Raw genomic sequence first — 288,358 nt, forward strand, 5'->3', positions numbered from 1 at the left:
TGGGAATGGGGCGTTCCTAAATTTTCAGGCTGGGGTCACGCTGGATTAATTGGAGTGGGATGTCTCTGAAAGCGGCATCAGTTTTATTCGGGGTCAGGGCAGATGAGCAATGATAGTAATGGGTTTACAGAGCTAGGCAAGCCATTTCATCAAAATATTTAGCTTGTAGTAGCAACTCGTGAGGTGAAAAATTGATGGCGCATACGTCCCGTGGAAATGATTGGCGAAACTATTGCGGTAGACAATCTTTCTTATGATGGACGTGTAATTGGTGATATGCGTTTTATATGGTACGGTGACTATTAGAGCGAAGCTTTCTTTGCCTCCTCCTCCACCGAATTTCAAGCTGCTGCTTCTCGCTGCGGTGTTGCCAATAAAAGAGTAATTTCGGCCAATGAGTATGTCCCGAAGTAGACGTGGACCGCTTGTTATGTGCAACTGGACGTATAAGTATTTCTGTTAATGCCCCGGAAAGGGGGTAAGTGCCACAATGAATGTGGTTATATACACATTCATATATATACACATGTGTTTATATACACACTATATACGAATGAAAGTATACAGACAGAACAAGAGGCAAGGGGTGAAAAAGTCGGCCCTAGACGCAGCTTAATGGGGAGGAGGAAGTAAAATGGACAAGATTGGAGCAGAAAGTGTATTGAGTGAGGAATACGGATCCATACGCAGCAGCCAGATGAATATGGTGCGGAAGTGGGAGGAAAAAGCTTCGCTTATTACCGAATCCCACATGTGCGTGGGATTCGCAAATTTTCTTTACCTTCATTTCGGCCTTTTCGCATGCGCGATTTTGCGGGTATGTCGCCCGCAGCTGCTCAAAGCGAGCGCTGTACCTGCCATGGGTCCGAACGGTTCCCAGGTCTTTGTCTCGCTGACTCACACATTGTTGTAGTCGACCCGGTCCCTATACTTATGATGACACCTGGCAGCGACACTGAAAACTCGCTCGATGTGCACACTGGCTGTATTGTAACGTACGAACACCTTGCTGCCACGATTATGGTTGCTCAATGCCGCGACGCTCGCGTCTGGGTGCTATATGAGGCGCAAAGCTTCATTGTTGCTGAAGCTAGGGAGGGGGGGGGGGGTCGCTTCCCATAAAACCAGGGAATTGAAAGGGGGGCCACAGGTGATTTCCTGATGCCACCTCTGAAGTGGACGTCGCTATCGAGCTGTGAAAGCACCGTTTCATTTTGTCAGCCAACATATGATGGACCTCCTCCCAGCGCACTTCGTTCGTTTCCGATTTAGACTTCAGAAGAAGCTTTAGCTCAGGTTCCACTCCGACGCGGCCTAATAAAATATATGTGAACCGCCAGAACGCTTTTCTGAAATAACCCCTGGACCGATTTCAATGAAATTAGTTGCATTTGAGAGACAATGTTAAATTGTAGTGACTGTGGGAAGCGAAGTTTCTATTTAGGGCCTGAATTTGGTGAAAAGGATTTTGAAAAAATTCAAAGGTACATAAAACACAGACGCACGAAATTTATAAAAAAATTGCTTTGTATCAAGAACAGATATCGTGTTTCTGTAAACGGCACCCATAGATCATTCAAAGCGGACAAATTCCATATGTCAATTTATATCTTACGTGAGTTTGTTACATTGTGTACAAGGGTTCTGCAAAAGCTGAAGTTCCATATTACTTAACTATTTGGATTCATATGTAACATATCAATTTTGTCCGCTTTAGGTGTACTATCAGGTGGAATTCATAGAACTGTGATATAATTTTTCCTTTGTGAGTTACATTCGTTTTCTGAACATTCACAATTTTGGCCAAAATTTAATAAAAAAGTGACATTATAAATTAAAATTTTAAACCAGCGGTCACTAGAAGAAACCTTCTAAAATTTGGTGCAGCAGTTGCCGAGAAAAACAAATTCTCCCTTTACATGCATTTAGACAGGAGCACCCGAGCTAAAGCTTACAAACTGTAGTGAGGTGCACAAGTGGGCTAGTTGACAGTTCATCTTGCTGAACAGTGCAAAATGAGACAAGATATGTTGAAGAAGGGAGAAGAGGAGAAACGCTTTTATTCGTCTCCCCTTTGAGCTGTTCTTTCTTTTCGCGCCCTTTAAAAAAACAGACTTAAGCTACTAATTATAGCGGACGCCGGCAAACATTCACGTTACATGAAAAGGTGGCCAAATGTTAAATAAAATGTAATATAAAGCTGCGTATTATTCATCCCTGAAAGTACCGTTCGAGTGTTACTATCGCAAAAGTAGGTGTATATGAGCCAAGTATGTCAAATAGTAGGAAACATTTGTATTTAATGGCCAAATTATATTTCAGAGAAGTCATTAGCCCTAACTGACGAAAAACTGAGCAGCAGCTCTTGCCGCCTGTGAAGGCCGTTTCAAAGCACTTCCAGGGAGTGAGAGACAGACAGACGGATAGATAGATAGATAGATAGATAGATAGATAGATAGATAGATAGATAGATAGATAGATAGATAGATAGAGAGAGAGAGAGAGAGAAAGAGAGAGGGAGGGAGGGGGGGGGGGAGGGAGGGAGAGATACGTTTATTAGGCCCGCAAATTTGCAAGGCTGCCATGTTCATTTGAGGTACGCGTAGCTGCTGGACTCAGATTGTGGCATGGAGATAACCCACGTAGGCGTGTACATGTTTTGATCACTTTGTACACTAGTTTCAGGGACGTTTAAGTGCTAAAAGCTCCGTTGCCAGTCGGAGCTTGCTTTCCCTGAAATGAAACTGATTACGTGCCATTGTTTTCTCAAAAAAACGATTGAATTACACTGAGCGTTGCCGAGTAAAGATAGTATTTGTTAACTTACAATGTTGCCTAGAAATGTAACTGATTACAATTAATTACGTGTTATTTTTCACGTATTGCTCTGGGCGTGGGGCTGATCACACGCGCGAATCTGTAAGTTTCGCAGCATTTCGTCATTACTTCATACCAGCTCTGCATACTTGTCACTGAATTTTAAGCAGTCAATTATCGGGGGCCGTATACCTCCAGATGTAAAGAAATTGTATTTTCGCAAATCAGTACGCAAACGCGGAAAGTAGTGGCTCTGTCAATAACACAAGAAGGCATTGGTAATGCATGGCCTATGAGTACTGGCAGCTTGCTCTGCTTGTTGCACGCGCCGGAATATCTTACAGGCAATCAGCAGCGAAAGAACAATAATTCGAAGTAAAAAAGCCCTATGGCGGAGAACAGCTTAATTGGCCAGGAACATGAGAAGGATTTCGGAAACAGCGTCCACTTATCACTAATACGTTCCTGTTCAAGAATCACGACTCAAATCGAGAGCAAATACAAGCATATTTTGAGAACGATAGCAAGAAACAGGCCAGGACGATGGCTTGATACGTTTGAAGAGAGTCGGCTGTCGCTTCGAAGACACCGCCATGTTTTTCACCCTAAACCATCGCGTCGTTGCAGTGTGACAACAAAGTCAACCGATTGTCCCCCGCCGGCTCTGTTCGGCCGACTCGCCACTGACACGGCCATCGGCGGGCCATCTGCAAAATGTTAGTGTGGGTGCAGTGTGGGAGGGGGCGCCGAGAACACAGAGACAGCTGTCGCGCGAAGTCAGCAGACAAAAATCGGCGTCGTGTCGCACTGTGCGACCGTGACTTTCATTTGTAAATGATATTATTTAGTAACTTACCTATCGACTGTTAGTTTTTCAGACAGAAAATTAAAGATTTGTTTGTTTGTATTGCAAATGATAATGCCGAGTTTCGAAAGTTGGGCCACGTGATGTTAGCAGGAATTATAAATTCGCAGGTGGATGATTCTGATTCTGTGCGGGCAACGCAATATTGCAGTACTTAATAGCGGGACATAAAAATTGTAACAGCGCAAACACATGCAACCACAAAGTATCAAGGACAAGACACAGCGCTTGTGTCCCGTCCTCGATACTTTGTGGTTGCATGTGTTTGCGCTGTTACAATTTTTATGTCGAGTATGTACCAACTCGCCCAGAAAGAAGTGTTAATTAATAGGGAGAATAGGTGTCATGAAAAGGTGATGTGGCAATACGGCAACTGGCGGTCATATCTCAACTAAACCTGTGTCTGCAAAACAATTTACGAGCGTCTAGAAAAAATGACAATAGATGAACAGAAACAAATAGCCTGGATAGCAACCATAAACGTTAATGTTAAGATATTGGAGAAATACCGATGCAATACAGGAAGCAACAGGAGTAGAAGTAGAATTCAAGGAAGAACAAGTAGTAGACATCACAAAGAGCATGAAAAAAAAGAGGGTCTTTGTTACAACGTGTCTGTGATTACAAAAAAGTGGTGAAGGTCATGCAGCTGGAGATTAAATTTAAAAATGAAATTATGGGGTTTTACGTGCCAATATTACTTTGTGATTATGAGGCACGCCGTAGTGGAGGACTCCGGAAATTTCGACCACCTGGGGTTCTTTAACGTGCACCTAAATCTAAGTTCACGGGTGTTTTCGCATTTCGCCCCCATCGAAATAAGGCCGCCGTGGCCGGGATTCGCTCCCGCGACATCGTGTTCAGCAGCCCAACACCATAGCCACTGAGCAACCACGGCGGGTCAGCTGGAGATAAAACGGCTATGAGACTCCTAGAGTGGAAAGAGAAAACCAGGTACGGGTAGGAAAAAAGAAATGAAGCACGCTGTAGAAGTGCATGAAAATGTATAAAAGGATTAGAGAGTTGCCAAAAAGTGGGCAGTACGTGAAGAAGAAGGCGTGAGCAAAAGTAAACGGACCACAGGGTCACCGAAAAGCTGAATTTCTTTGCGATTAGCATGCGTAAACTGAAATTTACGAGCGTATAGACTGAAAACTTACCAATGCTAAGTTTGGACTGCAGTCCTCAGTTTCAATTTCCATTCAGAGGCTGTGTAAAAAAAAATCGATTTTATCGCGCAAGACCTGATCCGCATACTTTTGTTCAAGGGCTACATCGTGACCCAAGTTGGTCGGACGGTCGCTTTCGAAATCTGGTTACCCCTGAACAGCAGCACGGCGCCCTACGTATTCGGCTATGAACCACCTAACGACGCCAGTTGGTAAGAAAGAGGTTAGGCGCGGACATCGATACATAGAGAGATGGAGACGTGCCGCAAACTGGTGTAAGGTCCCAACAACTGCCAATAGCATTAACAGAAAGGGGAGAAAGCGCGCTTGAAAAGCGCGCCGAAAACAGGATGTCAGCGGTATAGAAAAACCAATTGCTGAGCGTGGCGCGTCGCAGGGACATATTAGACAGTTTTAGTTACACGTACGTAGAGGCTTTGCGTACGTAGAGCTTCGACGTGTGAGCAATGCTCATGCGTAGAACGTAGCGGGCGCGCGCGCGTCTCACGGATGTACGTGAGATTCAATTCTTTGCGTGCGTTTCCTGCGCACGTAGACAGCTTCACGCGGGAGCTGCGTAAGATCACGAACAAGCGATAGCGGGCCGCGCGCGCGCATACGGCTCGCATCGAAACACGGCGACAGGATTGAATTAGCTACCGCCGTGTTCATATTTCCCGATAGATGGAGCTACGGGGTCCCTCTTGGCGTGCGTCGCTTATACGTGTAGCTAAAAGCGTTTCGGATGGCGTGCACGTAAGGTACGTAGGCTTTTCACGTTTGCGTACGTGAAGCCTCTACATACGTGTAACTTAAACTGTCTACTGTTGTGCCGCCACCAGATGCTATGGTACTAGATGCCTGCCGCGTTGTCCGGTAGCTCGGTTCCGGCCCCTCTCCCTCTTCTCTCCTCCGCAAAATAAAGGCAACGAGCGCCTCTCATGGCGAATGCCTGCAACTTGCAATCACGTGCTGCGGCCTCTGAGATTAGCGTGGCATCTGTCACCGTCTCGGAGGCCCGCGATAACGCTCGCTAACAGACGCCCCCGCATATAACGCGACGGCGGCTGCATCCAGCCGCCGCTGCCACATCCACTGGAAGTTGAAAAGGCAACGAGCGCCGCCTCACGGAATTTATGCTGAACTAACTTCAACTAAGGGAACCGCCGCTAAAATGGGAGAGCGAGCAACGCGGCGGGCATCTAGTAAAGGAGGCATTGCCCCACCTAACTTGCTCTTTGTTAAAGGGGGAGAAAAGAGGCTGATAACGAAGACAATATGCGGGTTCGGCGCGTGGGAAGTGCATCTCGCCGCTCGCCCGCTCAGACGCGGAACCCTGGCTGCAAAATCGCAAAAAATGCGACTATGCCGCGATATCGAGCATGTGCGCACGGCACGTAGAAAGCAACGTCGGCTTATCAGAGCGGCTTTCCGGTGCAGTCGCCTGCTCGTTCGACACGGCTGCAAGATGTCTGGGGCTCCCCGAAGGTTCGTGGCTTTGTTGATCTTATTCTACGAGCATGGGGTTGTCGTTAGCCACTGCGTAGTTTTATCTGAGGTGACATTTAGCTGACAAGTATTTTTGTAGCATAAATGTACACTCACCACATAAACTGCACCTTCAGAATATTAATAATAAAAATAGTAATAAAAACTAGTGCGGATGCAAGGTCCGTTAGAACTTTCAATTTTTGGGCGAGTTCTGTTAAGTTTGCCGAATTCGGGTTATACGCGTTTCTATTGTTTGCAATGCAAAGAGCCACTGTTATATGCATCCAAGCACAAAAGTAACTGGAACACCAATGCATTTCGATGGACACTTTGACAGTTAATATGTCGGAACTGGTGCTTTCCTGAGGATTCGCTCCAAGTGGATACTCCGTGGGAACTCAGCGGCTACAGTTCGTAGGTTGAAATATGTGGCGTAACTTAATTAAAAAGGTATTTAGCATAGGTACGTTAATTATTCAGTTGAACATTTCGATTGCGCATAGAACTGATGGCTGCCTCGTCGAGTAATTTAGATAAAGAGTGCAAATTGTGTTATCTGCAATAGGGAATCATTTGAAAATGTTGGTGCAGTTAAAGAAAGACACCCTGTGTAATGAAACCTGAAAACCCGGTGATAAAATTACACGGCTATATGCACACATCAGTACCTCTGTGCCTGTGGATCACATTTGTCTAGATTGCACACGAAACACCTTGCTGATTAAACACGCGGATAAAGGCAACTGAGTCGACGTTGTCCTTGTAGAATTTATGCCATGATGTCAGACTGCCGTTAAGACGATTAATTTGCTGATATTTATCAACGCGCATAGAGTTGAAATGGTTTCTTTGTCGCTTGTAGTTCAACTTCGAAAAAGATAGAAGCCAATGTCCAGGGGACATTGCTCTTGTGCGTCTCTAAGGCATAGCTGCCCCTCAAATTTCGGACACACACACACACACACACACACACACACACACACACACACACACACACACACACACACACACACACACACACACACACACACACACACACACACACACACACACACACACACACACACACACACACACACACACACACACACACACACACACACAAACACACACACACACACACACACACACACACACACACACACACACACACACACACACACACACACACACACACACACAAACACACACAAACACACACACACACACACACACACACACACACACACACACACACACACACACACACACACACACACACACACACACACACACACACACACACACACACACACACACACACACACACACACACACACACACACACACACACACACACACACACACACACACACACACACACACACACACACACACACACACACACACACACACACACACACACACACACACACACACACACACACACACACACACACACACACACACACACACACACACACACACACACAAGCACGCACGCACATATATATATGTAATTTTGGCATAGGGTACGTGAGACACCCTGCGTATTGAAACGTGTGGTAACACGCATGAGTCGCAGACAATGGCAAAGATGTATAACTATGTCCTGTTTATCTCCCCGTTGTCATCAGGATATATTAACTGTCGGGGAGCAAATACACTGTCATAAAGATTGCCATTTAATTTGCCAATTGCGTACGTGTATATATAGGATACATATACTGCATGATGCTTCTATTTCACCACTTTATTATCTTTCTCTCCGGTATACCCTCTTGGTTGTCTTTAGTGCGGCGATTCTACCTGTCTTCTCCTGAACACTTCACATAGTCTACTGCAGAAGAGTTGTATTTCACGTATCTTGTTACCTGAGCCTGCTGTGGTAGAAAACTGATTACGCAAGTTGTCTACACTCTTCGCTAACACTGACTCGCCCAGCATTTCAAAGCTGCAGCATTGTAAACCTCATCATAAGAAATAAGACAGGTACAAATCTTTGTCTCTGTAAGTATAGGTGGCTCTGAAACTGGACTTAGAAGTTTAATGTGGTTGTTTTAAATTAGAGGCAAAAAGTCAGTTCGCAAATTGTATAAAGGTTTTATAAGCGTTATTTATGGATTTTTTATGGCACCCTTTGGTCTACAAATTGCAGTTTTTGCCTACAAACCTATGATTCAGTTCCAATATCTATAGTACTGATTTGTCTTCGCGATGAATAATCGTTTCCAAAATCTCCTGCTTCTTCTCATTGAGGAAAGAGAGGTTATTGTGATGGGCTTTTGTATAATTAATTTAAAACAGTTTCGTGACTAATTTATTGCGCGGTGCTCACGTCTATTTCAATCCCCCAAAAAGTTAACGTGCACGAAATTTTATGGAATTTTAGCGGAACTGATCCTTCGATCAATGCGATTAGGAAAACTTGTCTCCACGCAAGCTCTCATCTGACGCGAGAGCTTGTTGAGCGGTCGTTGTATTGAGGAGTAGGAATTTACACTTCGTCAGAGGTGCTGCCTTCCAGTTCAAAACAGTTGCTTATATAGGGTACTTACTTCCAGAAGCTGTCAGCATTTCTTGTTTTGAAAATAAATAAAACCTCAGTACCCAGATATCCTGAGGTGCTGTGAATTTAAATAGCCTCGACATGCATATAATAAGTGTTTAAGTGTTTATATATTAAGCATATTTACATCTTCCTATACTAGAACGACAGAGTAATCGCGCGATGCATTGGGGTGCGAGACTGCAGTCGAGCCTTACGCTCAAGATTAAGTTAGAAACTAAAGAAACGTAAGCGTGAACTCGACGTGAAGGAATTAAACATGAGCGCTTATTTATTAAGAAAGGATGCTTAGAAACCACGCAAATCTTTATCTATTTCAACACGAAGAATATATATGTCTCGTTTCTCTGTAGCTTAAAGTGTGCTTTTTGTTCTTTTTCAGCTATCCCGGCCCAGAAGCAACAAGCCCACAGGACTCCTTGAACGGGTAGTTACTTCCAATTGTAGCGATAGTGAATAAGACGGTGGCTTTAGCTGTGCTTATATATGGGACGGGCAGTATACGGCGCTGTTATCCAGGGGCGTCCCAGATAACCTTAGCTATGAGATTAGGAAAAAGAAAAGTGCAGGTACAACATGCGTTCTTGTGGCCAACTGTGTTCGGTCATGCGTTCTTTTTAAAATCTGGAAAGCCTTCGTGCCCTAGCTAATTATAAAATATCATTAAATAAAATTCTCAATTTCGAATTATGGTGTGACTTCTCGTAGCGAAACTGTTATATTTTCTCTAAACATCCCATCCAATAGGTTGCCCCACGCTTGCTCTTGCGCAACTATATTTTGAGTAACTCAGCTCATTGCGTGGCTAAGAAGCCGTCTGTGGAAGTGGCGAGCTGTCGGTGTTGGTGTTGGCTTGCAGTGAACTCGGGTTGCCTCGCGAACATCGCAGTCTGTACGCTACTGAAGTGAAAGCTTGGCCGAGTTGGTACAGCATGCTCTCGAACTCGAGATTTCTTGAACAGCGCAAACGGCGGGAGGCCAGGAAACACTCATCCATAGATTACGGATGGGTGTGGCGTACACTAGCCGATACCTTCACAAGATTGGAAGGCATGGACCCAATTGACTGTACCATCTGTCACACTCCCGAGAAAAAAGCTCACGTACTTTGCGTGTGCCCTCAATATGTGGCCAAACGAAGAACCCTTCAGTCTAGTGTTGACTGCTTGGACTCCCGTCCCTTTTGGGAAGAAAAAAATTTAGGCGCGTGCAGAAGAGTTGATAATGGCCAGCGGGCCATAAAATCACTCTTTTATTTTCTACGTGAGACTGGTTTAGACGATTGCCACTAGAACCTGTGAGACGTGCAGAGAGTGTGAAATGTTTTTACGCAATTACTTTCCGTGTGGACAAAATTACTCTAGCGTGTATTGCGTATACAGTGCGCATCCACGTATTGGACAACGTAGCTCATTGCTACGTTGCTACGGCATGTAGTAGCTCATTGTACCATAACATAATCAGCCGCCACCTACCTTTCCCTGTACTTCCCGCCTCCCCTTTCCCCACTTGAGTAGCAGGCTAGAGACGCGCTCTCCAGGCCAACCTCTCCTCCTCTTTCGTCATAAAAATCTCCTCCTCCTCCCTTGTCTCCCGTCGTTTGCGCTGTTTTGAAATCGCAAGCAGCCTACGCACTGACCAGCCGGAGTTAGTTCAAGTCACTTTTAGGCTGAGTGGTGTCGTGGAGCGTGGACACGTGATCACGCATCCCATTTCTTACTTGACTCGCTACGAGTAAAGTGAGAGAAACGTAATTAGGCGGGACATAGCACGTGTAAGACTGCTGAATGGGATGTTTTACGGTGCACTAACAATAAGCATTATATATTTGATGGCGATAATTAAAAGAATAAGATAATTCTCGAAATAATATGCTTTCTATATTTTACTATACATTTAGTATACAGAACAATACCGGCGTCAAAAGCAGACTAATGACTACGCATCATAAAGTTCATAAGCGGATATTGAATCAAGACTTTTCAACAGCTTGAAAAACGTTAGCTGGCACATCGAGTAAAAAGAAATTTGATTCAAGAGTAGTACAAGTATACGGCGACAAGTATACAGCTTATCATAACGGGTGCTGCTGGTATGGTAGCTTTTCCACTCACATACGTGATAAAGCTTATGTTCGTGATTGTTTGAAGCTGCTGAGCTTAATACTATTTTTTTCTTTTCTCTCTGACTGCAGCCTTCACGTCAAAGTGGAACTGAGAAATGGACATCAAGTTTCGTGCAAGTTGTCCGCAGGAAGCGTCGCGTACGTCGCCCACTGCGTAAACTGTGGCTATTACGCGCTGAAATGGGCCACACTAAGATGCGGTCATAGACTGTGTGAAGGATGCTTCATGGAATGCGAAGAGTACTTTTGTCGCGTCCACCAAGTAACGACCATGAAATTTCAGGTGATGTATGTCTCCTCTTTGGTTTGATAGTTTTAGTCGCTGTATGCTAAAGAAAAAGGGGGGGGGGGCACGAACATTCACATTTGCAGTTTCGGTTTCGGAGACATTGAACCTACGCGTATAAATAGCAGCCTACGCTTGAAGAGGTCTGCACCTCGTAATATACATACAAATCACAATATTTCTATAGAAGGTAACCTGACGCGGCAGTAAGCATTTCAGCAAAACGGATGTTCAGGAATTGCTAATATTGAACTTTCTTTTATGTTTTTGCACACAAAATGAACAACTCCTGCCCTTGACCGCACGGTAGCTTATCATAATTTGCTTTTGGAGGCGAACATGTATGATAGCTAGGATGTTATGAACACGTGTCTTCTTCAGTTTCGATATGCGTAATGTTGCAGAGTGGGAAAAGGGTGAAGCAACAAGTCGCTGTTGAAGAGTGAAACAAATCAACTGATTTCTCACAGGAGCGATGTTTACCTGGTGAATGGTCTAGCATTCTATTCTTCAAAAACGACGCAAACGCACAAAAAACATGAACTTGCGAAACGAAACATGAGCACTGCCGATCAAAGTTGGTTTAGGCCGCCTTCGCAGCGCACTACTAAGCGATGGCGTTGCTGCAAAGTGTAACTACGGTTTCTAGCTCACGGTGTGGTCGACGGCGTATTGGGTACAAAATCATGGGTGGCATCCAAAGGAAATCACGCAAATTCAGCGGTAGCCAAAGGGAGCCAACAAAACATTTCAAGAAAGTGGAATTGACAATATGGCGGAATTCAATGGAGTCGAGAATGCCGATAAGTCTGCCAGGCAACTACATCCAGTTTTCAATAAAGACACCACCTCTCTCTTAACTTAGTATGACAGCGAGGAATAAGTCAGTACATATTAAACTAAAAAAGTTAACTTGCAGCTGCTGAGAATTACACATTAGAAAAGAATAGACAAAAATGTGGTCGGCCAGGACACAAGACATCGAGTTGGGTGGCGATTAGACATGAAACGCCCTATAAAAGTGCGCGCATAGCTGCAGACGCTGTAGAAATTGTTTGTGAGTGTCAAGTGCATAGAGCTTCCGGTGGCCATTCCAGCTGGTGACGCTTGCGTTCTGCAAATTAACGCGATAGCATTAAGGGCCCTGTGTCGCACAAACTCCGGCGCCGAAGGCGAAAATCCGACGACAAAAAGAATGTCGATCGAAATTCCGAACCATGCATACCCAACCACACTTCTACCACCAATGTTCCTCATACCTTGCCTTTCATTCGTTACAAAGTTATTCATCGGACATTTCAGAGTGAGAGCCCAGGGACAAATGTAATAAAAAAACACTGACAGCACGTATTCTTTATGTTAGTCCTTCTCAGACTGAAATATTAAAAGTGCGAAACAATAAAAGGAGTTTGACCCGCGCAAGAGGCCATGTTTCTACCAGAAAACTTCCCTTCGTACATAGCATACACCGCCAGCGTTTCCCGGAAAATCTTACGGTTACATAAGCTACAGTTTCAGTCACCAAAGTAATTATGGCTGAAAGATTGCAGCCCCCGTCTAGAAATTACTGTGTAAAGCTCTATACTGCATGGAACACCAACGCAGGGAGAAAAGAGCTAGTATTCTTGTCTAGTTTCGATATTCCCATGCGAAGAACGCCCTCCGACAGCACAGTCACTCGAACGGTCGAAACTCGAGCTTACTGCTTCATATCACACGTGACAGTACGGTATTTTCTGGAGCGCCACTGAAATGAGAGCAAAAGATAAAACCTAAGCTACCCACCCATTGAATCTTTCATGCGAAGCATACTAGCCGCACAACCACGCTCTTCCTTGCTGCGCCACGCGCGGCCGCGTAGCTACCATATGACGTCATAGCAGCTGCAAAAGTGGAGGCTCAACTCGTGCGCTCGCTTGCGGCCGCGTAGCTGCATAGCCGGGTCTCAGCTCGCGCGCTCGCCTGCGGTCGCACAGATGGTACTGCGGCCTAACTCCCGCTCCTCCCGCTATACCAGGTTACCAATACCGCTATACCAGCGGTATAGCGGTATTGGTAGCGGTAGAGCGTATTTATTGGTTTGAAAATAAAGGAATAAGCTGAGTAACGCATGAGTTGTTTCTTCGTCTAGCCGAACCAAATATAGCCAAGCAACAGCAGTTCACTAGGCTAAACAGTGGTTCAACAACTAAAATGAAGGCTGGTATGCTTCGCATCCTGGGCTTAACCTTAGCTAAGCCACGGCCATTTTTTTTCATCAGATATAAATAATTATGACTAAGATTAACCTTCGCTTAAACATTACGAACGTAGTTCTCATGTATACAAATTAGGTAGAAAATGCTGAAAACTTAAGCGGGAGAATGAAACTGACCCTAAAACGCAAACATAAGCATTTCTGTGTTAATGACAACCATGTAATGTTGTGTCGAAAAGAAGACAACACTTATTGAGTGTCTGCATGGGCCACGCATCTCAACATTGTCGGTTTGAACGTCAAGGTCGCAATAATCTCTTACAGGGCGCTGACAGGTGGTTGAGCCTTCCCACTGCGTGCGTTAGCGGTTCCCCTCTAAATGGCGCTTACAAAATCTTTATTTAGAACGAATAGCGCTTAGGTCTGTCGTTTGGATGATATAAGGTAACGGTGTGTGTCGCAGAAAATACGGAGAGCCTGTTATCAGGAGCGGTGTCTATAACTTTTCCAGTAGCACCGACTCCCTGGCGATAGACAGAAGAAAGTCACACGCAGCGCGACGATCCTTCAGACCACTAACTGGTCGAAAACACGCCTAGTCGCTGGTGATCTCTTACTGCAGCCGAAAGTGTCCTCCAGCCTAAGACCCAAGCGCGGCAGGTTTCACGGCCTCTCCTTAGTCAGGCCGGATGTACTAGTGCCACTCGTTGCTCGATTATGTCTGGCTACCCTTTAAATAAAAAAAGACTACGAAAGAATATCGGCAGGTTACACTCATAGTTTTGGAATTATGAGGACAATTAAGAAAACAAAAAGATTCTGAGTTCTTATTTAAATTGTGCTCGCTCCCTTAACCTTATTGCATTATCACTAGAAGTTTGTTTGAAGCAGCGCAATTTCTTGCTAATTACAGCGGAACCTGCGTCAAATTTCTACTTTTGTGCAGGCGAACTCAGGAAGGTGCCAGTACACGGTGTACAAAGACGTCCTCATCAAATGTCCATGTTGCTCAAGCTCAAGGGACTTGTATGCCATTGCGGTGCGAAAACATTTTCTTTTGTGAGCTTATTAGGAGTCTGGTTATAACGGATAGCCGAACCTGCCAACATGTAGTGTGTCGTATCTATAGAATAACTCGTGAAATTTTATTACGATCAAAAAGAAAGAACATCATACACATTCACTAGAAGTTGTGTTGTGTCTAGCGTTAAAACCCATAGCGACCTCAAAAATGTAAAAAAACCTAGTGCGTGTGTTTCTCTTCACGATGATGCATAGCGGTGGCTCGTCACACAATACGTAAAATGTTGGAAAATAAACAAAGTGTTACGAGAACTTTTGCACTAGAAACCGGCACTCAATATAACCGGAGTAATTGTTCGCTGTTCATCAGCTTACAGTAGCATTTTTAACGAAGGAGACATTGTGGTTGTTCTGGGAGGTAGCCAATAAATGCTCTAATATGTTCACCACAGAAAGTACCACCAGCACAAGTACAGTTAAAATCAGCACAGCCTGGGACCTGTCGTGTTTCTAGAGCTAATAACAACAGCACCAAAAAATACTCATAAAGGAAGAGAAAAAACACATTCTTCTGGCTTGCGGCAAGCTCCCGAAACAAATGCGTAGCAAATGCCCATATAAATGCAATTATTTTTTAAGGTTGCGGCCAAGATATTGGGGCTCCCAATTAGTCAGATAAGGATGATGTCATTAAATTTTAAACGTATACTTGTACGCGGTGGAAATGCGAGAAATGCGCTTCATCTTTTGGGCAAGCTTTCAAGGCTCCAATGACTCCAATATCGTTTTTTGCAGGCTTTCTACAATTCCAAAGCCATTCTGCATGGTCACAAAATATGTCGCTAACGGCATAGTGTATCATATACGACACGCGAAAACAGTTCAAAACGCAACTCTGCATTTCAACAGAAAATGTACGCATCTTTCGGTATGTGCGACCTAACCAAAGGTTTGTTTATCTGTAAAAGAAAACTGTCCTTGCAAACCTGCCCTGAATATCACGACCGTGTCTGCTGGGCGATACTGGGTGGACTTTCCATCTTGCCGAAGAGTTCATGCACACAAAAAAAATTGAATTACGTGCCCAGAGGTGGAATCAGACGACTGTTTCTCAGAACAGCACCCCATACTCAAATCATCAGGCCGTAATTGCCTGAATACTCCTATGTGATCACTGCCAACTATAGCCAGTGACAGCCTAACCTTTACGAACAAGGCCCAGCTGCAGAAACACAGTACGCCAGCCCTTCACCTATTAAACAGAGCCGAGCCCTCGGAGAGTCCGGTTTAGGCTAATGACTTTGCTTTGCTGAACTAAATGCTAAGTCAATTGTGAAATGAAATGTAGTTGTTCGAAGCTAAGGAAGGAAGGAAGGAAAAAGTGGAGACGGAAAGGAAAGGAGGTTAACCAGTTTAGCTCAACCGGTTCGCTACACTACACATGGGAGCGGGATGAGGGGGTAAAAGATGAGGAAGAGAGAGAGAGAGCACATAGCACAGCACGCGCATCGTCAGTTACAGTCCGTCCCTCTTGCGTGGTACGTGACAGCACTGTCACAGCCGCTTGTCAAGGCCCGTCTCTTTAAAAAAACCGAAGTAGTCTCTTCATCGCCTTCAGGTTCGATGTCTTCTGTCGGCGACATGTGAAAATCGTTTCAACGGAGAATGGTCTATTGTCAAACGTGCGCTAGAATGGACGCCAGAGACTGTCTCTGAACATTATATTCAGGACAGTCACACAGAATGTGTTCTATCGTCTCCTCGCAAAGACAAGCGCTGCAGAGAGCGTTGTCGGACATTCCAATGCGAAATGAGTAAGATTTCGCGAATGCAACCCCTAGCCATAAGCGATAAAGCAGACTGGAATCGCTTCGGCGGAAATATACCTTGGGCAATGTAGCGATATCACGGCCACCCATTATATTTGTCCTAAACGTTCAGGTTTCGTCCTGAAACCAGTTATATGGGAGCGGGAAATTCAGGCGTATTAAACAGGGAAAACGACACAACGTCAAGGAAATAAGGGAACCTAACTGGGCAGTGCATCTATGCAACTTTCTTTAGTTCGATGGCGTACATATAATTTTGTATTCTTCAGTTGTCAGCGCATGTCACTTAGGTTGCTTTTGTAGATGAACGCCGCGTGTGTCGCATTCTGCAACTTGGGTGACAGGGAGGAAATGCGGGAGCACCAATTTCATTAACGCCAAAATTTCAGCAACGAAACGGGTAAATTTTGGACGTTTCATTAACCGCTTCCCGAATGCTTCACTTCCCATAGATTCCAAGATGATCGTTGCATCAGCACATCTTTCTTTTGACAACAAAATACATATTCATGCAGTAAGGATTAACCTCTCACTGCATGAGCAATTATGTTCTTGTGGCAAAATATCTATACAACAATGTAATTAGATGATCACTAGCGGTAGCTATGTCTGAGCGGACTATAACTACATGATACTAAGAGGCGGCAGTAGTGTGTAGGCAGGAGTGGTGAGAGGCAGTTCAAACGCCTGAGCACACCATTCTAAAGAAAGTTTACCCCCTTTGGGGCTTAGATGTTTTGTCGAGTATCTGCTTGAACTTGTAAAGCGAATAAATTAGGTATATATGAGTTCATAACATGCTTAAATCTCTTGTCATGCTTACGAGGGCTTTGTAAAAGTTCTACTCACAAATTAGTGCTGAATTTAGGACGGTGTATATAACATTACAGAATTTATATCCTTAGGGAATATGTAGCTTAAGTTTGAAGAATCTATTGCCTACAGCTGCTGAATTTTATATTGCTCTAAACCCAATAACCTTGCAAAAGGATAGACAGTTGGGCGAGTTGGTACGGTAACATGATATTGGCTTCTAGCGCGAAGTGAAACACGGACACAGAAAGGAGCAGACAGGACGAGCGCTAATAACCTTCATCAATAACCTTCATCAAATTCGCACAGTGATCGTTGTGAAAAAATTTCTTTGCTACTATAAACTTAGCAATGGCTCAGCTAAATGTTTTGAAGTTTGAATCTGAAGCCTATTTAATTTATTTCCAGATACACATTGAAATATCGCATCCAAAATTTGTTTTTGAAGAATCCAGTGCGACAGCTAAGTCGGCGCCTCAGGTAAGTAATATATAAGACATACTGTGCGCTACGCAATACGAAGTTGGGGACTGAGAGCACTTGATTTTGAGTGTCTGAAAGCAGGAGACGAAGAAAAGAAAATGAATGAAACGAAAGGCTTGCCTACGTTCAAGAATACCTAATATCTATTAGACAAATAAAGCTTACATAAGATCTAGCCTCTCTAGCTTTGCACACATCGTCTTTACACAGGAACTAAACAAGCGATATAACTGCGATAAATGTTTTAATTATGAAAGGCACGTGATCTCCGCTGCTTAAGGGAATTTGCAAATAAAACCGGGCGAATAGAAATAAACGTCTCTCTTTGTGAACCTGGTCGTTTGCGAGCACTGCCTATACTGAAATTCTAGTGAGGAGAATAAGCATACATTCCATGGTAGCTGACCTGCGCATTTCTCTCCAGCCATTCAAGCTTTCATTGAGTGGATGGGAGCGAATGAAGTACTTTCAATGGCGAAGATGGGGTGTCAGCGCAGAAACGACGAACATAAATACAAATTATTCGAACCTGCCTGCGTGATGGGCTCGAGATTTCGCTTCCGCTTGCGTGCGTAAGCAAGACTCTATAGTTACACACGCTGTACAAGTGGTCAAAGCGTACGACAAAAGCGTACCTTTTAAGTCATGTTCGTATCTGATCATTCATAAACAGAGAATAAAAAATTCGAGTGGTGCTAGCATGTCTAGTCATTATCAAAATAGAAGGTCCCTTTGCTAAAGAGATTATCTGTATATCGGCCTGTATTCTTTCAACAATAGGATGAACCACTACGTGTTAAAAACGTTACTATTTGCCTTATGGATTACGAACTCGTGTAAATCTGTGGGTTACAAATTATGTGTTCAGGTCTGAATATTGGCGAGACAAGCTAGTAATATCCTTTTTTTGTCAATGTACATCTACAATGCGTCTTATTAAGCTTTAGTACCTTTACTGCGAAGTTTACTAATCTATTCTTTTGCCTATTTTTTCTTGTTTCATTGAACGAAGAACGAAACAGAATGCTGCGGCAGCAAGGATCAGCATGATAAGGACCTCCACAGTTTGGATGGTGGAGATCAGCAATCGCAGAGGCCGGAAGCACCGGCACCTCCTCAACCTTCCGGGTGCACTAAAACGGTACGGACACTGACCAATTACTCGAAACGCAGCAATGATATATACGTTGGAGCCCAAAAAGCTATATAATCGGTGTCACGGCTCTTTGTTTAGCTCAGCAAATATGAGCTTCATTTTTGCTAACAAAGATGACAGATTCGTTGTTGCTCTAGTAGGCATGCATCTGCATGTTCAGGCATGCACATTTTACAAATGTGTCCAGACTGAGCAAGCGAACCAAATAAAGCTGGAAAACGACTTCGCTGTTGGTTTCAAACAATAGCCTATTATAGGAGCTCTCTTTGTCCTATAAATTCATATGATCGCTGGGGCTGCTAGAAAAAAAAAATAACACGTGCATGTTCAACGTTAGGCAGAAGGTAACGTATTGGGGAGTACATTTGTATGATATATTTTTTATACTTAACAGATACACAGAGGCCGCAGAAGCACGCCGAAACCTTGTTTCCAGACGACACAACCGGATAATAAATATTTATTCACTCCTAAAATGTTAAATGTCTGCGATACAAAAACAGCACTTTTTCTAACTTCGTATTTCGGCCCGCCAAAATATTCATGATACATAATTTTACAATTCTAGCTGAAAGGCTAAACAAAGAGACGGAAACTAACTCAGGACACAATCATAAAATGTTTATCTTTACAACGACAGGTGGAGCTCAAGATAAGTGCACACTATTATTATTGCGTGCTAAGAATTTCACTTTAACCTTGAGAGCTTTACCGTAAACGTAAAGCCATACATCTATTAACCTGAAGCACGAATAATTTTTTTATAGACAACATATAGTGAAACCATACAATAGGCACAACTGCGTTTTTGTGAAATTATCAGGCACGAAGTCTTGAAAACTCAAAATCGACTTATTTTGTGCAATCTCCAGAAAAACATTATTTTATGCATGCCTTTCAACTTAGCCTAAGCGCTTTAGTGTTTCGTACACATAAATGTAAGTAAAAGTACGCGAACAATTACTCGGCGTGTGCACGCGCCCTGTTTTTTCATTGGCTTGTGTTACTACTTGTAGAGATTTGTTGCAGTACTTCATTCCTTTTATGTACATAATGCAGAGTCAAAATCAAAAGTACTCTTTTTCATTCATTTTGGGTTAATAAACGTAGGAACAAATTGCACGGCAGGAGGCTCCAAAGCGCTCGATTCTAGTGGCTTCCATAACAAAGCTTGAAAGCCGAACAGCTTAACGCAAAAGTAGCAGTAAGATAAGGGACAGTACTGCAAGGATTTCTTTTCATAAGTGCTCTTTGCGATTTACTAGCTACCTTCAATAGTGCTACGTCCAGCACAAAGATGAAAGTGTGATACGTTGACGAGTATTGGCACCTGGAAAAAAAGTTCCATAAAACAACCCTGCTCTAAGCAAGACTATAAATTAGAAATAGAGTTCTGAACAGAATTGAATTCTGGAGCTTTTGTTTGCCATAACCACGACTTAATCATGAGGTATACCGTAGTGGGAGGACTCCGGTATAATTGTGACCACCAGGGGGATGTACCGTGCACGCACTGCATGCGACATGGGAATTTGTTTTTTACATTTCACCCCAATCGAAATGCGGCCGCCGTGTCCGGGGTTTTATCCCACGACCTCGTGCCCAGCAGCGCAACACCCTAGCCGCTAAGCCACTGCTTCAGGTTGAAAATTCATGTTTAGATATTTATTGTATACGGTACTCGTATAGCATTTTTGTTTACAATCATATGCTGATTGTAATTTTCACCTATTTGCCGAAGGTCTGATGGTCAAAATGAAGTTGCAGTAAACGCTCGCTGTGTTGCTGCCTATATTTTCTTCGTTACTGTACTTATTTCTTCCCCATGAATAATAACATGGTTGCTAGTAACGTTGTGTTAAGAAGTAATGTGTGTCAGTTTATAAGGTGTTATTTGCACTTTAATGGTAAGATAATGTGTCCTAAGGCGCTCGCCCTCCTTGCAGCTTACCGAAGACGACTCCCTTGACTCACCCCAGGAAGATCCTGGCAACACACTGGGCAGCAAGCCTTTGAGGTCTCTTTGTAGCGAGCAGCATTTGAAGCAAAGCGACAGAAAGGTATGGTATTAGACGCTCCCTCAATGTAATTTGTGCGTTTATTTGTTTATAGGCCATTCTAATATACTGTCACGTGGTAGTGACGGCGAAGAAAAGAAGCAGTACGTTGGAATACAAAACTAGCTTTTATTGGGCGAACCTGTGCCCACAAAACAGGCTACACTTATAGCACAACGAAAGCGGCGAACACAGTCGGCGATCGTCGAAAATCTGATCAGCGGGTCAAGCGCGTCGGCTTTTATACAGCAATCATCGAATGTTCCAGATTAAACGTTGGGACCCGCATGCCTTCTAAAATGTTCTACACCATTCGTGTCAAGCGATGAAATCAGATCACACAACGTTCGGCGACAACAGACAGCGGGTAGAAGCATCGATAACTTTCCAGAAACTTCGGATACATGCAGGCGCGTCCCGCGCTGTGCGATAACATTTGTTCGGCGGCAAAACTTGTCGCCCGATAAAGACAAGTACACGTGTCAATACGACCTTAGGCAGATAGAGCTGTCTTTATCCCTGACGTGGGTTTCCCCGAGAGGTCTACTGCGCTTGCCGAAAAAACGTGAAACGCGTAATTTATAAATACAACATTTGTTTAATTAAAATTTAAACTAATTACATTGCCGCAAATAATGCAACTGATGAATTATGAGTAGTGAGCTCGTAATGTTTTTCCGCTTTGAACGAATTCTCTGGAAGACACCAGTTTCAATGTGCCCATAGGCAAGGTGCGTGACAAAACACATTATAGTTCTTTTTGTTTTCGCGCTTCGCTGAATAAATCAGCCTATGGTTAAAAAGGTCAATGAGTAAGACGAAGTGCCACTACTGTGAATTTGATGCTTGATATCTAAATATCGGTGCCATCCCGAGCAAGAGAGAGAACAAGCCGAGGCTCTCATCAGGAAAGCATACAAGATGGCGTTGCATCTGCTCAGAAACAGGTCGAACGATAAGCTACTCAAGCTAGGTATTCACAACACATTTGAGGAGAGCAAGGAAGCACAACTGGGTGCCCAGCTGCACAAGCTCCAGCAGTCAACCACCGGCCGGGCACTCCTTAAAAGATTAGTCTATAAAAACATAGAAGCAACGAAGGATAGGATGGCTGACATACCAGACTCTTTTCGTCAGGCACTGAAAGCTAGCCGGCAACCGAGGAATATGGACCCGAATCTGCATGCGGCCCGAAGACAGGCACGAGCAGAATACCTAGAAAAACACCTAGCCACTAAAACAATGTGGTATACAGGGATGCAGCCCTATACCCGTGGGACCACAACACCAAAGAACACAGACTTGCGGCAGGGACTACGGATAACATAGTAGAGCTGATAAGCAGCGCAACCCTAAGGAGCTGCACGGTAACAGAGGGACAAGAAGCAGCTGTGGCTCTAGCAGCGGCGGAGGGTTACCGTAGAAACAGATCCTTGATAATATTGACAGACTCCAAAGAAGCATGCAGAAACTACACGGCAGGTAGAATCAACAAAGGGGCGCTGCGAATCCGCGTCGAGGCAGGGCTTCCGAACGAAAAGATACTGCATATGATTTTCTGGGTGCCGGATCACACCGGAATAGAGGGTAACTAGAGGGCTAACAGTCTAGCTCGCGAGCTTACATACCGAGTGGGACAGTCAATGGACTCGGATACCACTATGAGGATGGAACCAACGTAGGCGGAAATACTAAACCATCACAGAGGCAAACGGATAATATATCCACCACCCCACCCATCTTTAACACAACACGAAGCAGTCGGCTGGCGAAGGCTGCAGACAGGAACATTCTCTAATCTACACATCCTACATAAAATGTTTCCCAGTCAATTTAGGGACACATGCCGATGGTGTTGGGCCATCCCAACACTATGCCACATCACATGGGAGTGCAGAAATAACTTCTCGTTCCACAAAGAAAAAGAAACCCAGTGCGGAGCAGTGGGAGGGCCAGCTCACCAGCGGCGTGCTCACAGTCCAAAAAGGATTGGTGCAACACGCTCTCAAAGCGGCCAGGCTCAGCGGTGCTCTCGAATAGGGGCGCCGACTACTCAAGACGACGGAGACTTCAGCAAAACATGAAGACCTCAGTTAGTCGCTGAAAGCTGCAAATAGAGCAATAAAGCTTTTCCTTGCTTCCTTCCCGAGACTTTGCTTCAACTTGACAGGCCTTGCAAACTGACTCACTAAAACTTTAAAATTAATGTACTGTAAAACAATTAGTTAAAGATTTACCTGAAGAAATTTCTGTAGGACGGCAACCGGATGAAGTAGCTGGAATGACGACGATGGCCAGCCCTCGGTGGCATAACGACGAAGGCTTTAAACGCAGTCATGATAGCGTCTGTCTGACAACGACACAATGACGGCGATTGCACGACAGTGGTGGCATAATCGCGATTGAAGGACGTTAGCATGATTACGATAGAATTACTAGTAAGGAGTGACGTCCGACCTATCGACGAAGGGGGTAAGATGACGACGGAATGAGACGATGCGATGGCGTTAGTGAAGTGATGACGATAAAGAAGTGACGTGGCAGCGTGTCGATGACGACACGATATCAGTGGTATGACGAAAACTGTGCGACGACTATGGCTGACGTCGACAGGATGACGAGAATCGGATGTCAAAGTTACAGTAAGGGCGATTTACGACGGCGACTGCATGAAAACGGTGGTGTGCCCAAGTACATGACGACGACTTTGTATGACGACGAGGCAATGACAACGATGGTGTTACCACGGTATGAGGACAATGGTATGAAGATGAGGGTGTAATGAAAATGTGGTCACGATGACTGTATCGTAAAAGCTGTAGGACAACGATGCCCTGGCGATGACGACGTGACGATGGACGGATGACAAAGTTGGTTAGACGACAATGGCATGAGGAGGACGGTCTGACATAGGATGCATGATAGCGACAGTCTCGGGAAGACAACACGGGGGTGGTATAATCACGATTGAATTACGACAGTATGATTACAATAGAAAGACGAAAAAAATAACTTTGATGGAATGGCGAAGGCGGTACGAAGACGACGACAAGACGTCAATGAGATGACGTCATCTAAAGTGGTGATAATGATGAAATCACAGCGCGACAATGACGGCATGGCCAACTGTGTGGCGACGATGCATGATGACGATGGTGTGACGGGAATTGGATGAAAAAGCTGGAATTGCGACGATGCAATGGCCAGGATGGCATCGCGACCACGAGCTCATGCCTAGTGGCCCAAGCATCTTGTCTAATTGTGCTACTCAGTCCAGGTCAATGTTGCCGGCGACGGCATACCGAGAGCAAGATCCTGAAGCTCGCATGACGGTGATGCAACAACCCCCACACCATCACGCCCACGTGCACATACCTCGTGGCACAAGCAAGTATACGACTTGTGCAACGGAGACAGCGCTAGAGGACGGACGGACGGACGGACGGACGGACGGACGGACGGACGGACGGACGGACGGACGGACGGACGGACGGACGGACGGACGGACAGACAGACGGACAGACAGACAGACGGACAGACAGACGGACAGACAGACAGACGGACAGACGGACAGACAGACAGACGGACAGACAGACGGACAGACAGACGGACAGACAGACGGACAGACAGACGGACAGACAGACGGACAGACAGACGGACAGACAGACAGACGGACAGACAGACGGACAGACAGACGGACAGACAGACGGACAGACAGACGGACAGACAGACGGACAGACAGACGGACAGACAGACGGACAGACGGACAGACGGACGGACAGACGGACGGACGGACGGACACGCATGCAGGCTCGAAATGGATGAGGTACGCTAATAATGCTATTTGTAGTAAAATGTATCTTCAAGACGCACTAAGCTGTGGGAGCGAGTTAACTAATGGAGTACAAATATTACAGAGAGAAGCAAAGACGTGGTGAATGCGTTTACTAGTGGGGACGGCACCCGGTAGTGGAAGGTGTCCACACAGAACAGTCACCTTCTAGATAGGATAGGATAGGATACTCTTTATTGCTGTAACTTACAGAGTCATCCAGCGGTCAAACCGAGTGCTTCCGTCCTCTTCTTGTCGATGGTGGCTCCCGTCTTGCAGGGTTGGCGCCCCTTTTCCAGGGCACCACTGAGCGTGGCTGCTCACCAGGCGTGGTGTACCAGCCAAAGGGGCCTTTACTGGGTTGTAGCATGACGAGCCGTAGGGAAAGTATTTGAGCAACGCCCGCATGGGGAACGGCTGAAAGCTCAGTCATCGTAGTGCGTAGGAGAGTGATTGGTTTAGTGATTCAAATAAAGAGGGGCACGAGAAAATGCTTACATACTCTTCGCAGCAGGAGACATCGCAAGCTGCCCTGTAGGTCATTGCAGTTAGTTTAGTGCAAGCCTTCGTGAAGATAACTCCTAGCCACAGCGAATACCGGAAAAATGCCCCGCGTCGAAAAAGTTCCCACGAAAATCGGACATGCACCCAAGGGCCTAGACTATTCCTGTAGTCTGGTCCTCCTTTGCAGTCCTCCTTCACCTGAGTTCATGACACTCTTTCAAGTGAAACACGGTGGCTACGCTGCGGTCAGTGCAGGCACAGATGTGCGTGAGGCTTTGTGTGTGAAAACTGTGCTGTCCCTTGTCGTACCGCTTTCTGGCCGAGGAGCGTGAGGAACCAGGAAATTTCTTAGAATTGCTTAGAAGAAAAAGTGGTGTTGCTATGCTGTTGCATGGATATGAATGCCAAAAAAATCTGTGAGCTCTATATTTCCACGCTCTCGCGCTCTCGCCGGACATTCTAGGTGCCTGTTGGGACGTTATTTTTGGTGCTTGTTCTCCCATTATTCTTTCGCTCACAGACGTCCTGTGCACATTTCTTGAGTGCGGGAATCAGCACCTGCATAGCTACTGAACGACAATCATGCGCAGTTTAGCCAAGATCGCTTGGGGATTCCTGAGCGATGGATACCAAAGCGGGCAGCACTGATTGTACGGTCAGATAGCTTCAAGATGAAGCCAATGTATACTCAGTTGTGTCCATGCTTTCCTGGTGCCTGTTTCTGTCCGAGCCAAACGCAGGCCATTGATGACGGTGACAGGGATTTGCTTAGTTTTCTGACGGTAACACAGAAAATGCCTCGACATAAAGAGAGCTCTGCTGCTTTAAAAATGCCGTTGCTGTCTGTTTTGAGTATTTTGTGTTTCTATTTATCAGAATGAAATAATCTTTCTCGGCTGCTTGTAAGCTTGGCATAACATCGCGTAACGCTTAGTTGATTTAGCCACAAAATAATTTTTGATCCCCTTCCACGTTCAATTGACTCTGTAAGAATAAAAAGATGTGAACGATGACCAAAACAGCAGCTACAGCAATGTCCATGACAACGAGATTATAGCGCAGATAATGTCGACCATAGATTGTTGATTTACATGTTCATTTGCGTATGCAGGAGCACCTCCTGGGAAAGCAAAATAATCGTCTGATGAATTCGGTGAGTACTCCATAGGCTGCTGCCTTCAAGTATTATTCTCAGACTCAGACAATAGACTTTAAACAGTCGTTCTGAAATGTAATGAATGCAAACACTTGATAGCCCAGAATAGTTGCATAAACGAAGGCTATGTTTACCAGCCGTATTGTTTTTATTGTTCACTTCTAATTTTCCGAAGCAGCACTGAGAGTATGCGGTCGATGGTAGTCGTGGTTTGCCTTCTATTCGCTCGGATTTAGAGACCACCTATTAATAGTATCGAGTCACACATCACGTCAAGGATATGGAGAACTAGCGTGTGCGAGACAGAGAAGCCAAATCAGAGAGGATAGCCAAGTTTAAATGCATCTGACTGCCCTACACATGGGGACGGATACGCGACGCACACTTTTGTGGCAATGTTTGCGATTTATCATACTTCTTCATCAAGGAAGCAAAGCATCCAACCCAGCATTGGAAATATTTAGGTCACGAAAAGGGTGAAGTTTGTGATAAAATTGTTCAAAGTGTTGTCGCTGACCTTGCGATGACGGAGCACTGTGCACTTTTTTGCGACACAAAAGACAGTTTATCTCATATAGAAATGCATGCGGTGTAAAGGAAGAGGGGGGAGTGGGTCGGCAAACGAGCAGTATGCTGTTCTACCAACAGACTATATATTTTTAAAGAAGTCATAGCGAAATAACGCTAACATGAAACTGAAAACATATTTGCTGATGAAAGAATTCGTGTGAAGAAATCGCATGTCGCAAATATAAAGGCAAGCGAATGGGACGAGGACAAGTCATCTTAGTAAAAGATCAAATCGTTGATAGCGGTCTGAGGCTTAATTCTCTAACCTACTCGCCCAGCCTTAAGCTAACGGTACTTTCTGTAGGAAGCACTCGTTCTTGGAATTCATGTCTTTATTTGGGTTTCTTTGAACGGCAAAGGTTTTCGCAACTGTATTGTTCCTTCGTGGTTTATTCGAGGGGTTTAAATATTCAAAACGAGTCTGTCAAAACCACCTAGACCCAACCAAACAAGCTTAATTGCAACATATCCCTCACTGTCTGGCTGCCTATCTTTCTTCGAGCTATTGTACTGCCGCTTTCCACATCTTTTGCTTTCTCTATCCCAACCTAGCTCACGCTTGCTACTGTTGAAGTACAGTGCTCAAAAACTGAAACGTGACCAATTTCGGATCTACCTCAATGCGTTGTTTTATTTTCTGCACTTATAACAGTGACGTAATTGAGACTCCAACATGCATACTTGGTAATGCTGCATACATACTGGTAAAAAATTCTTTATCTAGCGATATTACACGTCGCACTTCCACGTAATTGTGTGTAGTAGGAGTTCGCTGCTCTTAGCTTAGAACCCTGTACATGTGAGTCACAGCATGCGTTTGAACTTTCAGTACGAAAAACGGCAGGTAGCTTAACAAAACACAATTGATACATATGACATAGATACATTTTTATATCTTCGGTAATCATCTAAAAATTCATTTCACTTCTAGGATTGTGGCGACAGCACGCCCTTGGCTTCGACGGGTGAAGCTGACGGTGATCGGCAAAACGACACTGTTTCCGGATTAGAGACCTGTCCTTACTGCTATAAACAATGGGAAAGACAAGAGATTGAAGTAAGGACAAACTTGTTTTCTAATTTAAGACTTTGGTGTATTGCCAAGGGAGGGTTTACGTCTAATACAGCTCTAAAAGATAAAGTTATTCATGGACGCACCATCTGGGAGGAATAATTACTTGATGAGCAACTCGCATAACGGTTGCTTATTTCTTATGGGCGAAAGCAGGGCAAAACGTTGTATAGGCGAATTATCGGTAAGTTAAAGAGGAATGCCTTAGAATTACATCGCACCTTCGAGGCTCCGGATCCACGATTTAAACAGCGATCACCGCATCGCAGAGTGTTTTTCAGGAGCTCACTTGACACACCTGGTGCCACTTCGAGGAGCGAAGTATAACTGACGATGCTTCGGAACAGATGAACGTCCGTCGTAACACACACACACACACACACACACACACACACACACACACACACACACACACACACACACACACACACACACACACACACACACACACACACACACACACACACACACACACACACACACAAACACACACACACACACATACACGCACACACACATACACGCACACACACACACACGCACACACACGCACACACACGCACGCACGCACGCACACACACACACACACATGCACACGCACACACGCACGCACGCACGCACGCACACACACACACACACACACACACACACACACACACACACACACACACACACACACACACACACACACACACACACACACACACACACACACATATATATATATTGACTAGCTGAAAGGAAACCAAGGAACGATGACACGAAGGGCAACTTAGGGGCAGTTACTTGTTCGTAATCGAATTACAGCGATGCTAAATGAGTGGAAATGAAAGTGGATGAAAAAACAACTCGGTGTAGGTGTGATGCGAGCTTACATCTTCGCATTACGCGTGAGACGCTCTTACTAGCTAAGTGAGCTACTGCGACGATGTTTTCCCACGAACTTTCTTGGAGACTTATGCCCATCTACTAGAACTAACCCCGGGAGTGTTAGACAGCCACTTACTGGCAAGGCAGCGGATGTAGAACATCTTATCTGGCGCAGGCGTTAATTATTGTGGGGACTTTTTGGTTCAATGTAACTTGTCAATAAACCCACTGGTGTTACCGGAATTCATCAAAGCTGTAAGATTTGAGACAATATGACTGCTAAGTGTTCTTTTCACTCGTTCATTACGAAGCGATGGTTGTCCACGTATGCACAGCGGTAATTATAAATGCCTTCAGAATAACCAGCACAATAAGCAGCTGCGTTTACGATTCGCTTTTCGATAGCATATTACGAAGCCTTTTGTTGCTATTTACGCACTCACGTGATCATCGAAACGCTATAGCACAGCCTACTGTGCACATTTCTCTGACTGCTAGGTGGCCACAAAATTTCCGTGGCGCAACTTATGTCGAATGATAATCATGATATATTTTGTAGCATGACGACAAACCTTCCTAGTGCTCGAACACGCATCATTTCACGATTTCACAAGAAGGGTGAAATCTGAATGAAAAACGGTGTTTATGCATGGTGGTAGCAGATAATTTCGGTTTAAAAAGTAGAACATTCATACTGCTTTAATCCCTGCCACATATTTTTACCGCAGAAGCGGTTTTTTTTCGAGGTCTCCAACAGAATACTATTGCACAGAAACTATATAATCACCCGACCACACATATATACCGCGTCGTATAGTCGTGTGTATAGCCATCTGCACTACCACTACAACTACATCGCCAATAGCCCTGTTCTCTTGGTATTTAAGCGACAAAATAACATAGGGTACATAAAAACTGTCACCGTATAATGTACTCGCCGTCAAGCGGGTTATTCCTTTAACCAACCGTATTGGTTTGCTCGGTCCTTTCCCCGTTTTCTGACTCTGACTTTCATCGCTTAGGACATTTGCTGCCGCCTGACCGACTTGCGAGGCGCATTCGCCGTTGAACGAGAACTGTTTTTATAGCCCACTGAAACAGACGCGATTTAGCTCAAGGAAGGCGTATGAACGTTCAGATGCTGTTGTCCGTCGGTGGCACTTTTCGCGTTTCTGCGCCAACTGGCACGGTGGTTCCAGGCAGTGTTCGTCGATTAAAATCCGCTACGCGTCTGTTGTGAAGATACCGCGAACTGCGCCGTTTTCCCCATGTATATTAGTAGAAAGTCAGGTGAGCTTATGTCGGCGTCCGGAGTCCTCACGCTTGGAATGCTACCGCACGGAAAAACGTCGAATTTGTTTGTCATACGAAACCTATCGGTTAGCCCTGTCGGGTTCGCGCGCCCACCACGAACCGCACCCATTTATTTATTCCCTTCCGCATCCTGTGGTGTGCTATTTCTGCGCACCTCGCTGACATGTCGGAAGAGGACGCCGCAATACCTATTTCGATGCGGCATAATTGGTAACCTGTCTGTAAACCTATTGTGACCACTTTCGTAGTTCCTATGGCACTCAGCGGCCTCCGCTAATGCGGGAAGCTAGTTTGGCTGTAAGACCAAATAGACGTATCTTTTTTTGTCCGTAGAGAGCACCAGAACTGTGAAAATCCTGCCCGTGATAGCGTACGTAATCAGTATCACAGTCGTGGTTGCAACGACGCCGGCTTATCGATGTTTTACCGATAATGCGGTATAGTCACAGAATATACCTGAGCCTATGGCATGTATATAGGTCCGTTACACTCATTTTTTCTTGCACGTGCGCGTATATTTGTGTTTGGTACTAAGTAAAAATGGTTTGTGATCACGAAACAAAGTGGTTAAAAATTTTGTGCTTGTGCCCCCTTTTATCAACAAGGACAACGGAAAGTTGCCGAAGTTGCAAGAAAGCTGTATTGGCGGACCTTCTAAGAACTCTAGCTTACAGTTCAGAGCTACGCAGCTGCCGTTAGGTGAAAGTGCAGCGGAGAACCACAGCAGAGGAGCAGTGCTGAGAGTCCCTATGTCAAGCATTTGTATTGGTGTCGCAGGAACACGTGTTTGACTGCTCGGAACAGATCACAGAGTGTCCGGAGTGCCTCGAACATATTAAAAAAGTCGACTACGAAGAACACGTAATACAGTGCTGTATAAAGGAGGAAGAAAAGAAGGCAGGAGGGTGTGCAAGGTGAGTAAAACATTTTTTCCGGTAGTCGGGGAAAGAAATAAGCTGACTGTTTAGACAAGGGTGTACGTGAGCTTGACACGTGATGCTTGACGTCTTATTTTCGTATGCGGGTGGCCGCTGGTAACGATCGCTTAAGAACGAAAAGCATTGTGAATATGCGCGCACATCTCTGTCTGATCATGGAGAAACATGTTGGTAAAGAGCGGCCACTCCCGTAGGGCCCTGCGGCCGAGTTACTGCCTCCCGGGCTGCTTTTCATTCGGGCTGCTTCCTGGGCTGCTTGTCAGACCGTTAATTTTGTCTTCCGAGATTTTAGACGCGTGTTTCAGCTCTGTTTTGGTTTCGGTTTCGATAGCAATACTTTCGATTGCGGCTTACCTTCGGCTGCAAAATCGTCAATACTTCGCCTGTGGCGGAGCAGAACAGCTTTAATATTTCACTTTTAAGCATGTCGTACAAATGGACGTAATAGACTCGCTGATCGCAAACATTTTACTGGAAAAGCGGCCAAGCATCTCGAAGAACCAGCAAGGCTGATTCAGCTCATACAGATGGGATAAATAATGCCATCAGCGTTCTCTTCATTACAATTCTATTGCAGTTTCTGATCCGTTTTTCTTAGTTGCATACAACAGGAACAAAATTAAATTTTTTCTTGTTTACATAGGGAATTGGAGAGAAACAATACTGGATCACACACTTTATAAAGCCAAAAACTACCAGAAAAATGTTTCAGTCGTGACAAGCAAGGCGTCAAGTTAAAGTGGCACTTACGAACCGGGCCACTTGGGGAGAAGGTGGACAGCTCGAGTAAAAACAAAAAGAAAAGGAAAAAGAAATAAATCTGCCGAGAAACTTCCCGTCTTTGTTTACCTCTGTGGGATACTGACGGTCCTTGAGTGCAGACCGCATGTGTTTCAGGTAGCGGTGCGCTTCGCGAACGTCGGGGTCCATTTTGGAGCCGAAATCCACGCGCTCTGCAGCGGTCAGCCTTCTTGTGCCGTATGTGTGGCGCCCTAACTTACCTGATGGTCTACCTTGGGACGTATTCTGAAACGTTCGCCGCGGCGAACTTTTCGCACTGGCCACGCCTCCGCCGTAGCGGCGCGCGCTGAATGGCTGCTTTGACAAAACCGGAAATGCACTTGCGCCACCTGAATTTCCGGTTTTGTCAAAGCAGCCATTCAGAGCGCACCGCTACGGCGGAGGCGTGGCCAGTGCGAAAAGTTCGCCGCGGCGAACGTTTCAGAATACGTCCCCTTAACGAGCACTTCCTTTTTGAGGCGATTAGGTTAAGGAAAAGTTCAACTGGGCTCCGCCCTGGTGGCTTCCTTATTGCAAAGCCAAGTGCATATTACCCAGTGCTGCGCCGGATTATGGGTCCAGTGCCGCACGCTGGATGCTGGGGTGCTGGGCAGCATGGCGTATTGGGAGGCGCTGTCTACTGGTGCGAAGAACAGCTCTAGTGCTATAAATGCGCGGTGCCTGGACACTGTATATATAGTTCTTTGAACACAGAAAGCAACAGAGAGCGTTTTGGTGAAATTAAGAAAAAGAAAAGTGAAATTAAAAATGTCCGATTAAAACTCGAACGTCGGACTTCGAAATCACAAGCACGGTACTTTACCACTAACCATTTACCATTTTGCCAAGTTCACCCAACCAGTAAGCTTTGCTATTTCTATACTGTGAGAGAGGCACACCTAAATCACGCAGATCATGTTTCCATTGAATGCCTGCGCAGTGTGATGGCATTCTGGCCCATATTCCAAACCAAATACCTGAAGTTTTTTTCAGATTGAACGCTTGCACCAGGAGCCGCACAAAATTCTTCCGTAATTGCAAGAGAAGTCTTTACACGCTTTCTATCGGTACAAAAAAGGCCATGTCTTCTGCATACGCAAGAACCCGAACCTCATTCGTCGGTAATTTAAACACCTGGAAATTTTGTTCTTTAACAATGCCCATACAAAGTGGCTCTAAATACAAGCAGAACAGAAGCGGTAACAAAGTTCATCCTTGTCGTACTGATGATACAAGCCTAATCGGATCGGAGACAGAGCCATTCACTATGAGCCTCATTGAGCCATTATCATATCATATCTGGACACATCTAAGGAGCAGGGATCCGATATTTATATGCTCTAGAACAGTGAACAGGAATGAGTGATGCACGCTGTCAAGCGCCTTAGTCAGATCTAGCTGTACAATTGCGACCTGACCAATCCCCTCAGCTACACACTATATCACCGATCTCGCAAAATGAATGTTCGTCTGAATGGACCGGCCCCTAATGCCACATGTTTGATTATCGCCTACCACAGATCATAGTACAACTTGCAAATCATTAGGTAATACCTTTGCAAAAATGTTATAATCCACATTGCATAAGGAGATAAACCGATATCCATCCACTTTTTGCAATTAAGTCTCATCGTCGCTTTTGGCTATAAGGACGGTGTGCCCTTCATACATTGTGGTGGTTAGGTACCACACTTCCAAGGCCTCACGGTACACCTGAAGTAATAATGGCGATAAGAGGGAACAAAAACACTGATAAAATTCGGCAATAAGGCTATCCGGGTCGGGCGTCTTGCCCTTCGCTAACAAATCGATGCATGCAGTTACTTAATTAGTATGAATGTTTTCATTTGTATAATCATAATCATCCTAGTTTAACTGGGGCATACAATTATTTTGGCAGCATCTGTATCCAATGAATTATGGCGTCGAAATAGTTTTTCGTAATGTTGAAAAAACGCTTGAATTATTAAAGTAGGCTCATTAACAATGATTCCACCATACTCTATATCTACAATTTTTTAGACAGCGCGTGTGGGTGCTTATCACCTAGGGCCCTTCTGCAAGGCTGTTTTTCCAGGAAATGCTGCCCTCGCCCATGCATTAGGGCACCTCTGTATTTTTGTGCGTTCAAAGTTTGTAACTGTACATTGACCTTATGAATATCATCAAGATATTGACACGGATGTAGACATTCAAGCTCATGCAATTCACTCAGAAGTCTATACAATGCTTTGTAAATATTCTTTTTTTCAAAGGTCACGCCAGCAGATGAACATCAACGGATAATTTGACCATTTGACATGTCACAGTCCAGAAGCAGTTTTAGTTTCACAGAGATATACGTTTCACGCAGACATGGTAGATGCGCTAGCGCCAAGCAAATAAAACTCACGCCTGTACCACAAAGACAAATTTGCTGTCAATACTCAGTAGCAGGCTCGGAAGTGCCACAACATTGATTTTCGCTTGCGATTGGTATTTTAACTTCGAAAAAAGTACTAAATGGACCGCCGACCTGGGACGCTGCATAGCCTGTTACTGCCGATCTTGACAGATGTTTCTTGTTCTTCACGCCAGGGATATGCAACGTTTTCTTAGTTCAATGATGTCTTTCACTCGACACGTCTGTATAGTCATATATCTTCGTCAGAGAAGTACAGGCTAGTGCTGGGAGCCTTGGGCGACAGCACATATACCTGTGTTTATGACGCGTCACATCGGTAATCATCGCTTCTAGTGCTGGTACTGTAGATATTCATTGATTCATTCATTCATTCATTCATTCATTCATTCATTCATTCATTCATTCATTCATTCATTCATTCATTCATTCATTCATTCATTCATTCATTGAAATAAAGTTATTCAGTGCCCTGCGACTTGGTGGGGTGGGCCTGGACCCCGCTTAGGTTTCGGCCAAGGGTTGTTGGCCGAAATGTCACAATATCGGAAACGATTATCAGTCTCTCCAAGTTTAGCAAATTCAATCAGTATTCGCCCTTGACGAACTAAAAAAATTAGCACTTCCCGGCAGAAATGACGGCTTTGTTTTCTTTGGGGGTGGTGATTTCGAATATTTCGCTGTTAGCTTTGCCGCCGTGTTTCAGGCTCGTAGTAGTGGTACTGTGATTCGTCCCTGATCGCAATTGCAGACTAGAAATCATCATGCTCATTGTGATACCGAATTAGATGAGCCAAAGGCAGTGCCGCACCTCTCCGTCTTGTGGTGGTGGTTGCTATTATATTGGCACCCATTGCACACACAAGGACTAACAAACAAGATGTTCATGAATTATATAGTCCGAACCGAACCGTGACTGCTGTTCACACGCTTTGCCAGTTTATCGATGCTTATCCTCCGTTCTTGTCTAATCAGCTCATCAACCTTTGCACTTGTGTTGGGGATAATCGCACAGTGGCTTTGGCCCGGTCTTGAGCCGTGTTTGCGACTTCACGCCCTTCTCAAAACCATTTCCCCAACGCTTCACAGTGACCAATGCAATGCAATGTTCAAAGTAGATGGCAGCCATTGGGCAACTAATCTCTTTTTGGGAAATCCCTCCAGCGGTCAAATTCCTCATGACGCCCCGGTGTTGAACTTTTAGAGTGTAAATTGTGTCACGCAACCATGTTCTACCCAGTGTTGAGAGCAGTAAAGCACATTTATCCTCACACCTGCATGCCACTTTTGTAAACGAGAGATGCCTGTGTGCTACGCCCATGCCTTGCAGATAAGGAACCGAACCATTGTGGCGCAGGGTGGGTTGACTAACTTCAATATGACTCGCCTTCGCACATCGAAAATTTGATGATGCAATGGAATAAACAAATGCAAAGGTACAGCTTGATAAAGGGCAAAAATCCTCACTGGAAACAAAGCTCACTGCACATATACACAAAACCTAGCAACAAGATATTACAATATACACATAAGTATCCGATAAATCAACGTGTCTATGAAAAAGTGACTGAATTTAATGCGTCAAACAAGGGAAATAATTATGTTGCGTAATCACAGATTCACTGAACACAGAATCCATTTACTCCGCCCGATGTATCACGCGCGACGGATGGCGGCACGCTTCCTTGCACTTTACCCCCTTGCGCACGCAAGACTGAGCCACCATCATCGTTTCACCCATGTCACCCCCTCCCCTACGCTTTCACTCGCACATACAGCATATGGAGCGGGGTCACGATTCGATCGCCCTCGGAGTTTACACGGAACGTGAGGGCGAGGGCGACGGCAGGAATGCGCCTGTAGTGTCCATAGCCTTGCTATAGTAGTAAGAGAAGTCAGCCACTGAAGCGTCCCGTGGCCCATGACTTTCCGCAAAAGAAGAAGCAACAAAATCGAACATTCACTATGCGATAATTTGCTGTGACGCAACAATGTCCTTTTTTTTCTTTTTTTGGGTGGGGGCAACAAAATAAAAAAAAAAACCTCAAAGGAAAGCATGTTGGCCAGAATCGAGTGCCTACTTTGGGCACTTTAGAGGAAGCGTAGCTCGAGCCAAACTCTAACGTGGCCTATTCAAATACAAGTAAAACGCAAAAACGCTTTTCCGAGGTAACCATTGGACCCATTTTAATTAAATTTGCTGCATTCGTGAAAGCAAGTAAAATTTTAGTGACTTGGAAGTGGAATACTGAGTTAGGACCTGAATTTTGTTGAAAGACTTTTATAAAATTCGAAAGTTCGTAAAGAATAGAAGCAGGAAATTTGCAATGTAATAGCTGTCCGTCCCGACAAGATATCGCGGTTCTTTACACGGTATCCATTAGATTATTCAAAGTGGACAAATTCGGTGTGTGAATTTATATGTTCGATGAATTTGTTACGCTGGGCACAATGGATCGGCAAAAGGTATATTTAAACATTATTTTTTTCAGATTCATGTGTAATATATTAGTTTGTTCTCTTTAGATGTGCTATGACATGGGATTCACAGAATTATATCATTTTTAATTGCTGAGTTACTGCGTTGTAAAGTTGATACTTTCGTTTTCAGAAAATTTGCAATTTTGCCAATTTTACGTGAAAAATTAACGACTTAAATCAAAAATTCGAAACCAGCACTCACTAGATTTTAAGGTATTTTCGATGCAACAAACCTCAAGTTTGGTGCAGTGGTTGCCAAGAAGAACGAATTCTCCTCTTGGACGTATTTCGATAGCAGCACCGGAGCTAAAGATCCCTCCTAATATGGATACTGAAGAAACATCGAAGAAAACCTGAGACGCTTGGTCTACTGACAACCTTATGCATACTGCTCAGTATCCTACACCGGCAAGACAAGACTTTCCGGACAGGATGCGCTCAAGCGAACGCGATGCAATCCGTCGAGTACCCACAGTGATTGCGGCGAGTAACCATTGTTTCTTTTTCTCGTCTCCTGGCCAGAGTCCAAAACTGCGCCAGAGGAAAATCCTCCCGACCAAAGAAAAACGAACGCGCACCCAAGTGCGCAGCGCAGTGGCCGACGCAACATGAGAAAAAACGCATGCGAGAAAAACACAAGCTAGCTCTGGTAGCCCGCTGGTAGTGAAACAAGATAGTTAAAGAGGCTCAATGTGTCCTCGGGAGTAAAATCAGAGTAGGAAATTAAATAAGAACGTAGTTGCCTTTGCTGGCTTTAGAGTCTTGACATGGATGCTTTGGCGCAAGTGAAAAAAAAATGTTGATATTCTTTTCTGTGACATAGCGGCTCAAATGAACCACCGCAACGCTTCGTCTTATCGGACCTCGCTGCGTGCTTTATCAACTTGTCTGATAGTGTGTTGATTTGGCTTGTCTCGTTGTATGGTGCGATGTATGACTTTAGAAAAGTCAATGCACCTTTGGCATGAAATGTTTAGAAGAACAATAAAAGCACAAACTTCTGTAATTGAAAATCCAACGCACGTTATTGAAAATGTCAATGCACCTTTCCCATCAAAAGTTTGAGTAATTGATAGCCATAAAGTTTTGGGATTGAAATCCATATGCTCCGTAGCTTCCGTGGACTCCGTGAGATGCTGCGAAGAGCTCGATCACCATGAAAACACCCTTGAAACACTTGAAACTGTGCGCTCGGATGGGGCTCCTTGCATTGTGTGACTCCCGATGCATGGACGTTGTCGTGAAATACAGCCAGAGTTCGCAATGTCCCTGCCGAAATTTCTTTTCGAGCGCGAAAAAAATACAATCTAGACAAAAGCCAGAACGATTTCTGGCGCCTGGGGTTGTTTGGGTCGGTTGGGTGGGGTTGTTTGGGCCTGACAGCACGAAAAAATTTCCGGGAATTTGCAGGAAACGAGAAAAGCGCATGCCTTTCATTGTGAAACATAATTACACAGACATTGAAGCGTAAACTAGAACATGGGTTTGAAAAACAAAATAACAATTGCAAATTTTTGTATTATTTTAGTACCAATGTAAATCGCTATCCCGCTCACCTGTTACCGTTTCCAATATACCCCATACGCACGATGGCTTTAAAAATTGAAAAAATTGTAATAACAAATGATCCACGCAGTCTTACGGGTCACCACTGCGGCATTCGACACTCTGGCTTGTAAGCGTTTGATGCCATTAAATAATGCGTGCGATATTATTTGGTTTTTGGTCCACGTAACAGTCATCCCGGCATGCTTCAAAAGTTCGGTGTGTTGTCTATAATACACGCGTAGTACAAGCCACATAGGCGTGTTCAATGGTCCCTATAGCGTGAATAATATTTAATGACCCCTAAAGCGTCGTAAGAGTAGACTCCTCGCCAATTGCTGTTGTTTTCCAATATACACGTTCAATTATTTCGCGAAGATTCATAGAAGCAGAACAAAAAAAATAAAATATTGGGTTTTACGTGCCAAAAACACTTTCTTATTATGAGGCACGCCGTAGTGGAGGACTCCGGAAATTTCGACCCCCTGGGGTTCTTTAACGTGCACCTAAATCTAAGTACAAGGGTGTTTTCGCGTTTTGGCCCCATGGAAATGCGGCAGCCCGGGCCGGTATTCGATCCCGCGAACTCGCGTTCAGCAGCCCAACACCATAGCCACTGAACAACCACGGCGGGTGAAGCAGAACAAAGCAACAAAGTAACCCCATACGAGTTTCTCAGGAAGAGAAACCATTCGTAGCTTCGTGCTACCTTAGGGTGGATGACAATTTTTCTCTTTCATGATACTTCCACCTTGCCGGATTCCGCAGAACTGAAAAGAATGATCGTATTTCTTGGTCGCTGTCACCAATAAATATTATGGGTCTTTCAAATTTTGCGCATGTATATAAAATACAGATATATTGCCGTATCGATATCTGTAATATAACTTATCATAAGTACGACATGAAATACAGTTATAAAGTTAAATCATATCCAGCACAAACTGCATAGGCCTACTTTATACTGAACATATTCGTAGGTTTGTAATTAGGCAATGTCGCGTAACACTATGTGAATGTAGACTACTCACCAAATGCAGTGATTCCTTAGTATATAATATCAATGATTTTGTGAAGAAGCCTCGTATTTTGTAGTGGCTGCTGCAATAGAATCCTATGCATCTTTGAATTTCCGCTCACAGATATAAAGTGCGCAGTGCAAAGATTACGTGTTTTCGGATTCAATGACATTTTTCAACGTTTCTGTTGACATATTAATGTGAGTTGTGGGACACCCCTCGAAGATTTGTTTTGGGATGTTGCTACTGCAACTAAAGGAGCAGACGTGAACGCTGTCCTCTCTTTTTCTATGGTTTAGAGTTAAGAAAGAAGAGGATGGCAAGAGTGAAGACAAGAAACGAGACGATGATATCCAAGAAATTAAGACTAAAATACAAGTGAGTTGAAAAGCACCTTATTCACCAACATGAGGTTGTTATCCCAAGGCCACTGTTTGCTTGTCTCTTATTAAGATTTTGCATAGCATGTTGCAGAGTTAGGACATTTTTCGAGGTATTTCCCAAAAGAAGGATACAAAACTAGCGTTCCATATTCATGGACTACGTGCCACTACTATCAAACTGTTCGAAGGGATGCATGGCGAAAGAAGACTTTATGCGCAAAATTATATATATGAACATTTTCGTACACGTTGATATCAATATACCAGATGTTACACATTTTCCTTAACAAAATTTTAAAAAATCCCCCATGACGTGTAGCACAATTCTAATTCTTAAGTAGGATTAGTGTTAGAGGCAGACACAAATTTCACACGAGCGAAAACAAATAATTGGGTTTTTTAAAGCATTATGTTAATACACTTTTAAAGTTGTCACGGTGCCCCCCACCACATGTTGCAATATAATGGTAAGTTGATGAGGCTTACCAGCCCTAATTTCAGAAGTAATTGTAAAATGAAACTGAACTTCACGCTGCAGGTTCTGTAAGGTGCCAGGAACATAATCAAGTGAAACATCGTTAGGTTAATACACGCATGGAAATTTAATATGCGATTTAGCACAAAGGAAAGATAGAAAACCAAAGAGCACGAGAAAGCTTGCCCACCATGGGAACATTGTGTGTGCGTAAAACAAAACATGGAAATTAACAATGACAGAAAATCTAATACATCAAAATAACTAGCATATTACGCAGGATTCTTGTGTGCGAATTTATTGCTTGGCGTCACTAAATTAAAACTAGGCCTCGCATTCCTGCCTCATATTTACTACATAAAAGTAGGGTACGGATATCATATTTTAAATATGTTCTCTTTCAATGTTTTTATCTGCCACACTAAGCTTCGCACTTTTAACTAATGCACGAGTATGGCAATCCTGGAAGGTGATCACACCTCCTTATATATTGTACGTCTTCGTTAAACCTATATTACCTGCCAAGAGTAAAATACCTGACAGGAAATTGGTGTTGTAAATATTGAATATTCGCGTTTTTTTGCAAACCAATATGGCATTTGACATATGTGCTTATTTCAGTAAACATATTATGCACATTTCACTAAATAAGATATCTCAGTGGATGCTATCCTACTCATATTTTTTGCTCAGCAAGCATACGTTCTTCGGCAAGAGTTTACCCAAGCGCGTAAACTAGTGCTTCACGCACCAGTTTTGAAAATACAAGCGAATTCCCAATAACTTCCACACATATAACACGAGACCGCATGCACAGTCCATCACGAAAGTGTTTTAGCCTCAGGATTTGCACAAAAAGTTTAAAAAGAGAAAGAAAAAGAGAAAAGTAAATTTCCGCGATGCCTCCGCAGAAAGCCTAGAATAACGTTTAAACATTCAGCAACCTGTGGACAAAAAATGAAGCAGTGACCGCACTCTGTATAAAGCGTTGATGTGGATCAAAGTGTAAAAGATATCTTTCTGAATAAAAATAGCTAAACCTAGAACTTCTGGGAGGGTTGCACATATAGATTTTGGAATTTATGAAATTCGTGTTTCGGAAACTTCTGTGGCCAAGTGGGAGTAGATGACAATGTAGAAAATTATTATAACTAATTGGTTCATTACTAAATAAATGCAACAAATAAAGAAAGAAACGGAGTTAAGTAACGGGCGCTTTTCGCACAGGAGCCGTCTATAGCTTTGGGTACTGACACCGGTACGACAGTAGCTTGTCTAGAAAATATTGGTGGAGGTCATCAACACGGGTCCATACGTAAGCCACATCAAAGAGGGTAGATAACGATAGTATCTCGGGGCAACTAATTTATAGGACCAATAAACAAAACATGGATCACAGAGTTCTTCAAAGGAGTATGTATGCAATGAGGGCTAAGGCCCTGAAGTTATCTAGGCAGGTGCCATGGTAACAGCTCCGCCCATCTACAGCAGCACAATGGAAGCTGTGAATAGGCCACAAAACGGCGTGTGTGATGACACGTGAATACGCCACTTACTGTTACTATACTGTTGCACTAAAAAGAGCAACGCGAACCAGGCCCCTATTGGCGTATAGCTTGTCTTTTGCAGTAGTTCATCTGATTGTAAGAGGTAATGGTAAAATGCACACAGTTATAGTATAGTCTAATTGGATATGTCGATTTTGTGGTATAGGTCACTTTTTGACTGTAGCATCCCTGAAGTGCTCACTATTAAAACACACTATGTTATAGCGCGTCTGACGTGACTGTTAATGAACCATTACTTCAAATTATTGTTTTTATTTCCTGAAGGGTCAGAACATCCACTATAAATTTAGAACTGTGATGTGCCCGCTGTGCGAGCAAGAGGTAAGCAGGAAGGCGCTGGCTGAACACTTAAACGACACCTGCGAGCAGAGATTCTTGAAGTGTCGATACTGCAGCTTGGATGTAGAAGCCTGTCATCTACAAGTAAGTCCCTGTAGCATGGTTATTTTCTGCTAAGCGAATCTTGTGAAGGAAAGTTTTCTCTCCTTGCTTTCCCAGTGTTTGGTGCGTGTCTGTCGCTGGGCAAGTCTCTCGCCTTATTGGCTCAGCGTTCACAATACAGAGACATAGGCAAGGTCAAAAACATTTCTGTGACAATGTGCGGGATGTCGAAAACACACGCGGACGTCAGAGATTGCTCACGCAATCTATTGTTGAATAAAAAAAAACTCAATTCGTGCGCAGCAATCCCATGCTTTACCTATTAGGCCATATGCACGCGCATTTCTTTTTCATGATGTTTATTGCGGTGGACGAAGTGACACGTGTTGGCAACATAAGCTGACACTATAACTATTGACACTCATATCTGGAAATCCTGTGATGCAAATGATAAAGTAACCAGTTACGCATGGTATTAATATGTGCACTTCCAGACACTATTTTAGGCACTCAAATCACAGCACAACAGAAACTGTTCGTACAATAATGGAGTTCTTTAAAAGTATGCGTTTACTATGTGGTTGGCAAGGAGAAACAATTCACGGAAATTTATGGCGGCGCACTCCGGTCAAACGTAACATTTGGCAAAATACATCATCATCGTCATCATCATCATCATCATCAGCCTGGTTACGCCCACTGCAGGGCAAAGGCCTCTCCCATACTTCTCCAACTACCCCGGCCATGTGCTAATTGTGGCCATGTTGTCCCTACACACTTCTTAATCTCATCCGCCCACCTACCTTTCTGCCGCCCTCTGCTACACTTCCCTTCCGTTGGAATCCATTCCGTAACTCCTAATGACCATCGGTTATCTTCCCTACTCATTACGTGTCCTGCGCATGCCAATTTCTTTTTCTTGATTTCAACTAAGATATCATTAACTCGCGCTTGTTCCCTCACCCAATCTGCTCTTTTCTTATCCCATCATGTAGCATATCACATCAGCTACATTTTAAAGAAAAGGACCACGCAAACAGGCACAATCTCTCCAGTGCTATTCACTGCAATCTTAGAGAAGCATTATTGAAGTTACATGAGTAGGAAGGATTACGAGAGGATCAACGCCAAACATATCAGCAACCCTCGGTTTGCCGATGACATTTCCTGTTCAGCAACACTAAGGATGAATTGTACGAAATGTCTGAGGATGTTAGCTGATAATGTACAAGGCTAGGGTTGAAGATTAAAATGCTGAAGGCTAAAGTAACGTGGAGAATCCTGGCAAAAAAGAAACATTCGGGATCGGCAATCAGCCTTCAGAATCTGTGAAAGATTACTTATATCTGGGTGAATTATTCACAAGATGCTGTGATCATGAGTGAGAAATTTCCAGAATAAAAGTGTGGTGGAGCGCCTGCGGCAGGCAGCCCATTTTTAACAAGCACCTTACTGCTATCGTCTAAAAATAAATGTAGAATCATTACATTTACCGGCAGTACAATACGACCGAAACTTCGGGATTAGCAACGCAGCTTCCGATTAGGTTAAGAACCAGTAAAAAACGACGTAACAAAAAATGTGAGGCATAACGTTAAGAGATTGGAATACCGATGAAGTGGATTTTAGAGGAAAAGGGCGAGACTGATATTCAAGCCATTCTAGCGCTGGGAGAAATGCAGCAGGGTAGGTCTCGTAATGCCCACGGTAGATAACCGATGGTCAATTACAGTTGCAAAATAGACGTTGAGAGAAGGTCAGCAAAGTCGAGGATGGCAGAAAATTGAGTGGTGTGGGGAAATGAGGAAATTTACGGGCATAATTTTGTATCACCTAGCGGAAGATAGGGGTAAGTGGAGATACCTTGAACTATCCTTCACCCCGCAGTGAATATAAAAACTAGAGTAACGATGGTGATTATGACGATTTATAAGGAGGAATCATTCCAGCAAAATGCGTTCTCGAAGAAATGTTGCGGGTCGACGTTAGTGTCCTGCATACGAGTTTTAAACAAGTTGCTCACAAAAACGACAGAAGTATGTATGCACTCTTAATATGGTTACTCGTAAATTACGCTAATTGGAACATTTTTGCGAATACCTTCTATTCGATTCGTCGATCCTACGTGGAACGATATTAGGGTGTTCCTCATTGTGAAGCATAGGAAACAATATCAGAAGTGTTATGCAGGGTGTCACACTTAATTTGAGCCAAGAATTTAAAAATGAGAGGCACTTCGGAAGCGAATTGTACCGAACGCATACTAATCGCAGTAGCCTGCAGTAAACCAGAAAAAAAAATTTCTGATAACTCGCCATTTATTTAAGTTTTTTTACCCAACTTTTTCATTATTGGCCGAGGACCCGAAGTATGATAAGCAGATTTGTAGAGCTACTTTAGAAAACACCGATCGAGTTGTTTTCTTTACGATACGTCAACCGTCGTTCCACGAACAAGGTCGGCTGACGTCGGATGATGGTGAAAATGCATGCTGCTGGCCGAGCGCTGCCAATGAGATAAAGAGCACCCGGCCGCTTCCTCGTCGCCAGTCACGATGCAGCCGACCTTATCCGCCGATCGAAAGCTAGAGAGCAGCAAAATACCACTGCGCAAACGCTCCATCACGGGGATTTTTGCATATTTCGCGGGTTTTCTTTGCAACTCTTAAATAAGGGCTGCGTGGGAGGTACCCTAAAGAAACGAACTCGATCGGTGGTTTCAGAAGGTGCTCTAAAAATGTGCATATCATACTTGGGGACCTCAGCCAACAATAAAAAAATTGGGTGAAGCGGTCCACGCTGGAGGCATGAAAGACGAAGTGGGCTAGGAGAGAAGTCAGGAGGAAGAAATTATAATAAAATGGCGGACGACACCCGTCTCACGGAGATTATGCAGTTTCTACTGCTATTCCAGTTATGAACGCTGCATTTTGCCGCAGCCAACAGGATTTTAAGACCAGACATGCAGGTGAACTATTTCTTTGACCAGGCGTCATCGGAGTCTGTTCTTTTCTCCCAATACCAAGTGCACGGTGGGCCAGTGACCAACCTTCCTCTCGAAGTTAGTTCTATCGCGATGATCAACGTGTTGCTGCAACAAGCTGCAATCAGCCACCAAGTCCTGGTGCAAACTGAATCAGTGACCTTGAATCTACAGCTCTAGAAACTGAGAGAACTCGTTCTGGAACCCATTTGGCGTGGCACACTCAGAGTAAACCCCTCTTGGGAAGGTGAGCCTGGACTCAACTGTTATAAAACAACTGCAAAAGCACATTATGCAACAGGATGAAATATTTAAAACTTTGGTCGAAGCGCTTAATCGAGAGAAATCAGCGCGGGGTATTGTTGAACCGGATCTGTTTGGAGGAAATTCGCAAAGTGAGCCCTATTGACTGTGGTTTTTCGAATGTGCCTGTGACAAGATTATGTGGCACTCTGACGACACAAAGGGTTAGAATTTGCGCCGCTATTTGGGCGCTATAGCCGGAAAATGGTATGATGTGCAACTTATGGATCATGCACCAACACGTTGGAAACTGTGGAAATGCAACTTTTTAGCAGGTTTCCAAGGCAATGCATTAAAAAGATGGGATGCTGCACTACGGTCCGGATATACATGTGGCTTTCTGCTTGAGTACTGTCGTGACAAGCGTCGCCTATGGTATTTTGCAGAATCGAAGCAGTCGTCTCCTGCTGTTGGAGCATTGATAACGCAAGGGTTGTGTATCGAGATCCATAGTCATGTCAAGCGCAAACGTCCAAGAACATTTTATGACCATCTGAACTTTCTACATACCTCAGTGCCAAAACTTACATTGAGAAGACAGCCAGCTGGTAGAACATAGGAACTTGACTCTCGTAAGCCAAGGGAACATCTTGAGTCATTGCCATTATCTTAATGTGAAAATAGCTTTACAAACAAACATATTGGAAGTGTAAATTATTACTGCGAGGATGGTGAAGAACCACTTGCCGCAGTTCACGATAAACTACTTCCACGTTATCTGACTACCATGGACCTCAAGCCCGAAAAGAGAGCTTCAGTGAGACAGTGTATTTGGTGTGCTCAAGCTTACTGTATGCCCGTTTAACATAGATGGCATTGAAGTGAAAGCTCTGTCATAGTGGGACTTCGGTATCAATTATCAACAAGACTCGAGTGGATGCCGGTCGTCTGCACGCTGGTAGAGCATAGCGTGTGCAAGCATACGAAGGGTCAGTGACCATGCAGAGCGAATGGGTAACGCCGCCTATTGAAATTCCCAATGTCACCGATGATTTTCTTTCATCCCGCAGACATAGAAAAACTTCAGTTAAATCTCTGTTGGGATGACAAATAATTGCGAAAGACACAATAAGAATAGAAGATCCTAGTGAAGAACCCAGTGTATCATGGTTGATTTTTCCCCAGGAAGACATTAAGACAAAGTGCCCGGAGCGCACATGCATGGGTAGCTATCCTGCAGTGATGAAACCACGTCGTTCTTTTCCATGTCGCAGATAAAACAGTGGTTCGTAGAGCCCCCTATTATATGTCCAGAGACAAAAAGGTGTGGTTGAAGAAAAGCATTAAAGAAATGTTGGAAGGAGGTATCATCCAACCTTCTGTATCCCCATTTGCTTCTCTTATCGCTATTGCGCAAAGAGAAGACGGGACATTCCGTCTCAGCACAGACTACCGGGCTCTCAATCATCAAAGTGAATTGATGCCTTATTCAATGTTCATAATCGACGACATCATTGAGGAAACTGGTGGTTGCCATTGTTTTTCGCGAATAGATCCCTGCAAGGGCTTTTTAGAGATTCCAGTAAGGGAAGAAATAAAAAAGTACACCGCGTTCTTAACCCCTTGTTTGAATACAACCGACTACAGTTTGGTTGGAAAAACTCCCCTGCATGGTTTCAGAAGATTATGACCGACATTCTGAAACCTTACTTGGACACTTTTTCGAATGTGTATATATAGAACATTATCATCTACTCAAAGACAAAAGAACTCCACAGGCTTTCTTCAAATGTTCTTCATGCTCTCAGTCTTGCCCAACTGAAAGTCAACTTCAGGAAAAGTGCGTTCTTTCAAGATACAGTAGTATTTCTTGGCATGATGTTTAATGGACACACTAAAAGCACTAAACAATGATCGGTAGACAGAATCTCCAATCTGGTAAAGACTTATGATGTGCACTTCCTGCGCATTTTTCTTCACCTAGCAGGACACTTCAGGGCGTTTTTCAAAGACTATGCACTGAAAACAATGGGCCTCACACGTTTAACTCTGAAAGACGTGCCTTTTTATCGGGAGGAGGAATGCACAGGTGTCTATTGTGAACTTTTAAAACTAATTTCGTCGGAAGCCATCTTGCGTATAACGCATTTTTCTCCGCCGTTTGTGTTGAATACGGACGCATCACATTACACTATCGGTGTAGTTCTATACCACAAACCCTCAGAGCAAGCTGATCAAACCAAACACTACGTTGCGGAGAAATATGGCTATACCCTGAAACCCGCTCAAATCATTCTACCACAGAAAAGGAAGCTCGCGCCGTCTTAAAAGCTGCGGTGTACTTTCGTACTTGCTTGGAAGGTGCCAAATTCATACTTTTCACTAACCATCAAGTACTGACTCAATTTCTGAGCATGGCTCAACCAAGAGGCCGCATTGATAGATAAGTGAACTATCTGCAAGAATTTGATTTCGTAATTTAGCACCATCCTGGCCCTGCCCTCACTGATGCTGACGAACTATCAAGATTACTTGCACACGAATCAAGCAAGAATTCAGAGGTAATCAATCATATTAAGCTGTGGCAAGGTACAGAAGAGCTTCAATTCATCAATGGAAAGTATCACGTACCACAAGCTATGGTTCCAAGATTCTTCATCTCTACCACGACACTCCTGGATTGTGCGGGCATGACGCCTTCTGGCGCACTTATAAGAAATTGCTCATGTGATTCACATGGTCGGACTTTAAAACATCAGCCATTACATCAGCGCATGCCACATCTGCCAGGTGAACAAAGTTAAATTCAAGCAATCGACAAACGTTATGACAAACCCTCAATATTTAAGCGTCACCCGTGCATTAAAAAGCGAGAGTACAGGATAGGGTCGTACTCATTGTCATCTGCCTTCGTCCGTTGTTGTGTGAGTGTTTTCTGTGAAGCGATCGGACCTACGTCATACGTGATCCGTTCGAAGTAATTCATTTGGACTTCGCGGAGCTCAAAAAGAAGGGCGAAGGAATCAAGCGAATGCAAGGTTTCTTGTTCTCCTTAGATGAGTGTACAAGAACGATTGTGGCTCAAGCTGGCAAAGACGCAAACAGCGGAATAGATATCCTCAAGGATGAATATTTTAAACAGAGAAAGACACTTGTTTGCGAAAACGGGCTGGCCATCCGGAGTGCCAAATCATCAAAGTGGGCACAGAACCATGACATAATGATCGATTATTTTTCTCCATACCACCCAGCAACAAATGGCCTAGCGGAATGTGCCAGACGAGATCTCAAACATTATCTGAAGACGTATCCAGACTATGCCGGTGCCTGGAGGTGTTGTCTCGAGGTGGCTGTCGAACGTCACAACAGATAGTACACCATGTTGTGATAGGCCACTCGCCCCGCGACACCCTTCGGTCACGGATCGCACGATTATGGGGAATGGGCCGACGGCCTTGTCGAAATTGTTTGCCACACCTATGAATTATGACCAGCCCGCGAATACCTGGTGCGGGAGAGGCTTGATCAATTCGTAGTGATACGGCAGTCACCGGTCAGCTGCACAAATTGGCGTGTCCCAGCCGGAGACGCGGTCAGTGAAATGATGCTGCTGTCACCTGTCAGCAGCATAAACTGGCGGGTCCAAGCCGGAGACGGGCAGTGCGATGATCCGGCCATCACCTATCAGAATACGATTGGAGTCAGCGTGCGTTCCCCTCTTTTCCCTGTTTGTGCCCAGGATGTGTTTGCGTTTCCGACCAAGTTCCCCTTTTAGGGATAGGGACACGTACCACTGGCTTGGTGGGACCTGATGTCATCGGTCTCCTGACACCGGATATGTGGGACCTGATGTCATCGGCCTCCTGACACCGGATTGGGGGAAGTGACTAAACAATGATCACGCAAGGCGTAAAAGGCGCTACGGACGGTGGGAGTGATCGGCGACTACTTCTTCATCAGCTTTTCTGTATTACTTTGTTTTTCAACTACATATGTAAATATATACGTGCTTGTCAAGCGTCCTGGATATCGGACCCAGCCTCACGTTCACATCACTCCTCCACGATAAAGGGCACCCGACGTCTCCGAACCCCCAGTCGCAACAACCACTGGTTTAGGCTGTAGCCCTCATTTTGCCACTTCGGGTACAGCGCTCTTCGTGAGCTAGGCCTCCTAGACAACCTCGAACTCACTGAAGTGAGGAAAACTGTCAAGGAACAGGAGGTCTACAAGCACCGCATGAAGAGAAACATTGATAAAGGGCACAGTAGTGACATACCAGACATGCAACCAGGAGACTATGTCCTTATGAGGAAAGGAGCAGTACCTTCAAATTGTAAATTTTATGGACCATTTCAAGTCATTAAGGGCGCATTCCCGCATAGAATAATGAAGAACGTCTGGTACACCGGAGCCTCTGGTCAAACAGAGTGCGCCTGTATTGAAAACGTATTCAAGTATTACCCCAGGAGGTGTAATCAAAAGCAGTCCGGAAGAGTGAAGCGGTCTGCACTGGATGCATGAAAGAAGACGAATTGGGCTAGGGAGAAGTGAAAATGAAGAAGTTAAAATGGAATGGCGGAAGACATCCGTATCACTGAGATTATGTTTCTTCTACTGCCATTCGTGTTAGGAACGCTACAGTGGATAATTAAAATAATAGTAAGGAATTCTGGGGAAAACAAACATGTCTGAGTTACTATAGGCTCTTACAAATAGTGTGCGTTCGGTTCAATTCGCTGCCGACGCGCCTTTCATATTTAAATTCTTGGCTCAAGTTTTGTGGGACACCCTGTATAGTGACAGTGGGAAGTAGATTGACCAAATAAAAAGGGCAGCGCTAGGTGCCTCATTCAACATGGGAAATGTGTTCCATGTGATAATGGAATCTATGTAGGACTAGTATGTAAGCATAGTACGATAAACAACATTCTTCGCGTTGCATGGCAATAATTTATAAAATGCCACAGTTCCAGCCGAAAGACAAAGCATCGATAGCAACAGCTAAATATTAGACAACTACCCGAAATACGGATTGTAGTTTTATCGGCCACATAAATTGCATTAATGACACGTTTACTAATTATATTTGTAAAGATGGTGTCACGCGCGCAAAGAAAAAAATCTAATTTCATGGCCGCTCACACCCGCTGTCACAACGCCTGGCATAATGAAGAGGGCGAACTGCAGCCGCTCGATTCGAAAGTTGTAACTACGGGACCTGCAGTAGTAAGCGCCCCGTAAGAGAGGGCACATGAAGCCTTCAGAAATCTCAGCGAGCCCAGATTTTCCCCCCACCAGAAATTACCTGAAGGAGAATGTGCGGGTGGTGCAAGCATTCAGCCACTCTGATAGCCACGCAACAGCCACGGCTGGGCTAGTGGACAGGACGCCCACTCAACTGCATGCCCTAAAGTTCGCATTATCATGTGACCTTGAATACTCGGCGCGCATCAAGCCGCCATCTTTCTACAATCACCTTCGCACATTTTGCCAGCGCAACCACAGCACTCCGCGCGCATGGCGCTATAGGAATTCATCACGCTTGAAATTTATACAGAACCTCATGGCGACGCCAACGCCGATGGTAAGAATTCCCCAGGAATGCCGATATAATTGCTATTGGAAGAAGTGTGAGAGCTCGCCAGCTTCCCCCATTCTTCTCTCGGGGCAGCATATCCTCTTCGAGAAACTAAGTAATATCCGGAATCATCCCAGGTCATCGGCAGTAAGGAAGCACCCGGTGTTGGATGTTGCGTAACTCTACTGCACGAGAAAATCGTGACATACGTTGGCGACGAAGTTCACGCAAAGCCTCTCGCTTTGCTGCCTTGCCTGTTCTGGATAGCAGGAGGAGGTTGGTGCTAGCCACATGTAGCATCGCAATGTCTTTCCCGCGATCACCTCACCTGAACGTCTCGTTTTATCGTGTTGGGAGTAAATATTACAAGAGAATGTTGATCTTGTTGGTAAGGATTCATGTTAGAAATTGTGTATGCATGCAACCATGACAGAAGAAGAGGGGAAAGTTTGTGTCCTCGATTTCTCTGTCAATTTGTCCATGTCTGCGCACCTAACTGTTTATAGCATAGCACGGAGTGTCCCAGTAGAATTATGTGTATGCGTGCAAACTTCGGGAAGCCGGTCTCGTGATCAAGGTGTATATAAATATATGTATATGTATATATATGTATATGTATATATGTGTATGTATATATATATATATATGTATATATATATATATATATATATATATATATATATATATATATATATATATATATATATATATATGTATATATGTGTATGTATATATCTATATATGTATATATGTGTATGTATATATATATATATGTATATATGTGTATGTATATATATATATATGTATATATGTATATGTGTATGTATATATATATATGTATATATGTATATGTGTATATATATATATGTATATATAAGCACTTGTTCTTGCTATGCGGCGCTTAATAAATTGAAAGAATCGAAGGGCAAATTCACGCATTCATTTTGGACAGTTTTTGGACAGAACCCGGCCGAAATAACGAAATCGAAGTGTTTCTGCGAGAATGAATGTTTCTCCGTATTGTGCAAGATTAACGCATGGCCTTGAACAAGTCGTTCCTGCTGATGACAATTACCACTGTCGCTCGCCCACCGCCTTTTCTTGTTTCAGGATCACATGGACGTATGTGAGGAAATGCCAGCAACCTGTCACCATTGTAAGAAAGAGTTCAATACATTTGCCGAGGTAAGTTGAAAGTAACGTCACTATATAACGTAACGTCGCTATATGTACAACTGCCCCTAAAACCAACGCAAACTCCGATCCATGAATTCGGTGACGTAGACTTATTAAATGGTGAAAATGTTGAATGGATGCTGATTTATGTAGACTATAGGATGTATTCACACGACGGAAGAAATCACGAGCCAAATTTGATCCAATCATATCGATGCAAATCACGATCCAATCATGACACATGCCAGCTGTGCACACTTTCGTGGCCGAACGGCAAATCGTCGTTGGGATAGTCAGCAAGAAACAGTCGCAAATACTGTAAGTACCTGGCAACAGCAACCTCTAGTAAAGCAGTTCCACATTCATATTGAATTGAAATGTGTGTAACAAACACGTGCCCCAAACCACTAGTTCAGTGGCTGTAAGTGAACGTGCACCACCTTCTAAAGGGTGATTGCACCGTTCCCCATGCATTGAAAAGTGACAGTACAAGGTTTGGTCGTGCACATTGTCACCTGCTTTCCTCCGTTGTTGTGTGATTGCTGTCTGTAAAGCGATCGGATCTACGTCATATGTCATGTGACGGTTTCATCTGGGTTCTCGTCCCTATAGTGTGAACCCAGCTTTAGCAGTTAGGGCAAATCTGCTGAATGCTAATAGTAGCGTAGCTTTTGTTTTTAAGAAAGCTTTATGTAAGGTTGCCTTGCTATTAGGAAAGCTGTCTAAATTGAATGAGATAATTATAGGGCATAATGTTTACTGTTATTGTCCGAAATGGTGTTCTGAAAGAAATGAATATTTGACAAGTTCAAGTACAGAATTTATAAAATGAATACAAACCAAATATTAAAGACCATTCAATTTGCATTGAAAATTTACAGTGTTCTCACACTCCTAATTTACAAATCGATGCGGTGGAAAAACATCCACAACGGTGCTTCTGAAAGCCCCATTGTTGTTATTTCGCGGCAAGGTTTCCGAATCAATCAATGGTTTGCCATGTGACTACAATGTGTGGTGAGCATTACCACTAGCAGAATCTTTTCCGGTTCAAGCTGCGGGATGAGCACTTGGCTGTTTGCCCCTTGAAACCCGTGAAGTGTCCTTACTATCGACTGGGATGCAATTTTCAGGTACTGCTCTGCATTTATATTCAGTACAGTATGATATGACTGAAACAATAATATAAGAAAGGATCGTACTTCTGCTTGTTTCTCAGGCTACCAACAAGGAGACGGAAAAACATACTGCCTCGTGCAAACAAGTGACGTCATTCATCGACCGATTTCTGGATCTTGAAGAAAAGTTCTTGGTATGGGAAGAATGGATTCTTTGAGCTTACATAATCTTAAAAAGTTACAAACCTTGGGGCGCTCTTTTGTTCAATAGCTAACATTATTGTCCTTCAGGCTAGGAAAATTTGATTGTACACGACAGCGAGCTCGAACTACACCTGGGATAACAGATGCCGTCATTAAGGACTATGTTATCATTCTGATCACTAAGTGCCGACTGAAATACCTGTTAAGAGAGTGACAGTGCGAGCTAATAATGTGTACTTTAGGCTACTGTTAGTCTCTACTGCTTTGGCATGAGTACGTAAAAATACATGCGTAGATACAGACCGAAAAGATACGTCATAGAGATACCAAAAACAACATAAATGGCAAGAAATTGCAGGGCATGGGGAAGAAAAATAAAGCATGTTGAATAACATATTTTCGTGCTGCTGTCCCTGCATGCTTCGTAAGGCCACTGTAGAATGTGCTTGTGGTCTTGTGGTCCGCTATTTCAAAGCGCTCGTCAAGCACCCCGTTGAAAAGCAAAAATCAGGCATTTGATAACTCCCAACGGAATTGTCACAACAACCAGTATTTCGATTTTCTTCAGCATTTCCGTATGTGTACACAAGCAAGCAAACTCTTGGACTCTTTTTATGCCAGGAGAAAAGACAGATTGCGTCCGCGATACTTCTGTGTGTTATATTGTGAGCTAGTGATTTTTCGTTGTTTTTCTTTTGTTGTGATAACATCTACGCATGCATATTTTCTTGTATTCTTTCTGCTGGGTTTCTACGGGGCTCTAATAGATCATTCTTGTTGTGTCGCGCCAGCGGTCTCTCAGTTTATTTTCTTTGTGTCCTACGTCTTCATGAGCTACAATGGCTTCACCAAGCATCATCGAAACAGCTCAAAAACAAGTTACCTTAGGTTATTGTGTATATGCAATCACCTGTCACAAAAGACTTTGTTTATAAACATTGCTTCTCACAGGAAGATTGTTTTCCCGACATACGACACAATTTTGCCATTTAAGAATGGGGGTGTTCAAGATGAGGGAAACCAAGCCCCTATTACCACCGACAAAAACATACGTGTGCCCCCTGAAATACATATTCGCAGAAGGGCTCGGAATTCGTTTTCACTAGAAACGACATTATCTAGAAACCTATTGCGCCATTATGCCATTTAGTAGTACAATAAAACAAAGTGTAATAGTTGCTTTTGCAACGTAGCCAAATTGACGGCTGCTTGTCTGCTTTAAAGGCAATTCCGTTTCGTTCAGACAGCCCGAAAGCTGGTCATCAATTTGAAAATGAGAAATTTCTTTGCCTATCTACATGGAGAAAAATCTAAGTAACCTGACAAATTCTGTAGCACTTTGCAACATGTATTGAGAATAGAAAGCCAGCAACATACAAGTACAATACCTATATTAGAAAAAGCAATAAGATATTTACTGTGTATACTTTGGCTTCAAGATATGTATAGGTGCGTGGGCATTTTAGTTTCGTATAAAGGCATATATTCTGGCAATACAGATGATTATATACTTTTTTATGTGGCTTAACGTGCCAAAACAACTTTCTGATTATGAGGCATTACGTAGTGGAGGACTCCGGAAATTTCGACCACCTTGGGTTCTCTAACGCGCATCTAAATCTAAGTAGACTGGTGTTTTCGCATTTCGCCGCCATCTAAATGCGGCCGCCGCGGCCGGGATTCGATCCCGCGACCTTGTGCTCAGCAACTGAAAGCCATAGCCATTGAGCAACCACGGCGGGTAATATTATATACTAAAGTTGCAAACTGGAATGAATAGTTTTGTCGCTATTGACTGGTCTTGTGTAGGCAACTGCCATATTTATTACTAAGACACCTGCTTTTGTTGTCTTCTTGTGACTTGTATATTCCAGAGAGTATCGAATTGCTTATTGCAAAGTGTTTCATGTGTTCAGTGAGAACTTTCACTTTACTTGAGTGACCTCTTTCCATTGTAAAACAAAGTAAATTATTAAGGCAGGAAAATCGAGAATTGTATGTAGGTAATGTAATACCTGGTGAAAAAGAATACAATTTTCTTAAAACATATTTGTTGCAATAATATGGGCGCCGTAATTAGAGATGCATGAATTTTATGCCTATGTATGGGGGCGCAAGGAATACTTATACTCAATTACATTGACGCAGGATGCAAGAGCAGGGTATGATGAGCTACGGAGGAGGACTTCTGAGACAGAGAAAGCCTTTAGGGTAATATATCCTTGTCCAATATTTGCGCATTGATTGTGCCAATGCACTTATGCTGATATGGCTTTGCCACACTTGGATATTTGTTTCTGCAATGTACAAAAACCTTAGGGTTGTTTGTTCAGCAGATTTTCCATATTATAGAGCTATGAAATACAATAGAATGCCCTTTGTTAAATGGCAAAGAATAAATGAAAAAAAAACATATTTTTTTGTTTGCAGGTAAAAGTTCAATATACTAAATAAAAAAAAACCTTCGTTCAGCAATAGCAATATTCACCGTAAAAATCATCTGCAATTGTGAAAAAGCGTTGTTTCAGTTCTGCGAGAAAAAAAGTAAAGCAGCTTCGAGAAAGTTTGTTTTGTGAGGTGAAGGAGTATGCAATACTAGAGTGATAGGAATAAAGCGGATTAAAGCAGAAATGCTTCCACGAGGAAAATTCGAAGCGATGGCAATCTGCCGTCAGTGTATGTGCGCTGCCTGCGTCACGTGTTCAAGACAACTTAAGCGAGCTGCTCGAGCACCTTTGTTTATCTTACCTGTGAACAAGGCTCCCGTGTGGGAGCCGAAACGTCTTCTTTTCTTTTAAATCTTTATTTGGTAGGCGAAGTGCCCCGGGTTTTTGTTTACCTTTTAATCGCCTTAGGTATAAATCCACTAGCTCAGATAAAAACTACTTTAATGGTTAAAACACGAATGAAAGCGGTGAGTTGTAGGTAATCAGTATATATGGGGAGTGGGGTATCGAGTGAGGGGTTGACGCGTTGTACATAGGATATATGATCATTAAAGAAAAGAAAAATCAATTTCCTAATATTTTTACTATGAAGTGATTACACGTATTATCATTGTAGCAAAGTAGCTATCAATATTTGTTTTCCTATTAGGTGGAGAAGTGAACATTTATACATCATTACTATGGCGCAGGAACTCAGATTGGAAAATGAGGGGCTCAGAAAGATGATTTCAAAGAACGAGGAAGTAAACCAGGTAAGTTATATTAAATAATAATATCCACATTTCCATTGCTAATTTAATAATTTTGACGGTGCTGGAATCTAAGCAAAGTGAACAATTACACGCTTTCGTCATGGCTCAGAGATTATAAAGTTTAATGAAGCAATTTAAGAGGAAGCTTTTGCTCGAGTGCTCCTATCTAAATACATGTAAAGGAGAATTCGTTTTTTTCGGCAACCACTGCACCAAATTTGAGGAGGTTTGTTGCATTAAAAAGAACAACTTAAAATCTAGCGACTGTTGGTTTCGAATTTTTGAGTTAGGTTGTCAATTTTTTATTAAACATTGGCGAAAATCGAAAATTTTCAAAAAACGAAACTATGATGTTTACAACTCTATAACTCAACCAATAAAAATGATAATACAATTCTGTGAATTGCATCTAGTAGTACATCCAAAGCGGACAAAATTGATATGTTACACATGAATATAAAAAAAATTTAATTATAGGGAAATACAACTTTTGCAAAACCGTTGTAACCAACGTAACAAATTCATGTAAGATGTAAAATGACATATTGAATTTGTCCGCTTTGAATGATCTAATGGATGCCGTATACAGACCCGCGATATCAATTCTTTATGCAGACCTATGAATTTGTAAACTTCGTGCTTCTATTTTTTTCAAACGGTCAAATATTTGAAAATTGTTTTAAGAAAATTCAAGCCCTAAATCGAAATTCCGCTTCCAACAGTCACTAGAATTTAACTTTCTTTTTCAAATGCAACGAATTTCATCAAAATCGATCCAGGGGTTATTTCATAAAAACGTTTTTGCGTTTTACATGTATTTGAATAGGCCGCGTCGGAGTTGGGCCCGAGCTAAAGCTTCCTCTTAACTTCAAGGAATGTTCTGCTAGTTTGCTGAACACACACAAATAAACAAACGCGCCCGCACAACCACCCGCACACACGCGCATACGCACACGCATGCACACGCTTCTTTCACAACAGGAGACAGTTGAGTACTACCGCACAGATATTACTGACGACGTAATATACTCTCTGTTAGGATGTAAAGGCATGTACTCTTTACCATAATACTTTCGCACATATCCTTGCTATTATATTTATTGCTCTATAAATTCTTACTAGTGTTGCGGAAAGCAATTCTGTCATTGTGATGGAATACATGAATCAATGGCTTTCCGTAAGAGCGCACATGCGAGAGCCAATCGTTTAAATATATCCTGTATGGCCTAAAAATACACCTTCAGGCACTCAGACAACCCTGCAAGAACAAGCGAATATACTTGGGGAACATTTCTATAACGTCTCTAGCTCGGCTAATTATACAAACAGGTTCTGAAGAAAATGAAAGTTTGTACATAAGACGTTGATGTGCAACATGGTGGAATGCTTTGGAGAAATCAAGATAGATGACATCAGTTTGGAACAAAGAATCAAGGTTTAGGTGATCGCGCGACGGCTCTCCAGTGTTGCCGGTATTAGGCGATCGAGTTAGCGCCAAACCTGGCGTGGCACCCCCCCCGCCCCGCAAGTACTTAATACAGTTCGGGAACACGTGCAGAAGTTCACCGTTCTCGCCAATTGCGAGGACCCTGTTTGATCCATATATATAACCTCCTTGGTTTAAGCACAGGTCTGTTCCCTCGGCGTATGGAGAAGGCCAAGGTCGCGGTACTTTACAAAAGTGACGACAAAAACGACATGAGTAATTACAGACCCAGCTTGAGGTGATGACGTTCTGTGCATTCTAATTTCTTGATGTCACACTGTTATGCTTTTTCATCTAGCGGTCCCAACTGCCCATTCTTCGTTCTTTGCCTATTTTCACATCGCTCGTAAAACTCTCTCCTAAAGCTTCGGAGCTCTGAAATACGTGATTTGGTCCAAAGTGCCCAATTAACCCCTAAAGTATTGAGTTTGCCTAAGCATTACCCATAACATGTCCTTTAATTTACAGAAAGATAGACACGGTATAATATTTAACTCACTCAGCATGGTGGTCCAACCGACTACTATACTCGAGGAAAATTGAAGATAAAAAAAAATGAGATTCGCCTCTTTATTTGGCCTGCCAGTAATATTTCTCTAATTTTCTTGAAATGTAAACTTTGTGTATGATGTAGTATATTTTCTTTAAAACTGCGAAAACAGTTGTATAACGTTGTATAGTGATTATACCCACTTAACCAGCTTCATTGTGAACCTATTTCTCCAAAATTATGGACAGAATGCGACGCGTCCAACTTCCAGTCAGACATGGTATTGCCTTTGGTTAAGTGGTCATATGTAAGAGCATTGCACAAACTGTAAAGAAATGGAGTCAGAAGTCACATACACACAAAAAGTCACGTACGACGAGCAGCGACTTATCTCCGTCGCTTTTCTTTGGCATTCCTACATCCTGAATAGAATGAAGTGTCAATTTACCTGATATTTTCCTTCATTCCTTTCTCTGTTGGTTTCACATCAATCGAGTAGAATCAACTCATGAAATAGTATGCTATAAAGACAAGTTGCATTGTTCGGGGTGTACTTTGATCGCAAAAAAATAGTGAAGATTTGTCTGGCTTGCCTTTCCTCTCTTGGGAACTACGCTCTTGCCTCGTTCCTGTCAAGAATGCTACGTCACGCTGACAACGCACATGCCATGCGTGACGTCTAACTCCTGGGCGCGCAGCGTTAGAGAAACAAAAGCGCCCGCAAGTAGATGACGGTTAGTTTTTGGGGACAAAATGAACTCCAGAGGATGCGAACTTTCCGGTCAGAGCGCTGTCTTGCGAAATGAGTCTTGAGCCCAACTTCTGTACTGCTGAGCAGTTTACGATGACTTGCACTTTTCGATGCATATTTTTTTGCGGATTGGGCAGAACAGAAAGATGCAGAACAGAACGATGCAGAACGATCCGATGACTGAAAAGAGGCTTCGGGAGCTTGAAGAGAAGCACGCCCTCCTTGAAACGCCGCTGCAGAAGCTCTTGGTGGAAATAGCAAAGAAAAAATAAGAGGCCGGTGTTGCACTTTAGACACGGTAATCACCCAGTGTGGTGACTATGAAGTTACACTCGTTTGTTTATACAACGAATGCCCATTAGGCCGATCTGTTTTATTATTTCTGTATTGCATGACCGCATAAGCATTGAAGAACATGTCCATGAGCTGTCTCTTCTCTGAATAAATTGTGCTGTGAAAAGTGCTGAATACTTCATCAGTGTGATATGTGATGTGCTTCGTTCTTGTGTCACGCACGCGTGGTGCCTGCGACAAAAAAGAAAAAAAAAGAAAAAAAAAACCGGATGTTCCTCATCCGACGTGAAGGTCAAGACATTGGGCGCTGGCCAGCACTCCACGGTTTAGTTCTAGTAAATACCCCAGGAAGTCTGAGAAAACGGCACCGCAGTAGCTCAACTGGTGACAGCATCGCAAGCTTAATACGAAGACGTGGGTTCGCGCTCCACCAGAGGTCAGTTGTTTTTACCCACTTTGATTAATTTATAATTTATTTCAATTAGTAAGCACATGCCATTTCCCCTATGCTGTCCTTGGTGTCATCGTTTATTACCTTTTCTGATATCGCTAAAAATATGTCCCTCGGTTTTATTTTAGTTCTTTCCGTAACGTGGTAACGTTTAAAAGCCAGTTCCACACCAAGAAAAATTAAAGCAATCTGTAACATTTATTCATGGCCATGGGGAGTAGCCTCGTACAAGAAGATGGAAATATTGCTTGGTTGATAAATTCGTGCAGTAACTATTTATACCTGCCGTGGGGGCGTAGCCGCTTTAGCATCCAGATGCTAAGCCCATGAGCGCGGGATCTAGTCCCAGCGACGGCGGTCGCGTTTTGATGGAGACGAAATGTAAAAACGCCCATGTATCACGCGTTGGCTGCGTGCTAAAAAAATGGCTGTGGCTTAGGTAAGGTTAAGCCCAGGATGCGAAGCATACTAGCCTTTATTTTAGTTGTTGAACCACTGTTTAGCTTGGTGAACTGCTGTTGCTTGGCTATATTTGGTTCGGCTATACGAAGAAACAACTCATGCGTTACTCTGCTTCGCCTCGGACGCCCCGCATTGGACGCGGTGAGCGTCGAGCAACGCAGCGTTCGGCGCGGCAACGAAATGGGCGCCTGAGCAAGCGACGCACGCCTGAGCCTAATTTAGAAACAGCTCGTTTCTAAGGCAACACCGCATTCACTAGAGGCGCTTTTGTACCGCTTTGAAGCATCGTACCCGTGGCTCAGTGGTAGCGTCTCCGTCTCACACTCCGGAGACCCTGGTTCGATTCCCACCCAGCCCATCTTGCAAGAGTTGAGCCAAAGCCACTTCTCCTCTGTCGTGACGTCACGGTGTCACGTGGTATTCAAGGCGACACCGCCGCGCCTGAGGAGCTGGGTTGAGCTCTCGTAATATGCTTCGCATAAAAACTCAGGTTGTAAGAATGGGCTCCTAGTCCACCACTACGACGTGCCCCTTAAGCGTATATCATGGTTTTGGTGCAGAATAATCCAGAACTTAATTTAAAATGTTTGTTATGTTTAAAGTGGGGCAGAAACTTGGTGAGTTACAAAGAAGCTTGAGAACAAGTTAAGGACCGCTCAAGGAGTGATGGAACGAAGATTGCCAGGCATAACGTTAAAAGATGGAAGGATAGCGGTTTGGATCAGTGAGCAAACGGCTACAGACGATACCCTAAGGAACTGACATCAAGAGCAAAAAATGCATGCAAGGCGCCCGTTAGATAACCGTTGGACCATTAGGGTTACGGAATAGGTACCATGAGAAGGAGAACGCAATAGAGGACGGCAAAAGACTAGGTGGAGCAATGAAATTAGAAAATTTGGCGTAAGCAACATTTAAAAAATTTTGAAAGTTTTTTGAAACACCCTGTATATGCCTAGCCCAATGACATAGTGGGTTTTCAGGGAAGGGAAACGAAGTTTGGCGCAGCAGATGATTGTGAATGGGAATGGGGCGTTCCTAAATTTTCAGACTGGGGTCACGCTGGATTAATTGGAGTGGGATGTCTCTGAAAGCGGCATCAGTTTTATTCGGGGTCAGGGCAGATGCGCAATGATAGTAATGGGTTTACAGAGCTAGGCAAGCCATTTCATCAAAATATTTAGCTTGTAGTAGCAACTCGTGAGGTGAAAAATTGATGGCGCATACGTCCCGTGGAAATGATTGGCGAAATTATTGCGGTAGACAATCTTTCTTATGATGGACGTGTAATTGGTGATATGCGTTTTATATGGTACGGTGACTATTAGAGCGAAGCTTTCTTTGCCTCCTCCTCCACCGAATTTCAAGCTGCTGCTTCTCGCTGCGGTGTTGCCAATAAAAGAGTAATTTCGGCCAATGAGTATGTCCCGAAGTAGACGTGGACCGCTTGTTATGTGCAACTGGACGTATAATCATTTCTGTTAATGCCCCGGAAAGGGGGTAAGTGCCACTATGAATGTGGTTATATACACATTCATATATATACACATGTGTTTATATACACACTATATACGAATGAAAGTATACAGACAGAACAAGAGGCAAGGGGTGAAAAAGTCGGCCCTAGACGCAGCTTAATGGGGAGGAGGAAGTAAAGTGGACAAGATTGGAGCAGAAAGTGTATTGAGTGAGGAATACGGATCCATACGCAGCAGCCAGATGAATATGGTGCGGAAGTGGGAGGAAAAAGCTTCGCTTATTACCGAATCCCACATGTGCGTGGGATTCGCAAATTTTCTTTACCTTCATTTCGGCCTTTTCGCATGCGCGATTTTGCGGGTATGTCGCCCGCAGCTGCTCAAAGCGAGCGCTGTACCTGCCATGGGTCCGAACGGTTCCCAGGTCTTTGTCTCGCTGACTCACACATTGTTGTAGTCGACCCGGTCCCTATACTTATGATGACACCTGGCAGCGACACTGAAAACTCGCTCGATGTGCACACTGGCTGTATTGTAACGTACGAACACCTTGCTGCCACGATTATGGTTGCTCAATGCCGCGACGCTCGCGTCTGGGTGCTATATGAGGCGCAAAGCTTCATTGTTGCTGAAGCTAGGGAGGGGGGGGGGTCGCTTCCCATAAAACCAGGGAATTGAAAGGGGGGCCACAGGTGATTTCCTGATGCCACCTCCGAAGTGGACGTCGCTATCGAGCTGTGAAAGCACCGTTTCATTTTGTCAGCCAACATATGATGGACCTCCTCCCAGCGCACTTCGTTCGTTTCCGATTTAGACTTCAGAAGAAGCTTTAGCTCAGGTTCCACTCCGACGCGGCCTAATAAAATATATGTGAACCGCCAGAACGCTTTTCTGAAATAACCCCTGGACCGATTTTAATGAAATTACTTGCATTTGAGAGACAATGTTAAATTGTAGTGACTGTGGGAAGCGAAGTTTCTATTTAGGGCCCGAATTTGGTGAAAAGGATTTTGAAAAAATTCAAAGGTACATAAAACACAGACGCACGAAATTTATAAAAAAATTGCTTTGTATCAAGAACAGATATCGTGTTTCTGTAAACGGCACCCATAGATCATTCAAAGCGGACAAATTCCATATGTCAATTGATATCTTACGTGAGTTTGTTACATTGTATACAAGGGTTCTGCAAAAGCTGAAGTTCCATATTACTTAACTATTTGGATTCATATGTAACATATCAATTTTGTCCGCTTTAGGTGTACTATCAGGTGGAATTCATAGAACTGTGATATAATTTTTCCTTTGTGAGTTACATTCGTTTTCTGAACATTCACAATTTTGGCCAAAATTTAATAAAAAACTGACATTATAAATTAAAATTTTAAACCAGCGGTCACTAGAAGAAACCTTCTAAAATTTGGTGCAGCAGTTGCCGAGAAAAACAAATTCTCCCTTTACATGCATTTAGACAGGAGCACCCGAGCTAAAGCTTACAAACTGTATGGAGGTACACAAGCGGGCTAGTTGACAGTTCATCTTGCTGAACAGTGCAAAATGAGACAAGATATGTTGAAGAAGGGAGAAGAGGAGAAACGCTTTTATTCGTCTCCCCTTTGAGCTGTTCTTTCTTTTCGCGCCCTTTAAAAAAACAGACTTAAGCTACTAATTATAGCGGACGCCGGCAAGCATTCACGTTCCATGAAAAGGTGGCCAAATGTTAAATAAAATGTAATATAAAGCTGCGTATTATTCATCCCTGAAAGTACCGTTCGAGTGTTACTATCGCAAAAGTAGGTGTATATGAGCCAAGTATGTCAAATAGTAGGAAACATTTGTATTTAACGGCCAAATTATATTTCAGAGAAGTCATTAGCCCTAACTGACGAAAAACTGAGCAGCAGCTCTTGCCGCCTGTGAAGGCCGTTTCAAAGCACTTCCAGGGAGTGAGAGACAGACAGACGGATAGATAGATAGATAGATAGATAGATAGATAGATAGATAGATAGATAGATAGATAGATAGAGAGAGAGAGAGAGAGAGAAAGAGAGAGGGAGGGAGGGAGGGAGGGGGGGAGGGAGGGAGGGAGAGATACGTTCATTAGGCCCGCAAATTTGCAAGGCTGCCATGTTCATTTGAGGTACGCGTAGCTGCTGGACTCAGATTGTGGCATGGAGATAACCCACGTAGGCGTGTACATGTTTTGATCACTTTGGACACTAGTTTCAGGGACGTTTAAGTGCTAAAAGCTCCGTTGCCAGTCGGAGCTTGCTTTCCCTGAAATGAAACTGATTACGTGCAATTGTTTTCTCAAAAAAACGATTGAATTACACTGAGCGTTGCCGAGTAAAGATAGTATTTGTTAACTTACAATGTTACCTAGAAATGTAACTGATTACAATTAATTACGTGTAATTTTTTACGTATTGCTCTGGGCGTGAGGCTGATCACACACGCGAATCTGTACGTTTCGAAGCATTTCGTCATTACTTCATACCAGCTTTGCATAGTCGTCACTGAATTTTAAGCAGTCGATGATCGGGGGCCGTACACCTCCAAATGTAAGCAAATTGTATTTGCGCCAATCAGTACACAAACGCGGAAAGTTGTGCCTCGGTCAATTACACAAGAAGGCATTGGTAATGCATGGCCTATGAGTACTGGCAGCTTGCTTTGCTTGTTGCGCGCACCGTAATATCTCACAGGCCATCTCCAGCGAAAGAACAATAATTCGAAGTAAAAAGGCCCTATGGCTGAGAAAAGCCTAATGGGCCAGGAACATGAGAACGGATTTCGGAAACAGCGTCCAATTATCAATAATACGTTCCTTTTCAAGAATCACGACTCAAATCTAGAGCAGATAAAAGTATCTTTTGGGAACGATAGCAAGAAATAGGCCAGGACGATGACTGGATACGTATGAAGAGGGTCGGCTGTCGCTTCGAAGGCACCGCCATGTTTTTCACCCTAAACCGTCGCGTCGTTGCAGTGTGACAACAAAGTCAGCCGATTGTCCTCCGCCGGCTCTGTTCTGCCGACGCGCCGCTGACACGGCCATCAGCGGGCCCTCTGCAAAATGTTAGTGTGGGTGCAGTGTGAGAGGGGGCGCCGAAAATACAGAGACAGCTGTCGCGCTAAGTCGGCAGACAAAAATCGGCGTTGTGTCGCACTGTGTGACCGGGACGTTAGAATACCGTACGAGGAGCACCAGCGCAACGGTAAGTTTTGCTATCACTTCCAACGCTTCTCCTGTGGGTGAATGCACAAATGTTTCTTTCAAGCCCCTGATAATGAACTGACGCATTTTAGCGAGTCGTTTGTCACACGATGACTGCTGTTGTTCGCAAAAGCAGCGCAGACTGAGTTGTTGACGACCACCTTACGTTCGGCCATTTCCAACGCGAAAATCGTTCTAACGTCCAGCCTTTTTAAAACGTTAGCTTCTCTTAGCTTGTACTTGTTGGCATTGGCAGCGTCACGAACGAGAAAGGGCTTCCATTGGTGGAAGCGCACGCGACGGCACGTGCGGTTCCACCAATCAGAGAAGATAGTTCGGTTACGGTCTCCTTCACCACCACCAGATGGTGTTGTGCTCCGCGCAACAAGTGGATGGCAACACCTTGAAAAGGGTGAATGATACGTCTTAAGAACATTTATGCATTAGCAACACGTGGGAAAGAAATAAGACAGGACTGGAAGCTGCTTTTCTATGGACAGTTGGTTATAGCAAATATAAAACTTAAAAATTCGATTGCTTCAATTGTAAATGATATTATTTGGTAACTTACCTATAGACTGTTAGTTTTGCCAGACATGAAACTAAAGATTTGTTTGGTTGTACTGCAAATGATAATATCGAGTTTCGAAAGCAGGAATTATTAAAATCGCAGGTGGATGATTCTGATTCTGTGCGAGCAAGACAATATTGCAGTACCTAATAGCGGGACATAAAAATTGTACCAGCGCAAACACATGCAACTACAAAGTATCAAGGACGAGACACAAGCTCTGTGTCTCGTCCTTGATACTTTGTGGTTGCATGTCTTGTCGCTGTTACAATTTTTATGTCAAGTATGCACCAACTCGCCCAGAAAGAAGTTTTAGTTAATAGCGGGAATAGGTGTCATGAAAAGCTGACTTGGCAATGCGGAAACTGGCGGTCATATCTCAACTAAGCCTGTGTCTGCAAAACAAATTACGAGCGTCTAGACAAAATGACAATAGATGAACAGAAAGAAATAGCCTGGATAGCGACCATAAACGTTAATCTTAAAATATGGGAGAAATACCGATGCAGTACAGGAAGCAACAGCAGTAGAACGTTTATAATTCAAGGAAAAACAATAGCAGAAATCACAAAGGGCATGGAAAAAAAAGAGGGTCTTTGTTACAAAATGTCTGTGAAAACAAAGAACTGGAGGAGGTCATGCAGCTGGAGATTCAATTAAAAAATACAATTATGGGGTTTTTGGTGCCAAAACCACTTTCTGATTATGAGGCACGCCGTAGTGGAGGACTCCGGAAATTTCGGCCCCCTGGGGTTCTTTAACGTGCACCCAAATCTAAGTACACGGGTGTTTTCACACTTCGCCCCCATCTAAATGAAGCCGCCGTGGCCGGGATTCGATCACGCGACCTCGTGCTCAGCAGCCTAACACCATAGCCACTGAGCAACCACGGCGGTTGAAAAAAATAAAATAAAATAAAACGGCTATGAAACTCCTAGAGTGGAAAGAGAAAACCAGGTACGGGTAAGAAAAAGGAAATGGAGCACGTTATAGAAGCGCGTGAGAATGTGTCTAAGCATTAGAGTGTATCAAAAAAGTGGGCATTGCGCGAAGAAGAACTCGTGAGCAAAAGTATACGGACCATATGGTTGCCGAAAAACTAAATTTTTTTGCCATTAGCATGCGTAAACTGAAATTGACGAGTGTCTAGACTAGAAAGTTCCCAATGCTAAGTTTGGGCTGCAGTCCTATGTTTAAATTTCCATTCAGAGGCTGTGTAAAAAAAAAATCGGTTTTATCGCACAATCCTTGGTCCGTATACTTTTGTTCACGGGGGTACCTCATGACCCAAGTTGGTGGGACGGTCACTTTCGAATTTGGTTCCCCCTGAAACGCAGCCCGGTGCCCTACGTATTTGACTATGAACCACCTAACGACGCGAGTTGGTGAGAAAGGGGTTAGGCGCGGACATCGATACATAGAGAGATGGAGACGTGGCGCAAACTGGTGTAAGGTCCCAACAACTGCCAATAGCATTAACAGAAAGGGGAGAAAGCGCGCTTGAAAAGCGCGCCGAAAACAGGATGTCAGCGGTATAGAAAAACCAATTGCTGAGCGTGGCGCGTCGCAGGGACATACTGTTCGGCCGCCGCCAGATGCATTGAGAGGTGGGCAAGTCACCGCCCCCACCCAATGCCTCCTTTACTAGATGCCTGCCGCGTTGTCTGGTAGCTCGGTTCCGGGCCCTCTCCCTCTTCTCTCCTCCGCGAAATAAAGGCACCGAGCGCCTCTCATGGCGAACACCTGCAACTTGCAATCACGTGGTGTGGCCTCTGAGATTAACGTGGCATCTGTCACCGTCTCGGAGGCCCGCGATAACGCTCGCTAACAGACGCCCCCGCATATAACGCGCCGGCGGATGCATCCAGCCGCCGCTGCCACATCCGCCGGAAGTTGAAAAGGCAACGAGCGCCGCCTCACGGAATTTATGCTGAACTAACTTCAACTAAGGGAACCGCCGCTACAATGGGAGAGCGAGCAACGCGGCAGGCATCTAGTAAAGGACGCATTGCCCCACCTAACTTGTTCTGTGCTAAAGGGGGAGAAAACCGGCTGATAACGAAGACAATATGCGGGTTCGCCACGCGGGAAGTGTATCTCGCCGCTCGCCCGCTCACACGCGCAACCGCGGCTGCAAAATGGCAAAAATGCGGCTCTGCCGCGATATCGCCCATGTGCGCACGGCACGCAGAAAGCAACGTCGGCTTATCAGAGCGGTTTTCCGGTGCAGTTGCCTGCTCGTTTGACACGGCTGCAAGATGTCTGGGGCTCCCCGAAGGTTCCTGGCTTTGTCGATCTTATTCTACGAGCATGAGGTTGTCGTTAGCCACTGCGTAGTTCTATCTGAAGTGACATTTAGCTGCCAAGTATTTTTGTAGCCAAAATTTACGCTCACCACATTAACCGCGCCTTCAGAATAATAATAATAATAATAATAATAATAATAATAATAATAATAATAATAATAATAATAATAATAATAATAATAAACTAGTGCAGATGCAAGATTAGTTAGGACTTTCAATTTTTGGGCGAGTTCTGTTAAGTTTGCAGAATTCGGGTTATATGCGTTTCTTTTGTTTGCAATGCAAAGAGCCACTGTTATATGCATCCAAGCACAAAAGTAACTGGAACACCAATGTATTTCTATGGACACTTTGACAGTTAATATGTCGGAACTGGTGCTGTCCTGAGAATTCGCTCCAAGTGGATACTCCGTGGGAACTCAGCGGCTACAGTTCGTAGGTTGAAATATGTGGCGTAACTTAATTAAAAAGGTATTGAGCATAGGTACGTTAATTATTCAGTTGAACATTTTAATTGCGCATAGAACTGATGGCTGCCTCGTCGAGTAATTTAGAAAAAGAGTGCAAATTGTGTTATCTGCAATAGGGAATCATTTGAAAATGTTGGTGCAGTTAAAGAAAGACACCCTCTGTAATGAAACCGGAAAACCCGGTGATAAAATTACACGACTATATGCACACATCAGTACCTCTGTCCCTGTGGATCACATTCGTCTAGATTGCACACAAAACACCTTGCTGATTAAACACGCGGATAGAGGTAACTGAGTCGACGTTGTCCTTGTAGAACTTATGCCATGATGTCACACTGCCCTTAAGACGATTAATTTGTTGATATTTAACAACGCGCATAGAGTTGAAATGGTTTCTTTGTCGCTTGTAGTTCAACATCAAAAACGATAGAAGCCAATGTCCAGGGGACATTGCTGTTGTGCGTCTCTAAGGCATAGCTGCCCCTAAAATTTCGGACACACACACACAAACACACACACACACACACACACACACACACACACACACACACACACACACACACACACACACACACACGCACACACGCACGCACACACACACAAACACACACACACACACGCACGCACGCACATATATGTCTGTAATTTTGGCATAGGGTACGTGAGACACCCTGCGCATTGAAATGTGTGGTAACAAGCATGAGTCGCAGACAATGGCAAAGAGGTATCACTATTTATCACTGTTTATCTCCGTGTTGTCATCAGGATACATTAACTGTCGGGGAGCAAACACACTGTCATGATAAAGATTGCCATTTAATTTGCCAATTACGTACGTGTATATGTAGGATACATATACTGCATGATGCTACTATTTCACCACTTTATTATCCTTCTGTCTGGTATACCCTCTTGGTTGTCTTTAGTGCCGCGATTCTACCTGTCTTCTCCTGAACACTTCACATACTGTACTGCAGAAGAGTTGTATTTCACGTGTCTTGTTACCTGAGCCTGCTGTGGGTAGAAAACAGATTACGCAAGTGGTCTACACTCTTCGCTAACACTGACTCACTCAGCATTTCAAAGCTGCAGCATTGTAAACGTCATCATAAGAAATAAGACAGTTACAAATCTTTGTCTCTGTAAGTATAGGTGGCTCTGAAACTGGACTTAGAAGTTTAATGTGGTTGTTTTAAATTAAAGCCACAAATTCAGTTCGCAAATTGTATAAAGTTTTTAGAAGCATTATTTATGGATTATTTTACGGCACCCTGGGGTCTGCAAATTCCAGTTTTTGCCTGCAAACCTATGATTCAGTTCCAATATCTGTAGTACTGCTTTGCCTTCGCGATGAATAATCGTTTTCAAAATCTCCTGCTTCTTCTCATTCAGGAAAGAGAGGTTATTGTGATGCGCTTTTGTATAATCTAATTTAAAACAGTTTCGTGACTAATTTATTGCGGGGTGCTCACGTCCATTTCAATCCCCCAAAAAGTTAACGTGCACGAACTTTTATGGAATTTTAGCGGAACTGCACCTTCGATCAATGCGATCAACTTGTCTCCACGCAAGCTCTCATCTGACGCGAGAGCTTGTTGAGCGGTCGTTGTATAGAGCAGTAGGAATTTACACTTCGTCAGAGGTGCTGCCTTCCAGTTCAAAACAGTTGCTTATATAGGGTACTTTCTTCCAGAAGCTGTCAGCATTTCTTGTTTTGAAGATAAATTAAAACCTCAGTACCCAGACATCCTGAGGTGCTGTGAATTTAAATAGCCTCGACATGCATATAATAAGTGTTTAAGTGTTTATATATTAAGCATATTTACATCTTCCTATACTAGAACGACAAAGTAATCGCGCGATGCATTGGGGTGCGAGACTTCAGTCGAGCCTTACGCTCAAGATTAAGTTAGAAATTAAAGAAACATAAGCGTGAGCTCGACGTGTAGGAATTAAACATGAGCGCTTATTTATTAAGAAAGGATGCTTAGAAACCACGCAAATCTTTATCTATATCAACACGAAGAATATATATGTCTCGTTTCTCTGTAGCTTAAAGTGTGCTTTTTGTTCTTTTTCAGCTATCCCGGCCCAGAAGCAACAAGCCCACAGGACTCCCTGAACGGGTAGTTACTTCCAATTGTAGAGATAGTGAATAAGACGGTGGCTTTAGCTGTGCTTATATATGGGACGGGCAGTATACGGCGCTGTTATCCAGGGACGTCCCAGATAACCTTAGCTATGAGATTAGGAAAAAGAAAAGTGCAGGTACAACATGCGTTCTTGTGACCGACTGTGTTCGGTCATGCGTTCTTTTTAAAATCTGGAAAGCCTTCGTGCCCTAATGGCTAATTATACAATATCATTAAATAAAATTCTCAATTTCGAATTAGGGTGTGACTTCTCGTAGCGAAACTGTTATATTTTCTCTAAACATCCCATCCAATAGGTTGCCCCACGCTTGCTCTTGCGCAACTATATTTTGAGTAACTCAGCTGATTGCCTGGCTAAGAAGCTGTCTGTGGAAGTGGCGAGCTGTCGGTGTTGGTGTTGGCTTGCAGTGAACTCGGGTTGCCTCGCGAACATCGCAGTCTGTACGCTACTGAAGTGAAAGCTTGGCCGAGTTGGTACAGCATGGTACAGATGGTACAGCAGTGAGATGGTACAGCTCTCGAACTCGAGATTTTTTGAACAGCGCAAACGGCGGGAGGCCAGGAAACACTCATCCATCGATTACGGATGGGTGTGGCGTACACTAGCCGATACCTTCACAAGATTGGACAGGCATGGGACCCAATTGACTGTACCATCTGTCACACTCCCGAGAAAAAAGCTCACGTACTTTGCGTGTGCCCTCAATATGTGGCCGAACGAAGAACACTTCAGTCTAGTGTTGACTGCTTGGACTCCCGTCCCTTTTGGGAAGAAAAAAATTTAGGCGCGTGGAGAAGAGTTGATAATGGCCAGCGGGCGATAAAATTACTCTTTTATTTTCAACGTGAGACTGGTTTAGACGATTGCCTCTAGAACCTGTGAGACGTGCAGACAGTGTGAAAAGTTTTTACGCAATAACTTTCCGTGTGGACAAAATTACTCTAGCGTGTATTGCGTATACAGTGCGCATCCACGTATTGGACAACGTAGCTCATTGCTACGTTGCTACGGCATATAGTAGTTCATTGTACCATAACATAATCAGACGCCACCTACCTTGCCCTGTACTTCCCGCCTCCCCTTTCCCCACTGGAGTAGCAGGCTAGAGACACGCTCTCCAGGCTGACCTCTCCTCCTTTCTCTTCAGTAAAATATCCTGCTCCTTCCTGGTCTCCCGTCATTTGCGCTGTTTTGAGATCGCAAGCAGCCTACGCAGTGATCAGTCGGAGTTACTTCAAGTCACTTCTAGGCTGAGTGGTGTAGTGCAGCATGGACACGTGATCACGCATCACATTTCCTACTTCACTCGCTACGAGTAAAGTGAGTGAATTAATTACACGGGACATAGCACGTGTAAGGCTGCTGAATGAGATGTTTTATGGTACACTAACAATAAGCATTATATATTTGACGGCGATAATTAAAAGAATAAGATAATTCTCGAAATAATATGCTTTCTATGTATTGCTATACATTTAGTATACAGAATGATACCGGTGTCGAAAGCAAACTAATGACTACGCATCATAATGTTCATAAGCGGATATTGAACCAAGACTTTTCAACAGCTTGAAAAATGTTAGCTGGCACATCGAGTAAAAAGAAATTTGATTCAAGAGTAGTACAAGTGTACAGCGACAAGTATACAGCTTATCATAACGGGTGCTGCTGATATGGTAGCTTTTTCACTCACATACGTGATAAAGCTTATGTTCGTGATTGTTTGAAGTTGCTGAGCCTAATACTATTTTTTTTTCTTTTTTCTCTGACTGCAGCCTTTACGTCAAAGTGGAACTGAGAAATGGACATCAAGTTCCGTGCAAGTTGTCCGCAGGAAGCGTCCCGTACGTCGCCCACTGCGTAAACTGCGGCTATTACGCGCTGAAATGGGCCGCACTAAGATGCGGTCATAGACTGTGCGAAGGATGCTTCATGGAATGCGAAGAGTACTTTTGTCCCTTCCACCAAGTAACGAACACGATATTTCAGGTGATGTATGTCTCGTCTTCGGTTTGAGAATTTTAGTCGGTGTATGCTAAAAAAAAAGGGGGGGGGCACGAACATTGACACTTGAAGTTTCGGTTTCGGAGACATTGAACGTACATGTATAAATAGCAGCAGACGCTTGACGAGGTCAGCACCTCGTGTTATACATACTAAGCTCAATATTTTTATAGAAGGCAACCTGATGCGGCAGAAAACATTTCAGCAAAAGGGATGTTCAAGAAATGCTAATATTGAACTTTCTTTTATGTTCTTGCACACAAAATAAACAACTCCTGCCGTTTACGGCACGGTAGCTTATCATAATTTGCATTTGGAGGCGAACATGTATGATAACTAGGATGTTATGAACGCGTGTCTTCTTCAGTTTCGATGAGCGTAATGTTGCAGAGTGGGAAAAGAGTGAAGCAAGATGTCGCTATTGAAGAGTGAACCAAATGAACTGATTTCTCACAGCAGCGATCTTTACCTGGTGAATGGTCTAGCATTGTATCTTCAAAAACGATGCAAACGCACAAAGAAACATGAGCACTGACGGTCAAAGTCGGTTTAGGCCGCCTTCGCAGCGCACAACTAAGCCGCGGCGTTGCTGCAAAGTGTAACTACGGTTTGTAGTTCACTGTGTGGTCGACGGCATATTGGGTACAAAATCATGGGTGGCATCCAAAGGAAATCACGCAAATTCAGCGGTAGCCAAAGGGAGCCAACAAAAGATTTCAAGAAACTGGAATTGACAATATGGCGGAATTCAATGGAGTCGGGAATGCCGATAAGTCTGCCAGGCAAATACATCCAGTTTTCAATAAAGACACCACCTCTCTCTTAACTTAATATGACAGCGAGGAATAAGTCAGTACGTATTAAACTAAAAAAGTTACCTTGCAGCTGCTGAGAATTACACCTTAGAAAAGAATAGACAAAAATGTGGTCGGACAGGACACAAGACATCGAGTTGCGTGGCGATTAGACATGAAACGCCCTATAAAAGTGCGCGCATAGCTGCAGACGCTGTAGAAATTGTTCGTGAGTGTCAAGTGCAGAGAGCTTCTTGTGGCCATTCCAGCTGGTGACGCATGCGTTCTGCATATTAACACTATAGCATTAAGGGCCCTGTGTCGCACAAACTCCGGCATCGAAGACGAAAATCCGACGACAATAAGAAGTTCGAGCCAAATTCCGAACCACGCATACCAAACCACCCTTCTACCACCAACGTTGCACATACCTTGCCTTTCATTCGTTATAAAGTTGTTCATCGGAATTTTCAGAATGGCAGCCCAGGGACAAATGTAATGAAAAATAAAACACTGACAGCACATATTCTTTATGTTAGTCCTTCTCAGATTGAAATATTAAAAGTGCGAAACAATAACAGGAGTTTGACCCACGCAAGAGGCCGCGTTTCTACCAGAAAGCTTCCCTTCGTACATAGCGTTCGCCGCCAGCGTTTCCCGGAAAACCTTACGGTTACATAAGCTGCAGTTTCAGCCACCAAAGGAATTGTGGCTGAAAGATTGCAGCCCCAGAGTTTCGTCTAGAAATTACTGTGTAAAACTGTATGCTGCACGGAACACCAACGCAGGGAGAAAAGAGCTAGTAGTCTTGTCTAGTTTCGATATTCCCGTGCGAAGAACGCCCTCCGACAGCACAGTCACTCGAACGGTCGAAACTCGAGCTTTCTGCTTCATATCACACGTGACAGTACGATGTTTTCAGGAGCGTCACTGCAATGCGAGGAAGAGGTAAAACTGTAAGCTACCATCAAATCGAATCTTTTTCATGAGATATCAAATATTACTACCAAGATTAACCTTCGTCTAAACATTACGAATGTGGTTCTATGTGTCCAAATTAGGTGTAAAATTTTGAAAACTTAAGCGGAAGAATGAAACTCAACCTGGACACCAAACAAACTTTTCTGTGTAAACAACAGCCTCGTAGTGTTGTGTCGAAACGAAGACAACACTTATTGAGTGCCGGCATGGACCAGGCGTCTCAACATTGTCGGTAGGAACGTCAAGGTCACGATCATCTCTTACAGGCAGCTGCTAGGTGGTTGAGTATTCCCATTGCAGCTGTTAGCGGTTTTCCACTCTAAATGGCGCTCACAAAACCTTTATTCAGAACGAATAGCGCTTAGGTCTGTTGTTTGGATGATATAAGGGAACGGTGTGTATCGCAGAATATACGGAGAGCCTGTAATCAGCAGCGGTGTTTATAGCTTTTGCAGTAGCACCGACTCCCTGGCGATAGACAAAAAAAGTCACACGCAGCGCAACGATCCTTCAGACCGTTAACTGCTCGAATAGACGCCTAGTCGCTGGTGATCTCTTACTGCAGCTAAATGTGCCCTGCAGCCCCAATCCCAAGCGCGGCAGGTTTCACGGCCTCTCATTAATCAGGCTGGATGTAGTAGTGCCACTCGTTGCTCGATGATGTCTGGCTATCCTTTAAATAAAAAGACTACGAAAGATTATCGGCAGGTTATACTCATAGTTTTGGAATTATGAGGACAAATAAGAAAACAAAAAGATTCTGAGTTCTCATTTAAATTGTGCTTGCTCCCTTAACCTTATTGCATGGGCCACACTATGATGCGGTCACCATCTGTGCGAAGCTTGCTTCATTGAATGCGAAGGGTACTTTTGTACCTTCCACCAAAAAACGACCACTAAATCTCAGGTGATGATGTCTTATGTTTAGTTTCAGAACTTTAGTCGGCCTATGATAAAGAAGGAGGGGGGAGGAAGGGGGGGCACAAACATTCGAGTTTGAAGTTTCGGTTTCGGAGACGTTGAAGGCACCGTGTTCAAACAGCAGGAAACGCTTGATGAAGTCTGCACCCGCTGTTATACATACTAAGCACAGTATGAATTTATGCGGCAGACAATATTTCAGCAAAAGGGATGTTCAGGAAATGAAAATATTGCAGCTTCTTTTACGTTTCTGAACACAAAATGAACAATTCCTGCCGTTGCGTGCGTGGTAGTCTATCCGAATTCGCATTTGGAGGCGAAATTGTTTGATAGCTAGAATGTCGTGAACGGGTGTCTTCTTCAGTTTCGAAGTGCGTAATGCTGCAGAGCGGCAAAAGAGAAGTAAGAAGTCGACTATTCAAGAGTAAAACGAATCAACTGATTTCTCACAGCATCGAAGTTTGCCTGGTGAATAGTCTAGCATTCTATTCCTGAAAAATGGTGCAAACGCACTAAAAGCCGCGAACTTGCGAAAGGAAGCAGGCGGACTGCCTATCAAAGTTAGTTAAGGCCGTCTTCACAGCGCATAACAAAGCCGCGGTGTTGCTGCAAAGTCTAACTGCGCTGTGTAGCTCAAGGTGTGGTCGACGGCGTATTACGTACAAAATCATGGGTGGCACCGAAAGGAAATTATGCAAATTCACTGATAGACAAAGGGAGCCAACAAAACATTGTAAGAAAGTGGAATCAATAGCTCAATGTAGTGCGGAATGCCTGGAAATCAGCAAAGCAAACACATTCAGTTTTCAACAAAGACACCACCTCCCTCTTAACATGCCAGCGAAGAATAAGGCAGTACATATTCATATACAAAACACAGCCTGTGAATGAACGCCAGGCAACAGCAAGCGTGTGCAGTAATCCAAAATGCGCAGCACATTTATCTACATTGCCTTTTCACATGTTGGTTTTCAACCTGAAGCAAAAAATTGGAGATTTTCATCGGTCTCAGCATGATCACGCGTGGGGTTTCCTTACTTGATTGTTCGCACAGCATTTCCCTAGTAAATGTCACAGCCAAAGTCTTTCCTTTCTCTATGGCCACGGAATCGATGTAGCTAAGTGATCTGGTGGACGGGTCTCGATGTCTGGCTAGGCTTTCATAAAAAAAAGAGAACGAAAGATTATCGGCATGTTACACTTATAGTTTTTGAATTGTGAGGACGAATAAAAACAAAATGATCCTGATTTCCTAATTAAATTGTGCTTGCTCCCTAAAGCCTTATTGCATTATCACTAGATGTTTGTTAAAAGCAACCTGATTTCTTAGTAATTACAGCGAAACCTGTGTAAAATTTCGTTTTTTTTCTGCAGGCAAAACCAGGAAGCTGCCATCCAAGCGTGTACAAACACGTCCTCTTCGAATGTCCAGGTTGCTCAGAGTTAAGGGAATACACTATCATTGCGGTGCGAAAGCGTTTTCTTTTCTGACTTTTTAGCAGTCTTGTTCTTGCTGATGGCTAAATCTTCCAACATGTGGTGTGTCATATCAATACAATAACTCATGCAATTTTATTACAATAAAATAGAAAGAACAATATACATATAAATCGGAATTTGTGTTGTGTCTATCATTGAAACCCGTAGCGACCGTAATTGTGAAACACTTCGTGCGTGTGTTTCTCTTCTCGATGTTGCATAGCGGTGGCTCGTCACTAAATATGTAAAAAGTTCGTATATAAAGAAATTATTATGAGGTATATTGCCCTAGAAACCGGCACTCAACAGCAACGGAGTAATTGTTCGCTGTTCATCAGCTCACTGTAGCATATTTAACGAAGGGGACAATGCCGTTGTTCTGTGAGGTAATCAATAATTGCTGTAATATTTACACTAGAAAATGTAATATGAATACTAGTACAGTTACAATGAACACAGCCTGGGGCCGGTCGTGCCCAAAGAGCTAATGACAAAAGCGGCAAAAAAATATACTTCTTAACGAAGACAAAAAAAAGACACATTCCTCTGGCTTGCATCGAGCTCCCGAGCACAATGCGTAGCAAAGGCCCATATAAAAGCAATTCTTATAAAAGGTTACGGCCATGATATTGGGGCACCCAATTAGTCAGTTAAGGATGACATTATTAAATTTTAAACGTTCTTGCACTAGATGGAAATGCCGGGCACTAGATAGAAATACAGGGCATATTTTAGAGCAAGGGTTCAAGGCTTTTCAGTGACTCCGACATATCGTTGCAGGTTTCTTTTTTACAATTCCAATGCCTTTGTCTGTGGTCACAAAATATGTCGCTAACGGCATTGTGTATCATATAATACATGCGAAAACTGTTTAAAACCCAACCATGCATTTCTACAGAAAATGTACGTTTTTTGGAGAATATGTGGCCTAAAGAAAAGTTCGTTCATCTTTAAAAGAAAACTTTGCTTGCAAACCTGCCGTGGCACTCATGACCGGGGCAGCTGGGTGATATTGGGTGCGCTTTCCATCTTGCCGAAGAGTTCATGCACACAAGAAATTTGAATTACGTACCCAATGGTGGGATCAGACCACTGTCTCTCAGTACAGCACCGCCATGCTCGAACCACTAGATCGTAATTGCCTGAATACTTCTATCTTGCCAATGCCAACTATAGTCAGTGACAGCCTAGCCGTAACAAACAAGGTCCCCCTGCAGAAACACAGGGCGCCCGCCCTTCGCCTCTGAAACAGAGCCGAGCCCTCGGAGAGTCCGCTCTTAGCCTAATGACTTTGCTCTGCTGAAGTAAATGCTAAGCCAATTGTAAAATGAAATGTAGTTGTTTGAAGCTAAGGAAGGAAGGAAGGAAAAAGTGGAGAAGGAAAGGAGGTTAACCAGTTTAGCTAAACCGGTTCGCTGCACTACACATGGGAGCGGGATGAGGGGGTAAAAGATGAGGGAGAGAGAGAGAGAGCACATAGCACAGCACGCGCATCGTCAGTTACAGTCCTTCCCTCTTGCGTGGTACGTGACAACACTGTCACAGCCGCTTGTCCAGGCCCGTCTCTTTAAAAGAACCGAAGTAGTCTCTTCATCGCCTTCAGGTTCGATGTCTTCTGTCGGCGACATGTGAAAATCGTTTCAACGGAGAATGGTCTATTGTAAAAGGTGCGCTAGAACGGACGCCAGAGACTGTCTCTGAACATTATATTCAGGACAGTCGCACAGAATGTGTTCTATCGTCTCCTCGCAAAGACAAGCGTTGCAGAGAGCGTTGTCGGACATTCCAATGCGAAATAAGTAAGATTTCGCGAATGCAACCCCTAGCCATAAGCGATAAAGCAGACTGGAATCTCTTCGGCGGAAATATACCTTGGGCTATGTAGCGATATCACGGCCACCCATTATATTTGTCCTAAACGTTCAGGTTTCGTCCTGAAACCAGTTATATGGGAGCGGGAAAGGCAGCCGTATTAAACAGGGAAAACGACACAACATCAAGGAAACAAGGGAACCTAACTGGCCAGTGCATCTATGCAACTTTCTTTAGTTCGATGGCGTACATAAATTTTGTATTCTTAAGTTGTCAGCGCTTGTCACTTAGGTTGCTTTGGTAGATGAACGCTGCGTGTGTCGCATTCTGCAACTTAGGTGACAGGGAGGAAATGCGGGCACACCAATTTCATTAACGCCAAAATTTCACCAACGAAACGGGTAAATTTTGGACGTTTCATTTACAGCTTCCCGAATGCTTCGCTTCCCATAGATTCCAAGATGATTGTTGCATCAGCACATCTTTCTTTTGAAAACAAAATACATATTCATGCAGTAAGGATTAACCCCTCACTGCATGAGCAATTATGTTCTTGTGTCAAAATATCTATACAACAATGTAATTGGATGATCACTAGCGGTAGCTATGTCTGAGCGGGCTATAACTACATGATACTAAGAGGCGGCAGTAGTGTGTAGGCAGGAGTGGTGAGAGGCAGTAGAAACGCCTGGGCACACCATTCTAAAGAAAGTTTACCCCCTTTGGGGCTTAGATGTTTTGTCGAGTATCTGTTTGAACTTGTAAAGCGAATAAATTAGCTATATATGAGTTCATAACATGCTTAAATCTCTTGTTATGCTCACGAGGCCTTTGTAAAAGTTCTACTTACAAATTAGTGCTGAATTTTGTACGGTGTATATAACATTAGAGAATTTATTTCCTTAGGGAATATGTAGCCTAAGTTTGAAGAATCTCTTGCCTACAGCTGCTGAATTTAAATTGCTCTAAACCCAATAACCTTCATCAAATTCACACAGTGATCGTTCAGAAAAAATGTCTTTGCTACTATAAACTTAGCACAGGCTAAGCTAAATGTTTGTAAGCTTGAATCTGAAGCCTATATAATTTTATTTCCAGACACACATTGAAATGAGGCACTCAGAATTTATTGTTGGAAAATCCAGTGCGACAGCTAAGTCGGCGACTCAGGTAAGTTATATATAAGACACACTGTGCGCTACGCAAGAAGAAATTGGGGACTGACAGCGCTTGATTTTGAGTGTGTGAAAGTAGGAGACGCAGAAGAGAAAATGAATGAAACGAAAGGCTTGCTTACGTTCAAGAATACCTAATATCTATTACACAAATAAAGCTTCCATAAGATCTAGCCTCTCTAGCTTTGCGCACATTGTCTTTACAAAGGGACTAAACAAGCGATATAACTGCGATAAATGTTTTAATTATGAAGGGCACGTGATCTGCGCTGCTTACGGGAATTTGCGAATGAAACCGGGTGAATAGAAATAAACGTTTCTCTTTGTGAACTTGGTCGTTTGCGAACACTGCCTATACTGAAATTCTAGTGAAAAGAATAAGCATACATTCCATGGTAGCTGACCTGCGCATTTCTCTCCAGCCATACAAGCTTTCATTGAATGGATGGGAGCGAATGAAGTACTTTCAATTGGCGAAGATGGGGTCATCATCATCATCATCATCATCATCCTGGTTACGCCCACCGCAGGGCAAAGGCGTCTCCCATACTTCTCCAACTACCCCGGTCATGTGCTAATTGTGGCCATGCCGCCCCTGCAAACTTCTTAATCTCATCCGCCCACCTACACTCTAAGAACACTTTACACCCTTTGGCTTGCCCCTTCTGCCACACAAAAATAATCGTCATCTGCCTTGATGCGTTTCCTATTTTCAGAGCGATCCAGGCAGCTGCAAGCAACAGCTCGAAACTAAGCCTTTTCTGCTGCTTTCTGCAGGATCCGGCGCCCTACCTGACTACAGCACCGCGCTTGCCATCGATAGCCGCACAGACGACTGGTCCCTTCAACAACCTGCGCACTTCGCCACACGTGTACAACTTGATACGGAAGCTCCAGTGACTTGGTGTGGCAGTGGCATCTCATGCGCATATCAAGAGTTCAGCCCTTCCTGCGCAACTGACTACAGCTTAAAAAGACGTGCCCGACCTTCATCGGCCACAATTCAGAGCGATCCAGGCAGCTGCAAGCAACAGCTCGAAACTAAGCCTTTTCTGCTGCTTTCTGCAGGATCCGGCGCCCTACCTGACTACAGCACCGCGCTTGCCATCGATAGCCGCACAGACGACTGGTCCCTTCAACAACCTGCGCACTTCGCCACACGTGTACAACTTGATACGGAAGCTCCAGTGACTTGGTGTGGCAGTGGCATCTCATGCGCATATCAAGAGTTCAGCCCTTCCTGCGCAACTGACTACAGCTTAAAAAGACGTGCCCGACCTTCATCGGCCACAATTCAGAGCGATCCAGGCAGCTGCAAGCAACAGCTCGAAACTAAGCCTTTTCTGCTGCTTTCTGCAGGATCCGGCGCCCTACCTGACTACAGCACCGCGCTTGCCATCGATAGCCGCACAGACGACTGGTCCCTTCAACAACCTGCGCACTTCGCCACACGTGTACAACTTGATACGGAAGCTCCAGTGACTTGGTGTGGCAGTGGCATCTCATGCGCATATCAAGAGTTCAGCCCTTCCTGCGCAACTGACTACAGCTTAAAAAGACGTGCCCGACCTTCATCGGCCACAATTCAGAGCGATCCAGGCAGCTGCAAGCAACAGCTCGAAACTAAGCCTTTTCTGCTGCTTTCTGCAGGTACGTTCTACAGCTGTTTTTTCTGCTTGATATTATTCTTAGGCTCCTGGATCGCTCTGTTTCTACTGTTTATTGTTAAATATGGGTGATAATCCTTTAAAAAACCTTGGACAGACACTTGCTGACAAACCACCGTCGACTGTTAAAGAACTGGCAAAGGCTCTAGTTGATGTTACTTTGCGCCTTGAACAGATCACTACAATAATCAGAGCAGACATCAAAGGTATAGCTGATGATAACAAGAAATCATCTACCGATATGGAAGGACTCAAAGATTCTATGACCCACATGAACTCCATATTTGAGCAACTCAGAGCAGATGTGAAAGGCGTGTGCAGCGAACTCACTGAGGTAAAGGAGAAGCAGTCCGACCACAGTCGAGATATAAAGGAATTAAACACTCAAGTAAAGACCATGAGGAAGGAAATGATAGAGCTAAAGCAGTATAGCCGTCGGAACAACTTAGAAATCAAAAACGTCCCTGCATCTTCTGAAGAATCTTTACCCGATATGATGCTGAAGATAGCCACATGCCTGAAGGAGGAGCTTCGACTGGAAGACATTGATGTGGTTCATCGGGTTCCGTCAAAAGACAAAGGACGACCAAACATTGTCGTTAAGTTTGTTTCCAGGAACGTTCGTGACCGTCTGCTGCAGAGTGCTAAACGTAACAGGTTAACGACATCGTCACTTGGTCTTGAAAAGAACGAACCTGTGTACATCAATGAGCATCTTTGTCCAGAGTACAAGATCTTGCTCGGCAAAGCCATACAAACGAAGCGGGATAAAAACTGGAAGTTCGCTTGGGTGTCACAATCTAAGATCCTAATGAGGAAGCTTGAAAATTCCACTGTACTGCACATAAGAACTGAAGAAGACCTAGCCAACGTTATCTAATGTTCATATCTCTAACTAGCTACTCCTTTTCGTCCTTATGGCATATTCAATCACTGAAGTTAACACCGAATTTCATGCAAAACCATGTATGTCTATACTTCACTGCAACATCAGAAGCCTCAATAGAAACAAAGATTTATTGTGCGCATTTTTAGCGCAGCATCAGTTTTCCTACGACATCATTGCGCTCTCGGAAACATGGCTAAGAAACAGCGAACACATTCCGATTTCCGGTTATCATTTTCTATCTAACCCAAGACAGACTTCATCACGTGGCGGAGGTGTTGTCTTATATGTTAGACAAGAACTAACCCACATCGAAATGCCTCAATTGCTTAGAAGCAATGATAACATCGAATCACTTTTTATCGCAATACCTACAGGCATGGTCATAGGCGTAGTCTATCGACCACCCAGTTCAACTTTACAACAGTTTTACAGTGCTCTGGAAACCATTCTTTCCGGTTTGACCGATAGAAACTTTAACTCTGTAGTTGTAACCGGGGACTTCAACATAGACACTTACGGAGGCCTAAATGCCGATTATTTTTTGTTATTACAATCATACAATTACAAGAACACAATCTCTCAACCCACAAGAATTACAGCAACCTCAGCCACAATCATCGACCATATTCTATGCAATCACAATAATATTCTCGCAGGTGTATACAATACGAGTATAACAGATCACTCTCCTGTCTTTGCATTAATACCTAGTGATAGAAGCATTACTAGAAATAAACTAAATCCACGCACAGGTCGAATAAATTACTCGCTGCTTCGTGAAAAAATTAAGAAGATAAATTTCTCTGACGTACTCACTGCAGACAACAATACCGAATGTGACAAGCTACTGAAAACCCTCGCCCGTGTCATCTCTGAATGCACAACAACCAATCATCACAGGTACGAGCAGCCGTTGTGTCCATGGATGACTAAGACTATATTAAGCGCCATTAAGGAAAGAGACACTTGGTATCAGAAGTGGAAACAGCAAAGACATAATATGTACTATTTACAGCAGTTTCGTAGATCCCGCAATATTGTCGTTGCAATCATTCGTATAAGGAAAAAAGAGTTTAACGCGCAACTAATCCGTAAGGCTCAGGGTAATTCTAGAAAGATGTGGGACATTATTAACAACGTAATTAGTGCACCTGTGAAAAGGCACATTGCTCCTGACCGGATTGACACCGAAAAAGTTGATGAGTTCAACACATACTTCACCAACGTTGGGCCAGTTCTAGCTGACAGTATAACTCATCAGACATGTGATGTTAATTACCCGTTATTGTGCTGTACATTTTGCCTTAAACCAATAGAAGATACTCTAGTACAAAAAATATTAACCGATATGAATGCTAACAAGGCGGCTGGTCACGATGGCATTACGGTCAAAGTTTTAAAAGATAACGTTGACCTCCTCTGCCCTGTTCTTACAATCATATTCAATCTTAATATCGCACGCGGTACATACCCTGAAGCTCTAAAGATTGCTAAAGTATCTCCTATATATAAATGTGGTGATAATAATGACCCTGGAAGTTATCGACCAATCTCGGTTTTGAGTATTATTAATACCGTGTTTGAAAAGGTTATTTCTATTCAATTGAAAGAGTACCTGAGCACAAACAACATTTTAAATGAATCTCAGCATGGCTTCAGAACCGGTCGCTCTACGTCCTCAGCAGTGCTAGAGTTGTCGCAGCATATAAACGAAGCACTCCATAGTAATGAATTAGCCCTAGTAATATTTCTAGACCTCAAGAAAGCTTTCGATACAGTTATTCATTCCATACTACTAAAGAAACTTGAATACTACGGTTTCAGTGCCAGTACTTTAAATTTATTTGCTAGTTACTTAACCAACCGACAGCAGTTTGTTAAAATTACTAATTTTACGTCTTCGTGTTCTTTTGTTAAAACTGGTGTGCCACAGGGTTCTGTCCTAGGACCAATTTTATTTTCCTTGTATGTCAACGATTTTCCTTCAGTTCTCACATCTGCCAAAGCTGTCATGTACGCGGACGATACTGCACTAGTGTTTACAGGCAAAACACTTCACGAAGTCATACAGATTGCAAATAAAGAACTAATCTGTGTTTCATCGTGGTTTGGAGCAAACAAACTTACACTTAACAAAGCTAAAACTCACTACATGATTTTTCATTCTAGACATAGTCATGTTAACAGTGCACCCCTGCAAATATATCTTGATAATAGCATTCTGGAACAGGTGAACACAATTAAATATCTGGGCGTGACACTAGACAGTAGTTTAAACTGGAAACCACACATTGATAATGTATGTTCGAAGCTAGCGTCAGCGTGTTATGGGCATGCTTCGATATTTCGGTACTGAAAATAATCTACTTTTCTCTCTTTCATTGTCATATGACATACTGTTGCGAATCATGGTCGTCCACATTTATAACATATTTGGATCCAATTTTGCGCTTACAAAAGAGAGCGGTGCGGATAATGACGTTTTCTTGTCCATTCGAATCCAGCAGTCATTTATTTTGCAGGTTGAAAATACTTCCCTTTACCCTATCCTCCGAAATGAAAGTTGCTATTTTAGTGAATAACATAATATGTCGCAATCACTCATTGTCGTTTAGTATATTTGCGATTCCTACACGAAATACTAGACACGCCACTAACATAAATTTCAATTTACCAGTTACCCGAAACACATACGGTCAAAGACTAATTCAGTATCATGGTACAAAGATATGGAACGCCTTACCAATAGAAGTGAAGAGTGCCAGTAACTTTTTATTTTCTATAAAAAGATTATATTTCTCAAAAATTAGTTAAGAATGTTGCTTTGTGGTGATATTTTTTCTGTAACACTATTCTATTGTTGCACTGATGTATGTTTTCTTTTTTCCCTTTCTCATCCTGTACAATTATGTATAATCAATATACATTTGTTCATCACTGTCCTGATCGCCGCAGCACAAACGCATGTATACCACATGGGCCGAACACTAGCCTTGGCTATGGGCCCAACAGTTGTTTGCCTATGTTGATGTACAAATTCATGATGAATAAATAATGTCTAATGTCCTTTCTTTATCGCTGCAAGCCCGGAAATTTCCAGTGACGAACGGCACGCGCGTTATCAGAAGAGGCACTCCAAAGGGTGTAAACTGTTCTATGCTGATAACGCGCGTGCCGTTCCTTACTGGAAAGTTCCGGGCTCGCAGCGATAAAGAAAGGAAACGCATCAAGGCAGATGACGATTATTTTTGTGTGGCAGAAGGGGCAAGCCAAAAGGTGTAAACTGTTCTTAGAGTGTAACTTTCTGCCGCCCCCTGCTACGCTTCCCTTCCCTTGGGATCCACTCCGTGACCCTTAATGACCATCGGTTATCTTCCCTCCTCATTACATGTCCTGCCCATGCCCATTTATTTTTCTTGATTTCAACTAAGATGTCATTAACTCGCGTTTGTTCCCTCGCCCAATCTGCTCTTTTCTTATCCCTTAAGGTTACACCTATCATTCTTCTTTCCATAGCTCGTTGCGTCGTCCTCAATTTGAGTAGAACCCTTTTCGTAAGCCTCCAGGTTTCTGCCCCGTAGGTGAGTACTGGTAAGACACAGCTATTATATACTTTTCTCTTGAGGGATAATGGCAACCTGCTGTTCATGATCTGGGAATGCCTGCCAAACGCACCCCAGCCCATTCTTATTCTTCTGATTATTTCCGTCTCATGATCCGCATCCGCCGTCACTACCTGCCCTAAGTAGATGTATTCCCTTACGACTTCCAGTGCCTCGCTGCCTATTGTAAATTGCTGCTCTCTTCCGAGACTGTTAAACATTACTTTTGTTTTCTGCAGATTAATTTTTAGACCCACTCTTCTGCTTTGCCTCTCCAGGTCAGTGAGCATGCATTGCAATTGGTCCCCTGAGTTACTAAGCAAGGCGATATCATCAGCGAATCGCAAGTTGCTGAGGTATTCTCCATCAACTTTTATCCCCAATTCTCGCTACTCCAGGTCTCTGAATACCTCGTGTAAACATGCTGTGAATAGCATTGGAGAGATCGTATCTCCCTGCCTGACGCCTTTCTTTATTGGGATTTTATTGCTTTCTTTGTGGAGGACTACGGTGGCTGTGGAGCCGCTATAGATATATTCCAGTATTTTTACATATGGCTCATCTACAGCCCGATTCCGTAATGCCTCCATGACTGCTGAGGTTTCGACAGAAGCAAACGCTTTCTTGTAATGGGGTGTCAGTGCAGAAACGACGAACATAAATATAAATTATTCAAACCTGTCTGCGTGATGGGCTCGAGATTTCGCTTCCGCTTGCGTACGTAAGCAAGACTCTATAGTTACACACGCTGTACAAGTGGTCAAAGCGTACAACAAAAGCGTAACTTTTAGGTCGTGGTCGTATCTGATCACTCATAAACAGAGAATAAAAAATTCGAGTGGTGCTAGTATGTCTAGTCATTATGGAAATAGAAGGCGAGAGAGAGAAAGCAAGGACAGGAAAGGTAGGGAGGTCAACCAGAAGAGTATCCGGTTTGCTACCCTACACTGAAATAGAAGGTCTCTTTGGTAAAGTGATTATCTGTACATCGGCCTGTATTCTTTCAAAAATAGGATGAACTATTACATGGTAAAAACGTGACTTTTTGCCTTACGAATTACGACCTCGTATAAATTTTTGGATTACAATTTATGCGTTCAGGTCTGAATATTGGCGAGACAACCTGGTAATATCCTTTTTTGTCAATGTACGGCTACATTGTGTCTTATAATTGTTTAGTACCTTTAATGCAAAGTTTACTAATCTCTTCTTTTGCCTATTTTTTTCTTGTTTCGATGAACGAAGAACGAAACAGAATTCTGCGCCAGCAAGAATCACCATTTTAGGAACCTCCACATTTTGGATGGTGGAGATCAGCAATCGCAGAGGCCGGAAGCACCGGCACCTCCTCAACCTAGCGGCTGCACTAAAACGGTACGGACACTGACCAATTACTCGAAACGCAGCAATGATATTTACATTGGAGCCCAAAAAGCTATATAATCGGTGTCACGGCTCTTTGTTTAGCTCAGCAAATATGAGCTTCATTTTTGCTAACAAAGATGACAGATTCGTTGTTGCTCTAGTAGGCATGCATCTGCATGTTCAGGCATGCACATTTTACAAATGTGTCCAGCCTGAGCAAGCGAGCCAGATAAAGTTGGAAAACGACTTCGCTGTAGGTTTCAAACAATAACCTGTTATAGGAGCTCTCTTTGTCCTATAAATTCATATGATCGCTGGGGCTGCTAGAAAAAAAATAACACGTGCATGTTCAACGTTAGGCAGAAGGTAACGTATTGGGGAGTACATTTGTGTGATATATTTTTTTATACTTAACAGATAAACAGAGGCCGCAGAAGCACGCCGAAACCTTGTTTCAAGACGACACAACCGGATAATAAATATTTATTCACTCCTAAAATGTTAAATGTCTGCGATACAAAAATAGCACTGTTTCTAACTTCGTATTTCGGCCCGCCAAAATATTCATGATACATAATTTTACAATTCTAGCTGAAAGGCTAAACAAAGAGATGGAAACTAACTCAGGACACAATCATAAAATGTTTATCTTTACAACGACAGGTGGAGCTCAAGATAAGTGCACACTATTATTATTGCGTGCTAAGAATTTCACTTTAACCTTGAGAGCTTTACCGTAAACGTAAAACCATACATCTATAACCTGAAGCACGAATAATTTTGTTATAGACAACAGATAGAGAAACCATACAATAGGCACAACTGCGTTTTTGTGAAATTATCAGGCACGAAGTCTTGAAAACTCAAAGTCGACTTATTTTGTGCAATCTCCAGAAAAACATTAATTTATGCATGCCTTTCAACTTAGCCTAAGCGCTTTAATGTTTCGTACACATAAATGTAAGTAAAAGTACGCGAACAATTACTCGGCGTGTGCACGCGCCCTGTTTTTTCATTGGCTTGTGTTACTACTTGTAGAGATTTGTTACAGTACTTCATTCCTTTTATGTACATAATGCAGAGTCAAAATCAAAAGTACTCTTTTTCATTCATTTTGGGTTAATAAAAAGAGTACTTTTGAAAGAGTACAGGATTCGGCTCGGCGTTGCTTTCACCCATCGCTACGCACACCTCATCGGCCAATCGAACAACCCCGATTGTGTACACTGCCAGATGCCCGAAACACTGCAACACGTACTGTGCGACTGCCCAGCATATATGCTGGAGCGAAGGACGTTAGACAGTTTTCTAGCCAGCGTTGGCAGACAACTACGGTCGGAGGAAGCTATCCTCGGCCCATGGCCCGACACTGCAATTTCAGTGCGTGCAACAAAAGTATTGTTGAAGTTCCTGCAGGACACCAAGCTCGACGAGCGGCTCTAGCGAGGCAACTGTCTCATGTATACATAAGCACTCACCACTTCTCTTATCATCATCATCCATCCAAATACTTTCACTCCCCTTCCCTCTTCCCCAGTGCAGAGTAGCAGACTAGAGCGCACTAGCTCAGGTCGATCTCTCTGTCTTTCCAATCAATAAATTCTATTCTAATTCTAATTGGGTTAATAAACGTAGGAACAAATTGCACGGCAGGAGGCTCCAAAGCGCTCGATTCTAGTGGCCTCCATAACAAAGCTTGAAAGCCGAACAGCTTAACGCAAAAGTAGCAGTAAGATAAGGGACAGTACTGCAAGGATTTCTTTTCATAAGTGCTCTTTGCGATTTACTAGCTACCTTCAATAGTGCTACGTCCAGCACAAAGATGAAAGTGTGTTACGTTGACGAGTATTGGCACCTGGAAAAAAAGTTCCATAAAACAACCCTGCTCTAAGCAAGACTATAAATTACAAATAGAGTTCTGAACAGAATTGAATTCTGGAGCCTTTGTTTGCCATAACCACGACTTAATCATGAGGTATACCGTAGTGGAGGACTCCCGTATAATTGTGACCACCAGGGGGATGTTTAACGTGCCCGCACTGCATGCAACATGGGAATTGTTTTTTTACATTTCACCCCAATCGATATGCAGCCGCCATGTTCGGGCTTTGATCCCATGACCTCGTGCCTAGCAGAGCAACACCCTAGCCGCTAAGCCACTGCCTCAGGTTGCAAATTCATGTTTACATATTTATTGTATATGGTACTCGTATAGCATTTTTGTGTACAATCATATGCTGATTGAAATTTTCACGTATTTCTCAAAGGTCTATTGGTCAAAATGAAATTACAGAAAACGCTCGCTGTGTTGCTGCGCATATTCGTTACTGTACTTATTTGTTCCCCTCGAATAATAAAATGGTTACTAGTAACGCTGTGTTAAGAAGTAATGTGTGTCAGCTTATAATATTTTTTTGCAGATCAATGATAAGAATAAGTGTCATGGGGTGCTCGCCCTCCTTGCAGTTTACCGAAGATGACCACCTTGACTCACCGCAGGAAGATCCTAGAAACACACTGGGCCGCAAGACTTTGCGGTCTCCTTGTAGCGAGCAGCACTTGAAGCAAAGCGACAGAAAGGTATGGTATTAAACGCTCTCTCAATGTAATTTGTGCGTTTACTTGTTTATAGACCATTCTAATACACGACGTTGGGCAGATAGACCTGTTTTTATCCCTGACCTGGCTTTCTCCAAGAGGTCTACTGTGCTTGCCCAAAAAAACGTGAAAAGCGTAATTTAATAACTACAAAATTTATTTCAACAATATTCAGACTAATTACATTGCCGCAAATATTGCAACTGATGAAATATGAGTGGTGAGCTAGTATCGCCTATGCGCTTCGAACGAATTCTCAGGAATACACCAGTTTCAATGTGTCTATTGGCAAGGTGCGTGACGAAACACTTTATAGTTCTCTTTGTTTTCGCACTTTGCTGCATAAATCAGCCTATTGTTAAAAAAGTCAATCAGTAAGACGAAGTGCCACTACTGCAAATTTGATGGTTGATATCTCAATATCGGTGCCATCCCGAGACTTTGCTTCAACTTGACAGGCCTTGCAAACTGAGTCACTAAAACTTTAAAATTAATGTGCCGTAAAACAATTAGTTAAACATTTACCTGAAGAAATTTCGGTAGGATGGCTACCAGATGAAGTAGCTTGAATGACGACGATGGCTAGCCCTTGGTGGCGTAAGTTGAAACGCCGTCATGATAGCGTGTGTCTGATAACGACACAATGACGGCGATTGCATGACAGTGGTGGCATAATAACGATTGAAGGACAATAGCATGATTACGATAGAGTGACGAACAAGGAGTGACGCCCGACCGATCGACGAAGGGGGTATGACGACAACGGAATGAGACGATGCGATGGCCTTATTGAAGTGATGACGATAATGAATTGACGTGGCACCGTGATGACGACACGATGGCAGTGGTATGTCATGAACTGTGCGACAACCATGCCTGACGTCGACAGCATGACGAGAATTGGATGTCAAAGCTACAGTAACGGCGATTTATGACGTCGACTGCATGGAGACGGTGGTGTGCCAAAGTACATGACGATGACTTTGTATGACAACGAGAAAATGACAACGATGGTGTTACCAAGGTATGAGGACAATGGTATGAAGATGAGGGAATGTGGTCACGATGACAGTATCGTAAAAGCTGCATAACAACGATGGCCTGGCGATGACGACGTTACGATAGACGGATGACGAATTTCGTTAGACAACAACGGCATGAGTCTGACATAGGATGATGACGACGGTCTGACATAAGATAGATAGATAGATAGATAGATAGATAGATAGATAGATAGATAGATAGATAGATAGATAGATAGATAGATAGATAGATAGATAGATAGATAGATAGATAGATAGATAGATAGATAGATAGATAGATAGATAGATAGATAGATAGATAGATAGATAGATAGATAGATAGATAGATAGATAGATAGATAGATAGATAGATAGATAGATAGATAGATAGATAGATAGATAGATAGATAGATAGATAGATAGATAGATAGATAGATAGATAGATAGATAGATAGATAGATAGATAGATAGATAGATAGATAGATAGATAGATAGATAGATAGATAGATAGATAGATAGATAGATAGATAGATAGATAGATAGATAGATAGATAGATAGATAGATAGATAGATAGATAGATAGATAGATAGATAGATAGATAGATAGATAGATAGATAGATAGATAGATAGATAGATAGATAGATAGATAGATAGATAGATAGATAGATAGATAGATAGATAGATAGATAGATAGATAGATAGATAGATAGATAGATAGATAGATAGATAGATAGATAGATAGATAGATAGATAGATAGATAGATAGATAGATAGATAGATAGATAGATAGATAGATAGATAGATAGATAGATAGATAGATAGATAGATAGATAGATAGATAGATAGATAGATAGATAGATAGATAGATAGATAGATAGATAGATAGATAGATAGATAGATAGATAGATAGATAGATAGATAGATAGATAGATAGATAGATAGATAGATAGATAGATAGATAGATAGATAGATAGATAGATAGATAGATAGATAGATAGATAGATAGATAGATAGATAGATAGATAGATAGATAGATAGATAGATAGATAGATAGATAGATAGATAGATAGATAGATAGATAGATAGATAGATAGATAGATAGATAGATAGATAGATAGATAGATAGATAGATAGATAGATAGATAGATAGATAGATAGATAGATAGATAGATAGATAGATAGATAGATAGATAGATAGATAGATAGATAGGCGGGAAATGAAGTACGCTGAGAATGCTATTCGTAGAAAAAACAGTAATATATTTTGCTTCAGGTTTTGTGAACTCAATTCTGCAAACTTCTGCAAGCTATAGGCAATGCGCTTCAAGCTGAAGGTTGTGCCACACACTTCCTGCTAGAGGTTAGAGCCCGTACTATGCATACGTTATAGTGAGGTTAATAAAAGGGCCTCCTTGTTTGTCTTGTTTTAACAGGAGTACGAGACCAGCCGAAACCGTATCAGGGCATGCGAAAACTGCAAGATGGCAGTGGCCGAAAATGACTTCGCACGACACTACATCGGGTTGTGCGTCGCGGAACACTGTGATGAAGGCGCAGCAAAGCAGGGGTAAGTTGTCACGCTTACACGCAGGACATGAGATTATTTGGCGCAATAATAATTTCCGGTTCTTTAGTTGATTTACTTGAACAGTGGAAGCGAAATGCCTATCAGGTGTTGACCTTTCTTAATGATCTCTTTGCTGTTACATACAATCGCACTGCTACAAATGTTGTTTACAATTGTTTTATTAACATGACGTTTATGAATAGTAGAACTTTTAAAATACTTCTGACGTGAGAGCGTGTTAAGGCCTACACTGTTATTAGCAGCAATCAGTTTAACAAAGGAGTGTGGCCAAATGGCAGGTTTTTTAATACGACAACACCTCTAGATAATTATCTCTGAGGAAACACACTTTAATGACTCTGAACATGGTAACCAAGAGGCCAGTGGGACGAGGATCCAAAGTTTAGGTCGGCGGGCCCCCTGCCTTACTGACCGACGTTTAAAATGACTGGCCCAGAACCTCTCATGAGATGCTGGTGGAAATAAAGTCACCACGATGTATAATGGTAGAATAGAGCAAGCTGTTGGATATTTAAGCAGAAAATAGTTTGTGAAGGTAGCACATTCTGCAGCGCAACTTTGGTGCCAGCGTAGTAAAGTCCCACCACGTGACCATACATTGACGTACGCATGTCGGATACTTTAAGTGCACCAAACACGCCGTATTCGAGACATTTATAAGTGTTGCGCTTTCTGTTTGCACCTCACGGTGTCATAAAAAGTTCATGGTTACAAGAGGCCCTGATTTTGCGGCAACGACTAAAACGCCAAAACCGAGGTTGCTGTCTTTGCATGGCGGTGCGCATACGTGCATTTCTGTGTTCTGCGCATGGGATTTTGTGATTTAGGGACCCCGAGTTCCTTGGTCTTCATGAGAGGTACGGAATGCCTTCGACTTGCTTTTTGGTAAATGTATGTTAGCCTTACTAGAAGAGTGCCTACTGGCAAGTTCTACTATTCGCTAGCTGTCGTGGCGAACAGGAAAAGGTAAACGGAAGACGCCATCATGTTGTCTCAGCCACCTTGTGCTTGAGTCTGCTCGGCGTAGTTTTACGCCCTGGACTACACGCCACCATCGAAGTTATTGACAATAACAGACCAAAGAATGTCGCTGAAGCCAATGTTTCGACACGGGGACTTGTCATTATTGGTGGGTCTTCGAAGTGTCGTAACAAATGACATGCTTCTGAAATCAAAAGCATGCGCGTTGCTACAGCATCACGCTGGACAGTGCATCGCGCGCGAAAGCCTTGTTTCATTTTCTAAGACTTTAGGTTTCGCTAAAGTGAACCTGACGTGACATGTACATGACTAATGCAGTTTCCCAGCAAACAACAAAGGCACATAACTGTCCTTGCAGAAATAATTCGACGATTTCAACAGACCTAATTGCAGCATAGGTTTGAGAAACAAAATAATAATTGTAAATTCATTGGTCCTAGTGCCGATATAAGTCGCCATCACGCTCAGCTGTTGCCGTTTCCAGTATACCCCTTACGCACGATGCCTCTAAAAATTTAAAAATTGTAATAACAAATGATCACGCAGTTTTACACATCACCACTGTAGCATTCGATACTCCGGCCTGTAAGCTTACGATTCCATTGAAAAATGCGCACTATATTATCTGTTTCTCCGCTTCTTTAACTATAAACCGGACCTGCTTCGAAAGTTGGGTGCATTGTTGACAATATAGGTGTACTACAAACAACATCAGTGGGTTCAATGGTCACTATTGGGTACTTATTATTTAATGACCCGTAAAGCTTTGTATGTGAAGGCTCCTTTACAATCGCTGTTGTTTTTCAGTAGACACTTTCAATACCTTCGTGAAGACTCCAAGAAGCAGTGCGAAGCTGCAAACGAAACCCATACGGGTTTCTCAGGAACAGAAACGATGCGTGGCTTCGTGCTACATTCGGGTGCATGACAAGTTTTCCCTTTCACGACACTTCCTTCACCTTGCGGGATTCCGCAGAACTGATTTGCCAAGATTGAAATAATGATCGTATTTTTTGGTGGCTATCCCCAATAAATATTATGGGTCTTTCAAATTTTGCGCATGGATACAAAATAAAGATATATGATATATCTCTCTGTTATAAATGTTCATAAATACGATATGAAGTACAGTTATAAAGTAAAATCATACGTAGCAGGAACTCCATAAGCCTACTTTGTATTGAATATAACTTTCTGATTATGCAATGTCGCGTAAGACTAAGTAAATGTAGACTACTCGTGAATTGTATTGATTGATTTCTTAGTGTAAAATCTTAATACTTTTCTGAAGAAGCCTACTATTTCGTAGTGGCTTTCGCCATAGAATCCTATGTATCTTCGAAGTTCCGCTGACCGATATAACGTAAGCAGTGCAAAACTTACGCTCTTTCTGAGTGAATGACCTTTTTCATCATTTGTGCTGACATTTTAATGAGGTTGTGTTACAACACTCTATGTTTTCTTTTTCAACGTTGCTACTACAAATATAGATCACGGAAACAAAATTCAAACTTGAAAGTTTTCCTCTTTTTTTCATGGTTTAGTGTTAAGGAAGAAGAGGAAGACGTTAGCGAAGACAAGAAACTAGACGATGACATCCAAGGACTCAAGGCTAAAATACAAGTGAGTTGAGAAGCATAATATTCAGTAACCTGGGCTTATTATCCCAAGGCCCTTGTTAACTTGTCTCTTATTAAGATTTTGCTTAACATTTTGCTGAGTTAAGATATGCTCCGAGTTGTTTCCCAAAGGAAGAATACAAAGCTAGCATTCAATATTTATGGATGGCGTAGCATTGCTACCGAACAGTTCGAAGAGCTTCACGGAAGAAGAACACTTTATGCGGGAAGTTTTATACACGAATAATTTCTTACACGCTGATTTCAATATACCCTGTATTATATTTTGTTGCCAACGGATTTTTAAATATCGCCCGTGATTTATAGGACCATTCTACTTCTTGAGTTAGACTACAGTAAGAGGCAGACACAAACTGCACAAGAACGAAAGTAAATATTCGGGTAATAAACATTTGGTATTTAATTTTCAATAGTTATTAAACTCCACATGTTCCAATATAAAAATTGTAGCCGGTGACGTTTAAGGTCGTATCCAACTTTAACGAGTTCTGGGGATTATGCCAGTTTTGTGATATGCAATCCCAAAATTTGCGTGGAAATGTAAAGGTGTTCCAGAAACTTTTGAGTTTGAACGCACAGAAAGGCGTTTTTTTTTATAAATGTTGCTGGAAAACTGTGCATCTTTAGGGTAAGTGTGACAGCGCTTATCTCAAAATTCGTGCTTGGTTCAAAATTCGTTGTCTGTGGATGTGGCTTATGAAATGACTGGCTTCAATTCGTATTTATCAGCATATGTGCTAAAGAAATTATTCGCCAATTTCATTAGGGAAAATTAGTAATCGGTGAAGTGCGTGTAAAGATTTCAAGTGTACGTTAAGTTATACCTCCTCGAGTATTCTAGGTCAATAGTAGATTTGTGGTAAATGCGACAGGCCATTTAAAAAGATATTGTTAACGTTAAAATAAATCACGCGGTATATATATTTCGCCAAGCTGTAAAGGTAAATTGATGAGGCTTACCAGCCTTCATTGGAGAAGTAGTTGTAAAATGAAACTGAATTTGATGTTGCAGTTTCTGTAAGAAGTAAAGAATCGAATTAAGTGAACGAGCGTTAGGTTGACATGCCCATGCAAATGTATTGGGTGTCATAGCACAAAGAAAAGATTAAAAAAAAAACGAAGCGCGAGAATGCTTGACCAACATGCGAACATTGTGTGTGCTCAAAAATAAAAAAAAATGGAAAACAACAATGATAGAAAATCTATTCCACTGCAACGACTAGCATGTTACATGGATTCTTGTGTGTGTATAGATGGCGCGGTATCATTGAATTACAACTAGGCCTTGCGGTCCTGTCTCATTCTTACAGTATAAAATTAGGGCACGCACATCCCATTTTGAATGTTATGTTTCAATCTTTTTTCTGCCACAGTATGATTTGTATTTTTAACTCATACACGAGCATGCCAATCCTGAAAAGTGATCATACTTCCTTGTATATTGTACGTCTTCGTAAAACCTGTATTACCTGCCAAGAATAAAAAAAGAATGCTAGAAAATTGATGCTTCAAATGTTGAATATTCGCTATGTTTGAAAAACCAATGCGAGATTTTACATATGTGTTTATTTCAATAAACATTTTATACACATTGCAGGAAATAAGAAACATCAGTGGTTTTAATCCTCCTCATATTTTGCTCCGTAAACATAAGTTCTTCGGCAACAGTTTATGCAAAAGCACACTTCACGCACAAGCTTCTGAAAATACGAATGAATTCCCGGTAACGTCCACACGTATAACACGGGGCCGTATGCACAATCGATCAGAAAGGTGTATGGGCAATGAGATTTGCGACAAAAAAAAAAGAACAGGAAAAAAAGAAAACTAAATTTCAGCGATGTCTGCCACAGAGCCTACAATTCAATTTAAGCATGCAGTAACCTGTGAACAAAAGCAAAGCAGTGACATGGCTCTGTATGTAGCGTCCATGGGAGTCGGGGTGTAAAAGATATCTTTATGAATAAAAACAGCTAAACCTAGAACTCCTGGGCGGGTTGAGCAAACAAATTTACTGAATTCACGAAATTCGTGTTCTGAAAACATTTGTGGCCAACTATACGTAGATGTCTATACTGAATGGTAGTAGTTATTGAATAATATAATAAAAAACTAAACGGCGAGTGAAGTAACAAATGCTCACCGCACTGAAGCTGTCTATAGCCTGGGCTACTGACACCTGTAAACGATAGTCAGCAGTGGGAGTAACATAACAGGCAGACAGGATAGACGCAGTAAAGGAAGGTGAATAGCCTCAATATGCAATAGAGTGACTACATGAACGTTATCCGCAGTTCGCTTTTAGTTTGACTTCCTCGAAAGTGTTTGTCACCCTGCCCCTCATATCATCATTGCCAGTGTGCGTAGAGCGGCCTGGTAAGCGAAGCCCGGTTGCTTGAAGAATTAAGTCCCACAGTGTTTTTATGAACCGCCTCACGAACTTGTGGGGGCCCAAGTGGCCATTTAAGCGCCTCACCCCTGTCGGCCAGTTGCCCTTGCGTGTGATAGCAGCGGAAGAGATCCCGCCTCGGTGCCAGAAAAGCACTGCACCATAAGTGGAAGTGTTCAAGGCTTCTCGGTGAACACGTAGTTCAGGTTTTCATTACAGTACTAAAGGTCTATCTTCAAGCTATGAAATCCCGAAGGATGCTCATTTACTGTCCTTGGGTGCAAATATATATTTGGCAGCTGATGCATTCCTTGGAGCAGGTTACCGGTGGTCTGTTGGAGCAACCGGGTGGGTTCCAAGAAAAATGAAAACGATCAAAAACAGCATAGAGGTTAAGACAATATGATGAAATGAGAAAACTTGCAAGCAGTCGATGGCCTTTGCTGAAGCAAGTAACGGCTAGAGGGGCCTTCATCCTGCAGTGGACACGAACTCCTGTTTCGCCACAGAACACAGACTCGTGCATTCAGCTAAACAGCTAAGCAATATAAGTAACTCATTCTTTCATAAAGCAATCTAACCATCGAATCGCGGGCAGGCAAGATATGTTAGTGAACGACGAAACGACTCCTTTGTCTCGGCTCTTGGACTGCATGTCTGCTTGCGTGCTCTTACTCACATGAATAATCATGTTATTCAAATAATCTACAATGATGGTTTTTTTGCTCTTATACTTCTGATTAGTGTTGTAACTTTATCAATTTCGTCGCTGGATTTAGCGACTTTCTCGACTTCTTGTCTCTGTAGCGACAATTGTTTTGGTTGAGTGACCAGTGACATTTTCTTAGCGAGACGACCGGAAAATTAGTGACGTGTTAGCAACATTGAATTTAAGAAACTTCCTTCAAGAAATGGCTGCTATAGGATCGATGGTATTATTCATACACAAAAACAAGTGGCCGACATATGAAGGAGGATATGCGGGCTCTGTAACCATGATGAAGCAATGCTTGCCTTCACGTTCGGGGTGCCAACGTGGTGCTTGTGTCTGATGCACAACGCGGTCGGATTGCCACGCTTCATGTTATGCTAGCGATGACAGGCGTAAACAGCGGAGTGGCTGGGCTCGTTCACGGGAATATGAAAGCACCAGGGTTTAGGATTGCGCGAGCTGGTATTGCATTCTAAAACTGATACATCGTAACATAAAATAGAAACTTTATTGAAATGGAAAGGATTTGAAGGAGGCGTGGTGGGAGCCTCTCAATCCAGGGCCCCACTGGCCTCTGCCGCCTGCCTGACCTGGCTAATTAAGGACTTTTGTCCTGCCAGGTCGGAGCGGGCGAGCTGTGCCTCCCACTGCTCCATTGTTTTGCTGGTAGTCGGCCTATGAGGGTGCTTAGTGCACTCCCAGGTTATATGTAATAGGGAAGGTATGCCACCGCACCAAGGACAGTTGGCCCTATAACGAGTGGGATACATGGCGTTTAGCAATTTTAAATGGGGGAATACCCCTGTCTGGATTTTACGCCAATCGGTGGCCTCTTCCGCGCTAAGTTGTGGGTTAGGCGGCGGGTATTTTCTGCGGACACCGCGCTGATGAGCAAGGATGTCTTTGGCAAATAAATTGCTGGAATTTTGTGAGGGATATTCCGGGTAGTTGGGGTTAATTAGAAGAGGACGCTGTCGCTCGGTTAGTGAACCCTCGAGCTAACGCGTTAGCATTTTCGTTCCCCTGTACCCCCATGTGGCCCGGGCACCAGAGTAGGCGATGATGGTGGTTGAAAGATTTGGGGATTATCCCGAGGCTAGCTCCAGTCACGTGCCCCTTGAGAAACATGCGACATGTCTCCTGGGAGTCCATGACCACGACCGAGTCCCTTTGCGAACGCTCCGCGTGAGCGAGTGCGATCGCCACTGCTAATATTTCAGCCGAGGTGGGGGATCCCGCCGTTGGCCGACGCGGTAATTTGCTGCTGGCTGATCGCTTTCACGACTGCCAGGGCGTACCTCTTTTTGTAGCGCTGCCCGGTCACCTCTGCATACACAGCTGCGTCCGTGTAGTACGTGTTGTACCTATGGTTATTAGAGTACGCTGATTGAATGTGTTGTGCGCGTACTTTGCGCCTTTCTTTGTTGTACTCGGGATGCATATTCCTTGGAATTGAGGCTACTGTAATTTGGGATCTCATCGAAAGAGGGAGAGGTATGGCCTGCTCTGTGAGATAAAGGGGGTATGTTGGGATATTGAGTCTAGCCAATATTGCCCTACCAGTTTTTGTGAAGCTGAGGCACTCCCGCTGTCGCATCAGGGTGGCCTGCCTCAGTTCATCGAAAGTATTGTGCACTCCCAAAGCTAACATGCGCTCCGTTGAAGTACACTTAGGCAGGCGCAGATCAGCTTTGAAAGTGGTTCGGATTAGTGTGTTAGCCTGCTTTTCCTCCTCCCTGCTCAGGATTTGGTACGATAAGCCATACGTTATTCGACTAACCACTAAGGCCTGTACGAGCCTTAGGGTATCGTCTTCTCGCATTCAGACCTTTCGATACGTCACACGACGTATCATTTGGGTTATGTTGTTGGCTGTGGATTTGAGGGTCTTGAGTGTCTGTAGGGCTCCCGTCGCTCTGAAGCCACAAACCCAGGACTCGCATCGTGATTACCTCTCGGACTGATTGGCCCTCAACCACGATGTTAATCGGTCCTCTGGATTTGTAGCCTTTCGCGTGTATCCGGATGACCTCAGATTTTTCAGCTCGCACTTGAGGCCACTCTATGTAGAAAATTTCTCCACCGCTAATACTGCGCTTTGGAGCGTATATTCCTTATCCCGTAGTGAACCTCTGCTCGTCCACAGCGTGATGTGGTCCGCGTAGAGCGTGTAACCTAGGTCGGGTATCCGATCCAGATCGCGCGTGAGGCTACACATCGCCATGTTGAAGAGAAGAGGAGATAATATAGCTCCTTGAGGTGTTCCTTTGTCAGGCATTTTAAATAAATTCGAAGTACCAATACTGATGCTGGCCTCGCGGTTGGAAAGAAACGCTCTTAAATAATTGTATGAGCGCTCACCCCAACCCGCGAGTTCAAGTTCCTCTAATATTGCGGCGTGGAGACGTTGTCGAAGGCTCCTTTGAGGTCTAGTGCTATGACTATTCTCTCGTCACCGTACGGTATATTAGTTAAAATTTCGTCTCCAAGTAGGAGGAACGCGTCCTGGCAAGATAAACCCGTGCGAAATCCTATCATAGAGTCCGGGAACCAGCTCCGCTCTTTCAGGTATCGCTGCAATCTGCTATGGATAACGCTTTCATAGAGCTTACCCAGGCAGGACGTGAGCGACACCGGCCGCAGTGTATCAATCAAGGGATTCTTTTTTGTTATGGGGATCATGATTATTTTAGCCAATTTCCACTCTTGAGGCAAGTCTCCCTTGGCCCAGCACTCGCTATTGAAAATTTTTGTTATCTTCGCTAGGGCTACCGAATCCATGTTTCGAATCATTGCATTTGTGATCGAGTCTGGGCCCGGTGCCCGGTTTTTATGTTACGGGTTAAAAACTCGTAACATAAAAACTTTCTACGTTGCGCTGACCAGTTTTAGAATGAAAGCGCCGCTTCGGCTTCTCGCAACGTTCGGACAAATCAATAGCGCGCGAAACTTCCTAATGGATCACGGGGCAGAAGCCTATCAGTTGACCAGCGATGGATGGTCTGGAGAGGGCGCATGGCTTCCGGAACACTACGCGGGCGCTTCGAATGGGAAGTAAACCTACATAAAGATCAAGCAAGTGTTATCGTCGTGTTCAGCACATCCCGCCAAGCGCATTTCAAAGAATTTTGTTCTGCTTTCATGAGTGCCGAGAATTACAAAATCAGAAGCAATAATGTGGTACAAGGTGCCCTAACCTTTCGGCCTTGGAAAATCAGGTCACGTTTGTTGTTTTTTTAATCATCCCGCATTTATAACTACAAAGTCTGAAGAAAAAATGCAAAATTTAGCCTAGCTCGTTAGCCGTTTTTACCGGTTTTCCACATAGAGTAGAGAGAGAGCAAATGATAAATGAAAGGTAGGGAGGTTAACCAGGACTGAGCCCGGTTGGCTACCCTACACCGGGGAAAGGGAAAAGGGGACGGAAACATTAAAAAAAGAAGAGAAAGTCCACTGGGGATATCGTTCAGTCAGTCAGCCCGGATCACAGACGCTGACTCAATCCTGTAGCTTTCAAATATCGCAGCAGCACTTTTGTGGCCTTGCGATATGCGAGGCCATGGTACCAAGATCTTGTTCAAGGCGAACGGTTTTCTATATAACTGGTTGAGAGCTGTGCAGAGACCTTGTCTTTCATATTCAAAACCAGATAGAGTAGAAAATGAAAAGCCCTACAAACTTGCCGATAGAATCACTGTTTATTCCTCACTTGCACTGACACTGCATATATAAAGCGCTACGGTAGATGATTTGTGCCACGTTAGCATATCTTATGCTTGTACATAACGACTTCGGTATTTAAAATTTACTCGAGAGTTGTCACGAAAATCTTAGCGATCTCAAAGCAAAAGCTACAAATAATTTTTTTTCTTTCATGGTATTTATTACAGTAGCAACAACCCGATATTCACCAGTTGTGCATAGTCAGAGAATGGAGAGCACACTGACAGTCACTCAGAGAAAAGGCATCGTTCATACTGTGGGTAGAAATGTGGTTTCACTTTAGAAGGGTAGTAAGGATAGGCACCTCACCAGAATGGGGTACCAGTCCGGCTGGGTATCAAGTTCATCATAAACCTGCTTTAGGTGTAGGGTCATTTGGATGAAATTCACCCTTGTAGGTACAACCGTTTCGGCGTTTCTGTCCATCATTCGCGTTTTCCACCAACTGTGCATTCCGATGAGAAAAAGATATCAAAAGGTGCACTATGATCAGCGGTCGGCAGCAGGTATCGCACAGTATGAGCCTTGATGTCAAAGTCTTTTTTTAAAGTCCGTTGGAGGACATCCCAAAATAGTATGGCGTTGGTGCAGCTAATAAAACAATGTTCAATCGTCTCTGGCACGTCACAAAGGCGACAGTTAACAGAAGAGACAAAGATACCCTTTTTCTGTAGCCATGTTTTAACCGGTATGGTTTCACTATGAAGTTTATAAAAGAACGTTTTGCAGCAAGGGGATACATACATTTTACGAACTCGCTTTAGAACATCGTGACCTGGCCATTGAATGTATAGTGATCGGTAAAATGGAGGCGGAAAAAGCATGCACAATAGATCTTTGTATAACGTTTTACGCGACGCAGAGTACAAGTATTCAGTGGAAAACCGAACTGTCAGGAAACGAATCGCCAAGTAAACTTCTTGCATGAATCCCCACAAGCATAAACGCGAAGAAAAATTCGAAGAAACAATTAAGTCGGGTAACGCATTAACAAGTGTGACTTGCATGAATGACCGAAGTATAGGATGCGATGTATCGCGAAAAAAGAAGAAACGAGAAACTATTTGCCGCACATAAAGATGCACTAAACCCAGCCCACCTTCACTAACGGGCCTGAAAATATTGTCTCGCCTCACGGGCTCAAAAGTTGAAGACCATACGAAGGTTGCAAAGATTCGGTGAAAGCGTTGGATGTAGAGCCTGGCACAATGTATAACTTGCAATACATAGTAAATTTTGGTTGCCAAGAACTTAAATCTACAAATCATTTAAGGCGAAAGCCTTATGTGGCTCGTTGCATTGGCTCATACCCCCTTAAGATGGTGCCCATTCGAGTAGAACAAACATGACATGACATGACAAGAACTTTATTTGAGTCCTGAGGGACTGAGACCTCGGGGAGCCAAACCGAAGGCTCCCGAAGATCAAGTCGGTGGCTCCGCCCACGATGGAACCGGGAGATCAAGTCCCGCAGCAATGTCGTGGGCCCTCTGGACAGCCTGGAGTTGAATGTTGAGATTGCTGCTCTTGAGAGAGTCCTGCCATTGTTCTTTCGTGATGGGTGGAGAGGCGTTAAGGGCTGGGCACAGCCAGAGCATGTGGTCAAAGGAGCATGAGTCATGACCACATTTGGGGCACGACTGTGAGTGTTCAGGATCTATCCTGTGAAGAGACCGAGGAGTGGGATATGTACGGGTTTGCAGGAGTCTTAGTGTGGTAGCCTGAGGTTTGTTCAATTTGGGGTGAGGGGGTGGAAATGTCCTCCTGCCTAGTCGATAATGAGAAACAATTTCGTGGAATGTACTTAATGAAACTTTGCGGATGTTGATCTTGTTCCAAGCCTGGCTACCCGCGACAGCGCGGTGCGTGAAATCGCGCGCTCTCCGGTGGGCTTGCTCGTTAGCATTACATCCAAGCGGGTTAATTGAGCTGTCTAGATGGGCTGGGAACCACGAGATTTGGTATCCTCCTTCGGTACTTTCCCTAGTCCTTTGTAGTCCTTTGATCACAATACTGTACGCCTGTTCAGATATGAGGGCGGATGAGAAGGATCTAACCGCGGTGCGCGAGTCCGAGAAGATGATAGCGGGAACTTTTGAGCTGTGAAAAGCCAGAGCGATCGCCGCTTCTTCCACCACATGGGCAAACTTAGTATAAACAGAGGCTGCATTGACCAGGTTGCCCCCCGCGTCTACCACCGAGACAGCGAACTTATTCCCACTGTCATATCTGGCAGCATCGACAAAGAGGGCATCTATCTTCTGCTGATTGATCTTTTTAAGGATGGACTTGGCTCTCGCGAACCTTCTTCCTTGGTTATGCACTGGGTGGATGTTTCGCGGGACGGGGTCAACCATGATGTGAGCTCTGGTTTCCCGGGTCAAGCTAACTTTGGTCGCCGGTTCATGTCTGGGTTGGATTCCTGCTTCTTCTAAAATCTTAATCCCTGGCTTAGTGGATGAAAGTCTCATTATCTGAGCCGCTGTGTGAGCTTCTATTAGCTCATCGATGGTGTTATGCAGTCCTAGCTCCAGCAGCTTCTCAGTGCTTGTGGACTGCGGAAGGCCGAGCACGCGCTTGAGGCCGGTTCTGATTAGGGAGTCGAGCTTGGCCTATTCCGCTTTACCCCAATTAAGGTACGGCGCGATGTAGGTGACATGACTCAGGAAGAATGCCTGATAAGCTCTTAGCAAATTATCCTCTTTAAGACCGCCTCTACGATTTGAGACGCGGGCTACAAGTCTTAGGACATTACTTGCCTGTCCAGTGAGCCTGTTGAGGGCCGTCGAGTTACAGCCCTTGGCATCAATGAGGAGACCTAGTATCTTGACCGAGTCCTTCCTCGGTATGGGATGCCCATTTTTAGCTCGAAATTCTACCGGCAGAGTTTCCAGAGGCGCAAGATTTCTGACCCCCTGTCTGGACTGGCGGTATAACAGTAGCTCTGATTTAGCGGGGGAGAGTTCAAGGCCCGTGTTATCATTATCAACAATGGCTCACACCCCAGTGAGGAAGCGAAATTGCAATGGCTCATACATTCATAGAAATCACGCAAACAACTCACAGAAAAGCACACGTTTCAACCAAGAAGAAGCTGAAAACAACCATCCCAATTATCAACAACGCATCGCATACACCTTAGGGAAGTACGCTACGGCCGAGGATGCTAGCCAAGCGAGAAACGAGGTGCGACGTGCGAAGAGGCGCAAGCGTGGCATTCAACCGCGAGTGCTGCTTTTTCCTGCGGAGAGGATGCAACGCGAAGTCGAAGAGAAACGTTGTTGGCGCGAGTCTGACCGCACTATTCGTGAGTGCGAAGCCCCAACTAAGCGTCGAAAATTAGCCGAAGACGCCGAACTAAGGAAGCAGCAACGCGACGATGTGAGAAGGCAGCGTAGACAGGAGACCGAGGCACGCAGACAACGGCTTGCCACAGGTGTACTTCGCACTGCGGCTGGTTACATCTTGCAAGAAGTCTGACACCTTAGATCGTATAACTTCATGCATTACCAAGACTGCAGCAGGTTTTCGTGTTAACGTGTTAAAGTAACCGAAAAGGGGCACCACTGCTCGTAACATTGCTCTGCATTGATATTTGTTGCTACCTATATATGTACTATTGCTTCTTTTTGCATTCCAGAAGATCGCTGCTTGAGCTGCATTTATGTGTTCTTTTCTGTGTATGTGCCCCTGCGTATGACCTAAAGATACTCTGCGTAAAAGCGTAAAATAAACGTTTTGAATTATTATGTCGTGCATAGGTGTGGCAAATGATCAATTGAGATATGGACAACGCGACCTTATTTTTTTCTCACCCTGCACGAGCCCGTACTAAACACGTAGGCCAGTATTAGGTGGTTTCATACCTGTCGTTGAGTTAATTAGGAGTCCAGTAATCCAGAATAATATTAAAGGAGCTGTTGGTGAAATTACTTGATGCCTATTGAATAAAAGTGTCTCGAATGAACATATAACGAGATAATGCTTGTTTTTTTCAGACGCTAGAAGAACGGCTTGAGGAGATCGAAAAACCTCTCCGGAAGATCATTCAGCGACTTTCCAAAGGCCAATAGCGGTTTTGTTTGATGAATATGTGTTTGGTGTTGTGGGAATATTGTTAAAATTTTGACCATCATATTCATTGAATAATTTTGTGTCAACCAAGCGTAAAAGCGAAATGGACTCGAAAAAGTAAAAAGAAAATAAATGGAAAGGTGACCCAGGTAGGTCCTTTGTTTAAAAGATTAATAGGTGTGATATTGTTCGTTGTTAAAAGATTTTCAAAATTTAGAAATGATTCTGCAATTAGATTATTCACAGACGTGCTCATGAATTATACTTGTAAGGTCATGCTACATTTGCGTTTAAGTGCCCAAAATCCAAATGCCTTTGCGTATTTACCCATGTGTATGCCACTGAGGGCCATCTCTTTCTGGTATTTTATATATAGTCACTGGCAGGTGACGTGCCATCTTGATCACACTTAATATCGCCATAACAGCTCGTGGCCGCTCCGTGTCTGGGATGGACAGTAATTGCAGTATCATCTGCCTTACTTTGTTTGTTTAATTTACCTTTCAGCTTTTTAAATTTAATTGCGCCTAATTGAGGCTAGAAGAAACAGTTAACAATATTTGGACAGGCGTATGCAGGTCGTGTTCTTCATTGTTATTGTAGTAGTTATTAGTAGTATAAGTAGTAGTTAATAGTAGTAGTAAGATAACTAGTAATGGTAGTAGTTGTACTACTACTGCTACTATTAGTATCTTTTTTCTTTTTGCATTCACAAGCAAACAAAAGATTGCTAATAAACGAAGATTGCTACCCCCACAGGTCGCAACAGCTACGGATAGAAAAGGGCGCATAAATGCATTCTTCTTTTCCTTTTTTTTCTTTCGCCATGCCCCTATACCAAGACGTTGGTTTTAATTACCTACCAAGGCGAAACACCACGGCAAAGGGCAAGGATAAAGTTGGGCATAGAACAGTAGGCCCGTAGAAACTTTATGACGACGCTTATTACGCTTCTTTCCAAGGTTTTAGTCCTAACAGCGACGATGCTGGAGGAAAGCACTGAAAGCTTACAGTTTTCTGCAATATAACCTTGAATATTATCCAGTGCCATTGTCTATGCGAGTTTCCCTAATGGCGCAGCGCCATCCCGTGAATGACGCTTGCGCAAGGTTTTTCTGTAACGTGCCTAGGCCTGAAGTATCGTTATGCTTGTTCAGCTAAGCTTTTCCTAACACTGCATAAGATATTTTGATTCACTCGCTCTACATCTTTCAATAACCTTCGTCAACATATAGTAAAGCAAGCAAGATAAGGAAACTTGAGCCTACGATTGGAACGTACTTGCAGTTAACAGGGACTTCGTAGTCTTTTTTCCAACTCGATCTGCTCACCCGTACGTTAATGTCTCGCTATTTGCAGAATGGAGCAAAACGTCTTATGCTGTATTAATAATAATAAAAAGATTTCGTGTCTATTAGTAGAGGCAAGTAACCTTCAATATACTATGTGTTTTAGTAGGCTCAAGCATTGTGACGGACGGAACGCTGGGAGCCAGACAGGTCTTGAACATCACCTGGTTCTCTAAGGTGCTAATTGGAATACCCCACATTACGGCATTTTCATGCCATTGCCTCCTCTATTTGTTCGATGCTTGCCCAGTGATGACGGAACCGGGGTTCACCCATCAGGTCATTTTTTCGAGTGAGTTTCCGTTTTGCCAATTCACTGTTAAAAAAATCCCACCCTTTTGGGAATTATCTTGTGCCACGACAATAACCATCATCTGCCTTGCTTGCGTTTCCATTGTTAAAAACAATGGGCTCGCTACGTTCCTATCAAAGAATGCTATGTTACGCTGATGACGCGCATGTCTTTGATGTCCTGGAAGTACCGGACGCCCGAGGGTAAGAAAAATGGCTGTGGCTTAGCTAAGGTTAAGCCCAGGATGCGAAGCATACTAGCCTTTATTTTAACGCGACAGCGTTAAGGAGCTCATGTCACAGAAAATCCGGTGTCGTCGGCGTCGGCTCAGGCGTGCGGCGCTTGCTCAGGCGCACATTTCGTTGTCGCGCCGAACGCTGCGTTGCTCGACGCTCACCGCGTCCGATGCGGGGCGCGTAGTCGCTGCGCCGTAGCAAAGCCACCTAGAAACAGTCTCTGTAGCACGCCGCAACCTTCGCTTCTCATTCCAACGAGCAGCTCTGTCTCCAGGAGGCATCTCACCTCGTGAGTGTCTGGCAGAGGCAAGCGCAGCTGCTTATATACCGCCGTGACGCCGCGAGCGACGGCGCGAGTTGGAGCCCCGTTTCCCCTCTGTCGTGACGTCACGGTGTCACGTGGTCAGCCTTGAAGGTGACGGCGCGAGTTGGAGCCCCGTTTCTCCTCTGTCGTGACGTCACGGTGTCACGTGGTATTGAAGGCGACACCGTCGCGCCTGAGGAGCTGGGTTGAGCTCTAGTAATATGCTTCGCATAAAAGAAACCTCCGCAAAACAGATTACGATTATTGTTGTGGGACAAGATAAGCCTCAAAGGCTGCAAATTTTTTTAAAAAGTGACGAGCGCAGACATTCGAAAGATGCGCCACTTTCACCCCAAGCTTGTGCACTTGCGCGAGTTGCGAACGTGAAATCTGCGGACTTTTGCTTAGCGAATTCTGTGTTTGCCTAGGTACAACGTATAGGAAGATGCGCTTTACTCCGTTCGTTTTTAGTCGACGGGCAATGATTTCCTATCTCTCTTGAAATATTCTGAGGCTCTAATGTCTTCTCATGATACAGCGTCAATTTTTAAGGGCGACTACCTGGATAAACTTGATGAGTTTACTGATTTTCAGAGATCATTTACCTGTAATGAGCTTACTATGAATAAAAAGAAAACAACGTACGACATCTGCCATTTTAGGAACTAAGTAGCAGATTAGTACAATTTTCGAAAAAGTCTGAATAATACAAATTTCGGATGAAACTAACCCTTTAAGTATATAAACGTCACTTTTGAACCTTATAGGAATTCTGGTGCTCAATTTGACAATATCTGCAATCTATGACGTATTATATCTACAGGACCACACAAAAGCAGCGAATATTCTGTGAAAAGGTTGAATCTAAATCTTGTCACAATAAATAATCAGCAGTGCGTGACATATTTTGGTAGCTAGGACCCAGTTATCAGCCACTGCACAACCAAATACAGAGAAGCGTTGAGGAGTATCCGCATGGTGTTGAAGTACCCGTACACTTTCTCGCCAGAAACGTGTACTAAACTTGTATGCATCAAAAGGAACACGAAGATATTGAATTGGTACGCTAGATCATCCCGTAACTAAGAATAAACAAAATCAAGGACCTGAGTGTTTTGACCAATTTACCTGGGCACCAGAAGCCATACAGCTTTTTTCTGTCAGCGATAGAACTTTGTAAATGGTTGGTTTGTTTGAGCAGAAAAAGGGAAGTTAACCTACGTAGGCCAACAGTTTGCATTCGATGCCCAGAAGAGTTAATTCATGAATGTTACAGCATTTTACAATCGTTATATACAATGACCTTAAATAAAGTGTAAATATAACTGGTGATAACGGAAATAATAGGCGCTGCCTCTAAACATTACCCTTAACAATGATACCGGTAGAACAGATAGTTTAGCCCCACGCGACTGCCTTTGTAAACAATGGATCCCAGAATAACATATTCGAAAAGCTCGAAAAGCGATGTGCGGTTCACGTTAATAAATGATTTTGCTAAATCTACATGAAGCAGTGCAAAGGGCTTACAGGGGGGTAAGCAATGCTGAATAGCTGTCCGGATTAGGTTTAATTTGGTTTGTGTAAAATGGTCCTTCAATCCGCGCGTCTGGAGAGGTCCAATAAGGAATGACATTGCACACAGCAGCCAATCAGACAAGACCTTTCTATAAATTTTGTAGTCGACAATTCCCAGTGTAATGAGTCTATTGCCTTCTACAGATCGTAACTTTTATTTTTCTCTGCTTATAGGGATCAAGATAACATGTCTTGGGAAACGATCGTGCTAGACAGTCTTCATACATACTAGTAGGAAGATCTTTAAGAGAGTGCGCAGTACTGATTTAAAGGCTTTATAAAATTATCCTGATATGCTATCAGGATATGGTGTTTTGGAAAGCCGTAACTTATCAATTGTAAGTTAGATTTCTTGCTGGACAAATGGTCCACTAAAAGCAGAATAATCGTCGTCTGACAAACAATTCACTATGGAGGTGAAATGTTTCAAAAGGTCAAAATTTCTCGCATTACTAGAGTTGAACAGTGTTCCATAATATTTTCTGAAATTCCGTGATAAAATCTTCTGAGCTTTTAACAAACGCACCATTCGAATATATGTATCCGAAATGCTTGAAATTTTATCGAGCGGAGGGAGAGCTTGGTCTGGTGTACTCAGCTAGGGACAAACGGAACTCAGCGTGTCTTTCTCCCTAGTACATCGGCACAGTCCCCACAATTTTTTTACGCCACGCAAGCTTGTGCACAAGGGTCAGGCTAATACGGAGTATCCACCGCGTATATGCGCCCTTAACAAAACAGAAATACGCATTTCGCGAGCTGTTTGTCATTTCATGGAAGAATGTTAGGTTCACACAAACGTACTTTCAACGAACCTCATGTGGAAGCAAGAAAGCGGATGCCGAGTGAAAGTAAGCGCCCGGCGAAAGTTGCCCATGCTCTAACAAAAACGATTATATAGAGGTTCTGGGAACGTGGTACCGCCCATGTCGACAGCTGGCCCCCATGCACTGCGGACGGACTGAGCAAGCAATGTAAGAATACGGGAGTCAATGCTCATGCACGCAACGTCACCACGGCGCCAGTTATAAGGTCGCCTTACATTGCCTCCGAGATTTTTGTTTTAGCGCCGACAGTACCGTGGAGGCCGCACATTATGATGGAGCGGAAAGTAAGTATATACGGGCTGGTCCAAGAAAGAATGGAGCAAAATGGAAAGCAAGAATAAATATATTCCCTAAAAACAGATTTACCGCATTGTTCCTACTTGTTCTGGGAGAACCCTTCACGATCCTCACTAGTTAATTCTCAAGTGGGGCTTCATTTCTGCCAGCGTTATTTGCTTTGTGTCATGGATAGTATCCATTTTGTAATTTTATGTTATCGCCTAGTAGCGTATACTGGCTTTTGCTTTACCTTCGACTTGCACCCACTCCTACCCTGCCTTCTAATGGGCAGTGACTGAGAAAATAAATAAGAATAAATAATACGCAGAATGATTTAGCACTATGTGGAATTTCTAACATTCATTTGGTTCCGCATCGTTAACTTACCCCTGCGGCCTCCAAGCTGCGGTACGAGGAAGATAGTGAAGGTACTGGTATTTTGAGTACCTTGCCATTCGCTTACTTTAAGGTGATGTCGATAATGGTTTTTCGCACACTCTGCCAGCGAGTTCCAGCTTTCTGACATAACAATACTTCGATATATTTCGCCAACTGTCACTGAGTTTCCGCTGTCGCTTCATTCAAAGTGAGCATAATCGTTTTCTGAAAGAAAAGAAAACTCTCTACAGCACTAAGAAGCGCCGGTTGAACTCGAAAAACGGCTATGACCTTCAGCTTTCTGAGTCACCATTTGTCGCGACAACGGAAGCCGGGCTTCAGAAAACAAAACAAAAACAACGCTGCTCGCGATATGGTGGTTTTGCGCACGGCGCCAAGCGTCACACCCCGCGCTATCGTACCTTGCGCTATCGGCGTAGTTGTTCGCTCAGCTTGCGGCAAGATGGCTGAAAGCAGGGAAAGGTTCGTTACATGATTTGAAATGTCTTTCGTAGACAAACGTTGTGTTTATTACGAGGGGATAGCTGGCATGGATTATGAAATAGCATGAGTTAATTTTATATGCGCTGCTTATCCAATTGGTCTGGCATGTATCATAGCAAAAAAAAAAAAACTTTGGCAAATTTGTTTGACGCTACGTTTGGTAATTATTCCTCTTGCCTCTCTTACGGAGTGCGTAGGTTCCGAAACTATTGAAACATTTAGTGGCGGCTGCTCTATGGGTTACTTAAAATGCGTCCTGCAGGCGCAGAAATGCTTGTCATTGCTATATACACGTTCAATATTCTACGAAATCAGCAGATCGTGAATGTAGAGAACAAAGCGAAATATCGAAATAGCAGAAAGGCTAAAGTATCATGATAGTATACACCATGTTTTACTGTGTGTTGTGGTGCAATAGAAACTCGCTTAATAACCTTTCTGTTGTATATGTTAAAATACGAACATGGTCAGTAACTTTAAATTGGAAGCGCAGAAATCGGTGGTGTGCATGAAAATACATTTTGTGTGTTGGGTCTAGCTACCTTGTTTTTAAGAAGTGGGACATTTAGCAACGTGGTCTGTGATAAACGTCAAAATGGGATTCAATAGATTTTGATTTAGCTTTATTTATATCCTCCACATTAATTCCCTCATTCTGAAAAAATCACTTTGAGCTGTCGGTAAAGTGAAGGAAGAAATCAATTATACGGCACGATCGTTGTACTTTTGCACGTATTTACCTGGAAGTTTTGTGTAACGCTGTATGACGTTGTACATTGAATTAACAGGAGTTACTGATCTAACAAGAGCACCCACAAAAACTACACAAATTCGACTATTAGTCTGGCCCCTTAAACTTATCTTTATTTAGCTACCTGCTCAGCAATGATATTCACAAAAATGTCAACTGTGATCAGCAGCAGATGCCTTAGTAACAAACGCGGACGTTTCTTCGCTGTCTTAGAGCACGTGGTGGTCTGATTCTCACCGAGACGGAAATTAATAACCTTGTTTAGGCAAGCTCTTATTTTTTCCCCATAGAGGTGCTTCTCAAGAACACACATTCATTTGTCAATGCATGTCCCAAGCAACCGTCTTTGACCATCAACCGGCAGGTCAGCATTATTGTTGGCCAACTATATCTCGCTTAGTTGGGGAAACATTTTCATATTTCATTTGGCACGTATTTAGGCAATATGAAGAATAAACAAAGCAAGAAATAGGTCTAGGCCAATTTTTTTGTATCTGGTTGGTAAAAGGTTAAATGTATGTGCATGAGAATTTGGCCCAATGGGATCATCGATGATGACCGCTATTTGACTTTGTTTAGTCAAACAGCCTAAAGGAAAGATAGGCTGACTAAAATGGAAAAATCAAGTAAACGATACAGAATATAAAACAGAACACAAAAAGAGTCAGAACGTGGCAAAGCATAGTTAACGAAAAGTGTCATTTAGCAAATTATGCGTGACAACACAAAATTTGCACACTAAGCAATGCCAGATCACATAAATTTTCTGAAAATAAAATTAAAGCGCAGGTTTTCTACAGCAATACTTGTCAATTGCTCACTCCCGGTGTATGCTGGTGTCTGCCGCAGAAATATCAAGTGCTTTGTCAGTTGATAAAATAGATTCAACAAAATTTACAGCACTCCGAGTGGATTCTAACCCATGTACCGCACAGCTGAAGTCTGAGGTTTCACTTCTCACACTGTCTGCTATTTCTTTTTTTCTTGAATTGCATTTACTGTATCTAGCGTAACACTATCTACGAGAACTGCACAGACACTAGCCAACACATCGCATATCAGTGGTCTGTAAACTACGTAGAAATCACCACGTGTTTAGTGTTATTGGCACCCTTTTAGGCGCGAAATTTTTTTAGGAGCGAAACTACTATAAGAAAACTTGTAGTAGTTGTATGTGTGGAAAGGCGCGCTCTCGCTAAGCGGGCGCTACAGGAAAAAAAAAAAAGAAAACGCACTGTGCCCGCATTGAGTCGTCAAGCCACTCCGCTGTAGCTGCTGCGACTTGCTGACGCTACATTCTACAGGTTAGCTCCAAACCATCACCGAGGGGAAATATCGGAAACGAAGCCAGCGATGAGGATAGAAAAGAGGAAGAAGAAATAGGCGATGCTTTTATATATTTAACCATCTGCGATTGTCACTTCCACAATGAATCAAGTTTTCTTCACGACAAGAGAACGACAGACCACCAAAAGAAGTGGTCTGGTGAAAACGGGTCAGAAGAGGTTTCGGACTTCCGCGTATAAAGCATTGATCCCTCATTTGTGTCTTTCTCTCTTGAAGTAAGACAGGGAAGTAGGCTATGTTAGACTAAGGCTGGTGCTTTCGTACAGCGTGCTTTTTTTTTCAAGCTGGAATGACCAATGACATTCAAGGCACACCTGCCACACTCAGCTCTTGCAAGCTGCATTCCGTTAACTTGAATGAAAGGCGAAAGACTCCGTGCTTTTTGAATTGTACTTGCGTTCAAGATGTCATAAGTATCACTTAAGCTTTCAGATACAAGTACCACCGAAAAATTGTGCTTGCTTTCATGATTTTGTATATGCCAAAATCGTAGCACAATTTTGTATTTTACAGCGCTTTCTTGAAGATAGCAATATCAGAAGGGAAACATATCCTATGCGAAATCATTGGAAGGACGCCGAGGGATCTTACCCTCTGTGAAAACTGTGAATTCTATACGCAAATGTGGGCTACCCTAATATGCGGTCACAAGCTGTGTGAAGAATGCTTCAACCCCTGCATCGATTACATCTGCAAACAGCACCATTGCTGGACAGCCAAATACCAGGTACTGCACGTAATGTTTTCTATCTTCCCGCAGCACTCGGAAGCAAATATCTGCTCTCATTTTGCCTATTCTAAGGGTAGCTGGCATCATGAAACGGACCATAAATGCAGTCGTCCTAGGTTGATCAGGAAGAACATTATTTTATGGTTGGTGACTCATCTTTTTCAATTTCAATAAGTTTGACACTATACCAGAGCGTTACATTCTAGCCGTACCTAAGAAATACTGCAGTTTGCGTCAGTTCAAATTTATGCCAGAAATATTTTGTGAGGGTACATGTCAGCATCATATGGTAAAATTTAGCGTCCTCTTACGAGTGAGAAACTGCAATGCTTGTTAGCAATGCGCATATAAAGTCCATGAGATTGTGGTTTTTGTGCAATACAGTAATTTATGAGCCTGCCTTTGGTCACTTTATTCATGTATGTGTCATTGTATTTGTTGTTAGAATATTGCAAAAAATCTTTTCATATTTAAGTGAAGGTACATTTGACTCTATATTTTATGAAGACATAGATTTTATTGCGTAAATAGGTTATGCAGTCGTTCTTTAGTTAAGCTGATTCCACACGATGCAAAGAAATGTATGAACAATGCACTCTGGCGAGTTTTCCCTGGCGCCACTTGGTCATACTTGGTCCTTGCGCCACAAAACACTGTGTTCATCATCGTCTGGCGAGTTCATCCTTTTTCGAGGAATCTCGACTTGATGCTCCGGCTTCCGAGGTAAGACGGCTTATGAATTCCAAATTACTTTTGTACACTTTTTTCTATTTGCTGAAGACTGAAGCATCAATATTGAGGTTGTTGACGCTGTAGTCACTGTAATGTGTATTCGATGAGGTGGAATGACAGATAGTGCACTGGCATACAGAATGTGATGAAAAGTGATCGAGAAGCGTGCCGACAAGTCTCGGAAACCTAATGCGATAATCGGAAAACAGTGAACGGCCAACATCACCCTTATAATACTCTGCATGGCGTTTTCGTTGAAAATGTTTTATCATGGCCTGCGACGTCCCACCAGGAGCAGGTCATAGGAAAAAGCCCATAATATTGCAACATCCGAAATCATGCGTAGCCTATATGATACATAAGAGATTGCCTAGATACTCTTATCGTATCTGTGTTGTACGTCACACAAAGTGCCAGGACATTGCAACAACCACAGAACAATCAGATAGCATGCGAAGCCTATGGTGTATAATATTTCGCCTAGTTATTCATTTTTCAACATCTGCGAAGCTCTTTTTTTGAGGAACTCGTACGGGTTTCCTTTATTGGTAAGTGGCACCGTCCGGTGTAGGACCAACTTTTCTTTCACCTTATAACTGCGACGTCACATAAAGCATAGGGAAAACGCAATAATGATATAATATTTTATTGAGACGCATAAGCGATGACACTGGTCCTTCCTACGCTATTCGTGACTGTGACATTACATGAAGCGCCACGACTTCACCCTGTAATGGCCAATGTATCATATGTGCTACGCTGAGTTTGCTGCCTCAACATGTTGATTAAAGTGAGGGAAACCTAACAAAAAGCCCATAATTGCATTTTTAATGTGGTGGAGCAAATTTTCAACCGCGGACAGTGTAACAAACCATTTGCTGATTGAGTAGTACAGTAATAAAGTTGTAACTAAAAAACTTTTTTTTCTAGTAATGTACTCTGCATGGGCAGAAATATATATGAATAATTTGTTTCAATTTTCCTTAACGTTAAACTTTGTGTGGACATTAGAGGGATAACTTATTAATACAGAAATTCGCCTTGATTGGGAAAGCACTTTTATAGACAGAGCAGCTCATCGGTGAACCAATTATTGTTTGGATGAGGACCACGTGAGAATGACACAGTGTTGTTCTGTTGTACGTGTTTGATACGAACACGACATCTAGTGTTTACACTTCCCAATATACACAAACGGAACACGTAAACGCTGGCCGAAGAACTTACAATGCTGCTCCTACCTTAGCAAACTGCCTGACCAAAAAATAGAAATAATAAAAGGCCCGTGGTTTGAAACATTGATGTATACTTTCTTTTAATTTCAAGGGACATTGAGTTAGTGCACTGTTTTGTAAGTTTTTGAGGATAACATCCTGAAATATAACGTTCCAACTTACTTTTGAGGCAAGAAGAGGGAATTCCACTTCCAAAATACAGCATGTGCTACTTTACTGTCCAGGATGCCAAAGCCGGATGTTGTTCAAGGATATGGTCGTAAGAAACTTTCCGGCGTACCTGTAACGTATGTCGCAAATGCTTGTATCATAAAACGACTTGAGGAAGCGCAAACTGTTCTATGATTGAAACTTTACAATCAGCGGAGTGACTCCATATCAATGACTTAGCTTGTAAATATCAGACAAGGCGGAGGAATGCGAACGTGTGCAATAGATCACCTAGATGTTATTCAAACTTCAAGAAAGTCAGATGAAGACATTCTGCAAAAATTGGCTATTTGAAAACGCACTGGGCAATTTCCCCTAATTTAACTTGATATTCGCCTTGTATTCGGTTACACTGGGACCTTTAATTCAGTGATAATATCCTAAAAAGATGTGAAGTTTGCCAACTGCACTTCGTGAATTTGTTGGAGCAGTCCCGTTTGCAATGTACAGCAGTAGACACGTGCCACCTGGTGTAGAGAGGGGCAGAATAATGATGCGGCAAATTTTTCGGTAAGCGCATCACATCTTTAAGGAGACGTTGGTAACATATACACTCAAACAGTCTGAACTACCCTTGGTGGCTTTATGAAATGCACATTTATTTACATAACATTTCAACCGTAAAACTTCATAATGACCAACTTCAGCCGGTTATCGATTTTCAGTGCAGTGGCTAAGCCCCATCGAATCCCTCTCCACTTGAGCGTGCTCCTCACCTCTTGCGTGCCAATTAGATTAGACAAGCCGCTCATTGTAGGTAACGTTATTCGTTACTAAAGCAAACAAAAATTACCTCCAATGAACGAGGAGAGCTTTCGATTGGTCTCTTCAGACGGCCCTGCAGGTGACAGCCCGGTGCTTGTGTCGATGGTTACGCGAATTTGACGTCTGGAGATTGGAATAAAACATATTGGAATACTTTTACATTATAGGGCCCCAAGAGCATTGCAATGATAGCAGCATCAACGCTGCGCCCCCTATTAAGAGGGGGGGGGGCGGGAGGGGCGCTGAAGAAAGTTATTAGTAACGATAAAGTAAATTACAGCTGTGTGTTGTTTCTCGCCAGGCGTATATAAACTTGATTAAAAATATTAGTTTCATCGAATTAATCAAACTGTGTTCCCTTTTCAATAATCACGCTATTTTCTTGTCTACTGTTCGTTCCCTCCTCACATTGTCGCGCTTCGATCGCTGCTCCCATTACCATCCTTGCCGATGTCGGTGGCAATTTCGTCTGAACAGCTTTCTGTCCTAAGCTTCGCGACCTATTCACATTGAACTTAGTAATGTGCCTGGCCGCTTTCACTATCATTAGCGTAATAGGCTGCATTGCAGTAAATCATGCTGGGAACTCAAGTACAGGTGCAGCACAGGAGGACGCTAGGCTACTCACCAAAACATCAAATGCAATTCGCACAAAAGCTGCGTAGGTGACAAGCGACGCGGCGCGAACCTAGGGCTCAAACTGTGCTGCAGTGATGGCAGTAGCGGTGGCATCGGCGAGACGAGATGGAAGGACGGCGTTGCGCGCAGCCTGTAAGGTCGGCTTCTTCTGAAAATTTTGAAGTTCTGCATGGCTGCGTTAGGCCAGTGGCATATAAGCGTCGCGCGGAAAACAGACGCACAGCTCTGAATTCCTTCGGGCTCGATGTAGAGTAAACCTAGGCTCAAGTAGCCACCGCTAAAATACATGACATCACGTCGAGCTGGTGCAGGAACATCAAAATGGTGGCGTTACCCAACTTTTTTTTAGTCTGCATGACGATGATTTCTATCTGCATCTCCGTGAAAGTTGGTCGGCGACAATAGCCGCTACAAGCGTATCAAGCGTATTTCAGATGTAATGAAGCGTTTTTTCTTGCTTATCTAGCGTCTTCCCACGGTCAAAGTGACTCTGTCGTTGCGTGGTCGGATAATTTGTTCAAACGTACAGCTCAACCTAATTTTCCTTTCGTCTACCTTTCGAGTAAGCATTGCTTAATACAGTGTTCCGAGCACTTAATTTCACTCTGTGCTTTTTGCCCACTAATTGCAGAAACATATCAGGTCTGAGCACCCGGAATTGCTTGAAAACGCTGACGAACCACTTAAACAATATCAGGTGAGTGTTGCTCCCAAGAATGACCGCACCAATTTCAATAAAATAGCTCCTTATGGGTTTTACCCCACAGAAAGTTAGTTACTCTGTATACATTTTCTCTGCACTCCCGATAGATTGTTTCACATTCTTGTACGGTTCGATGTACCGTCAAAAGGAACACATGGGTGCAGGGCACGTGCAAATTTTCTCTCTTTTAAGTGAACACTCATATTGCGGAAAATGAATAAATTAATGGCGCTAACAGCATTGTGGAAACTTGCACAGTGCATCGACACTGATTCAGGCGTCAATTGAAGCTGAAGCACAACCAACGTCGGAACCACAACAAACGAGATCATTTAATGTAGGCGTAGTGATATGTGATGTTGAAGGTGACATTTCTGGAAATTTGGGAAACTTGATTAGTCTGAAAAATTGGCAACCCATTCATTATTTTATTTCTGCTTTGTCGCTGTTCTCATACTATCAGGGAGAAGTGAACGATTCCAAGAATGATCCCCGTAAGGACGATGGAAACGCAAGGCAACGCGGTGTCGAGCAAATGCAAGACATGGTGTCATCAGCAAGACATGCGCGCATAGACGCACAATGCGACACTGAAATGGTACGAGCAATCTTGAATATACAAAATCGCAGCCGACGCCACAAACAGCAACAGGCTGGCGATTCTAGAGGTATCTTTAACACAACAAATAGTCGCCTCATCATTGGCGAGGTATAGTTTAATGATTTCTTCAAAAGAAATTGGTAAGTATTTCTGCTCCTTAGAGATTTCATTTGCTGCGATAATTACCCGGGCAGTAAAAACACAACACTGTTCTCACATGCCTATCCACTGTGTATGCTGCAGCTGCCGTACATTCGTGCGGTAGCGCACTCATTAAACATCGACTGTTGGTTCGAATCTCCTTGGTGGACTGTTTTCATACCATCCCGCAGTGCTTAATTCTGACTGCGGCTGTTAAATGTTTTTATTTATGTTCCTCTGCGAAAATTCCGCGATCTTAAAGTGAAGATTTCGTTACGTGGTCAGTGAAAACACCGAGTCATCTGCAATGGTTTACATATAGCTAATGGGTCTCCTGTAACGATTCAAACGCTACCGTAGAGTATTATTTTGTAGCGACGCACATGTTTTCATGCGAACAAGGGGTACCGAATGCCTGAATTTATTCAGATACATCTGTAAAAATCATTTCTCCTTGGAGTATAGCATGTCCATCCGTCTCTTATAACTGTCTCTCCCTATAGTAGCTCCTGAAACTGCATACCAGGCCTGTCGACAGGCTAACGTACCCATATAACATTTAAATTTTTCTCTTTTCTCTCTACATAGAAGTATTTTCTCGCCATTTTTTCCTGAGGAAATATCGAACATCGCCTTCGTGCACGCAACATCACTGCACGGACTTGTGCAGTGGTGTGGAAAGAATTGTTGTTTGTATTTCGACTTAGCTTAGGAACAGTGAAGTGCACAAACATAAATATTGCATGAGACTGAAGTTGTGACCAGCTGGGTGCACAAACATAAACATTACTTGAGGCTACGCATGGCGTGAGATGAAAAAAGAGAACTGTACGCACCACAAAAGTTTCGCTTCGCATATGTTCCCAAATTTGCGTTAGATCCGCATAATTGTTTTCTTTGCTTCAATGACTAATCATAGATAAGGCTGACTCGCATACTTTGATGTTCTTTGTGGGACACTTCTGGTGTTTGTAGCCAATTTTTGTTGCAGATGACCGACGACGACTCGTCAGACTGCCTTCCAAGAGCTCCTGATAAGGCAAAGCTAGACCATGAGATCGGGACCTGTAAACACTGCAACACACCACTGGAAAAGAAAGAGATCGAAGTAAGAAATAATCTTGCATTTCAAAGGGAATTACTTCATTTGGCTCTTTCCCTTCCTTCACGGGCGGTGGCCTAAATTCTTTTGCCGATAGAATAACGAGGGTGTGGCACCGTAGGGAGGAGGAGAGGGCTGCTGCGGAGGCGGAATCAGCGGTCAGAAATGACGCCACCTGGGTAGAGGGAATGGCGCCTCGGTGTCCACACCTCACTGGTTCGTCGGAGAGGCGCTGACGTTACGCTAGAGGGCGGAGATTACGCCAGAGGGTGTGCGGTGAAGAAGCGGCTTCCTAGTATGCTGACTTGGCGAGTGCGAGAGGAAAGGAACAGAATTAGAAAATACGATGCAAGGTTTGGTGTCAATGGAAGGCCGCCGTGACCAGCACGCGACGAAAATGTGCATTGCCGCAGTAACGCGAAGTTCAGAAATGCAGATGCCATGACCCCCAAAGAAGGAGAAGAAACGTTGCGCCAACAACTTTCGCAGATAATTCAGTAGACCAGGGATTAATGCTTACATTGGAAATCGTGTTCAATGGTTTCTGTTGATTTCTTTGTCGATACTGAAATACTGCGGTCTGTAGAACCCGCACATTTTATTGCATGCACAACTCACAATGTGTTTATGGAATGGACCAACAAAACACAAGTGTGGTGCTTCGCGCGCGCAGGCAAACATTAACAGGTCACCCTCGAAGACTGCGAACACTGGCTTTCGCATCGCCGGGGGGTCAACGTTGGCCGCGGACAGCGATTGCTTTAGATGCCTCTCACTTCAACGCATGCACCATATTTGAGATTACGCACCCTACAACACTACGCGTGTGGAAAGACAGCGCACGTGACGAGACCAGCCATCTGAGCTCGCCCAGTCTTTGCACCACCAAAATACGGCACGTGACCGGCGTGTGCGTTCAGCCGCGTAGACAGCCATGTTCCGCCACAACCGCGATCAACGAGGAAACGCGCTCACCAGCACCGCCTCCACGGCCAATAGACCCGTCCCCCTACCATGACGCAGGTTTAATCACGTGGCCTCCGACACTGGGCATGGAGAAGGAGGGCGCTCATCAAGGCACCATGCCTCTCGGTTCACCCTCGCCCACTTCGCTCATGCCCTCAGCGATCGGCACCCGAGGCAATACCTTGTCGCATTTATAGACTTTCTACATAACCACACGTCGACGCCAGCGGTTATGACCAAGACCACATTTCCCCTGGAAGGTTCATATATAGCCATAAAAACAACGTAAAATGTCGTAGTGCGCAATGTGAATTCACAAAATGGGACAGACCTAACATTCGAAAAAGGTACACGACAGACACTATATGAGAAACCCAAAATACCGGTGGTTGATGAGCCCGGTGCCACTCTTCAAATTCAGGGCATGAACACATCATTCATACGTCATATGTGGATGCTACATAAGTTTTCTAAATTTCTTTCGTTCTTTTTCGTCCACAGACAAGCATGAGCCTTGATAGAACAATCCTAAAATGCGCCGGTAGTAAAACTTGAATCATTTAAATAATTACGCTGAAATGAATAACCTTCTTTCTGACAATTTAGAAACAGTTCTCAACGTTTATTTGATAGCATCAGCTACCTCTGATGGGCTGCAATGTATTTTGCGGCCTCTCTACTGCGTTGTTTATTCCGTATGTGCATTTATAATTTTTGTTGTCTTTACTGAGATGTATTTTTTATTTATTGTTTGCGATAATTTAACACGCATAAACGATGATAGTTGGAGCATGAAATCCTACAATGTTTGAGCTTATAAATAGTTCAATAATAATGTCGAATCAGGGCGTCCTTACACGGCGACATTTCGCAGGTATTAGTTATGTAAGCGATTTACTTTGTTGGTTCGTGTTCGTACTCATGCGTTTACTCCTGCTTTCTATTTATTGAATCTTGTGTTCGTGCAGTTTCTCTGTCGTTTTCGTTGTTTTTATCAATGCAGCTAAGCTGTTCGCATGCTATTGCTTTATGTATCCCTCTTATGCAATACCTTGACAGCGCGTTCACGAACTCCTATTCATTCCCCATTGGAATGGCCGACAACCCTACTTGTCACACCTGCGGCTGCGAGGAGACGATTGAGCACTTCATTTGTGACTGTCCCCGTTACAAAGTGCCAAGAAAAGGGCTCGTGACCGCGCTCGAAAATCTGTACAATCGCCCCTTTACAGAATAAAAAGCTCTAGGACACTGGTCGAGACGGGCTTCGGCACTCAAGACCATGAAGGCTTTGCTGAAGTTTTTAAGGACATGCGAATTGTGCGACCGCCTTTCAGTGTTGTAGCGCGTAGTATCGCGTTACTGTATGAATTTTCTGGTTTCCATTTTTTTCCTCTTCTTCTTTCTCCTTTTATTCCCTTTACCCTTTTTCCCAGAACAGGGTAGCCAGCCGTTACTTACACTGGCAGACCTCCCTGTCTTTCCTCCCCTTTGTCTCCTTCTCCTCTTGACAGCGTGCTTGGCAGTAAAGCCGTTGCGTCATTTTGTATATCAGTTTCACCCAGTGAGCTCAATAAGTTTTTTTCTACTTCATCAATGGTGACAATATTTAACCTCTAAATTTAAACTTGCCCTTACCATGTGAAAATTGGTGGTCACTCTTTCAAACAACCATTCGTTGAGGTAAATGTTCAAAATTGCTAGATAATGATTAAAGGCACCTGCCTTTATTGTTACCTGGCACACTTTGGTGCACTTTCAAGAGCAGAGAGGTTAAATAAGTTGCTGCATCGTTAGCTACACCGGATGTAGGTAACGCGGATGTAGCAATATTATTTGAGTGAGCGAACAGCGGTGACTGGTTTCTACGCACGTCCCTTGAAATTGCAGAAGCACGAGACAACGTGCCTGTACCGTATTATGACTTGCCCGAATTGTAAAGAAGAAATGCCAGCTAAAAATTTGGATGTTCACACGAAGACGCTGTGCCCCGCAAAAGAAAGAAAGACAACCGACAAGCTCAGGTGAGTGATCTGTTCTCCTAAGCAAAATAATGCATTATAGAACTGCCTTATCTCATAAGCAATTATTTGTTTTTCGCGTGGCAACACGAAGCTGGATGTGTCTATATGTAATGAGAGCTAAAGCGGCCAAAATGTGACAGTATTTGTCGATCAGTTTCTAATGCAGAACAAATAAATAAATAAGTAAACAAATAACCAAACAAACAAATAAATAACTAAATAAATAAATAAATAAATAAATAAATAAATCTGTCAATCGAAAACTTCATTAGGCATCTACGGAACACGTTCCTACTAGTCCACTTGGGCTGATAGCAAAGAGTCTAGGATCCGAAGTAGTACAGTATTACGTGTGCATGTAAGATGCACAGAAAAAGAATAATAATATGTTAGGATAGGTACCTTGTAATAGTTCACCAGAAGACACGTGAATATTTGTAAAGCTATACAGGCAACTATACTTACTGTTCGCGTTCAACCGGAGAAGTTAACGCGTGTAAATTTTGTCTTTCTCTCGATCAGATTGTTGAAGCTTAAAAAAAAGGATCCCATCCTTTCTTTGAAATAGGAATCGCATCTTCATTGTGCGCCTCTACTAGGCACCTTCTAGTGTTGTCCCACGCGCCACGCCCCTATATTCCACCCACATCTATAGTTTTGAACCAATGACATTCATTTAGCGCTGTTTCGGCATTGTCTTCTTAAAATAAGCGGTATACCTGAGCCCACCTTGCAGCAGACTATCTAGCAATGAAGATGTTAGCTTTGCCCACCATTTGGTTACCTTCGTTTTCACAAGCTGCAGAAGTTTAATGCAGATGGCACGGGAAAATACCAAAATATGTTAGATACAAGCAAAAAGACACTTCTATCACAACTTTTGAATACATGAAGAAAAAAAAACGGGTCCGCGTGAGGCCCCACTGTTTACTTTGGCAGCAGGCGAAGCACAGAAAATTCTAATGCACTAGCGATAACCGCAACACCATAATAGGTATCACAGTTTTCAGGGCTATGACACATACTGAAAAATGTTGGCGTGCTCTGGGTAATTTGCGGTGTAAATAACCTCGATCCATGCTAACAGGCAAAAGGTTTTGCCTCATGTACAGCCTGTCGTAAATCACATTCTCATCGCTGTCATCTGAGCATGCGCACACGTGATCTCCGAAACCAAGGTCGGTGCGTCCGATTACCTGTGCATTGGCACTGCTCCCATGGGCCTTCTTAGGGTGTCCAAATACACGCGCCAGCAATGGGTGAATTTGAGTGACTGAGACGGATCTCAAATGCTTCAATTTTGCTGATTGCATGAACCGGAAGTATTTTCGGGAGTAGGAAACAAGTCATGGCGGCCATACTTTGGAAACTAGCTATAGAAGCAATTAAGACGGTTGACAGTAAGCACATCCCTAAGATGCAGGGTTAGTGCCCCAGTGCAGAAGATACCACTGGTTTTACAGTTTCATGAAAAACGTTATTTAAAGTGGGAAGCGCGCATAGATTTCATCAGACTGCATATGAGTTTTTCAAGAAAGCTAGTTTGATACACAGGTCCTGTAATGAAATGGCACGTGCAAAAACAAGTACTTAGGGAATGATTACAACAAGGAGAACCCCGATTTATCAATTCAGGGACATATTTGTTGTAGTTGTCTCGTTCTGTGTATTCCTTCGAAAGCGAAGTTTTAGAGGGAGGGGTCCAAAAAGCAACAATTAATAAGCAATAATGGCGATAAAAATCATAATAACATCTCTGCTCTTCTAATATCTTCTTAGAATACAGAGAAAGAGTGATGACAGCACAGAAAAGAAGATATTGATGGCTGACGTCAAGGAACTGAAAGAAAGAATCCATGTAAGTTTCAAACGACGGTGTTCGCACTAAGAATAACAATTTTTTTTATTAAAACATATATTTTCAATTAAGCGCGACTTATTATGTTCCTTGTAGTGTTCCAAGGCCAGTTTCTGCCAGCTGATGCATTCGTGTTGGGGGGCTAGGAGCAATGTTTCATAATTTATTTGCGTGTCATGTTTTTCTTTCCAAAACAGCATTACCTCAGTGATAGAGGCCATCAGTATACAACAGTATCCACTACATGCAATCGATGGGGAGATCCAACGAATCACCGGAATCGAGAAAAAAATGCAAGCCTGACTCAATTTCAGCGAAGCAATATTGCTGCTCGTGATTTCGACTATGCAATATGAATACCTTGTTAGGAGCACACATCACATAACCTAACATTTACCTCTAGTTAATGTTGAGCGAGCTTTTATGACCACGATATTTTTAGGCGAGCGTTCAAACGATTCACTTTCTTGTGTCCTAATGAGGTCAGCCGCATCACTGGCCAGCGCTATCATACAATTAGCCACGTAAAACAGCCTGTATTCTTTTTTTAACAATTTATTGACCGATTAACGCGTACAAAAAAAGTCTAGGAACAGTGCTGAATGAGCCTTGACTTACCATAGTGCCAATATTTTTGAGTGAGAATCGCAGTATTTGTACCGGGCAAAGAAAAAAATAGACATTGCACCCTTAGAATTTCTAATTGAGATTTAGGACTCTGATAAATGTTTTTGCGGCCTAACAAAGCAGTTGTGGGTAAGTGACGCCTCAAGAATGAAATAAAGATCACAGGCATTTATATTGTAGGGCACACTATATACGTATACTCACATTAACTTCAGTGATTCTGACTAGTTCATTCAGTTTACTTGAGGGAATAATCAATGACGATTTTAGGCTTCCTTGAAGCAAACCAAGGACATTTTCACATATTTGTTTTCGTCAATTACGGAGATACAGATTGAGTAGTGTCTGAAATGGCATTCGCAATGATGCCAAGATAGGAAACCAGTTTAATTTGATGATCATAATCTTAGGCTTTAGCTTAGAGTTCACCAACACTTGTTACACTACAGTGGCATTACAGTGCCACCCTCATTTCATGCCAGGCATGAACTATTAACCAAACGTTCAGCAGGAATCTTGAGCTGGGGCCTAACTCGCATGCCACCTATTCATATACACGAAAAACACATAAACACTTTCCTGAGGTGGCCACCGGACCGATTTTAACAACATTTGTTGCGTTTTAGAGAGAAATTAGATGATAGCGACTGTTAGATGTTTGAAAAAAGGACACACGAAGTTCACAGATTCGTAGCTGTGCACCAAAACCATATGTCGCAGTCCTATAAACTCCATCCTTAATTCGATTTGTCAATATATATCTTACATGAATTTGTTAAATTGTATACGACGGTTTTGAAACCGTCCTACTCATATATTAGACTCATATATTAGTGGTGCACTTGAGAGTCATGAATAATACATGAATAAACTTTCTCTGAATTAAATGTATTATTACATGCAATTTACAGAAGCGTAAGATCATTTTCATTGCAGAATAACACAGTTCTGAATTTTATAGTTTCGTGTTCTGGAAATTTGCAATATTGAACAATGTGTCATAAAAAATTGATGACATCAATCGCAAATTAGTTCATGACAGTCACTATAGTGGATTTTTTTTCTAAGTGCAACAAATGTCCTAAATTTTGGTGCAGTGGTTGCCTAAAAAAACGATTTCTCTTTTGCTATGAATTTAGACAGGAACCTCCGTGCTAAAGCTTCCTCTTAAGACAAGAAAGCCTAAATTTAGTGTACAAAGATGTGTGCTTTTCTAGCTTCTGACTGGTTCAGCACTTAGCATTGGTGATTAATTTCTAACCCATTGTTCTAAACCAAATAAGATAAATGAATTGATGATAAATAAATAAATGATAAATAAATGAATATATAAATAAGTGAACCTCATAAAAATGAAAGAATCAATTTTTTTGCTAAATGCGTGCCCACAGTAAATTTTTGATTCCTTAGCCTTTACCTATAGCTTATGTGTGGTGCCCTCCACATTATTGCAGAACACTTTCTGTAGGGCGAGGCTAAGTGTTTGCGGCTTAATCTTTTGTTTCTTAATCATTTTATTCTCATAAGTATGCCGGTGAAAACACAGATTTAGGCCTCTCATTTTGAAAGTGGTTAGGTGAAATGGCTAATGGCTAGGCCGTTGCTGAACTCAACATGCCCCCACTGCCTCCCCCTGGCTGAGGTGGCCGCATATGGATAGGGCGGATTGTAAAAAAAAGAACCAAATTTTCGTGTACTTAGAATCATATGCACCTTGAAAAACACCGGGTGGCTAAACATTACTACGGGGTCGTGCGCCACGGTGTGCCTCTTAATTATACTTTTGTTTTGGCACGTAAAACCCGATGCTTGGTCGTAAGAGCTTTAAAAGAGGCAACGCCGGATGTTTTTGAGCTCGTTAAATTGACCTATTAGAATGTACTTGCCGCTTAGCCATCAAGTGCTGTGAAACGCTGGAAGCACTTGTACAGCGAAAGCAATAATTACAAACGCTGACAAACAGAGGGTTGTCGGCGGCAAGGTTTAAGAGATATCGCGTACGACGTATCTGGTTTGAGGGTTTGTGATTTGTCGCATTATTTCTTACGGTAGGAGCAGTTTCGCGAGGAGAGAATATTAGTCAATAAGAGTAACGTACATTTGTTTATTTTCTGACAAAAGCGTTTTTATTTATTGCAGGAACTAGAAGAAACGATGGATCGAATAGTGCCACCACTGCTGAAGATTATTGAAAGGCTTTCCCGAGAACGATAGCAATTTTCCTGGGAAATATTACTTTTCTAGTTTACAGAATTGTTTTCATCGTTTGGGGGACGATTGGCTAGCTAATAGTGCACCGTGAATAACTACACTGGATTATTTTGCAAATATTTGTCTAAATGTTAGGGGAGATAGTTTCTTATGTATTCAGAGAAGCTGCCTTACCTCTTGAGAAAATATTAGTAATCTGTTTAAAGCAGCCGATGCAATAGTTTTCTTCAACCAATTTGCGTTTATTACAACTGCGTGCGTTCAGTCACAGGAACTCAAGAATGGAAATAAGAATCCTGTACCATTTTTCCTGGTTGGAAGCATCCAAAACGGCGTATCATTCATCCCAATGCTGACAATATTTCAGCGCCATACTCCCAAATTAGTCTCATGAAAACAATGATAAGCCCTGAACATATAAAAAAATGACACAAACTATCGACATTGCATTGACTGTGTAATGAAATATCCTACTGTGTGTTGGCAAACGTTAAACGTCAATGCACCTTGTTGTAGTTATTCATGCCTTTTTAATCTTCTTGCGCTCATTAACCCTGGCTAAATAAGCTCAAAAAGCTCTGCAATAATGGCACTTTTTATGCGTTAAGTACTCAAGGCTCCATAAACCTCGTATCAAAAAATGCCACATGAACATGATGTTTTCCGTATAAGCGCCTGTATTTCCCCCAAAATATGAAGGGGTTATTGTACGGCAAAAATATGGGGACATACAGGTTTGGTTATTAGGGATTTTTTTCGAAATCACATGAAAACGGTAGCACATTACATATGCAATCGATCAAACCGATATGCCACAGAAAAACCCATCAAAAATTCCGTGCGATTATTTCGGTTTCTGTCTGAAGCCCACATACTCCCAGAAACTATAGCCGAAGGTCAGCTCAATAAGATCAATGTGCTCAATAACAATGCAATTGTTTCACTCAATCACAAAATCACTGGACATCAAAGTTATGGGGTGTTGAATTAAGCTGATCACCGTCTCGGATCCAAGAAGAAGAAATGCCTCCTTCCACGAGGGAGCCCGGGCTCACGAGTCCACCCAGCCAGAGTCTGGCAGAACGACTGAAAATAAATATTGTTCGTGGTGATTTAAGCCTGGCTCTTTGCCACTGTACCGTCTGCTATCTTACACGCGGACATATCACCTATTTATAAGGTTCTTTTAAAATCATATAGAAGGGGCATTACGTCTCCACTGACTAATGGTTTTGTTGCCACCAGTCGTGGCGACAGTTGACACCCCGTACCAGACTGAGCTTCATAATTTTATGAAGAATCATCTTGGTGCCACGCCACCACTTAAAAACATGGTAGTTCCAACGGTTCTAGTTGTCGACACTTTCTGTTACACGGGTAAACCAACAAATTATGGTACCAGGTCAGCGAAACATACACCATGGTGAGATTTGTCATCGCTTACGTCAAAAAAAGCGCTTGAAAATAAAGGCACCTAGAACGCACCTAGAACGCCACGGGATGAATCTATCTAGAACTCAACATGTTAACAAAATGCGACAAGATATTAAAGCTTGCAGGAACCCACACCTTGCCTCGTTTATGCTCACATATGACAATCTGTAATCAGGCGCATCTGCGCACATCATTGTGCGATACCCCCTCGTTAGAAACACGCTTAAGCTCGAAGCTAACTCCAATTTTCTTACGGAAATACATGGAAAACGGAGAAATGCTTTCAAGAAACAATCACTTGAACCCCTTGACTGAAATTTGTGGATTTGAGAGAAACAGCTATACTGTAGTTACTTTACAAAATGAACATTATTTCAGCACTTGAAGGTTTTCACAAGAATCCCAGGAATGTGGTAAGTACCAAAAATTTGAAGCAGGGAGTTCAAGATTCCGCAACTCTGCGTGAAAGGTACGTATCTAATAAAACAAACTAGCGGACAAAATCTGATATATGAATTTGTTGCTTAAGTTAAATTGCTACAACGTTGATAAAGGTTTTGCAAAATCTCCCCAGTCACCTATTATTGGCATATTTCAAAGTAGTGCTTATTAAATTGACTTTGCCGTTTTGTGTATCTCCATATAAAGTTTATAGATTTGTTATATCGTTACTTATACTAAGGAACAGAGCTCCGAACTTGGTATGTGAGAAGTTTTTTTCTTTCGAATTTGCAATTTCGCACAATTTTTGTGAAATAAAAGACAGCCAAAATAGAAAAGGAAGCTTGCATTCTTGAGTCAGTACCCTTTAAGTGTTCTTTTAAATTGAACAAGCCTGATAAAAGCTGGCGCAGTAGCAGCTGAAAAAAAAAGACTTCTCTGTTTCCGTTTTGTTAAATATGAATTTCCGACCTAAAGCTTCCAGTTAAAACCTCAAGAGTGGTGTGTGCAGTTCGTATCAGAATATTTGTCCGGCAAGCGCCAAACAAGCGCCTGATGACGGTAGAGCCTAATTATAGCCTGTTTTCTTCTGGGAGTCCTGTTAACTGTTTGACTCAACAATGGTAGCAGCAAGTCATACCCGCTACATGCTTTGTTCACTTGTGTAGGCACGATAGTAAAGACTACTGTCTAAACGAATAGAGTAGGCGGCCATTTCCTCCGTGTACATTGGCATACTGCTGCGCTCGCATTAGTGTCAAATTCTGTCAATTAGTTTTTGACCTTCGTGAATGACTAATTATCGATTAAAATGTATAGGACATGTGCACTATGTTGGGAGGCGCTTTCACAGTGATAAGATGTAAGGAGAAAGAGTGCGGGAGAAGCAAGAGGGATAGGTTATGAAAGACTGAGGGGTCAAACAGAATAACCCCTCTGTGGGCTACCCTTCACAGAAGGAAAGGGTCGAGAACTACAAAAGAAGGAAACAAAGGTGTGAAAAGCATATGCCTTTGAAGACGTGGTGAGGGGCCTTCCAACAATGACAGAGTCTCACGCAGATCGTTTCCTTCAAAGGACGCGCGGGTAGACGCGTCGTGTGGGTAGAGGGCCCAAGGATTCTGCTTTCTGCAAGGAGACGGCTGTCCAGTTGGTCGAGCGTGGTGCGGAGCTATGCTCTTTGTGCATTGAAACGAGGACACGCTGAGAGAAGGCTCGCAATGATCCTCTTTCCTTCCACTAATTTCACGTTAAGGACTGCCGGCCATTCCAACGAGAGAGAAGTGGGCAAATGCTATACTCATAGCCACAGATGGCATGCCAGTATGAAAATCATCATCCAGACGCCGCGATAACCTTGAACATATTGGCGTTGGCATAATAGAAGTAGGCTATAGGTGCAATTGATCTGAGAATGCCTGCCAAACGCACCCCAGCCCATTCTTATCCTTCTGATTATGTCCGTGTCATGATTCGGATCTGCCGTCACTACCTGCCCTAAGTATATGTATTCCCTTACCACTTCCACTGCAATTGGTTAAACATGTAGAATGGTTAAGAAAGTAGACATACAAAAGGAATTGTTTTCTTTATCACGTATGCTTATTCCAATAAGAATATTTACGTATCATTTGTTTTATCACAGATTGATTCGCTATAAAACAAGGTCATCAGCCTGGATACCTGTGAGGCCAGTAAATACGTTAGTCCCACCCTGTGTGTGAGCTACTTGGCAAGACAGCAGCAGCATCCAGCCAATCAGCAGCCATGGGCAGGAAAGTTCGGGAGGGATCTCAAAGAAAGCTTGAAAGGGTAACGGTAGTCACAGGCCTGAGCAGGCTGATGGGTGACCGTGGTAAAGATGCAGCTTTGCCCCCATTTTTACTCTTTTGTGCATGAGGAACCTACTTAGCGCTAGAGAAAGGAGGCAGGAAAGTGAGGATCAAAATGTTCAGCATTAGAGGCTGGGTTCTGGAGACGTACCTCTCCGCTTCCCCCAATTTTTGCAGGAAAAATCAACAATTGCACATTTCTTAGCACTGCGGTATAAGCACCACTGAGTCTAAAGTAAGGCAGGAAAGCCGTGAGGGCTACTGAATATCATCGGCCTCGGTAGGGCAGCTGCGCACGCACACTCAACGCTATGAAAGTGGTCTGTTAACGCGACAGCGTTACGGTCCCAGTGTCACAGAAATTCCGGTGCCGGCATCCCGCGTCCAGCATCGACCGTTGTTTCGGCAAACATAATTTCGAACCACGGGTAGCCAACTACGCAGGACCTCCATGCAGCGCAAAGTAGTTAACGATTTAATTGAATTTCTCAATGTAAGTTATGTCAGAAAAATCGTAAAGTGCGACTGACACACAACCTATGGACATGATAGCGTCGGGCTGTAATATGAATATACGAGAAAACATAATGCTCTTAAGCGGAAACTCAAAACCGAAACCGACTTGACAAATTTCAAAGGCCATAAGGCGGCGCACCCGGTTCCTTGCAACAGCTCCAGTTGGCGCTAGCATCCGCAGTATCGTAGGATGCCTGAATGGTCTCTCTCTCGCCGCCGCTCCGTGAAGGGTGGGGACATTCCTTGAAGAGGTACTCGCCGCCTCGACCGACTTTTCTTGACGACCGCCGCCATTGCGACCTCACTTCCCAAGGCGACAAGTGCGAGGAAGAGGCTGCGGCTGCTTGGTGAGTGAGTGAGTGAGTGAGTGAGTGAGTGAGTGAGTGAGTGAAGTAACATTCTTGCGGTCCAGAGAAGACGCAGGGGAGACCCCGCTCCACGCGGCTATTCCCACGTAGGGACCGCCAAGCCGAGCTTGACGGCCCGATCGCGGGCACTCTGGACGGCCAGGGTTTGGCCGTTGAGTTCGGGGCTGCCCAAGAGCGCAGCCCACCTTTCCTCGCTGAAGGAGGAGCCGATTGCTTCACACTCCCACAACACATGGTCCAATGTTGCCCTTAGTCCACAGGCAGGGCAGTCCGCACTGGGATATCTTTCGGGGTATATGGCATGAAAAACCGCAAGGTTAGGGTACGCACGGGCTTGTAAAAGTCGAAGGGTAACCGCCCGCGCCCTACTTGGTTGCTCCCTTTTTCAGTGAAATGACTGGCTGATGGGTTTCTATGTGCATGAACAATTCCTAAAATGGTTGGAAACTGGACAGAGCAAATGGTTGGACCGAGCCCAAGAGAAAGCTACAGTGGATCATGAAGATTAGGCGGGACCTCGCCGAGATGCTGTCAAAAGGTAAACAAGAGTGCGGAGAAATTGAAGTCGATGTCATTGATGATATGAAATTTTAAAGCAAAGCTTGCTTTGCGTCTTCCTTCAACTTGCAAGCATTGTGGCATTCACTCAGTCATCTGAACACCGGAACCACCCCTGTGCATGATCTCATGATTCTCCTGAAAAATGCGTACTCAGAAGTCTCTTTGTGTCCGTACCACGTGTACATTCTAGCGTTCTTGTTGTCAGGATGAAACGCGAATACTTCAGGGTTGTTCTGTTGCCGTTGGCCTCAGCCACTTTTCTCCCAGCCGCTATCAGCCGCTATCAGCCACTATCAGCCTCAGCCATTATCACCACAATGGTAATAGTGGCCTTTCTGCAGGTTTGAAGTTCGAGGAAAGCGTTTCACGAGGCGAAGCAATAATATCGCATAATGCATAGTGTACCCTAGAAACAGGAAGTGAGGCGAGGTGGTGTGGTGGAAATCCGGGCGAAATGCCTGGTGCACATTTCTAAGGCATCGACGCCGATATATGTTGTGATTGGGTGATCACGCGATGACCATAATCGCTGCTGAAGATACACATCTCAGAAGGCCAAGTCATATTCTCAGTTCTTGAAGTTGAACCGACTGGAGGGCGCGTACGTTTGTTCTTCGGGTCCTGCTTAGCACGTGAAGGCAACCAGGAAGCACTTCTCAGAAGATAGCTTTAGACCCCGCTCTTTAAGGTAGTTTGACGTCAGTGTAGCCGCTCTCTGAAGCCTGGCATGTACGTACAGATGCGTCACACTTGATGCCCAGACGCAGATGCGCATGCATTCTGACCGTCATGAAGTTCATCTATTAGACTAATTTCTCTTTCATTTAAAGTCGCAAAGAAAATGACGCGCGATTTCAGTGTATTCGTTCTCTGAAGCAGTTTCGGCAAATTTCGTTCGCAAACTTAGGAAAATGGAAGAATCAATCTTAGAAATAAAGACGAAGATTACAAAATTTTGAAGAGCGTGAAATTTTTTCGCTGGAATATTGGTTGATATTAGAGAAGAAGGAAGAAAAATTCCTGCTTAAGGTCGCTGCTCCTGACAAGTCAGTGCCAATTCCTCCCTTGAGCGATTATTAAGCCACGTATTCTAGACCATACCTGCACTGAACTTTTCGCCAGAACACAATGATGATGATGATGATGATGATGATAATGATTTATTATGATTCTTTTAGAAGCTGGACAGATACCAAAAGTAACCTAGCCTGCATGAGTTAATTAAGTAATCTATAGACATTAAACAGTCTAGCATTTGCTCTGTTTTCTCAATCTTTTCTCTCTTTCTTAAAACCTCTATATCTGCCTTGTATATAGTTATCTCTACCTGTAACGGGCCCGCTCCTCTCAATTTCGTCACTGTTGTTTTGTACCAATATTCCAAATGTCTCTTATGTATATTGGCTGCGGAAAGGTCAAGCCTTCCATCCGCTTTAAATCCCAGTGCATCTGGAAGGTTTACGTTTCCTAACGCTCTCGCTAGGTGAATACATTCGCATTTCATTAAGGTGTGCTAAGTAATTTCCGGATTTTTGCTGCTTCACGCACAGCCTCATTCAGTGGGGAATATTTGCTCCGGTATGTTGTAAGCCAACCAGACTGAGCCTCAATAGCATCATGTGTTATGGTACAAATGTTTCTTGCTAATTTCTTGCTTCCCATTATTTTTTATCTCCCTGGTCTGTTTGGTTTCCATCTTTTGCTTGGAATTTACTGTCTGTTTCTCTTACTTTCTTTGTATTGACTCCTCACTGTCTAGACATATTATCAAATACCCTGTACCTGGTCACCGACTTTCTTGACTTCTTTCTCTTTTCCCTGCCGACGCTTTTGGGATAAATATATCCGAGCACTTAAGGTGCCCATTTATCTTCATCGATGTTTCTGAGCGTTTCCTCAAAACTAATCTTGCTCGGCGTTTCTCTGATTTTAACAGAGGCTAACCCACTTAATCCTGCAATGCCTCATTTGTAATATTACCCTGGTGCCCCAAGGCCAACCGACCTATGGTTAAATGACAACACTGACATGATGTCTGATTTTAAGCACAAACTGGCCATCTGTAAACGTTAGCGCTGCCACCATTACTTTCCTTTCCCGTTTCATCGCACCGTATCATACTTATTGCAGCCCCAATTGTGCTCTGTATGCAATTACTTCTGCACTCAGCTTCCGCTTTATTCTTGATTATTTTTGTGAATATTTTTGCGTATCTTTCCCTTGTTTATGTATACAGAAAAAAATAAGTTATACTATTTGAATATGGGTATGGCTTCCTGTTGCATCGAAACCACGTCAATACAGATTGGGTTGTGGCGCCCTCTGATAGTAGAGGACGACATCACTGAGCCGGTACTGCACCTCCGAGATAGGCAGCTTGGTGGAGGTTTGCTTCGCGCCGCACGATACCTTCAGTTCATGCAAAAAGTGTATTTGACCCCCTCTGTGAGTCACAATATATCCCGCGAAGGGGCGAGTCGTCGGCTCCAGAAAAAAGAAAGAAGCAAAGAGCGATAACGGGAAGAAAAAAAAACACAACGCTGCTATCGGCGTTATGCACACGGCACCGGGTCGGTGGTTCCTTCTAACGCGATAGTGCGCCTACGGATACGTCTGCTTCGGGCTGTTTCAGCACGGCGATGGAGCTCGTTAAAAGAGACGGCGGGTTCGTTTATTTATTGCTTCTTACGTAGTTTTTGCTTGCCGGTAAACCTGTAATTGAGTTCGGTCATATCGATAGCAAGGTGCTTTTTTTGGTGCCTATATGGACAGTTGTTGTTAATCACTGACTAGGTTAGTGGATTGCCTTGCCTTATGCTTTTCTTTAAAAAAAGGCATATTGCAGGGTAGACATAGGCATAGTTTATTCTATTTTCGTGCAAGAAGCTGTGCGATTCACTTGTTAATGTGAAAAAGTTTTACATGGCAGCAATGTTTCAGTAGTAGTTTCGAGGTATACCTTCGAAAATTTGTGGTTAAAATTAATTGTTGTTAGAATTGAAAGACAAATCTAATATTGCGTTTTCCTACTGTATACAAGGGCGTAGGCCTAATTCTCGTCACTGCTCTGAAGAGGAAGCTTCAGTTCGGCACTCGCTCCTATTCTACCTGTTCAAATACATGCAAAATGCAGAAGCGCTTTTTTAAAATAACCAAGTGGTCAATTTTAAAGTAAGTTTGTTGCATTTGAGAAATGATGCTAAATCCTAGTGACTGTCGGATGCTTAATTTCGATTTAATATCTTGATATTTTAAAAGGAATTTTCAAATATTGGTACGCTTAAAAAAAGGAGGCACAATGTCTACAAATACGGACGCTTCACCAAAAACAGATATCGCAGGTCTGAAAACAGCCCCAGTTAGAAAATAAAAACCGGAGAGACTTTATATATAATGTAGAGCTTGCGTGAATTTGTTACGTTGTTTGCAAGGATTTTGCAAAAGTCATACTCACATACTAGTGGTCTATTTGACAGCCATGTGTTATACTATATTACATCAATTTTGTCCGCTTTACCTGCACCAACGGATGAAATTTACATTTACAAAATTGTGATATCGTTGTGCATTGCACACCTACATAGTTATATGCTAAATAGTTTCGTTTTCTGAAGATGAGTGATATTCAAAAATGTTTATCAAAATAAATGATGACCTTAATCAAAAAGTCTCTACGAAAAGTCACTAGATTTTATTTTTTTTTTGCTTTTAAATGCAACAAGCCTCATTGAGCTTACTGAACTGTTTGCTAACAAAAACGTTTTCTTCTTTTCGTCTATTTGGATAGGAACCCCGAATTAAATCTTTCTCTAAAGCCCAAGGTTTCTGCTACTATATGGATACGCCTTCCTTACCACTCTTCTACGATTTCGCATTGGCGACGTGTGCCCTACAGAGAAGGCTTAAGAAGCTATTTGTTCAAATGTTATTCATTAGTCAAAATCGTGCCAGGCACAGTAACTTTATGGCTATGGCACAGCGCTGCTGAGTTTGAGATCGCGGCTTTGATCTCGGCTGCGGCGGAAAATTTCGATGAGAGCTCGATGTAAATACGCTCTCTGAAAGACATTTCTACGTATATTTAGGTGCACGTGAAAGAACGCCAGGAGGTATGTGGAGTCCTCCCCCCCCCCCCCTCCCCATACGACACACGCCATAATCAGATGGCGGTTTTGGGAGAGTAAAACCTCATACTGTTTTTTAAGCGAAGCTTTCTTTACCTCCTTCTTCGACTTTCCCACTGCTGCTGCGGCTGCTGCTGCTGCTGCTTTTGACAGCTGCTGAATGCTGTCTTACCGATGATACAACTACATTGGGTGCACAGGGTATGTGCCTCTATATATCCCTGAGAATGAGTGAGTGAGTGAGTGAAAACTTTATTGAGCTCTAGTGATTGTATTCTTCTGTGGCTTGGGCGGATTCTTCAGGGGAGTCTTCCTCCCTGTTCTTCCCCGGAGGTCTTCACCCGCTTCTTCGTCCGTCCTCTATCGCAATGGTTGGCTGCCCTCAGCCCAGAGCTCCGCTGGCTTCTGCTGTCCGTCGTGCAGCCCGTACTAGACCTAGCTGGCTTTCGCAGCGGTCGCTGAACAGCAGTTCCTCCCATTGCTCCGCACTTGGGCGTGATATGATAGGGGCTACGTCAATTTGTTGACATGCCCAGATTATGTGGCATAATGTGGGTTTCTGATTGCACAATGGACGTTTGTCCTTATATAGTGTGGGGTGCATTTTACGTAGCACGTTAAGGTTATGGTACGATCCTGTTTGTATTTGTCTCCATGCGACAGCTTCTTCCCTGCTAAACGACTTGTGCGCTGGGGAGTATTGCATCCTGCTGTCTCTGTCTAAAATGGCCGAGTACTCTTCGGGCAGAGGCACTGGCTCCTCGAGGCTGCCGACGCTCGACGCTTGGTAATTAGTGTACTCTCGAGCCATCCTGTCCGCATCTTGGTTCCCTGCCACCCCCACGTGTACCGGTAGAGTTTTTGCAATTGCTATTAGGTACAGTGGGCGGAGGCATTTCTTGAGGTGCTCGACGTTTCTGCGCAGGCACAGGTAAGAGCGGGTGTGAGAGAGAGAATCGGGGATTTTGCTCCTTCAATATGTGACTCTGTCTAGTCTCTACGGAGGAGAAGTTTTTTGCGCGTATTCTGTGCGTTTGTCTCTATAGACGTGCCGGCATTACGGAGTGAGGTCGAGTTCGTTTATGCTCGGACGCGGGCTGCTGGCGCGGTGAAACAGACCAAGCAGCGGGCACTGATTTGGTCATCGATGTGTCTAAGTTTAGGTACGCTAGACAGACTTAGTTGCGCATGCGGAGCTGGTGCGGAGTCAGTCATGCCGGATTGTAACTTTTTCGCGGCTTACGACACTCTACCTTCAAAATAAACATCACTGATTTTCTCGGGGGAGCAATAGGGGCCTTAGTAGAGGCCCAGCCTGCCCTCCTGGAGAAGTATCTTCACTCTTGGCACGCTTTTAGTATGAGGGCGCCCGCCGCTTTGCAGGAGCATATTTGAGTGGTCCCCTTTGAGTGAAATAAACGCATAGCGCCTTAGCAACCACGGTGGAAAACGATTGCCTGATCCCACGCCGTGAGGATTATTGCATTTGCGTCTTGTCCACATTAGGTAGGTTAGGTAAGCTTAGGTTTAGTTTAGGTTTAGGCTAGGTTACGTAAGGTTAGGTTAGCGTAAGAGGGGTTACGGTGGCGCGGCGTATTCTCCCAGTGGTTACGCCGTGCGGATTATTGTATTTGCGTGGCAGCCACGTCAGGCTAGGTTGGCGTAAAAAAACGTTAAGGTGGCGCGGCGTATGCTCACAATGGTTACGTCGTGACCATTAGTGTCCTTCTGTCCTGGCCTCGTCAAATTATGTTAATATATATATATATATACATATATATATATATATATATATATATATATATATATATATATATATATATATATATATATATATATATATATATATATATATATATATATATATATTATTTAGCGTCAACCGCGTTAGCGGGATGCGGCGTATTCTCATAGCGGTTGCAGGGGCGTCAAGCGTCACCGGCGGCCTTTCAGCCACTCGCGTTCAATCACGGTTGCAAAGGCGCTCTGCCTTCTACATTTTCAATATATGCGGACCGCCCTCTCCCACGGTCCCTATACTGCTATCACGGAAACATCTGCGATGTTATCCCCTGTTTCACCGCACCGGCGGCCAGCGTCAAAGCGTAAACAATCTCGACCCCACTCAAATGTTAGGCATATAGTTAGGCATATGAAGGTTATTGACTGATGCCCCAAAAATAGTATGTGCCACTAGGAATCCCATAAATAGAGAAGGCGGAACAAAACGCAAGAAGTGAAGTAGTCACCGACAGAAGCAGCCGTATGTGGAGATATAAGTTGACCGATCAAAAGGGGACCACAGCTGTCTTTCAGCAAAGAGTGTTGAGCCGCATATAAGTTAATACGCATATCGTTAATACGTTAATACCCGTATGGGTTTCCTTTGTAGCAATCGCTACGAACGGGTGCATGTCTGATTTTCCCTTAATAATTACTGCTCTACACCTTGCGGGTTTCCGCAGAAATATTACGTCATGTTAATGCGGTATGGAGGTGAAGAAAGCTTCGCTTGTAGCCGATGCGCACGTGTACATGGGATCCGCCAAATTTTTAGCGAGCGCCGCACAGTACAAAAATAATCAGGTAAATGAGGATGTAAGTACCAAGGGTCACCTGCGGTTAAAAGGATGTTCCACATCGGCCGCCTTGACCATGAGTGGCACTGGCTAAAACTCCCAGGGGTAAACTTGCACACAAAGTCGAAGAAAGTGGGCGAGAACATGGCCACCATGGTAGCCTAATTGGTAAAGGATGGCTTGTTTGACGCGAAGGGTGTGGTTTAGGCCCCCTTAGCGGCAAGTGTCTTCGTCGACCACCTTCATTTGCTTCTTCCGCGGATTATTTCAACATTCTTATCAAGCTGAGCAATTCCTGTCCACTCATAACCTTCGCGCGGCTCATTTACGAATATGCATCCCCAACGTGCCCAATCTACGACCCTGTTAAATTAATAATTCAACTTGCCTGTGTGCTTTTACTAGATTCATTGTAAATAAAAAAAGCGCAAAAGATACACACACACACACATGTAGGCATGAAAGACGTGGATAAGCGCTACTACCAACTATCTATTCCAATCGACACACCCTGCTCTGTTATAAGATGAGTCACGCACAAATGACTTACCCCATTTTCCCATGCGAAGGTGATAAACATAAGCAAAACTAAAAAAGGTGAACAAAACTACTGCCTGCTTTAGATAGCAGAATTCGAGAAGTCCAGTTTGGCGCCATGAAAAAGAAAAGATGGCTCGCTCAGACAGATACATGAAGTTTTGTGGATATGGAATGCGACTAAAGCCACTCGAGCCGTGTGGTTTGCAGGTGCATTTTTTGCGCTGTTTTGGCAATTTAAAATGTTAGACCAACAAGCCCAACAGACTGTACTTCTGACGTATATTTCTAGATTCATTGCCAGCCGATTTGTATGATTGTGACTAACCAGAAATATAGCGCTTCTGATACCCTTAATTTCCACGTCAATTCTAGATTACTTAACATTATACTGCGAATAATCGTGTCAGAATCGACCACCTTTTCAAATCAGCCAGTTGATGCAGCAGAATTGTGCTATTAGCTGCAGGAGAGATTTAATGAGTCAGCTTCCACTAAAATAGGGAGCCTGGTATTTATCAAGTAAGAATTATGTAACTGTTACTCTGTGTGTGTCTAGGGTGGAGAGAAAACTGAGTTTCTGTTTTCATTTACAGGTGGTATCTGGGAGTTAAAATCAAGGACAATATTATCGTGTCATGTGGGATACTTCACCCCGACGGCATTGGTATACGGCGTTGTGTGAATTGCAACTTTGTCCCCGAGATGTTGCGGAAACTAGAATGCCAGCACGAGTTGTGCGAACATTGCTATGAAACCATCACGTCGTACACTTGTCAACTTCATGGCATTCGTACACGTAAAAAGAAGGTATGTAAATGTTTCCCACCTTTGAAGGTGAAAAACCTGGTGTAGAATAGAGATAAGGTAATAAAAGATACATAACTACTGATGCGCAAAAAATTTATCATTTTTTCAAATGCTGTTGTTGTTTATCAAATAATAATTTTAGAACTTTGGTGGGAAGATGAAATCAGCACAAGAGGAAATAATTTCTACGTAATTATGTCGACAAAGGAAAAGAGTGTACATAAGGTGGACAGAAGACCGACGCCGATGGCATTCCATGTTCTGAATCGCTGTCTATACGACCATCAAATCTTTCGAGAACTTTTTTCATGTTCATGTTAACATCATTTTGTGTTTTTGTCAAATGCGTGATTGATGAGGTAGAAGCTAAGGATTACAAAACGAGCGATGAAATGAAACTTGATACGCGTAACCTTAAGAGACAGGAAGACTGCCATGCAGATTGGAGAACCCGCAGCTGTATACAGCTTATTTCTCAGTTGAGATTAAGAAGAACCTTTTGCCAGAAGTGATGTCCCCGTTCCCTATTATATTTAATGTGAAACGCGTAATTGCTTTAATGACAAAACCACTGGCCAGATTCGAATAAAATGTGTTGCAATTGAGAGAATAGGTTAAATTCTAGCTGCTCCTGGAAGCAGAATTTTGATTTAGATGACCTTACCATTGAAAAAGAAGTTGTGCATAATTACTTTAAAACAACTGAATAATTCACTTTAAACTGTTGTATCTCTGCAATGCAAAAAAGAAAAAGCAAAAAGACGAACTACGCAGATCGAATGCACTCGTTGCAATCTATGTAAACCGCGAAGCTTTCATGAAACGGGTAATAAAATGGTACAAATTAGGCAATTTCGTTGCTTCGTCTTCGGAGTAAAGGAAACTGGCGCGCGCATGCGCTCTCGCGCGCCCATGCGAACCTTATATTGGCTTACATTTCTCATACAATCTTCCCTTTTGTATTTTAAATGCACTGGTCACGTTGTGGTGAATCGCCAGTTGTAGGCATGGGTCATTCTGCGCAAACCATCATCATCATCCTCAACAGGCTGATGCGCTTCGTGCTCAATCCGCCATTGTGGGTACGTGCATAGTAATAATAATAATAATAATATATGGGGTTTTACGTGCCAAAACCACCTTCTGATTATGAGGCACGCCGTAGTGGAGGACTCCGGAAATTTAGACCACCTGGGGTTCTTTAACGTGCACCTAAATCTAAGTACACGGGTGTTTTCGCATTTCGCCCCCATCGAAATGCGGCCGCCGTGGCCGGGATTCGATCCCGCGACCTCGTGCTCAGCAGCCTAACACCATAGCCACTGAGCAACCACGGCGGGTCGTGCATAGTAGGGAAATAATCTGAATAATCAACACGCCGACACCAATCTTAGCCGATATTCCGTTCTGGGTATGTTCCATATCATGGAAACTATTATAATGATCAGGAGGCGGCGATCATCTCGAAGGGGTAGTTGGTGGCACGATATGTACCACCCGCTTCTTCATCAGTATCCCGTTGTGAGCAGGTGCCCATAGCATGGTAAATATTCATCATGATGAAAATGTGGCGGAAATCTGAAAGAGCTAGTTGCTGTTGGCACGAGAAAAGTGCACGTGCGTTTGTGGCCCAATGGTCAGAGCATGCCTACAGCGCTGGTGGGCCAAGGCTCGAGTTCGGTCACCGGACGCGCTTTTATATTAAAGTGGCTTTGAATCTACTGGGCGAAAAGCCGACCAGCGACCGACTGACAGAGTGCCGAGCTATCTAGACCAAGCCACAGGATGGTTGACAAAGAATGCTTGGTCACTGAAAAAAAATCACAGTTACGTAACTGCCGTTTGTTGCGTCAAAGAAAACGGACAAACTTGATATATGGCTTTGCATCTTATGTAAGGAAATGGTAGCGTAAGACGGCAGTAGTTAGTGGTTTACTACAGAGTGGTGTACAATCTGTCAACTTTGTACGCTTCAGATGTCCTCATATGTGCTGTTTACAGAATTTTGGGTCGTTATTTAATAATGACATATAGAATCAAAATGGGGGTACTTAGAGTTTATCCTTTGATGCGTTGGCATTATTAGGCTGCTTCACGCACGTTCAGGGGGGATGTATATCTATTTTTCTATCTATGTATGTCTCTATGTTTGTATTTAACCATTTCCCCGCCTATACCCATGGGTCCCTGGGGGGTCAGTGATCGATTGGGTAGAGCATGGGGCTGCTTTGCTGAGGCAACAAGGAGCTAAACCAACCATTCGACCAACTTGGGCCATTAAGTGTGCGGGAAAATGAACCTCTATCTTGTCAGTATGGGTCAATGTGGACGCGGGTCTGGATTGACACCGCTGTTCGAAGAAACTCTATGATGCCTACTTGGAAAATTGGGTACGTGGCACTCGGTCTGGGCTGGTCTCCAGTGAACATATTTGATGCAAACTTGGGTTATTGGGTATGTGCCAGTATAGGTGTATGCCGCTCTACAATGAACGTAATTGACCAAGCGCGAGGCATACCATACGGCAGTCTCCTTTGCCCGTCAAATCCCCACAGCCTGAACGTTCGAACATAGGTGGCATTGTCACTGTTAGGGAGTTTTGTCTTATAGACTCTGCATCAACATCGAGAAAGCGATCCTTCTGTGCAGGAGTTTCATTTGCACGTTCACGAAATTTACGCAGTCTGTCTGCTTAGCGTTTGTTCCCTCATTCAGCTACAATGTCAGCGCTACAGGAAAGAGCAGCCTCTCTTAAGGCGACGCCGTTCCTACGGGCGCACCCGAGGCAACTAACGTAACATTAGTTAAGGAATAGTAATGTCAGGCATGCTGCCAAAAGTGGTGGCGTTCCCTCAACTACATGCGTTTTGGAAGAGTTATTTATTCTCAGTTTCCGGGCAGAACACCACACGTACAGTAACATTCTCAGTTGATCTTACAAACGTCGCATACATTTGAGCAATCCAACCAACACAGTTTACAACAAGCACGCTTTTACGACTCTTACACGAGTGCGCAATGTCATCAGTTGCAGTATAACGCGACGGGCTAATCAAGTATGTGATGTTGAAGAAAAATGCCGTGAGCCATCTGTTTGAGTACTTTATGAATGTCAGCATCAGCCGACGCACGTTCACATTGTCGTTTCAGCCAAATAGTTGCGCGTTGACCAATCAGGCAAACTCGCAGCCTCGTCCGTGGCCAGCCTCCGATGAACTGCGACGGTACTTGCACTGACACGCTGCTAAACTATCTGCAAAAGGAGAACAACGCCAGCAGCTTCCCCCCCACCAGTCGCAACAGTCGCCGAGCGCGGCTTCTCGTTGGCTGCAGCAGATGTTGCGTGCTCGCTGTGATTCGTGGTGCCATGCGACGCGGTAGTGTGTTATTGGCTGCACGTGGTTACACTGCTAACCCGTGGCGTAACCCACTACTTTCCTCTTCTCCACCGCGCGGTACTCCAGTTGGCTCTTCGTGGTCCTGCAGCACTCGGACGAAAACACGAAGACTTTTCCCCTAATGGAAGCCCTAGCACTGGCCAAAAGAAAATGTGCTTGCTACTATCTCTACAATGTAACCTCGATGAAGTCGGTTCAGCTGAAGATGAGCCTAGAAATTTATTCCTTCCTATGTATTCAAGTAGGTTCTGCCAAGGTGAGGATGAAATTGGCTTTGGTTAGTTCAAATAATGCGTAGACGAAATAACCTGGCCTTTCTTAAAACAAGGGCATCTGCCAATTCAAGAGAAACACAGTAGAAGGTGGGATAGCATCAGGTGGTGTGGTGAGACTAGCGAAGTTGCAGGCATCGCAGTACGTCGCAAGGCAAATATACCTGCACGTCGGTAGAAAACGCCTTCTTCCTGCAAAGGACATAAAGTAGCCTAATGATAATGATAACAATGACGGTGGTGGTGATGTTGATTTTTCGTACCTTTCAGGTTTCGGAACCACGTCACAACACAGATTTGGATGGCGTTATCCTTGCGTGTCCCAGATGCGCCGCGTTGAAAACCTACTCCGCGATGACGGTATGAAACATTTGCTGCACTCATTGAATGTGGGATCACGTTGCCCGCGGGGTTGTCTCAAAGCTTAAATACTTGGTCCTTTATCGCTAAATAGTTTGTCCAAGAGCATGGTAGGGATTATTGCGCTGATCCAATGCATATCTGCCAACACCTGAACTATAAAATTGGTTTAAAAAACGAGAGACGAGGGAGAGAAAGAATAGCTAGCGCCCATTGCTTCTTTTAAAGCAGCCCTGAACATAAAACTCTCGTGGGATAGGCACGTATTCGATTGACGGTTGCCTAATTATAGGCGCCGCGCGCAAGCCGCAACCTTGGCACAACGCTGCTTGACAGGCAACAGATTTCTTTTAGATCCAAGTCGCTTTTTCAGCGTCCTGCTTTGTACAGATTCGGGCAGTTCGAGAAACTTCCAGAAAGCTTGTTCTGAGCAAGCGACCTCCATATGGCGTTCTTCGTGGCCACAACAGGGTCGACGTAGTATCATCCAATTTCTTTTCTCCATGTGGTATTATTATTATTATTATTATTATTATTATTATTATTATTATTAACATTTCGCAATGCTGTGCATCTACATAATAACCCGGCCAGCTTTCGAATATTGTCGCGTGCACAGCTTATGTTTTGAAAGAAAGTGATGCATGATTTGTAAATTCTTATGCAGAATCATAGTTTCTGAACAAGACGAAAAACTACGGATTTCTACCATGTTGCGGATGTACGTCATGAAGGACCCATTAGATTTCGAGGTGCAGAAATATAAGAGAGAAGGCAGGAGTATGAACCAGAAAATCGCTTAATCGGCTACACTAAGCTGTGGGAGTGAATTAACTAATGTAGTAAAAGCATTACACAGAGAGAAGCAATGACCTGGTGACTGCGTGCACGCGCGGGGACTGCGCTCGGCATTGAAAGGTGTCCACACAGAACAGTCACCTTCTAGATAGGATAGGATAGGATGCACTTTACTGCTCTAATTTACAGAGTCATTCATCGGTCAGACCGAGTTCTTCCATCTTCTTGTCGATGGTGACTCCCGTCTTGCAGGGTTGGCGCCCCTATTCCAGGGCACGACTGAGCCATGGCTGCTCGTCGGGCATGGTGTACCAGCCAAAGGGGCCTTTACTGGATTGTGGCACGACGAGCCGTAGGGAAATTATTTGAGCAGCGCTCGCATGGGCAACGGCCGATAGTTCAGTCATCGTAATGCGTTGGAGAGTGATTGTTTTAGTGATTCAGATAGAGAAAGGTGGCACGAAAAAATGTCCGACGTACTCTTCGCAACAGGAGACATCGCAAGCTGCCCTGTAGGTCATTGCAGTTAGTTTAGTGTAAGCGTTCGTGAAGGCAGTTCCTAACAGCCAAAACCGGAAGAATGCTCCGCGTCAAAAAAGTACCCACGAAAATCGGACATGCATCCAAGGGTCTAGACTATTCGTTAGTCTGGTCCTCCTTGCTTTGCGGTCCTCCTTCACGTGAATTGACGACACTATTTCTAGTGTAACACGGTGGCTACGTTGCAGTCAGCGCAGGCAGAGACGTGCGTGAGGCTTTGTCTGTGAAAACTTGGTGCTGTCCGTTGTCGTACCGCCTTCTGGCCGAGGAGCCTGAGTAACTAGGAAATTTCTTATAATTGCTTTGAAGAAAAAGTGCTGTTGCATGGATAGGAATGTAAAAAAAAAAGCTGCGAGCTCTATATTTGCGTGCTCTCGCCGGACATTCTAGGTGCTTGTTGTGACGTCATTTTTAGTGCTTGTTCTGACACTATTCTATCGCTCACGGACGTCCTGTCCACATTTGTTGAGTGCGGGAATCAGCCCCTGAATAGCTGCTGAACCACAATCATCTGCAGTTTAGCCAAGATCGCTTGGGGATTCCTGAGCGATAGATACCAAAGCTGACAGCACTGACTGAACCGTCAGATAGCTTGAAGATCAAGCCAGTGTATACTTAGTTGTGCTCGCGCTTTCCTGATGCCTGTTTCTGCCCGAGCCAAACGCAGGCCATTGATGACGGTGACAGTGATTTGGTTACACTTTTCTGGCAGGAACTCAGGAAAGGTTTCGACATACAAGAAGCTCTGCTGCTTTAAAAATGCCCTTGCTGTCTGTTTTGAGTATTTTGTGTTTCTATGTACCAGGATGAAATAAACTTTCTCGGCTGCTTGTAAGCTTAGCATAACAACGCGTAACGCTTAGTTGATTTAGTCACAAATTAAGTTTTTGAACGCCTTCCCCGTTCAACTGACGCTGTAAGAATAAAAAGATTTGGACGACGACAAAAACAGCAGCTACAGCAATGCGCATGACAACGAGATTATGGCGCAGATAATGTCGACCATGGATTGTTCATTTGCACGTTCATTTGCGTATGCAGGAGCACCTCCTGAGAAAGCACAATAATCTTCTCATGAATTCGGTGAGTAGTCCATAGGCTGCTGCCTTCAAGTATTATTCTAAGACTCAGACAATGGACTTTAAACAGTCGTTCCAAAATGTAATGAATGTAAACACTCGATAGCCCAGAAAAGTTGCATAAACGAAGGCTATGTTTACCGGCCGTATTGTTTTGATTGTTCGCTTCTAATTTTCCAAAGCAGCACTGGTTTGCCTTGTTTTGGCTCGGATTTAGAGACCACCTATTAATAGTATGGAGTCACACATCACGTCAAGGATATAGAGAACTAGCGTGTGTGAGGCAGAGAAGCCAAATCAGAGAAGATAGCCAAGTTTAAATCCATCTGACTGCCCTACACTTGGGGACGGATACGCGACGCATACCTTTAGGGCAGTGTTTGTGATTTATCCCACTTCTTCATCAAGGAAGCAAAGTATCCAACCCAGCATTGGAAATATTTAGGACATAAAAAGGGTGAAGTTTGTGACAAAATTGTTCAAACTGTTGTCGCTGACCTTGACGACGGAGCACGTTGCACTGTTTTGCGATACAAAAGACAATTTATCTCATATAGAAATGCATGCGGTGTAAAGGAAGAGGGGGTGGGTCGGCAAGCGAGCAGTATGCTGTTCTACCAACAGACTATATATCTTTAAAGAAGTGATAGCGAAATAACGCTAACATGAAACTGAAAACATATTTGCTGATGAATGAATTCGTCTGAAGAAATCGCATGTCGCAAATATAAAGGCAAGCGAATGGGACGAGCACAAGTCATCTCAGTAAAAGATCAAAGCGTTGATAGTGGTTTGAGGCTTAATTCTCTAACCTACTAGCCCAGCCTTCAGCTAACGGTACTTTCTGTAGCAAGCACCCATTCTTTGCCTTTCATGTCTTTATTTGAGTTTCTTTGAACGGCAAAGATTTTCGCAACTGTATTGTTCCATCATGGTTTATTCGAGGGGTTTAAAATATTCAAAACGAGTCTTTCAAAACCACCTAGACCCAACCAAATAAGCTTAATTGCAACAAATCCCTCACTGTCTGGCTGCCTATCTTTCTTCGAGCTATCGTACTGCCGCTTTCAACATCTTTTTGCTTTTTCTATCCCAACCAAGCTCACGCTTGCTACGGTTGAAGTACAGTGCTCAAAAACTGACACGTGACCAATTTCGAATCTACCTCAATGTGTTGTTTTGTTTTCTGCACTTATAACAGTGACGTAATTGAGACTCCAACATGCATACTTGGTAATACTGCACGCATAGAAAATCCTTTATCGAGCGATATTACACGTCGCACTTCCATGTAATTGTGTGTAGTAGGAGTTCGCTGGTCTTAGCTTAGAACGCTGTGCATGTGAGTCACCGCACGCGTTTGAACTTCCAATACGAAAAACAGCAGGTAGCTTAACAAAACACGATTGATACATATGACATAGATACATTTTTATATGTTCGGTAATCATCTAAAAATTCATTTCACTTCTAGGATTGTGACGACAGCACCCCCTTGGCTTCGACGGGTGAAGGTGACGGTGATCGGCAAAACGACACTGTTTCCAGATTCGAGATCTGCCCTTACTCTTTTAAAGCATGGGAAAAACAAGAGATTAAGGTAAGGATAAATATGTTTTCTAATTTAAAATTTTCATCTATTGCCAAGGAAGAGTTTACGTCTAATACAACCCTTTAAGACTAAGTTATTCAACGACGTACCATCTGTGATAAATAATTGCTTCATGGGTAACTCGCATAAGGATTACATATTTCCCAAGGAGAAAAGCAGGGCAATACATTACGGTGGCGAATTAGCGGTAAGTTAGAGAGGAATGCGTTAGAACGACATCGCACCTTTTCGAGCTTCCGGATCCACAATTTAAACAGCGATCACCACATTGCAAGATGTTTTTCAGGAGCTCACTTGACACACCTGGTGCCACTTCGAGGAGCGAAGTATGACTGACGATGCTTCGAAAGAGATGAACGTCCGTCGTACCACACACACACACACACACGCATACACACGCACACACACACGCACACGCACGCACGCACGCACGCACGCACACACGCACACACACACACACACACACACACACACACACGCACACATATATATATATATATATATATTGACTAGCTGAAAGGAAACCAAGGAACGATGACACGAAGGGCAACTTTGGGGCAGTTACTTGTTCGTAATGGAATTACAACAATGCTAAATGAGTGGAACTGAAAGTGGATGAAAAAACAACTCGGTGTAGGTGGGATGCGAGCTTACATCTTCGTATTACGCGTGAGACGCTCTTACTAGCTAAGTGAGCTACTGCGACAATGTTTTCCCACGAACTTTCTTGGAGACTTATGCCCATCTACTAGAACTAACTCCGGGAGTGTTAGACAGCCAATTACTGGCAAGGCAGCGGATGTAGAACATCTTATCTGGCGCAGGCGTCAATTAGTGTGGGGTCTTTTTGGTTCAATGTAACTTGTAAATAAACCCACAGATGTTACCGGAATTCATCAAATCTGTAAGATTTGAGACAATATGACTGCTAAGTGTCCTTTTCACTCGTTCATTACGAAGCGATGGTTGTCCACGTATGCACAGCGGTAATTATCAATGCCTTCAGAATAACCAGCACAATAAGCAGCTGCGTTTACGATTCGCTTTTCGATAGCATATTACGAAGCCTTTTGTTGCTATTTACGCACTCACGTGATCATCGAAACGCTATAGCACAGCCTACTGTGCACGTTTCTCTGACTGCTAGGTGGCCACAAAATTTCCGTGGCGCAACTTATGTCGAATGATAATCATGATATATTTTGTAGCATGACGACAAACCTTCCTAGTGCTCGAACACGCATCATTGCTGTTGCACAGCAGTGGTTGACAAGAAGGGTGAAAGCTGAATGAAAAAGGGTGTTTATGCATGGTGGTAGCAGATAATTTCTGTTTAAAAAGTAGAACATTCATACTGCTTTAATCCCTACCACATATTTTTACCACAGAAGCGTTTTTTTTTCGAGGTGTCCAACAGAATACTATTGCACAGAAACTATATAATCACCTGACCACACATATATACCGCGTCGTATAGTCGTGTGTATAGCCATCTGCAATACCACTACAACTACATCGCCAATAGCCCTGTTCTCTTGGTATTTAAGCGACAAAATAACATAGGGTACATAAAAACTGTCACCGTATAATGTACTCGCCGTCAAGCGGGTTATTCCTTTAACCAACCGTATTGGTTTGCTCGGTCCTTTCCCCGTTTTCTGACTCTGACTTTCATCGCTTAGGACATTTGCTGCCGCCTGACCGACTTGCGAGGCGCATTCGCCGTTGAACGAGAGCTATTTTTATAGCCCACTGAAACAGACGCGATTTAGCTCAAGGAAGGCGTATGAAGGTTCAGATGCTGTTGTCCGTCGGTGGCGCTTTTCGCGTTTCTGCGCCATCTGGCACGGTGGTTCCAGGCAGTGTTCGTCGATTAAAATCCGCTACGCGTCTGTTGTGAAGATGCCGCGAAATGCGCCGTTTTCCACATGTGTATTAGTGGAAAGTCAGGTGAGCTTATGTCGGCGTCCGGAGTCCTCACGCTTTGAATGCTACCGCACGGAAAAACGTCGAATTCGTTTGTCATACGAAACCTATCGGTTAGCCCTGTCGGGTTTGCGCGCCCCCAACGAACCGCACCCATTTATTTATTCCCTTCCGCATCCTGTGGTGTGCTATTTCTGCGCTCCTCGCTGACATGTCGGAAGAGGGCACCGCAATACCTATTTCGATGCGGCATAATTGGTAACCTGTCTGTAAAGCTATTGTGACCACTTTCGTGGTTCCTATGGCACTCAGCGGCCTCCGCTAATGCGGGAAGCTAGTTTGGCTGTAAAATCAAATAGACGTATTTTTTTTTTGTCCGCAGAGAGCACCAGAACTGTGAAAATTGTGCCGGTGATAGCGTACGTAATCAGTATCACAGTCGTGGTTGCAACGACGTCGGCTTATCGATGTTTTACCGATAATGCGGTATAGTCACAGAATATACCTGAGCCTATGGCATGTATATAGGTCCGTTACACTCATTTTCTCTTGCACGTGCGCGTATATTTGTGTTTGGTACTAAGTAAAAATGGTTTCTGATCACGAAACAAAGTGGTTAAAAATTTTGTGCTTGTGCCCCCTTTTATCAACAAGGACAACGGAAAGTTGCTGAAGTTGCAAGAAAGCTGTATTGGCGGACCTTCTAAGAACTCTGGCTTACAGTTCAGAGCTACATAGCGGCCGTCGGGTGAAAGTGCAGTGGAGAACCACAGCAGAGGAGCAGTGCTGAGAGTCCCTGCATCATGCATTTGTACTGGTGTTGCAGGAACACGTGTTTGACTGCTCGGAAGAGATCACAGAGTGTCCGGAGTGCCTCGAACATATTAAAAAAGGCGACTACGAAGAACATGTAATACAGTGCCGTATAAAAGACGAAGAAAAGAAGGCAGGAGGGTGTGCAAGGTGAGTAAAACATTTTTTCCGGTAGTCGGGGAAAGAAATACGCTGACTGTTTAGACAAGGGTGTACGTGAGCTTGACACGTGATGCTTGAGATCTCATTAGCGAATGCGGACGGCCGGTGGTAATGATTCCTTACGAACAAGAAGCATTGTGTATATGCGTGCACAAGAGATCTCTCTCATGCACCCGTTTAGAGCAAGCGCACTTTAATGAATAATCATAGATATACATGTTGGTTAAGAGCGGACACTCCCGTAGGGCCCGCTGTGGCCAAGTTACTGCTTCCCGGGCTGCTTCTCATTCGGGCTGCTTCCCGGGCTGCTTGCCAGACCGTTAATTTCGTCTTCCGAGATTTTAGACGCGTCGTTTAGCTCTGTTTTGGTTTCGGTTTCGATAGCAATAGTTTCGATTTCGGCTTACGTTCGGCTGCAAAATCGTCAATACGTCGCCTGTGGCGGAACGGAACAGCTTGAATATTTCATTTTTAAGCATGTCGTACAAATGGACGTAATAGACTCGCTGATCGCAAACATTTTACTGGAAAAGCGGCCAAGCATCTCGAAGAACCAGCAAGGCCGATTCAGCTCATGCAGATGGGATAGATAATGCCATCAGCGCTCTCTTCATTACAATTCTATTGCCGTTTCTGAGCCGTTTTTCTTAGTTGCATGCAACAGGAACAAAATTTAATTTTTTCTTGTTTACATGGGGAATTGGAGAGAAACAATACTGGGTCACACACTTTATAAAGCCAAAAACTACCAGAAAAATGTTTCAGTCATGACAAGCAAGGCGTCAAGTTAAAGTGGCACTTGCGAACCGGGCCACTTGGAGAGGAGAAGATGGACAGCTCGAGTAAAAAATTACCGACGATTACGTTACTTCCTAATGCGAAATTTGAGCGCAGCAAATAAGCTGTTTCACCTTTTCGATAGATTGAGGCAAAGAAATCGAGCAACACATGTATGCGCTATCACAGAATTTTTTTTTATTTTTCACACGTATTCCTTTAACAAAGACTGCACTAACAGTTCTTGACAGTCATGAACGAAGCTTTGTGGTCGGAGAAATAGACTGATATATGTTCGACTTGGTGCACCAATGCTTGATTCTCAAAGACGAGATTTATACAAGTGCCTCGCGAGGTTGTCACAGCCGTGGGACGCGTTACGAGCGAGAGGAACGGGATCTTCTCCCGCATAAGTGTTAGGAAATTGCTGTTTGTCTTTATGTCAACATTAAAGTCCCCCACTACTAACATCGGTGTGGATCGATGGACGGTTAATGCGAGTTGCAGGAAGTGGACGACGTCTTTCGTGAGTGCGGTAGCGGACTCACGAAAGCGGTATCAGTCGGTCGCTGCTAGCGCTGGGGGGATGAAAGGGGGGCGGAGCTGGTTACGAGGCCGACGACAACGCCGACGACGACGCGAAACCCAGGAACGGACGCCAAAGAGCCATTTGTGTAGCGAGCCCTCCTCCACAGTGTCTCCTCCTCCCTTCCATCATCCTCCCTCGCCCGGAGAGCTGACAGCGCGCATGCGCGGCGGCGGAGCAGATTCGTCGGCGAGCTGGTTTCGAGGCCGACGACGACGCGAAACCCAGGAACGGACGCCAAAGAGCCATTTGTGTAGCCAGCCCTCCTCCACAGTCTCTCCTCCTCCCTTCCATCATCCTCCCTCGCCCGGAGAGCCGACAGCGCGCATGCGCGGCGGCGGCGGAGCAGATTCGTCGGCGAGCTGGTTACGAGGCCGACGACGACGACAACGCCGACGACGACGCGAAACCCAGGAACGGACGCCAAAGAGCTGCGCTCTAAAACAAAAAATGGCTGTGGCTTAGGTAAGGTTAAGCCCAGGATGCGAAGCATACTAGCCTTTATTTTAGTTGTTGAACCACTGTTTAGCCTGGTGAACTGCTGTTGCTTGGCTATATTTGGTTCGGCTAGACGAAGAAACAACTCATGCATTACTTCTTCGCCTTCAAGAGTGGAACGCGACAGCGTTCCCGTCGACCCGCCAAGGGGTGTAAGACAATGGGCTACAGGGCAGCGACTACGCGCCCCGCATTGGACGCGGTGAGCGTCGAGCAAAGCAGCGTTCGGCGCGGCAACGAAATGTGCGCCTGAGCAAGAGACGCACGCCTTAGAAACAGCGCGTTTCTAAGGCAACACCGCATTCACTAGAGGCGCTTTTGTACCGCTTTGAAGCGTTGTACTCGTGGCTCAGTGGTAGCGTCTCCGTCCCACACTCCGGAGACCCTGGTTCGATTCCCACCCAGCCCGTCTTGCAAGAGTTGAGCCAAAGCCACTTCTCCTCTGTCGTGACGTCACGGTGTCACGTGATTTCATGGTCACCGCCGCGCCTGAGGAGCTGGGTTGAGCCCTCGTAATATGCTTCGCATAAAAGAATAGGAAAAAGAAATAAATCTGCCGAGAAACTTCCCGTCGTTGTTTACCTCTGTGGGATACTGACGGTCCCTGAGTGCAGACCGCATGTGTTTCAGGTAGCGGTGCGCTTCGCGAACGTCGGGTTCCATTTTGGAGCCGAAATCGACGCGCTCAGCAGTGGTCAGCCTTCTTGTGTCGTATGTGTGGCGCCCTAACTTACGTTATGGTCTACCTTAACGAGCACTTCCTTTTTGAGGCGATTAGGTTAAGAAAATGTTGAACTGGGCTCCGCCGCGGTGGCTTCCTTATTGCAAAGCCAAGTGCATATTACCCAGTGCTCCGCCGGATTATGGGTCCAGTGCCGCGCACTGGATGCTGGGGCGCTGGGCAGCGCGGCGTATTGGCAGGCGCTGTCTACTGGTGCGAAGAGCAGCTCTAGCGCATTAAATTCGCGGTGCCTGAACACTGTATATATAGTTCTTTGAACACAGAAAGCAATAGAGAGCGTTTTGGTGAAATTAAGAAAAATAAAATGAAAAGTGAAATTAAAGTGCTCCGATTAAAACTCGAACGTCGGACCTAGAAATCACAAGCACGGTACTTTACCACTACGCCACGCCAGCTTTTTTTTTAATAAATGGACAACAGAACGAAAGGTGTATTACAAAGTGGACACAAGTACACACTTAAAACTCAGGTAAACACACATATGCATCTAACAAGTGCAGTCAGTCTGGCGGAGTTTCCTGCGCAGCGTACACACTTCTTAGATAAGCAGCGCTTTGGTAAAAGAAATGTTTCGTAGATCGCAGACTTTCGGCATGGTGATCACTCAATCTGCATCTCTATAGGCTGTGTAAACAAAGTACTATGAACATGTCATAGGGAGGACCACCCGTAACCTTAAAACCTTAAACGGTAGAAACCTAATTGAATATGAGGTGACGTCAACGTCCTTTCTAAACGTCCGTTGAAGAATGTCTGAAAGAATACAGCCTCCATACAGTCTATGAAACAGTGATCTGTGGTTTGGGCACTTGGGTAGAGTCGACAGTTTTTTGACCGCGACACAAACCGACCCCACGAATTCAACCAAGTTTTAACACGGAGTGTTTCCGAATGTAAATTAAAGAAAAATGTTTTTACTCCAGGAGGTACACACATTTTTCAGACGTGCTAAAGTACATCCTGATAAGGTCGGCTTAAGTAAGGAGCACGCTACAAAGGATCTGGAAAAAGTAGAGTCCACCATTGCAGCAGAAATTGCTTTTCGACTCGCAGTGAACATGTACTCCAGGCTGAATCTAACTTTCAAGAAAAGAAATGTGCCAACAACCTCCTTTAGAAATCCCCAAGGAGCCTGTGCGGCATCTTTGGCATTTGATGACACTACTTTATACGGAACATAATGTACTAAACAGAGTTGCAGCATTTCACGCAACAACAAAAAAATTACATCATGGTATTTTACATGCCAAAACCACTTTCTGATTATGAGGCACCAGAAATTTCGACCACCTGGGGATCTTTAACGTAGACCTAAATCTAAGTACACGGGTGTTTTCGCATTTCGCCCCCATTTAAATGCGGCCGCCATGGCCGGGATTCGATTCCACGACCTCGTGCTCAGCAGCCCATCACTATAGCCACTGAGCAACAACGGCGGGTTTCACGCAACAACGGATGGTCACTATCTCGAGAGAAAAACAGGCGAGAAACAATTTGCCTAACGAAGAGGTGGACTAATCCTAGACGACCACATTCAAGGGGGAGGAACAGATTGTCGCGCCACATCGATTCAGAACTCGAACTGCAAATAAATGTGGCAAATACGGGATGCAGTGCCTGAAGAAGTCGTGAGCAGTGCAATACATGCAGCACATACATAAGACGGGAAGCTAAGAACACGTTGCCCACTTCAGCACAAAGGAACACTGACAAGTTGCGCCTTCGCCATGAATACACTTTACGTTGAATTTTGCCAAGTTCTCCCAACCAATAAGCTTTGCTATTTCTATACTGTGAGAGAGGAACACCTAAATAACCAGATCATTTTTCCATTGAATGCCTGCGCAGTGTGATGGCACTGTGGCCCATAATCCAAACCAAATACCTGAAGTTTTTTTCTTCAGATTTAACGCTTGCACCAGGAGCCGCACAAAATTCTTCTGTAATTGCAAGAGCAGTCTTTACATGCTTTCTATCGGTACAAAAAAGGCCATGTCTTCTGCATACGCAAGAACCCGAACCTCATTCGTTGGTAATTTAAACACCTGGAAATTTTGTTCTTTAAGAATGCCCATACAAAGTGGCTCTAAATACAAGCAGAACAGAAGCGGTGACAAAGTTCATCCTTGTCGTACTGATGATACAAGCCTAATCGTATCGGAGACAGAGCCATTCACTATCAGCCTCATTGAGCCATTATCATATCATATCTGGACACATCTAAGGAGCTGGAATCCGATATTTATATGCTCTAGAACAGTAAACAGGAATGAGTGATTCACCCTGTCAAGCGCCTTAGTCAGATCTAGCTGTACAATTGCGACCTTTATCACCGATCTCGCAACATGAATGTTCGTCTGAATGGACCGGCCCCTAATGCCATATGTTTGATTATCGCCTACCACAGATCATATTACAACTTGCAAATCATTAGCTAATACCTTTGCAAAAATTTTATAATCCACATTGCATAAGGAGATAAACCGATATCCATCCACTTTTCGCAATTAAGTCTCATCGTCGCTTTTGGCTATAAGGACGGTGTGCCCTTCGTACATTGCGGTGGTTAGGTACCATACTTCCAAGGCCTCACGGTACACCTGAAGCAATAATGGCGATAAGTGGGAACGAAAACACTAATAAAATTCGGCAATAAGGCTATCCGGGCCGGGCGTCTTGCCCTTCGCTAACGAATCGATGCATGCAGTTACTTATTTAGTATCAATGTTTTCATTTGTATAATCATAATCATCCTGGTTTAGCTGGGGCATACAATTTCTTTTGGCAGCATCTGTATCCAATGAATTATGGCGTCGAAATAGTTTTTGACAATGTTCAAAATACGCTTTAATTATTAAAGTAGGCTCATTAACAATGATTCCACCGTACTCTATATCTAGTATTTGTTTAGACAGCGCGTGTGGGTGTTCATCACCTAGGGCCCTTCTGCAAGGCTGCTCTTCCAGGAAATGCTGCCCACGCGCTTGCATTAGTGCACCTCTGTATTTTTGTGCGTTCAAAGTTTGTAAGTGTACATTGACCTTATGAATATCATCTATATATTGACCTGGATGTAGACATTCAAGCTCATGCAATTCACTCAGAAGTCTATACAATGCTTTGTAATTATTCTTTTTTTCAAAGGTCACGCCAGCAGATGAACATCAACGGAAAATTTGACCATTTGACATGTCACAGTCCAGAAGCAGTTTTAGTTTCACAGAGATATACGTTTCGCGCAGACATGGTAGATGCGCTATCACCAAGCAAATAAAACTCACGCCTGTACCACAAAGGCAAATTTGCTTTCCGTACTCAGTAGCATGCACGGAAGTGCCACAACATTGATTTTCACTTGCGATTGGTATTTTAACTTCGAAAAAAGTACTAAATGGACCGCCGACCCGGGACGCTGTATAGCCTGTTACTGTCGATTCTGATAGCTGTTTCTTGTTATTCACGCCAGGGATATGCAACGTTTTCTTAGTTCAGTGATGTCTTTCACTCGACACATCTGTTTAGTCATATATCTTGGTCAGAGAAGTACAGGCTAGTGCTGGAAGCCTTGGGCGACAGCACATATACCTGTTTTTATGGTGCGTCACATCGGTGATCATCGCTTCTAGTGCTGGCACTGTAGATATTCATTCATTCATTCATTCAAATAAAGTTATTCAGTGCCCTGCGACGTGGTGGGGTGGGCCTGGACCCCGCCTAGGTTTCGGCCAAGGGTTGTTGGCCGAAATGTCACAATATCGGAAACGATTACCAGTTTCTCCAAGTTTAGCAAATTCAGTCAGTAATGGCCCTTGACGAACTAAAAAAAAATTAGCACTTTCCGGCAGAAATGACGGCTTTGCTTTCTTTGGGGGTGGTGATTTGGAATGTTTCGCTGTAAGCTTTGCCGCCGTGTTTCAGGCTCGTAGTAGTGGTACCGTGATTCGTCCCTGGTCGCAATTGCAGACAAGAAGTCATCATGCTCATTGCGATACCGAATTAGATGAGCCAAAGGCAGTGCCGCACCTCTCCGTCCTGTGGTGGTGGTTTCTATATTATTGGCACCCATTGCACACACAAGGACTAACAAACGAGATGTTCATGAATTATTTAGTGCGAACCGAACCGTGACTGCTGTTCACACGCTCTGCCAGTTTATCGATGCTTATCCTCCGTTCTTGTGTAATCAGCTCATCAACCTTTGCAATTGTGTTGGGGATGATTGCACAGTGGCTTTGGCCCGGTCTTGAGCCGTGTTTGCGACTTCACACCCTTCTCAAAACCATTTCCCCAACGCTTCACAGTGACCAATGCAATGCAATGTTCAAAGTAGAAGGCAGCCATTGGGCAACTAATCTCTTTTTGGGAAATCCCTCCAGCGGTCAAATTCCTCACGACGCCCCGGTGTTGAACGTTTAGAGTGGCAATTATGTCACGCAACCATGTTCTACCCAGTGTTGAGAGCAGTAAAGCACATTTATCCTCACACCTGCATGTCACTTTTGTAAACGAGAGATGCCTGTGTGCTACGCCCATGCCTCGCAGATAATGAACCGAACCATTGTGGCGCAGGGTGGGTTGGCTAACTTCAATATGACTCGCCTTCGCACATCGAAAATTCGATGATACAATGGAATAAACATATGCAAAGGTACAGCTTGATAAAGGGCAAAAATTCTCACTGGAAACAAAGCTCACTGCACATATACACAAAACCTCGCAACAAGATATTACAATATACGCATAAGTCTCGGATAAATCAACGTGTCTATGAAAAAGTGACTGTATATAATGCGTCAAACAAGGGAAATAAACATGTTGCGTAATCACAGGTTCACTAAACACAGAATCCCTTTACTCCGCCCGATGTATCACGCTCGATGGATGGCGGCGCGCTTCCTTGCACTTTACCTGGCTCAGTCTTTACGCAAGACTGAGCCACCATCATCGTTTCACCCATGCGATCCCCCCCCCCCCCCCCTACGCTTTCACTCGCACATACAGCATATGGAGCGGGGTCACGATTTGATCGCCCTCGGACTTTACACGGAACGTGAGAGTGACGGCAGGAATGCGCCTGTAGTGTCCATATACTTGCTATAGTAATAAGAGAAGTCAGCCACTGAAGCGTCCCGTGGCCCATGACTTTCCGCAAAAGAAGAAGCAACAAAATCGAACATTCACTATGCGATAATTTGCTGTGACGCAACAAGGTCATTTTTTTCTTTTCTGGGGTGGGGGCACCGAAATGAAAAAAAAATCTCAAAGGAAAGCATGTTGGCCAGAATCGAGTGCCTACTTTGGGCACTTTGGAAGAAGCGTAGCTCGAGCCAAACTCCAACGTGGCGTATTCAAATACAAGTAAAATGCAAAAACGCTTTTCCGTGGTAACCATTGGACCCATTTTAATTAAATTTGCTGCATTCGAGAAAGCAAGTAAAATTTTAGTGACTTGGAAGCGGAATATTGAGTTAGGACCTGAATTTTGTTGAAAGACTTTTCCAAAATTCGAAAGTGCCTGAAGAATAGAAGCAGGAAATTTGTAAATTATTAGCTCTCCGTCCCGACAAGATATCGCGGTTCTTTAAACGGCATTCAAAGATTATTCAAAGTGGACAAATTCAGTATGTCGATTTATATGTTAGATGAATTTGTTACGCTGTCTACAATGGTTCGGCAAAAGGTGTACTTACACATTAATTTTTTTCAGATTGATGTGTAATATATCAGTTTGTTCTCTTTAGATGTGCTATGACATGGGATTCACAGAATTATGATATCATTTTTAATTGCTGAGTTATTGCGTTGTAAAGTTAATACTTTCGTTATCAGAAAATTTGCAATTTTGACAATTTTTAGCGAAAAATTAACGACTTAAATCAAAAATTCGAAACCAGCAGTCACTAGATATTAAGGTATTTTCGATGCAACAAACCTCAAGTTTGGTGCAGTGGTTGCCGAGAAGAACGAATTCTCCTCTTGGACGTATTTGGATAGCAGCACCGGAGCTAAAGATCCCTCTAAATATGGATACTGAAGAAACATCGAAGAAAACCTGAGACGCTTGGTCTACTGACAACCATATGCATACTGCTCAGTATCCTACACCGGCGAGACAAGAGTTTCTGGACAGGTTGCGCACAAGCGAACGCGATGCAATCCGTCGAGTACTTACAGTGATGGCGGCGAGTCACCATTGTTTGTTTTTCTCGTCTCCTGTCCAGAGTCGAAAACTGTGCCAGGGGAAAATCCTCTCGGCCAGACGAAAACGAATGCGCACCCAAGTGCGCAGTGCAGTGGCCGAGGCAACACGAGAAAAAACGCATGCGAGAAAAACGCAAGCTGGCTCTGGTAGCCCGCTGGTAGTGAAACAAGATAAAGAGGCGCAATGTGTCCTCGGGAATAAAGTCAAAGTAGGAAAATAAATAAGGACGTAGTTGCCTTTGCTGGCTTTAGAGTCTTGACATGGATGCTTTGGCGCAAGTGAAAAAAAAAATGTTGATATTCGTTTCTGTGACATAGCGGCACAAATGAACCACCGCGACGCTTCGTCTTATCCGACCTCGCTGCGTGCTTTATGAAGTTGTCTGATAGTCTGTTCATTTGGCTTGTCTCGTTGAATGGTGCGATGTATGACTTTAGAAAAGTCAATGCACCTTTGTGAGTCAAATATTTAGAAGTGCAATAAAACCACAAGCTTCCGCAATTGAAAATCTAACGCACGTCATTGAAAATGTCAATGCATCTTTCCCATCAGTAGTTTGAGTAATTGATACCCATAAAGTTTTGGGATTGAAATCCATATGCTCCGTAGATTCCGTGGACTCCGCGAGATGCCGCGAAGAGCTCGCTCGTCATGAAAACAGCCTTGAAACACTTGAAACTTTTAAAACTTTTAAAACTTTTAAAAAACAATCTATGCCTAGTGTTTGGCGCATGATAGCCTCAGCTGCTTATGTGCCACTAAACTCAACTCAACTCAACTCAACTCAACTTGAAACTGTGCGCTCGGATGGGGCTCCTTGCATTGTGTGACTCCCGATGCATGGACGTTGCCGTGAAATGCAGCCCGAGTTTGCAATGTTCCTGCCGAAATTTCTTTTCGAGCGCGAAAAAAATACAATCTAGACAAAAGCCAGAACGATTTCCGGCGCCCGGGGTTGTTTGGGTCGGCGGTGCCTGACAGCACGAAAAACGTTCCGGGAGCTTGCAGGAAACGAGAAAAGCACATGCTTTTCATTGATAAACATAATTACACAGACCTTGAAGCGTAAACTAGAACATCGGTTTGAAAAACAAAATAACAATTGCAAATTTTTGTATTATTTTAGTGCCGATGTAAATCGCTCTCCCGCTCACCTGTTACCGTTTCCAGTATACCCCATACGCACGATGCCTTTAAAAATTGAAAAATTGTAATAACAAATGATCCACGCAGTCTTACGGGTCACCACTGCGGCATTTGACACTCTGGCTTGTAAGCGTTTGATGCCATTAAATAATGCGTGCGATATGATTTGGTTTTTGGTCCATGTAATAGTCATCCCGGCATGCTTCAAAAGTTCGGTATGTTGTCTATAATACACGCGTAGTACAAGCCACATAAGCGTGTTCAATGGTCCCTATAGCGTAAATAATATTTAATGACCCCTAAAGGGTCGTAAGAGTAGACTCCTCCCCAATTGTTGTTGTTTTCCAATATACACGTTCAATTATTTCGCGAAGATTCATAGAAGCAGAACAAAAAAAATTAAATTATTGGGGTTTTACGTGCCAAAACCACTTTCTGAGTATGGGGCACGCCGTAGTGGAGGACTCCAGAAATTTCGACCCCCTGGGGTTCTTAAACGTGCACCTAAATCTAAATACACGGGTGTTTTCGCGTTTTGGCCCCATGGAAATGCGGCCGCCCTGGCCGGTATTCGATCCCGCGAACTCGTGTTCAGCAGCCCAACACCATAGCCACTGAACAACCACGGCGGGTGAAGCAGAACAAAGCAACAAAGGAACCCCATACGGGTTTCTCAGGAAGAGAAACCATTCGTAGCTTCGTGCTACCTTAGGGTGGATGACAATTTTTCTCTTTCATGATACTTCTCCCACCTTGCCGGATTCCGCAGAACTGAAAAGAATGATCGTATTTCTTGGTGGCTATCACCAATAAATATTATCGGTCTTTCAAATTCTGCGCATGTGTATAAAATACAGATATATTGCCGTATCGATATCTGTAATATAACTTATCATAAGTATGACATGAAATACAGTTATAAAGTTAAATCATATCTAGCACAAACTGAATAAGCCTACTTTATACTGAACATATTCGTAGGTTTGTAATTACGCAATGTCGCGTAACACTATGTGAATGTAGACTACTCACCAAATGCAGTGATTCCTTACTATATAATATCAATGATTTTGTGAAGGAGCCTCGTATTTTCTATTGGCTGCTGCAATAGAATCCTATGCATCTTTGAATTTCCGCTCACAGATATAAAGTGCGCAGTGCAAAAATTACGTGTTTTCGGATTCAATGACATTTTTCAACGTTTCTGTTGACATAATAATGTGAGTTGTGGGACACCACGCGAAGATTTGTTTTGGGATGTTGCTACTACAACTAAAAGAGCGGACGTGAACGCTGTCCTCTCTTTTTCTCTGGTTTAGAGTTAAGGAAGAAGAGGATGGCAAGAGTGAAGACAAGAAACGAGACGATGACATCCAAGAACTTGAGACTAAAATACAAGTGAGTTGAAAGGCATCTTATTCACGAACATGAGGTTGTTATCCCAAGGCCACTGTTTGCTTGTCTCTTATTAAGATTTTGCATAGCATGTTGCAGAGTTAAGACATTTTTCGAGGTATTTCCCAAAAGAAGGATACAAAACTAGCGTTCCATATTCATAGACTACGTACCACTACTACCAAACTGTTCGAAGGGATGCATGGAGAAAGAAGACTTTATGCGCAAAATTTTATATGTGAACATTTTCGTACGCGTTGATATCAATATACCATATGTTACACATTGTACTTAACATAATTTTAAAAATCCCCCATGACGTGTAGCACAATTCTAATTCTTGAGATGGATTAGTGTTAGAGGCAGACACAAATTTCACACGAGCGAAAACAAATAATTGGGTTTTTAAAAGCATTTTGTTAATACACTTTTGAAGTTGTTACGGTGCACCCCACCACATGTTGCAATATAATGGTAAATTGATGAGGCTTACCAGCCCTAATTTCAGAAGTAATTGTAAAATGATACTGAACTTCACGTTCCAGGTTCTGTAAGGTGCCAGGAACAGAATCAAGGGAAACATCGTTAGGTTAATACACCCATGGAAATGGAATATGCGATTCAGCACAAAGGAAAGATAAAAAACCAAAGAGCACGAGAAAGCTTGACCACCATGGGAACATTGTGTGTGCGTAAAATAAAAAAAAACATGGAAATTAACAATGACAGAAAATCTAATACATCAAAATGTCTCTAAATTAAAACTAGGCCTTGCATTCCTGCCTCATATTTACTACATAAAAGTAGGGTACGGATATCACATTTTAAATAGGTTCTCTTTCAATGTTTTTATCTGCCACACTATGCTTCGTACTTTTAACTAATGCGCGAGTATGGCAATCCTGGAAGATGATCACACCTCCTAATATATTGTACGTCTTCGTTAAACCTATATTACCGGCCAAGAGCAAAATACCTGACAGAAAATTGGTGCTGCAAATGTTGAATATTCGCGTTTTTTTGCAAACCAATATGGCATTTGACATATGTGCTTATTTCAGTAAACATATTATGCACATTTCACTAAATAAGATATCTCAGTGGATGCAATCCTACTCATATTTTTGCTCAGCAAGCATACGTTCTTCGGCAAGAGTTTACCCAAGTGCGTAAACTAGTGCTTCACGCACCAGTTTTGAAAATACAAGCAAATTCCCAATAACTTCCACACATATAACACGAGGCAGTATGCACCGTCCATCACGAAAGTGTTTTAGCCTCAGGATTTGCACAAAAAAATTTAGAAAGAGAAAGAAAAAGAGAAAAGTAAATTTCCGCGATGCCTCCGCAGAAACCCTAGAATAACGTTTAAACATTCAGGAACCTGTGGACAAAAAATGAAGCAGTGACCGCACTCTGTATAATGGATGATGTGGATCAAAGTGTAAAAGATATCTTTCTGAATAAAAATAGCTAAACCTAGAACTTCTGGGAGGGTTGCACATATAGATTTATGGAATTTATGAAATACGTGTTTCGAAAACTTCTGTGGCCAACTGGGAGTAGATGACAATGAAGAATAATATTATAACTAATTGGTTCATTATTAAATAAATACAACAAATAAAGAAAGAAACGGAGTTATGTAACGAGCAGCGCTTTTCGCACTGGAGCCGTCTATAGCTTTGGGTACTGACACTGGTACGACAGTAGCTTGTCTAGAAAATATTGGTGGAGGTCATCAACACGGGTCCATACGTAAGCCACATCAAAGAGGGTAGATAACGATAGTATCTCGGGGCAACTAATTTATAGGACCAATAAGCAAAACATGGATCACAGAGTTCTTGAAAGGAGTATGTATGCAATGAGGGCTAAGGCCCTGACGTTATCTAGGCAGGTGCCATGGTAACAGCTCCGCCCATCTCCAGCAGCACAATGGAAGCTGTGAATAGGCCACAAAACGGCGTGTGTGATGACACGTGAATACGCCACGTACTTTACTATACTGTTGCACTAAAAAGAGCAACGCGAACCAGGTCCCTATTGGCGTATAGCTTGTCTTTTGCAGTAGTTCATCTGATTGTAAGAGGTAATGGTAAAATGCACAGAGTTATAGTATAGTCTAATTGGATATGTCGATTTTCTGGCATAGGTCACTTTTTGACTGTAGCATCCCTGAAGTGCTCACTATTAAAACACACTATGTTATAGCGCGTCTGACGTGACTGTTAATGAACCATTACTTCAAATTATTGTTTTTATTTCCTGAAGGGTCAGAACATCAACTATAAATTTAGAACTGTGATGTGCCCGCTGTGCGAGCAAGAGGTAAGCAGGAAGGCGCTGGCTGAACACTTAAACGACACCTGCGAGCAGAGATTCTTGAAGTGTCGATACTGCAGCTTGGATGTAGAAGCCTGTCATCTACAAGTAAGTCCCTGTAGCATGGTTATTTTCTGCTAAGCGAATCTTGTGAAGGAAAGTTTTCTCTCCTTGCTTTCCCAGTGTTTGGTGCGTGTCTGTCGCTGGGCAAGTCTCTTGCCTTATTGGCTCAGCGTTCACAATACAGAGACATAGGCAAGGTCAAAAACATTTCTGTGACAATGTGCGGGATGTCGAAAACACATGCGGACGTCAGAGATTGCTCACGCAATCTATTGTTGAATAAAAAAAAACTCAATTCGTGCGCAGCAATCCCATGTTTTACCTATTAGGCCATATGCACGCGCATTTCTTTTTCATGATGTTTATTGCGGTGGACGAAGTGACACGTGTTGGCAACATAAGCTGACACTATAACTATTGACACTCATATCTGGAAATCCTGTGATGCAAATGATAAAGTAACCAGTTACGCATGGTATTAATATGTGCACTTCCAGACACTATTTTAGGCACTCAAATCACAGCACAACAGAAACTGTTCGTACAATAATGGAGTTCTTTAAAAGTATGCGTTTACTATGTGGTTGGCAAGGAGAAACAATTCACGGAAATTCATGGCGGTGCCCTCGAGTCAAACGTAACATTTGGCAAAATACATCATCATCGTCATCATCATCATCATCAGCCTGGTTACGCCCACTGCAGGGAAAAGGCCTCTCCCATACTTCTCCAACTACCCCGGTCATGTGCTAATTTTGGCCATGTTGTCCCTGCAAACTTCTTAATCTCATCCGCCCATCTACCTTTCTGCCGCCCTCTGCTACACTTCCCTTCCCTTGGAGTCCACTCCGCAACTCTTAATGACCATCGGTTATCTTCCCTCCTCATTACGTGTCCTGCGCATGCCGATTTCTTTTTCTTGATTTCAACTAATATATCATTAACTCGCGTTTGTTCTCTCACCAAATCTGCTCTTTTCTTATCCCATCATGTAGCATATCACATCAGCTACATTTAAAGAAACGGACCGCGAAAACAGGCACAATCTCTCCAGTGCTATTCACTGCAATCTTAGAGAAGCATTATTGAAGTTACCTGAGTAGGAAGGATTACAAGAGGATCAACGCCAAACATATCAGCAACCCACGGTTTGCCGATGACATTTCCTGTTCAGCAACACTAAGGGTGAATTGTACGAAATGTCTGAGGATGTTAGCTGATAATGTACAAGACTAGGGTTGAAGATTAAAATGCTGAAGGCTAAAGTAACGTGGAGAACCCTGGCAAAAAAAAACATTCGGGATCGGCAATCAGCCTCCAGAATCTGTGAAAGATTACTTATATCTGGGTGAATTATTCACAAGATGCTGTGATCATGAGTGAGAAATTTCCAGAATAATAGTGTGATGGAGCGCCTACGGCAGACAGCCCTTTCTTAACAAGCAGCTTACTGCTATAGTCTAAAAAAATGTAGAATCATTACATTAACCGGCAGTAAACGCAGCTTCCGATTAGGTTAAGAACCAGTAAAAAACGACTTAACACAAATGTTAGGCATAACGTTAAGTGATAGGAATACCGATGAAGTGGATTTTAGAGCAAAAGGGTGAGACTGATATTCAAGCTATTCTAGCGCAGGGAGAAATGCAGCAAAGTAGGTCTAGTATTGCCTATGGTAGATAACCGATGGTCTATTAGAGTTGCAAAATAGACGCTGCGAGAAGGTCAGCAAAGTCGAGGATGGCAGAAAATTGAGCGGTGTGGTGAAATGAGGAAATTTATGGGCATAATTTTGTATCACCTAGCGCGAGATAGGGGTAAGTGGAGATAGCTTGAACTATCCTTCACCCCGCAGTGGATATAAAAAATAGAGTAACGATGGTGATTATGACGATTTATAAGGACGAATCATTCCAGCAAAATGCGTTCTCGAAGAAATGTTGCGGGTCAACGTTAGTGTCCTGCATACGAGTTTTAAACAAGTTGCTCACAAAAACGACAGAATTATGTATGCACTCTTAATGGTGTTACTCGTAAATTACGCTAATTGGAACATTTTTGCAAATACGTTCTATTCGATTTCGATCCTACGTGGAACGATATTAGGGTATTCCTCTTTGTGTAGCATATGAAACAATATCAGAAGTGTTATATCACACTTAATTTGAGCAAAGAATTTAAAAATGAAAGGCCCGTCGGAAGCGAATTGTACCGAACGCATACTATTCGCAGTAGCCTACAGTAAATCAGAAAAACAATTTTCCTGATAACTCGCCATTTATTTAAGTTTTTTTACCCAACTTTTTCATTATTGGCCGAGGATCTGAAGTATGATAAGCAGATTTGTAGAGCACCTTTAGAAAACATCGATCGAGTTGTTTCCTTTACGGTACGTCAACCGTGCGTTCCACGAACAAGGTCGGCTCCCGTCGGATGATGGCGAAAATGCATGCTGCTGGCCGAGCGCTGCCAATGAGATAAAGAGCACCTGGCCGCTTCCTCATCGCCAGTCACGATGCAGCCGACCTTATCCGCCGAACAAAAGCTAGAGAGCAGCAAAATACCACTGCGCAAACGCCCCATTACGTGGATTTTTGCATATTTCGCGGGTTTTCTTTGCAACCTTTAAATAAGGGCTACGTCAGAGGTACCCTGAAGAAGTCAACTCGATCGATGGTTTCAGAAGGTTCTCTAAATATGTGCATATCATACTTGGGGACCTCAGCCAACAATAAAAAAATTTGGTGAAGCGGTCCATGCTGGAGGCATGAAAGAAGACGAAGTGGGCTAGGACAGAAGTGAGGAGGAAGACGGTGGAATGAAATGGTGGCCGACACCCGTCTCACGGAGATTATGCAGTTTCTACTGCCATTCTAGTTATGAACGCTACATTCTGCCGCAGCCAGCAGTATTTGAAGACCAGACTTGCACGGGAAGTATTTCTTTGACCAGGCGTCATCAGAGTCTGTTCTTTTCTCCCAATACCAAGTGCACGGTGGGCCCGTGACCAACCTTCTTCTGGCAGTTAGTGCTTCCGCGATGATCAACGTGGTGCTGCAACAAGCTGCAATCAGCCACCAAGTCCTGGTGCAAACTGAATCAGTGACATTGAATCTACAGCTGCAGAAACTGAACGAACGCGCTCTGGAACCCATTCGGCGTGGCACACTCAAAGAGTAAACCCCTCTTGGGAAGGTGAGCCTAGACTCAACTGTAAAAGCACATTATGCAACAGGATGACATTTTTAGAACTTTGGCTGAAGCGCTTAATCGAGAGAAATCAGCGTGGGGTATTGTTGAACCGGATCTGCTTGGAGGAAATTCGCAAAGTGCGCCCTATTGACTGTGGTTTTTCGAATGTGCCTGTGATAAGATTATGTGGCACTCTGACGACACAAAGGGTTAGAATATGCGCCGCTACTTAGGCGCTATAGCCAGAAAATGGTATGATATGCAACTCATGGATCATGCACCAACTCGTTGGAAACTGTGGAAATGCAACTTTATAGCAGGTTTTGAAGGCAATGCATTAGAACGATGGGATGCTGCACTATGGTCCGGATATACATGTGGCTTTCTGCTTGAGTGCTGTCGTGACAAGCACCGCCTATTGTATTTTGCAGAATCGAAGCTGTCGTCTCTTGCTGTTGTAGCATTGATAACGCAATGGTTGTGTATCGAGATCCATAGTCATGTTAAGTGCAAACGTCCAAGAACATTTTATGACCTTCTGAACTTTCTACATACCTCAGTGCCAAAAATTACATTGAGAAGACAGCCAGCTGGTAGAACAGAGGAACTTGATTCTCGTAAGCCGAGTGAACAACCTGAGTCACTGCCATCATCTTAATTTGAAAATAGCTTTACAAACAAACATCTTGGAAGTGTAAGTTATGACTGTGAGGATGGTGAAAGACCAATTACCGCAGTTCGCGATAAACTACTTCCACGTTATCTGACTACCATGGACCTCAAGCCCCAAAAGAGAGCTTCAGTGAGACAGTGTATTTGTTGTGCTCAAACTTACTGTATGCCCCTTTAACATAGATGGCAGTGAAGTGAAAGCTCTCGTTCATAGTGGGACTTCGGTATCAATGATCAACAAGACTCGAGTGGATGCCGGTCGTCTGCACACTGGTAGAACATTGCGTGTCCAAGCGTACGAAGGGTCAGTGACCATGCAGAGTGAATGGGTAACACTGTCTGTTGAAATCCAAGGACACTCTATTACCAGTGACGTATTGGCAATTCCCAATGTCACCGATGATTTTCTTTCATCCCGCACAAACATAGAAAAACTTCAGTTAAAACACTATTTGAATGGGAAAGTAATGGCGAAAGACACATTAAGAATAGAAGATCCTGGTGAAGAACCCAGTGCATCAAAGTTGATTTTTCCCCAGGAAGACATTAAGACAAAGTGCCCGGAGCCTACATGCATGGGCAGCTATCCTGCAGCGATAAAATCACATGTCGTCCCTTTCCTTCTCGCAGATAAAACAGTGGTTCGTAGAGCCCCCTATTATATGTCCAGAGATAAAAAGGTGTGGTTGAAGAAAAAGATTAAAGAAATGTTGGAAGCAGGTATCATCCGACCTTCTCTATCGCAATTTGCTTCTCTTATCGCTATTGCGCAAAGAGAAGACGGGACATTCCGTCTCAGTACAGACTACCGGGCTCTCAATCATCAAAGTGAATTGATGCCTTATTCAATGCTGATAATCGACGTCTTCATTGAAGAAACTGGTGGTTGCCATTGTTTTTCACGAATAGATCCCTGCAAGGGCTTTTTAGAGATTCCAGTAAGGGAAGAAATGAAAAAGTACACCACGTTCTTAACCCCTTGTTTGAATACAACCGACTACCGTTTGGTTGGAAAAACTCCCCTGCATGGTTTCAGAAGATTATGACCGACATTCTGAAACCTTACTTGGACACATTTTGGAATGTGTACATATAGAACATTATCATCTACTCAAAGACAAAAGAAGAACTCCACAGGCTTTCTTCAAATGTTCTTCATGCTCTCAGTCTTGCCCAACTCAATGTCAACTTCAAGAAAAGGGCGTTCTTTCAATATAAATTAGTATTTCTTGGTATGGTGTTTAATGGACACACTAAAAGCAGATTGGAGAGAATCTCCAATCTGGTAAAGACTTATGACGTGCACTCCCTGCGCATTTTTCTTGACCTAGCAGGACATTTCAGGGCGTTTGTCAAAGACTATGCACTGAAAACAATGGACCTCACACGTTTAACTCTGAAAGACGTGCCTTTTTTCGGGAGGAGGAATGCACAGGTGTCTATTGCGAACTTTTAAAACTAATTTCGTCGGACGCCATCTTGCGAATACCGCATTTTTCTCTGCCGTTCGTGTTGAATACGGACGCATCACATTACGCTATGGGTGTAATTCTATACCACAAACCCTCAAAACAAGCTGATAAAACCAAACACTACGTTGCGGAGAAATATGGCTATACCCTGAAACCCGCTCAAATCATTCTACCACAGAAAAGGAAGCTCGGGCCGTCTTAAAAGCTGCGCTATACTTTCGTACTTGCTTGGAAGGTGCCAAATTCATAATTTTCACTAACCATCAAGTACTGACTCAATTTCTGAGCATGCTCAGCCAAGAGGCCGCATTGATAGATGAGTGAACTATCTGAAACAATTTGATTTCATAATTTCGCACCGTCCTGGCCCTGCCCTCACTGATGCTGACGAACTATCAAGATTACTTGCACACGAATCACGCAAGAATTCAGAGGTAATCAATCATATAACGCTGTGGCAAGGTACAGAAGAGCTCCAATTCATCAATGGTAAGTATCACGTACCACAAACTATGGTTCTAAGATTCTTCATCTGTACCACGACACTCCTGGATCGTGCGGGCATGACGCCTTCTGGCGCACTTATAAGAAATTGCTCATGTGATTCACATGGTCGGGCTTTAAAACGACATCAGCCATTACATCAGCGCATGCCACATCTGCCAGGTGAACAAAGTTAAATACAAGCAATCGACAAACGTTATGACAAACCCTCAATATTTAAGCGTCACGCGTGCATTCAAAATCGACAGTACAAGATAGGGTCGTACGCATTGTCATCTGCCTTCGTCCGTTTTTGTGTGAGTGTTTTCTGTGAAGCGATCGGACCTACGTCATACGTGATCCGTTCGAAGTAATTAATTTGGACTTCGCGGAGCTCAAATAGAAGGGCGAAGGAATCAAGCGAATGCAAGGTTTCTTGTTCTCCTTAGATGAGTGTACAAGAACGATTGTGGCTCAAGCTGGCAAAAACGAGAACAGCGGAATAGATATCCTCAAGGCTGAATATTTTAAACAGAGAAAGACACTTGTTTGCGAAAACGGGCTGGCCATCCGGAGTGACAAATCATCAAAGTGGGCACAGAACCATGACATAATGATCGAGTATTTTTCTCCATACCACCCAGCAACAAATGGCCTAGCGGAATGTGCCATACGAGATGTCAAACATTATCTGAAGACGTATCCAGACTATGCCGGTTCCTGGAGGTGTTGTCTCGAGGTGGCTGTCGAACGTCACAACAGATAGTACACCATGTTGTGATAGGCCGTGCGCCCCGCGACACCCTTCGGTCACGGATCGCACGTATATGGGGAATGGGCCGACGGCCTTGTCGAAATTGTTCGCCACACCAATGAATTATGACCAGCCCGCGAATACCTTGTGCGGGAGAGGTTTGATCAATTAGTAGTGATAAGGCAGTCACCGGTCAGCTGCACAAATTGGCGTGTTCCAGCCGGAGTCGTGGTCAGTGAAATGATACTTCAGGCACCTGTCAGCAGCATAAACCGGCGGGTCCAAGCCGGAGACAGGGCCAGTGCGATGATCCGGCCATCACCTATCAGAATACGATTGGAGTCAGCGTGCGTTCCCCTCTTTTCCCTGTTTGTGCCCAGGCTGTGTTTGCGTTTACGACTAAGTTTCCCTTTTAGGGATAGGGACACATACGTCCGGCTTGGTGGGACCTGATGTCATCGGTCTCGTGACACCGGATATGTGGGACCTGATGTCATCGGCCTCCTGACACCGGATTGGGGGAAGTGACTAAACAATGATCACGCAAGGCGTAAAAGGCGCTACGGACGGTGGGAGTGATCGGCGACTACTTCTTCATCAGCTTTTCTGTATTACTTTATTTTTCAACTACATATGTAAATATATACGTGTTTGTAAAGCGTCCTGGATATCGGACCCAGCCTGAACGTCTCGTTTTATCGTGTTAGGAGTAAATATTACAAGAGAAAGTTGATCTTGTTGGTAAGGATTCATGTTAGAAATTGTGTATACATGCAACCATGACACAAGAAGAGGTAAAAGATTGTGTACTCAATTTCTCTGTCAAGTTGGCCGTGTTTGTGCACTTAACTTTTTATAGCATTAGCACGGAGTGTCCCAGTAGAATTATGTGTATGCGTGCAAACTTGGGGAAGCCGGTCACGTGATCAAGGTATATATATATATATATATATAGAAGTACTTGCTCTTCTTATGCGGCGCGTACTAAATTGAACGAATCGAAGGGCAAATTCACACATTCATTTTCGACATTCACGGCGGTGCCGGCGGACAGAACCCGGCCGAAATAACGAAATTGAAGTGTTTCTGCGAGATTGAATGTTTCTCCGTATTGTGCAAGATTAACGCATGGCCTTGAACAAGTCGTTCCTGCTGATGACAATTACCACTGTCGCTCGTCCACCGCCTTTTCTTGTTTCAGGATCACATGGACGTATGTGAGGAAATGCCAGCAACTTGTAACCATTGTAAGAGGGAGTTCAATACATTTGCCGAAGTAAGTTGAAAGTAACGTCACTATATAACGTAACATCGCTATGTGTACAACTGCCCTTAAAACCAACGCAAACTCCAATCCATGAATTCGGTGATGAAGACTTATTAAATGGCGCAAATGTTGAATGGATACTGATTCATGTAGACTATAGGATGTATTTACACGACGGAAGAAATCACGATCCAAATTCGATCCAATCATCACGATCCAAATAACGATCCAATCATGACCCATGCCAGCTGTGCACACTTTCATGGCCGAACGTCAAATCGTCGTTGGGATAGTCAGCAATAAACAGTCGCAAACACTGTAAGTACCTGGCAACAGCAACCTCTAGTAAAGCAGTTCCACTTTCATATTGAATTGAAATGTGTCTAACAAACACGTGCCCCAAACCACTAGTTCAGTGGCTGTAAGTGAACGTGCACCACCTCCTAAAGGGTGATTGGACCATTCCCCGTGCATTGAAAAGTGACAGTACAAGGTTAGGTCGTGCACATTGTCACCTGCTTTCCTCCGTGGTTGTGTGATTGCCGTCTGTAAAGCGATCGGATCTACGTTATATGTCATGTGATGGTTTCGTCTGGGTTCTCGTCCCTATAGTGTGAACCCAGCTTTAGCAGTTTAGGCAAATCTGCTGAATGCTAATAGTAGCGTAGCTTTTGTTTTTAAGAAAGCTTTATGTAAGGTTGCCTTGCTATTCGGAAAGCTGTCTAAATTGAATCAGATAATTATAGGGCGTAATGTTTACGGTTATTGTCCGAAATGGTGTTCTGAAAGAAATGAGTATTTGACAAGTTCAAGTACAGAAGTTATAAAATGAATACAAACCAAATATTAAAGACTATTCAATTTGCATTGAAAATTTACAGTGTACTCGCACTCCTAATTTACAAATCGATGCGGTGAAAAAACGCCCACAACAGTGCTTCTGAAAGCCCCATTGTTGTTATTCCGCGGGAAGGCTTCCGAATCAACGAATGGTTTGCTATGTGACTACAATGTGCGGTGAGCATTACAACTAGCAGAACCTTTTCCTGTTCAAGCTGCGGGATGAGCACTTGGCTGTTTGCCCCTTGAAACCCATGAAGTGCCCTTACTATCGACTGGGATGCAATTTTCAGGTACTGCTCTGCATTTATATTCAGTACAGTATGATATGACTGAAACAAATAATATAAGAAAGGACCGTACTTCTGCTTGTTTCTCAGGCTACCAACAAGGAGATGGAAAAACACACTGCCTCGTGCAAACGCGTGACGTCATTCGTCGACCGATTTCTGGATCTTGAAGAAAAGCTCTTGGTACGGGAAGAATGGATTCTCTCAGCTTACATACTCTTAAAAAGCTACAAACCTTGGGGCGCTCTTTTGTTCAGTAGCTAACACTATTGTCCTTCAGGCTATGAAAATTTGATTGTATACGACAGCGAGTTCCAACTACACCTGCGATAACAGATACCGTCGTTAAGGACTGTTATCATTCTGATCACTAAGTGCCGACTGAAATACCTGTTAAGAGTGTGACAGTGCGAGCTATTAATGTGTACTTAAGCTACTGATAGTATCTACTGCTTTGGCATGAGTACGTAAAAATACATGCGTAGATGCACAACGAAAATATACGTCATAGAAATACCAAAAGCAACATAAATGGCAAGAAATTGCAGGGCATGGGGAAGAGAAATAAAGCATGTTGAATAACATATTTTCGTGCTGCTGTCCCTGCATGCTTCGTAAGGCCACTGTGGAATGTGCTGCCTTGTGGTCCGCTATTTCAAAGCGCTCGTCAATCACCCCGTTGAAAAGCAAAAATCAGGCATTTAATAACTCGCAACGGAATTGTCACAAAAACCAGTATTGCGATTTTCTTCAGCATTTCCGTATGTGTACACAAGCAAGCAAACTCTTGGACTCTTTTTATGCCAGGAGAAAAGACAGATTGCGTCCGCGATACTTCTGTGTGGTATATTGTGAGCTAGTGATTTTTCATTGTTTTTCTTTTGTTGTGATAACATCTACGCATGCACATTTTCTTGTATTCTTTCTGCTGGGCTTCTACGGGACTCTAATAGATCATTCTTGTTGTGTCGCGCCAGCGGTCTCTCAGTTTATGTTCTTTGTGTCCTACGTGTTCATGAGCTACAATGGCTTCACCAAGCATCATCGAAACAGTTTAAAAACAAGTTACCTTAGGATATTCTGTTTATGCAATTACCTGTCACAAAAGACTTTGATTATAAACATTGCTTCTCACAGAAATATTTTCCCGACATACGACACAATTTTGCCATTTAAGAACGGGGGTGTTCAAGATGAGAGAAACCAAGCCCCTATTACCATCGACAAAAACGTACGTGTGCCCCCTGAAATACATATTCGTAGAAGGGCTCGGAATTCTTTTTTACTAGAAACGACATTATCTAGAAAGCGATTGCGCCATTACGCCATTTAGTAGTACAATAAAACAAAGGGTAATAGTTGGTTTTGCAACGTAGCCAAATTGACGGCTGCTTGTCTGCTTTAAAGGCAATTCCGTTTCGTTCAGACAGCCCGAAAGCTGGTCATCAATTTGAAAATGACAAATTTCTTTGCCTATCGTACATGGAGAAAAATAGAAGTAACCTGACAAATTCTGTAGCACTTTGCAACATGTATTGAGAATAGAAAGCCAGCAACATAGAAGTACAATACCTATATTAGAAAAAGCAATAAGATATTTACTGTGTATACTTCGGCTTCAAGGTATGTACAGGTGCGTGGGTGCTTTTGTTGGATAAAAAGGCATATATCCTGGCAATACAGAATATTATATACTTTTTTATGTGGTTTAACGTGCCAAAACAACTTTCTGATTATGAGGCATGCCGTAGTGGAGGACTCCGGAAATTTCGACCACCTTGGGTTCTTTAACGCGCATCTAAATCTAAGTAGACCGGTGTTTTCGCATTTCGCCGCCATCTAAATGCGGCCGGCGCGGCCGGGATTCAATCCCGTGACCTTGTGCTCAGCAACTGAACACCATAGCCATTGAGCAACCAGGGCTGGTAATACTATATTTATTTATTTATTTATTTATTTATTTATTTATTTATTTATTTATTTCAAGCACCCTCATGGCCCTGCGGGCATTATTGAGGGGAGTGGAACAAGACAAAATAATACAGACAACAAGATATGTAAATACATTCATGGGTCACAGCATTACATGTCAATGCATTATAGCATAGCATTGCATACATAACATTACATAGCTCACTGCACTGAGTTTTACAGATTTCACAGATTTCAGCAATTGTGCACATTCATGGAAGGCTAAAAAAACAAGAAAAGAAAACAACTAACAACGCAAACTTGAAAATCAGCAACACAGAGTTCGTGAGGGACCACGAAACGAAAGGCGCGCATGTCATGAAGACGAAATGTAGACACTTTACTTATTCTTAAAATGCTCGAGATCGTCGGCGAGTGCCACATCTGTGGGCAAGTGATTCCACCCGGATGACGTAGTTGGAATGAAAGAAGTTAAGCGAGCGGTAGTGTGACAAAGTGGAACGCCCACTTTGCGTGGATGGTCAATGCGCGATGAAACATAGGCGGGTGAAAGGAGCAAAGCGTTTTTCAAAACAGGATTCAGATTGTATATCTTAAATAAAAAGATACTAAAGTTGCAAACTGGAATGAATAGTTCTGCCACTATTGACGGGTCTTGTGTAGGCACCGGCCATATTTATTACTAAGACACCTGCTTTTGTTGTCTTCTTGTGACTTGTATATTCCAGAGAGTATCGAATTGCTTATTGCAAAGTGTTTCATGTGTTCAGAGAGAACTTACGTTATCTTTACTTGAGTGACCTCTTTCCATTGTAAAACAAAGTAAATTATTAAGGCAGGAAAATGGATAATTGTATGTAGGGAATGTACTACCTGGTGAAAAAGAATACAATTTTCTTAAAACATATTTGTTGCAATAATATGGGCGCCGTGATTAGAGATGCATGAATTTTATGCCTATGTATGGAGGCGCAAGGAATACTTATACTCAATCACATTGACGCAGGATGCAAGAGCAGGGTATGATGAGCTACGGAGGAGGACTTCTGAGACAGAGAAAGCCTTTAGGGTAATATATCCTTGTCCAATATTTGCGCATTGATTGTGCCAATGCACTTATGCTGATATGGCTTTGCCACACTTGGATATTTGTTTCTGCAATGTACAAAAACGTTATGGCTGTTTGTTCAGCAGATTTTCCAGATATAGAGCTATGAAATACAACAGATCCCCTTTGTTAAATGGCAAAGAATAAATGAAAAAAAAAACATATTTTTTTGCTTGCAGGTAAAAGTTCAATATACTAAATAAAAAAAAACCTTCGTTCAGCAATGGCAATATTCATGCTAAAAATTATCTGCTATTGTGAAAAAGCGTTGTTTCAGTTCTGCGAGAAAAAAAAGTAAAGCAGCTTCGACAAAGTTTGTTTTGTGGGGTGAAGGAGTATGCAATACTAGAGTTATAGGAATAAAGCGGATTAAAGCAGAAATGCTTGCTCGAGGAAAATTCGAAGCGATGGCAATCTGCCGTCAGTGTATGTACGCTGCCTGCGTCACGTGTTCAAGACCATTTAAGCGAGCTGCTCGAGCACCTTTGTTTATTTTACCTGTGAACAAGGCTCCCGTGTGGGAGCCGAAACGTCTTCTTTTCTTTTAAATCTTTATTTGGTCGGCGAAGTGCCCCGGATTTTTGTTTACCTTATAATCGCCTTAGATATAAATCAACTAGCTCAGATAAAAACTACTTTAATGGTTAAAACACGAATGAAAGCGGTGAGTTGTAGGTAATCAGTATATATGGGGAGGGGGGTATCGAGTGAGGGGTTGACGCGTTGTACATAGGATATATGATCATTAAATAAAAGAAAAATCAATTTCCTAATATTTGTATTATGAAGTGATTACACGTATTATCATTGTAGCGCAGTAGCTATCAATATTTGTTTTCCTATTAGGTGGAGAAGTGAACATTTATACATCATTACTGTGGCGCAGGAACTCAGATTGGAAAATGAGGGGCTCAGAAAGATGATTTCGAAGAACGAGGAAGTAAACCAGGTAAGTTATATTAAATAATAATATCCACATTTCCACTGCTAATTTAATAATTTTGATGGTGCTGGAATCTAAGCAAAGTGAACAATTACGCACTTTCGTCATGGCTCAGAGATTATAAAGTTTAATGAAGCAATTTAAGAGGAAGCTTTAGCTCGAGTGCTCCAATCTAAATACATGTAAAAGGAGACCTCGTTTTTTGGGCAACCACTGCACAAAAATTGACGAGGTTTGTTGCATTTAAAAGAACAACTTAAAATCTAGTGACTGTTGGTTTCGAATTTTTGAGTTAGGTTATCAATTTTTTATTAAACATTGGCGAAAATCGAAAATTTTCAAAAAACGAAACTGTGAAGTTTACAACTCTAACTCAACCACTAAAAACGATAATACAATTCTGTGAATTTCATCTAGTAGTACATCCAAAGCGGACAAAATTGATATGTTACACATGAATATAAAAAAAATTTAAATATAGGGAAATACAACTTTTGCAAAACCGTTGTAACCAACGTAACAAATTCATGTAAGATGTAAAATGACACATTGAATTTGTCCGCTTTGAATGATCTAATGGATGCCGTATACAGACTCGCGATATCAATTCTTTATGCAGACCTATGAATTTGTAAACTTCGTGCTTCTATTTTTTTCGAACGGTCAAATATTTGAAAACCGTTTTTAGAAAATGCAAGCCCTAAATCGAAATTCCGCTTCCAACAGTCACTAGAATTTAACTTTCTCTTTCAAATGCAACGAATTTCATCAAAGTCGATCCAGGGGTTATCTCATAAAAACGTTTTTGCGTTTTACATGTATTTGAATAGGCCGCGTCGGAGTTGGGCCCGAGCTAAAGCTTCCTCTTAACTTCAAGGAATGTTCTGCTAGTTTGCTGAACACACACAAATAAACAAACGCGCCCGCACAACCACCCGCACACACGCGCATACGCACACGCACGCACACGCTTCTTTCACAACAGGAGACAGTTGAGTACTACCGCACAGATATTACTGACGACGTAATATACTCTCTGTTAGGATGTAAAGGCATGTACTGTTTACCATAATACTTTCGCACATATCCTTGCTATTATATTGATTGCTCTATAAATTCTTACTAGTGTTGCGGCAAGCACTTCTGTCATTGCGATGGAATACATGAATCAATGGCTTTCTGGAAGAGCGCACATGTGAGAGCCAATCGTTTAAATATATCCTGTATGGCCTGAAAGTACACCTTCAGGCACTCAGACAACACTGCAAGAACAAGCGAATATACTTGGGGAACATTTCTATAACGTCTCTAGCTCGGCTAATTTTACAAACAGGTTCTGAAGAAAATGAAAGTTTGTACATAAGACGTTGATGTGCAACACGGTCTAATGCTTTGGAGAAATCAAGATAGATGACATCAGTTTGGAACAAAGAGTCAAGGTTTAGGTGATCGTGCGACGGCTCTCCAGTGTTGCCGGTATTAGGCGATCGAGTTAGCGCCAAACCTGGCGTGGCAACCCCCCCCCCCCCGCGCAAGCACTTAATACAGTTCGGGAACACGTGCAGAAGTTCACCGTTCTCGTCAATTGCGAGGACCTTGTTTGATCCATATATATAACCTTGTTTTAAGCACAGGTCTGTTCCCTCGGCGTATGGAGAAGGCCAAGGTCGCGGTACTTTACAAAAGTGACGACAAAAACGAAATGAGTAATTACAGACCCAGCTTCAGGTGATGACTTTCTGTGCATTCTAATTTCTTGATGTCACACTGTTGTGCTTATTCATCTAGCGGTCCCAACTGCCCATTCTTTGTGTCGCAATTCATTCTGTCACAAAGTAAACTTTCGATTGCAAACCACCTGTGGTTTGACGTAATATACTCTCTGTTAGGATGTAAAGGCATGTACTGTTTACCATAATACTTTCGCACATATCCTCGCTATTATATTGATTGCTCTATAAATTCTTACTGGTGTTGCGGAAAGCACTTCGGTCATTGTGATGGAATAATTGAATGAATGGCTTTCTGTAAGGGCGCACATGCGAGAGACCTAAAACACTTGGAATAGCCCCTTTAGTCATAAACTGCGACGGACTGTTCATAAACGTTTGTAACTTCCACCTTATTACCAAACATTGCGGAATACATTGAAAAAAAAGACATTAGAGGTAAAAGTTCGGGCAGAAGCTGTCTACAAGCACATAAAGCTGAACAGAAATTGGCAATAGCATTCCCCCACTCACGGCAAATTTGATTTTAGTGGATCTTGTAGTTGTGCCAACCCCGCGGGCTAATTTTCACATCGCTCGTAAAACTCTCTCCTGAAGCTTCGGAGCTCTGAAATACCTGATTTGGTCCAAAGTGCCCAATTAACCCCCAAAGTATTGAGTTTACCTAAGCATTACCCATAACGTGTCCTTTAATTTACAGAAATATAGACACGGTATAATATTTAACTCACTCAGCATGGCGGTCCAACCGACTACTATACTCGAGTAAAATTGAAAATAAAAAAATGAGATTCGCCTCTTTATTTGGCCTGCCAGTAATATTTCTCTAATTTTCTTGAAATGTAAACTTTGTGTATGATGTAGTATATTTTCTTTAAAACTGCGAAAACAGTTGTATAACGTTGTATAGTGATTATACCCACTTAACCAGCTTCATTGTGAACCTATTTCTTCAAAATTATGGACAGAATGCGACGCGTCCAACTTCCAGTCAGACATGGTATTGCCTTTGGTTAAGTGGTCATATGTAAGAGCATTGCACAAACTGTAAAGAAATGGAGTCAGAAGTCACATACACACAAAAAGTCACGTACGACGAGCAGCGAGTTATCTCCGTCGCTTTTCTTTGGCATTCTTACATCCTGAATAGAAAGAAGTGTCAATTTACCTGATATTTTCCTTCATTCCTTTCTCTGTTGGTTTCACATCAATCGAGTAGAATCAACTCATGAAACAGTATGCTGTAAAGACAAGTTGCATTGTTCGGTGTGTTTTGATCGCAAAAAAACAATCAACATTTGTCTGGCTTGCCTTTCCTCTCTTGGGAACTATGCGCTTGCCACGTTCCTGTCAAGAATGCTACATCACGTTGACAACGCACGTGCCATGCGTGACGTCTAACTCCTGGGCGCGCAGCGTTAGAGAAACAAAAGCGCCCGCAAGTAGATGACGATTAGTTTTTGGGGACAAAATGAACTCCAGAGGATGCGAACTTTCCGGTCAGAGCGCTGTCTTGCGAAATGTCTTGAGCCCAACTTCTGTACTGCAGAGCAGTTTACGATGACGACTCGCACTTTTCGATGCATATTTTTTTGCAGATTGTGCAGAACAGAAAGATGCAGAACAGAACCATGCAGAACGATCCGATGACTGAAAAGAGGCTTCGGGAGCTTGAAGAGAAGCACGCCCTCCTTGAAACGCCACTGGAGAAGCTCTTGGTGGAAATAGCAAAGACAAAATAAGAGGCCGGTGTTGCACTAAAGACACGGTAATCACCCAGTGTGGTTACAATAAAGTTACACTCGTTTGTGTATACAACGAATGCTCATTAGGCCGGTCTGTTTTATTATTTCTGTATTACATGACCGCATAACCATTGAAGAACATGTCCATGAGCTGTCTCTTTTCTGAATAAATTGTGTTGTGAAAAGTGCTGAATGCTGAACGGTGCCGTAGTAGACGAACTGGCAAGAGCATCGCAAGCTTAGTACGATGGATGGATGGATGGATGGATGCTATGAGCGTCCCCTTTGGAACGGGGCGGTGGGTTGTGCCACCAAGCTCTTGCTACTATACTGCTTAATATTCTACCTAGGTCGGTACGAAGACGTGGGTTTGCGCTCCACCAGATGTCAGTTGTTTCTTCATCCACATTGAATAACTTATAATTCATTTCAAATAATACATACATGCAATTTCCCCTATGCTGTCCTTGGTATGCTCGATTGTTGCCTTTTTATGGCATAGCTAATAAAAATCTGTCTCTTGGTTTAATTTTCGTCCTTTCCGTAACTTGATAACGTATAAAAGCTAGTTCCGCATGAAGAAAACTTAAGACAATCTGTAACATTTATTTCTGGCCATGGCGAGAAGACTCGTACAAGAAGATGGAAATATTACGCGGTTGGTAAATTCGTGCAGTAACTATTTATACCTGCCGTGGGGGCGTAGTCGCTTTAGCGTCCAGATGCTAAGCCCATGAGCGCGGGATCTAGTCCCAGCGACGGCGGTCGCATTTTGATGGGGACGAAATGGAAAAACGCCCATGTATCATGCGTTGTGTGCATGTTAAAAAAGTCTGGTTGTTAGAATGAGCGCCTAGAACACCATATATACAGTTTATAGATTTGCTATATCGTTACTTATACTAAGTAACAGAGCTCCGAACTTGGTATGTGAGAAGGTTTTTTCTCTCGAATTTGCAATTTCGCAAAATTTTTGTGAAATAAAAGACAGCCAAAATAGAAAAAGAAGCTTGCATTCTTGAGTCAGTACCCTTTAAGTGTTCTTTTAAATTGAACAAGCCTGATAAAATGTGGTGCAGTAGTAGCTGAAAAAAAAAGACTTCTCTGTTTCTGTTTTGTTAAATATGATTTCCCGGCCTAAAGCTTCCAGTTAAAACATCAAGAGCGGTGTGTGCAGTTCGTATCAGAATATTTGTCCGGCAAGCGCGAAACAAGCGCCTGATGATGGTAGAGCCTAATTATAGCCTGTTTTCTTCTGGGAGTCTTGTTAACTGTTTGACTCAACAATGGCAGCAGCAAGTCATACCCGCTACATGCTTTGTTCACTTGTGTAGGCGCGATAGTAAAGACTACTGTCTAACCGAATAGAGTAGGCGGCCATTTCCTCCGTGTACATTGGCATACTGCTCCGCTCGCATTAGTGTCAAATTCTGTCAATTAGTTTTTGACCTTCGTGAATGACTAATTATCGATTAAAATGTATAGGACATTTGCACTATGTTGGGAGGCGCTTTCACAGTGATAAGATGTAAGGAGAAAGACTGCTGGAGAAGCAAGAGGGATAGGTTACGAAAGACTGAGAGGTCAAACAGAGTAACCCGTCTGTGGGCTAGCCTTCACAGAAGGAAAGGGTCGACAACTACGAAGGAAGGAAACAAAGGCGTGAAAAGCATACGCCTGTGAACACGTGGTGAGGGGCCTTGCAACAATGACAGAGTCGCACGCAGATAGGTTCCTTCAAAGAGCGCGCGGGTAGACGCGTCATGTGGGTACAGGGCCCAAGGATTCTGCTTTCTGCAAGGAGACGGCTGTCCAGTTGGTCGAGCGTGGTGCGGAGCTATGCTCTTTGTGCATTGAAACGAGGACACCCTGAGAGAAGGCTCGCAATTATCCTCTTTCCTTCCACTAATTTCACGTTAAGGACTGCCGGCCATTCCAACAAGAGAGAAGTGGGCAAATGCTATACTCATAGCCATAGATGGCATGCCAGTATGAAAATCATCATGCAGACGCCGCGATAACCTTGAACACATTGGCGTTGGCATAATAGAAGTAGGCTATAGGTGCAATTGATCTGAGAATGCCTGCCAAACGCACCCCAGCCCATTCTTATCCTTCTGATTATATCCGTGCCATGATCCGGATCTGCCGTCACTACCTGCCCTAAGTAGATGTATTCCCTTACCACTTCCAGTGCAATTGGTCAAAAATGTAGAATGGTTAAGAAAGTAGACATACAAAAGGAATTGTTTCTCTTTATCACGTATGCTTATTGCAATTAGAATATTTACGTATAATTTGGTTTGGTGGTGGTGGTGGTGGTGGTGATGTTGAAGCAGGCGGGGTTAGCCTGGCATACATAGCCGGCAATTGTTCCGCCTGATCCTCCTTCGAGTTGAGATCAGGGGTGTGTCACCACCTGTCGATGAGCCCCGTGTCTCGCAGGAAGGCTATCAGCAGTCGTTGCGCTCTCTTCCTGCACGCCGCGGGCCCTCCGGGGAAAACAACGTCCTCAAAGGTCCTGTGCGTGAGACCGCTTTTTTGTAGCTTGTCGACCATCGCTTTTCTTTCTGTGTCGAACTGCGGGCATAGCCAAATGAAATGTTCGATGTCGCCAATGTCACCACAGAAAGCACAGAGTGGGGAAGCGCGAAGCCCAGTCTTGAATAACCAAGCTGGGGTGTACGCGGAGTCGGTCCTGATGCGGTATAAAAGCGTCGCTTGTTCGCGTGTAAATCCATGAGTCACACAGGGTTCGTGTGGATTCTTGTGCATCTCTCTAAAGTGAAGGCGGATTGCACCCTTAGAGTTTTGAAAAGGTTTTGGAGCTTTCACTTTTGGGACCCATGTAAGCGCTAGGCGTGCAAGGGCGTCAGCTTCCTCGTTTCCATCAATTCCTACGTGTGATGGAATCCACTGAAACCTTATGCTAAATCCTTTGCTCGTTAGGTCGTCAATCAGTGCCAGAGACTGCCTTGTAAATTTCTCTAGAGGTAGGCCCCGATGTAATCTCTGTAATGCTGACTTGGAATCCGTCAGCACCACGACATCACGTGCAGAGAAGGCCCGTAGGTTCCGCAAAGCCGCGGTGATTGCGGCGCTTTCTACTGTTGTAGAGGAAACCACGCGATCCAGTCGGCCAGACCATGACACATCAAGGGATGGTATGCAGAATGCCGCTGCACAGCTATCTGTTTGTGCGCACACCGAACCGTCTGTGTATACTTGTAGGTGGCTTTGAAACACAGTGCTCAAGTGGTTCAGCACAAGAAACTTGGCTTCGGCAGTTGAAATGGTGCGTTTCGTCGGTAGGTGGGGTACATTAAGGCTGCAGGTAACGTCCGGAAAAGACCATGGCGGGTCAAGGCGGCTTTGTTTAGGCCATTGCAGTCCTAAAAATCGGAAGGTGTTCAGCGCCGCATGAAAATGTGAGCGAGTTCTTGCTCTTAGCCGTCGGAGAAGCGCCGTGCCAGCGCGTGACTCGCCCAGCCTTAATAGCTGCGTCAGCAAGGCCTGAGATGCCAAGAGGCGGAGTGGGAGAGACTCTGCCTCATTAGTGACTTTCTTGTTTGAAGCCGCCGTTGGAACTCCCATCGCCAAGCGAAGTCCCTTTCTGTGCACTGCCTCCAAGCGCTCGAATTGAGTCGCTGACGGTGATATCAGAGGGAGCTGATAGAGAATGCGGCTTGTTATCAGTGCAGCGTTCAGTTTAAGCATGGATATAGGATTGTTTCCCCAACGTACACCTGCCAATCGACGAAGTGCGTTGATTCTTTGCACTGATGCAGCCACAACACTTTCGACCGCACCACGCCAAAGTAGCTTGTTGTCGATGGTGACGCCCAGGAATCGAACATGAGTTGCACAAAGAATTGAATGCCCTCTGATATTCAGCGTCAGACGTGTTGACTTGCGTCTCACTCCCGGGAAAAGCATGAAGGCAGATTTTTCTGCTGATAAAGACAGGCCAAGCGTCGATAAGTGGCGATCGATAGTGGAGATTGCGGCCTGGGCTATCCGGGCCAAACGTTTGTGTTGGTACCCCGAGATCCAAATGCAGATGTCATCTGCGTAGATGGACATTTTAACTGCCGTCCGACCTACTTTCAGGGCATCTGGGAGGCTGGCCATGGCAACGTTAAAAAGCAAGGGAGACAGGACACTTCCTTGTGGGACGCCGAGGGAAATTCGTCGTTTGTCACTCATTACACTTCCGAGCTTAACTTGGACACATCGGTCACTGAGAAATTCATGGACGAATCGAAGAGCATTTCCAGACACGCCCACGGCTCGGAGTCCGTTGATGATGCCTGTGTGAAGCACACAGTCGTATGCCTTGGCAACGTCCATAAATATGGCGAGTGTGGAAAGGCCGTCTACGCGATGGTGCTCGATATGGCTTAGTAGATCCAAGACACTGTCCTGGGCACTCAACCGTGGACGAAATCCGGTCATACATGATGGCAGTCTATTTCCTTGCTCAAGATACCAAGTTAACCTCGTAGATATTAGTCTTTCCATCAACTTTGATACGCATGGTGTGAGCGATACCGGCCGATATGAGGTGAGGTTTGCAGGATCCTTTCCGGACTTGAGCACTGGAACCACCCATGCTGTCTTCCACGCTTCTGGGATCTCTCCTGTGCTCCAGACGTGATTAAATATGTCCAGAAGGGCTCGTTTTCGTTCATATGGCAGATTTGTCAGCATCTGATTGCTGATCGAATCGGGACCCACAGCACAGCGTCTTCTTAATTTGCTAAGCGCCAAATCCAACTCACGAAAGGTGAACGGCGAATCCATGGTATGTGATGCTTCAGACAACAGAGGGTTCGATACTCCTGCTGATCTGCCATATGTGTATACGTCTGCAAAATCTTCTGCAAGGGTTTGCAAATCTTTTCCTTGCTTTAAAGCAAGTGCTTCAAATGGCCTGTGTAGGCGAATCTTTCCAGATAGGCTATTCATTACTCCCCATATTCTTGTCATGGGAGTAAACGCTGATAAACTCTCACAGAAAGCAGCCCATTGAACTCGTCTTAATCTTTTTGTGTGACGACGGATGACAGCGTTTATCCTGTTGTATTCAGTTTTCGCAGATGGATTTCCCGTTTTTCTCATTAGTTTTCGTTCCGCGGTCCTACGCGCTGCGCAGAGGTTCTTTAGTTTCAAATCAGGAGTAGGGAAATGGTCTGGCAGTTTCAACATTGAGGTAGCCACTCTTTTGCTCCGCAGCATATCTGCGAACAGCTCACCAGGGGATTCATCCAACGCTTCTCTGTATGTGTCCCAGCGGGTCACAGCACAGAATTGCCTCCCAGCAGTGTGAAATCCGGTGATGGTGGTGAAGATCGGAAAGTGGTCACTGCCCATCCTGTCTGGGGCCGTTGTTGACGATACGACAAGGTCTGTAGAATGGATCACGAGGTCTATGGCACTCCATGAATCTGGTGGTCTGAAGAAAGTTGGTTTGCCATCGTTCGCGATACATAAGTCAGCAGCATCCATGGCTGCGACAAGTTCCTTGCCTCGGTAATCTGCAGTCTTATCTCCCCAAAGCGAATGATGTGCGTTAAAGTCGCCACATATTATTATAGGAGAGGGGCAACGAATGCAAAGGTCCTTTATGAACGCCTCCATGGAGACCTTCCTGCGCGGGCTTATATACACCGACACCACACTGAGTTTTCGTTTTCCTAGGCACACTTGCACAGCGGCGACTTCCAATAAGGTAGAACAAAGGTCTTGCACTGGTAAGGTGACGTGAGGTATTTCTCGCCTGATGTATATCATCGCACTTCCGTTTGCAAATGATGGTATACTCGGATTTCCATGTCTGATGTACCCTGGGATCGTCCTTCCATTTGGGAGACCGGCCTCCGAGAGGGCTAGAATTGGTATAGGTATGTCTCGAAGGAAAAGGCTGAGTTCAGCAAGACGCTGTAGAATGCCGGCGCAGTTCCATTGCATTATTAAGGGCACTTTTGGACGACGGAATGGAGCAAGTGGGCGAGAAGCTGCCATTATGTTACTGAGGGTACGCGGAAGTAGAGCAGAGTATTACTGACTCAAGAGCCAGCACTGCTTCCAACATATCCTTCGTTGAACTAGCAGGCATCTTCGCGACGTGGGAACGTAGTGCCGTGAACAAGGCGCGTATCACATGCTGGCAGTTCTCCTGCTGACTGTTGCCAAGTGGTACTTGAGGTCGGTTTAGTGCGGCCGCATAGGTGCGTTTTTCGGACTCTTTTCGAACAGGTTTCTCAGCCGCTGTGACCGTTTGCGTTGGCTCAATAACTTCGTTTATCGGTGTGAGGCGCGGGAAATGAGATGCGTACTCTGTTTCCAAACCAGTTAGTTGTGGCGCTCTGGACGTCTTCTTCGTGGTCGATGGTGCGCTTGCACTCTTTGGACCCAGAACAAACAATTTATTTCTCCGCTGAGCAGCTGTCCGCGCAGGACATCGACCGTAGCTAGCAGGATGGTCACCGCCGCAATTTGCACACACAAAGTTGTCTTTAGTTGCACAAGTCTTAAAGTCATGAGGTCCCCCACAGCGCTTGCACCTCTGTTCTCCACGACAGTACTTAGCGATATGTCCGAAGCGCTGGCACTTAAAACAGCGTGGTGGTGTCTCCACGTAGTCGATAAGCTCGTGTCTGGTAAAACCAAGGTTGATCTTCTCCGGGCGTTCAGAATTTGGAGCAAATGTGAGAATCACCGAGTTAGTGCGCCTTGACTCCCATTCAGATGACGAGGTTTGGACCCGACGGGTGATTCTTCTTGCATGGAATACTCCCTGAGGTCTCAGGTAGGTGAGCAGCTCTTCATCCGAGTACCATTTAGGGACTCCTCTAACAATGCACGTGTTTTTCATATAACTGTGCGGGACACGGGCAGATATGTCTATGCCGCCGATATTCTTGGTCTCTAGAAGGACGCTGGCTTGTCCTTCTGTCTCTACGTCTAATAGCAATGCTCCCTGTGCTGTGAAGTGGCTCTTCACTGGTGCTCCACCGAGGATCGTTTCAAGCTCAGAATACAGGGCAATAGGGTTTACTTGCCTTAGATCAGCTCTTTGGGATGTTGCAGTGATTAACACTGGAATGCCCTCCGCCCTGTCTTTACGATGGCGCACAATTCGGAAACCACCCTCGGCCATGTCCAGGTCTGAAGTGTTTGCCACGTTGTCGCCCTCGATGATAGTTGACTCGTCGTCAGATTCACCAGTGTCTTGTCGTTTGCTGTCAGGCTGGCTTGTACAAACCAGCTGGCGTTTCTGACCCGGTGTCAGCCCTTGGGAGGTCATGGCGGGGTGCTCGTCGGTGCCAGCTTGGTTCCTTCTAGCACCTTGTGAGGCGGCGGGTGGCGCAGCACCCGTCGGTCTCCGATACGGAAGGTACCTTTTCGAGTCGACCGACGTCTTGAACCGTTCTGACCAGTAACACTAGCAGAAAATAACGAAAATAACGATAAATGTAGGCAGAGCTACTCAGACAGGCTAGCAGCAGACTCGTCGTCTTCGTATAATTTGTTTTGTCACAGATTCATTCGCTCTAAAACAAGGTCATCAGCCTGGATACCTATGAGGCCAGTAAATGCGATAGTCCCACCCTGTGTGTGAGCTACTTGGCAAGACAGCAGCAGCATCCAGCCAATCAGCAGCCATGGGCAGGAACGTTCGGGAGGGATCTCAAAGAAAGCTTGAAAGGGTAACGGTGGTCACAGGCCTGAGCAGGCTGATGGGTGACCGTGGTAAAGAAGATGCAGCTTTGCCGCCATTTTTACTCTTTTGTGCATGAGAAACCTACTTAGCGCTAGAGAAAGGAGGCAGGAAAGTGAGGATCAAAATGTTCAGCATTAGAGGCTGGGTTCTTGAGACGTACCTCTCCTCTTCCCCCAATTTTTGCAGGAAAAATCTACAATTGCACATTTCTTAGCATTGCGCTAAAAGCACCACTGAGTCTAAAGTAAGGCAGGAAAGCCGTGAGGGCTACTGAATATCATCGGCCTCGGTAGGGCAGCTGCGCACGCACACTCAACGCTATGAAAGTGGTCTGTTAACGCGACAGCGTTACGGTCCCAGTGTCACAGAAATTCCGGTGCCGGCATCCGGCGTCCAGCATCGACTATTGTTTCGGCGAACATAATTTCGAACCACGGGTAGCCAACTACCCAGGACCTCTATGCAGCGCAAAGTAGTTAACGATTTATTTGAATTTCTCAATGTAGAATATGTTAGAAAAATCATAAAGTGCGACTTACACACAACCTAGAGGCATGATAGCGTCGGGCTGTAATATGAATATAAGAGAAAACATAATGATGTTAAGCGGAAACTCAAAACGGAAACCGACTTGACAAATTTCAAAGGCCATAAAGCGGCGCACCCGGTTCCTTGCAACAGCTCCAGTTGACGCTAGCATCCGCAGTACCGTAGGATGCTAGCGGATGCTAGCATCCTACGGTACTGCGTCTCTCTCGCCGCCGCTCCGTGAAGGGTGGGGATATTCCTTGAAGAGGTACTCGCCGCCTCGACCGACTTTTCTTGACGACCGCCGCCATTGCGACCTCACTTCCCAAGACGACAAGTGCGAGGAAGAAGCTGCGGCTGCTTGGTGAGTGAGTGAGTGAGTGAAGTAACTTTATTATGGTCCAGAGAAGACGCAGGGGAGACCCCGCTCCACCCAGCTAGTCCCACGTAGAGACCGCCAAGCCGAGCTTGACGGCCCGATCGCGGGCACTATGGATGGCCAGGGTTTGGCCATTGAGTTCGGGGCTGCCCAAGAGCGCAGCCCACCTATCCTCGCTGAAGGAGGAGCTGATGGCTTCACACTCCCACAACACATGGTCCAATGTTGCCCTTAGTCCACAGGCAGTGCAGTCCGCACTGGGATATCTTTCGGGGTATATGGCATCAAAAACTGCGAGGTTAGGGTACGCACGGGCTTGTAAAAGTCGAAGGGTAATCGCCCGCGCCCTACTTGGTTGCTCCCTTTTTCAGTGAAATGACTGGCTGATGGGTTTCTATGTGCATGAACAATTACAAAAATGGTTGGAAACTGGACAGAGCAAATGGTTGGACCAAGCCCAAGAGAAAGCTACAGTGGATCATGAAGATTAGGCGGGACCTCGCCGACATTCTGTCAAAAGGTAAACAAGAGTGCGGAGAAATTGAAGTCGATGTCATTCATGATATGAAATTTTAAAGCGAAGCTTTCTTTGCGTCTTCCTTCAACTTGCAAGCATCGTGACATTCACTCAGTCATCTGAACACTGGAACCACCCCTGTGCATGATCTCATGATTCTCCTGAATAAGGCGTACTCAGAAGTCTCTTTGTGTCCGTACCACGTGCACATTCTAGCGTTCTTGTTGTCAGGATAAAACGCGAATACTTCAGGGTTGTTCTGTTGCCGTTGGCCTCAGCCACTTTTCTGCTAGCCGCTATCAGCCGCTATCAGCCACTATCAGCCTCAGCCACTATCACCACAATGGTAATAGTGGCCTTTCTGCAGGTTTCAAGTTCGAGGAAAGCGTTGCACGAGGCAAAGCAATAATATCGCTTAATGCATAGTGTGCCCTAGAAACAGGAAGTGAGGCGAGGTGGTGTGGTGGAAATCCGGGCGAAATGCCTGGTGCACATTTCTAAGGCATCGACGCCGATATATGTTGTGATTGGGTGATCACGCGATGACCATAATCGCTTCTGAAGATGCACATCTCAGAAGGCCAAGTCATATTCTCAGTTCTTGAATTTGAACCAACTGGAGGACGCGTAAGTTTGTTCTTCGGGTCCTGCCTAGCACGTGAAGGCAACCAGGAAGCACTTCTCAGAAGATAGCTCTAGTCCCCGCTCTTTAAGGTAGTTTGACGTCAGTGTAGCCGCTCTCTGAAGCCTGGCACGTACGTGTAGACGCGTCACACCTGATGCCCGGACGCAGAGGCGCATGCACTCTGACCGTCATGAAGTTCATCTATTAGACTAATTTCTCTTTCATGTAAAGTCGCAAAGCAAATGACGCGCGATTTCAGTGTGTTCGTTCTCTGGAGCAGTTTCGGCAAATTTCGTTCGCAAACTTAGGAAAATGGAAGAATCAATCTTAGAAATAAAGACAAAGATTACAAAATTTTGAACAGCGTGAAATTTTTTAGCTGGAATATTGGTTGATATTAGAGAAGAAGAAAGAAAAATTCCTGCTTAAGGTCGCTGCTCCTGACAAGTCAGTGCCAATTCCTCACTTGAGCGATTAAGCCATATATTCTAGACCATACCTGCACTGAACTTTTCGCCAGAACACAATGATGATGATGATGATGATAATGATTTATTATGATTCTTTTAGAAGCTGGACAGATACCAAAAGTAACCTAGCCTGCATGAGTAAATAAGTAATCTATAGACATTAAACAGTCTAGCATTTGCTCTGTTTTCTCAATCTTTTCTCTCTTTCTTAAAACCTCTATATCTGCCTTGTATATAGTTATCTCTACCTGTAACGGGCCCGCTCCTCTCAATTTCGTCACTGTTGTTTTGTACCAATATTCCAAATGTCTCTTATGTATATTGGCTGCGGAAAGGTCAAGCCTTCCATCCGCTTTAAATCCCAGTGCATCTGGAAGGTTTACGTTTCCTAACGCTCTCGCTAGGTGAATACATTCGCATTTCATTAAGGTGTGCTAAGTTATTTCCGGATTTTTGCTGCTTCACGCACAGCCTCATTCAGTGGGGAATATTTGCTCCGGTATGTTGTAAGCCAACCAGACTGAGCCTCAATAGCATCATGTGTTATGGTACAAATGTTTCTTGCTAATTTCTTGCTTCCCATTATTTTTTATCTCCCTGGTCTGTTTGGTTTCCATCTTTTGCTTGGAATTTACTGTCTGTTTCTCTTACTTTCTTTGTATTGACTCCTCACTGTCTAGACATATTATCAAATACCCTGTACCTGGTCACCGACTTTCTTGACTTCTTTCTCTTTTCCCTGCCGACGCTTTTGGGATAAATATATCCGAGCACTTAAGGTGCCCATTTATCTTCATCGATGTTTCTGAGCGTTTCCTCAAAACTAATCTTGCTCGGCGTTTCTCTGATTTTAACAGAGGCTAACCCACTTAATCCTGCAATGCCTCATTTGTAATATTACCCTGGTGCCCCAAGGCCAACCGACCTATGGTTGAATGACAACACTGACATGATGTCTGATTTTAAGCACAAACTGGCCATCTGTAAACGTTAGCGCTGCCACCATTACTTTCCTTTCCCGTTTCATCGCACCGTATCATACTTATTGCAGCCCCAATTGTGCTCTGTATGCAATTACTTCTGCACTCAGCTTCCGCTTTATTCTTGATTATTTTTGTGAATATTTTTGCGTATCTTTCCCTTGTTTATGTATACAGAAAAAAATAAGTTATACTATTTGAATATGGGTATGGCTTCCTGTTGCATCGAAACCACGTCAATACAGATTGGGTTGTGGCGCCCTCTGCTAGTAGAGGACGACATCACTGAGCCGGTACTGCACCTCCGAGATAGGCAGCTTGTTGGAGGATCGCTTCGCGCCGCACGATATCTCCAGTTCATGCAAGAAGTGTATTTGACCCCCTCTGTGAGTCACAGCATATCCCGCGAAGGGGCGAGGCGTCGGCTCCAGAAAAAAGAAAGAAGGAAAGAGCGACAACGGGAAGAAAAATACCATAACGCTGCTATCGGCATTATGCACACGGCACCGGGTCCGAGGTTCCTTCTAACGCGATAGTGCGCCTACGTATACGTCTGCTTCGGGCTGTTTCAGCACGGCGATGGAGCTCGTTAAAAGAGACGGCGGGTTCGTTTACTCATTGCTTCTTACGTAGTTTTTACTTGCCGGTAAACCTGTAATTGAGTTCGGTCATATCGACAGCACGGTGCTTTCTTTGGTGCCTATATGGACAGTTGTTAATAATCACTGACTAGGTTAGTGGATTGCCTTGCCTTATGCTTTCCGTTAAAAAAGGCATAGTGCAGGGTAGACATAGGCATTGTTTATTCTATTTTAGTGCAAGAAGCTGTGCGATTTACTTGTTAAGGTGAAAAAGTTTTACATGGCAGCAACGTTTGTTTCAGTAGTAGTTTCGAGGTATACCTTCGAAAATTTGTGGTGAAAATTCATTGTTGTTAGAATTGAAAGACAAATCTAATATTGTGTTTTCCTACTCTATACAAGGGCGTAGGCCTAATTCTCGTCCCTGCTCTGAAGAGGAAGCTTCCGTTTTGCACTCGCTCCAATTCTACCTGTTCAAATACATGCAAAATGCAGAAGCGCTTTATTAAAATAACCAATTGGTCAGTTTTAAAGTAAGTTTGTTGCATTTGAGAGATGATGCTAAATCCTAGTGACTGTCGAATGCTTAATTCCGATTTAATGTCTTGATATTATAAAAGGAATTTTCAAATATTGGCACGCTTAAAAAAAAGCAGGCCCAATGTCTACAAATACGGACTCTTCACCAAAAACAGATATCGCAGGTCTGAAAACAGCCCCAGTTAGAAAATAAAAACCGGAAAGACTTGATATATAATGTAGAGCTTGCGTGAATTTGTTACGTTGTCTGCAAGGATTTTGCAAAAGTCATACTCACATACTAGTGGTCTATTTGACAGCCATGTGTTATACTATATTACATCAATTTTGTCCGCTTTAACCGCACCAACGGATGAAATTTATATTTACAAATTAGTGATATCGTTGTGCATTGCACACCTACATAGTTGTAAGCTAAATAGTTTCGTTTTCTGAAGATGAGTGATATTCAAAAATGTTTATCAAAATAAATGATGACCTTAATCAAAAAGTCTCTACGAAAAGTCACTAGATTTTATTTTTTTTGCTTTTAAATGCAACAAGCCTCATTGAGCTTATTGAACTGTTTGCAAACGAAAAACGATTTCTTCTTTTCTTGTATTTGGATAGGAACCCCGAATTAAATCTTTCTCTAAAGCCCAAGGTTTCTGCTACTATATGGATACGACTTCCTTACCACTCTTCTACGATTTCGCGTTGGCGACGTGTGCCCTACAGAGAATGCTTAAGAAGCTATTTTTTCAAACACTATTCATTAGTCAAAATCGTGCCAGCCACAGTAACAATATGGCTAGGGCACAGCAGTGCTGAGTTTGAGATCGCGGCTTTGATCGCGGCTGCGGCGGAAAATTTCGATGAGAGCTCAATGTAAATGCGCTCGCTGAAAGACATTTGTACGTAGATTTAGGTGCACGTGAAAGAACGCCAGGGGGTATCTGGAGTCCCCCCACTACCGCACACGCCATAATCAGATGGCGGTTTTGGGAAAGCAAAACCTCATACTGTTTTTTAAGCGAAGCTTTCTTTACCTCCTTCTTCGACTTTCCCACTGCTGCTGCAGCTGCTGCTGCTGCTGCTGCTGCTTTTGACAGCTGCTGAATGCTGTCTTACCGATAATACAACTGCATTGGGTGCACAGGGTATGTGCCTCTATATATCCCTGAGAATGAGTGAGTGAGTGAGTGAAAACTTTATTGAGCTCTAGTGATTGTATTCTTCTGTGGCTTGGGCGGATTCTTCAGGGGAGTCTTCCTCCCTGTTCTTCCCCGGAGGTCTTCACCCGCTTCTTCGTCCGTCCTCTATCGCAATGGTTGGCTGCCCTCAGCCCAGAGCTCCGCTGGCTTCTGCTGTCCGTCGTGCACGCCGTACTAGACCTAGCTGGCTTGCGCAGCGGTCGCTGGACTGCAGTTCCTCCCATTGCTCCGCACTTGGGCGCGATATGATAGGGGCTACGTCAATTTGTTGACATGCCCAGATTATGTCGCATAATGTGGGTTTCTGATTGCACAATGGACGTTTGTCCTTATATAGTGTGGGGTGCATTTTACGTAGCACGTTAAGGTTATGGTACGATCCTGTTTGTATTTGTCTCCATGCGACAGCTTCTTCCCTGCTAAGGGATTTGTGCGCTGGGGAGTATTGCGTCCTGCTGTCTCTGTAACTGTCTAAAATGGCCGAGTACGCTTCGGGTAGAGGCACTGGCTCCTCGAGGCTGCCGACGCTGGACGCTTGGTAATTAGTGTACTCTCGAGCCATCCTGTCCGCATCTTGGTTCCCTGCCACCCCCACGTGTACCGGTAGAGTTTTTGCAATTGCTATTAGGTACAGTGGGCGGAGGCATTTCTTGAGGTGCTCGACGTTTCTGCGCAGGCACAGGTAAGAGCGGGTGTGAGAGAGAGAATCGGGGATTTTGCTCCTTCAATATGTGACTCTGTCTAGTCTCTACGGAGGAGAAGTTTTTTGCGCGTATTCTGTGCGTTTGTCTCTATAGACGTGCCGGCATTACGGAGTGAGGTCGAGTTCGTTTATGCTCGGACGCGGGCTGCTGGCGCGGTGAAACAGACCAAGCAGCGGGCACTGATTTGGTCATCGATGTGTCTAAGTTTAGGTACGCTAGACAGACTTAGTTGCGCATGCGGAGCTGGTGCGGAGTCAGTCATGCCGGATTGTAACTTTTTCGCGGCTTACGACACTCTACCTTCAAAATAAACATCACTGATTTTCTCGGGGGAGCAAGAGGGGCCTTAGTAGAGGCCCAGCCTGCCCTCCTGGAGAAGTAGCTTCACTCTTGGCACGCTTTTAGTATGAGGGCGCCCGCCGCTTTGCAGGAGCATATTTGAGTGGTCCCCTTTGAGTGAAATAAACGCATAGCGCCTTAGCAACCACGGTGGAAAACGATTGCCTGATCCCACGCCGTGAGGATTATTGCATTTGCGTCTTGTCCACATTAGGTAGGTTAGGTAAGCTTAGGTTTAGTTTAGGTTTAGGCTAGGTTACGTAAGGTTAGGTTAGCGTAAGAGGGGTTACGGTGGCGCGGCGTATTCTCCCAGTGGTTACGCCGTGCGGATTATTCTATTTGCGTGTCAGCCACGTCAGGCTAGGTTGGCGTAAAAAAACGTTAAGGTGGCGCGGCGTATGCTCACAATGGTTACGTCGTGACCATGAGTGTCTTTCTGTCCTGGCCTCGTCAAATTATGTTAATATATATATATATATATATATATATATATATATATATATATATATATATATATATATATATATTATTTAGCGTCAACCGCGTTAGCGGGATGCGGCGTATTCTCATAGCGGTTGCAGGGGCGTCAAGCGTCACCGGCGGCCTTTCAGCCACTCGCGTTCAATCACGGTTGCAAAGGCGCTCTGCCTTCTACATTTTCAATATATGCGGACCGCCCTCTCCCACGGTCCCTATACTGCTATCACGGAAACATCTGCGATGTTATCCCCTGTTTCACCGCACCGGCAGCCAGTGTCAAAGCGTAAACAATCTCGACCCCACTCAAATGTTAGGCATATAGTTAGGCATATGAAGGTTATTGACTGATGCCCCAAAAATAGTATGTGCCACTAGGAATCCCATAAATAGAGAAGGCGGAACAAAACGCAAGAAGTGAAGTAGTCACCGACAGAAGCAGCCGTATGTGGAGATATAAGTTGACCGATCAAAAGGGGACCACAGCTGTCTTTCAGCAAAGAGTGTTGAGCCGCATATAAGTTAATACGCATATCGTTAATACGTTAATACCCGTATGGGTTTCCTTTGTAGCAATCGCTACGAACGGGTGCATGTCTGATTTTCCCTTTATTAATTACTGCTCTACACCTTGCGGGTTTCCGCAGAAATATTACGTCATGTTAATACGGTATGGAGGTGAAGAAAGCTTCGCTTGTAGCCGATGCGCACGTGTACATGGGATCCGCCAAATTTTTAGCGAGCGCCGCACAGTACAAAAATAATCAGGTAAATAAGGATGTAAGTACCAAGGGACACCTGCGGTTAAAAGGATGTTCCACATCGGCCGCCTTGACCATGAGTGGCACTGGCTAAAACTCCCAGGGGTAAACTTGCACAGAAAGTCGAAGAAAGTGGGCGAGAACATGGCCACCATGGTAGCCTAATTGGTAAAGGATGGCTTGTTTGACGCGAAGGGTGTGGTTTAGGCCCCCTTAGCGGCAAGTGTCTTCGTCGACCACCTTCATTTGCTTCTTCCGCGGATTATTTCAACATTCTTATCAAGCTGAGCAATTCCTGTCCACTCATAACCTTCGCGCGGCTCATTTACGAATATGCATCCCCAACGTGCCCAATCTACGACCCTGTTAAAATAATAATTCAACTTGCCTGTGTGCTTTTACTAGATTCATTGTAAATAAAAAAAAGCGCAAAAGATACACACACACACACATGTAGGCATGAAAGACGTGGATAAGCGCTACTACCAACTATCTATTCCAATCGACACACCCTGCTCTGTTATAAGATGAGTCACGCACAAATGACTTACCCCATTTTCCCATGCGAAGGTGATAAACATAAGCAAAACTAAAAAAGGTGAACAAAACTACTGCCTGCTTTAGATAGCAGAGTTCGAGAAGTCCAGTTTGGCGCCATGAAAAAGAAAAGATGGCTCGCTCAGACAGATACATGAAGTTTTGTGGATATGGAATGCGACTAAAGCCACTCGAGCCGTGTGGTTTGCAGGTGCATTTTTGGCGCTGTTTTGGCAATTTAAAATGTTAGACCAACAAGCCCAACAGACTGTACTTCTGACGTATATTTCTAGATTCATTGCCAGCCGCTTTGTATGATTGTGACTAACCAGAAATATAGCGCTTCTGATACCCTTAATTTCCACGTCAATTCTAGATTACTTAACATTATACTGCGAATAATCGTGTCAGAATCGACCACCTTTTCAAATCAGCCAGTTGATGCAGCAGAATTGTGCTATTAGCTGCAGGAGAGATTTAATGAGTCAGCTTCCACTAAAATAGGGAGCCTGGTATTTATCAAGTAAGAATTATGTAACTGTTACTCTGTGTGTGTGTCTAGGGTGGAGAGAAAACTGAGTTTCTGTTTTCATTTACAGGTGGTATCTGGGAGTTAAAATCAAGGACAATATTATCGTGTCATGTGGGATACTTCACCCCGACGGCATTGGTATACGACGTTGTGTGAATTGCAACTTTGTCCCCGAGATGTTGCGGAAACTAGAATGCCAGCACGAGTTGTGCGAACATTGCTATGAAACCATCACGTCGTACACTTGTCAACTTCATGGCATTCGTACACGTAAAAAGAAGGTATGTAAATGTTTCCCACCTTTGAAGGTGAAAAACCTGGTGTAGAATAGAGATAAGGTAATAAAAGATACATAACTACTGATGCGCAAAAATTTATCATTTTTTCAAATGCTGTTGTTGTTTATCAAATAATAATTTTAGAACTTTGGTGGGAAGATGAAATCAGCACAAGAGGAAATAATTTCTACGTAATTATGTCGACAAAGGAAAAGAGTGTACATAAGGTGGACAGAAGACCGACGCCGATGGCATTCCATGTTCTGAATCGCTGTCTATACGACCATCAAATCTTTCGAGAACTTTTTTCATGTTCATGTTAACATCATTTTGTGTTTTTGTCAAATGCGTGATTGATGAGGTAGAAGCTAAGGATTACAAAACGAGCGATGAAATGAAACTTGATACGCGTAACCTTAAGAGACAGGAAGACTGCCATGCAGATTGGAGAACCCGCAGCTGTATACAGCTTATTTCTCAGTTGAGATTAAGAAGAACCTTTTGCCAGAAGTGATGTCCCCGTTCCCTATTATATTTAATGTGAAACGCGTAATTGCTTTAATGACAAAACCACTGGCCAGATTCGAATAAAATGTGTTGCAATTGAGAGAATAGTTTAAATTCTAGCTGCTCCTGGAAGAAGAATTTTGATTTAGATGACTTTACCATTGAAAAAGAAGTTGTGCATAATTACTTTAAAACAACTGAATAATTCACTTTAAACTGTTGTATCTCTGCAATGCAAAAAAGAAAAAGCAAAAAGACGAACTACGCAGATCGAATGCACTCGTTGCAATCTATGTAAACCGCGAAGCTTTCATGAAACGGGTAATAAAATGCTACAAATTAGGCAATTTCGTTGCTTCGTCTTCGGAGTAAAGGAAACTGGCGCGCGCATGCGCTCTCGCGCACCCATGCGAACCTTATATTGGCTTACATTTCTCATACAATCTTCCCTTTTGTATTTTAAATGCACTGGTCACGTTGTGGTGAATCGCCAGTTGTAGGCATGGGTCATTCTGCGCAAACCATCATCATCATCCTCAACAGGCTGATGCGCTTCGTGCTCAATCCGCCATTGTGGGTACGTGCATAGTAGGGAAATAATCTGAATAATCAACACGCCGACACCAATCTTAGCCGATATTCCGTTCTGGGTATGTTCCATATCATGGAAACTATTATAATGATCAGGAGGCGGCGATCATCTCGAAGGGGTAGTTGGTGGCACGATATGTACCACCCGCTTCTTCATCAGTATCCCGTTGTGAGCAGGTGCCCATAGCATGGTAAATATTCATCATGATGAAAATGTGGCGGAAATCTGAAAGAGCTAGTTGCTGTTGGCACGAGAAAAGTGCACTTGCGTTTGTGGCCCAATGGTCAGAGCATGCCTACAGCGCTGGTGGGCCAAGGCTCGAGTTCGGTCACCGGACGCGCTTTTATATTAAAGTGACTGAATCTACTGGGCGAAAAGCCGACCAGCGACCGACTGACAGAGTGCCGAGCTATCTAGACCAAGCCACAGGATGGTTGACAAAGAATGCTTGGTCACTGAAAAAAAAATCACAGTTACGTAACTGCCGTTTGTTGCGTCAAAGAAAACGGACAAACTTGATATATGGCTTTGCATCTTATGTAAGGAAATGGTAGCGTAAGACGGCAGTAGTTAGTGGTTTACTACAGAGTGGTGTACAATCTGTCAACTTTGTACGCTTCAGATGTCCTCATATGTGCTGTTTACAGAATTTTGGGTCGTTATTTAATAATGACATATAGAATCAAAATGGGGGTACTTAGAGTTTATCCTTTGATGCGTTGGCATTATTAGGCTGCTTCACGCACGTTCAGGGGGGATGTATATCTATTTTTCTATCTATGTATGTCTCTATGTTTGTATTTAACCATTTCCCCGCCTATACCCATGGGTCCCTGGGGGGTCAGTGATCGATTGGGTAGAGCATGGGGCTGCTTTGCTGAGGCAACAAGGAGCTAAACCAACCATTCGACCAACTTGGGCCATTAAGTGTGCGGGAAAATGAACCTCTATCTTGTCAGTATGGGTCAATGTGGACGCGGGTCTGGATTGACACCGCTGTTCGAAGAAACTCTATGATGCCTACTTGGAAAATTGGGTACGTGGCACTCGGTCTGGGCTGGTCTCCAGTGAACATATTTGATGCAAACTTGGGTTATTGGGTATGTGCCAGTATAGGTGTATGCCGCTCTACAATGAACGTAATTGACCAAGCGCGAGGCATACCATACGGCAGTCTCCTTTGCCCGTCAAATCCCCACAGCCTGAACGTTCGAACATAGGTGGCATTGTCACTGTTAGGGAGTTTTGTCTTATAGACTCTGCATCAACATCGAGAAAGCGATCCTTCTGTGCAGGAGTTTCATTTGCACGTTCACGAAATTTACGCAGTCTGTCTGCTTAGCGTTTGTTCCCTCATTCAGCTACAATGTCAGCGCTACAGGAAAGAGCAGCCTCTCTTAAGGCGACGCCGTTCCTACGGGCGCACCCGAGGCAACTAACGTAACATTAGTTAAGGAATAGTAATGTCAGGCATGCTGCCAAAAGTGGTGGCGTTCCCTCAACTACATGCGTTTTGGAAGAGTTATTTATTCTCAGTTTCCGGGCAGAACACCACACGTACAGTAACATTCTCAGTTGATCTTACAAACGTCGCATACATTTGAGCAATCCAACCAACACAGTTTACAACAAGCACGCTTTTACGACTCTTACACGAGTGCGCAATGTCATCAGTTGCAGTATAAGGCGACGGGCTAATCAAGTATGTGATGTTGAAGAAAAATGCCGTGAGCCATCTGTTTGAGTACTTTATGAATGTCAGCATCAGCCGACGCACGTTCACATTGTCGTTTCAGCCATAGTTGCGCGTTGACCAATCAGACAAACTCGCAGCCTCGTCCGTGGCCAGCCTCCGATGAACTGCGACGGTACTTGCACTGACACGCTGCTAAACTATCTGCAAAAGGAGAACAACGCCAGCAGCTTCCCCCCCACCAGTCGCAACAGTCGCCGAGCGCGGCTTCTCGTTGGCTGCAGCAGATGTTGCGTGCTCGCTGTGATTCGTGGTGCCATGCGACGCGGTAGTGTGTTATTGGCTGCACGTGATTACACTGCTAACCCGTGGCGTAACCCACTACTTTCCTCTTCTCCACCGCGCGGTACTCCAGTTGGCTCTTCGTGGTCCTGCAGCACTCGGACGAAAACACGAAGACTTTTCCCCTTAATGGAAGCCCTAGCACTGGCCAAATGAAAATGTGGTTGCTACTATCTCTACAATGTAACCTCGATGAAGTCGGTTCAGCTGAAGATGAGCCTAGAAATTTATTCCTTCCTATGTATTCAAGTAGGTTCATCCAAGGTGAGGATGAAATTGGCTTTGGTTAGTTCAAATAATACGTAGACGAAATAACCTGGCCTTTCTTAAAACAAGGGCATCTGCCAATTCAAGAGAAACACAGTAGAAGGTGGGATAGCATCAGGTGGTGTGGTGAGACTAGCGAAGTTGCAGGCATCGCAGTACGTCGCAAGGCAAATATACCTGCACGTCGGTAGAAAACGCCTTCTTCCTGCAAGGGACATAAAGTAGCCTAATGATAATGATAACAATGACGGTGGTGGTGATGTTGATTTTTCGTACCTTTCAGGTTTCGGAACCACGTCACAACACAGATTTGGATGGCGTTATCCTTGCGTGTCCCAGATGCGCCGCGTTGAAAACCTACTCCGCGATGACGGTATGAAACATTTGCTGCACTCATTGAATGTGGGATCACGTTGCCCGCGGGGTTGTCTCAAAGCTTAAATACTTGGTCCTTTATTGCTAAATAGTTTGTCCAAGAGCATGGTAGGGATTATTGCGCTGATCCAATGCATATCTGCCAACACCTGAACTATAAAATTGGTTTAAAAAACGAGAGACGAGGGAGAGAAAGAATAGCTAGCGCCCATTGCTTCTTTTAAAGCAGCCCTGAACATAAAACTCTCGTGGGATAGGCACGCATTCGATTGACGGTTGCCTAATTATAGGCGCCGCGCGCAAGCCGCAACCTTGGCACAACGCTGCTTGACAGGCAACAGATTTTTTTTAGATCCAAGTCGCTTTTTCAGCGTCCTGCTTTGTACAGATTCGGGCAGTTCGAGAAACTTCCAGAAAGCTTGTTCTGAGCAAGCGACCTCCATATGGCGTTCTTCGTGGCCACAACAGGGTCGACGTAGTATCATCCAATTTCTTTTCTCCATGTGTTATTATTATTATTATTATTATTATTATTATTATTATTATTATTATTATTATTATTATTATTATTATTATTATTATTATTATTGTCATTATTAACATTTCGCAATGCTGTGCATCTACATAATAACCCGGCCAGCTTTCGAATATTTTCGGGTGGACAGTTTATGTTTTGATAGAAAGTGATGCATGATTTGTAACATCTTATGCAGAATCATAGTTTCTGAACAAGACGAAAAATTACGGATTGTTACCATGTTGCGGATGTACGTAATGAAGGACCCATTAGATTTCGAGGTGCAGAAATATAAGAGAAAAGGCAGGAGTATGAACCTGAAAATCGCTTAATCGGCTACACTAAGCTGTGGGAGTGAATTAACTAATGTAGTAAAAGCATTACACAGAGAGAAGCAATGACCTGGTGACTGCGTGCACGCGCGGGGACTGCGCTCGGCATTGAAAGGTGTCCACACAGAACAGTCACCTTCTAGATAGGATAGGATGGGATGCACTTTACTGCTCTAATTTACAGAGTCATTCATCGGTCAGACCGAGTTCTTCCATCTTCTTGTCGATGGTGACTCCCGTCTTGCAGGGTTGGCGCCCCTATTCCAGGGCACGACTGAGCGTGGCTGCTCGTCGGGATGGTGTACCAGCCAAAGGGGTACACAGGATTGTGGCGACGAGCCGTAGGGAAAGTATTTGAGCAGCGCTCGCATGGGCAACGGCCGATAGTTCAGTCATCGTAATGCGTTGGAGAGTGATTCTTTTAGTGATTAAGATAGAGAAAGGTGGCACGAAAAAATGTCCGACGTACTCTTCGCAACAGGAAACATCGCAAGCTGCCCTGTAGGTCATTGCAGTTAGTTTAGTGTAAGCGTTCGTGAAGGCAGTTCCTAACAGCCAAAACCGGAAGAATGCTCCGCGTCAAAAAAGTACCCACGAAAATCGGACATGCACCCAAGGGTCTAGACTATTCGTTAGTCTGGTCCTCCTTGCTTTGCGGTCCTCCTACACGTGAATTGACGACACTATTTCTAGTGTAACACGGTGGCTACGTTGCAGTCAGCGCAGACAGAGACGTGCGTGAGGCTTTGTCTGTGAAAACTTGGTGCTGTCCGTTGTCGTACCGCCTTCTGGCGGAGGAGCCTGAGTAACTAGGAAATTTCTTATAATTGCTTTGAAGAAAAAGTGCTGTTGCATGGATAGGAATGCAAAAAAAAAACTGTGAGCTCTATATTTGCGTGCTCTCGTCGGACATTCTAGGCGCTTGCTGTGACGTCATTTTTGGTGCTTGTTCTGACACTATTCTGTCGCTCACGGACGTCCTGTCCACATTTGTTGAGTGTGGGAATCAGCCCCTGCATAGCTGCTGAACCACAATCATCTGCAGTTTAGCCAAGATCGCTTGGGGATTCCTGAGCGATGGATACCAAAGCGGACAGCACTGACTGAACCGTCAGGTAGCTTGAAGGTGAAGCCAGTGTATATTCAGTTGTGTTTATGCTTTCCTGATGCCTGTTTCTGCCCGAGCCAAACGCAGGCCATTGATGACGGTGACAGCTATTTGGTTACACTTTTCTGGCAGAAACTCAGGAAAGGCCTCGACATAAAAAAAGCTCTGCTGCTTTAAAAATGCCCTTTGCTGTCTGTTTTGAGTATTTTGTGTTTCTATGTATCAGAATAAAATAAACTTTCTCAGCTGCTTGTAAGCTTAGCATAACAACGCGTAACGCTTAGTTGATTTAGCCACAATATAATTTTTGAACGCCTTCCACGTTCAACAGACACTGTAAGAATAAAAAGATTTTAACAACGACAACAACAGCAGATACAACGTCCATGACAAAGAGATCATGGCGTAGGTAATGTCGATCATAGATTGTTCATTTACATGTTCTTCTGTGTATGCAGGATCACCTCCTGGGAGAGCACAATAATCCTCTCATGAATTCGGTGAGTAGTCACATAGGCTGCTGCCTTCAAGTATAATTTTAAGACTCAGACAACGGACTTTACACAGTCGTTCCAAAATGTAATGAATGTAAACACTCGATAGCCCAGCAAAGTTGCATAAACGAAAGCTATGTTTACCGGCCGTATTGTTTTGATTGTTCGCTTCTAATTTTTCAAAGCAGCACTGAGAGTATGCGGTCGATGGTAGTCGTGGTTTCCATTGTTTTGGCTCGGATTTAGAGACCACCTATTAATAATATCGAGTCACACATCACGTCAAGGATATAAAGAACTAGCGTGTGTGAGACAGAGAAGCCAAATCAGAGAGGATAGCCAAGTTTAAATGCATCTGACTGCCCTACACTTGGGGACGGATACGCGACGCATACTTTTGGGGCAATGTTTGTGATTTATCATACTTCTTCATCAAGGAAGCAAAGCATCCAACCCAGCATTGGAAATATTTAGGACACGAAAAGGGTGAAGTTTGTGACAAAATTGTTCAAACTGTTGTCGCTGACCTTGACGACGGAGCACTGTGCACTTTTTTGCGATACAAAAGACAGTTTATCTCATATAGAAATGGATGCGGTGTAAAGGAAGGGGGGGTGGGTCGACAAGCGAGCAGTATGCTGTTCTACCAACAGACTATATATCTTTAAAGAAGTGATAGCGAAATAACACTAACATAAAACTGAAAACATATTTGCTGAAGAATGAATTCGTCTGAAGAAATCGCATGTCGCAAATATAAAGGCAAACGAATGGGATGAGCACAAGTCATCTTAGTAAAATATCAAATCGTCGATACTGGTCTGAGGCTTCATTCTCTAACCTACTCGCCCAGCCTTCAGCTAACGGTACTTTCTCTAGCAAGCACCCGTTCTTGGCCTTTCATGTCTTTATTTGGGTTTCTTTGAACAGCAAAGATTTTTGCAACTGTATTGTTCCTTCGTGGTTTATTCGAGGGGTTTAAAATATTCGAAACGATTCTGTCAAAACCCCCTACACCCAACCAAACAAGCCTAATTGCAACATTTCCCTCACTGTCTGGCTGCCTATCTTTCTTCGAGCTATCGTACTGCCGCTTTCAACATCTTTTTACTTTTTGTATCCCAACCTAGCTCACGCTTGCTACTGTTGAAGTACAGTGCTCAAAAACTGAAACGTGAGCAATTTAGAATCTGCCTTAATGCGTTGTTTTGTTTACTGCACTTATAACAGTGACGTAATTGAGACTCCAACATGCATACTTGGTAATGCTGCATACATACTGGTAAAAAATCCTTTATCGAGCGATATTACACCTCGCACTTCCATGTAATTGTGAGTTGTAGGAGTTCGCTGCTCTTAGCTTAGAACCCTGTACATGTGAGTCACATCACGCGTTTGAACTTTGAATACGAAGAACGGCAATTAGCTTCACAAAACACGATTGATACATATGACGTAGATACATTTTTATACGTTCGGTAATCATCTAAAATTTAATTTCACTTCTAGGATTGTGACGACAGCACGCCCTTGGCCTCGACGGGTGAAGGTGACGGTGATCGGCAAAACGACAGTGTTTCCGGATTAGAGACCTGTCTTTACTGCTATAAACAATGGGAAAGACAAGAGATTAAAGTAAGGACAAACTTGTTTTCTAATTTAAAACTTTGGTGTATTGCCAAGGGAGGCTTTACGTCTAATACAGCTCTAAAAGATAAAGTTATTCAAGGATGCACCGTCTGGGAGGAATAATTACTTGATGAGCAACTCGAATAAGGGTTGCTTATTTCTTACGGACGAAAACAGGGCAAAACATTGTGGAGGCGAATTATCGGTAAGTTAAAGAGGAATGCCCTAGAATTACATCGCCCCTCTTCGAGGCTCTCCGGATCCACGATTTAAACAGCGATCACCGCATTGCAGAGTGTTTTTCAGGAGCTCACTTGACACACCTGGTGCCACTTCGAGGAGCGAAGTATAACAGCCGATGCTTCGGAACAGATGAACACACACACACACACACGCACACACACACACACACACGCGCACACACACACACACGCGCACACACACACACACACACACACACACACGCACGCACGCACACGCACACACACGCACACACGCACGCACGCACGCGCACGCACGCACACGCACACACGCACACACGCACACATTTTTTTTCTGTAGTGAGCACCCGAACTGTGAAAATCGTGCCGGTGATAGCGTATGTACGTAATCAGTGTCACAGTCGTGGTTGCAACGACGTCGGCTTATCGATGTTTTACCGATAATTCGGTATAGTCGCAGAATATACCTGAGCCTACGGCAGTATATAGGTGCGTTAAACTCATTTCCTCTTGCACGTGGGCGTATCTTTGTGTTTGTTACTAAGTAAAAAGGGTGTCTGATCATGAAACAAAGTGGTTAAAACTTTTGTGCTTGTACCCTCTTTTATCAACAACGACAACGGAAAGTTGCTGAAGTTGCAAGAAAGCTGTATTGGCGAACCTTCTGAAAACTCTCGCTTACAGTTCAGAGCTACACAGTGGCCGTTAGGTGAAAGTGCAGCGGAGAACCATGGCAGAGGAGCAGTGCTGAGAGGCCCTATATCGTGCATTTGTACTGGTGTCACAGGAACACGTGCTTGCCTGCCCGGAACAGATCACAGAGTGTCCGGAGTGCGTCGAACACATGAGAAAAGCCGTTTACGAAGAACACATAATGCAGTGCCGTATAAAGGTGGAAGAAAAGAAGGCAGGCGGGTCTGCAAGGTGAGTCAAACATTTTTCCCGGTAGTCGGGGAAAGAAATAAGCTGACTGTATAGACAAGGGTGTACGTGAGCTTGACACGTGATGCTTGACGTCTCATTTGCGAATGAGGGTGGCCGCTGGTAATGACCGCTTAAGAACGAAAAGCATTGTGATTATGCACGCACAGCATATCACTCTTATCATGGAGAAACATGTTGGTAGAGAGCGGACACTCCCGTAGGGCCCTGCAGCCGAGTTATTGCATTGCCGCCAGCATTCCGGGCTGCTTGTCAGACCGTTAAATTTTGCCTTCCGAGATTTTAGACGAGTGTTTTAGCTCTGTTTTGCTTTCGGTTTCGATAGCAATACTTTAAAATCTGCTTTACCTTCGGCTGCAAAAATGGTCTGTACGTCGTCTGTAGCGGAGCAGGAGAGAGCTTTAATATTTCACTTTTAGGCATGTCGTACAAATGGACGTAATAGACTCGCTGATCGCAAACATTTTGCTGGGAAAGCTGCCAAGCTTCTTGTAGAACAAGAAAGGCTGAATGAGCTCGTGTATATTGGAAAAGTAATGCGATCAGTGATCGCCTTATTGCCGTTCTTTTGCCGATTCGGAGCCCCTTTTCTCAGTTGCACACAAAAGGAACCATTGGTTCCATGGAAAAACACCTTATTTTTTCTTGTTTACATAGGTAAGTGGACAGCAAAAATATTGGATCACACACTTCATAAAGCCACAGACTACAAGAAGAATGTTTCAGCCATGACAAGCAACGCTTGAACTTAAAGTGACACTTGCGAACCAGGCCAGGTGCATGCAGCTTGCAGGGAGGTAAACATCCTTCACAAACGATCCCAAATGTCCATTACAATGCTGGAACCGCGCCAAATGAAACGGTTGTGTGCTCGTACGGGTGAGCCATATATAATGAGCCCTGTCCTGTAAACCAAAGGCCCTACGAGTGACTTTTGGAAAACTACGCATTGGAGGAATGCAAAGCTCTTCCTGAAAACATGGGTGCAAGAACAATCAATCGGCTGCGCGGTAAACGAGTGCCACAGCTCAGATTCTGTGCTAGACGCCCAAAATACGCTTACCCAGCATAATAAACGTTTTGGTAGCAATTTTCTTAACGCAAGAGTGAGCAAAACCATCTCTACAGAGGGAAGGAAGCACCTTGCCGCAAGAACGAGGCAACGCGTAAAAAAGTGTTGTGGGGTGGGCGTAACCAGCGGCACATTACCGGCGCAACATCAACGTCTCTATGGAAACCGGACGCGTGCATGGAGGTAACCCCGTAGACGTATGATAAGCTGTCTACCCTTGAGGTACAGTGGAAGCGCACATCGCTACGCCACCTGGCGGGTGGTGAGACACTTACTTGTTCGGCCGCGAAACGGCTCGAGTGTCCGGTCTTTACGTAGGCATGTTCCTCTATGGTCTAATCTGGTCACAAACTGTTGGCGCAGTCTTCGCAGATCTGCGGGTTGATCAGCTGACGATAAAGCCATGGCGAGCGAACGCTAGCGAGAACTATGCAACAAGAAAAGGCTGAGCATTACCACGGCTGCTGTTTCATTCTTTCCGCAAATCCCCGCAGTCCCTGTCCAAAGGTGGCTGCCCCCTCGAAGCAGTACAAGTCTGGTCTATAGTAGGCACAAACACTAAGGCTGCGCTTATCGTATTGCTTTGGAGCAGCTCCTTAGTCCCTTTTCCCGAACAAACCTCAACGCCATAAGACGCCCTTTTATAAGAGTAGGGAAAAATAAGTTGCATAAAAAGCCAAGGTGTGTTCGGAAAAGTAGCCTTATTAGATCAGAAAGGCAGCCTTTTGCTCGGTGACCTTGTTGTCATAAGGGACGAACATGCGAGCGAGGCTGTGAGCTTCTTGTTTGGCCGCAATCGTTGGTTTATTTAAATCAAATTGCTTCGAAGTAGCTACAGCCAATAAAAATAAGAAGTTAGAAGCACATTACAACGCGCTGTCCAAAAGCAGTGTATATAAAGCGAGTTTGCGGTTTTGTGCGTCCCTCGCGCCGCAACATTTGTCATCTGTTCTTCAATTTTTTTTGTGCGTGTTTGTGCGCTTGTAGTGCTTTGCATGTGCGCCGCGGCATGGTTCATTGCCAGGTAATCGTATTGTGTGCCGTGTCCTCTGTGAGCTGCCTGCTTTTCTTGCCGTTTGACTGTTTATTACGCCTTGCGACTTCCCAAAAGGCCGTCGGTGTTTTTGTCTGGGGAGGAGACGCCCAAGCGTAGCGAAAATTTTGTATGATACTTGGAATATACCCTCCTTCAGCAGCACTCATACGAGTGTCTAGCTCCTGCCTCCCCCCCCCCCCCAGCTCTCCAGCCCCCCCAGCCTCCCCTCCAGTCCCCCCCCCCCCACCCCGTCCTCCCTGTGTAAGAAATGAAGACGTGTCGTTTCTCCTTCCTATTGCTGACAGTTAGGCCCTCCCTTTCTGTTCTGGGCAAGGAGCTGAAAAAGTAGCGTCCGGTGTGGTCTATCCCCCTCGTGGGTGCGAGCCTTATTCTGAGGCAACCATAAGTAGCAGCACGAGAGAATCGCAATCGTATGGGCTCGGAGTGAGTGGCCACTTGGGGAGAAGAGGGTGGACAGCACGATTTAAAACAAGAAGAAGCTACGTTTATCGAGAAACTTTCCCGTCGTTGTTTACCTCTGTGGGATACGGACGGTCCCTGAGTGCAGACCACATGAGTTTCAGGTAGTGGTGCGCTTCGCGAACGTCGGGTTTTCCGTTTCGGTGCCGAAATCCACGCGCTCTGCAGTGGTCAGCCTTCTTGCACCGGATACATGGCTCCTTAAGGTACCTCACGGTCTACCTTAAGAGAGCGCTTCCTTTTTGAGACGATAAGGTTAAGGAAAAGTTTAACTGAGCCCCGCCGCGGTGGCTTAGCGGATATGGTGGTGCACTGCTAAGCATGAGGTCGCGGGACCGAATCCCGGCCGCCACGGCCGCATTTCGATCTGGGCGAAATGCACGAGCGCACGCGTCCCGTGCAATGGGGGCACGGTAAACGTGCCCTGTGGTCAAAATTAATCCGGAATTCCCCACAATCGCACGCCTAATAATCAAATTGTGGCTTTCGCACGTAAAGACCCAGAATTTTACTCAAAGTTGAAGTATAAGTGTTGTTTATTAAAGGCTTTAAGGCACCGAAAAGACAAGGACGGCAAAAGTTCACTAAATGGTTGGTTCGTGAAAATGTGCTTGAGTGTTCGACGTGGTTTTATTTTTACACAGGCATTATTATTATGCTATTGCTGCATGATATCTTTATATTAAACTGATGCTTAGTGGATTCTGTGAGTACTCTTCTTTACCCTGTTTTTACTCATGATAGTTGCTCGTCATTTTTCAAGGATATGCAGTTTCTTTATATGCAACCCATGTGACTACATTTACTGAAGCGTTTGCAGTTCATGCTCGATTTATATGTCTGTGAATGTGCGTGCTTGTATTGATAGTGACTTTCAGTTATAAGTATGTGATTCTTTCTTTTCTCTGTCGTGCAATTCTGCACTGAAATTGCTTACGATGACCTTTGTTGAACTTGCTTACTTATGCAACAGTAAGGATGCTTCTCATGTTTCTGTTGCTGCTGTATAGATGTCCAGTTCAACATTAACTACGACAGAAGTACCAACAAGACGCTGACTGTGGGAGCTTTTTGTTTTCGTTTTCAATCTACTTTGGATTGTTTTCATTTCTATCAGGGATACTGGGCGGGCACAGGGATTAAAATCATCCATCATGCTTTACAAGATCTCCACAGTTGAACATTGGCAAAGGAGGTGCGTGGTAATATAGGATCTAAGGAAAATACTGTGGAGGATAAATATGTCAGTTGTCTTTATTAAAAAGACCAGCTAATACTGCCTTAAATGTGAACTAAATGTTTACACATTACCAAGTACTTGGGCATCGTAGCGCTTGTAAAGGGAAAGACAAATTCACATGAGCACAGGGATGCCGCAGCAAATTGCACCTCGTTTCTTGATGCCAGGTAACGGGGGGAAAACTGGAAATACAGACGCTGGGATTATTACATGTAAGCACATGTAAAATGTAACTGTGTTATTCCTGGCGCTATGAATTTTCACGTATCACAAGTAATGGAGATTTTAACATCTTAATGGGGTATAAGTTAGCACTCGTTGAAGCACTTTACAGTCTTCGTGAGCCTTTTATACGTCATAGTTGCCAAAACTTCAATATTATATAAAACACCACGTCAAAGATTTCATTGAAATTATATAACCCACAGACGGATATTGGTCTGATATGTGCGTAAGATGTTCAGGATTTCAAGTGTCTGGTATTTTATGCGGAATTCATAATTGTTTTGTTCTATTCAATATTCAGTTCTCCCAACACGTTGATGTTCAGTGCAGTCAATGAAATTTTAAGTTATCAGGCAGTTGCTTGTACCTGACTTTACTGAAGTCCTAGGAGCTGAGTAAATGAGGCTACCTTGGAAGCATGTGGCGAGCACTTGTGCTCATTGGTTGAGAGCTTTATAGTTTCTGAGGTTTTTTTGTCACTTTCCTCTAGGCAGCTCATCTGAGTAAAAGTGTGTGACTTGTCTATTTTTTAATTTTTTTCGAAAAGTTCTCAGACATTGTATGACGGCAGTGGAATACGCCAGAAAAGAGAAGAAGTTAACGAACTCAAGGAAGCCATAAATGTGAGTGTCACTTGTCGACCTCAAATCTGCTGTGAATTTGCGCATGTGAGTCCACTACAGGCCGATTATTAGCAACATGCCATAACCTAATTACTTCGTCCAAATAGTGGTGCTGCCACACGGGTGATGCAGCACATTCAGAGCAAACTTGTGTCTTTTTTCACATGTTTGGTTCATTGGTAAGTAGTGCACATCACACCACTTGCATAGCACTTAGCAAAACTTCCCGAGTAAGTTGTGCACATTGCAAGTAATCTTAAGCCTTCGAGCACCCAATAATTATTTCCATTTGAAATGTAGGTACTTGTGCTTTCCGAATAATGAAACCCTTAGAGCTTGAGACGGAATGAGTAATTTTCATATATTCAGTGTGTTTTGTCATGTTAACACAATGTGGCCTTCGTGCGAGAACTCCCTACAGGATCGTCAGATGGCGCAATACTCATTTCATTTCTAACAAACATGAAAAGCACCTATCCGGTCACTTGAAAGATATGCGTGATGTGAAAACGTTGTTGGAACAATAACAGAAGGGAACATGCTACATCGATCCCAATTGACGCCGAGGGCAAATGTCCAGCCGTCTCTCTTCCAAGTGTATTTAATAAAGCACTTAACACGTATTAATCAAACTTGCTGCGCAGGTTGAATTAGAAGTGTTTCAAGATGTTCGCAACGTATCTTAAATAATACAATTACAATCGATGCTTTTGTTTTTGAAGCACTATCCTCGCGTACATAATTATGCACACAGCGCAGGAGGGGTTAACTGACAAATTAGTGACAGCGAGCTCACCTCTCGTTATCCTAATAAAACAATAAGTTGCAACATGAGACTTAGCTGCAATATATTGTCAGCCTGTAGGTGCCTCCACATTCCACAGACCTCCTAATCGAATAGCGCATGCTATTGAATCGCTTATTAGATTTCCATGAAGTTCTTATGCTTGGTCCACCTGATTTTTAAGCCACTGGAAAGATGCCACTGCGTACCTGTGACTGGGTATACCCCAGTACACCAAATAAGTTACCTGCCACTATGACACAAGGGGTATCAATGCTAAACTCAATTCACATATGTGCCATATATCTGTGTGCACACATATCTTGTGAGAATTAAGCGGATGGTGAGCATCACACATCGCATTCATCTTCTGGACATCACTCTCTCGACGACGTGGGGCAAACTGCGCATGCGCCTGATTTGGTGTTTGTGTTTCGGCGTTGCTCGTGCGTAGTGTAGTGCATGAGTTGCATCAGATTAAAATTGTGGCTTGTGCGGAGCATGAACCAAGGCATTGCACGGGAATATATTTGACGTAAAATAAAATTAACACAATTTTAAGCATGGCATTTAGTTTTATACTGCCTAACCAACGGCTTCACTAAATCTCCTCTAAATTCCAAATGTGCGATGGACCAAGTAATAGTTTGGTGTGTAAAATGGACAATGAATTATTGTTGCGTGAACTAATGTTTTCTTTTTAGAAAGTTTACATATTTAGCACGTAGTGAAAAAAGGACAATTTTCATCAGTGACACATCTATATTGCCGTAGCGTTCAGAAAGTGACAGACTGAAAACTGTTGCTCAATTTTCCAAACCATTTCTTGATATATTTGTGTTTTGACATGAAGGTTTGTGAAGTTGTGCATGCATTTATTGCTTATTTTCCTCTCTGAAAGAGAACCCCGAAAACCTACAAAATAAGTTATAGTTTCCCATGTCTTAGTTACCCTTGAAAACGTAAATGTTTGTGCCTAATGTCAGTATGGCGATGCCTAACAAATAATGATATCATAAGGAAGGAAGGAAGGAAGGAAGGAAGGAAAAAGTGGAGAATGACAGGCAGAGTGGTTAACCAGTTTAGCTCAACCGGTTTGCTAATGACGGAATAACATAATGCTAAGGCTAGGCATGTAAACGTATGCGGTGGTTATAGGAGCAAACAAATATTGATTTGTGCGGTAGCCTTAACTAATGTAAACCTTTTTTTTTCAGAGATTAGAAGAAAGAGTAAGGAAACTGGAAATGCCACTGAAAAGGGTTCTGCACCGATTGCAAGAAGAGGCAATGAAACGGAACTGCTAATTTTTGGTTGAAGTTTCTGATAACTTTGTAGGGAGCTGGTCGCGTATAATTTAAGATTTTAGATATGTCGTAGCCTCCAGGCAAAGAACACAAACGTGCAGGAGAATTGATAGCTGTGGCGCGTTGTAGTAGTTCAGCAGCGTTGGCCTTCTGGTACTGAACACTAAGCCGAGGGCTCTATGCCTGGGAACGGAGACTGTATTCAGATGTCGGGATGCAAAGAATGTAGACAAGCCCGCCTTTCAGTTCAGGGAAACGAGAAAGACAACTTGCTGGGAATTAATCAATTGTATTCTTTTTTCGCTAAAGGGAAATAAACAGTCGTTTATTAACTTTGTTCTTTTTGTTTTATTTCTGATGGGCGTTTCATAGCCAACTGTTTTCCAATAACCCAAGAGTAAATAAAAGACTACGTTTCCTCTCGAATTGCATTTTTCCACATTTATCCAGCAAAGGTGCTATGAAAATGGCATATCTTTACCACTGACAAACGAAACCGTTGAGTCAAATTGAATGACCAAGCACGTTGCGAAAAATGCAAGAGCTCCCATGTTTAGCACGGCAGTGCCGAAATTCGAAGCTGGAAACAAGTACTTCAAGATGACGTCAACTTGCCATTGCCAAATAGCAACATGTCCCACTAAAAACGGCTTCCAACACTGGCTAGACAGCGTTACGACGCTGCTGTTGGTATAAGGTTGTGGCACTGGTCTCTCATTAGCAGGAGCCTAATAACCAAGACACACAGAGAGTTGCGATACAAGCATTTACTCTGGGCTATGCATCTAACACCATGTACTTGGTTTCGCCAGGTCCAATGCTGTTGGCTGGTAAGTGTAGTCCTGTGCAGGTAAGTGCACACAGTGGTGGCGCAAAAGTATTAGCGCACTCTGCAACGGCCTGTGCACGTAGATTTCGAAACACGGCAAAAAGGGGCAATCGTGTGCAGTCCGAGGCACTTAACAGTATGACACGTGGTGTTAAAGACTACAACAAGAAGGATTCGCGCTTGACAGCAACCATGGGAGGACTATGCCGGTATTATGACACAAACGATGCTGTAGCGTGATGACGATTGTACGGCAACCATGACGACGATGATAGTAAATATGGTGTGACAACAACCACTGTTGTGGTTTGCCGAGGATATGATAGGACTACGGCGGAAGCACTACAATTATGATCAGGGGCCGTATTCTGTCACGGTGTGCTTTGGAACCGGTTCGACCTGGCTGTTACGTCTGGGTTACGCCACTGGGAGAAATAGAGGAACGTCGCGGCACGAGGGAGACCAATGAATAAGCGGCGTTCAGCCGTAAGGACACGTCAGGATTTTTGTTTGTACTTTAGGGACGATGACGTAAGTGAAGGATGCTGCTAGATGGGTAAACAAAAATATTGGTTTTTATAAAACACACGCACATTTAATACCCAGCCATAACCATGAGCTTCGGACGGGGACAGCTGCTGGTTTAATTTTATCTGCGCTGTTTTACATTTTAATATCGCTGGTGGGCTATAGGTTAAGCAATCAAAGCTCTAATAGGATTTCGTCTAGCCATGGCTGAGCTTCCTTGGGTGGACGATTGCAATGAGAGTTCCATCCACTCATCCCGCAACTTCGAGAATCATCCCTTTGTCGAAGAAGCATTCTTGACCGCCGCTTTTTCCTGCGCCAGGGAGAGAAATCTTACACCCCTTTTAAAGCCCAACAGCAACGAAATTTCGCTTGGGCAAAAATTGTCTATAAACGCCTCGCGTATACTCTAAGAGTAATCTTGGCAAAGTCGCAGGGCTGGCAATTGCCTAATTTTGTTATTATCAGCTATTAAATAGCGCCAATGATGACGCGTGCACCTGGCGACAAAACGGCAGCAATACGGAAATGGCGATCATTGAAGAACCGTACGCAACTGTTGATCTCTCATTTGCGCCACGCTGCGCGTAGGAAGCCAGGTGCAAAGCTCACTCATCATTTGCGAATGTACTGACGTCTCTGTCGGCGTGCGTTTTCCCTGTTGTGTTCATGGTTTGAGCTGTTGGAAACACGCCGATGCGTTGTATGGCCATCGGGTGCTCGAATACGTGTTCGAACACGAGCGATAGCTTTGCAGCACACAACGCTGAGTAGACCAAGGTCGAACGCATGTTTCCAGTTCCAGCTATCAGAGGGAGAGCGTGCACCCCGGCGCAAGAGGAAAGTGCGACGCGAACCAGCCAATGCGCACAAAATATTTAAACTGCTCCACAATGCTGCACGAACAATGCTGCACAAGGTGCGCTTCAACAGCACACTTACCCATCAAGATCTGCTTGAGAAACCCTTTCTCGGGCTGACGAAGTACTACATGCCGCGATGGCGCACGGAAACCGAAGGTAAGTTGTATTCAATGGCGATATTCTGGGCCGATCATTTCAACTAGCGCATCATTTTCAAGATAATTCGTGAGTCTCTACATCGGACGCGTCTAAGCATGGGTCCGAAATCCTTGCTAATACAGGGCCAGAAACGAGCAGAAACTGCACGCCGCATTTGTCACGAAGGAGGACGTTACGCGGCGGCAAGTCATGCAGGGATACGATGCCGCCAGAGCGAAATGGGCAAAACTTTATCACGGCCGCAGTTCGTCCTGTCTAGCCGCGACTTCACGTAACGCTCATCACCGAGCACCTCTAGCCCGGCCGTGCCAAGCCTCAGCTATTTGTCATCCTTTACTAAGGATGTCAGTGCTGCAGCGTAGAGTTAGACCATCCGCCTCGCGTGCAAGAGAACCGTGGTTCAAATCCCGGTACCACGCAATATTCCACCGGATTAAAAAAAAATCCGCGTGTTGATAAATTGCATAAACAGGTCTGGAGTGTGACCTGATTCCGGTGACCAGAACCGGTAACGCACTCCCTCACCAGAGCAGGATTGGCCACCCTGGTGCAGTACCTGAACACAACCTCCTATATGAATACAACAATCAAACCCCGGCCCTCAGTCCCCAGCAGCTGCGAAGCAAGTGACCACGGCGGCGGTCAGACCTGCGACGCAGCAGAGGGTGCTAAGTATCCCTGGTACCGGACAAGCTGCCATTGGAATCTGAACCAGGCAACGTTTAACGCTAGAACGTTATCTAGTGAGGCGAGTCTAGCAGTGATATTGGAGGAATTAGAGGGCAGAAAATGGGATATAATAAGGCTCAGTGAAGTCAGGAGGACAAAAGAAGCATATACAGGGCTGAAAAGTGGGCATGTCCCGTGCCACCAGGGCTTAGCGGAGAGACGAGAACTAGAAGTCAGATTCTTGATTAATAAGGCTATAGCTGGTAACATACAGAAACTCTATAGTATTAACGAGAGGGTGGCAGGTCTTGTTGTGGAGCCCACTCAGAGGTACAAATTGCAGGTAGTACAAGTCTACGTCCCTGCATCCAGCCATGATGACCAGGAAGTCGAAAGCTTTTATGAAGACATGGAATCGGCGATGGGTAAAGTCAAAACAAAATACGCTGTCCTGATCGGCGACTTCAATGCCATAGTAGGCGAGAAGCAGGCTGGAGAAAAGTCAGTGGAGGAATATGGCATAGGCTCTAGGAAAAGCTGGGGAGAGTATCTAGTAGAGTTTGCAGAATAGAATAATATGCAGATAATGAATACCTTCTTGCGCAAGCGGGATAGACGCAAGTGGTCTTGGAGGAGGAAGCCGAATGGCGAGACTAAAAATGAAATATACCTTATACTCTGTGCTAACAATGGCGTCATACAAGATGTGGACGTGCTCGGCAAGGTGGGCTGCAGTGATTATAGGATGGTAGGAACTCGAATTAGCCTAGACCTGAGGAAGGAACGGAAGAAACTGGTACATAAGAAGCTGATCTATGAGTTAGCGGTAAGAGGGAAAATAGAGGAATTCCGGATCAAGCTACAGAACAGGTACTCGGCTTTAACTCAGGAAAAGGACTTTAGTGTTGAAGACATGAACGACAATCTTATGGGCGTCATTAAGGAGTGTGCAATAGAAGTCGGTGGTAACTCCGTTAGAAAGGATGCTAGTAAGCTATCACAGGCGATGAAATATCTCATCAAGAAACGCCAATGTATGAAAGCCTCTAACCCTACAGGTAGAATAGAACTGGCACAACTTTCCAAGTTAATCAGCAAGCGTAAGACAGCTGACACAAGGAAGTATAATATGGATAGAATTGAACATGCTCTCAGGAACGGAGGAAGCCTAAATGCAGTGAACAAGTAACTAGGAAAAGGCAAAAATCAGATGTATGCTTTAAGAGATAAAGTCGGCAACATCGTTACTAATATGGATGAGATAGTTAAAGTGGCTGAGGAGTTCTATAGTGATTTACACAGTACCAGTGGCACCCAAAACGATAATCAACGAGAGAATAGTCTAGAGGAATTTGAAATCCCACAAGTAACGCCGGAAGAAGTAAAGAAAAACTTGGGAGCTATGCAAAGTGGGGAGGCAGCTGGGGAGGATCAGGTAACAGCAGATTTGTTGAAAGGTAGTGCCAGATTGTTCCAGAAAAACTGGCAACCATGTATACGCAATGCCTCATGACTTCGAGCGTATCGGAATCTTGGTAGAACGGTAACATTATCTTAATCCATAAGAAACGTGACGCCAAAAAATTGAAAAATTATAGACCTATCAGCTTACTGTCCGTTGCCTAAAAAGTATCTACTAAGGTAATCGCAAATAGAATAAGGAACGCCTTAGACTTCTGTCAACCAAAGGACCAGGCAGGATCCTGTAAAGGCTGCTCAACAGTAGACCACATTCACACTATCAATCAGGTCAATCAATTTGCGGAATATCAATTTGCGAAATATAACCAACCCTTATATACAGCTTTTATTGATAACGAGAAAGTGTTTCATTCAGTCGAAACCTCAGCAATCATGGAGGTATTACGGAATCAGGGTGTAGAGGAGCGGCATGTAAAAATACTGAAAAATAGTTATAGTAGCTCCACAGCTACCATAGTCCTCCATAAAGAAAGCAACAAAATTCCTATAAAGAAAGGTGTCAGGCAGGGAGCATGCTTAAAGGAGGTATTCAGAGAAAGAAGGGGATTGGGAAGAATTGGGGATAAGAGGTAATGGAGAGTGCCTTAGCAACTTGCCATTCGCTGATGATATTGCCCTGTGTAGTAGCTCAGGGTACCAATTGCAATGCATGCTCACTGACCAGGTGAAGGAAAGCAGAAGGGTTGTTCCAAAAATTAATTTGCGGGAAACTAGATCAATGTTTAACAGTCTCAGAAGAGAGTAGCAGTTTACGATAGGTAGCGATGCACTGGAAGTGGTAAGGGAATACATATATTTAGGGCAGGTAGTGACTCCGTACCCGGATCATGAGACTGAAATAGTCAGAATAATAAGAATGTGCTGGGGTGCGTTTGGCAGGCATTCTCAGATCATGAACAGCAGATTGCCATTATCCCTCAAGAGAAAAGTGTATAAGAGCTGTGTCTTAGCAGCACTCACGTACGGGGCAGAAACCTGGAGGCTCACGAAAAGGGTTCTACGTAAGTTGAGGACGACGCAACGAGCTATGGAAAGAAGAATGATGGATGTAACGTTAAAGGATAAGAAAAGAGCAGATTGGGTGAGGGAACAAAGGCGAGTAACGACATGTCAGTTGAAATCAAGAAAAAGGAATGGGCATGGGCAGGACATCTAATGAGGAGGCAAGATAACCGATGGTTATTAAGGGTTACGGACTGGATTCCAAGGGAAGGGAAGCGTAGCAGGAGGCGGCAGAAAGTTAGGTGGGCGGATGGGATTAATAAGTTTGCAGGGACAACATGGCCACATTTAGTACATGACCGGGGTAGTTGGAGAAGTATGGGAGAGGCGTTTGCCATGCAGTGGGCGTAACCAGGCTGATGACGATGATGATGACTACAGATGTCATTAGTAGTCTGATCGGTCGATGAGTCCAGCGCTTCCGGCTGTTCCCTGTGTGCCAGGCAGTCGCCGGTGAAAGTTGGATACGCCATGTCGTAGACGCTTAGATCGCTAAAATTCTCACTTGCTGCTTTTTAAACGTGACTCGCAGTAGCGCGACGATCAGTTGTTACCGCAGAGCCAGCGGGAAAGTGCGTGACGAACTTCTTTGTTCGCTGAAGGCGCAAAAGGAACACGCTCGCTTCAGTGAACCCGAACAACGTGCTGCTGGTTAGCCAAACTAGCGCGCCGTGAACCCTGTTCCAGATGCTTCGGCATGCGATAAATCATGTTCCTTTAACGTGCCAGCCACACCGTACTCGTGGACTATTTGTCTTGGCTATGAACTGAAGGCTACGAAAACTAAGCGCGCGCCTCTTTCACCACTGCTGGAAGTAGTCCAGCAGTTTTGCTCGCGTTCCCTTACGTGGGAAATAGAAAACAACGCTTCTTTTTTGCCGCACCTAATTTGAAACAACACGTAAAATTCACCAGTCAAATATTGGTATTTTATTGCACATTTAGTTTGCTCTTTCGAGTTTTCGCACACCCAAAACCGTCGCACGTTCTGCTCATTCATCAAATGCAAAATGACACCCGTGTCTTCTGGTGAGTGTTCATCGCTTGCTGTCCCGCCAATCAACTCCCCTGAAAGGCTGTTGACTAACTTTAGCAACCAAAGACTGTGGAAGCACACAAAAAAAGTTTTCCTAGCGTCTGCGCGGAAACGAAACGAGCCCATCTGGAAATCGGAACCATGGGCACGTACAAACGAGTGAGCGAGTTGACTGCTGCGCCGGCTCTACCAACGGCAGCGTCGGCGGCGCGCCGCCATACGGCTTCTTCGGAGCTCCGACGCAGCCTGCGACGCTGGCTGTTCAGAACGTGGTAGATATCGTATGTGAATAAACATTGATTCATGTCGACTTAATTGTATCTGCCTTGACTAGGGAAGTTGTGTGGGGTTGGAGAAACCGAAACCGGTGCCCAGCGCGCCCGGACTACATTGCGTACGAATGCAGTTATGGGCAGAAGCTCCGCCCCCGTAGCTTTCTCTTCACAGCCAAAGAAAGCTGTCCGCGAGTATAGACTGTAGAGAATCTAATTGTCGTAAATTTAGCTTACGTGGGCCACGCGGGGATCGCGTCCGCGTCAAGCCGAACTATATCGTACCTTTAGCTTGGCGACCCAATCGCCCTTCTTCGAGCGGAGGCACAATGCATCGAGGCCCTGCTCTAGAACGTAGACAACGATAGAGAAAATCGGCTCGACTGGGAGAATATTGGTCACATTAAAGGAACATCGCGGGCGTGCTACGGCATTGTCACAGCCCAAGAAGCAGATGGCAAGGCATACTAACTCTCCGGCTTGCAAGCGTGCCGGACCTGTTCGCTGATACACCGGAAGGGAATACAAGCAAGGAAAGCAGAGAGCACGGGTGCTGGTTCTGCACGTTCTTCCTTGTACGCCACTTTCACCGGGCGATAATGGAAGCGCCCTTTTCAGTTTCGTTGTGAAAACAGCATCGATTTTTGAGAGCTCTTTGTGACGCACCGACCTGTATTTCAAGCGTAAGGTTTTGCACAGAGGCTACTGTGCGTGCAAATTGTCGGAAACTGGGCTTTTTATGTGGTTGAACATTTCCCAGCAGTCGGCCTTTAAAGCGAAGCTTTGTATGGCTAGGCGAAAGAAAAATGCGTCTCTCCGTGCTGCTTCTGTACAGAAAACTGTAATCATCATCAATGGTTTGAGCGTCGTCGTCTTCTTCCACAGCTAGCTCCGTTGCCGCTCATCGTTACAGCTTCTGGAATGATAAGCGGCAACGTGTACGGTAACGTGTGCGGCCCCAGTGTTTCAGCTTCAGCTTACCGTGTGTGGCCGCACACGGTAACGTGTGCGGCCACGTGTTTCAGCTTCGCTCGTTAACTATCTGTGAGGAATAATTGGGCAGTGATTTTTTTCTTTTCCTTCAACCGCAAGTAGAATAGCGACGGCGGTAACGATGCGACTGAGAGATGGTTATGATAACCCAATAACTTCTACATTCCAGACACACTGTTCAAAGCAACCTGTGAGGAAAAAAAAAAAGCCGGCAGATCGCACGCCCTGTGGGAATTGATGTTATGATATGCAATCTGCGAGGAGCCTACTAAGTTAAGGAAGCAACATGAGAGCACCAAGACGTAGGCGGCTATTTAACGACCATGTTCTCACGCATGCCATCAGATTTGTGTAGTTACATATCATTCTTTCGTCGTAGACTCCTGTCATACACTGCCGACTGTGGTACGTGCCAAGTTAACGAAATGACCATGAGAGCACTACCCGCCGTGGTTGCTCAGTGGCTATGGTGTTAGGCTGCTGAGCACGAGGTCGCGGGATCGAATCCCGGTCACGGCGGCCGCATTTCGATGGGGGCGAAATGCGAAAACACCTGTGTACTTAGATTTAGGTGCACGTTAAAGAACCACAGGTGGTCGAAATTTCCGGAGTCCTCCAGTACGGCGTGCCTCATAATCAGAAAGTGGTTTTGGCACGTAAAACCCCATAATTTAATTTTAACCATGAGAGCACTAAGACGTAGGCGGCTACATAGATACTGTCGAAGCGACAAATGTTCGCCAAGAAATGCTTCGCATTAAAAAATAAAACATAGCGCACACAGCACTACGTCGCAGCGTCAACGCTACCAAATCTTGTAGTCCGTGATGTTCTAGTTCGTCGCAAGTCCATCGCACTCTGTTTTTGAAGAGCCTAAAATGCCTTCGGAGCTCTGCTTCCATCATGCCGAATGCGTAACATCGCTGCCTTTCGTCACGTCGTTGGTTTTGGCCTACGCTCGCCAGAAACATAGCCAAAAAAGCCGCTATCGGCGTCTGTCTCGTAGGGCCGGCCAGCGCGAGACTAGCCGACGGCCAATGTTGTTCTTACAGCCATCGAGATCATGCTCGTGACCACGCGCGACCTTCGAGCGAACCACTTTTTCGCAGTTCCCCTTGTAGCAGACGACGGGTTCGCTTCCACATGATTCACAACCTGTGTCACGAAAACAAAACCTGTAGTCACGCCCACCAGGATGACGACAACGAAGCGCCGACCAATGGCGTTCGTGCGAGTGAACCGGTTCCAAAGCGAACTGTTACACAATACAGCCCCTGGATTATGACGGTGGATCGATGAACAAGCACGGCGACCACGATGATGCCGTGGCGACGATTGCACAACAAAGGCGGATGAACTGCGAAGACGATGACGGAGATGACGGTTGGGTGACAAAATAATCGCACAGCAACCACGATAGCGACATGCAACGATGGCAGGACAACGAAGGAAGTAAAGAATTAGAGCCACTATAATGTGATGAACATATCACCACAACAACCACAATAGCGGCGCGACGATAATGGTATGACCACGGCGACGGAAGCACTGCGACGATGACCACAATGACTGCCACGACAAAGACCGAATGAAGACAACACCGATGGCGATAGCAGAACAGCCACAATGGCGGCGTGACGATGATATCGCAACAATCACGACGGAAGCACCGCAATGATTATAACGGCGATGATGGTGGTATGGCGGCGATGCTACAACTGCTGCGACGGCGTGGATATGATGGCACCACAAGAGCAGATGCAGGGCTACTTCGACCACGACAATGACGGTAATGTGGCGGCCATGGCATGAAAACAGCCATGATGTTGGCACAATGAAGATGGCAGGACAACGAAGGGAGATGAACGACTACTATGACCACAGTGGTGACGACTGCAGTGTGATGATGGCACGCAAAGAACCACGGCGGCGGCGTGAACGATGCTGGCGCAGCAGCGAAGACGGGTGTCCAACGACGGTGGGCAGGACGATGACAGTGGCATGATGATGCTTTATGACGGTGGCACGCAAACCTAGTCGGCGGTGTGACAACGATGGCATGACAATGACGACGAACGCACAGTAACGGTGACCACGGTAATGACGAGGATGTCGTGATAACGGCAGTGCTTACTTACACAGAAGACAGCAAACAGCTGTTTTGAGGGATGAATGCTGCTGCTAGAGCGCGTGCTACGAACTGCGCCAATTAAACGACTGATAAATAAATATCGTGCTCGATGTAGCCAAAATCGCATATCCAGTTCATCAACTACCTGCAGTACAAAAGTTTATCCCCATATATTTCGTAGCGTGCTCCAAAGAACAGTTTAAATGGTTGACTTAGGTGACCATATGGACGCTGAAGCTACACGTATTTGTTACTCACTTCTTTGTGCGATAAACCCACTGCCTGATAACTGAAAAAATATCTAGAGCCCTATATTGCATAGTTAGTGCAGCGTAAGGGCATCCGACCTATCGTAGCAGATAGCTAGGACTTCTAGGAAGTGTGACCACTAAGTGTGAAGATACCCTAGTGGCTCGAAGGCACGCCTCTGTGAATTTCCTGTGTGACCCCGTGCAACTGACCGATAAGAAAAGTTCCGGAGCCCTTTTATTCCCCAAAATAAAAGATAAGCCTGCCCGTAGCTACTCTGTTCTTTACTAAAGTGACAGAAAAACTGCCTCGTTCTGCGCATTTAGGAGCTGCGAAAAAGTACTGCAGTCATCGACATTGAGAACATGGTCGAATGACCGGTATTCAAATATAGTCCTATCAGCAGGTCAATATTTTCAGAGGTATGAAAGTTAGGTTTTGATATGTTGTATGAAACCACCAGTATACAATGTGTCTGCACTCTGTACATTGTCTCTTACCAATTCATTGTACTTAAAGAATAATAAACTGAACTGAACATAATTGAACTAACGTTAGACAAGCGATTAAATGTAGAAAGATTTAAAAGGCGCGGTTAATTAAAGAATTATGAGAACTACGGTGTTCGGCAGTCCGAGTTTTAACAATCGAATACCATAGGTCCTAAGATGGTATCTTGTAGGAGGTTCTTTTGTATTTTTATTTTTTTGTAGTTGGCACAAGTAGGTTAGGGCACTCTATATATGCTGCTGCCCAAAAAGTATGCAATCTTTATGCATGCGAAATAGCCAGACATTTAAGAGCAGCTTTATGTATATGAATGACAGACGTGGAGAAAGGAAAAAAAAAGACACGGCAGATTTAGCGCGCTTTGTATTTATGCAATTGAGCGCACCGAGCCATTACTGACCTAAATTTGTCTATTTGCTCGTTTATACCGAACTCATACGAAGGAACGCACACACGTTTCTCATCGGCTGCGTACGTTTCACACGTGCAGGGCGCATTTCACGTGTGCAGTGAAAAGCAAGAAAGGCTGCCGCATCGCGACAATGGCGACTGCAATGTGACGGCAACAGAACGGTAATGAAGAGGGGCGTGATGATGGCATGTCGACGACAATTGCGACTATGTCAAAACGATGGTGGCGCGATGGTAGTGATGACAGTGATACGACGAGGATGACGATACGACAATGAGCACACTGATGATGACGGCGACCGTGAGATGACAACGATGGCACAAACATGACGACGAGGTATACGATAACAATGAAGACGGCACTGAAGGCGACCTTTCATCTACTGCAGTGCAACGCTTCATTGGTTGAACCTTACACAACAACGTTACATCAGAACAACGTCGGGCATCTCGGTTCGCAAGGACATTGCTGATTTGCGCATTGAAATAGAGCGGAACAATGTCTATGTAGAGCTTTGCGTGTCCACTCGTGTGTGACATAAAGACAATGGCTTCAAGAACAATAGAAGCCACTCACCTCTTGGTAATGTAATGTTGCATACTGTTTCGGCAATACAAATCGATTAGCACTCAAATAAAGAGAACTGAAACTGCTATATTTCGTAAAATTGAAGCACGACACGACTAATTCATGCCTACAGTTAGCCTGACTTCAATACACTTTTAACGCAGGCCGTCACTGTGATTTCCTACGGAAGATGATATTTCTCAGTGTTAAAATTTCGTTTTTTTGTCTTTTTGAAATACACTGACAGGTTCTTTAGCGGGGGACATAATGCGACAACGATACAGGAATAGCCGATCAGGGTAGTTTCCGATCTGCTACTGTATAATAGCCGATAAGAAAAGAGGCGTGAAAACAGCGAGAGAAGGACTAATAAAGATTTCACAAACACATATGGGCTATAGGTGCATCGCTGATACATGAAAGAGTAAGTACGCTGATCTTTTGGAAATAATTATACATGTGGTCACTGATGTTTACTAATCAGCAGAGGCACTAACCAGCAAAGAAACGATTAAGCTTATTTGCGTAGAGTATTCGCAGAACACTTCCTACTGTGACGCCCTACTAAGCTATCCAGAGTAGGAATCTGCTCATGGATGAGAAGCAATTACGACTAGGAAAGAGGTACGTTCGCGCGGACACAACAACCATTGTAAAGTAATCTCTGACAGTTTACGAGGCCGGTGTTATCTCCTGTATGAGAGGAGTGGGCCAGGAGAGGTCCATTAGGTCACCTGAGCAGTGTGAGACGGGAGGTGCGAGGTAAGTGAGAATCCTATGCGCGCCTTTTAAAATTTCTAAATGACTGCATTTGACCAACCCGCGCAAAGATGTAAAGACAGGGTATCGAAAATTTATGGAGAGTTTTATGAAACATAAAGAGCATCTGTTGAAAGCATGTGGATTAGCGACTTAGAATATTTTGCCAATTTTTGTCTGGAAACTTTTGACTATCAGACAGCGTGGATGTGCACGCACCAGAAATAGCACAGCGAAAATAGACTTGCTTTCGCTAATGACATACTTTTGGGGTGAAGCCTGCACACTTGAAATAGCAAAATAAAGGGTCTATAAAATAAAAATTGTCCATTCACAAATGTGTGAGTATGCCACTGAGTGCATTTGAATTTAGTTTTTAAACTAAGCCTATGTTCTAAAAGTGGGCCGCTACTGTCGCGAACATCGGACGGTGTAACGGCGCTACGGAAGGAAATAATTTTTGACAAAAGTTTGCTACGAGATCATATTTGCCAGTCTTTGAGAGTGCTTCATATTCTAATTATGTCACAAAGCAGATGAGTAGGGCAAATATTGTATTACTATTATGAAACTACATTACCCTGTTAAGTTTAATTAAGCTTCACTTTCACAGTTATTCTCCGTGTGCACCATTGGAGGCCTCTCTAAGCCATTGGCGATTCTCAATGCTTCTGGGAAACCGCAATAATATGGGTCGCATGGCTGTAGTGTATAATACTTGTCTACGTATTGTACTCACGGAAAGCATATACAAGTAGAGTGCAGTGCTATGTTGCTGTGGAGGCCTGCAAATGTATACTAAACATTACAAAAACCCGAAATGCTGCATCAACCCTCTGTGATTCATTTTACTCCCATGCAATCATACATAAACAACAACTTCGGGAAGTAGCAGGAAATCTTGCATGACGGAAGCGTACTATAGTGAAAAGGTTTTACTTGCTGTATTCATGGCCACGTGGTGCATCACTAAATGTTTTGCGACGGAAATCGTTGCACACAGCAACTTGCACGAAAAATTTCGTCATTTTCCGGAAGACCCATAACCATGCACATCACGCGGTCACCGTATGTGAAGCATGCAGTACTTTACTCTTGTCACATGAGCAGCACAAAATGAACCTATGTTGATTCGGTGTGTTAGTACCTATTCCTCATGTACTTGGTAGAGCATCGCACGCGAAATGCGAAGGGTGTGGGATCGTTCCCCACCTGCGGCAAGTTGTTTTTTCATCCACTTTCATTTCCATTAATTTATCATTTCTTTATTTTATTTACTAAGCACAAGTAATCTCCCCTGTGTTGTCCTCGGTGTCAGTGTTTGCTGGCTTCGTATATGATGTGCTTAAAAGTTTGACTTAAATTAGAAACCTGAGGAACCCGGCAATTAGTTTGCCACTAATAGCTCACAAGCACCAGGAAAGATAATGATGCGATGTCTTTTTCGTGTACTTACGCCTTCGCGCAGTGCTTATCAAGAAGGATGCCTTCCAATTTTCCTCTACTTTCGAATTCCCAATTTTTCCCTACCCCATGAATTCACACAGACATGACTTATTTGATGGTACATAAAATATTGGGATCTTCGGTCGCTTCTCCAGGACATTTGAGTGTCCACATTAACACACACGTATGCACACTAACACGAAAGTACCAATGCACACACCCACACACGCACACACACTGACTGGACATTCCGCAGCGCTGACGCACTTGAAGCAGTTACCAATGATGAATGCTGTGTACCAATCTGCCGAGTGACCAAATCCAACACTTAGGCGGTTTCGTGCTACCGGAGAGCAGACGTGCATGCATGCACGAAACCGTAAAGACCACGAGGTGATGGAACACTGACATGCCTTCGTGTCATCCTTTTCGTTCCTTCCTGTGTCCTCGTTTGCATGCTTCCCTCTACTACCATGAATCCTTGCCGGCTTGCTCCGCCTACAGTCGTTCCAAACTTCCAGGTACGGGCGATATGACGGAGGTGGTCGACCTGATCGGCCACTTCGGGCCTTGGCAAGCCTGTTTCATGGCCTACGTCACCTACCGTGGCATAATTACGGGTCTGAACAACCTCGCCTACGTGTTCCTGGTCACCGACCACGACCACTGGTGCTCGCGCCCGTCTCTGCCGGACGGTCTGCTCGCAAACCTCAGCGAGACCGAATGGAAGGAACGGTTCATCCCGTTCGATCCGCAGTCCAAGTCCTACAGCCAGTGCTCCGTGTACGGCTTGCTGCACAATTCCACCGGCGACGAGCTCATTCCCGACAACAGCTCGGTGAAGAGCTGCGACGCTTGGACGTACGACGAGCATGTGTTCGGACACACGGTGACGGACGAGGTGAGATGGTGGCTGAGCCGCATTTCCTCAAAGGGCTCGAAGAAATGCCGCCATTGAGGAAGGTCTTCAGCCTACGTGTTTTGAGTGACACGTTGCAATTTCGGTAGAGGCACAAGATAAGCATGGTTGAGCAGACAAAAGGCAATAACGAGTGAGAACTTGTCGCAACAACCCATAATCTGAGGTAGCGAGGGACTTTTGAGAGATATAGGGTTTGATGAAAAAAAAAGACACTTCTTTATTTCCATCGAATACGGTACTATAAGTGCGGACAAATTACGCAGACTTTCCAAGAAAGCTATACACTTTATTTTATGTTCTCAACGACAAACTTCTTCACGAGACCCAATAAGGTAAGGCGAACTCTCGTGCAATATGAAGTGAAATTTTGTTTCCTCACGAAAAATTCGTTTCTAAACTATTTAATGTCAACGAATTAAATTGTCATTTAGTACCTCTTTATTTCTCCAACAGCTTAAGTACTAGACATAAGGACTTTCTAAAAATTAGCACCTTAATAAAAATCACACCTCTAAATACTACAATATTTTTCAATAATGATTGCTGACTACATGGAATCACCTCCCTGAACATACAGTGACGCAGCACTGCATGTCAGTTTCTATAAGGATCTCCATTGGAAATGTTGTTTACATGTCTTGCATTTTTAAATTGCTTAATTTGTTAATTCTTCCTCAGGTTGAAATTCGAGCAGTACTATTAGGCTTCCTAGTAATAGTTGTCTATTGGGTTTGTTTACGTACTGTCTACAAGTAATCCGTATGTAACTGTAGCATCTAAAATAAGGGACAAGGTTTATACATAAGATTTCACTATAAAATAAGTCCTGATAAGTCCTGTGGACAGAAGAAATTACTAAGGCAGGCATTTGCTTTTCCAAACAAAATAGATTGTGTGATGACATCAAATGTCAAGTAGCACTTCTTTCTCTAATTTCTGAAGTGTCTTTTTTGGCATAGTAGGCCAATTTCACTAAACTAATTAGCGTAAACGCTCGCAACGTCACTGCATTGTCTAGTGCTCAGGCTTTTCCGCGTTTTTGACGAATGAAGCCAACAAGCAAAGCTTACTTGCTTTCCAGTATTGAGGTTTACCTGTTCTACCTGCATATGCGAGTGGAGGCAAAAACTAAAGACTTCATAGGCTGACAAAATATCTTTGCTCCTAGAGGCTCACACTTAGGCCGATAAACTCACTCTTTACATCCTATTGCCCCCCTAAACATTATAGAGGATGTTGAATAAGGGGTAGATGTTGAACAAGGGGTAGATGTTAGGATTAGATGTTGAACAAGGGGTATACGTACGAGATGTGTCCCCATTGTGGGGATGGCTCTACGTAAAAGGCTTATGGAGGAGCACCAATGCAGTTGCGTTAGTGTATTCGATCTCTAGTGACGCAGTGAACGGTGTCAATGCTTTAAAAACTAAACATTTCTTCACTCGCCGCACTTCGTCCTGATAGCTTCATTTTATGTCAGCGCTAACACCCTCCCGCCACTCCCCGTTGCTCCTCTACTAAATTGTAATGCAGTTTCCTGCAGCCAATTTTATCTCATGGCAATAAACGCATTTAATTCACGCGCAAGACATGCAAGTAATGCGTAAAAATAGTTTTTTTTCTAAAAAAATTGAACCGTCTTTCAATACAATGTACAAAGACCAAGACAGGCGACGAACAAGATACGCCTAAAAAGTTCCAGTGCGCCTAAATCATCATATAAACTTGTACAAGTGACTTTGGTACTAAAAAACGAGGTCAAATGAAACGACGCTGCGAATTAAGAGTCCCTCAGTCATTTAAATTTTTTAGCTTAGTGCAAAGAAGGCCTATTTCAAAAATCAAGAACTTGTTGCAGCATTCTTGGAGGATAATAGAGAAAAGAAAGGGGGAGAAGGCTCTTCGTGTTGCAGTTAAGGTTATGTCCGAGAAATTTATTACAAATACACTAAAGAAGAATAAAAGCGCGTCCATGTCTATCTTTAATGAATTTGTTACTTTTTGGTTGCAGTGGAATCTCGTGTGCGATAATACATGGAAGAGGTCACTGGTACAAAGCACCTACATGGCTTGCTTGATGTTGGGCATTCTCGTCATAGGTAATCTGTCAGACAGGTATGTTTTTGTATCAATTTGCCAAGCCTAAGAAAATTTGGCAAGTAAAGCACATTACCCTACGTAATAAGTACGATGTGTGTGCTTTTTTGCGCCTAATATTGGAAAACTTGTTTAGGTTTTACGCTATTGTAGTGAGTACACTTTCTGTAGACTTCGTTTAACAAGTTGGTACCGTAGTGACATTTCGTCTTAAGAAAACCCGTAAACAGAAAATCGCTATGGGTATGGAATTTAAAGAAAGAGAATGGCTGAATTGTTTTCCATTATTTTTTTCTTAACGCTGGAAATGCTTGCTGAAGTTCGTGTGCTAAAGCAGTACAGCGCAGCACTCCGATGTACTGACATCTCATCTCAATATAACTATTAAGTGGAAAATTGCGGCAAGCGCATCAAAAGCACGATTAACTCTCATTTTATACTAAATATAGAATAAATCAACGCAGTCTTTGATTAACGTAATTGTACTGGCATTTGATGCCGCATAACGAACTATCTACATCTTTAAATAATATCTTGCGTGGTGCTTACAACGCGAGCACAAACCTTCTGAATTTAGCCTTACCACAAATTCTCTGTCATTCACTTCTTTGTTCTCTCTTTCAGATTTGGAAGGAGAATTGTGGCCGTTCTAAGCACCATCTGCCTGTGCGCTTCCTCGTTTGCACTGACCTTCAGTTCGAGCCTGAACTTCTTTCTGGTAGCCAGAGTGGGCGTGGCCGTTGCAATTTCCGGACTCCAGGTGGCCTGCTTCAGTCTGCGTAAGCTTAGTTTATAGCTCATTCCGTGCTGGGACCACCCGTTCTTCTGTGATATGCAGCATATAATAATAGGACGACACTTTCTTTGCAAGCCCTCACAGAATTAGCGGGCGGACTGTTTTTGCTGCTGCGGCTGCTGCTGTCCTACTGAGTAGTGAACGTGCCTACAATCGCATATGCGTGCTCTCCAGGTTTCATTTCGCCAAAGGCGCTGTGATAAAACGGGTGCAAAAGCCAACCGTATGATTAACTTTCATGTCGTAGTTATTCCACCACAGCTTACCGTTCTTTATTCGACATACATCAAAAATGTCTTTCACCCTCGTTCCATTACGCCTCTCAACGTGCATTCACGTGATCTGCTGTTTGCATTTCGGCGTTGTTCTTGAACCGCGTGGTGCAGAAAGATCGCATCGCAATGAAGTGGCAACCGGTATGGTGAATAAACAATGCCTTTGCTTGCACGTCGCATAGAGTGGCAATAGAGGCAATTGTTCCCATCGGAGTTAGTTTTATAGCATTGAACTGACCACTTCTCTAAAGTTAACTTGATTCCAGCATGGGCGTTGGTTATGCACAACTTTCAAATTAGAAACCTGCCCATTGACCTATACTGATGGGAGCCGGGTGGGAGTGAGTTCCGGACATTATGCTCACAGTGATGTTGCAGCGCACGCACTACGCTTACAACAAACAAACTCATAAATATAGTTTTCAATAGCGAAATTTTGATGTGTGCTCTCCATAGTGGGGCTGCTTCACGTATTTTCATTTCCAGTCGGTAGGTTAAACAAATATAAAAGTTATACCCAATATGACACCCTTAACAAAAAGAAACAAACATACAAAAAAACAAACACGTGAAGAAAATGAATACCTCTGACATAATGAAAGCTCTGGCGTGCAAGCAGTAAATAAACGATGGCTAATAAAGAAACATATGCGTAGATTACTTTCAAAAGCAAAACAGTTTACCCTCATATGCAACGTTTACTGGCTGCTTTGATAGTAAAAAGGACAGGTTCTCTAAGGCTACGAAGTTGTGTTGAAACACATCGCGTTTTTGTCCCTTTCATGTGCAATTCACAGTTCCGAGTAATTTACTTTAAGGACATTTTAGGGCATCATCTGTGCTTCGAAAAAAACAAACAATAGGAACAGATTGAAACAAAACGTTCGATTTGTCTAGGATGTTTTATATATTTATTTATTCTGAACTACATGGATCTGCACGCAAAATCATGAGTGCAAGGACAAAAGGATTTGCATGAAAATGAGCGCAACGTGAAGGCGCATGGGTGTTTTAGGAGCCAGACCGGCTGTATTAGTTAATGCCGATCTACTTTCTAAAGTAACACTGCCCAAAATTAAGCAAGTAAGAATCGATCTTTACGATGCAGAGCTACCGCCACCAACCAACCAGTGGTGCTACCATTCCAAATGCATTTCTAACATAATTTGCGTGCGAGACCAAATCTCACGATATCATTAAAATCTGGAGTGACTGGAGACACATACAAAACATTTTAGACATGTTTCTTAAGGTAGTGTGATCCTTACGATTGAGCTTAGTAACTAGAATTGTAGCCTTGGCGTCCAAAAATCAAAGCGAGTGAAATAATGGGCGTGTAGAGAAAGACAGAGAGAGAAAAAAGCAAGACTATGAAAGGCAAGGAGGTCAACCAGAAGAGCATCCGGTTTGCTACTCTACAACGGGGGTGGGGGAAAGGGGAATAGAAAGAGGAAAAGGGTAGAAAGTGAGCACTGAGTGCGTGTGGGCGGGACACTATGCACAGGGACACTATAAACGGTCTCGTAAGCCGGTGCACTTCAAGTATTGCCCTAATGCACTATTCGCTTTTCGTGCCAGTGACGGGTGTGGCCATGGGGGTGTAATGTAACGAAGAAACCAGTGGGTTATGAGGCATGCTTAATATTGTTGGGTGTTCCGGATTAATTTATACCAGCTGGAGCTACTTAAGTTACATCAAAATTTAACTGCGTCCTCACTGCGTCCTGAGCATAGGGAGGCCGCAGTGCATCCTTGAAATGAAATTATTTTTGTAATTCGAGAGAGCTCAACATTAGATCTTGTGTGGTGGTCGCTATGTAAATAGAGCTGTCGGTTTCACGCCATATACGCCCGTTTGTCTTCACATTCGTTGTGAAGTAATTTCACTTACGAAGAAGTGACGTGCGAAGTTTTAATCGAGAAGCACTTCTTTTTTATCACTTTAGTGGCAGAAACCATCGGGCCAAAATTTCGGATTGCACTGAATGTGTGCTACGGCTACGGCTGGATTACCGGAGTTCTCCTGCTGCCTTTAATTGTATGGCTTGCGCAAGACTGGAGGAAACTGCTCATCGTTCAAGCATCGTTCGCAATGCCCCTCATATTGGCCATTCCGTGAGTACCTGTTTGTTTTTATTTTTTTATGGTAGGAAAGCAAAAAGCGCCTGTTCCTGGCTGGAGCAGGATATGAAAAGTTAAGGCAAATCAGTCAATCTGACCCAAATCGATCTAATTGAATCAGCATTTCTTCAACATCAAAAGTTCACGACGTTGAGGTCTGCGGTCAAAAAGCAGTTGAAAGGCCTTGGCGAGACACACGGAACAGCATACATAGTAGGAAAAAAATGCACTTAGGTGTCCGACATGCCAGGCTATTTTTCACATGCCCAGTGGTGTCCCAACACACCACGGAGTATCATGAGGAGTGAAAAAGAAGAGATGGCAAGCTACCCAAAACTGGAGGAGAGGGAAAAAATTAAACGTGCAAATTCAACGCCTATTTGGAGTCTGCGTCAATGAAGCTTTCGTGAAGCTGTTAATTAAACACTTCAGTATTGTTCAACTTCTGCAACGGGTTTGGCTGCGTAACAGTTACGCGCCTGCGCGGCAAATCAGCAAGACGCAGAGACTCCCCGCAATACGAACCACGTGACCCACGCGACCACGGATTATACTGCTCCCGGGATTGACCCAGCCTTGATTACGCCATCTACGGAGTTGGCTCAGCTTACTACTGCCCTATCTCCAACTCCGCCCAACGTTCTCGGCCAGAAGCCAACCGAGTAGGTACGCCCCGGAAAAAAAAACCACCGAAAGCCTTGCTTTAAGAAAATCAGTCATGCGCTTACAAGGCGTTTATTTGTTGCACCGAGGGTATAAAGGTGTCGTTTGTTGTTTCAACGCGCAGTGACCTAGAGAACAGGGCCGGTCGCACCGGTACCTCTGCGAGGGTATAGTGCAAGTGGAGCAAAATGTAAGCCAGCTAGTTATATGAGCGCTGTTTTGTGTATGAGCTATTTCTCAAGGCAGCAGCAGACGTAGCAGCCGTGGAAAGCAGAGCCCACGAGGGTTCGCCTGGATAGCTTCGCTTTAAATGTGAAGGGCAAATCGGTCACACATACGAATTGACGCGTGTGCACAGAGAACAGCGTTCTGAAAAGTGCAGCAGGGCTCAGGCGGATTTCTCTGCGGACCAGTAGAACTGCCAGAAAGTTTCTTCCTAGGGTGGGCGAAGGGCGGGACGTACTTGACAGGGGACGGGGAGGGAAGTGCGAGGCACGGGGCAGAAGTACTGGCTAGGTCCCATACAAACTGCCACTGTTGCCACCACTGCTGCTACCCTACCACTGTTGCTACTGCCGCTGGCACTGCAGCTGCCACTTTTGCTACCACGGCTGCCACTGCTGTTGCTGCTATACTGCTGATGATGAAGGCATCACGGCGTGCCACTACGCCATCTGCAGTACACATAGAAGTTTACGTGCTCTTATCTACAAGAAAAGCGTAGAACACCGAATGAAGGAGTCCCACAAGAAGAAAGGTATTTAGTTCCAAGTCAAAAGCTGACGCCACTCGAGAAACGCAAGAGTTGGTGCCCACAGCTTGACCTTCGTAGCTCATATGTGAGCGCAATCCCTCCCATAAAGCTAAGCCCGCGGATTGAAATAAGCACATGCTTCGTACCGCGCTGTTGCCAAAACAGCGAGCAAGGCATCCGTACAATTGCGCCCCCCTCCTCCTGGTGAGCATATCAACCCTCAAAAAAAAAAACGCTAACACTGCACCACTCAGTCGTTGTGGTGGTTCAGCACGTCAGCTGCAAGAGCTGCAGGGATGACACCCATGCATTAGTAAATTATCCCGTTTAGCCATAAATTCATTCTCTGCGTTATAGCCGTTCAGCCGACAAAGTTTCGGCACCTTCAAATTCGTGAAAAGCCTACAGCCGCAGGACGGAATAATGATTTTCAATTGTTCGCTAAGATTTCCGAAGTTCGCAAAATGTAAACCTCATTCGAGAAGCCATGACCGGGATGTCAGGCACGAGAATATCATCTAGTTGATGTTTAGCCCACTTGGAAAGCTCCAAACCACTATCGAGCCACTTCGAAAATAATAATTATGCCTGAGGTAAATCCGCTTGGAATGCCATAAAGGAAGCAAATCCTGCTGCACGTCAACAGACTGACAATGAAAGCTAACAACCAGTCGTCTATCTTCCCCCTTGTTTTATTAAAAATAGACCGTATATATTGTTAAACCTTCTAGCACAATTCTGATAAGGAGTGTTTCAAGATTATATGCACGTTTTAAATACTATTATTTCCGTAACCACTTTCGCATTTGCGTGCTTCATTGGCAGTCACACTTGCGCGCACGGCATTTGAAGTGTGTAATTGGGTGCAGCAATTCGTGATTAACTTAGTAACTTTGTTCCAACTGCTCGGTGTAACGTTGAGGCCAGTGCATGTTTACCTTTAGTTGACTGCATTCGGACCACGTCAGGATGCGGCCACCGCTGGCGCGTGTTGAACCCGTGAAGTTATGCTGACCAGCATAACGTCACAGTAACGGTTAGTAGTACATGGCGGCAACCACCTTTATGCCGCATCACCTTGTGGTCTCTTTTTGACACTCAACTCTGGCGTATTAAAGCATAAATTCTATTCCCCGTGCGTTTATTTCTCTTGGTGGTGACTGGCACCAAGCGTTGCCTGTCATTCCTCCCCGTTGCAATCAGCCTATCGGAAGTGATCGACTAACTTAATAGAATGCAACAGAGCAATAAGAAATTCGTTACGATGTGGTGTTCACGGTTTGAATTTTCAGATGGCTGTACGAGTCGCCCAGGTGGCTCGTAAGCATGGGAAAGCAAGATGAAGCCTGCGACGCAATCCGCAAGATTGCGCGGTTCAACAGGAGGCAGCTTCGGGATGTCGAGAAGGAAGTGGAAAGTCTATTGAAGAGAAAACAGAACGTAAGGAAGCTGTCACTATGTGCACTTCGAGTAGTCTATAAGCCCGAATAAAAGCCGGGGATGGCGAAGGCAGACGCAGACGCGCGCTAACTTGGAGCAAATATTGATTGAGCGAAGGATCTTTATTATATGCACGGGAAGTTCAACAGAATATATGCGAAGATTCAACGATAGGAGCATCAGCAACTCAGCGTTACTGCATAACGGAGTTGTTCATGATTTTATTACACATGGATGTTCGTTTTTCGCAAATCCGGTCTATATAGCTAAGCTGTTGTCTTCAAGAAAACATATTTAAAGGTTATAGCGTCCGTTTGTACATTTCATGGTTATTCCCGTCTTCCTTAGATGCTTCGACGCTGCTGTTTATGATATACCAGCTACCCCAATCCTAGGGCTCAATTGTTTTAACGTGATTTAAACAAGGCGAGACGTCGCTGCGGCACCTTCAGCATGAAATGCATGCAGTGGTTCTTTTTGTTTTTGTGCAGGCCGCGCAAGGTCACCAAAGCAACGTGTCAGTTTTTGGACTCTTCAAGACGAAGTACCTACGAAGAAACACTCTGGTGCTGGTCACCGTCTCGTAAGTTCAATCAAGCTGAGTCAACCTCATTAGACGGAAGAAATGAGTTTAGGGAGGCCATGCAGTGCTCGATGCAGATACTGGCGTTTCTTATTGCGTCATGGAGAGCGAAAGGTAGCTCAGGACAGCGGAGATGGTGTAGTAAGACAAGAAAATTGGCCGGCATATGATGAAATACGCAGGCGCAACGAAAGGGCAGTGGGAGGGACATTCACTCCGCAGTCGGTATAAATTAGGGTGATGAACAATAATTCAGTAATTATATTACTCAAATGATAACACAAGTAACACATCATTCTATGTACGGAGAGAAGGATCAATCAATTGTCGACTTGATGATTCAAATATTTCAACAACTAGAGTGCGAGTGTGTCCTTTAGTAGGGGTTAGTTTAACAATTGTTGCAAGTCAGAAGCTCGCGCATTAAACGACGTGCTGCTACATTCAACGATACCAAAGAATCCGTCACATTATTCCACGTTTCCAGAATAACACAAGCACTGGTGCAAGTATAGAACACCGCGTGTAGCCAAATAAGTGAAATGAGGCAACGAGCCACATTACATATTTGAACAAGCAAAATTGCCTTTACCTTGTGAGCTGCTTTCACCACCGTTCATTGAAAATGCTCACCAATGGCCATAAAAAAAGAAAAAAAAACTTGGAGTCCTGCAGCAGACTTTCATTAACTGTTGTATGCTTCATCACGTAAGTTTTATGAAAACAACAATTGGCTCAACAGCTTTTCGGTTGGGTTCGAGGCGCGCTTTGGGCAGGAGGTTAAAGGGATGTCCTTCAATATCGTAAAACGACCTAAATGTGTACACCCGCAGATTCCTCACAAACCATTTTTTTGCTGAGCGAAACTGCTTCCAAATAGGGACGCTGTAGTCTGGGCCTCTGTAGTTTAACTTGGAACGCAGATTGGAACGGGCCTGTCTGGCCCGGAAGGCCGTGCTTCTCTTGTAGGTCGTGGGACAAGGTGTCCAAAATCTGCTTACTGCTGGCTTTTTTCTGTGATGATGTCCATGATTAGTTATTCGCGAAAAATGATGCTTTTCCATAAAGAGAGTGGCACTTTTTGCTAGCGGCATCTAGAGGCGCTTGTGTCTGAAGCCCCTAACCTGTGTTGGCTGAAAAAAAAAACTGGCTGAATGAAACTGGCCTCAAATGTGAGCCAAAGACGTCCGACTACGCGTGTAGAAACTGAATGCAAGCATATGCACAGAAACAGAACCGGAAGGAATGTTTGCCTTTTAGAAACACTGGGGTGTAAGGCTAAAGAAATCCTCGAATATTTGGTAGTGGAAATCACCAAGTGACAATTGGAGCATTCGTGAAAAAAGGAAGCATAGAAGAACTAGGGACCGATAGTCATAATGATGTGTAATCTTAAAAAATAAAGTTGAGGCAGGCAGTGTGGCAAATTCAATACTACATGTAGTATTACTTATTTAGCTTACATAATAAGAAGGCAACAAATACTGACACCAAGGAAAACATAGGGGAAATTACTTGTGCTTAATAAATGAAATGAAGAAACGATAAATTAATGCAAGTTAAAGTGGATGAAAAAACAACTTGCCGCAGGTGGGAAACAAACACATAATCTTCGCGGTTCGGTTCCCACCTGCGGCAAGTTGTTTTTTCATCCACTTTAATTTTCATTAATTTATCGTTTCTTCATTTCATGTATTAAGCACAAGTAATTTCCCCTATGTTGTCCTTGGTGTCAGTTTTTGTTGGCTTCTTATGATATGACTAATAAAAATCGGGCCCCTCGGTCAACCCCCTTTCTTCTCGTTTATTTAGCTTACGCAATCTACCAGACTATCCCGATTCAAAGAGAAAGTCATGAGCAGCTATCATCATAACTACCGTCATTAGATTTGCGTTCATAATTTTGTCCCCCATAATTACCATCTCCTTCCATGACTTAGCTTCAGCGATTTCATACGAATCTGACCGAAGAAGCCGTTTAATCAGATCTGGTCCCTTTCAGCTTCCTGTCCTACATAGTGTACTACGGCTACGCGAGGACCGCCACTACGCTCGGCGGAAACCCTTACCTGAACTTTGGCATCGCCGCTTGCCTGGAGTGCGCGGGCTACACTGTGTCCCTCCTAACCACCAAATATCTCAAGCGCATTCCCATCATGATTTCGAGCTACGGATTCTTCTCTCTCACCCTGCTCGTCACGGCATTTACGCCCAAAGGTAGGTGGCCACTCGCGTCACCCTCACGCCTACCTCAACACACTCACGTTCATACTCACGCTTACCCCGAACGAACAGGTGTCTTCTCACGTTGAAACGTCTGTTCACACTCATACGTACTCACTGCGTTCGTTGTCACGTGTAACCGTACCTTTCGTCACTGACTCGTACACGCGGGTTTGAAATGAATACATGAGCCAGCACGAGGGAGAATGGGTCATTTCGTTCATTTTAGTGAGTATGTCGAGCTCTGACTTCGTGGTTCTGATAAGGATATTTAGTGTGTATTCAAAAGCATTGAACTTACAAAAGTACCCCTTCCAGCCTCCTTTTTCCTAGTCTAGAGAAATTTTGAGATCTTGCGCTCACCAGTGCTTTGCTTCACTCGACTGCAGTGTTTCATTTTTTTATATTCCTTATTAATAAACACCCCGACCCGTTATTGGCGGAGCCCATCTGTTCGGGAAAGTAAAAGCAACGCACTAGAAGTTTTGATTATCCCTTCTGTGCTTTCCTGTCCGTTTGTCTGTCCTCTCTAGCAATTCCTCACTGTATGGTTGCGAAACGGATGGTTCATGCTTTTGTTGGATTTCCCAGCTTATAGAGACTAGTTATTTCAGTAGAATAGGCTATGCTGCCCAAGAAAAACTAGAAGTAGGAAGCATATGCTAGTTACTATGCGTTCTCCATCAAAGGCTGCTGACCGGGACAACGGGTGGTCGAAATAAAGTGTTTTCTTTTTTTCTCTCTTTTTCAAAGTAACGTCAAGGTTTAAGAAACACTTTGTCCACATTATTTCAAGTCTCATGACATAGGCATAAATTAGAAACTCTAGAAGCTCTACGATATTTACGTCAACACTGTCACCTTTGGCTCACCTGCAAATAGGATGGCCATAATATCTCTGCCCTATTTTTTATTTTGCAGCCATGCTCTTCCTAGCCGATATCTGTATTACATCCTCTTTCCTACTCAGAGTAACATGTGGTCAGCTACGTTAAGACTGGGAGACGTCTACGCAATAAATAAAGAGATTTCTCTCTCTTACCATGATGTTTAGCTTCCTGCTAGCAGCTAATCGATCAAATTTATTTTCAAGTAATCAAGAGAAGCATTATTACATACTCGTGCAGGGAAAACCGAAAACTCCTTCTAGAGTTGTGGGAGGGGCTACTAAAACTATTAAAATATAATAGAACAGTAAAAGATAGTTAATGCTGTCAGTGACACAACACATGTATTTAAATGAACTTCAATTCAAGAATGACAGGAATAGTAAATTTTTGAGTGCTGAGGTAGCTCCATGAGAAAGACAAGGTACAGTTCTAATTCGGTTTAAAAAAATACAAATGGTATTTTGGTTCTTTGTGTTTTTCAGGGAGTGAATTCCACTATTTAGAAGAGTTGTAGAGCAATGAAAATATTCCATAGTTTGTTCGAATAGGTGGGACCTCAAGTTCCGCTTATGATGACCGAGTATTTCGTAGGCCTACGTGACGCTGCAATCTTATGTCCGTAAAGCGTATTATGTAGCCACCAATCTTAAGTAATGATTTTCATACGTTCAGCAAATAGCCCTATTGCTAGGATGTTTAATGAAGAAAAAAAGTGAAACGGGTGGAGTCACGCTTACTTAGAAACAGGATAATGTGTAGGGCATTGTTTTTGGGTGAACTGCAAAGGAAGTAGCGTGGAAGGGTAAATTTATTCGTATGCACCAACGGCGTAAGTTATGCGGCAACGGATGAAGCAACGATAAGGAACAGCAGGGTTACGAGCGATAATAAACGCCGCAAATTGTATTGCATTGGGGTTCTTTTGCATACCTTTTTACGGACTTCTTCCACATGTCGGTTCTATGATAGTCTGCTCTCTAATGTTACACCATAAAACGTAGATGGATGTATGCGCTGAAACAACTAATCATCAAAATTTAACATGGGTCAGAATTTAAGACGGAAGTTCTGTGCACAAAGAAACAAGTAACTACATTTCGATTTGTTAGGGACTCATTCGCTTGCGGAAAACCACAAAGAAAGCCGTTGTAATGTTCTGTCGGGGGTTGCACATAGTTGTTCTTTTTTAGTAGTAATGAATATGCTAGTATCAAGCATCATCAGCATATAACACGCAGTCCTCGGACAGATACGATGGAAGATCGGTTCTGCAGACTAAGAATAAGAATGGTTCCAGGATTCAACCCTGTGGGCTACAAACTAAGATTTCGCAGCTCTCCTCCTCAATGCTGAAGACCGCTAAACTACCATGATGCGCGGCTTTTGCACACAAACTATAAACAAGCAGGAGCTTTGATAAACACAAGCTCAAGTGTTATTACGAACACATCCGAGCCCACATATATACAAAGGACCAGTGCTGAGTTGTAGGTATGCCTACTGTATTTGTATTTTCGTGCTGTTTCACCCGGAACGTCTTATAGCAACTAAATGGTCATTCTTTGTCGGGTCTTCCCACTTTTGTAATTGTCCACAGGATACTAAACTAGTTCGTGTCTCTGCTGCAGCTCACCTACCCAATGGCGATGCGTGGATCAGACAGAGATATCTTTTCCGGGTGAACCAGAGAAGTAATGATAAGAAGAAGCAATCTGAATGATATGAAAACCAAGTCAGACTTTGCAGAGACTTCTATGGGGCAGCGAATACATCAATTTCTTCACAAACTGTTGTGCTACGCAAAAAATTCGACACTTCTTCTGCCCTCGGAGTCCTCAATCTTAGCGCTGCAGTCTCTATGTGTACGTAGCCGTGCTGAATTCCCCACCTTAGGTGCTCTTTGCGTTCGTGCTTTAGAATTTCGGTATTAGGAAAAATAAAGCACTTCAGTACTTGTTTGTATCTCAAAGCTTGTGGAAGTTCTGGGCGTTCGTTCTGACCTTCCGCCCTTTGTCTCGTTATCGGAAGGTAACATCAGGTATACGTCACTTGTTTCTGTACGCAGAGTATCTAGCCCTGCGAACGACTATCCGCATGGCCGGCTGGTTCACATACACGTTGGGCTACACCACTCAGTTTGTCTTCATCAACGAAATGTTCCCCACCGTCGCTCGAAGCGGAGGCTTCGGGCTGTGCACAACAGTCGGCCGCTTGGGGGCAGCAATAGAACCTTGGATCAACGTCTTTGTAAGCACGCTCATCCTATGACTTTCTTTTTTTTGTTTTGTAGTGATTTATTCAATCAGAATGGTCTAAACTAACAGAACTGATGCACATGTCATCGCACATAACCTATGTATGAGTTAAGCGTAACGGCGAAAAGAAGTTTTGGCTTTCGGTTGAATAGCTTGATAAATTTTCAGTGCCAACTTCGTGGAATCTATACTGTATACAATGCACACAATGTTCAGCTTACTTTCTTAGTTAAGGGACAACAGAAAACCTGGTCAGTTAACAATTTCATACAATTGTGAGTGCTCCAAAGGCACTGGCATGGTGATTCCCGATAATATACTCATGCTTAGGGTCAACAAAGAGTATTGAAAAATTAGAACTTTAGCGCTGGCAAAGCGACTGCGTTTGGATTTATACGTCTACAAAAACGTATTCTGAAGTACTTTATAATGGACTCTATTTTATCAAAGAATGGGTCCACGCTTCGACAAGCTGGGCTTATTAGGCTTATCCCAGTGCAGGCAACATAGATTATTAGGCTTAGACTATATAAAACGAATATCCTACCTACTTTCGGCACGACGTTTTTGTTTCCACAGGCTCCAAACGGCTGGCATTGTATGTCTTCTTGTGGTTAAAAAATTGCCTGTTCTACGGTAATAGCGTTCAACAAATTCTCATGAAAAAGGATATAAAAATTCAGGATGACATTTGGCGAATGCGCTAAGGTAAAAATAAATAAAATGGCCGTGAGTCACAAAGCACTTGGATGCTTTAAGTGCACGCGGACGTGAAGCACTTAAAGGACGCCGGGAGGAACGCTTCGTAGCTTCTCCCCGCTGTCTATACAAAGTGAGATTAGGGACAACACGCTTGAGAAATATTAAGGAAGCATCGCGATTGGTGTAAAACGCCCAATGCGCAATTCTGATTGGCAGATAATCATTGTCTTTTGTTCTGAGGTTAATTCTGCAGTTAGAAGTCCCCGCCTGGTATGGTCATTTGTTTGCAACGCTAATTTGAAATATGATTTTGTTACTCCTTTCAGTTGATGTCGTGGGGTGAAAAGACTGTCCTCATCTTGTACTCGGCGATGCTTTTTGTTATATCCGCTGCGATGATTTTGCTGCCGGAAACATTTGGCAGCCCTCTGCCCGACACTCTCGAAGAAGGCGAGCTCTATTCAGCACTCAAGTAAGTTCCCATTGTTGATTATTTTTCGCTGGTTGAGACCGAGACAAGAAGTTAAAACAAAGAAGTCGAAATGTCCAGACGGATTGTATAAAAAGATGTAGTGCTTGATCTAAGGCACGGCTATTGATTCCGCAATATTTTGTGTGTGTGTGTGCTGAAACACGGGAATAAATCATGGACCTATAATTCAAAAGCAGTGTGGTGGAGTAAACAGCCAAGGCGTAAATCCAGTAGTCATCCGTATTTTTCCTTTGCTTGCGTGCGCACATTCAGGTTGCCCTCCCCCCCCCCCCCCAATATCAACAATTTCACCACTTACGCCTTCTTGAGCATTTCTCGCAGTTTTCATTAGACTCGCTCTCAGGTATTGGGTATTACCTAGGAAAGCCACAATCTGATTATGAGTCACGCCATTGGGGTACACTGGAATAATTTCCCCCACCTGAGGTTCATTAACATGCTCCTACATCTTAGTTACACGGGTGTTTTCGCATTTCGAGTGCATAGAAATGCGGCCGCCGTGGTCGGGATATGATATCGCGACCTTTCGCTCAACAGCCCAACACCATTTGCCACTGAGCAACCAAGGCTGGTATCATTAGACGCGCTATTTGGGCTTCGCCGCTATCACTTAGCTGGTAGACCTATTCTCTAAAATTTCTATTAGCTTATGAGGTGCGCGCCATGGTCTCTTCGGTAATTGAGCCAATCAGACTTCGCACTTCGCTTCGGCGCCGAAGATATGAAATTCAAATTTGCACAACTGCTTCTGCCTTGGTGGCTGATTGTACAGAGATAGCGTAATTGATCTGCCGGCCTAGTTTACGCAAGTCGTACCGCGTCAACTCGGGATATAAGCTGATTTCCATAAGCTTAAAAGGCGTAGTGTAAAAACTGTGTTACCATTCTGACAGCCCTTCGAGCACAAAACTAGCTGGAGTGAGAAATGGAGGGTGATAGCTTTCAAGGCACATTTGACGAACTTTTTGAGTCGTCTGTCGGAGCTATCGCCATTTGCGCTCGCCAGAAAAGGTCGGCAAACAAGATTCCTCGATTGGCTCGCATCAGTGATTCAATCTCTGCCCTTAAACGCGAGAATGTTAGGGTTTGGGAAAACCAAACACCCTTTGTACATAAAGATGTTCAAATGTTGTGTGTCAGTGCTCAAGAACTATTACAATATTTCCACAGTGTCCCGAAAAGCATTGATTTTACGCTGAATATAGTATGGAGGTTAGTACAATTTGGTACGCTGTTAGGGAGCCTAATGGTGACGCCAACACACACTTGCGCTCCAGCACTGAAGGATTTTGAGGCGTGTTTTCACAAAGCGAAGCCACTGGTCGTGGGGTTGAGCGTAAGCCAGACAGCCGTGCCAACAACTTCTTTGCAGCAACGGAAAGTGACCGTGGCCCAAGTGATAAGTGACAGACGCGTCGCGAACGCAGATGGATAGTCGGTTGTTTGCCGCTCGAGACCAACACGGGAGCGTCGTTAGTTCAAAACACGCTTAAAAGCATTGAACCTTTGACCTAGACGTGCTCTTGCTGCGATGTTTCTGTATTGTTATTGTGCGCATGCGGGACAAGGTGATATCTATATGAAGACCTTCCCAATATTATAGTTTTGAATAGGGCTTGTATGCCTTTGTGTATTGTTTAAATTAAAATATGGGGTTTTACGTTCCAAAACCACGGTCTGATTATGAGGCACGCCGTAGTGGTGGTCTCCTTAAATTTTGACCATCAGAGTTTCTTTAATGCGCACCAAAATTTACGTACACGCGAGCTGAGAGAATATTTCTTCATTCACAAATTTGAAGCGTACGCTAAAGTAATTGACCACTTGCAGAAGTCGGAGCGCCACCTAGCATGAAAAACGGGAAGCTTGCGCTTCGCCGCTTGGTTGGAAAACATCCCGGCTCCAGCCTTGCTTTGGTACGGCGGCATCGAGTGGCGACGTTGTTTGCAGAGCTTCTTTCACGTTTTGTGAAAGCGTCGACGTTCTTTGGTAGTTGCCATATATGACCTGCCTTAAATATGATTGAAGAGGACTTCATTCTCTTGACGTTTTTGCAAATGGGACGGACAGCTGACTTCTCAGAGCGCTGGATAATTAGCGACAATGCGTGGGGTTATCTTCATGCCAACACTTCGTCCGTTTGTCAAGCACACCGCCGATGGGCTTTAAGAAAAGAGGGTTAAGTTAAGCACATAAAACTTAACGTAAACAGCGTGGACCTTCCACTTGGCCTCATAGGAGCTACGTACACACCATCCATGAAGTCGGGCATCTACGTGGTTACAGCATGGTTCACAAAAGCCATTGTCGACATTGCCGGAGAGCACTGTGAATGTGTGGCCGGATGAGTGCTTTATGCCTGTCGCATTCCCCGAACTCTTAGTTGTTGCATGGAACAACAGATGTACACGTTCTAGCTTGCAAATTTGATATTCATCTCGTGCTGTTTCGCCAAACTGCTGTGTTGCATGCTTGTGGTTTACGAAGCCGTATCCCAAATTTCGCATGCGGTAGGTTATTCAGTTTGTTTTTGCGAGCGCTAAGGCCTCATAGCTTACGCCAACCTATTTTATTATATGTTATATTAGCTTAAATATGGGCAGCGCGTGCTTCCGCAGGCCTGTACGCTCCCGCTCACTCGCGAATACTCATCAAGGCAGATAGTTTGACGAATTGGTTCGAAGTCATGTTGGAAGAGAGCGCAACACAACTGACATGTACGGAAAAAAAAGAAGACGAGCGCAGACTCACAAGTGACATGACGTACATAGACTGGCCGCATCTGTTTGCGCCGTTCTTCACAAATCGCTTAATCGTACTCGCATCTACTCAGGGTCACTCAGTGACGAGCGCGAAGGAAAACTGCATTCTTTATACTTAAAAGCCTCAACGGGCCCTGCCAGCACGTCGCTGGCCTTCTGTTCAGCGTTGCAGAACTGGCAGGAGATGACAAGGGAATAGAAGTTGCCTGCATAAGCCACTGATCCTAGAATGCACTGTTAGCTGCCACGGCGTGCCGTCCGGGTTCGACCGCTTCACCGCTGCCGTCCGCAAACTTCTCCACATTAACCTTCGCGGGCGGAAATCTGAAGAAGTTACTATTTCCATTTTCATAATAATAGCTCGTGCAGCCGAAAGCGACTCAGTTGGCCGGCATGTCACGCCCGAGCAGCGCAGTTTGCTTTCCAACCACGGAGACGGCGCTCACGAAGCGCCGCCCCGCGGCCGGTTTTTGCGCATGCGCAGTCGTACTTCTGCAAGTGGTCAATTAGAGTCCGGGGCGGCTGACGTGCCTCCGGGATATGCTGTGAAAGTGCATGGGAAGCGCGAATACATCTTCTCTACTCAAAAATTGAGACGCTAGTCACTGCTTGCTCCTCCCTCAGCGTGCGCCTCAAGGGCGGGAGAAAAAAACTAATAAATCCAGTTTCCTCCACCCTGCCACTCAAGTAGTCACTCTTAGTGACCTATTGCCCCTTCTGGGAATCCGCATGAGCCGACGTGATGCCAGTCGTCGGTTAAAAGTTCAAAAACTAGACCACACGGAGGCTCCTCAACTCGGCTCCCTAAACCTAAGCCCAGGGGTGTACTTGCTTTGCAAATCCTTCGTATATATTCTTTTTGGAATTATACACTTTTTTTTTCGCACCATTGCTGGACCACAGAGTTGCCGGAACGGGCCGTGCCTTGTATATGTGTACTGTGACACTGTGTTTCCTTCCACAAGTTGCCGCTCTTCAATCTTCCTTCTGGGCCCCTTATCTATTGTGGCCCCCGCCGCCCCATTCAACTTTCCCTCTCTCCCGCTACAATGGTGGCACGCGCACTGGTGCGGCGTAGCGACCGTTTTCTCCCTCCCGACCTTTTCTCCCTCCGGCAGGCTAGCTTCCCGTGTCAACGGGATTCTAGCCTGCCGCTACTCTGTGTCCTTTTCCACTTTCCGACCTATGTCTTCCTCCTGCTGTGTGTTTTTACCTCCTTGCCCTACATACATAGGACTCCGCCTTCCTCTTGCCCTGCATCGTTGCCAATGAGGCAGCTGTAAATCCCCCAAAGCGCCGAGGGAAAGTCAATCACTGTCACAGCTGTCCCTTTTGTTTTGATGTATCTGAGAATTAGTGGGCACCCGATCTGGTGTCTATACTATCAGCGTCGAACAGCCATTTTCTTGTAAACCCCGATGAAGATGGGTCCACTGGTCGAAACTGTTGAAATGGAATACTTGTTTTGTTTACCTTGTAGCACCACTCAAGTTCTTTACGTTTTAAAGGTAGCCTGAAGAATCCCTCTTTACCTACTATATATATATTACTACTGCACTGATAAAGCATAGCATGCAGTTATTCGAGTAACTTCAATGAGAGAACTTGAAGCAAGGCTCTACTGAATACTGCTCAAATGCCTTCATTTTTGTCTCGTGAGCAACGGTGGAATAATTTCCTTCTTGAAGAAGGGAGGGAGAGGTGGCTCTGCTGAGACCGCAACCAAACGTTTCCAAATGGCCGTCTGCTTACATTAGGTTCTTTGAAACCTCACTGCGCAGAGAGTAGAAGTGGCTAGATACTCTGGCAATCTCAATCTGGCCGTGAAAAGCAAAAAAAAGCAACAAAACCATTTGAATGCAATGTTGGCGCTTACGTTTTTATCATGACGATGCTATTGCATATGTGCTCATTACGCTTGTTATTCTTTATTTCAAGGCTATCGAAGAAAGTGAAAGCCGCAAGAAGAAACACAGATTGCTCCAGCGTTGTGGAAGGAGAGGACCGGTTGTAGGGGAACAAGATCTGAGCTGGCGCATACTTAAGCGAAATAAACAGTTACAATAAACCCCGATGAAAACCACATTGCCACTTACATCTCATAGTGCCGCTGTTATGCGCACGTTCCTGCGTTTAGCGCAAGCGTCATCCCTCGGCATCCTCTTCCCTCGGCGTAACCGATCGAACCAGCACAGCGAAGGATGAATGAGCGAACGCTGAGTGCATCAGGTGATGAAAGACGGCGATAGCGAAGAGAGCAACAGGAGGAGAGCGGAGGAGGAGACTACGGAAAAAGCGCGAGAAGCGTAGTATCGCGAAAGACATGGTATGCTGTGCCGACCGCAACGAGGTGGCGCCACTGTAGCACACCGTCGTCTGTTGACCGATGGCATGCGGCGTGCGCGTAGACCGATACCATATATGGAAGCAAAGCGCTGCATGAGTGGATGTCTGTCTGCGGCGGCTGCCTCTCGCGATCTCTCGATGAGCGAGACAGTGGCGCCACGCTACGCTCTGTTTGCAAGTTCCCGCACGAGACAGATTGTCCGCGCCAGCCAAGATGCCGCGAAATGAAAACCCGCATATGGCTGCGCCCAAATTTCGCATTAGGGAGGATTGTAATCACCTGTACATTTTTTGTGTTTTGCTTTTAAAGAGATTTCTACCTGTTTTTGTCAACGCTTTAACTTACCTTTTTTTCGAGTACGGTGCTTTGTCGCGTGTGGTTGGTCACCTGCTGTTTGTATACGTTCTAGTGTCACAGTGGTGAAATCATCAGCTTTAAGAGTGGAAGTCTCAAGGTTCTAAGCGGGATGAAGTGCGTCCTCCATTTTTCACTCATTCATGTGCATATTACTTTTTTTGCGGAGGTAAATTATAATCACTGCCGGGCACTGCACCAGTCCCTACTGCGGTCTGCGGTTGCACTGACACATCCAGAGGCCCCCACCCCCCTCCATTTCGGACACCATACCTATACTTCGGCACTGAAAATATTGAACATGCAGGGAGCCCTGAATCTGTCCCTGATTGGTGTTAATGAAGCTACACTCTCATTGGAGCCCCATTGTAGGCGTCACTCTGAAATTTGCATGCAGATTCACAACATTACTGGTAGATTGCTTTAGAGAAAAAGAAAATTAATAATGTCAGAGTTATGCACTGGCATAACTGCCTTACCTGCCATAACGCAATTTCGCCTCCTTTCTTGAACACTGAAAACTTTCTCAGTAGCAAATACGAAATTCCCAGCCTCAGATCTTGAAGCAACTATGCGGAGCACAAGCTTCCTGTAAAGAAAAAAAACTAAATATATTCATAATTCAGATGTAGAAACTCGAAATGATGAGCGCACTGAATATTTCATCATGGCCAGTTTTGAATGCGGTTCTGAATTTCAAGCTAAATTATTATGCAGGAAAAAAAATATTGGCTATATCGCGGAACTCCCGGTCCCTATTCTTTTGATAAAGATAGTACTTAAGTAATGCAAGCAATGCAGTGGCGCAATTATAAATGACAACAAGGTGCGTTAGAACAGGAACAGTGGGAGTCGGTTACGACTACGCTCACGCGTGTCGAACTGCGTCGAATATAACATAAACCTTGACTTCATGACCTTGGCTTGTAGCGCGAAGTGAACACAGACACAGAAAGGAGCAGACAGGCGTCGAACCGGGGTATTCAAAGGAGAAATGGTGTGTTGACGTTCATGATATACCTATAGGTAATAAGAACCGGCTTGAAAAATTGAGCACTTCAGCGAGCTGGGGGTTTGAGAAGGATAAGTATCGCCGCAATTAGGTACACGGTGCGCCCCAATTAAAAGGAACGCGATATATCACCGCTTTTCAGTATATCATGAATGAACGCGCAACGTGTAGGTATAGTTCGTCACAGTGCTTGAGCTGTTTGTTGAACGAGGACACAACATAGTATACCGGTGGGTGCCTAGAAAGGCAGTATTACTCGGCCAGAGTCCCAGTGTTTCCCCAAAGGGCTCCGATGCAATAAGCTCACCGTGTGGTCTCACTTTCCAAGTCGTATTTTAGGAATAATCTAAAGCAGGAATGCTTCCGCTTCGGTGCTTCTTTTATTAACACTTTTTTTTTTCATTTACTTGTATTCATTCAACTTTTGTTTATTGCTATATAACAGAGTAGACAACGATGTTTACTGCCTCAGTTTCCCGACAGCAGGCTTATTTGTGATAGCACCGACAAACACTGGAATAGCCAATCCTGGATCCCTACATTGTGAAACCACCGTAGATATATAACCAATGGACTTGTCTCGTAGGGTAACCCAGAATCATCTCTATTTAGCATTTACTGAGACTAAGCGGCAAGCTGACTGTAGAAATTAGTATGCGAGAGGCATAGCGCATCGCCATACGACCTTGGCGCAGTGCTCTACTTTCTCACATCAAAATGTGCGGCAGGCAGAAGGTGGCGTGCCCGGACGTTATTCTCTCTTTCGTGCCTGTGGAGGATCGGAAGCTGTCGCAGCCACTTCTGCATGGGTGGAGCTACTGGTCCTGCCGCTTTATCATAAGGCAAAACTGCGTCAATGAGCGCCGCTTTCTTTCGCATCCGGCCTGCTCATTTTCAAGTTCGTCTGTCTTTCCTGAAGCCCTGTGCTCAGAATACACCAGAAAAATTATCACCGCTTGTAAAGCGCCCAGGAAGCCGATTACTGTACCGGTTGCTTGCGAAGGCATACCGTTGACTGGAAATTGACACCGACTGCATTTTAAAAAGAGCCGATCCATCAGCATTCGCAGGTACACGCAACATATATATAAAGCGCGAGAGAGAAAGAGTGAGAGAGTGGGAGGTCCTGTATGATGAGTTTTGCAGAAATTTGGCTGGCATCCCGACTAGCATGCTATTCCTGGTGATTCTGCTTAAATAAAAGTTGTATTCACAGAACACACAACTAACTCTTTACAAACGCATGACAGACGCACAAGAAAACCATACAACATGCAGACCTGAAGTATCTCGCTGAGACCAGTGTCTCGGGGTAGAGTTAAAACTGCCTTCGTAGCGTGTAATGCACAAGTATCCCTATGGTCCATGGTCCAAGAACATGCCGTATCTCAAGGCGCGAAACTTGAGGTACGTTTAGTGCGTCGATTCGTTGCAAAGGGACGCAGACGAATGGACACAAAACAAGTAGGCACCACAACCGCTCAATCGAAACTGATTTGTTCAAACCAGGAATAAATACACAGGAAAAGAGCGAAACCGAAAGAGAGCAATTGAACAAAACACAAGGGGAAAAAAATTTCGACATTTGTCACCTGCCGTCACGGAAATTTAGAATTCAAAAAGCAATGTGGACGAACAATTCACGCATATATCGCAATCATTGTTAGGGGGAAAAAAACGCTTCAACAATGTAGCTGGATCTCTTGTAATTGTTAGGGTACAGAACTGACATGCACTGAAATGGTGAAATGCTTCCATATTTTGTGCAATGTGCTGACATATTCAATCCCGGAGCGGCTTTCAGGGCACTGTAGTGCTCGTGCAAGCGTGCATACAAGCAGCGCCTAGTCTGGCCATTGCATACCATGTCGCTAGACAGAAGAATGCGGTAAAACACACAACATCGAGAATTTGCTCAGCGATTAATACGTTTTCCCCCGAAAACCTTAGCCATACCATCAGTTTTCAGTTGAGTTTTCTTGTGAATTATGCAGCACACCCGCTGCATCTGGTTATCTGAGGGAAAAACCTTAACTATAAATTTCTTGCCTACTTTTTAATCTTATGCGAGAACGCCTGCAAGTACGAAATAAGTGTGAATTTTGCCGCTTTTCCTGAATTTCATGGGAAGAGCCTGTAGCTTTCACAGTTTTGAATACCCTTGAGCCGCATAAGCCAGCACGTCTATGGGAAAGCCAGCTATTTGCAATATAGTGCGGACGAAAATGTTTGCCGCCATTCATTAAAACGTAGTAAAGTCTGGTATAGCTGCCCCCCTTTCGCAGTCAGCAGTTATGAGGTCGTGCGATAATGCAATGGCAAATGTTTTCTTCGAGACAGACTTCTACATTGTATGCAGCATGGCTTTCCCATACACATGCTGGTTTTTCTTTTGTGAGCCTTGGAAGGTTTACAAGCCACTAAAATGTATGGGCTCTTCCTAGGAGACGAAAGAAAAGCGGCAAAAATTCTTGACCGTTCCGTATTTGCAAGCCTTTTCGCATATGATTAAAACTATCGGCAAGAAATTTAATGTTAAGTTAGATTTGTTATTCGCAAGTAACCATCCAATTGCAGTGGCTATGTTTCATAACTTCCAAGAAAACAATAAGGAAACTTGGTGGTTTGGAAAAGGATTGCGGGGTGAAGCATACCAATTGCAACGCGAATTCTCAACGCAATGTGGTTTAATGCATTCCTCTGTATTGAAACAAGGTGTGCAGGGTAGACTTCGCGCTTCTTGTGTAAGGCCGCACCAGGATTGGTTTTGACAGCACTTTGTGCAAAATGCAAAAGCGTTACGTCATTTGAGGGCTCATCCTTTCTACATACTGACAATTACAAGAGAAGCAGGAAGAGTGCTGAAGCGCTTTTTATCAACAAGAACTGCGATATACGTGCGAGTTGTCCATCAATATCGCTTTTCCAATTCGAAATCTCGTTTCTTGGTGGTAGGAGACAAGTGTCAATTTTTTTCCAGTTGTTTTTTGTTTGCCTCCCGTATTCGGCTTCATTCGTTTCTTCTGTATTCGTTCCTCGTTGGAATAACCTTGTTTCAGTTAAGCGCTTCTGGTGTCAAGGTGCTCTGTGCCTGTTTGATGGCACGCCTTTACAATTAATTTTTATCTAGCTTGCCCAGCTCTCTGCTCTTTTATATTTAGTATGGCCCTTGGAAATGGAAAGAGGTTCCAATTACTGGACAAGTGTGCCTAATGATCACGTATTATGCATGCCTAATGCGGTTAAGAGTTAGTAATTCTCAATAATCGCTTGCATAAAGTGTGTACATATAACACGTGGTCTGAACCTATGCACTCATGTTATTAGGTCTGTATAACGCACATTATCATCACGACTCAATTGTGCACCCATCATAATTAGTGAAGACTCATGCACACCTAATGTGAGTAACTGTGCACATATTCACATGAATATCATATTCACATGAATTATGTGTGTACTTATCACACCAGATATGAGCCTATTATTGTATAATCTAATTTAGCGTTCCTAATGCACATTATTCAAATGCATCAATTCCGAACTTATCAAAATTAGCGCAGACCTATGCACAGTTTGTGGGATTAAGTGTACGTAATACCCATTATTCACACACACTAAGTGTACACCTACAACATTAACTGTGGACTTAAGTACACTTAATGTGAATATGTGTGCATAACGCAGACTGATCACCAGCAACAAGTGTGCACCCATTACATTAGGTGGATAAGGCGAGTCTTATGAACACTTATTGCGATAAAATGTGCAAAGGTGCACACGAACAATGGGACATCGTGGTTGGATGCGCTGTCACTCTTGGGTTAAAAACAGCTGTTACGGAACTAAGCAGACGAGTACGAAGTGAAACACAGACGACATATACGGGCGCTAACTTCCAACTGTTTGTTCACAAGAAACCCCACAATTTTATACATCAGACCTAAGTGCAGAGTAATCGCAGTCGGGATAAACTAGCAGGGCGATAGGAGCTAACACTTAACGCACGCCAGTGACCCGTACTTAATTGTCATGACAGGTACATATGAGCACGCATTGTAGGCGTAATCCGAGTATCCAACGAAATGAGGCCGCGACACGTTCTAATGTTAGCGGCGATTACAGGCTATCATTTATGAATGACATTACTTTGTCACTTAATGCTAGTGACGGAGTGCTAACGCACTGATCTCCTGCCCTTTTTATGAAGAAAGCCTCGATTATCTCCCTTTCAGTGAGGTTTTTGCTTTCCTTAGAAAGGTCGCTTTGCCCAGGAGCGGCACACAACAGCAGCGCTTGCAGTAGACTGCCAAATGCCCGCCCATGCTGCTGTTGACCGCCAGCAGGAGCTATCTCACTCGATCGTTGAAGCATCGTCCTATTTGTCCAAAATACACACTGCCACACATTAGGAGTATATTGTAAAGAACATCGCTAACTCAGCACAATGCGTTGGCGGGCTAGTTGGTGCGAATCCATGAATACTTTTTTAGCGCAAAACGACAAACACAAGCGCCTTGTCCTGTCATCTTTCTTGTGTTTGTCGTTTTGCGCTAAACAAAGTATTCATGGAAACATTGCTAACACAATGGATGTAGCATGTGACGTCCTTTTTGGAGCTGTAGCCGGCAGCTTACTCGCCGTCAACGGACAAAGCTTGGCCAGTTTGCATGAAACTGAAAACACAAAGCGCCCATCGTATCTGGCTGCGACCTTCCTTAAATTGTGTGACAGCTTAAGTATGTACAAAATTGCTTGCGTGTTCATTTCTTTCTTTTGACTTCCGCACTTTTTCCCCGCGTTTTATCTTCTGCAGAAGGCCTTCGCATACAGCCGTAATAACAAAGGTCTTCCAATTGGCTAATCTTAATACTAAAACCTGTAAAAAGATTGTGCTCGCATGACCTCAATGATGCCAAATTGAGGCATGGGTTATCTATTCCCATCTTGATCAGTTTAGAATGTGCGCTGTAATAGGGTAGACGGCTTTCTTTAGTCCTTCGGTTATACATCCAGCACAGGTGGGCCTTCGTGAGACTAAGTTTCTCGTCCAGAGACTGAATTGAGTTATCGTGTGGCAATCTCCAGGGTAAATCAAGTCCGCGAGACCCAGTCATACAATTTTTTAGTTAACCCGGCCACAGGAATGTCAAGGCTTGTCTCAGCTTTAAAAACACAAGGTTGTGAACCACATATCCACAACTCCTAACTACATTACAATTGCCGATTTCGGCAAAGATGCGCTGGTCAGTGTATGAAAGATTAATGTCGCACAAAACTGGAGCTACAGAGTAGTCGATGCTACTACCGCCTTTTGAGGATAATGAGAACCGTTAAAACAAGCGCTAGCGGACTGTAAGTAGAAATGTAAATTTTCTAAGAATGGATTAGAACTCATGCCAGCATTGTTTTACACGTCCACTTCACCCAACGCTTCGATAGTTTAACGAAATGCGTTAGAACAGGCCATGCCGGGGTACGGAATAGAACAGATCTTGAACTTGAACAAAGAACTTAGAAGCTAGTTGGTAAGGATTTATTATGCAAAAAAGAGGTGAGGCGTGAGTAACGTAAGTTAAAAGGCAGTTCTTGCGGTAGCAAACTTGCCTTCCGCCAAATGTTTTACCAGATCTGTCGAACTGCGCACCAATAATGGGTCCTGTACGTCGAGCTTGCTGAGGATGCGCTGAAGATTATCGCTAACCTCGTCTTGCCAAGTACCTCTCTCGGATACTGTCACTGTAAGCGGGCACTAAGGCTGATGTGTCTTACTCGTTAAGGCTTCCAGGCTATCCTTATCTGACTTGTTAACTACCTTTCGCAAACGGAGGGCCAAGGACTTTTGCTTTTAGGCAGGGCTTGCGATGGTTTAAATTTTTTCGGTATTGCCTCATGCGCTTTCGCATCGAACATATCTTCATGCATTAACACAAAACCGCCCTCTTTGTCTGCTTCATCAATGGCAAGACCTTCTTGTTTCAGGCATTCCACAATCTTCTTAGATGGAGGTTTTTTCTGTGGCTTATAACTAGGCTTCACACTTCTACAACTTAAAAATGAGCTTAAACTTAAACTTAAAGAACTTACAAAAGCAAAAATGAGCTCTTCGGTTCCCCGTCTACTTGTCGTTCGCTGCTGTTGGGTGTTTTGCCTGAAATGGTGTGGGACGGCAGAGAACATTCTTCGTCGAAATGTACGCGTGTCCATTTAGGACTGTGCAATGCACATGCTGTCCTTTTCCGAATGAATTGAATTCCAAAAATAAGGATTCTTTCATGCTTGATGAGGAACAAGTTCATAACCAATACTGTCCGAAACGTACTTTTGTTTGGCTCTGTTCAATTGATATGATCGCTCCCAATTAAAATTATGGCCCAATAGCAACCTCTACCTACGTGCGGTGGCATTACTTGAAAAACCATTTAAGTAGAAATTGAATGAACGTCCGGAATAAGGGTAACCTAAAGAACCAGCAAGTTCAGTGTGTCGTTAAAGCTATAGGCATTCAATTTATATTGCGAATGCTGTAGACATGAAACTTTCTTGTATGAAATAGGTTTTTTTATGTCACGTCTCCGTTTGTGAGATTCCCAGAACAGCGTTTTATTCGTTACCTTTTTCATACTTTCAGGTGAAACTCCAGTGCATTAGAAATAGAAGAATGCTGAGCAAACGTCATACTCTTACCTCATCTACCAATTCTCAGACCAAACAACGTTACAATGTCAACTAGGAGGTGTTCAAATGAAGTGTTGTTCAAGCTGACTTTTACATAGAAAATCACAGTTATATGGGTAGTCACACTGTGTTATGTTTGAAACGCCGGGTGCCACCTTTGATAGCTAGTCGCAGAAAACGTATCTGGGCACCAAAATAGTCTTCTTACTGTATTCTCGTTGTGGACGCGAAGCCACAGCTAAGAGGCACGCTCGTTTCAGGTTGTGCGACCGTGCGCCCTGCATATAAATGAATGCGGACGGCCGGCGGAGTTTCCTCCTTCGATTAAATCATGCAGCAAAAAGGAATATATGAAAAAAACACAAAATAAAACGAAAACGCGGACGAGAATTCCAACGAGCACAATATGTAAGAATTTATTTTTCTACGCCTTACGACTATCCGCTATAAGTCGTACATGCAACGCTTGCGTAAGCACAGTCGCCGTGCAGAAGGCCTGGCAAGTGTTGGACGTGTCGCAATGAGACCGTTATGCAATGCGTCTGGGCGTGTACTGATACCCCGCGCTATTTGTAGGCGCCTGTCTGCCAGGAGGCTGCCGTCGTAATTTGCGGGAAATAAATGACGGCGACATTCCGTCACACTGTGGAGCCGACGCCCGTGATTGCGGGTTCATCGTGGGAATTTCCCGATCGCATCAGATGACTGTAGACTAAGCCCATCGATAAAACGGTCACGATTGGCCGCGCCGCCAGAGAAAGTGATAAATGTACACACCGTGACGACAGAGAAGACGTGCTCTCTCTGATAAAGTGGAAGCACGTGCCACCTCTTCCAGTGAAGCCTTCAAACGCAATTGTCAGTTTGGAATGTACAGGTGTTCCGCACAAGACAGTGTTATGCAGCTGCGTGGGCGTGTCCGCGGTAATAGAAGGCTGCTCGAATGATGTGATAATTGATGAATCGCCGTGAATGGTATGTATGTATGTATGTATGTATGTATGTATGTATGTATGTATGTATGTATGTATGTATGTATGTATGTATGTATGTATGTATGTATGTATGTATGTATGTATGTATGTATGTATGTATGTATGTATGTATGTATGTATGTATGTATGTATGTATGTATGTATGTATGTATGTATGTATGTATGTATGTATGTATGTATGTATGTATGTATGTATGTATGTATGTATGTATGTATGTATGTATGTATGTATGTATGTATGTATGTATGTATGTATGTATGTATGTATGTATGTATGTATGTATGTATGTATGTATGTATGTATGTATGTATGTACAATTATGTTCTGGAGCTCCATGCCGAAACCACGATCTGAATTTCTAGAACGGCGTAGTGGGAGGGCCCCGGATTAATTTTGTCCACTTGGAGCTTTCTAACGTGAAACCTATATGCACGGTACACTGGTGTTCTCGCATTTTCACCCATCCGAATACGGCCGCTGCGACCGGGATTTTATCCAGCTACCACGTTCTTATGAGCGCAACGCCACCAAGCAAGCACGGCGCGTCCGCCACCATTTCCACAACCTTACTTTTGAACGCTTAGCATACAACTATTTCATGCTACATCTTTACCACCTCGAGCACGGCATTGCTCGTTGAGGCATCAATGGCAGTGATAAACGACGCCCCGTTTTTAATAGAGCGATGCGAGCTGACATAAGCGCACGCGACCGAGGTGTCTAAAGACGCCCCCCCCCCCCTCCTCCTCACAGAGCTTCGGCGAGCGAACCAACGATCCGTATACGTGGAGAGACTTCCGTATCTACCCTCAGCCGCACAACAACGTGCAGGGAATCCCCTGCGACCGCGATTGTCGCTGCACGGACAGACAGACCAGACGCACCGCCCGGCAGCGAGGAGGCGTTCGAGAGCGCAGGTCGGTGCCTTCGAAAAGCACTCGAACGATTCGCGGGCTTCGGGACTGCAGCCGCCTGTCTCATCATCATCCGTTGGGGTTCAAACGCCGTCGTTGGAACCACTGGCTGCACGCTTCGAGTTGGTGCTAGCGGGTTCATAGCAAACGGATGCTCGTCCGTAGAGCAGCACCTCCCCTCGCTGGCCTCATCTCCAGGCTGCGCCGTTGACATCGCCTCAGAACAACAACCGGCTATCGGCAGAAGCGACCGCAGTGGGCCTCGAAATGGATTGCCGACGGATGATTGTGACTGCGGCGCTGTTGCTAGTCCCTCTCGCTGATGTTTGCTCGCTGGAAGAGAATCGCGGACTCTTGACACCGGTAGGTGTTCTACGTATCACTCGTGGTGTTTCTTTGTCTTTGTTGTTTAGGTACCTACAGGTACCTAAAATGTACGTTCCAGGATTGAAACGCCACAGCGTTATAAGTACACTGAGGTAAAGAAAATTGACCTTCCTTGAACGCATACGGAAGAGTGTGCACACGGTACTCTAATTGACAGTCGATCTGTTTGAACGTCCCCACGTGACCGAGATGCGTTATGGAGCGCAACTCACCACCATTTGTTTCGCACAAACTGTTGAACTTCAGAGCACGCCCCAACTACGACAATGGGACAGCGAGCAAGTTCGCGTAATGTGATACTATATGCCGCGTATTTGTGAAGGCAGGCGAGAATAAATGCCGCAAAGCCAGTGATATAATATCGCTTCACGTGCTCCGTAAAAAGGGGGCGACTAGAGAAATGATGTTTGAGATAAATGAGTCACTGAACCGCGGAGCAATATGCGGGACCAAAGTGGGTGCTACTCGTTAAGGCTTTCCCCATGAAGAATGAGGTGCACGCGTCAAAGCCAACATGAGCTGGGCCAATGAATAAATGCAAATGTCGCCTTGCCATGGCACAAATGTGCGACAACACCATATATGTAGCGTAGAGTTGTTGCCGAGAAAATATCAAGAAAATCGACTTAGCGAAGGGACGCAGCTATTTAAAAAGTCTGTGTTGCGGATCCCTGGGATGCTGCAAGTTAATTATCTGAGTTTATACGTGTCATGCTACAGGCTGCGCTAGGGCAGAACTCAGAAATTGTCATGTGACGTGGGAGCTACAATTGTGAAGCTTTACTTTCACTGTTGCATTCGTTATATTATATCACATAGGAACGCTTTAATGTGCTGGTGTCAACGAAGGTTAAGCCACGACTTTGATTTGAGGGCTTGAATAAGTTCTTTTCAAGCACATGTAAAATCGAACGTGCCAAGTTGGGCGGAGTGCGAAATGAAGGATGATCAAAGCTGTCCAATGAGAACTGAACATGGTTTTCACAAGGACATATACGGTTAGCAAAATTGTTATTGTTCAGCCATACTGTGAGCAACATGACGGCTGTCAGTCTCAATGCGATAGCATTAAGGGTCCCGTATTGCAGAAAACCATCGTCGGCGTCCAGCGTCCCACGTCTGGCGCCAAAAAGGATTTTAAACAGCGCATACCCAACCACGCAGGCCCTCCATATGGTACAAGAAAATTGCTGAACCAATTGAATTTTTCAAGGTAAAATACGTAGAAGAATCGTGAAGTATCACTTACACACAACCTACAGACATGGTAGCGTTGGACTGTAATTTCAATATACGAGAAAACATAATTCTGTTAGGCGGAAATTCAAACACAAACCCCTTTTAATGCGACAGCGTTTTCCAGGTGCCCTTTGAGGTTTGTATTAGTAGGAGAGGTGCGGCCCCCTCAGTTCCTTGCACACCACCAAAAAAGAAAAGAGTTACAAAGCTCGCCTTCGCACATAGCACCCGCCGACAGCGTTTTACGGTAAACATTACGTTTACGTAAGCTGCAGTTGCCGGGAAGCCTGAGAAGCACTCTGGGATCTTTGAATGGTATTGAATGTCACTCTTAATGGCGAACGTTAAGCATCCTTCAAATTTTGCTGAGTCAGGTCACAGCACCATGATGTAATTAGTGGTGCAATTCTTACGTTTTTCCCACGACGTTGAACACAGCGATGATTGCGATTACGTCACATCAACTAACGGAAGTGTTTACTTCGTTAACTCCCGACTAGATCACTGCAAGCACACTGATGCATTCAGGAGGTGCCATACAAACGTCAAGAAAGCTACAACGGCAATGAAGCCCTAGATTTTTTATGCGTTTATTACGAGTACAAAGATTATTTTCAAAGCTTGGCAACGCTACAGAGAATTCCCGGGGTTTTTTATTATTTTTATCCAATCAATGCAGCCGCAAATATTTTATTAGTAGTTCTGCATATAACAATACGTAATGCTTTCCCTAGCGAGTTGTCAAAACACAATATGTGGTCTCTAGATATCAGAAATGTAACTCGCGACCTTGTTGCAAATTGTAAGAGTTGGGATTAAAAGATATATGTTACTGAAGAATATCGGAGGGAGCAAGGAGCGTTAAAGCATTTAATGTTGCTACAAATAAATAAAGAAGATTGCTGACAACGTATCACAGAACACATTGGATAACAAAGCCTGTTCTCATAAAACGACCAAAGAGAGCTCTCAACAGACTGTGGTATAGAAAAACATAAACAGCAATAAAGTGCCTCAGACAGGCTGGTCTACGTTTCGATAGCTGGATCTATCTTTGTGTAATTAGACAAAGACACTAGAGTTTTCCCTTGTGTGCTTCTTGCTGTCATCCAATGTATTTTTCACGCTAGTTTATGATGTCGCAAGGTTCTCTTTGTAAAGGCAAACATAGGTCCACGTATCGAAACGTAGGCCAAACTTTTTGAAGCAATTTATCCATGCTTATTCGACTTCTACACCAGAGTGTGCTACTCCATCTGTCGGTCCCCTTCTTGATTTTGGAGCTCGCAACAAATGTCACATGAAAGACATGCGAAAGTAAATACAGTTGAAATATGTACACTAAAGCCATAAAACAAAGAACTCAGGTCACGGAAGGGCACTTGAATTCAGGTATAGAGAGGAACACAAAATAGAATCAGATTAAATGCTGGGTGCTTGCAATTTATGATTGTTACTATTTGCAGTAGACGCCCATTCCACTCTGACACTGAGACCTCCTACTGCATTCTCAAATAATGCGTCACTTTTGCCTGTGCGGATATTAAATCAACCTGAAATTGATAATGTGTTCTTGTAGACCTAGGAATTTTTTTGATACGCCTAATCATCAGAAGAAACTCCTAGCACCCAGGGGCGCTGTTTTTGATGCTCCGCAAACGTCTGCTCAATAGAAGAGGGCTTTTAGTACAAACAAGGGCTACGCCTGAGCGGAAAACAATAGGACGAGCTTCTCCACTCTCGCAGATACATGGCAAACGGAGCTGAAAGCACAGTTATCTCATTGTTTTTGAGATTTCACCGCAGATCTCTGTAGCTTGCAGTCTCTGCCTGTTGCAAAGTGACCGTTTATCTGTTGGCGCCAGTAGGAGCGATGTAGAGAAAACAATGCGGTGAAAATGGTTATCACTAGTATTCCTTAGAGACCACGTCAATTCCGTGGCCTTTGACGAGTTGGCAATTGTTGAGTTTTTCGGTCCGTGTCTCAACGGAGTTAACAGAAGTTACCGTGGTCGAGCGCCCTAGCCGAATAAATTTTTCTTTGCAAGCTGGTGTAATTTTGACGTGCTCTAGTATGCCGTCAGTATGGAGTGTTTGCTCTCCATTACAATGATTGGCTGATCGATTTACTTAGTGAGCGAGTAATTGATTGGTTGATGGTATTTTACGTTCAAAAGGAAGTGCTTGGTTTTTAGTGACGGTGTAGGCATTTGTGTGCGCGACTTGATTTCTGATAGTTCGGTACAGCTGTGGTACGGAAGAAAACCAGCGTTCTGCCGAAATTTTTTGTTTACCGGAGTGGTTGAACCAGGACATAGTTTCCACTCAGTAAACTGAAAAGGCAAGCGTTTAATTGACAAGCAAAGTCTTCAATCTATTGAACACTTTGCTAGTCGATTAAGCGCTTGCCTTTTCAGTTTACTACTCTCAATACTGCTGAACACAAACTACTGAAGAGGAAGAAGTCTTTGGTGAGAGGTTCGACCTGCTGGCATGTTGCTACGAGTATCCGTCAGCACTGAATAAGGAATAGCTTTTCTTTATCAAGATCACTACTGCAGGCAATAGTGACGTCCATCGTGTTATCTGAGCTAATCACCGAGCCTTTTTACAAATCAATCATGAGAAGACAGACTTCCCTTTACAATAAGCTGGCATTGCTTTTAAATACAGCATGAATGTGTCCCCTGATGAGTAGTTCTTTCAAAGGATTTTGCAACACTCTAACTTAAAGTCATAGACCATTTTTGTACTGTACAGAATTTAGAAAACACTGCCTGCTGTAGAACGTACAATTATCCTTGAACATGATTACTAATAAAGGTGGATATTGCTTCTACGTGAAATTTAAATAGCTACACATTTTCACTTCTTAAATGTTTCCGCTAATTACTTTGCGGCACATATTGCAATTTTCGGATTGAAGCCAGTGAGTTTGCAAGGCATCCTAACTTGTAAATTATTTTCCGGATGGCACCGTTCTCGAGATACGCACCATGGCACTTGCGGTAAGAATGCACTGCTGTTCCACATTATGTTTTAGTAAAATGTCGTTGCATGCACTGAAGCAGAAAAGTAAGTGGATCACCAATGTATTTCCTCGTAGGCTTTGGAAATGAATATCTTGAAAGTGGTGCCTTCCTGGAAATTAGTTTCAAGTGAATACGCCTTGTCAACACACCAGCTAAGATTCGCAAATTGCTATATGTAGCGCATATTAAATAGTTAAAAACTTAATTAGTTCACATTTTAATAATTCTATGACGCGTTTATATTCTTTCGTGAAAGCAATGCCCGTTTCATCAACTGATACAGTTCAGTGATTAGAATTGTGCTATCTATAACAAACCACATAAATTTTCGTATAATGAGTTAATTAAGCAAACACAACACACACCAGGCACAAGTATGACACGTGTATCTTACCGAAAAGCAGTATAAATCGTTTACTTAGGGGTCTGTGAGAGAGGACGCAGTGGACGGCTGCGTATAATCTTGCGCCGCGTGGGTTTTACGTCGTGTTGATGTGCAACATTATGCGCATTCTTTCGCAAATCACAAGCTGAAGAATGCGATCAACGGGGTTGAATGCCTAAAACAGAGTTTCACCTATAGACGCTTCCGCGAATAATATTCTGCAAACAATGCCAAGCCTAAATTTCCGAGCGTAAAAGTAAGGTCTTTAACCGCGTCACTTTAACCATGATTGCCAAGCGGCGAACATAAAAATCGCTAAATATCACATGAACGCGACATTTCGGGAAAGGGAAAGAAGTAGTAAGGCTAACACACATTCTAGATACATCACACAAGCGGCGGTGAACTTACAATAGGAGATATTGACAGGCACAACATGGCTTTTAGTTCGCAGTGACTTTTCTAGTGAGTTATAGCTGTTGCCCTTTTCTTAAAGGAACTTTAGGAACTAGTATGCTGGATGCAGGTACTTGCTCTCTGACATTATGGCGCAGGCACAATCACAATTTCATTTTATTGCGTGGCTTTTTAAAATATTTTGCGACCACATTATTAATAACCTTAGAAACATGTTCGAGAGCAGAACTTTTCTAGAACCTAACGCAACGTTCGTAAACTCGTAGAACGAGTTCAACTTTGCACATTTTATGAAAAATTCGGAAGAGTAGGCAGGTATGGTTCTAGTGCATAAGATTCCAAACGTAACAGTCCTACTCTTTCTTCCTTTTTACCGCTTGGTAAAAGTAATACCACTACTGGTTAGTTATCTTTGATAAGCTGCATAGGCAGTAATCACATGGCAAGCTTCCTTAACTCACCTAGGCTCCTTGAGTTCAAGCAAAAAATATGTAGTGACCGTCCGTCACTTTGTTTCCCCCTCCGTGGGGGTCATTGACCCCTGCTCGAACCGAAGCGGCTGTCCGACAGGGGCATCACTACTGCCTCCCGGCAAATCTGCTTTTACTCGTGAATAAATCCAGTGGACTCTCCGTTCTCAACCTGTCAAAATATGTATTGCTTTTCTCCGCAAAACCAAGCTCCCAAGAAACAAAAAATGTCTGCTTTTACGCCGGGATTGGTGATATCAAAAATAAACTAAAAAAAACAGTGCTTTCAATGAACAGCTTGGTAGAACCACCAGGAGCTTTGTGCCAGAAGCTGTGTATGTGTCAGGTAATTGTTTTTATACTTGCTCCTGTCTTGTAGTGTGTTCGTCACCTTGACAACGATCAGCCTTACGTAGACCATGCTAATACTTACTTATTTGGTGCCTTCATTTTTATCCTCCATTTTAGAGTGCCATAATGGAAGAGCCAGCATATGGATTCGCCAAAAGTAGTTCAGGTATTCTACTTCACTTTCATTTGTCAGACACCCTATCGTTTGTCAGCAGCAACCGTTAACTTCATGGAACCTACGAAGCGAAAAGAAAAAAAGAAACACCTAATAAGTACCAACTGTCAGGTTTCAAAGTGGGAAGACATGAAGATATGAGTATCAGAGTGACGATGCACTTGTTTAGAGACAAAGAAAATATTGACATGAACAAACAAAGCTTCTTGCAGCCGTGCACTGCCAAAAGCGCAGTTTCTTTAATTACCATTTCGTGTGGATAGCTAATTGCTAAATCTGCTAGGGGCAACGTTACGCATAAATGTTCACTTAAAGCCCTAGATGTAAATTGTACGTCCGGTGAGGCTCCTTTCTTATGATCTAGTTTACTTGAGCGTTTAAGAAAATGGTGACTAAAACGCATGCACACACACACACACACACAAAAAAAAAAAAGATTAAACAATTATTTTTTCGCAGGGCCTTCACTGCCCTTCAGCTCCGGGAAGCTGAACGAATCGTCTGTTGAGATGTTTTTGAAGAACGACTCCTCGATTTCAGAATACTCGGCACTATTCAACAATGTTCCCAGAAAGCATCCCATTCTCACTAGAAAGAAAGTGGATGGAGACGTATTGAAAGAAGAACCTATCGCAACAAATATGCCAGGAGTTAACAACTCATCGAGCATCAAAGTCACTGTCAATAACTGCAACGGACGCTGTCATGCAGACCCTGAAGAGGCGGTGGACACTAAAGTGGGCTGTAAGTGACTGCATAATTCCTGGTTCGTGTGCGTTAATAATTATGGCAGGTAATCCACCCTTCGTTGTAGTCCTGTATATGGCTTCTGTGCTGTACGATGGGGAAGTATACCAGGTTGTCAAAGGAACTAAAACTATAGAACTCTGACCGCTGACGTCATATATGGCTATATATATATGCCGGGTGTTTCAACGAACACTTTCAAAATTTTTGAATGTTTGCCTGTGGTGGATAGCACAATTTTAGTTCATGGGCTGGTCTACTCGAAGAGGCGGACGTTACATGCAGAAAAATTTGGAATCCATGATCGGTTAAATAACAAACGGATATCAAATTGAAACAAATTCTTGAAACAAAGTTGGGGAAAATAATTCCCGAACTTTGCGGAGAAATACATAGGCGGAACCACACCAGTTGCTTTTGTGTTTCAATGCATGAAATGAACTTTCGTTAAGAAAGCAAGTGGAACGACAATGCTTTTGTACCTCAAGTTTGATGGCGCATATCTCGTAAATGGTGTCCTCCACAGAATTATTTTCAAGTGGATGTTCCTTTCAGTTTCACCTGCTAGAACTTTTATATTGCAATATGTGCCATAAGGCAACTGGTTAAAAACTTAATGCAATTTTGTTAATTAGTCCTATGTAAAGAAGAAACAAAGTATACTTTATTAAAGACAATGGCGCGGCAGTGTTGGTCGTCGTGGCCTCAGGTGACGGCTCGAAGTCCCTGAACTCGGGTGGCATGTTCAACTTGCCGGATGGCCCAGAGCTGGTCCTCTAACTCCAGCATGCGAAATTTTGAGAGGTGCTTCCCAGCGGCGGCGACGCCGGCGAATAATGTCCCCAGTGGCCCCCGCAGATGACGCCGCATCGGAAAGAAGCGAGCTCGAGGCTTCCCGTACGCTGGTAACGGCCGCGGGTATGGACACCTCGCGAACGGCGGAACGTTGTTGCCGACACAGTCCCAGAGCATGTATCGCAGCGTTGCTTTCTGTTCGCACGCTTTACAAGCATCAGCCGGGTATAATCCTGGGTAACAATGGTGTAAGACGGACGGGCTAGGGTAGGTGTGTGTTTGGTGTAGGCGTAAGGTTACGCCCTCTTTCCTGTTTAATTTATCGTTCGGTGGCGGGAATGTGCGCCTTTCAAGTCTGTAGTGTTGGGTGAGGTCGCTGAACGTGGTCAGGTGATCGCCGCACGCCCATAGTGATTCTCGTTGTTGCTGCACTTCTGTCGTAGTGTCCCGATCCGGCAGATCCGACGTCCTGCTCTCGGGGGCGGAGGCGGCGTCGACTTAATCTGCGGCAGGCTCGGCACGCGAGACCTCAAGCCTTCGTGGGGCTGCCTTGTTGCCCGCGAGCGGGACATCGGTGTGTGCCGGGGTTCAGAGGAGGAAGACCGTAGAATTTCGGGGTTGCGAGGGCGATGTTGAGTCGCCGTCGTCAGAAATTTGGAATGTGCGGGCCGCTTACCGCCAGACGCGGCCGCGCGCGACGCCGCCGATCGCCGCCTGCGAGTCGCTGATCCCGATCGCAGCATTCGGCACGGCGGCCAGTGCTAGGGCCGTAGAGGCTTCTTCGGCCGCCTCCGTGTATCCCGTGGTTACCGTGGCGCTCGCGAAGCACTTACCCATGCGGTCTACAACAGCGATCGCGTGTGCGCTTCGCCCTTCTCCATGCCGCGTGGCGTCTACGTACACTGCCTCGTTGCTGTTGCCAAACAAATTTTGAAGGTCGCTTGCTCGTTTGTTGCGTCTCTCGACGTGGTGCGTCCGGTGAATGTTCTTGGGAAGCGGCGGGATCATCAGGCGTTTGCGGACCGAGGCCAGAAACGCCCTATTTTCTCCTTGCTGAGTGTGGTACGTGATGCTGAGTGACTCGAGGATGCGTAGATTTGTCTTTGAATTGGATAACCGTTCATATCTATTGCGCATGGTCGTTCGCCTCGATTAACTCGTCAAGTGAGTTCTGAGGTTCGAGCTTTAGAAACTTGTCGGTGCTCGCGTTGAGTGCAACGCCGACCGCCGTCTTGAAAGCACTTCGTATCATGCCCTCGACGTTGTTTTTTTCCGACCCTATTCATTTCGGGTAGGAGGCAATATACGTTATGCGACTTAACGCGTATGCCTGCAGGACATGGATGGCGCAGTGTTCGCACATACCATTGCGTCTATTCGTGATGCGACGCGAGAGTCGGATTGATTGTGTCGTCCACCGAACGACGAAGTCTTCGCACGATCTGTTATGGCCATTCGGCTGCAGGTGTAAACCTAGGGTTCTAATTTTTTTCTGCGTGCGGTGTAGGAGTACCGTCTGCCAATATAATGCGTATTTTGGAGTATTCCCTTTCGTCCTCGCGCAGCATCTTACAGCGTCCCTCTGCTTGTGGGTTTGCAGATCAAGAGTTCGGACATGGTAGCCGAGCACTCGAGGCCCCTTCCTCCCAATTAGTCCTGGACTGTATCTACTCGCGCCTGTAACGTTCGCTCGACGTCACCGTCACATCCTTCCCCGGAAATCCAAAGGGTGATGTCATCTGCGTAGACACTGTGATGCAATCCTTCTACTTCTGTTAATTTCTCGGGTAGACGAAGTTGAAGTAAATTAAAGAGTAATGGTGAAATGATGGAGCCTTGCGGCGTGCCGGATGGACCCGTTTCAATTTGCGGGTATTCCTGATCGTCGCCAATGACGACGCCTACGCGTCTGCCCGCAAGGACATCTCTAACCTAATTGTACGTTCTTTGGCCTAGTCCCACTGTTTTTAGTGCCTTCAAGATCGCGTTGTGTTTACCTTGTCAAAGGCATTTTTTAATATCTAGGCCAAGAATTGCCTTAGTGGAGCTGGTAGTGTCGTCTACGATCAGGTGTTTTGGCTGAAGCAATGCGTCCTGTGCGGAGATATCGCGGCGGAATCCTAGCATGGTTTACGGGAACAGGTCGCGGTCTTCGAGAAGCTTGGTCACGCGGGTCAGAATTGCTTGTACCATGACTTTTCCGGCACAAGACGTGAGCGAAATCAGTCTAAGGTTTTCGAGCGTAACTTGCTTGCCTGGTTTAGGAATTATGCTAACACGGGCCCGTTTCCACGCCTCGGGAAAGGATCCCCCTCGCCAGCACTTCGATGATATAGGTTGCGAGTCGGGAGATTGGCTTGTCATCTAATTTACGGAGAGTCTTGTTGGTAACCCGGTCCGGGCCGGGTGCCGATCGGGTGTTTAGTTCGTACAGGACTATCCGAATTTCTGCTGCGCTAAATTCCGCGTCCAGTTTCGCGTTTGCGACGTCGTCGTATTCGGCGTGCTGGATGCTTTCGGCCTTTTTAAAGTAACGCTCACGTATTGCGTCGAGGAAGTAATCGCCTTTAGAATCTTTTGCTACTCTGCGAGTTCATTGCGCATTAAATTTTTTATTGTGCAAGTAGCGTCCGTTTCTTCGAGTGGGCATGCTCATGGAATAGAACTGTGCTATTTGCCGCAGGCAATTTAAAAAAAATGAAAGTGTTCGATAACATCGCGTGTATATACGAAATCTGACCAGAAGCAGTAAAGAACAGTGGTTAAAGTAAATGTTTCCCTTAAGTGGAAGCTTTAGCTCGGGTGCTCCTATATAAATACATGTAAAAGGAGAATTATCTTTTCTTGGCAACCAGAGCACCAAATTTGACGGAGTTTGCCACATTTAAAGGAAAGCTTAAGATCTAGTGACTGTTGGTTTTCAATTTTCCATTGTGATTGTAAAATTTTATTAAAACTTGCCAAAAATTGAAACTTTTCAGAAAACGAGACTATCAAGTTCACAACTCTCTAGCTCAGCAAGAAAAAATGATACCACAATTCTGTGAATTGCGTCTGATAGTACATCTAAAGGGGACCAAATTCCTGTGGTACAAACAAATCTCCGAAAATTCAGTAATATGAAAATACAGCTTTTGCTGCACCCTTTACACAATGTAATGAATTTACGTAAGATATAAACTGACATGTCGAATTCGTCCGCTTTGAATGATCTAATGTATGCTGTTTACAGAACCGTGATAGCTGTTTTTGATGCAGAGCTATTAATTTATGAACTTCGTGCATCTATTTTTTGGGGAACTTCTACATTATTCAAAATAATTTTCACACAATTCAGGCGCTAAACAGAAATTATGCTTTCAACAGTCACAAGAATTTAATTTTCTCTTTCCAATGCAAAAGATTTCATTCTAGTTGGTTCGGGCTTATGTCAGAATAGCTTTTTGCGTTTTACATGTATTTAAATACACCGCGTCAAAGTTGGGCTTGAGCTAATGCTTCCTATTATCATCAAAGTACACATACCTTGAAGGACTGCCACTGATAAATGAAGTGAGCCTGTCTTTTTTACTGTCCCGAGCGTATTTATAAACTAAGATGCCACAAAAGCGCCAAATACAGTAAAATAACTTCTAGCATTTCTTCTTCAATCCCTACTGCATGCACATGTACATTCAGGTATTTTTTTACAGCACCCTCGGCCGTAAAAAACCTTTCTGTGAATCAAACAGTGCCAGGGGAAGTCGTGTACAGCTGGCAACGACCGGATAATCCGAACGGCCCACTAGATGGATACATTGTAACCACCGGTAACCTTGAGACGAAAAAAGTGCTCATCACAGAAGTACCAGGGAATGCAACTCAGCTTGTTCAAAAGACCATCGAGCAGTACACGGAATACAAAGTTGATGTCCAGGCTTACAACATCATGAACCCTTACGGACTCAAGCAGGCTGGTCCCGCAGCAAGTGTGCAGTTCAAGAGCCTTGGAAAAGGTGAGCCGTAAACCTAATCGGTAAAATAGTGCTAGTGTGCTTTTCATGGTCAAGTTCTTAAACTTCTCTACTAGCATTCTTCAGTAATCACCATTTTGTCAGGCGTAAGCGCTAGCGCCATTCAAATCGTGGTCAGTACACATCGATATCGCCTTGAAATTGCATCCCCCCCCATGTCAATTTCTGATACGTTACTCCGGAATGTCCGTCAGCAGGGCTTTCTTTAACTGATAAAGCTTACACCCATGACGTTTAAATAACGTCAACAGCATATTAAAATTGTATTTAATGATGTGTCTCTACTCGCATTGCACCAGCGTATGTGTTAAAGACGGAGCTGTTACTTGTACAGAGCTTGTTGTCTAAATTTGTGTTATGCAAATTCAGACGCAAGGAAATAAAAAAGTGGTACCAGAGATGCGAAATGTGGGTGGCAGTAAGGGTCCTAAAAGTGTAAGTCCACATATCGTTCTTGATAAGCAGCGAGAGTAGTCACAGTATATGGGCAGCACAGGTCAAATAAACGAAATGAAGCAGATCTGAAGTCCTACATGCATGCACTACACACGAAGGACTTCGCCAATAAAGAGGCGTGGCGCAGATATTTATCACGAACGTCACTCACGCAAAATTTTTGTTCCATCCGCAGGACCGGTCCCACCGATACCTGAGGTTGGTGACACTTTCGAACACGAGGTGTTAGTAAACTGGACGAAGTCGATCAACCTGGGATACAACGTGACTCACTACGTTATTCGGCTGATCGAAACAGCCGTGGACGTTAGAGTCAACAACACAAGCGTCTGGCTGGAATGCCTGGAGACGTGGCATCCTTATACGGCATCGGTTTCCTCATGTACAGCAAGTGATACATGCGGGCCACCAAAAAAGGTCTCCTTCGAGACGGACGTGGGAAGTAAGAGAAGTCATTTTCTTTGCACATGTTCATTGCATTCGACCGTGGAATTTCATGCAGATTTTGCATCTTGATGAACTCACAATTCTTCCTACGATTGCTGACATATTGAAGTAAGGTGAGCCGAGACAAAATGGTCATACTTGCTGACAGTGTTTCACAGATAAGGACATTAGGAATCAGGCGATGCGCCTATACAGTCAAGAATCAGGAGAAAGGTACTTAAGTCAACAACATTTTGTTTGAAATTCCTGTTATGAGATTGCGAGACACGTCAGTGCAGGAAATGAAGCCAGCCAACGCTCATAGCATAAAGCTTTTCTAGAAACCTTGCGCCTAGAACGACTTCCATGGTATAGCTAATCAGTAGCTTCACCTAAGCGCATTGCTGTTCCCGTTATTCTGTTTACTGCACTCTGCAATTCTAGAATTGAACTTCCGCAACTGGAGAGTTTAAGCTTGGCCTCTATAAAAACATCGGGCACACACTCAGTGCTATACCTGTGCTCCCTATCCCACCGGCAAGAGTACCTGTGGCCATATTTTGCGAGGAAAACAGTTCTTTGCGCAATGTATACTTGTGCATAGGCGTTGTGGTAACTGTTCCACAGGTGACCCTAACTCGAATAGAATACTTAATGCAGTCTATAAATAATGCTTAGACGCGTATTCAGGTAACGCCTGAACTTGAAGCGCATGCATTTCTTGATTTAGATGACCGCTGATTGAACGTGCAAAAGTAACTCAATGACCGTCTAGCCACGTTTATGTCAGGTGTCATCAAGATAAACTCAAGCACGCGCTCAGAGTTAGCGAATTTCTCAATGCGGCAGTTAGAGATCTATAAATGCTCGGGTTCATGACGGCCACAATCTTGAATGATTCTAACATTGTCTCACAATAAATCTCGCATAGGCGCATTTACAGAAGTCAGCGCCACCTGTGGCGCCAAGGGTTTTATGGGTACTTCGAGGGTCAGTTTCGCTTTTGAATTTCGTGTGTTGCGTACCTAGTTTCCGCGGCTGCCGCGGGGTGCCGCAGCGAGCCCACTCGCAATCGAAATGCTCTAACGAAACGAGTGCTCTGAATGGTTTGTGTGAAGGAGGCAACTTAGCTCCACGTGCGTTCGCATTGCGATGAGAGCCAGCCAGAGTCAACCGAGCTCGCACCCTGCTTCGACGCACACGGGGTGTCTCGTACCTTCAACACACACTGTCCCGATGCGCGAATGTGCGTAAGGACAGCAGCTGGTGTCTTTTTTTTGTATCTCTCTTTTTTGGTTGTCACGGACGCTTCGGATGCACTTGCCAACAAGCGGCTGCCCTTGTGTCGGAGAGTGTCTGAGAAGCTGTCTGCTTGTGAAACGCATGAAGGCTTGTAAACCTTATCGAATGGCTGCTGCAAGCAATTGTGGTTGCTGAGCGTTCGTGGAACGCGCTTGCTAGCAAGTGTAACCAACATGCAATCGTTTGGTGTTCCCCTGCAAGCTATCAAAATGTGTTGAAAGACGCATTCATAGATGTCCGTCCAAAATACCATTTTCAGTATTGTAATTGGCGCGAAATATTACATTAAACAACACACATGGCTAATTGCAGCTGGAGGAACTGTTATTTCCGTGCCCAATCGCTCCAAACGTGATGGCTGTCGCAGTGAAACCGTGCATATACCGACAGCTGAGACACGCAGTAAAGCTTAGTGTAAAACCTACCCCGTGTTCCGATTGCGTGCCACTGTATTCTCGGTAGGGCACTGTAAATTTGCCTTATATGCGTTTACCAAAATCAGGTCGTTAGCTTCGCCGCATGTACCCAGCAGGCATAAAACGGGTACAGCCAAACGAATGCACTCGGTGCAGCGGCCGTGTTCAAACATGCTCACATTCGTTGAAACTGGAGTCGCGTTTACCTTTCCAACCTGTTGGCTTATGGTTAGTTACGGCGGTAGAAGAAAGGCTTGTCTCTAGTTAGACGAGGTACATCTTGCGCGGGTGGACGTAAGTGAAGTAGACGACGCAGCTCCTTTGCTTAAGGTTCCCGTACTGCTTTATTGGTGGCCGATTGAGGGCGCGCGCCACATTAGAAAGTCTCCTAGTCATTTCATTATTGTTTTATTGAAGTGAAATGGATTTCTTCAATTATACCTACAAGCATGAATACGTTTCGCACTGGCAGTTCTCGCTTGGAGTAGCTTTTACATTAATTTCATGCCTGAGTGTTTGCATACTTATATTTTATTGTCGTGCGTGCATTGCAGTTTAGTACCCCACTTTTAAGACAACCCCTGTATATTCACTTTTTTGTAGTGTGCTTATCCGAACGTCACCTGTTTTTTCTGCCGTTTTCTTTTGTGACTATCTAAGCGGAATGTATTACAGTCATCACAATCACACGAATATGCTGTGCATTGCTGTCAAACCATGGATGCTGGTATATCAAGCTGCTGTACGCAGCAGATATGCGGCTGCTGTTTTCCTTATTGATGAAGGCAAATTAACCCTGATGACCTGACATGAGAATGCCTTATTGTCGCCACTTTCAGCCCCCGACTCACCTAGGAATTTTAACTGCACCAGCCTGGCTCGATACAGCGTTGGACTAGCTTGGACTCGTCCTGAAGAAGTTAGAGGCCCCCTTGATGGCTATAAGGTTACATTCGCCAACAGCTCGATGGGCTTCGACGTGATTACAAAAGCTACAACACTGACCGTCGGTAACTTATCTGCAAACTGCGTCTACAAGATATCTGTGTCAGCCTTCAACCACGGCGTCCACCAGACCAAGGAAGGGCCGGCCACGGTGATAGAAGTGAAGACCATGTATGGACGTAAGCACGACATCACGATTAAATATATAAGTGCTTCAGTTGGAGGTGTTTTATTGTTTGACGTTTACATCTATATTGATATTTGAAGTGTCTTAGCGTGGAAGTTAGATGCTTGTTTTTTCAAAGAATACAAACATAACTCTGACTTCAGGCACTTCTGCAAATGTGGGAAATGAGGCTGGGACTTTAAGTCGTAGCCCTTGGTTTACGTGTGGAAAGCTATGGCTGCTAAGCCGAGGAGAGGACCTCAGGTTTTAACGATTGTCAGGTTTAGCGTTTGTGTGATGTTAGTGCCATTGTTCGTGTTGAATAGCATTTGTAAAATCGTGAGCCCATCAGATGCTGCCTTCCTTTCTGTGAGTATGAATACGCTGTAAAAAAGATCGAAATAACTGACTACATTTGGCTTATCTTTTTTCAGCTAAGCCAGCCCCTCCATGGTTCAGTATCACAACAATAACGCTGATGATCGTCGTCCCAGTGGTGTGCTTTGTCCTTCTGGCAGTGTACATCGTGTACAAGCAGCTGCTGAAAAAAAGGCAAGTTGCCATCGCAGTGCCGCTTACAGAAGTGTATGATTTTTAGGCTTGTGCTTAAATAACAACCTTCTTATTTCAAACATGGTTAAGGCAAGCAATTAGTCATGAATGCGTAGCTAAAAAAGATACAGCGCAATAATATGATAATTTCATTGGGTTTACAAGTAGGGCCTGCTGTGAAATAATAATATAATATGTTGAATTCTTAAAGCCATGAACGTATAAACTTGTCGTCTTAGCTAATGCACGAACAAAATGACGGTTTGTTATCCAATATGTATATATCGTAAATCCTTTCTTTTTCTTTTCTGAGTGTATTGCCCTCAGCGAAAGTAACCTTCGAAGCTAATAATTTGCGTGATAAAGACGCTGAAAAAGCACGCGCAATTAGCTCTACCATTTTATATTATTCGCCGATTAGATCCTGATTGTGGAAACTGATCTCAAGTGCTGAAGTTTTGGTGCTGAGAGCGCGGCACCAATCGCAGAGAGCCACTGCTTACGCAGTCTTATACGATTTACGTAAAACTGACTAATGAAAGCATAGAGGAAAGCGCCGCTATCCTTCAAGCTTTTGCTACGTTCATGGCGCGTTCTCCTAAGTGCGCTTCTTGATCAGATATCACCGCTTCGTTTTCAGAGAGGACGAAGAACTGCTGACTTGTTCAGAGCAGTGAACCAGAAAGACATCCGTTAGAGGAGACTCATGGACTTGTTTCGTGCCCATGCAACATCGTCGTGGAAGCGTGATTATGATGTGACTGTGTAAAAAGAACTTCTGCCGGAATTCGTCATGGCGAGTGGAACGAACTATGACATACGCTGCCATCCACTTGAAACTTTTCTGGCCTGTATAGTCAAGTTTATATAAGACACTGAAAACTACAACCTGTACGACGCGCAGGTGCATTCGAAGAAGAACAGGTGGCAGTGAGGATGTGTGACGTAAAAAGAGAAACGACGTTCCCTGCTTCCAGAGATATATACTGCAAGGAGTCATTTCATTACTTCATTGTGTGTGTGTGTGTTCTTAGGCTCGGGATTGTAATGCATTTGAAGCAGTAGCCCGTGTAAGAACAGCTCTGTTCAGTCCTATCTTATGTTGATACTTTCGAAGAACATGCGGTGATGCACGTCTTAACCAAGTTCACGTGTGAACAAATGCTCCATGCCCGTCTCTAAACAGAAGAACTACCTCTTAAATGGCGCCTAACGTGCGCATACCGTCTAGGTTCTTGAGAGAAAGTATTATTTCTAGATCGGGTATGCTTGGCGACAAGTGGACAGTTAGAACGTGTGCACGTGTGCTTCGGTTGTTTCTAATGAAACATTTGTGGCAGGTTAGCGCTCACGCTATTTGATCCCTTCTGCATCCTTGTTTCGTTTTCCTGTAATGTCAACGACGACGTAGTGGCAACAATGCCAAGCGTCAATATTATGAACAGTGAAAAAAAGAAATGCCTTTATTAGAGCGCTACAAACGGCATAACAGTGCGTTACACAATACAACAATTGAAATTTCGCTGCCACAGTGCTATTGGCGTCCCCTGCGCCTCACAAGAAGGGCGATGCACATAATGGTAAACAACGGAAGCCCAAAATTTTTGCCGAACAGGTTAGAACGAAGAAAACTGACGAGAGGAAAGTTCCCGACTCTACTCAGGCAGGTGAGTATAATGTTTAGGCCCCAGAAGACACTTTCGCCTTCATCTGCGTCACTAGCTGCATCGCTTGGCAAGTCAAGGTCTGTGCTCTGCGCAAAGAAATAAAATGTCTAGGAATAGGAGGTACGAAAGCAAAAGAAAAGTGAGAATGTGAACTCGAGCATACATTTCTAGATTGAGGAATCGCTCTTTAAAATATGGTTTTAAAGTTCGGTAATATAAACATATAAACACTGGCGTGTTCAAAACTCACCATGAACACACCATCGCAAGTCCATCAGCCGAACTAGCTCGAACTATGCATAAACAGTAACTATATTTTTAATAGCTGTTCATTGGCTTTTAGTTAATCCTAGACAAGAATGGTAGGCATACGAGGGAATTTAACTGTTATATAGCGCAAAACCACATACACAGATATGCAAGTAGAAATAATCAGGTACTATTCTCATGTGCTTAGTCCCTTCAAGGGCGTCGTAAAATATACAGCAGCAATTCCTGAAAGTAAGATTTTTCGTTGCACAGAACAGAGAGGTGCTTACTCGAATTAAATTGCAGGTCAACATACAAGGTTCATATAAGCCTGTTTGCTTGTACTAGTATTTGGGGTGCACATAAGCTTCGTATATATGTATATCTGCCAAAATGCCGGCTGACTCGGCAGCAGACAACAGCAGCAGTAGCAGCAGCAGTAGCAGCAGCCACGTTAAAGATGAGAAAGTAGGCAAAGAAAACTACGCTTTAAAATTTGGTTGTGTCGCGGTGATACACGAGGAATCTTACCTTTTTCGCAACCTCTACACCATCGTTATAATTCATGTGCGAGCCAGAAACATAAAACATTACGGCTGCACTACGTCAGCTCGGGACGCGGTTTCGCTTGTACGAGTATGTTTACGTTCATCAGGGCACAAACAGCGATTGTGGCTTAAATCTCTTAAAATGTTCATTTTTGCAATAATCCGTATAACGACAAAGGGCGATTCTTCGTAAGCTGCCTCTTCCTGCACAATCGGAACAAAGAAAGTACTAGTGATTCCTTTTTGAATAATTATGGCACTGACTCTTTGCCCGCCTACAAATGGAGTTAACAAGACCACCATTGATTCTATCAAAAGGAGTTGCTAGCAAATGCGTACATATTAAGTGCACCTATATCTAAATCAGCCTTTGTTTCTCGTTGTGTCGGATTTTTCACCTATGACTTTTACCCCTGTGTTATACTTGTGTTGAGCCCTGCCACAAACACTCAGCGCAACACAGGAGCTAAGTGTCAGGATTTACTTATACGTGTTATCTTATCTTACTTATCATGTTATCATTGAAGTAACCACGTTTATTAAAGAATAGTATCGGTTTGATGTCAAAAACCACTATGCCACACTGAGCGATCATTTAGCAGGCAGCTATGTATTAATTTTCTCCACCGTTGGTACCTGAGAAACTTAATTCAAGCTTATTACTCGAGTGTTTTTTAAATTCTGCATGCACCATAACAGGGTCGTGGCACACAGGAATTGAAAGTTCCCCCCTTTGGGCTCACTAGGTTTTGCGGTACGCTCTGACACTGGACATTGCTCAAGCTGTGCAATTTGTTGGCGGATGTGCGTATGTCAGATAATGGGTCATTTTCTCCGATTCTAAAGCAGACCTCCAGACGTTGACGGCATATTTGTCGCCAATGTTATGTCAGTAAATTACTAAAACACAAACTCTTACGGCCTTTTGTGTTAGATTGCTTTACAGCGTATTCAATAACTTATTGGTGTAGTAAGCGATGAAGCGGCAGAGAAACCGGCAGCTTAGGCGCATACTTTATAATTATACGCATATTCCCTTCTCGCCATCAGATGCTAAGCGAGCCCTTTGGGGCCTCCGAAGAAACTTATGACGGACGACATGGTTTGATGATCATGCAATGTTTTTACTGTATAATATTCCCCTCAGGAGCGCTTCTCTGTAAACCTCAAGGTGGACCGAACACTAAACGTTTTCCTGGACCACCTACGCCTGGATGTAGCCCATATACATTACTCGTGCCGCATAAAGCAAATGGCTTCATCTAAGTGCCCACACTGCCGCACAATAGAAGCTTTCGTTGAACACTGGCTGGTTGAGGGCCTGCAACATGACAAGCACCAACTGGCCATTTGCAATCGCATAACGCTTTAGATCAGTGTCGTTTCTTTGTGCAGAAAGAGTTTGGTACCTGGTCAATATCTGAAAACAGGAGACGGGCAATAAGGTCAGTACGATATTTTCTCATAGACATTGAGTTGAATTCCTAGTGGGCGGCAGTTAGAAGGCATTTTTAACCTCTCGCGCGTTCTTAGTACATGTGCATGATTCTGTTACTCCTGTATTTAGTCTAAAATCGTTCTTTTTTGGGAAGCGGGGGGACCTAGATCTACATACTTCCTTTGTTAGTGTTTTTGCGATTTGGTTATGTATATTTGAAAGAACTTTGAAATTTTTGTTGTTGATGTTTTCTGTACCTATATTTTGGGACCGTCGGCCCTTCTTGTGCCCAAACTTTCCATTTAGTTTCAAATTTATAAACCAAGAGGTAGCTATTAAGAAAATATTGCCACATGAAAACTGGCTTATGCATATTCATTATTGTCTAAGTTTCATGCCAGCATAAAGCTGGCGTAGGTATAATACACCACGGATGCTTCTTAGCATGCGCACATATTTGTGTTTACGCAAAGAATGGTTTACGCAAATAGTGTGTTTACGCAAAGAACGATTCTGAAGAACCCCTAACCACCCATTGTCCTGCTGGACATGTTATTAGTGAAGAAGGCTGACCAATGGCATATAGCACACGCGTATTGGGCTCATGAACCGCATTGTTGATTTGTAAACCTTCAGCAGGAGACAGGTATTCAAAGTTGGGTGCAGAATTATAGAAGTTTTTTATTCCGCTTGGCGAACTAACACACACCAACACGAAAGGAAAAAAAAAATTTGAGAACACCGTGAATTCAGTCTTTGCGCTGTCAATCGCACACACGTATAACCTCATAACTGTTCTTAAAATCTACATTATTATTAATAAAGTGTAGTATAATTTGTGCAATCAGCTCTCTTCAGATTCCATAGCTAACAGAGCATTAGCTCCCGTACGCTAAATTATACAATTTAGACGTATCATCCTGACACCTTTCCTTGCCCTTATCACACATAAGGTAATGATATTGAAAGAAAAAATGAAGCCAGTTCAGGTTAACTCAAGTTTTTATTGCGGTTACTTGAGGAATGTGGGAATTATGTTGTGCGTCATACTTCTGGCGTACCAGAACACGAGAGGTCAGTGGAAATGCACGTGCAATAGGTGAGCGACTAGTAAAAACTTTTATGGTGTACAGAGCGAGGTCTAGCGTTTTGCAAAGAGTCATTCGATGAAGAACCAAAGCCCGACAGCGCTGCCCGATATAGGCTAAATACTATTCGCCACGTGAAACGGCTTGCCATGAACGCAATATTGAGTATTGGTTTTACGCAGACGTTGACAGTGACACGAAGAAAAAAGGCGAGGCAGGTAAAAATGTAAACCGCGGGCAGGAAAAACCAAGGCCACCCTTGACGCCGGATTTTTACAGGATCTCGTGTAGGTGACGTCATCTGCACCGGAGGCAGTACAGATAGGTGAAATAAAAGCACAAACAGCGAACAACTTGATAATGTTTTTCTTTTGCAAAGCTATCACGAGACCAGAGCAAACCAGACAGGGCAAATGTGTGTATGTGGGTGCGTTATTCTTTCAAAGCTCTTTTTTGGCATTGTGTTGGTTGAAGAGACATTCATTGTAAGGGTTAAAATGGTGGAAAAATTTCCCTTCCTGAATATCATGCTCTAAACCGGAGCACTAGTATCCGCCTTTATGACGTTGCGGTTTCAAAAATATCTAGGCATGTTTGAGCTGTATTTGTGTGTAATACCTATAGATTGCTGTCTTGAGCCTTCGTCTACATCCCAATATAGTCGTCGTTTTTAAGCAACAAGAAAAAAAAACTCGCAAAGTTGAGAACAAAGCTGAAAGTGCGTGCCATCGCGGGGATGTAGTGCGGAAAGTTGATCGCGCCGCCCCCAACCTTTGATATTTGCGACAATTCAGGCTAATTGAACTTCCTCTCACCTTAACAGTGACCCTTTCGGCAGCATGCGCTGTAAGAAATGTTTGCCCTGTTCGGTGTTTATGTTGTGCCAAACAATAATCGTAATCAATCTTGCGCGTCTTTCGTTTCTTCAAAGCTGCGCGCCCAGCACTTCCAAGTCATGAGCAGCATGCGCGTTTTTAGCGGGACATATCATTCTTGAGATGAAAGTAGCGAGCGCAGAGGTTCGAAGAAATGAAACGTGTTTAGTCATGTCTAAAAGCCTCGAGTTTACTGTAATGTTTTCAAGGAAGACTGCGTAAGATAACTATATATATTTGGCCTCAATTTGAGACACGATGTCACTACTGAAAAAAAATTGTATGGTTTGTCTATTCTCGATTAAAACATGAGTAAGAAGTTAGCAGAAGCATTTTCTCAAAACAAAAACATAACCAACAGTAATATAATAGGCGCTCGTAATAAAAATAAATGAACAGGGAAAATATAAATTCTAAGTGAGCACCTGTATTTCTTCATTCCTCACCCCTGTTAACTTAGTGCTCGTGTACATCTTTGAAACGCGTACCAAACTGTCCAACCAAGAACGTTCCCAGGTAATCGGCAAACTCATACGCACTAGTGCCCAACGACAACACTTATTGTTAGAAAAACCTAATTCTGTGGTTCTACATGCAGAACCCACTATCTGATTATGAGGCACGCTGTAGTGGAATGCTCCTCATTGATTTTGGCCACTTGCTTTTTTTTTTCGACGTGCACCCAATGCATGGCACACGAGCGTTTAGGGAAACTTTCTTAGGCCATTCTAGGCCTTCATGACCGCGGCTGCTGCGTATTGCCGGTGTCTTGACGAATTAAACTGCGTACCCGATTTTAGGTCGATCCCTGGACCCCCAACACAGCAACCCGACTTTCGTACCAAGAGGTCACAATCGTACGTACACTTCTATCATGGCAACAGAAACTAAAGCTGTTTGATATGATTGCCGCGAGCATTACATTACGTAGCCTTACCTTACATTAAGTAGAACGTAGCGCGAGTTAGTTTTCGTTACTGCCTAACGCAATAGATGCACAAATTAAATGACCAAATTCATGGCATTTGAATAACTGCTCCACATGTCTCAAGATGTGTGTTGCATAGGCAAACGTTTAGCGGACTTCACCTTCATCTCAACGGGGGCCGCCGGGGCCTGAAAGGAACTTGTGACCTCGAGCTCAGCAGCGCAACGTCATAGGCACCGTTTTATCGCACCTGGCAAAAGGCATTGTTAGGACAAACTGACGCGCACTACTCTCTACCGCCGAGCAAAGGAAACAAAAGTGCGGCTCGACCGACTAGTGTTCGTCCTTGCCTACGCCGGGGCCATCAAGCAGGCATACCGTCACTCCGAATGGGAGGGTGGAGGGTTAACTGAAAGTACAGAAGGGCTGATTCGTATTTTGATGACCTGCGTCAGTTGTCATGCTGCGAAAAGAGTATCTGCCCTCATAAAAAAAAAAAACATTCGGTTGTGCACATGCGCAAAACTATGTACCAGGTGTGTTTTGCATCGCATTTAGCAAAGCGGAGAATAGCGCCAACTACGTTTCCTTTTAACGTGCTGTGCTACCATTGTCATTATAAATCACTGCGATTTATCACGCTTTCTTTGCCGCAAATGTATGTAACGACACTGCAAATACGTGTCTAGTGTAATCGTTATAAACGACCTTTCGTTCAAATTAAAAGTTAATTTATGAGGTTTTACGTGCCAAAACCGCTTTTTGAATCTAAGCACACGGGTGTTTTCATGTTTCGCCCCTATCGAAATGCTGCTGCCATGGCCGGGATATGATCCCGCGACCTTGTGCTTAACAGGCCAACACTATAGCCACAAAGCAACTACGGCGGGTACCATTGGTTCCTTTGTAAGGGCGCGGCTGATATAGTTCCGTGCACAGGCGATAACAGTGAGCACAATGGGAACATTTTAGGTCAAATACGTGCACTTCATATCAAAATATTCCGCCACACTTTTTTTTTGCTGTTCAAACTTTTTACATGAATGCAAAGGCTATCTATTTCGCAAGTGCAAGAAGAAAGGTGGGGTGGAAATGGTGGTTTTCGTTTAGACACTCTACCACTCCGCTTTATGGTCTGCTGAGTTGAGTGCAGAAGAAAGGGCAGCTTTTTATGAGAACAGAATTCAGGGTTAACACTTCTTCGCTGTGTTCGACACGGTACAGACTGATTTGCAGGCTCAATGATTGTTTGCGTCTATAATTGACACTCTCATAGCCTCGCGCATCTTAGGGTGCAAATTAAAGACCAATGCGCACCCTAAAGGACCATTAAGGGCGTAAATTGGTTTACAGTGAATGCAGAGATACCTGCACAGAACTCGTTTTTTTTACTCTTATCTTTGCTTTCTTGTTTTGTTGCCCATGACATTACCTGAATAAGAAGAAAATATCACGGGCAGTGGAATACTTACACTGAAAGAAACGTATCCTGACCCGTTTTCTTTCTGCGCCGGAACAGGCAGTGGAGGTACCTTGCTAGTGTATGAATGCAGCACAGTCGGTGATGTCATGCAGTGTGGATTCTCAGCACACAGGGCTTCATGCGTCTGAAAGTTGGCCGTCCCACAATAAACAATGCACGCCATTTCTGCAGCATGCGCACAGTGACGTCATCATTAAATGAAGTGACGTTGGTATACGTTTTCATGAGTGGTTTTCCCGTTAGTGTCCGGATGACACCTAAGGCGTTAAGCCTAAATGTGAATTCCTAAAATTAATGAAGCCCTTGGATTTGTGCTTAAGTGAGCCAAGTAGAGAAACGCGAGTAACTAACCTGTTTAATTAATATGAAACGAAAATTACAAGCCCGCTTGTTGCTCAGGGTTCAGGAACACCAGAGGAGGAATGAAATTGCAGCGGCGACAATAGGTGAGCTTGTTGGCAACTGATTTGATGGAACAAATAAGTGATGCAGGACGAAAATAAAGAGCAAGGACGCGAATTAAGCCCACTGATATTGGTTATTCATTTACAACATGCATTACACAACAAAGCAGGCTTACTATAGTTACCCGGAGAGGCTTATTTAGATGATGCCACTGGGTGAATAAAAAAAGAACAGTCGTCGTAAATGGAATGTAATCCGCGCTGTGATAGTGAAGCAATGCGACTTATTGCTATGTGATATATCTTTAAAGACCTCTTCCACGCGCTTCGAATGGCAAATATTTCGCAACTCATTGTGTCAGTGCAGACCCGCTGCAGTTACTTTGATTTGGAAAGGCGAGTTGGTGATATATGAGAAATACCTGGAGATCAATCTGTGGGAAAGCTGCAACGCAAAAGCGGCACTGCACTATTTTTCGAGGACAGTCCCTCGAGTGGCTCTTCCAATCGCACCCTTTGATTCGCTGCTGGCATTGTAGGCATTCAATTTCAGTCTTCTCGCATTGAAGGTAATGATCCTGAAAAAGAAAAAAAAGGGAACAGATTCATATAACAGATCGACGTTTTCCCAGCACTGAATTATAAATGGGCTGTGAATTGCGAGCCCACTCGAAGCTAGGCTCAGAGAGATATCGATTGACTTTAGAGAGACATAAGCAGACAGACAGACAGACACAGACAGACAGACAGACACAGACAGACAGACAGACACAGACAGACAGACAGACAGACACAGACAGACAGACAGACACAGACAGACAGACACAGACAGACACAGACACAGACAGACAGACACAGACAGACACAGACACAGACACAGACAGACACAGACACAGACAGACAGACACAGACACAGACAGACCGACACAGACAGAGACAGACCGACACAGACAGAGACAGACAGACACAGACAGACACAGACAGACACAGACAGACACAGACAGACAGACAGACAGAGACAGACAGAGACAGACAGACAGACAGACAGACAGACAGACAGACAGACAGACAGACAGACAGACAGACAGACAGACAGACAGACAGACAGACAGACAGACAGACAAACACAGACAGACACAGACAGACAGACAGACAGACAGACAGACAGACAGACAGACAGACAGACAGACAGACAGACAGATAGATATATAGAACAAGAATTGTATTAGGTCTGCTACTCCAGTCTGTAGGAGGGGAAGCAGCGCTAATGAACGTGAACGACACGAAGGTGATGGTGTGAAATATTACAGCATCCTAGGACTAACACCGGTAAACCAATATTTCCGCCTCAGGCCGGAGCCGTGGTGGATTACTGTTAGTTACAAAGCCCACATGTTAAATATTTATTTATTACTCGTTAGGTTTGCTTGCAATACTGTCGAATTTGCGTTTTGTTCTCATGCTGAAGTGTCGTCAATTTAATATTTTACGCATGTTATCTTTTTATCTTATCTCATCCATTAACACTTGAAATAACAAATGAAACTTCTGAGCTCAAAATCAAGAGAAAGAGCACTTCAGTCTCTGCGTTGCCTCACATAGCGATACTTTAATCTTTTACGTGAAGGCAACCAATATCGCAATTGCATGGAGCAGCCAGATTTGCCGGCAGCATACATAGCTGCAGAAAGGTTGCTCTAGACGATGGGTATTGAACGCAGTGAAAATATAATTTCCTCTGTTCGAAATTGGTAGGAATGGAGATTTGATATTTATTTAAACATTGATGATACTCACATAACGAAAAAATTTGAGAGTGATGCGCATGACAATTTATGAATGCTGACGAAATGCACCTTTTAAGAGCCTTCCACCTTTTTGGTCATATGCTTGACGTTTCCAAATATTGCGTTATATAACAAGCAATAACTTACCTCTATTCTGCATAGAGGCGTGTAAACGGGACAACCCTTTTCTTCATTCGGACAAAACACAACCTGGTCTTTGATTACTTGAATGATGTCAAATGCTTCAATCAGCTGCAACAAGAACAAAAAAAAACGTTGTAGTTTCATGTATTACGGAAATTAGTGTGGTTTAATAGTATTCAACGAGTTTATATGCGGCACTGTAATACCACAAAGAATGAAAGGAAGGAACGCAAATGCTTCGCAGGACTAGCTCACTCACGTGTAGGCGCGACATAATCGAGTACTAAATAAGGCGATGACATTAAAAGTACTTGTGTTCTTTCAGTGGAATCGTCTTAGTTTGGGCTCAAACTTTCCGAGACTGCTTGTTCATTACATAGCGCGTCGTTTCGGGTGAAAATGGTTGAAGGTTCGTATTGTAC

At 43.9% G+C, this 288,358-nt stretch overlaps 9 protein-coding genes across 23 annotated transcripts in view; 8 read left to right on the plus strand and 1 right to left on the minus strand.

The window, feature by feature from the left end:
• Window positions 1-6,066: 6,066 nt before the first annotated feature.
• LOC139050775 (TNF receptor-associated factor 6-like) lies at window positions 6,067-77,092 on the plus strand. 8 transcript variants are annotated; one of them, XM_070527508.1, is made up of 20 exons: window positions 6,077-6,339; window positions 9,273-9,317; window positions 11,085-11,298; window positions 14,445-14,537; window positions 17,572-17,643; window positions 18,659-18,787; window positions 20,749-20,862; window positions 26,307-26,348; window positions 27,853-27,978; window positions 30,955-31,091; window positions 39,641-39,719; window positions 42,032-42,190; window positions 52,065-52,139; window positions 53,186-53,263; window positions 53,350-53,442; window positions 55,601-55,663; window positions 56,589-56,651; window positions 70,712-70,756; window positions 72,560-72,773; window positions 76,859-77,092. In XM_070527508.1, exons 1-19 carry the CDS (start codon window positions 6,209-6,211, stop codon window positions 72,695-72,697), a joined length of 1,896 nt encoding a protein of 631 aa, XP_070383609.1. In that variant the 5' UTR covers window positions 6,077-6,208; the 3' UTR covers window positions 72,698-72,773; window positions 76,859-77,092. The 8 variants fall into 8 exon arrangements, with proteins under 8 accessions (XP_070383615.1, XP_070383612.1, XP_070383611.1 ...); XM_070527515.1 differs by having other exon boundaries at window positions 6,078-6,339; window positions 11,085-11,303; window positions 76,859-76,951; XM_070527511.1 differs by lacking the exon at window positions 53,186-53,263 and having other exon boundaries at window positions 6,069-6,339; window positions 76,859-76,951.
• Window positions 77,093-79,873: 2,781 nt separating this feature from the next.
• LOC139050777 (uncharacterized) lies at window positions 79,874-106,265 on the plus strand. Of its 3 annotated transcripts, XM_070527520.1 has the most exons (7): window positions 79,874-79,945; window positions 86,023-86,097; window positions 87,354-87,482; window positions 89,894-90,053; window positions 92,528-92,661; window positions 95,208-95,286; window positions 106,126-106,265. In XM_070527520.1, exons 3-7 carry the CDS (start codon window positions 87,412-87,414, stop codon window positions 106,198-106,200), a joined length of 519 nt encoding a protein of 172 aa, XP_070383621.1. In that variant the 5' UTR covers window positions 79,874-79,945; window positions 86,023-86,097; window positions 87,354-87,411; the 3' UTR covers window positions 106,201-106,265. The 3 variants fall into 3 exon arrangements, with proteins under 3 accessions (XP_070383621.1, XP_070383620.1, XP_070383619.1); XM_070527519.1 differs by lacking the exon at window positions 79,874-79,945 and having other exon boundaries at window positions 85,752-86,087; XM_070527518.1 differs by lacking the exons at window positions 79,874-79,945; window positions 86,023-86,097 and adding an exon at window positions 86,387-86,464.
• On the plus strand, window positions 81,682-82,497 carry LOC139050295 (uncharacterized protein PF3D7_1120000-like). Its single transcript, XM_070526527.1, has one exon. The coding sequence runs from the start codon at window positions 81,682-81,684 to the stop codon at window positions 82,495-82,497; it is 816 nt and encodes a 271-aa protein (XP_070382628.1).
• On the plus strand, window positions 106,223-128,627 carry LOC139050776 (uncharacterized). Of its 2 annotated transcripts, none has more exons than XM_070527517.1 (8): window positions 106,223-106,350; window positions 114,560-114,773; window positions 118,989-119,054; window positions 119,524-119,658; window positions 120,794-120,910; window positions 123,761-123,894; window positions 125,674-125,752; window positions 128,519-128,627. In XM_070527517.1, exons 2-8 carry the CDS (start codon window positions 114,669-114,671, stop codon window positions 128,591-128,593), a joined length of 711 nt encoding a protein of 236 aa, XP_070383618.1. In that variant the 5' UTR covers window positions 106,223-106,350; window positions 114,560-114,668; the 3' UTR covers window positions 128,594-128,627. The 2 variants fall into 2 exon arrangements, with proteins under 2 accessions (XP_070383618.1, XP_070383617.1); XM_070527516.1 differs by lacking the exon at window positions 106,223-106,350 and adding an exon at window positions 111,867-111,927.
• Window positions 128,628-133,061: 4,434 nt separating this feature from the next.
• LOC139050895 (TNF receptor-associated factor family protein DDB_G0285149-like) lies at window positions 133,062-183,107 on the plus strand. The gene is made up of 14 exons (XM_070527712.1): window positions 133,062-133,160; window positions 141,579-141,792; window positions 145,733-145,822; window positions 148,202-148,243; window positions 149,714-149,839; window positions 152,604-152,740; window positions 164,023-164,101; window positions 166,373-166,531; window positions 174,261-174,335; window positions 175,382-175,459; window positions 175,547-175,639; window positions 178,395-178,457; window positions 179,383-179,445; window positions 182,768-183,107. Exons 2-14 carry the CDS (start codon window positions 141,688-141,690, stop codon window positions 182,909-182,911), a joined length of 1,254 nt encoding a protein of 417 aa, XP_070383813.1. The 5' UTR covers window positions 133,062-133,160; window positions 141,579-141,687; the 3' UTR covers window positions 182,912-183,107.
• Window positions 183,108-191,442: 8,335 nt separating this feature from the next.
• LOC139050896 (uncharacterized) lies at window positions 191,443-216,204 on the plus strand. The gene is made up of 8 exons (XM_070527713.1): window positions 191,443-191,532; window positions 199,871-200,084; window positions 203,766-203,855; window positions 206,273-206,314; window positions 207,818-207,943; window positions 208,946-209,082; window positions 213,701-213,776; window positions 215,778-216,204. The coding sequence occupies exons 2-8, from the start codon at window positions 199,980-199,982 to the stop codon at window positions 215,865-215,867; spliced, it is 666 nt and encodes a 221-aa protein (XP_070383814.1). The 5' UTR covers window positions 191,443-191,532; window positions 199,871-199,979; the 3' UTR covers window positions 215,868-216,204.
• A 12,074-nt stretch (window positions 216,205-228,278) lies between these two features.
• Window positions 228,279-250,833, plus strand: LOC139050471 (organic cation/carnitine transporter 2-like). Its single transcript, XM_070526898.1, has 11 exons — window positions 228,279-228,331; window positions 230,296-230,675; window positions 232,708-232,811; window positions 233,418-233,572; window positions 235,811-235,979; window positions 238,695-238,842; window positions 239,334-239,425; window positions 241,428-241,642; window positions 244,604-244,785; window positions 245,822-245,967; window positions 250,689-250,833. Exons 2-11 carry the CDS (start codon window positions 230,307-230,309, stop codon window positions 250,762-250,764), a joined length of 1,656 nt encoding a protein of 551 aa, XP_070382999.1. The 5' UTR covers window positions 228,279-228,331; window positions 230,296-230,306; the 3' UTR covers window positions 250,765-250,833.
• Window positions 250,834-260,003: 9,170 nt separating this feature from the next.
• Window positions 260,004-277,371, plus strand: LOC139050297 (tyrosine-protein phosphatase Lar-like). Its single transcript, XM_070526528.1, has 8 exons — window positions 260,004-260,116; window positions 260,891-261,414; window positions 267,450-267,498; window positions 268,048-268,251; window positions 272,742-273,044; window positions 273,694-273,960; window positions 276,502-276,786; window positions 277,208-277,371. The coding sequence occupies exons 2-8, from the start codon at window positions 261,319-261,321 to the stop codon at window positions 277,369-277,371; spliced, it is 1,368 nt and encodes a 455-aa protein (XP_070382629.1). The 5' UTR covers window positions 260,004-260,116; window positions 260,891-261,318.
• Window positions 277,372-278,770: 1,399 nt separating this feature from the next.
• Window positions 278,771-288,358, minus strand: part of LOC139051086 (TNF receptor-associated factor 6-like) — a 13,969-nt gene continuing 4,381 nt past the window's right edge. The window contains exons 3-6 of one of the 5 annotated variants that reach the window (XM_070528165.1): window positions 287,940-288,044; window positions 286,428-286,583; window positions 285,591-285,725; window positions 278,771-279,099 (exon numbers count right to left, since the gene is read on the minus strand). In XM_070528165.1, coding sequence (XP_070384266.1) covers window positions 278,860-279,099; window positions 285,591-285,725; window positions 286,428-286,583; window positions 287,940-288,044 — 636 coding nt within the window. In that variant the 3' untranslated portion in view covers window positions 278,771-278,859. Of the gene's footprint in view, window positions 279,100-282,211; window positions 282,617-285,590; window positions 285,726-286,427; window positions 286,584-287,939; window positions 288,045-288,358 lie in introns of those variants that run through there. The other 4 variants (XM_070528166.1, XM_070528164.1, XM_070528168.1 and 1 more) reach the window with 4 other exon arrangements.

Source organism: Dermacentor albipictus, chromosome 10 (genome assembly GCF_038994185.2).
Source record: "Dermacentor albipictus isolate Rhodes 1998 colony chromosome 10, USDA_Dalb.pri_finalv2, whole genome shotgun sequence".
NCBI lineage: Eukaryota > Metazoa > Arthropoda > Arachnida > Ixodida > Ixodidae > Dermacentor > Dermacentor albipictus.

Excerpts from the sequence above, each read along its gene's own strand:
- LOC139050775 (XM_070527508.1), top strand. The coding sequence starts at position 6,209 with ATGCGACTATGCCGCGATATCGAGCATGTGCGCACGGCACGTAGAAAG. Across the intron at positions 11,299-14,444 it reads TAACGACCATGAAATTTCAG|GCGAACTCAGGAAGGTGCCA; the intron begins GTGATGTATGTC and ends ACTTTTGTGCAG. Across the intron at positions 31,092-39,640 it reads AAGGCAGGAGGGTGTGCAAG|AGTTAAGAAAGAAGAGGATG; the intron begins GTGAGTAAAACA and ends TCTATGGTTTAG.
- LOC139050295 (XM_070526527.1), top strand. The coding sequence starts at position 81,682 with ATGGGTGATAATCCTTTAAAAAACCTTGGACAGACACTTGCTGACAAA.
- LOC139050777 (XM_070527518.1), top strand. The coding sequence starts at position 86,397 with ATGCATTGCAATTGGTCCCCTGAGTTACTAAGCAAGGCGATATCATCA. Across the intron at positions 92,662-95,207 it reads GAAGGCGCAGCAAAGCAGGG|TGTTAAGGAAGAAGAGGAAG; the intron begins GTAAGTTGTCAC and ends TTCATGGTTTAG. Across the intron at positions 95,287-106,125 it reads GACTCAAGGCTAAAATACAA|ACGCTAGAAGAACGGCTTGA; the intron begins GTGAGTTGAGAA and ends TGTTTTTTTCAG.
- LOC139050776 (XM_070527516.1), top strand. The coding sequence starts at position 111,908 with ATGGCTGAAAGCAGGGAAAG. Across the intron at positions 111,928-114,559 it reads ATGGCTGAAAGCAGGGAAAG|CGCTTTCTTGAAGATAGCAA; the intron begins GTTCGTTACATG and ends TGTATTTTACAG. Across the intron at positions 114,774-118,988 it reads GCTGGACAGCCAAATACCAG|AAACATATCAGGTCTGAGCA; the intron begins GTACTGCACGTA and ends CACTAATTGCAG.
- LOC139050895 (XM_070527712.1), top strand. The coding sequence starts at position 141,688 with ATGTTGCGGAAACTAGAATGCCAGCACGAGTTGTGCGAACATTGCTAT. Across the intron at positions 178,458-179,382 it reads AGACAGAGAAAGCCTTTAGG|GAACTCAGATTGGAAAATGA; the intron begins GTAATATATCCT and ends ACTGTGGCGCAG. Across the intron at positions 179,446-182,767 it reads AGAACGAGGAAGTAAACCAG|ATTGTGCAGAACAGAAAGAT; the intron begins GTAAGTTATATT and ends ATTTTTTTGCAG.
- LOC139050896 (XM_070527713.1), top strand. The coding sequence starts at position 199,980 with ATGTTGCGGAAACTAGAATGCCAGCACGAGTTGTGCGAACATTGCTAT. Across the intron at positions 200,085-203,765 it reads TTCGTACACGTAAAAAGAAG|GTTTCGGAACCACGTCACAA; the intron begins GTATGTAAATGT and ends CGTACCTTTCAG. Across the intron at positions 207,944-208,945 it reads GGGAAAGACAAGAGATTAAA|GAACACGTGCTTGCCTGCCC; the intron begins GTAAGGACAAAC and ends CTGGTGTCACAG.
- LOC139050471 (XM_070526898.1), top strand. The coding sequence starts at position 230,307 with ATGACGGAGGTGGTCGACCTGATCGGCCACTTCGGGCCTTGGCAAGCC. Across the intron at positions 232,812-233,417 it reads ATAGGTAATCTGTCAGACAG|ATTTGGAAGGAGAATTGTGG; the intron begins GTATGTTTTTGT and ends TCTCTCTTTCAG. Across the intron at positions 235,980-238,694 it reads CCCCTCATATTGGCCATTCC|ATGGCTGTACGAGTCGCCCA; the intron begins GTGAGTACCTGT and ends TTGAATTTTCAG.
- LOC139050297 (XM_070526528.1), top strand. The coding sequence starts at position 261,319 with ATGGATTGCCGACGGATGATTGTGACTGCGGCGCTGTTGCTAGTCCCT. Across the intron at positions 261,415-267,449 it reads ATCGCGGACTCTTGACACCG|AGTGCCATAATGGAAGAGCC; the intron begins GTAGGTGTTCTA and ends CCTCCATTTTAG. Across the intron at positions 267,499-268,047 it reads ATTCGCCAAAAGTAGTTCAG|AATACTCGGCACTATTCAAC; the intron begins GTATTCTACTTC and ends CCTCGATTTCAG.